This window comes from Pelodiscus sinensis, chromosome 21 (genome assembly GCF_052426305.1).
Source record: "Pelodiscus sinensis isolate ZL-2025 chromosome 21, ASM5242630v1, whole genome shotgun sequence".
NCBI lineage: Eukaryota > Metazoa > Chordata > Testudines > Trionychidae > Pelodiscus > Pelodiscus sinensis.
In genome coordinates, this window is record NC_143072.1 from 9764175 (window position 1) to 10043278 (window position 279104).

General features: G+C 53.4%; 7 protein-coding genes and 1 long non-coding RNA gene across 17 annotated transcripts; 4 read left to right on the forward strand and 4 right to left on the reverse strand.

Annotated features, from left to right (window-relative positions):
• Positions 1–7804: 7804 nt before the first annotated feature.
• On the forward strand, positions 7805–9908 carry LOC102443642 (C-C motif chemokine 4). Its single transcript, XM_006115869.5, has 3 exons — positions 7805–7892; positions 8282–8396; positions 9460–9908. Exons 1-3 carry the CDS (start codon positions 7820–7822, stop codon positions 9545–9547), a joined length of 276 nt encoding a protein of 91 aa, XP_006115931.1. The 5' UTR covers positions 7805–7819; the 3' UTR covers positions 9548–9908.
• A 9629-nt stretch (positions 9909–19537) lies between these two features.
• LOC102444516 (E3 ubiquitin-protein ligase TRIM39-like) lies at positions 19538–30635 on the reverse strand. 2 transcript variants are annotated; one of them, XM_075905027.2, is made up of 6 exons: positions 30152–30635; positions 28623–28718; positions 24525–24755; positions 23263–23285; positions 21507–21619; positions 19538–20680 (listed from the first exon to the last, which is right to left on the reverse strand). In XM_075905027.2, the coding sequence occupies exons 1-6, from the start codon at positions 30575–30577 to the stop codon at positions 20109–20111; spliced, it is 1461 nt and encodes a 486-aa protein (XP_075761142.2). In that variant the 5' UTR covers positions 30578–30635; the 3' UTR covers positions 19538–20108. The 2 variants fall into 2 exon arrangements, with proteins under 2 accessions (XP_075761142.2, XP_075761143.2); XM_075905028.2 differs by lacking the exons at positions 28623–28718; positions 30152–30635 and adding an exon at positions 25799–26406.
• Positions 30636–37378: 6743 nt separating this feature from the next.
• Positions 37379–152022, forward strand: HIP1 (huntingtin interacting protein 1). Of its 4 annotated transcripts, none has more exons than XM_075905021.2 (31): positions 37380–37592; positions 119598–119661; positions 122068–122210; positions 122290–122346; positions 125775–125855; positions 129679–129755; positions 130228–130289; positions 135074–135214; positions 136119–136176; positions 137670–137745; positions 138197–138331; positions 139569–139666; positions 140412–140484; positions 140930–141113; positions 141282–141370; positions 141658–141774; positions 142001–142102; positions 143225–143398; positions 143758–143905; positions 144859–144945; positions 145386–145493; positions 145588–145724; positions 146036–146146; positions 146843–146901; positions 148207–148300; positions 149107–149207; positions 149491–149596; positions 150264–150387; positions 150651–150712; positions 150889–151000; positions 151911–152022. In XM_075905021.2, exons 1-31 carry the CDS (start codon positions 37479–37481, stop codon positions 151919–151921), a joined length of 3105 nt encoding a protein of 1034 aa, XP_075761136.2. In that variant the 5' UTR covers positions 37380–37478; the 3' UTR covers positions 151922–152022. The 4 variants fall into 4 exon arrangements, 3 of the variants coding, with proteins under 3 accessions (XP_089628284.1, XP_075761136.2, XP_075761137.2); XM_075905022.2 differs by lacking the exon at positions 37380–37592 and adding an exon at positions 98125–99270; XM_089772158.1 differs by lacking the exon at positions 141658–141774 and having other exon boundaries at positions 37379–37592.
• A 7845-nt stretch (positions 152023–159867) lies between these two features.
• Positions 159868–169600, reverse strand: LOC142819283 (uncharacterized). Its single transcript, XR_012897132.2, has 3 exons — positions 169465–169600; positions 167621–167829; positions 159868–160004 (listed from the first exon to the last, which is right to left on the reverse strand). It is a non-coding gene; the product is annotated as an uncharacterized LOC142819283 (long non-coding RNA).
• On the forward strand, positions 165913–187811 carry POM121C (POM121 transmembrane nucleoporin C). 3 transcript variants are annotated; one of them, XM_075905017.2, is made up of 13 exons: positions 165913–166161; positions 169481–169693; positions 170236–170394; positions 175743–175823; positions 176309–176480; positions 178265–178356; positions 179290–179360; positions 180252–180376; positions 180654–180756; positions 181333–181512; positions 182328–183938; positions 184514–184657; positions 184960–187811. In XM_075905017.2, exons 1-13 carry the CDS (start codon positions 165935–165937, stop codon positions 185052–185054), a joined length of 3273 nt encoding a protein of 1090 aa, XP_075761132.2. In that variant the 5' UTR covers positions 165913–165934; the 3' UTR covers positions 185055–187811. The 3 variants fall into 3 exon arrangements, with proteins under 3 accessions (XP_075761132.2, XP_075761134.2, XP_075761133.2); XM_075905019.2 differs by having other exon boundaries at positions 184529–184657; XM_075905018.2 differs by having other exon boundaries at positions 181336–181512.
• A 251-nt stretch (positions 187812–188062) lies between these two features.
• NSUN5 (NOP2/Sun RNA methyltransferase 5) lies at positions 188063–193650 on the reverse strand. Of its 2 annotated transcripts, XM_089772159.1 has the most exons (11): positions 193482–193650; positions 192971–193093; positions 192723–192894; positions 192235–192343; positions 191330–191468; positions 190601–190716; positions 189605–189783; positions 189171–189375; positions 188783–188941; positions 188360–188375; positions 188063–188323 (listed from the first exon to the last, which is right to left on the reverse strand). In XM_089772159.1, exons 1-11 carry the CDS (start codon positions 193572–193574, stop codon positions 188267–188269), a joined length of 1368 nt encoding a protein of 455 aa, XP_089628285.1. In that variant the 5' UTR covers positions 193575–193650; the 3' UTR covers positions 188063–188266. The 2 variants fall into 2 exon arrangements, with proteins under 2 accessions (XP_089628285.1, XP_075761138.2); XM_075905023.2 differs by having other exon boundaries at positions 188063–188375; positions 193482–193649.
• Positions 193651–195560: 1910 nt separating this feature from the next.
• TRIM50 (tripartite motif containing 50) lies at positions 195561–209190 on the reverse strand. Its single transcript, XM_006115871.5, has 7 exons — positions 208501–209190; positions 204452–204919; positions 200442–200537; positions 199170–199400; positions 198677–198699; positions 197712–197836; positions 195561–197432 (listed from the first exon to the last, which is right to left on the reverse strand). Exons 2-7 carry the CDS (start codon positions 204854–204856, stop codon positions 196837–196839), a joined length of 1476 nt encoding a protein of 491 aa, XP_006115933.3. The 5' UTR covers positions 204857–204919; positions 208501–209190; the 3' UTR covers positions 195561–196836.
• A 1147-nt stretch (positions 209191–210337) lies between these two features.
• Positions 210338–229408, forward strand: FKBP6 (FKBP prolyl isomerase family member 6 (inactive)). Of its 3 annotated transcripts, none has more exons than XM_075905024.2 (9): positions 210338–210851; positions 211262–211403; positions 212546–212635; positions 212761–212963; positions 222058–222177; positions 223791–223985; positions 224333–224442; positions 225893–226025; positions 228925–229408. In XM_075905024.2, the coding sequence occupies exons 1-9, from the start codon at positions 210813–210815 to the stop codon at positions 228955–228957; spliced, it is 1065 nt and encodes a 354-aa protein (XP_075761139.1). In that variant the 5' UTR covers positions 210338–210812; the 3' UTR covers positions 228958–229408. The 3 variants fall into 3 exon arrangements, with proteins under 3 accessions (XP_075761139.1, XP_075761140.1, XP_075761141.1); XM_075905025.2 differs by having other exon boundaries at positions 211286–211403; XM_075905026.2 differs by having other exon boundaries at positions 210340–210851; positions 225893–225983.
• Positions 229409–279104: the final 49696 nt, after the last annotated feature.

Genomic DNA, 279104 nt, shown 5'->3' on the forward strand with positions numbered 1-279104 from the left:
CTCCGTCTGAGCCTGGCTTATCCTGGGGACACCTTCCACTCTTCAGCCCATGCAGCCCAGCCCATGGGCCATGCCAGCCTTGCACCCAGCTCCGGCTGGAATCCCCTTCAGAATCTCGGAGTTTTTTCACATTTTCCCTTCAGAGCAGCTCTCTTCCCCTTACGCTGAAACCTGCCATAAATAGCCGGCGATCTCACATCCTTCCTCCTCAGCGTCTTCCGTTTGCCCATTCAGTGAAACTCACTAGAGCTTCCCCTTTCCCCAGTCCTCTTGCTCCTGGGCACTTCTGCTTTGCTCTTGACAACACAGCAGGGCGCCGACACCTCGGCACTGCATGCAGGTCAGCAGGCGCAGAGCACCCACCTGAGCCAGTGCCAGCGGGAATCTCGTCAGCATGAGGCTATGAACCCTGTGCCACAGCCTTCCAGTGAGACCCCCAAGGCTGGAGCTGCGCATGGGGTCTGCTGGCAGACACTCGGCGCCAGAGCTGGCCAAAGGGCACAGTCAAGTCTAGTCAAGTCCTGACAAAAAAGGACATTTGAATTCTCAAACAGCCGGGCCCTTGGAGAGAACCAGTGGAACTCATGGGCAGTGGGGGGGGGCAAGCCTCCCGGCCCCACCCCAAGTGTCTAACCCCATGGCCAGACCCCCAGTGAGCCCTAGCCAGCCTTCCCCAGCCATGCCAACTGGCCTGCCCCCCGGCCAGCCCAGTCCCTGGTCACTGGCTTCCAGCTCATGCTGAGTCCCTGCCCGCTTCCAGGGAGAGGGGTGGGCGTGGCCTCAGGGCAGCATGGGTGGAGCCAGACCCCCTATCAGAGAAGGCTTTGTCTCTCCTGGCCTTGGATACCTGCCACCAGAGGTGGAATTCCAGCCAGCTCCATGTAGCACCGCTAGATCTTTGGACGCCCCTCCTTCCGCCCGCGTAGCAGCTGAGGGTTTCCCAAACATCCATTTCTGTAGGAGCCAAAATGCCATTGAAGATCTGAGCCGCTTGGCCAAGGTTACACAGGGCAGAGCCAAGACTTGAACCCAGATCGCCTGCATCCTGTTCCACTGCCTTAAATAGGTGATCATCCTTCCTCCATATAGCATGGCACCAAGCACTGTGCAACTGCTAGCTAACTAGTGGGGTTAGTGCTTTACAGATCTCCAGCTGAGCCGCAATCAGGTACAGAACCCAGGGCACTGCCTGAAACCCAGAGGACTGCCCTTTGCCGAAATTGCGCATTTTGAAGGCGGTCCCTAAGGGAAGTCCTGGGATCACTTGGGAGTTACTTTTTGCTTTTCTTTTGTCTTGATTCTTCTTTCTCTTTCCATTTGACTTCTGTTTCCAGCAGTGCCAGATTCGGGCATCAACGACCATGAGTCAGACCCAAAGGTTTAAAATAATCCATGTTGGTTTCTTTTTCTTTGCCTGCGCTTCCAGGGTACACACACTTCACAGCTTCCATCTTTTCTCTACAAGCATGAGAGCTAAGAACATACTTTTCCTTTTTTCTTAACTGAAGCAGACTCGTGCACAATTTCTCAGTACAAACTGTCCAAGCGAGCACCCCCAAGTTTCAGCCTTTGTCGCAAGTAGAACAGGGCGAGGGGGCAGAAAAAGAATTGATTATTTTGATGACCTCTACTTATGAGTTGAGTTACTTGGTTCATGCATTCTTTTGCGTCACTTTCTGCAAACATTTCTGCTAGTGACGAGAGCAGTGTGAATAGCAGGTTTCTTTGTGGCTGGCAGTTCCTAGACAAAGTTTTAACTTACAGAAATAAAAACAGATTGTAACACAGAAAGTTTCTTGGGGGTGCCACTGTGAGGGTCAATTCAGAGCAAATTGCTTAGAGACAGGACTCGTACAGCCCAAGACTGGGAGTCCCCCACTACAAGGCACCAAACCAGTCACACAGAGCACTTCTATTTGCCACACTGACTGACAAGGAGTCCTGCAAGCAATTCCCTAGACAGTCCAGTTCTCCCGGGCCAGCCCCAGTGCCGCTCGCGGTCCAGATGAGAGGCTACGAAAGCCAAACTCACCAACCCTGAACAAGTTCTTCTGATCCCAAAGGAGCAGCCACATTCCCAGGCCAACTTATCCCGCACATCTTACCCACAAGAGCACGCTGGGCCAATCCTTCAGAATCTATCATCTAAAGATTGATTGTATCAGAAGGATGACAGTTAAAATTGCTAAAGGCATCAGATACATACACCAATTGCACAGCTCTTGGTGCAGGCTTGTAGCAGAGATGGAATAAACTGCTGCCTTAAAACAAGTCTGAAATACATGCTTGGTTCGGTTTCAGGCTTCAGTTCATAGCAGAGATCCTGTAGAGGTGATTAGCTGGATTGAGGACAAAATGGACGAATCCCCAGGGCCCTCTTTACACCCTGTGACAGACCGGACCGTGTCTGGGCACAGCTGAGAGCGTCCGCTCAGGGCGAATTGCTCAAATCCGGGGCTCCTTACAGTCCCCAGACTACAGACACAGACATTATACAATCACATGACTAGCGTACATAAGATTAGCAGACAGTGAGCTTCTATTCAACACCTCACATGGCCCCTTTTATACCATTTTTGGGGCCAACACCCCCCATGGGTGCAGCAGTGATCTGGCTGCTCCCCACAAAATCCAGTAACGTGACAGACCCTTACTCATTGGTCTCCTTGCGAGAAAGTCTGTCCCAAGATGGAGCTGCTCATATGAGCAAGTCACCTGTCCAGGCAGGACTCAGTCCTTTTTAGGCAGCAGCCATCGCCTCATCCTGGTCCGAACACTGACAGCAAAGCTCATCAGATGCGATTGGCCTCGCTTTAGGTGCACTGTCAGTCAAGTGGCCCATTCAGTGGGCTCGCTCCCCTTTCACAAGCCTTCGGCTGCTATCTGCCAAAAGCAAACATGTGAAACACAAGACCAGAGCCAATACTCGGAACTTCAAATACATAAATCACACCTGCAGCATAAATAGAATCAGTGAGTCACAAGCTTTCAATAGACACCTCGCTTGGACCTCTTTGTGCAAGATTTAGTGCTAACATAGAACAGTGGGTGCAACAGTGATCTGTACGTTCATCTCACAATCCAATGTCACACTGGTGGAATTCCATTGGGCTGAGCCGAGCACTTCCTATGACATATATTTAAACTTTTTTCTAAAAGCAAAGGAAAAGATGCAGTGGCTTCTCTAAAACACCCAGGGGTGGTGGTCTCCGGAACCCCCAGTAACCTCTAGGCTAGTGTTTGGGAAACTGCTTCCAATGTGGAAACCTGGGCTTGATCTCCACTTGGCCTGATATGGAGACTTGAATTTGGGTCTCCTATACCCTATATAGTGCCAAGTCTCTGGACAGCACCTCCTCCCCCGTCTCTCCGTTTTAGCATCTGGCCCAAAGAATCAGAATGTGGCATATGAACACAGGTCTGTGCCTATCTCTGAGTCTGGGGTAAGCTGCATCATCTGTAATACTTGCTCCATTCTCATACCATGGAAGCGCCAAGCTGGGGACCATCTATTTTGAGCCGTGCTTGTGGTCAGACTGACTATAAACGTCGTGATCATTTCCTATCCTATCTTGGCGGGGGCATCCTGTCACCCTTGCGGGTGAGAGGACAGAATGGAATGGGGAGTCTTACGGCGCAAGAGCTCAGAGCTGTGAACAAACCGTTTCCTGAGCCTTTTCTGGCTCTTCGCATCTCTGCTCTCAGCATGACAGCAACATGAGAGCAGCTGCCCACTGTGCTGGAAATTCCACCCTCTCCTTGCACTCAAGTTCCACCCCACCCTCAGAGCCTCTCTAAAGAAATCCCCTGGGTTCAAAATACTATTGTGGCACCTAAAAAGAAATATTGCACTGAAGTTCCTGCTTTTTTTTAAATTATATGTTGAACCTCTCTAGTCCGGCACCCTCGGAACCTGACCGGTGCCGAACCAGAGAGTGTGCCGACCATGGGAGGTTGGTGTTGTCTAGCAGCATCACCAGCACTTCCCCCACTTGCAGGGCTCTTAGAAGACAATGTGGGGTAAATTAGAGCTAAATAACAGCCCAGACCACTGAGAGCCAGGACTGGGGTCTGTAAACAAACTTTATGGGTCTATGGGAAACTTGGCCATCCCCATGATAAGCAGACATCCGGCGAACTCAGTTCATGCTGGACCACGAGTGTTGCTGGACCAGAGAGTGCCGGATTAGGGAGGTTCAACTTGTATCACTCATCTAAAACCATTGTAAGCTTATGTCTCACTATGGGATACCCACCACTGGGACTTGTGGGCAGAGACGTCAGAGGGGTTGGATGAAATCTTCAATATCTTCATCAACGATTTAGATGATGGCATAGAGAGTATGATTATTAAGTTTTCAGGTGATCCCAAGCTGAGAGGGGTTGCAAGTGCTTTGGACAATAGGGTCAAAATTCAAAATGATCTGGACAAACTAGAGAAATGGTCTGCGCTAAACAGGATGAAGTTTAATAAGGACACGTGCAAAGTGCTCCACTTAGGAAGGAACAATTAGTTTCACACACAGAGAATGGGAAGTGACTGTCTAGGAAGGAGTATGGCAGAAAGGGATCGAGGGGTCATAGTGGATCACAAGTTAAACATGATTCAACAGTGTGATTCTGTTGCAAAAAAAGCCAACATGACTTTGGGTTCTATGAACAGGAATGTTGTGAGCAAGATGTGAGGAGTCATTCTTCTGCTCTACTCTGCGCTGATCTGTCCCGTTCAGGGCACCACATTTCAAGACAGATGTGGAGAAATTGGAGAAGGTCTGGAGAAGAGCAACAAGGATGATGAAAGGTCTAGAGAACATGACCTGTGAGGGAAGACTGAAACAATTGGGCTTGTTTAGTTTGGAAAAGAGAAGACTGAGAGGGGACATGAGAGCAGTTTTCAAGCATCTAAAAGGGTGTTACAAGGAAGAGGGAGGAAAATAGTTCTCCTTGGCCTCTGAGGACAGGACAAGAAGCAATGGGCTTAAACTGCAGCAAGGGAGGTTTAGGTTGGACAGTAGGAAAAATTTCCTGTCAGGGTGGTGAAACACTGGAATAAATTGCCTAGGGGGGTTGTGGAATCTCCATCTCTGGAGATATTTAAGAGCCAGTTGGATAGACATCTATCAGGGATGATCTAGAAAGTGCTTGGTGCTCTTGCCGCGAAGGCAGGGGGCTGGATTTGATGACCTCTCGAGGTCCCTTCCAGTTCTAGTCTATTCTGGAGTGGGTGCCTGAAGCAAGGTATAGCAATATTGTTTCACAAATATTCACTTTACAAACTCTACGTGTAAATAAAGCTGAAGACAGTAGATTGTGGCAGGCAAAGGCTGCGATCTGTCTATATCCCCTAATTAACACACGTGACCCCGTAAAGGTGAGCCATGTTTTTAAAACAGTTTTAAAAACAAATGAATATCCCATAGACTCATTCATCCTGGCAGGGGTGTCAATGAATCACTGGAGCCTTTTTTAAACAAGTCAGCCTAGCCCTTGTGTGTACAGTCACATGCTGGAGCCATTTACAAACCCGCCTGGGAGAAGAGGTGTTACAAGATGTCCGGGGGCAGCAGAGCCCTAGCAGGGAGGTTTTTCCCTTTTTCCCTCTGCCCGTTGCACACATTCGTGAGTTGCACATATTTCTGGGAATCAGTTGGACTCTTTCTCAATAATGAAACCAGCTCCATCACAATGCTACCAGTTTCCCCTCCTGAGACAAGCTGGACATGTGAAAGATGGAGACTGAACTCCTCCTCCCGAATGAGGAAGGTTTTCAGCACTGTGCACAGAAAAACATTGATCCTTCTTCCAAGTGCACGACATGCCGGAGATAGCCCAGTGCACCCCATGAGAGACACTACAAGCTTTTATTTGGGGCAGGATCATTTCCTACTCAATGGCAGACAGAGGGCTAGTCAGGCGTGGCTACTGGCATTAACCAAACAACATAAAGCTCAGGATTAAAATGAGCAAACCTCTGCCAAGCAAATCTGAAAACATGCATCAGTCTTCAGTCTGGAGTCAATGCAGGGACCCCACACAAGCTGGATGTGACTTTGAGACTCAGAGCTGCACCCGGGGAGTCGGGGGGCCCCGCAGGGAAAATTCTCACATGCAAAGGGATGGGAAAGTGTCCCTCAGATCAGAAGGCTGGGCCATGCTGATAACAAGATCCGGCAGGAAAACCAGGTGTCATTACAATGATGCCCTTCCCAGCATCCTTCTCCTTCTGAATTCCCTCCCACGCCATAGTCCTCCCTTTTATTTTAGAAAATCAGAACATAAGCATGGCCAGATGGGTCAGACCAAAGGTCCGTCTAGCCCAGTGTCCTGTCAGCCCACAGTGGCCGATGCCAAGTACCCTGGAGGGAGTGAACAGAACAGAGAATCATCAAGTGATCCCTCCCCTGTCTGCTGACACACAGAGGCCAGGGACACCACCCTTGCCCAGCCTGGTTAACAGCCGTCGATGGACCTAACCTCCATGAATGTATCTAGTTGTTTTTGAATCCTGTTAAAGTCCTGGTCTTCACAACATCCTCTGGCAAGGAGTTCCACAGGTTGACTGTGTGTTGTGTGAAGAAATACTGCCTTTTATTTGTTTTAAATCTCCTACCTATTAATTTCAATTGTAATTAAGTTATTGTGTTATGGGAACAAGTAAATAATTTTTCCTTATTTACTTTCTCCACACCACTCGTGATTTTATAGACCTCTATCATATCCCCCCTTCATCTCCTCTTTTCCAAGATAAAAAGTCCCATCATGTTAACTTCTTCTCACATGGCAGCTGTTCCAAATCCCTAATCATTTTTTGTGCCTTTTTTAGAACTTTTTCTAGTGCCAAGATATCTTTTTTGAGATAAGGTAACCACATCTTCAAGCAGCATTCGGGATGTGGCTGGATACATAGAGTGGCAATAAGGTATTCTCTGCCTTCTTCTCTGTCCCTTTTTAATGGTTCCCACCGTGCTGTTTGCTTGTTGGACTGCCGCTGCACACTGAATGGATGCTTTCCGAGAACAATCCACAATGGCTCCAGTTGTTCTCTCTTGAGCGGGAACGGCTAATTTAGTCCCCATCACATTTTGTACGTAGAGTTGGGATTGTGTTTTCCAATGCGCGTCACTTTGCATTATCAACATTAAAATTCATCTGCTATTTTGTTGCCCAGTCAGCTAGTTTTGTGAGATCCCTTTGAAGCTCTTCACAGTCTGCTTTGGACTTCACTAGCTTGAGCAGTTTTGTATCCTCTGCAAATTTTGCTTCCTCCTTGTTAGCCCCTTTCTGCAGATCATCTCTGAACGTGTTGACTAGGATTTGGGTAGTGTCCTTTCACATCGTTTGGGAGCCGTCTAGGAATATTCACTGTGCTCGGGACTTGGGGATGAGCGGGCATGCTGTGGATGGGCATGCTCAGTGGGCCTGTGGGTCTCTTCGTGTCCTTGTTGTGAAAGGAGCGGAGGGCCCTGGGATGTGTTCTGAGGAGCGGATGCAGAAGGACCTGGTGTAAACATTGCAATAGGGCATGAAACAACTGTGGTCACGGCAGCCCTTCCTCTTCGGGTACTGGTGAAGTAACCAAGCTGCACACAGGGCGTTATTATGACTCAGGATTTCAGCCCTTTGCTGCTACTCAGTTTTTCCTACTGTCAGCACACCCTGACATCAGCTGCCCGCTGGGCTGGAAATTCCTCTGCGATCACCCCTGAGCGCCTATAAAAGGCAGACTGCCCTAGCATTCGGCATCACTCAGCACAGGCTTCAAGGGTCCCTGCTCTGCTTCTGCTCCTGCTCCTGACGCTCACCCTCACCCGACAGCGACATGAAGGTCTCCGTGGCTGCCCTCGCCGTCCTGCTCATCGCGGCCTTCTGCTCCCAGGCCTCCTCCGCCCCAAGTGAGTCCAGCCTCTCCCCTCTCTCCCAGCGTTTCCCTCCAGGAGAAATGTCCTGGCCATGAGATGGCTCTTTCTTAGGGACCTTTCCCACACGAGACCAGGCGCCAGCAGGGTCTCGGTGGCCTGGGCAGGGCGAGGAGCTCTCTTCAGGGCAGGGGTGGGGTCGGCCCAGCAGGGTGACTAAAAGCTGGTGTGAACTTTCAGGCCTGTGTGTGTCCAGGGATGAGGGAAGGAAACTTTGAAGGAAAAATCTCCCCCATTTCCCGTCTTCCTTCACCCTCCCTCGACCCAACCCCCTACCGCTGGCAGTCTTCCCCTCGGGCTGTGGGAGGGGCTTTTTGCTGCACATCGCTCGGCACATGCTCATGTTTGCTGTCTCCATTTCTCAGTTGGCTCCGACCCCCCGACTGCCTGCTGCTTTACCTACGCCTCTCGGAAGATCCCGCGCACCTTGGTGGAGGATTATTATGATACCAACAGCATGTGCTCCCAGCCTGCCATTGTGTAAGTGCAAACTGCATCCCCAAGACAGAGATTTTTTTTGTCCCATCCCCCTCCCTCCCCCCCAGCGACTGGCCTGGAAGATTTCTTACAACCCACTGAATGTAGGCTCCATGAAGAAGATACTTGGCCCGTCCATGCAGGAGGCCACACTCAACGATCAGACAGCTGTGCTGACCTCCAGACTCTTTGCTCAGGTCCTCAGCTGCTATAAGTCAGCTCAGCTGTGTGGTCGGCTGGAGCTGGCTTGTGGCCTATGATCTAAAAGTCTATTTGCCGGATACCTCACTTGGGGTACGTCTAGACGACAGGCTTTTGTCGACAGAAGTTTTGTCGACAGATACTGTCGACAAAACTTCTGTCGACAAAGAGCGTCTACACTACATTGAGTTCTGTCGACAAAGCAAGCTGCTTTGTCGACATGGTAGTGTAGACGCAAAGGACAGTTGACATGCAATAACACCTTCTGTCGACAGAAACTCTGTCGACAGAAGGCGTTATGCCTCGTAAAATGAGGTTTACCAGCGTCGACAAAACTGCTGAGTTCTGTCGACGTTATGTCGACAGAACTCAGCGGTAGTGTACACGCAGATATAGTTTTGTCGACAAAAGTCCACTTTTGTCGACAAAACTCTGTAGTCTAGACACACCCTAGGAGTCTCTCAGTCTCTGCAAAGCAAGGACCTAGCCAGACACAGAGACAGGAAGGGAACCCCAGATAGGCCCTTGGTGAAGCGGACAGACTAGATGTGTGATTTCTACGGTAGCCATTATTATTATTCATAAATAAATGTTTGACGTGTAGCTCAAGTCAGGTAGCATGAGGCTCGGCACTGCGGACGTCTCACTGTCAGAAGTGATGGAGACACTCAGAGTACGGGCGGATGGACGGGGGGCTCCTACGGCCTTTGGGGGAAAATCACTGCAGTGTTTTGAAAATCTCCCCTAATGCCGAGGATCTGGCTGGGGCTGAGGCTGGAGAGAGGAGAGGCTTGGAGTGGGGACAAGTGGTCACTCCACACGCACCAGTCCCCTTGTGCTAACCCAAATGTTTTACATCCTGCAGCTTCATCACAAAGAAGGGCCGGGAGATCTGTGCCAACCCCCAGGCGGACTGGGTCCAGGAGTATGTGGCTTACTTGGATCAGAACTGAGCGGAGCAGAGGACAGACCAGGGACCGAGCCTCACCCGGCAACGAAAGTGGGAACGTCCCAAGGCAGCTTCCTGCCGGTGCCACTTGCTGACTTAACGAAACAAACTCTGAATGTATTTATTATTATTTCAAGCTATTTAAGATATTTAATTTGTACTTAAGCTGAGCTACACAGTGTACTGTGCGTTTGGGGGCAGGTCGTGTGACCTGGCTCCATTCACAGCTCAGGGGTGACCATTATTTAATATATTGCATATTGAACACAACGGTTCCTGTAATGCTGAGTGATGTGATTGGATGCACTGTTCAATGTAGATGGTGAAGAATAAATATTTTTATAAGACTGTCCCGGGTTTACCTATTTGTGCGTTTGGCTCCTCTGGGGGACAGGCAGATCTTACTGTTAACAAAGAAGTAGCTTTGTCATTTATCAGTTAGCTTGCCCATGTGGGATAAGAAAACAACAAGTGTGACCCCCTTTTTCCTCCCCGGGTTCCTCGGGAGCAGGTCACACTCACAAGTAGGCCTGGGCACCAGATGGTTTTAACATGAAAGGAGATCCTGAGCACCCCAGGGGTGATGTTGTTTAGTTGGGGATTCCCCTCCCCACCCCCTTGCTGCAGTTCCTGGCTCATAAAGAATATACAGTGGTGGTGCCTCCACCTGGCTGGCCCTGTACACACTTTATGGTGTGCCTTGGGAGCCTCCAAGAATAAACTTATTCCAGTAACAATCTGGATCTAACTCCAAAACAACAATTGTAAATAATAGACATCGAACTGATGACATTAAAATGAACACAACTTTACTGAACAACTTAAAGAAACAGTGAATAAAATCAATTAACAAAGTACGCAGAAGTAATAGGAACTTATCTAGCTGGCATTTGCACTGCTGCCAACTGTCCCACCCCAGAGCGTGCCCTCCTCTGGACTCAGAGGCCCAGACACTTGCTTGCTTGGGCGCTCTTGAAGATCTGCAGCTGGAGTGGAGGTTCTCTGTAGGTTCTGTGTGCGAGTCCAAGCTGTGCAGCCAGCTGCAAACTCCCTCTGCCACTGGAGCAGGCTCCACCAAATGCCAGCAGCTCTGGTTCCCTGGGTTGGACACTCTGCCTCTCTTTGGACTCAGAGTTAGTCTATATCTCTGAGGTCTGTCCCAGGCAGCACTTTCCCAAAGAGCCCAGTTACTTACAGCCTCCTCCCGTGGTTGGTTGTTGTTGTGACGACGCGTTGGGGGTCCCCCGCCTCCTGCACCCCCGGAATGGCACGAACAGACTCCCCCAGCCAGTAGAATAGAGGTGGTTTATTGCTTCTCCAGGATACAGCACAGCACAGATGTCATCAGGTTACAGGGCAGGCCTAGGATGCCTCAGCCCCCCTTGATATGGGGGGGGTCTTGGCTTCTAACCCCCCCAGCCTGTTGCTGAGGCTGCTTCCTCCATCCTCCCAGACAGAAACTAAACTAACTCTCCTCCAGCCCTGCCCCCCAGCCAGGGAAGCATCCACCTTCCTTTGTTCCTCTCCATGGGGGTTAGCTGGTCGGACTGGTTGAGAGATCCCTTTGCATAATGACTCATCACCTGTCTTGCTCGGTGGTGCTACAGACAGTGGCCAGTGAGTTAGCAAGTTCCCCCCACTACGTCACAGTTGCGTGTCCTTCTGAGCCACAGGCACAGCCAGAATCTCTCCCCTCCAGGGCAATCAGCTGCGCAGAAGCAGCCTGCTAGACCCAAGTCCCAACAGCTCTCAGTCCCAGTGTGTACCTGTAACATAACAGCTCCTGGACTGGATAAGGCTCCTCCACAACAGCCTGGCTCCTCTGTCCCAAAATGGAGAGCCCCCAGACTGCTGAGACCCTCTCTCAATATGGCTGGACAAGTCTTCTCTTCCTGGTTTCCTCAAGGGCTCATGGGAGTTGTAGTCCCTAGGGCTAGATTGCAGCACACAGGATCCTTCCAGAAAATTCAGAGGCACCTTTAGTAAGGGGACTACACAAGCAATTGACAATACACACCTGAGCTTACCCAGGCTGAGGCAAAGAGCGGCCGGGGGCAGGGAATGTGAGACGGGCAAGCAGTCGAGCAGTTGAGGATCATTAATTTAGCACCATCCCGCGGAGCTGGGACTGGAACGGCAGCAGGCGAGACACCCCGGTGACTGGGAAATGCCTTTTGCTGCCCTCCTGGAAATCTACAAATCTGGCCCCATTTTAGCTTGTGCCAAGCTGTGATTCCCACCTGCTCAGGAGTGAGGGGACAGAGCGCGGCAGCGAAACCCTCTGAACAGGCTCTCTGGGCTGAGCATGCTCCAGGGCTGCAGAGGCAGAGCTGGGCTTTCTCTGCAACGGATCTGCACAGCTAATGGGGGGACACTGGGGCGCGGGCACTTAACACAAGAGCAGGGAGAGGCTGGCTCCTCCGTGCCCCCCCCTTCCCCTCTAGCAGCCAGAAAGGGAGGAGGACATGGGCAGTGGGTGAAGGAAGGGCTGGGAGAGGCAAGCTCCTAGCCCTGCCCCCTGCCCCGCCCCTTCTGCCCAGGCCTGCCCCCCCACAGGAGCCAAGCCTTCCCCGCCTGGAGCACTGTGGGGAGATGGAGCAGCCCCGTCCTCCCTGTCCTGGAGCACGGGGAGGGAGGGCACTCGGGAGCAGCAAGACTCCCCCCTGGGCGTGGCTGAGGCCAGGCGGGCAGTCTGGGCAGCAAGGCCTCCCCCACCCAGGACTGGGCAGGCCGCTTTGTACTAACGAGCCCTTTGGCCTAGCAAAGAAAGTAAATTAGAAATGAGGCACAAGCAGGGGCGGTGGGGACAAGAGGCAGGGGGAGGCGTTGCCTTCCCACACTGCCCAGCTGGCCCCGCCCACACTGCGCCCCCAGCCTCCGCACCCCATGCAGATGTGACATAGTGGGGGTACCTGGCTGGTTTCTATGCTGCTGGCTCTGGGGTAACCCCCACTGGCTGCCGTGGGTACCACGGCCCAGCAAAACAGGATGAGTCACTATGCAAAGGTACCTCTCAACCTGTCTGACCAGCCACCCCCCATGGAGAGGAACAAAGGAAGGTGGAATGCTGCCCTGGCTGGGGGGCAGGGCTGGAAGAGAGTTGGTTAGTTCCTGTCTGGAAAGCAGGGGAGAAGGAGCTGGGGAGGGGGGCTGGGACTCCCCCACCTCAAGGGGGCACTGAGGCCTCTTAGCCCCAGTTCCTGTAACCAGATTACATCTGTGCTGTGCTGTATCCTGGAGAAGCAATAAACTACCTCCATTCTACTGGCTGGGGGGGTCTGTTCGTGCCATTTCGGGGTGCAGGAGACGGGGACCCCAACATGTCGTCACAGCAGAACAGTGTCCCACCAAGCTAGGGCTGTGCTGCCAGCCCTCCCCATGGCCTGGGGAAAGCTGGGGCTGCACACCAACTGGCTGGGGGAGGAGGGGGAACTGGGGCCATGCACCTCGGGGGCTCCCGTGGGGGCCCTGAGTGATGGGGGCAGGGCCTCAGAGAGAAGGGGTGGGGCTGGGGGCTGGCCTACCCAACCCTAGGTTCACCCTCTGCCCATGGGTGACACGGAGGGTGATTGGCCCCTGGACCAAAGCCCAAGGGTATGTCAGGTTCCCCACAACTCTCTGCAAACCAAGCATGGACCCCTCACTGCAAGAAATGCTTCAGCCAGACACGCTGGGGACAACACCAGGGCACTGGGGAATCGCACGGCCGGTGTTACCTGGCGGAACACACTAGGTCACATGACTGGCCCCCCACCTGTAACTCTGTGCCCCACCCTCTATGTCTCCAAAGGATCTTCAGCCGCAAGGTCTTCGGGACCCAGGACTCTTCCAGACCTGCCACGAGAACAGTCCAGCGAGTTCAGACATTTGGGGCAAGACTGCATGGAAACTTTTTAAAGACACCATAATAGAGGCCCAACTTAAATGTATACCCCAAATTAAAAAACATAGTAAGAGACCTAAAAAAGAGTCACCGTGGCTTAACCACCATGTAAAAGAAGCAGTGAGGGACAAAAAGGTATCTTTTAAGAAGTGGAAGTCCAATCCTAGTGAGATAAATAGAAAGGAACAGAAACACTGTCAAATCAAGTGTAAACATGTAATAAGAAAAGCAAAAAAAGATTTTGAGGAACAGCTAGCCAAAAACTCAAAAAGCAATAGCAAAGTGTTTCTAAAGTACATTAGAAGCAGGAAGCCTGCTAAAAAACCAGTGGGTCCCCATGACGAACGAGATACAAAAGGGGCAATCAAGGATGATAAAGCCATTGCGGAGAAGCTAAATGATTTCTTTGCTTCAGTCTTCATGCTGAGGACATTAGGGAGATTCCCAAACCTGCACCGTCCTTTGTGGGTGATGAATCTGAGGAACTGTCTCGGATTGAAGTGTCATTAGAGGAGGTTTTGGAACAAATAGAAACGTTTAATGTTAACAAATCTCCGGGACCGGATGGCATTCATCCAGAGGTTCTAAAAGAACTCAAATGGGAAATTGCTGAGCTATTATCTGTGGTTTGTAACCTATCCTTTAAATCGGCTTCCGTACCTAATGACTGGAAGGTAGCCAACGTGACACCAATATTTAAAAAGGGCTGTAGAGGCGATCCTGGCAATTACAGATCGGTAAGTCTAACTTCAGTACCGGGGAAATTAGTCAAAACAATAGTAAAGAATAAAATTGTGAGGCACGTAGAAGAACATAATTTGTTGGACAAAAGTCAACATGGTTTCTGTAAAGGGAAATCCTGTTTTACTAATCTGTTAGAGTTCTTTGAAGGGGTTAACAAACATGATGTGGGCATACCAGTTTTATACAGGGGCAGTAAGATATTCTGGGTCTTAATTTCTATCCCTTTCTTAATAATTCCTAGCATCCTATTTGCCTTTTTGACTGCCATAGCACACTGTGTGGAAGTTTTCAGAGAACTATCCATGATAACTCCAAGATCTCTTTCCTGATTTGTCATAGCCAAATTAGCCCCCATGGGGTATGTCTACACTACAGCACTAATTCAGACTAACTTAATTTGAATTAGTTAATTCGAACTAAGATAATTCGAACTAGTGCATCTAGACCTAAAAACTAGTTCGAATTAGCGTTTTGCTAATTCGAACTAGCATGTCCACATAATAGAATCTTCCCATAATAGAAGAACTAGAGGACACCAAATGAAATTAATGGGTAGCAGGTTTAAAACTAATAAAAGAATGTTCTTCTTCACACAGCACGTAGTCAACCTGTGGAACTCCTTGCTGCAGGAGGCTGTGAAGGCTAGGACTATAACAGAGTTTAAAGAGAAGCTAGATAAGTTCATGGAGGTTAGGTCCATAAAAGGCTATTAGCCAAGGGATAGAAATGGTGTCCCTGGCCTCTTTTTGTCAGAGGCTGGAGAGGGATGGCACGAGTCAAATCACTTGATCATTGTCTTTGGTCCACCCCCTCTGGGGCACCTGGTGTTGGCCGCTGTCGGCAGACAGGCTATTGGGCTAGATGGACCTTTGGTCAGACCCAGTACGGCCGTTCTTATGTTCTTGTGACCTGCCCCATGCAGAAAATGCACCAAGGGGCATCCATGCAACACAACGGTCAGCGAGCGCCCCAGGTGGAGTAGCAGCACAGTGAGGGGTCCTGCCCAGAGCTCTGTGGGCCTCGAGACACTTACAGGGCAGGTTGTGACTTCTAGGAACCCTGGGGCAGCCGTGAGATGGGAGCTCTGCCCTGGTCAGCCCCTCACTTCCTCCATTTCCGCCCTCCCTCCTGCCGCATCACAGGCCAGTGCTCGCTGCACTTCCCTCCCCTCGCCTGCCGTGAAAGCACAGCACCTCCCCTTGTGCTAGGGGAGCAGAGCCCTGGGCTCAGAGCTGGGGGGATGTCAGGTTCTGCTTTGGCCCAGCTCCACTTCTCTTCCGGCCTGGCCTCCACCTGATAGGAACATGGAAGTGTCTGGGGCTGCCGGCCCCGTTCTCCATCCGTGCTGCCATCTCCTCCCAGCCTCTTCTGGGAGACTAGGAGACTCCTCCTGCCTCCGCGCCCTGCACCAGCACCCAGGAGGGAGGAGGAGGAAGGAGGCTGCCTGACTGCTGTGTGGAGGTGGGGAGGGGACAGAGAAGGGATGCCACCGATGCCGGGGGACAAGCAAAAGCGGGGGGAAGGGCCCACGGTAGCAGTGGGTGCTGAGTCATGTGAGTGTGATAAAGTACGTCAGAGTTCATTCCAAACAACTCATGTCTGCAATGTGGGTAGTCAGACCCAGTGGCCAGAGCTGGCATCAGAGGCAGAATTAGGAGCCAAGGGGGGAGTGAGGCTGAAGTAGGGTTGGGGCAAAGCCACTGGCCTAAAACTGCTGCTGGGTTTAAAGGCAGGCTGGCAATGCCTCTCAAGTCATGCACTTCGGCCAGTTCAGGTGTTTAGCTGGCCCCAGGCTCAGCTGCAGGCCCTGATTCCTGATGGTAACTAAGGAGGATGTTAAACAGCAGCTGCAAGTGATAAACAACTTCATAGCCAAGTGTTGGAAAAGAGCTGGCTGAGGAGATCTCTGGCCTGCTGGTGTTAATTTTTACTACATCTTGAAATACAGGCAACTGGAAAAGAGGTAATGTTATGCCTCTATTCACAAAGGGTGAGCAATGACCCAGATAACCACAGGCTATTTAGCCTGCATCAATCCTGCGTAAAATAATAGAAAAGTTAATATGGGCTTCAATGAGTAAAGAGTTAACAGATATTAGCACAGTTAATGCCAGCCACCCGGGTTTTATGGAGAATAGGTTTTATCAAACAAACTAATTCCATTCTTTGAGGAGACTCAACATTTTGATTGATAAAGTAACTGCCTAGATGTTCTATACTGAGGCTTTTGAGAGACATTAGATTGAGGACCACGCAACATTCTGATTACAAATTGCTACTCTACAATCTCCAGAAAGCTCTCAGTAAAGGGATTAAAATGTGGCTAACTGCCAAGCTGGTTTGTTTGGAGGACCAGGCAACTAAGGGCTCTTTAAGTTGGCAGAAAAGCAGAACAGACCTGTGGCTGGAAACTGAAGCCAAACAAAGTCAAATTCGGCACCCAGTGTTCAATGAGAATAATTAACTGCTGGCTCCAGCTCCCAAGGGTTAGGGCGGATTGCCCCTCTCATGACATTTTCACATCAAGGCCGGAGCTTCCTGCTAGAGAGGCTTTGGTCAAACAGCAGTTATAGGGGACAATTCGGGGTGCAGCAGAGGAGGTAATTGACCTTTCTAGACTTAAGCTCTAGGTAGCTCCCTTTAAGGCAGCAGGGTCGCTACCAACTGGGTCCCAAGTCACTTACGGGTATTTGCTTCCTCATAACTCCCCATACGTTGTAGTCAGACAAATTCCAGCCTTTTGGGGCAGGATCATAGAATCATAGAACCATAGGACTGGAAGAGACCTCAGAAGGTCATCAAGTCCAGTCCCCTGCTCTGGGCAGGACCAATTCCAACTAAATCCACCCAGCCAGGGCTTTGTCAAGCCGAGACTTAAACACCTCTAAGGATGGAGACTCCACTACTTCCCTAGGGAACCCAGCCCAGTGCTTCACCACCCTCCTAGGGAAATAGTTTTTCCTAATATCCAACCTAGATCTCCCCCACCACAACTTGAGACCATTGCTCCTTATTCTGCCATCTGCCACCACTGAGAACAGCCTCTCTCCATCCTCTTTGGATCCCCCCTTCAGGAAGTTGAAGGCTGCTCTCAAATCCCCCCTCACTCTTTTCTGCAGACTAAACAGACCCAACTCTCTCAGCCTCTCCTCATAAGTCATATGCTCCAGCCCCCGAATCATTTTGGTTGCCCTCTGCTGGACCCTCCAATGCGTCCACATCCTTTTTGTAGTGGGGGGCCCAGAACTGGACACAATACTCCAGATGCGGCCTCACTAAAGCCGAATAAAGGGGAATAATGACATCTCTGGATCTGCTGGCAATGCTCCTCCTAATGCAACCTAATATGCCATTAGCCTTCTTGGCTACAAGGGCACACTGTTGACTCATATCCAGCTTCTCATCCACTGTAACCCCCAGGTCCTTGTCTGCAGAACTACTACTTAACTAGTCGGTCCCCAGCCTGTACCAATGCTTGGGATTCTTCCATCCCAAGGGCAGGACTCTGCACTTGTCCTTGTTGAACCTCATCAGATTTCTTGTGGCCCAATCCTCCACTTTGTCTAAATTGGATCTCCATAGGGACCATGTGTACATGTGATCAAATTGCATCAGTTCAAAACAAGATTCAGGGCTGCATCTAATACCAAAAATGTAGCAGCTGCAGGATTATGCATCATCCTCTTACCTCCATGACCAATCTATGAGGCATTCAAACTCCTGACCTGCTTCCTAGCAAAGTCATGTTTATGATTTCTAGGAAATCCCATTGCAACACAGCATGAGTTCATATCCTCTGTCATCTAATCATCCGCTCCATTGTTTCTCACTTGCAGCATCAAAATTGAACTGTGATCATCGGAGCGGTCAAACCGAGCCAGACCACGGGTCCATCCAGCCCGGTGTCTTGTCTGCCGACAGCGGCCAATACCCAAGAGGGAATGAACAGAACAGGGAATCATCCAGTGATCCCTCCCCGTCGCCCATTCCCAGCCTCTGGCCGACAGGCATAGGGACTCCCAGAGCATGGGGCGTGAGTCATGGAATTACTTCTCAGCACTTCCCCCTGCCAACATTAGCAGTGTTTCTGTCTTGTTGGTTCAGCAGAATTTCTCCTGCCCAGCAGGATGCTGCACAGGACTTGCCTACACTGGCAGGATCCTCCTCTGTGGCGCCCACGCCCGGACAGCGTTCACACTGCAACACAACAAACGTTGTGAAAAACACCCAGGGTCAGCGACAAAAACCTTCCACCTCCACGAGGGGCTTTTGGCCCGCCCCTCCCCCTCCCGGACACCTGCAGAGTTGCGGGTTAGAAAGCATAAGGGGGCCAGAGGCGATGACACCGGGGGGCTCTCACCCACAGAAAAAAAATTAGCAGGTGTTCAGCACCCATTGGCCGTCATGCTTCTCCTCCCCCGCCCGCCAGTCAATTCCTCCCCCTGGCTCCCAGCACGGCCAGCTGTTTCACAGTGTACAGGTGGCTGGGGGCACAGGGGGAGGGGCCAGGAAGAGGCAGGGGTCAGGCAGGAAGAGGTGGGGCAGGGATGGGGGTTTGGGGAAGGGGTCAAGTGGGGCAGGGCCTGGGACAGAGCAAGTGGTTGAGCCCCCCTCCCGGGCCTGGAGGAAGGCAGCACCTCTGACTGGGACACCCTGACACCCCAACCAAGTTCCAGAGCCGAGTTAAACCTGACAGAAGCGCCCGGGGCACGGGCCATGCCAGCGCTCCCGAGCTGGTGCGAGGGGGTTGCAGGAAGACCCCAGTAACACACTTTCGGGTGGGCTGGGGCAGGTCTTCGTGGAACACGAGCACAGTGGCTGCACTAGGAGCTTACAGCAGCCGCACTGGCTCTAAACATAAGCGCCAGTGTGGACGTGCCTCCGTGGGCGAGCAGTGCTGACTGTCCCTCCCCAGCAGCCTGCTACAGCCCCCGTGTCTCCCCACAGGAAGCTGAGCTCCATTCTCCAGTCTCATGCACGGACATTAAGGGCACGTGGGGCTCATCTGCAGCACGAGGGGTCGCCGTGTTTCAACGGGACTGGAAAGGCTCCTGGTGACTGACATGATGCCAGCTGCAATAGTGTTACCACCTCTTGGCATCCCCTCATGGCCTCATGGGACATTTCAAGGGTCGTGCCTCAGTGTCCCCCATCGCATCATGAACAGGTCCACCCCAGCCCTACTGGTGAGTCAGTGCTTCTCTTTATATCTAACAGCCCCCCTCTCCCCCCACACACGGACCTGATTTATTTATGAAAAATCCACAGAAAAGACACCGAAAGATCCTCATCCCTGCTTCCCAGCCCCTCAGCAGGCTTCGCCAGCCCCATATCTCCCCACTCCTCTAGCAAGACATTAAGTGATGCTCAGATTAGTTCTTTATTGACTTTGGGATGCACAACCCGCAGTTACACTGGCAGCTACACAGCGCGGGGTGTGCAGTGTACAACCCTGGGTCCTGGAATTCATCGTAAGTCATTAGTGGGTCAGTTACATCTCAAAAGCATCATTTTCATCTCATGACCCCCTGGCTAAAATCACTCACTTGTGGGTCACCCCTCATGCCCCACAAGCCCCAACCTTCTCCCCACAAGGTGCTCTCACAGGTGCGGGGTGGAGCTGGTCAGCTGATGCAGACGAGGAAGGAATTCATTTGTCAGTAACATTACGCTCTGGATAACATCTCTGCCATGCGGACAGCCATGGCCAGAGGGGGATCTGCGCTGTGCTCTCCCCTCTGTCCTGCTCTTACATCCTGCCCCACAGTTCACCCTTCCTCCGCCCTCCGCTCAGAACAAGAGGGCAAGGAAGCAGCTCGGCAGGGCTGTGGACCTGCCATTTCAGAGGCTGGTTAATTCCATTCCTACCTCTGCCCTTCGTCCCAGGTGCTGTGCTGTGTGGGGATGGAGGGGCAGGGTCGACAGCCCTGGACCCAGGTTACAGGAGGATGCACCCACTCCCGTCCGTCTCCCTGACCCAGGAGATCACCAGCGGCTCAGCGTTCTTGCTGTCCATGGAGGCCCCAGGACAGAAGAGAGGCCGGAGGGGGCCAGCGAACTGGTCAGTGAATGTGTAAATATGGTCTCGGTCAGTCACATTGTAAAATGTGATTTCTCCAGCTTCGTAGTCCAGGAAAATCCCAACCCGCCTGGGTCTGACGCTCAGGCGAAGCGAGGTCAGGGGGGAGGTGAGAGCCTCGTATTTACCTTGGCTGTGCAAGCGCAGCACCCAGAAGCCATTGCTAGGGGACAGGACCACAGTCCCTTTCCTGCGGGCAGACTCCCTGCAAAGCCCCAGGCCCCACTCTGGCTTGTCTCCCACCTGCACTTCCCAGTAGCGCCTCCCCGCGGTGAAAGCCTGAAGCCCCAGGACCAGCGGGGAGGCGTTGAACCTCTTGTGGCTGTCAGACAGAGACAGGAGCAGGCTCTTGCCACCCCGCGAGACGCTCTTCCGGTCGTCGGACAGGAGCAGCTCGGGATGAGCTGTCTTGGGATCCAGCGTCACTTCCACTGGAGGGAGAGCCAGGAAGAGACAGACATGCAGGTTAGGGGAGCAATGTCTCAGGCCAAGGGCAGAGACAGCCTGGAAGTAACCGGTGGTGCCCCAGGACACCCGGCGCCGGACCTGGGAGTGAACAGCGAGACGCTCGACTGTGACGTTTCTTAGCAACATGGGATGAGGCACAACGTTACTTATCCTCCAGTGTGAATATGGAGCAATCCGGCTCCTCTGTCTGGAGGAAGCCCGGCTCTCTCCAGGGAGGGCAGGGGCCACGGGAGGTGCCGTTTAACCCAAGATGGCGCTGCATCGCTCTTGGCTCCACCCGGCAGTACTTGGCCCCATGCAGATCCTTGCTGGCCTAAAGGCAGGTTTGAATCCAACAGTTAAGCGGCTTGCCCAGGGCATCAGTAGGTGGGCTAGGACTAGACCGAGGGGAACAGCGATAATGCAGCTGGTTGCTGTCTACAAACATTCCAGATCGGAGGGTGACCGGACAATGTTCCCGCTAACTGGTTCCATCCATGTGTGGAATAAATTTTGTTCTATGCACAAAGGCACATGCAGCTGTTTAAAACTAATTTAAGTTAAACCGGTGCAACTTTCCTAGTGTAGCCGAGGCCTTGGTTCAAGTGGTGCCTGCCTGGGCCACATTGGCTGTAGTGTAAATGGAGTCAGACCTGGAATGTATTATTACTCATTCTTGTGCATGGTGCTGGGAAGCCTACAGGCCCCAGCCCTGGACAAGGACCCTCTGCACTAGGCCCTGTACACGTGCTCACCCCCCCGGCCAGCTCACAGTTCAGGGCAAAGTGCGTAGTCAGCTGCTCCCTTCACCTTTGAATTTCTTCAGCATGTCCCTCATGCCCAGGCAGTGCTCGGGGATGCTGTAATTCTCTCGCAGTGCCACGGAGCAAGCTTCGGGAGCCTGGACCGTCACCGCTTCACACCTGCACGGAGACATTCCAGCAGGTCAGCACAGGGCCCCAGGCCCCCTGCAAGGAGCCCGTTCCACTAAGAGATGTCTGTGTGCTGACAGACTCTGTGCCCATTTAGGGTTCGTTCCTGTGGAGAGCCTAGCCAGCCACCCTGAACCTTTGTGCTGCCAGCACAAAACAGGCTGCACAGCCATCCGGGAGACCAGCCCAGCATGAGGGGGAACTTGCCGACGCATGGAGCTGTCAGAACAGCCCCTATAGAATCATAGAACCATAGAGCTGGAAGAGACCTCAGAAGGTCAAGTCCAGCCCCCTGCTCTAGGCAGGACCAATCCCAATTAAATCAACCCGGCCAGGGCTTTGTCAAGCCGGGACTTAAACACCTCTAGGGATGGAGACTCCACTACTTCCCTAGGGAACCCATTCCAGTGCTTCCCCACCCTCCTAGGGAAATAGTTTTTCCTAATATCCAACCTGGACCTCTCCCACCACAACTTGAGCCCATTGCTCCTTGTTCTGCCACCTGCCCCCACTGAGAACAGCCTCTCTCCATCCTCTTTGGAACCCCCTTCAGGAAGTGGAAGGCTGCTCCCCCACCCCGAGGCTGGCATGGTCAGAGCCTCAGTGCGCACTGATGATCCCCAGGCACAGTGACTGCCCTTCAGACCATCAGCATCCCCCTCTGAGGATGAGGATGGGGATGAGGGCTGGGGCCCATTGCTTTACTAACCGTGATGCAAGGCCACTGGCCATACGCTCACTGCACATTCCTAATCATGCCCCAGAGACCTGACTCCAAGAGCTTCCCAGTTGCAGGAGTCGCCGCCTGCGTCCAGTCACAGCAGCCTGAAGGTCGCATGCAATTTACATCCATCTGACTGCTCACGGACTAGCTACCGGCCAAGAGTTACCTGCAGCCAGCGATCATTAGCCACTCCAGGCAGAGAAAGAGGTGAAATTATCCTAGTAATTAATTCACTAAGAAACATTCTCAGCTTGGATCACTGCTCATTTCTACAGGAACTCAGTCCAAAGCAACCATAAGCCAGGTGGGGAACCTCAGGCCCCGGGGCCAGATGTGGCCCCCAGCTTGACTGGATCCAGCTCCCGAGACTCAGGGCCTCCTCGCCAGCATTGGGGAGCCGGCACTGACTCTCCAGCCCCACCACTGCCCCATGATGAGGAATGTGGGGAGGGTCTTGCTCCTTCTCAGTAGGGGGCCATGTTAGTTTTTTTGGTTCTCTCACTTGTTTGCAGCCCCCGACTGATTTTTCTGTGGACCAGTGGCCCCCGACCCCACCCCTGCCATAAACGGTACATCGTCCCTCAAGTGCAGCCACCTCTGGGTGGGAGCTGGCAGCCAATCAGCACACAGCATGCTCCACTATAGGGCGTAGGACTTGGGCCCAGGGCGAGCATATTCCCTGCTCTGCATAAGCATGCCAGGAATTCCTTATGATCCATGCACAGCAGATGGGGCTCGCCTGGTTCAGTCCCATCTTTTGTGAGCTACGTGGGACTTGTCCTTGGCAGGAAACCAGGGCTCAGCCAGCCCTGGGGGCGGGGGGGGGGAGCCCTGTTTGCAGGGAGACGGGGAGCTGCTTAGCCCTGGGAGGTTGCCTTGCCTGTTACGAGGCGCAAAAGCGGACACGTACCTGCTCAGGGTGCTTTTCATGTCCTAAAAGGAGACAAGGAAAAATGTTACACACTTGAGCTGGTCAGAGTCACTTGCTTCTAATCCCCATGAGCGCAGGGAGGAAGGAGGAGAGGCCCTGGCTTAGCACCTGGGAGACCGGAGTGCAATTCCCTCCTCTGCCAGAGGCTCTCCGTGTGACCTTGGGCAAGCCATGTAGCTTCTCTGGACCTCAGTTTGTGCTCTGTGAAATGGGGCTAATAGGGCTTCCCTGAGGTGGGTGAGGGCTAAGCACTGAGGACCGGGAGGTGCTCAGTGGCTCTGGTAGTGGTCCAGAGAAGGACCTGTCCTAGAGACACTCTGCACAATTCACAGCTTGGAATTCCCCAGGGTCAGCTCTGAGTGAATGGCAGGTCTGTTCGGAGTCACTTCCCTCTCCCAGACCCAGAGCTACCTGCTACATCCACCCAGCGTCCTTCACCAGGACCTGCTGGCACAGGGCTGGGGTCACTGAGCTCCAGGCAAGTCCTGCCCCGCTCTGCTCAGGTCCTATTTGCTTTGAAAAGACGAAGGCCTGGATCACTACAGGTCCCGATCCGGCGCCTGGCACTGAGTTAACTTTGTGGGGCAGGAACAATGGCCCCAGCCCACCCAGCATGTTAGATATCACTTCTCCAGCCCCGGGATGGGCCCAGCTGAGCTAGTGGGGCAGGGAGCCACCAGAGAACAGAAGCAAACTCACACCTGCACCTTAGCTGCCACCACCACTGAGAGAGCCCAGCTTGGCTACGCCTTGGACCGAACGTCTCCAGCCCTAGCTGGCCGAAGGGGATGTGCCCAAGAGCCCTGCCAGGCCCAGATGCAGCCCTGTGCTTTCCTGACTGCAGGAGCTACTCCTTCCTAGGGGCACTTCCTGCCATCAAAGGGGGCAGCAAGCAGACAGGGCAGCAGGAGAGCAGGTCAGATGCGCCGAACATAACGCATTGCATCCTCCTAAGCCAGCGGTGGGCTGACAGGAGCATCCCCCTTTAGCAGGAGCTATGCTGCTCTGGAGAAAAACCCCACTGAGGCTCCTTGGGGGCAGAGTGACTCCACACCCCTCTCCCAGGAGGGGCCAGGTCCTCAGGCACAAGCTGGTGTCAGTAAGGCAGAGAATGGAAGGCAAAAGGAAGATTCAGACACTCCCAGAGTCCTGCCTCAGGGGATCTAATCCTAACTCCTGGACTCCCGAGTCCTGCGATCCAGATCTCTTTCCCTTCAAGAGCGTTTCTGCCACATGCTCACCTTGAGCAGCATGTCTGCTGACTGCTGGGACTTTTCCCTTATCTCCAGGATCAGCTTGTCCAGGGAGAATTTTTGCTCTAAAAGTCTAGTTAAGTTTTCGTGGAGTCTCTGCAGGATTATCTTCTCTTCCTGTTCCAACTTCTGCAGAAGCTGCTTTTCCTCCTCGGCCAGCAGCCGGTGCAGCTTCTCAAATTCAGTCACAATCCTCTCTCTCTTTTTCTTAACTACCTCCTTCCAAAAGAAAAATACACAGGCGCAAGAAAAGAGAAAGCATGGGTTAAAATCATAGCGTTGACAGTGCCTTGGGAACCACTAGAGTAACTCAGAGGATATACAAAGTCACAGTGCATCTTGCACGGAAGGCATTTACTTAACAAAACAACTAAAGAAAAAGCAATATGTTTCCACATAGCTTAAGCTCTGGCTTCATCTTCCTTGTGTACCCAGGGAAGAGACCCCATCTGGAACTGTCTGTAGCACAGTGACATCTAGTGACTGAATTATGTTCTGGAAGGAAACAACAACACACCTCTCAGAGGTACAAACTTTTAACGGAATATATATGTTCACCAACCAAGCCTACACTAATCAATCAGATTAGATCTCTTTGATAAAACACCAGCATTTGTTCTTGTTGTCTACTTTGCTTCAGTCATTACACAAAAAATAACATTTGCCCAGACAACTAGAGAAATTACCCTAGACAACAAAGGGGAAGGATGCAAATCGGGATAAGTAACCAATAAACATGTCAGAGAGCGTCTGAGGAAGCCGAACAGGTTCAGGTCAGTAGGGCCTGATGCTATTCTGCACGGGTACGGAAGGAAGGAGATGAAGAAATCTGAGTTGCTGGCAGTAATACTGGCAACCTTGTGGGTGACGGAAAGGTCCTGGAAGGCTGGAGAGAGGCTGAGGTAGGGTGCATCTTTAAAAGGGGCAGAAAGGAGGAGCTGGGGGACTACAGACCCGCCTGACCGCAGCACCTGGAAGCTACCCGACCAATGTATAAAACAAGCCGTTTGCAAATCCCTGGGGCTGCGGAGTGATCACTAGCAGGCAGCATGGACCCACTAGGACCGAATCCCGCCAACCCGGCTTGAGCTCCTGCTTTGTCAGGGTCACTGGTGTGGTGCAAGGGGGAACGAGGGGGACATCATGTGCGGTGGCAGCTGCCCCGCCGTCCTGTGCATGGGATGGCTCCCCATATTGGGCCCAGGGCAGCCTGGGAGATTGACTGGGGGGCCTGGGACCGGCTGTGCCCCCCCCGCACTCACGGCTGCACTGCACGTCTCCCGGGGGTTGCTCCAATTCACCGCCGTGGCCAGAAGTGGGGCAGCCCCGCTGTGCTCTGCAGCCCCCGCAGCGAACCCGCCCTCCTGCAGCCCGTGGCCACGCGCCGGCGGGGGAGGCCGGCAGGTGGCAGCAGCCGCTAAGGAGCGCGCGCGCGCGCGAGCGCAGCCCCCGCCCTGCCAGAGGGGGGCGGAGCCAAGCGCGCGGCTCCCGGGAGCCCAGCGACCCCAAGAGGCAGCCGGGGCAACATAGAAAGGCCCCGCCCCTTCCGCCTGAGGCCCCGCCCCTTCTGGGGCTGCAGCCAGCCAGCCCCCAGCGCCGCCCATGGCCCGCTAGAGGCCGCTCTCCTGCCCCTGCGTAGCGCGGCTCCCCGGGAGCTGCCCCACGTGGGCCTGCCCATCCCTGCGCCCTTCTCCGCAGCCCGAGACCCACAGCCGGGGGGCAGCTGGGGGCGCTCTGCCCGCCTCAGCGGCGGCTTGCCCCGGTGCTGGGCCCCTGGAGTAATATGCAAATGAGGCTAAACGTGGAATATCCGAGCCTCATTTGCATACCTAATGAGCCACCACTTTTTTCAGAAGAGGCTCTTGTGCAAGAAGGAGCATCTACACTGCCCCTTCTCGCGCAACGCTGCTCTTCCTGAAAAGTAATAGGCGTCGCGCAAGAGGGGTTTTCTTGCGCAAGAAGGGGCAGTGTAGAGGCTCCTTCTTGCGCAAGAGCCTCTTCTGAAAAAATTGGTGGCTCATTAGGTATGCAAATGAGGCTCGGCGATATTCCACACTTAACCTCATTTGCATATTACTCGCGCAAGAAGCTGCGAGTGTAGACATAGCCCTAATGTTTCATAACCACCATCCCCACATCTCTGCTGACACTGCAACCAAGGGACATGTTATCTCAAGGGCCACATGCTGTAAACAAGCACATTCATAGATTCGAAGGCCAGAAAGGACCCTTGTGACCACCCTTGTGGCCTCCTCTCTCACACAGGCCACAGAACTGCCCCACAATAACTCCTCCAGCTGAGCTTTGAGAAAACATCCCCTCTTCATGCCAGTGATGGAAACTCCACCGTAAATTATTCCAGTTATGAATTACCATCTCTTAAACAACTGGCTTTTTTCCCCATCTGCATTTGTCCAGCTTCACCTACCAGCCACTGGATCGTGTTTCTTTGACAAATGACAGAGCCCAATACCAAATATTGTTCCCTATAGGAGTGTTTATAAAATGTAACCAAGTTGCTCCTTAACTGGATCTCTGTTAACCAAACAAGACTGACTGTATGAACAACCTGCCAGGTTATGGGGTGAAATTCTCTGGCTCCTCTTAGGCAGTAGGTTCAGGTTGGTGACAATAATCGTACCTAGAATCTATAAAAAAGCGAGAGCTTCAAAAGTGAGATTTCTTTGTCATTGCTGGTGCTCCTTGTTTCATCCTTTGCACCTGGCTCCTGCTCTGTATAGCCAGTAGATTGAGCTTTGCTCCTGTTTGTAGTCACTTGCACTTCCAGGCTTTCCCCAGGCAGTGGTTTGGTTTCAAACACAGCAGGGAAAATAGTCATTGGTGTGTTTCCAACCTTCATGACTTTGACCATTATTGCTGGCGTTATTCTTAAAGGCCAAGCTTAAAGAAGAGGGATGGTCCTTTACTGTTCTCCAGTTCCATTACTTTGGCTATGTCTACATGAGCAGATGTAAAGCCCTGTTGTGTGTCCACACTGTGCTCCTTGTGATGGTGGAGTGTGTCCCCATTAGCAGCTCTTGCAACGCCACAGAGCTATCCCACTGGCCACAGAGGGCTTTGGAAAGGGGCTGCAAAGCCACCTGGGGCGGGTAGCATCACATGATGCAGGTTTCCCAATCCCATTGCTCCATGGTCATCCTTATCCACAGAAGTCAGAAAAAGGGAGAGAGTGTGACAGGAAGAGCGTGTGCACACCTGTGTGTATGCAGGGAAGGGGGCAGACACTGTTTTGGGGGATGTCAGCATACAGACTTGTAACCCCGACATCTCAGCCCTTTCCTCCAGCTCTTTGCATGGCAATACCTCTCTGTGTGAGAGAGAGAGAGAGAGAGAGAGAGAGAGAGAGAGAGAGAAATTGCCATGCAAAGAGCTAGGTGTGGAGGGGGCTGACATGTTGGAGTTACATGTCAGCATGCTGACAGACATCCCCCAAAACACACTGTCTCCCGCCCTTCCCTGCACACACACGCACGCATACACACACTCACGCCTCTGTGTTCAACAGCACAAGCATGCCACCTGGTTGGTTGGCTCTGTGTCCCAGAGCAGATCAGCACAGCATGCAGGCTGTCCAAAACACAGCTCTGAGAAGACAGATGTGCAAGCCTGCAGGGCAGACAGCTGAGTGCCAAACAAAGAGTACAGGTGACTTGAGGGATTATGGGCCGTTTCTGGAGGCCAGTCAGGACACAACAAACAATTCACATGTCCACACTGCCCCCCCTACCTTCCCAGTACTGTATCCCGAGTGCAGCAAGCTCTATGCTTCACCTAGAAGTGGTTTATCTAGAGTGCAGCAACGGTGTATACTTGGCCTTTGTGAATTTACCAGTATTTTGCCACGTTATTCTGTTTCCCCTGCTACAGTCAGTCTCCTTTGTTTGTCCAGGTCTCTCACGGCAATGGGGTTTTTGTACACAAATATAGTTTTTTAAAAATTGCCCGAGATATCGTACCTGACACTATTACTAATTTTAAAGCAATTTATCTCTTTTTTAAAAACTAGATTTCTCAGATGGACAGTGTTCTCTTATATGTAGGGATACCGATCAGGAGTTCACCTGCCTTGCATTCCTGGGTTTTTGTCCTCTCCTCCAGTACGGTTTTCTTAATATCATCCATCTTTTTCAGCAGGAGATCCAGGGATTTCTGAAGTTTGATCTGACAAGAAAAATAACTCCAGTCAATTCTCCTTAAGCGATCCATCAGCCGTGGGACTTGATCTCAGCTAATTGCATTTCCTACCAAGCCCAGAGGTTAGCTGGTTGAAATGTGGACACTGGGTATAGGGAACCTGTTTCAGGGACTGCAAAGAGAGAGTTAACCTTCTAACAGCTGCTCCATCCCTAGGGCTCAGACAATCCCTCCATTGAGAGCAGGCAGCTGCATCTTTCCTCAGCTCAGGGCATATTAACCATCTCCCTGCCAGGCCACAAACAGGCCATCACAGGAGTTGAGATCCTTTCTTGTATGCAGCAGTTCAGTGCCTCGCCATGACAGGTGCGTTTCAGGAGCAATCGGTGCAGAAATGGGCCAGTCATTTTGTGAACCCCAAATTGCCCCTGCACCTTTGGGTATGCCCTGCCCCTGCATTTCCATGTGTGGTAGCTGCATGCACAAACACGCATGCTGGATTTGTGTGAGCAAAACGAGTGATCAGTTAACGAGCCAAATTCTGGCCCTGGCCCCTGCTGCTCTGTGGCTCTCTGGCAGCTCCAAGCAGCTGAAAAGCTGGTTTCACTGATGCCTGGGAGTTGCCCTTGCATAAGGAGAACCCTGCTGTGGCCCAGATGTTCCAGTGCTGAACCCCTTCATCCTGGCCTGCAGCGGACAGGGTGTGAATGGAGAGGAGAGTGCGGCCAGGCGCCTCTGGCTCTCAGCTTTTCCCCCAGGCCAGAGCGACTCGAGGGGCTGTGGGCAGCTGGACATCAGTTATGCTGGAGACTAAATCAGGCCCCAGTCCCAGAAACCAAAAGCTGCCAAGGTGAGGAAAAGCCACCTTTGGCTCGTCCCCGTCCCCCCAACCCTCCCTCTTGAGCAACACTGAGCCCAGCTCAGAATCCGGGCTGCTATTCCTCTGTGCCTGGCTACAGCAGGTGACTGGACGTGAGAGGGCTTAAGGGGAACGTAAGAACATAAGAACGGCCGTACTGGGTCAGACCAAAGGTCCATCTAGCCCAGTGTCCTGTCTGCCGACAGTGGCCAGCACCAGGTGCCCCAGAGAGGGTGGACCGAAGACAATGATCAAGCGATTTGTCTCCTGCCATCCCTCTCCAGCCTCTGACAGACAGAGGCCGGGCACCGTTCCTACCCCCTGGCTAACAGCCTTTTATGGACCTAACCTCCATGAAATCATCCAAGGGTGGCTCAGGGAACTGTGGCCTAATAAATGGGGTCCACCTGGTGTCACCTGCTGGCCACTGAGCGCAGGGCCATGGAGGGGAAGTTTCCGATACAGAGGGGGCCTTGCTGTCCTGGCACAGATCTGGTTGGCCATATTCCTGGAGGGTTCATCCCGTGACCTAATGGTCAATTCCTGGAGACTCCAGGACAGGCCTGGAGGGCGGGTGACCCTGAGCCCTGCACCCCTCTACCTTGTACATCTGGGCCGCCTCCTCCAGGGGGTAGACGGTGTGAGGGCGGTGCTCCAGGGACTCTCGGCAAACCACACAGATGGCCTCCCCGTCCTCTTCGCAGAACAGCTTGAGCTTCTCCTCGTGCTTCCTGCAGAGCGCCTCCAGCTGCCCCTTGGCCGGGGACAGCCCCAGCTGCTTGATGCTCTCCACGATATTGGCCAGCTGCCGGTTGGGCCGGACATTGCTCTTGTGAAAGGCTTCCCGGCACTGGGGGCAGACCAAGGGCCCCCTGGCCCCAAGCCCCTTCTCCCGGCAGTACTCAGTGATGCAGGCCCTGCAGAAGTTGTGCCCGCAGTCGATGCTCACCGGGTCACTCATGTACTCCAGGCAGATGGAGCAAATGGCCTCCTCCTGCAGCTTCTCCAGCGGGTTCGCCAAGGCCATGGCTGCTGCTGTGTGGCAGCTTCACAGGAACTTTCACTTTCCCACTGTGCAAAGGAGGAGTCACGTCACTGCGGGTGGGACTATGCTAATGCCCCGAGCGAGTGCCAGCTGCTCTGACAGCCAGCAGGGCTCGGCTCAGAGACCTGCCAGGGCCACAGAACTGCATTCAGAGATCTCTGTGGGGCTCAGGAGCCTGGAAGGAGGGGGCTGCCGTAGGACAGACACACAGCTGATTCCACTGACAGGGAAATGCCATTTGCCCTGAGGGAGGCATTTCTTAAATTGGCCTGGAGAATGCAAGCTGAGATGGTAGCCCATCCATGCACTAAGTTAGCCATGGGCTGTAATAAGGGCTGTGCATCTGTCACTGAGGTCACAGAAGTCCTAGATTCTGCAACTTTCCAGGACCTCTGTGACTTCTGCAGCGGCCAGCGTGGCTGATCCCAGGGCCACATGAGCAGCTGGGCATCAGCTGCTGCTTGGGCTATGTTGGCCACTGCTTGAGTGGTCCCATGCAGCAGGTTCCAGGCAATGCTCCCTCTAATCTTTTCCATCCACGTGTGGATTTTTCCATCTTTGTGCAGAATAAGTTTTATGTGCATGAAGCATGTGTGAGTGTGCACCACCAGGAGAAACACAAATCCAGCTGTGGACGCTCTGTTACTCTGCTGGGTGGCACAGGAATCTCTCCTGAGGGGCCGAACAAGTGCACACTTACAGGGAACACTGGTCCCAGGCTCCCCTGGGACCAGCAGTGGGCCACCCTCTCCTGAGCAGCAGTGGCAAGGTCCCAAACCACCCATACCTGGAGCAGCAGCAGGGTCCTGGGCTGCACCCTACCCCCAAGAGCAGCATTGACAGGGCCTCAGAGGCCCCCCGCCAGCTGCAGTGAGTCTCTGGAGGGCCCCCCCAAACAGCAGCATTCACAGGAACACCCCACTCCCAGCACCTACGATTTAGTTAAGGATGTTTTTAAGTAAAGTTGTGGGCTGGCAGGAGTGGTGCAGAGAGCTGGCTTCCCCACCATCCCTTCTGCCTGAAGCCCTGCCCCTTCCCCACCATCCCTTCTGCCTGAAGCCCCGCCCCTTCCCCACCATCCCGTTTGCCTGAAGCCCCGCCCCTTCCAAAAGTGCAGCATCCACCCCCCACACCTGGCCCAGGGGCCTGGCAATTCTGTTGGTTCCCCTGCCCCCACCCTCCCACACCTTTCAAGCTCCACAGGTCCAACATCTGTCTCTCATAACAGGCCATGCGCCTCATCAAATGTCCCAATCGCGACCCTTTTCAAAGGGACCCCTCTGCATCTGACCTCCGGCTTTCAAAAGGCGAGCCGGGGAGTGTAAATTCATAACTTTGCTGGGTGCTAAACAGCCTAGTCTTCTGAAAGAGCACCGGCTGCATGGCATTTTGTAGTCAGCATTACAAGATATTTCCATGCCAGATATGCCAAACATACGTATGCCCCTTCATGCTTCACCCCACAGGTGCCGACTTTCAAAAGTGCCAGGGGGTGGTTGACCCCTAGCTCTGACCCCACTCAACCCTCTCCCCCAAGACACCACCTCTTCCTGCCCAGGTCTGTTCCCTCCCCCGAGCATGCCACATCCTCACTTCTCCCCTTCCCTCCCGCCCCCCAGAGCCTTCCAAATGCAGCAAAACAGCTGACTGCAGTGGGCAGGACATGTGGGGAGGGAGGGGGAAGACGCAGATCCACAGGGCTTTCCAGGGGGCAGAAGGCACTGGAGGGAGAGGGGGAGCTGATAAGGAGGCTAGTGGTGAGTTCTCAGCACCCACCAACTTTTTCCCCATGGGTGCTCCAGCCCCACAGCACCCATGCAGAACCGTCAATCCACAGGACATGCTTCCATGCTTAGGGGAAAAGTGCATGTCTCCTGCTCTCTGGTTTTAGCCACATTCTGCTATATATTTCCTGTCATGGCACTCACAGATGACAACACAGCATATGCTGTTTGATTTAAAAACACTTTTATTTTAAATTTGACAAAACGCAAAGAAGACGCCAGTGTGAGATTTCTAAAGATAGCTAGAGCACTTGCCTCGAGGTCTAAGAATCTGAAGTGCCTTCCAAAATCTGAGAGGGATGAGGGGTAGAACATGCTTTCAGAAGTCTGAAAAGAGCAACACTCCAATGCGGAAACCACAGAACCCACACTACCAAAAAAGAAAATCAACCTTCTGTTGGTGGCAGCTGAATCAGATGATGAAAATGAACACTGCACATTTCAGACCCTGTTGTCGGCATGGATGCATGCCCGCTGGAATGGTGGTTGAAGGATGAAGGGGCATACAAATCTTTAGCATAGCTGGTCTTGCAACGCTGGCTACAACAGTGTCACCTTTAGGATGACAGTTTACATAAGAAGCAGGCAGAATTATCTCCAGTAAGTGTAAGCAAACTTGGTTGTTTTACTAATTGGATGAACAAGAAGTTAAGACTGCGTGCATGTAGGCTCTAAAGTTACATTGTTTTATTTTTTAGTAAAAAAATTCTATGTTTGTAAGTTGTACTTTCACAATAAAAAGCTTGCACTACAGTACCTAGGACAATACTATTTTGATTTCTTACAGAGCAAATATTTGTAATAAAAATAATACAAAGTGAACACTGTATTGACATCAATAGATTTGAAAATGTAGAAAACACCCACAAATATTTAAATAGCTTATCATTTAACAGTACGATTAAAACTGAAATGAATCACAATTACATTTTCTGAATCTCACATTAATTGCTATGATTTTTTAAAACTTTTGACACCCCTACTTTGTATACAAGTTTCTAGTTCCAAAAAGCCTTAAGTCTTTCACTTCTCCAAGACAATGTTTGGAAAGATGATTTTTCTTGTCATTCCGGAGTGAGATGAAATTTTTTGAGCATTGCCAGTAATTAATTGCATTAATATAAAGATTCTATTGTTAAACTGATTCTTATATTAATAACCAGATAAAGCATCAACATCTTGCTATATTAGGACATAAAACCTCCTACAATTCATATAACAGTGATATCAGGCAGTTATTATTTGAAGACTTGAATTTAGATACAAAATATTTGCAAATATGCATCTCAAAAGAAGCTTATGTCCTGAAGCTTTTGGCCAGCAGCAAAGCTTTGTATGGCTCAAAGATCATGTCTCTTACCAACAGAAGCTGGTTCAATGAGGCTATGTCTACACTGCAGGCTTCTTGCGCAACAGTGCGTCCATACAAAAGTGCATCATAAAAGCGCAAGAGAGAGTACAGACTGCATGGACTTTCTCTCAAAAGAAAGCTCTGATTGCTATTCACAGAATGGCCACCAGAGCACTTGTGCTTTTTTTGATTGGCTTTTTGTACAAAAAACCTGTTGCCTGTCCCCACACCTTTTTGCGCAAGAGCTCTTGCACAAAAAGGAGTTTTTCCTCGTAGAAAGAGGAATACCTATACTGCAAAAACCCCTCTGTTCTGTCGATTCACTGTAAATTTACTTGCACAAAAATGCATTTAAGTTGTGGACACTCCACAGGTTTTTGTGCAAAAATGACCTTTTTGTCTGCAAAAACCCTGTAGTGTAGACGTTGCCTGAATGATGTTGCCTCCACCGACTTGTCTCTCTAACAAAGATTTAAAACATGTCCAACTACATGGCTACGTCTACACTGGCCCCTTTTCCGGAAGGGGCATGTAAATTTCACCAGTCGTCGTAGGGAAATCCGCGGGGGATTTAAATATCCCCCGCAGCATTTAAATAAAAATGTCCGCCGCTTTTTTCCGGCTTTTAAAAAAGCCGGAAAAGAGCGTCTAGACTGGCCCCGATCCTCCGGAAAAAGTGCCCTTTTCCGGAGGGTCTTATTCCTACTTATTCAATTAGTTCTATAATCCTGTGTGTGTTTACTTAGTCTATGTCTAGACTACAAGCCTCTTTCGAAAGAGAGCATCTAGACTGCAACCACTTCTTTTTAAAAAAGCGATCCGCTTTTTCAAAAGAGAGCACCCAGGCAGTCGGGATACTCTCTTTCGAATAAGCCCTGTTTGCATTCAAGAACGCCTTTTTTTGAAAGAGCCTTTTGGAAAAAGGTGTTCTTCCTCATAAAATGAGGTTTACCGCAGTCGAAAAAACCGCCGCGTTCTTTCGATTTAATTTCGAAAGAATGCGGCAGCAGTCTAGACGCAGGTCAAGTTTTTTCACAAAAACCCTGTAGTCTAGACACACCCTTAGTTTCATTACTCTGAAAACCCACCTTATGCTTTCTCAATTAGATCTCTTCCGAAAACATTGAATGTTTTGCAAAATCTGCTTTCCTGATGTAAATGTCAGATCTACACCAAACTCAAGTCATAAACAAAAGAGATGTACCCTAGTCTAGAAGACACACCAATCTTTCCGGTTACTTTTGCCCCTCCCCCTAGATTTACAACCTACCACTGTGGTATATTTACAACTAGCAGAAATACCTGGTGTCACCTGGGGAAAATATAGTGAAAGGTGTGATGAATGAACTACGTCAATGACATTAACATAGCATATTTTATTGGAAATACTTTAAGAAATGAACATAGCTAGTACTTTTTCTGTTATCATAGGGAAAGGATCTTGTAGTTGCAGTTTATGTGACACGCTTAACAGAAGAGTCCTGCAAATGCCTAAAAGCTAATTAGTGGCCCAATTGAGGCTCTAGGGGCCCAATTGGGGCTCGGGGGGGGGAGGGAAATTTCAAGATACATCACTGGATTGGTTGTAAGTTAGGAATTCAGTAGTATCCGTGCAAAATGTTGTGTTTCTATGATCAGGCGCTACTAAAAGCTAATTAACAGTGGGCCCAATTGGGGCCTGGGGGAACTGATTTCGAGATATAACCAATCCAGTTATTTAAGTTAGGAAATCAATAGTATCCATGCAAAATTTGGTGTTTCTAGCTCTTACCGTTTCTGAGATCTTTTGGGACAAACAAACAAACTTTCGGAAACATTTATAAGAGTTGCAATGACAGACTCATATTAAATATTCTGCACTAGTCAATAGATAACTGATAAACACCTTTCAAAACATAATGTGAAGCAAAACAGGGCACAATATTAAAGCCAAGGAGACTTTATAAAGCTTTGCCCCCGAGAACCATGTCAGCAACTTGCCAAAATCTCACAAGTGGCCCCATGCGTATGAAATGGACCAGATTACCGTAGCCTGCCTTCTCTCCAATAAACAGGTGCTACAGATCCCATCATTCCATGCTCCATTCCCCCGCACCAGAGATCAAGACACATCTCTCTCTAAGACCACGTGCTGAGACATGGGACACCTGCTTTCTTCAGGCCACATCTAGAGTCTGTGGGTGCTCTATGTGAAAAGAACGATAGCCAGATGGAATGGTCCTTACTCACCTTTTTCAGGTTCTCTTCTCATCACTGTTCAGCAATAACTTCACCTCAATTATTAATGTATTTTTCCAGGCCTACTTGTGGCTGGATTATTATGCCCATTAAACCTCCTCTGGGATTGGCCCCAGAGAAGGAGGCAGGTTTCCAAGAAGCACATTAGAGACAAGAGGAGAGACAGGGAGCTGAGACAAACAGAAGGGTTTGCCTCTCTGAACAGTCTCTTCTGTTTCCCACAGGATGCAGTATCAGAAGCCAAGGCACTAACAACGTTTAGTATAATGGGCAACATGTGAACCAGCTCCTTGCAGAATGCACCAGCTGGACTGGGAGAGCACAACTCAGGGTGCATTCTGGCTGTGAAATTAGCCCGACAGGGGAGAAAAATCTAGAATGACATCAGACTGACCACACTAGGTCAGAACAATGGTTCATCCAGCCCAGTGTCCTGTCTGCTGACAGTGGCCAATACCAGATGCCGCAGAGGGAGGGATCACAACAGGTGTACATCACGTGATCCCTCCCCTGTTGCCCACCTCCAGAGAAACAAAGGCAAGGGACAAGTTAGCACCCATTGCTTTGGGGGGAGGGAGAGAGTTGCATATTTCATTTGCATTTACAAACCCTGGGGGCTCTGACTAGCCTCTGTGGCAGAAGGGTCCATGCTAGGTTTTACACCCTGCCCGGCGTAAGGAGGGCTGTGTGAACACGCAAGCAGGGCAGGCCGGACTGAAGAAGCTCATAACCTCACTGCAGAGTCGCATTTTCAAATCTCTGAAAGGAAACATACAAGAGGCCAAAGCCTTCGCCCGCTGAACGCTCTGCCCCTTGGCTGGCTGCCCACTTCTGGAGCGTGTCTCATCCCAGGGGAACCCCCACTCCCTCTGGCAGCCATCTGTGTTGTGAGGTGTCCAACTGTGCTGTGCGGGCCCAGCAGCAGGGTGGGATGCACTGTAATGCAGACAGGGGGGAGCCTGTCCAGAGCCCAGAGGCCTGGGCAGAGGGCATCTCCTCCTGGCTGTAGCTGCCCAGCGGGACAGCCCAGGTAGCACGGCCTGGAGACTGCAGCGGGAGGGAGGGGGCACTGCTGTGTGCTCAGGGCGCCCAGCCCGGGTACCAAGGTAAGCGACAGGCGCCGGGACCAACCAGTGCAAAGTAGGAGGATTAAGGGGCAGGTCTGTGTGCGGGGGGCAGGTCCCTGTCAGCAAGAGCCAATGAGCGAGGAGGGGGCGGAGAAAGGGGCGGGGCGGAGGCGGTAGTTCTCGTTGGAGCTGCAGCTGCCTCACCCTGGGAAGGCGGGGCAAGGGTCCAATAGGGAGTTCAGACAGATTGGCATTCGCACTGGCCAATGAAAGAGAGGGGATGTGAGAGGGGCGGGACCGAGGGGGCCGGGGCGTGGCTGCCGTGTGAGCGGCGGGCGCGCGGGCCAATGGCGCGGGCGTGGGTCCCGCGGGCGGCGGGCCGGGTAGCGGCTGCTGCGCGCGGCGCGGCTGGGTGCCGCTGAGGCGACGCGCGGCGCGGCGGGATGGACCGGGTGAGCGGCTCCATGAAGCAGGTGCCCAACCCGCTGCCCAAGGTGCTGAGCCGGCGCGGGGGCGGCGGCCTGGAGGCGGAGCGCGAAGGCTTCGAGCGCAGCCAGGTGCGGTGAGGGGGCTGCGGAGGGGCGGGGGGGTGGGGGGGTGAGGGGGGTGTGGGGGGCTGGGGTCTGTGGGGGGCTGGGAGGGGGGGGTGGGTTAGAGCAGTGGGGTGTGGGGGGCTAGTGGTGGGATGAGGGGGCTGCGGAGGGGCGGGGTGAGGGGCGGGGTGGGGTGGGGGGGCAGGGGGTGTGGGGGGAGGGGGAGAGGGGCGGGGTGGGGGTGTGTGGGGGCTGGTGGTGGGATGAGGGGGCTGTGAGGGGCAGGGTGTGGGGGGGCTGTGGAGGGGCGGGGTGGGTTAGAGGTGGGGTGGGGATGTTGAGCAGTGGGGTGTGGGGGGCTGGTGGTGGGATGAGGGGGCTGCGGAGGGCAGCAGCATTGGGGGCTGAGGGAGGGGGATGGGAGGTGTTGGAGGGGCTGGTGGTGAGAGTGGCTGTAGAGGGGTGGGGATGGTGGGGGATGAGGGTAGCAGTGGGGGCATTGAAGGGTTGATGGAGGGAGATTTATGGGGGCTGATGAGGGAGGTGTTGGGAGGGTGAGATGGGGACTGATGGAGGGCAGTGGATGGGGGTGGGATCAGTGGGGGGTGGAGGAAGGGTGTTGAGCCGTTTGAATATTGGGGGGCTGATGATGGGATGGCAGCATTGGCTGGATAGGGGCCACTGTATTGCGTAAGTGCTCAGGTTCTTGCAGAACCAAGATATTGCATTCACTTGAGAGTCAGGGATATGAGAGGTGAGTATGACATAGCTGTAGGCAATGAAGGCAAGACACAGACATGGCCAGTCTAGGAATCCAGCCTCAAATGCTCTCCCCTGTCCAGTCAGTCTGTCTGGCTATCTGTCCATTTATCACCCACCACATACTGCCATCTAAGTGCCTTCTCTACCTTCAATGTTGTTAGGTACCATACCTTTTCCCCAAGAGCCTGATCTAAATTAGACCTGCAATAAAACAGTCAGATGAAGCAAAGGAAGGTGGGGGGAGAATTGGGGAGGCTCAGGTGTATAATGTATTGTTTCATCACATAGTGATATTTTAAGTATGCACTGAGATGGGGCAGAAGTTGAAAGTGTGAAACTATAGATCATGTGAAAGGCACATATTTGGGAGAGGAGATGATTTTGACAGATATACCCAAGAGCAGTAACTGCAGTCCATAGTTGTTGTAGTGTTTCAGATAAATGAGAAACAGCAGTCTCCTGGGCCCTGGTTTCCACCTTCATTGGGAGAGGCTTGTTCGAGTTGGGGGAGTAACCTGAAGGAAGTCAAGGAGATTAGTCCTTGGTCTATTCTACATAGGACTAGCTCATGCCAGCAGATTTTATTCGTCAAAAGATTTTAGGTTCTCAAGAATTTTATCTACAGTTGGATACAAGTATGTTTCCATAGATCTTGTAAAGATGAGTGTAATGTCCTTTAAAAGAAGAGAGTCCCATCTTGCAATTAACTCCAAATGCATATACCTCAATGGTAATGCACACCAAGGCGTCCTCTCACATTTCACCAGTATCATTACATTGGTTTCCAGAGAAATTCCTGATAAGCATTAAGAGCTCCTCTAGTGAGGCTCGTAGCTCGCATATGATCATACAATGTTTAATGGAATCAGTAAAGTGTTTGGTTGTGAATCTTCCCCTTTGGTTTGAAGTGCATATTTTGATAGCTGTTCCAGTATGCTGTAGGATTTATTATATGCCTGTGTGACGGCGCGTTGGGGTCCCCCGCCTCCTGCACCCCCGAAAGGGCACGAACAGACTCCACCAGCCGGTAGAACAGAGGGAGTTTATTGCCTCTCCAGAATACAGCACAGCACAGATGTCACCAGGTTACAGGGCAGGCCTAGGATGCCTCAGCCCCCCTTGATATGGGGTGGGGGCTCTGGCTTCTAAACCCCCCAGCCAGTTGCTGAGGCTGCTTCCTACATGCTCCCAGACAGAAAACTAACTAACTCTCCTCCAGCCCTGCCCCCCAGCCAGGGGCGGCATTCCACCTTCCTTTGTTTCTCCCCATGGGGGGTGGCTGGTCAGACAGGTTTGGAGCCCCCTTTGCATAATGTCCAGACTGCAGAGGTCATCACAGCCTTAGCAAGTTACCCCCACTACGTCACAGCCTGTTGCTTTGAAATGTCTCATTCATACCTTTAGATTTGTGCAATTCACTAATATTCTAAAAGAACACTCACTCTAGTTATCTTTACAGAGGACTTTCTGTGTGCGTGTGTGTGTGCAGCATGCACTTTGTTTTGTAGAGAGTTTATGTTCGCTTAAATAGCATTGCATCCCCATGGAGGCAATTCCAGTATGCTCGCAGATTGTTATTACTGTGTAGCTGTCTAATTTTGTATGTTAATATACATAAAGAACAATATTCCAACACAAATTACAGTGTTCCTGCCCATTAACCGAAAGTCACAAGCAAGTACAATACACAACTAGAACAGAGGGACTTTTAGTAGTTGTAATGCTTCTTGCTAGAGGCAGGGTTTGTTTTCTTTTTTTTTTCCCCCCCCCCTCGAAGAGGGTACCTGGATGCTAATTGGGAGGCTGCTTTAAGCATAAGTGGGTGGCATGTCAGAAGGCACAGACTTGGAAGCAGCAGAAAGTGACAGATGGATCAGCTGGGAGAGATGCTTGGCCAGGCCAAAGACTGTGTAAAGCAGGAGAGTTTATCTGTAGATGGAAAGAGCAGAGTTGGGGGAGAGTGCTGCAACTGATGTAATATAGGAAATTTGGGGAAGCTACCCTATTGTTCTGCTCCTTGTGGAGTCACTTGAACCAGTGAAAACTGCTGCCATTTTGATCTAGTAGCATTTTATACCCACTTTGCACTCATTGGTGTAAATGACTGCACAAGGGGCAGGGCTACAAAGAATCTGGCCCTCTGTGTGGAAAGAGAAGAAGGGATTGGGATTGCTAATCGGAGTGGTGTTACTGTTGTGCCTAAGAGCACCAGTTGGGAACCAGGACCCCAGTGGGCTAGGCATTGAACAAACACAACAAAAAGATGGTCTCTGACCTGGACAGCTTACTATCCAAGTATGATAGTACCAGGTGGATAGAGAGACCAACGGGGGAGCATGTAGAAGTAAGGCACAATATTGATGAGTGTGGTAGGCTGTGGTTTCAGCACACCAGCAACCTAACTATGATCAAAAACTGAATGGGAAAAGATGGGGTGGAAGGGAGACCACAGAAAAGACAGTACTGGTTGCTGAGGTGGGAAACAACCAGAGTATGTTGTTAATGTCCTGATGGAAGAAACACAGAGCAAGGCTCCGTTCTGGGTTTATTAGAGAGAGACATGCCTGGATTGGAGGTTTTGAATAAAGACTCCTGTTCTTCTCTTGGAAGTATAGAAAAATCCTTTAAAGCCCTAAATTTGAAATTGGGACTAGCCTTGCAACCTAAGAGATCCTAAAGGGAATTGATTGCAATCATCACTCAAGACCAGTGTCTCAAGTATGATTCAGCGACTGTAGAAAACAGTGAAGCCTATTTATTTCAGACGTGAAGCACTTTCTTTATTCCAACTAATAGAGGACAGCAAGTTCTGAGTCTGCCCAGGCTAATGGGATCCTTGGCTCAAATATGTAGTACAGGTAGTCCCCGGGTTACATGGATCCGACTTACATCAGATCCCTACTTACAAACGGGGTGAGACAACCCCGCACTAGCTGCTTCCCCCCAGCAGACCAGGGAGACGTGAAGCTAGCGCCCGCCCCCCCCCCCCCCAGCAGACTAGGGAGAGGCGGAGCGGCTTTTCTCAGCAGACACCTCAGCTTGAGCATAAAGGACTGAGGGAAGTGAGGTGTGGGAGAATAAAACTGAGCTCTGGAGAAATGTTTGGCTAGAGTTTCCCCTACAATATGTACCAGTTCCGACTTACATACAAATTCAACTTAAGAACAAACCTACAGTCCCTATCTTGTACGTAACCCGGGGACTGCCTGTATAAGTATTCCCTTGAGAGCCCCTTCTTCTCCACAGAAAACAAACTTTATTAGTCAGGTAATGGTGCTTTAACACTTAGGATACATCTACACTGCACGCTCATTTTGGAATAAGCTATTCCTGAAGACATATTCCAAAAATAGGGAAACCTCAAAATTAGTTTGAGGCAGCGCATCTACATTAGGGGAGCCTATCTCGATTTAGAGTCTCAGGAAGCACTGGGGAGAAATTACTTAGAATGGCCCTGCTCAGGAGCTATTTTGAAATAGCAGCAGTGGAGCATCCACACTGCAGCTATTTCAAAATAGCTATTTTGGAAGAGGGGTTATTCCTTGTGGAATGAGGTTTACAGAAGGCGGAATAAGCCATCCGTTATTTCAATGTTATTTCAAAATAAGGGAATTGCTGTGTAGATGCTCACATTGTTATTTTGGAATAATGCTAGTTATTCCGAAATAACACTGCTGTGTAGGCACACCCTTATATGGTTAGTTCAAATAGCAAAGCATCAGAAGACGTTAATGCAATCAACAACAAAAGATGGTGCAAAGCTTGGAACATCTCCTAACTTTCATTTTTTTTGAAAATATAAGTTCTAAATGGGGGGGACACAATATGTGAACATCAGGGTCTCAAGCACAAGCTAGCAAGGTTCAGGAAGCTGTTTATAGGGCCAAATTGTGCAGCATTTGTTTCTTGAGTATTTATCAGCACCGAGCAAGATGCTGTCTCTCTTATCTTTGGTAGCTGGAAATCTCAGGGCATGGTGATGGAGATTCATTTGCTCCATCACAGGGTGATTTTTCCAAACACTGGTTACTCAACACTTTTCTCATCCATGCTTCCAAATTTTGCATAGAACCTATTCTGTATTTAAGAACATAAGAATAATATGTCCATACTGGGTCAGACCAAAGTTCCATCTCTTCCAGTATTCTATCTGTTGACAGTGGCCAATACCAGATGCCCCAGAGGGAGGGATCACAACAGGTAATCGTCACGTGATCTCTCCCCTGTCACCCACCTCCAGAGAAACAGAGGCTAGAGACATCATTCCTACCCATCCTGGCTAATAGCCATTGAAGGACCTAACCTCCATTAATGTATTTGAAACAGTGATTTTTTTCATACAAAACATTAATCTGTTTCCCAAGACCTTTATAAAATCAAGATTTGCCTATATTTCCATAATCACCAGCCCATTCCCAATGCACCTCAGTATCTGCCTGCTCTTCTGGGAAGAGGAATGTCCTATGTCAGAGGTGTACTCCAAGCGGAAAAGACATGTCAAAATGGTTATTTGGTCCTGTTGGATAACTGCCATCTGTTTTTTGTCATGACTCATCCTATGTGGTATGAGATCAGTATTGGAGTACTCTGAATATGGTGAGAATGTTTCATTAGGCTTCTGATACTACACGAGGATTCTGATTTTAATGGTTTTTCCTCTGACAAAGCTAATCTATGGCTTTTGGGCCAGATGAGAATGAATGTTGCACTGGCGGAAATGCTGTCTTCTTTTCCCTGGCTTTGGAAGGAGAGTTCCTCATATTGCTTTGTGGAGCAAACATGAAGATAGATCCAAATAGCGTTATTTTTACACTGCTCCAGTGCGTGTATGCCAGCTCTTGACGGACTTCCTGCTGAATGAAAGAACCTCCACTAGAACAGCTGAGGTTAAACTGCCTGTTCTTGTTTTTTACATATCCATAAGTGCCCTGCTTTTCTTTAGCCATCAACACAGATGATTTATAATGGAAAAGCTGAGCGGTAAAGACAGTGAGATCTTGTAGGTACTACTGTCATATAGATATAAAACCAGATAAGTGTTTATAATTGCATGTGGATGTGTGAGGGCTTTTCAAACGACTGCCTAGCTTACTGTCTGTATTTGACTTGTTTGGATCTGCTGGTGTTTGTTGTAGCAGCTGAAATGGAACAAATTTTAAGAGCTGAGCAACAATGCTGGCAGTGGGGGACGGGGGGCAACAAAAGTAATGAATCGTGACCCACATTGATAGAAATGTTGTTACTTGTGTTTTCTGTAGCATTTAATTCAGTCTGATATATGAATCCTCTGGAAATGATTCTTTCTCTGTCAAAGAGTCTGTTCTAGTAGTAACTATTCTGGACAAGCCTTTAAAATGCTTGTGGAGGCTAAAGCCCTGGAGGAGAGGTTTGAAGCTAAAGGTCTGGAATTTCCTTAGGTTAGGCATTTTACTGCAATCCAATCTACTTTGATTTCCCTGTCTCCCTTCTCTTGCATTTGTCCTTAGGGGATGCAGTTGTGATGCTGGGGACAGAGAAGTGATTCATGCTGTGTACTAACTGAATTTTTGCCTAGTTTGGCAGAGACAAGATGTTCAGCTGTTGAATAAGCCAAATATTTTTTTAAAGTGAGACTGCAGGAAGGATTCATGTGTGGAGGGTAAAATGCACAAAGATGGTGCTACATTCTGAGATGTACCACAGAGCAGTAAAGTATTACAGAAAACGCCTAAGTGCTTTTCTCAGGATGGTACCGATTATTTTCAAAGGGAGATGGATACAAGGAGATAGCATAAGCGGGAAAAGGAAATGTGCCCTCAGAATAGCAACTTCACTTGAAAGACCAGCTTACAAACATGGTCTACTTTTTGCCTGTATTTAAATGATCTGTCCTTCTAGCCAGGGGTTTTCCGGAAGGATTTATTTTTTGTTGAAGGACCAGTCCATTTCTAGTGATTGGGCAACAAAATGGCAAATGAAATTTAATGTGGATAAGTGTAAAGTAATGCACATTGGAAAAAATAACCTCAACTGTACATATAATATGATGGGAGCTAATTTGGCTATGACCAATCAGGAAAGAGTTCTTGGAGTTATCATGGATAGTTCTCTGAAAACTTCCACACAGTGTGCAGCGGCGGTGAAAAAGGCAAAAAAGAAAGGAATAGAAAACAAGACACAGAATATCTTAATGCCCCTGTATAAAACCATGGTACGCCCACATCTTGAATACTGTGTACAGATGTGGTCTCCTCACCTCAAAAAAGATATTTTGGCCTTAGAAAGCGTTCAGAAAAGGGCAACTAAAATGATTAGGGGTTTGGAACGGGTCCCATATGAAGAGAGGCTAAAGTGACTGGGACTTTTCAGAGACTAAGGGGGAATATGATAGAGGTATATAAAATCATGAGTGGTGTGGAGAGGGTGGATAAAGAAAAGTTATTTATTAGTTCCCATAATAGAAGAACTAGAGGACACCAAATGAACTTAATGGGTAGCAGGTTTAAAACTAATAAAAGAAAGTTCTTCTTCACACAGCACATAGTCAATCTGTGGAACTCCTTGCCAGATGAGTCTGTGAAGGCTAGGACTGTAACAGAGTTTAAAGAGAAGATAGATAATTTCATGGAGGCTAGGTCCATAAAAGGATATTAGCCAGGGGATAGAAATGGTGTCCCTGGCCTCTGTTTGTCAGAGGCTGGAGATAGATGGCATGAGATAAATCGCTTGATCATTGTCTTCGGTCCACCCCATCTGGGGCACCTGGTGCTGGCCACTGTCAGCAGACAGGCTACTGGGCTAGATGGACCTTTGATCTGACCCAGTACGGCCATTCTTATGTTCTATATATTGTACACTGTTTCAGTACACCACTCAAATAGCAAAAGCCTTGTCCACACTGGTATTTGCAATGTTACTGCAGCTGTGTCAATCCCAGGATATCAGAGAGATGGGCAAAGCTATTATGTCACCCATCTTAGAATCATAGAAAATTAGGGTTGGAGGAGACCTCAGGAAGTCATTTAGTCAAACCCCCTTTCTCAAAGTAGGATCAGTACAGCCAAAGCATCCCAGCCAGGGCTTTGTCAAGCTTGGTCTTAACCTCTAAGGATGGAGATTCCACCACCTCCTTAGGCAACCATTCCAGTGCTTTGCTATCCTCCTAGGGAAATCATTTTTCCTAATATTCAACCTAGATCTCTCACATTGCAACTTGAGACCATTGTTCCTTGTCTCTCTTGTCTACATGAGCGCATTCAGGCACTTATAATTGGAAATATATGCTATGTATTAATGCCACGATGCATTTTCCCCTGGGAGCTGGGAAGGGTGTTGTATGGTAACAATCCCTACAATATGTGTATGTGGACATGGGAAATTGACTAGACACATAGTGATGTCAGATGCACTAAATAAACTGAATAGAAAGAGGCTCTTTGTGATTTTTTTTTTTATGTATTAGTAATCTGAAGTCTTACTTGTAACCACAGAAAGTAAAATCTTAGGAAATGGAAGTGTGATTTCTATTTTTAAGTTGGTGGTGTAACTTTAATTTCTTTACCAAAACACATCTTGAAAGCGGCTCACTGCAAATCTCAATAGCTGGGCTGGAGAGTACAGTCCTTGGTTGCCTTTGCAGCCAAAACTGATAGCATTAAATATAATAATGTATGGGGGAGATTGCTGTCTCCCCTCCCGTCTCATTTCTCATCTCATGTGCATAATGGGCCAAACTGTTTTCTGGCTTGGACCATTGCAGCCCTGTTCACTGGATTGGGCATGCCTGCAAGAGGTACATTGGCACAAAATTAGGGATGTCACGTGTGTAGTCGACTACACAATTAACTGATAAATCTGGGTTTATTGGTTAATCCTGTCGACTACACACACTTCCTCCCCTCCCCAGAAGCAGTAAGGGGGTGGCAGGAGCCGGTGCCCCTAAGAAGTTGCTTTTAAGCTGGCTCCCCATGAGCCCTGGATACTATGGAGCTGCCTGCCATCCCCTCCCCAATGCTGCTGCCTCTGACAGAGAGGCAGCAGTGTGGAGGATAAGGGGGGCAGTTGGGAACTGGTACAAGTGGCTATCAGAGGCAGCAGTGGGGTTGGGCAGGCAGGAGCCAATATGGGTGGGGAGCTGGCTTTTAAGATGGCTCTTCATGAGCACTGGCTTCACCTGCTCTCCCTTCCCCCCCATCAGAGGCAGTGGGGCAGGGGAGAAGACAGGAGTGTGCTGTGGAGCAGCCTCTGTCTGCAGGGAGCTCAAGGCCCCCACAGACAGGGGCTGTGCCCCTCCACCCCCGCCCTGCTTCCTCTCTTTCAGAGGCAGCAGCACAGGGTGGCAGTCAGGAGCCTCTCTGTGCCAGGAGCTGGTCCTTTTGTGGACCAGCTCCGACTGCCACTCCGTGCTACTGCCTCTGATACAGAGACAACAGCACCTGGTGGCAGGGGGTTCCTCAGGAATGGGGCTGGGAGTGCACTGGCTGCCAGCCCCACTCCTGGGAACTATTGAATAGTTGTGTAGCCACTAAAATCTGTAGTGGTTACACGATTATTTAATTTCACGGTATCTAACATCCCTACACAAAATGGGTCCAGTCACAGGCATAATGGGAAATGCTGGTTTACTGCTAGCAGAACATTTTAAAAACCTGTTCTTTTATCAGTGGTTCTGATGTTCTAGCCATCCATCAGTTTTGCTAAGAACATCAAGTCTTACAAAGGAAATAAGGCTCCTTTCTTAAGTGCCAGTGTGTTACTATATATAGCTTTTGCAAGCAGATATTTAAAGAATCATGTTGACACTTGCAGAGAATAGAGAAAAATAGCTCTTGTCTGTGGAAAGTGACAAATTAAGCCAGATGAACCTGTCCTAAGGGAGTATGTGATACAGTGGATTAGTTGACTACACTTTCACCTTTGGAAAAATGAGCTCTTAGGACATTCAGCCTCCAAATCCTCAATTTCCAGTGACTTAAATAGGAATCGTAACAGAACTGGAATTGTAGTTGACTCTAGTAACTAAAGAACATGAGTCATCTGGTCTGTTTTGAGTGAATCCTTGTTAGAGGTTTATTTGGCTAAGAAAGTACTGTCAACATTCATAAATGAAAAAGAAGAAAGAAAGCTGTCAAATCATGTTTACACTGCTACTTTCTGTCGACATATCATGACCACATTGTTAGCTCCCCTGTCGACAGAAAGAGCAACACAATGTGGGTATGCATCCCACGGTGCCTGACGTCACCTTCAGTTGCTAAGAACTGTGGGAATGCGCAGTGTAGCGCTAGACATTTTGGGAACATGCAAAAGTCCCATCAGCCACCTCTTTGCTTCCTAGCCCTCCTGGGACTTTTGGCTTACTTTTGCGCCATTTGAATGACAGTACTTGCTGCCAACTCCATCATCTGCTATGAGAAATCCTGGATTCCAGATTTCTCGCTCATGTTGTGTTCAATGTGCTTAGGACGTGTCACACTGCAGCAGAGCAACTTATGCACTTAATAGCAGAGGAAGACAAGTCGGATGCAGATGACAAGGTGAGTGATAGTGATAGTAGTGAAGTGGCATTGCACTGGGCTGTCACAGAACAGCTGTGCACTGTAGAGCCCCAATAAATCTGTTAGTTCCTAAGGTGCCACAGGACGCCTCGTTGTTTTTGCAAATACAGTCTGGTACAGTGACCCCTGAGGTTTGTGAATTAGGGAAGTCAGCACTGAGTGGTGGGATCACATAATCATGCAGGTGGGGGCTGAAGACGAGTGGCTTCAGAACTTCTGGATGCATAAGGGAACCTTCCTGGAGCTGTGCACTGAGCTGCCACCTGAATTAGAGCTGCTCTCTCGGTAGAGAAGCCTGTTGCCATTGCTTTGTGGAAGCTGGTGACTCCCAGTTGCTACAGTTCAGTTGCAAATCAGTTTGGAGTGGGGAAGTCTGCCGTCAGGGCAGCACTTTTGCAAGCATGCAGAAAAGTACATTACATTTTGCTGCGTAGGACTGTGACTCTGGTAAATTTGGATGACCTAGTAGCTGGCTTTGCTGACATGGGCTTTCCAAACTGGTGAGGGAATTGATGGCCCACGTTTTCCCATTATAGCACCACCTCACCTTGCCACAGAGCACATCAGTCAGAGGGCATCCTCTCAATGGTGCTTCATGTGCTCATGGATCACTGTGGGCATTTCACAGACATAAATTTGGGGTGGAGTGGAAAGGTGCATGGGGCATCTTCAGGAACAGTGACCTGTACAGAAATCTGCTGGCTGGGGCTTTCTTTTTGGAGGTTCATAGCCCCGAGGTGGTGACCGCATGTTGTTGCTTACATAATTTGTGTGAGAGTCAGGGTGCAGTGTTTGCCTGTGGGTGGAGCAGTGAGCCACAGCGCCTGGATGTAGTTTGAACTGCCAGACACTTGTGCTGCCAGAGCCAATAGGGTGGCCATGAGCCAGTCTGACAATGAGGGGTGTAGTTATTCAGGGAGTGGTCGGGATTTACTGCTGAGGTGTCCTCACAGGTTTCTGGCTCCATTGATGATGATGACCAGAAGGCTGCTTGTGGGTGTGCTCGATGTGGGCCATGTCGACTTGTGCACTTAGTCTCCACAGCAGACCCCGAGAGAGCCCCCAAAGACCACAAACCAGATAAGGATTGAAGGTACCAGGCCAGATTTATTGTTAAGCGACGTACAGTCATAGCTGTCAGTAGACTCTACTGAGCCACTATGCATATGTACTTGCCACAATGGAATGACTCAGTCAATGGGAAATTTCCACTGCCCCTATGTCATACAAAGACTGTCCCCCCGCCCCCAAGACAGGTACAACAAATCACACCTCACTGCTGACGTATCAGGTTGCCACCCTCTGATGTTACTTAGATACCACCCATCACCCTGTACCTCAGGTCTTGGGTACCGAGGTCTTTTTTAATGAGCTAGTGATATCATGTGCTTTCCACTTATGACCAGTACCAATTATTGTTCTACAGTCAGTACCTAGCACCAATTAGTGTTTTGCGCTCTCAAGCCTTTCATGCCAAGTTCTGTGGGCTGGGGCCTGCCTCTTGCTCACTGCTTAGCTTTGCTTTACATTATCCATGTTTTGTCTGTTGTTCACTAGGCCTCAGGCCAGGGCTGTGCTGCATTGGGTTATGTTTTAAGCCTTCATCTTACTACAAGGGGCACTGACATTTCTGTGTGTTGGGGTTGCTTCCCTCCCTCATCCCACTGCTGATCTTGAGCGAAGCATTCTTATGAACCCAACGGATATTACAAGTTTCCGCATGGAGTGAGTGGTGTGAACTGTGTCATACAAAATAAATTCATGGAAAACTGCATCACATTTGTCTTTATTGATGTCTTTCAAGTGAGATGCTTGGTGCTAAGGAGGGTAATTTTATTGGGAAACCTCACAGTGATGATCAGCTTTCATGGTAAGTGGAGTGTGCTGGAGAAGAACCATTACCTCCCCGAAAATGAGTGTGTGGGCATACAGCAGTGGTGGCAGTTCACTGGGCTTAGCCCCTGCATGCTATGTTTACCTATGTCTCGGTGGGTGTGGGCGATTGTAGCTTCCATTGGCTGGGAATGGTAATCTATGGCCAATTGGAGCTGTAGGAAGCGGCGTAGACCAGGACACCGTTTCCCACAGCTCCTATTGGTCAGGAATGACATGGAACCAATTTGTAATAATCCTACATGTGTCCACAGGCTGCCATTACTCTGGCTGACACATCCCTGCCGAAGGTTAACGGGCAAACCTGGGATCCATTTTTGGATGTGAGTGGGGGGACGCCTCACTCCTTATGCAGCCCAAGTCTGTGCTGCCTGGTTCCAGCAGCACAGTTTGAGGAATGAGTTGGGAGAGTGTAGTGCCATGGCGGTGGAGAGATGGCAGCCCTGTCATGGAATCTGCATGAGACAATTAATGACGACACCAGGAAAAGGTTCAGCACTATCTCCCTGCAAGAGTCTGTTAATAACTCTGTGTACGTCAATGCTGTTTGAAGGTAGCGCAGACCCAGGCAGGGCTTAGCCAGCTCACAGAAATAAAGCCGCTGGTTGCTTCATGCTGCCATCCCAGCTACAAGAGCAATTTCCCACATTGCCACCCCCTCCCCCAGCTTCACTAGAGAAACTTACTGTCCCCCATGGCTGCCCCCACCTGCAATACAGCGATTATCGTGCATCTCTTCCCTTGTTTCATGACTCTGGGTCTCTTCCCTTGCCTCATGTTCCATGTCCAGTTGCCGAGAGTCCTCATAAGCCTCGTGACTTGAGAACAATTCCTCGCTGCCTGGCACACGCATTGGCACTGGATTGAACTTCACTTTCTTGTCCACTTCGACCTCTTCTTCAATAACTTCTGCCTCCAGGTTTAACTCTTGTTTCTGACTCTGTGCTATGGGAAGTATCCACATTCTCCTTGGTTGTGTGTGTGTGGGTCCCCACACAGCATTGTGTCCAGTTCTTCATAAAAGCGGCATGTTTTGAGTGTAGCACAAGATTGGCTGTTTGTCTCCTTTGCCTTTTGGGGAAGGCATACTCTGATATGCCTTCCAGAGTTCCTTTATCTTGGCTCTGCAATGTACAGTGTCTTCATTGTATCCCTTCACACAAAGGGCTCTACAAACCATATGTGTCTCAATTCCTGTGCATCACTCGCAGCTGTGATATCAGTGATGAATCAGTGCAAAGATCCAAAAGCTCTAGGGTGCTCTAAGCAGGAGAGTGTCTTTTTTTCCTGAGAAAGCCTTTGACAAAGTCCCTCAGCAAAGGCTCTTGTTTAAATTACATTGTCATGGGATAAGAGGGAAGGTCCTTTCATGGATTGAGAACTGGTTAAAAGACAGGAAACAAAGGCTAGGAATAAATGGTAAATTTTCAGAATGGAGAGGGGTAACTAGTGGTGTCCCCCAAGGGTCAGTCCTAGTACCAATCCTATTCAACTTATTCATAAATGATCTAGAGAAAGGGGCAAGCAGCGAGGTAGTAAAGTTTGTGGATGATACTAAACTGTTTAAGACAGTTAAGACAGAAGCAGACTGTGAAGAATTTCAAAAAGATCTCACAAAACTGAGTGATTGGGCAACAAAATGGCAAATGAAGTTTAATGTGGATAAGTGTAAAGTAATGCACGTTGGAAAAAATAACCCCAACTATACATATAATATGATGGGGGCTAATTTGGCTATGACAAATCAGGAAAGAGATCTTGGAGTTAGCGTGGATAGTTCTCTGAAAACTTCCACACAGTGTGCTGTGGCGGTCAGAAAGGCAAATAGAATGTTAGGAATTATTAAGAAAGGGATAGAAAATAAGACACAGAATATCTTACTGCCCCTGTATAAAACTGGTATGCCCACATCTTGAGTACTGTGTACAGATGTGGTCTCCTCACCTCAGAAAAGATATTTTGGCTTTGGAAAGGGTTCAGAAAAGGGCAACTAAAATGATCAGAGGTTTGGAACAGGTCCCATATGAGGAGAGGTTAAAGCGACTGGGACTTTTCAGTTTGGAAAAGAGGAGACTGAGGGGGGATATGAGAGAGGTCTATAAAATCATGAATGGTGTGGAGAGGGTGAATAAAGAAAAGTTATTCATTAGTTCCCATAATATAAGGACTAGAGGACACCAAATGAAATTAATGTGTAGCAGGTTTAAAACAAAAAAAAGTTCTTCATCGAGTAGTGTCCCCGAGGGTGCTCCACTCGAGGTGCTGGGCTCGTCCCGGCGCCGCAAACCAGAGGAATTTTCACTAGCAGTAGCCCCCTACCGGACCGCGCATGCGCGATTGCCCCTTCGTGCCTTTCATCTGAGCGCGGTCCGGTCTTGTCAGTTTCTCTCCAACCGTCCGCAGACGGAGTTAGTTTAGGCTCCCTTCCCCTCTCTGAGGAGAAAGGGAAATTTTCCTAGTTATAGTTAGTTACTTGGTTAGTGATAGGTAGTTATCTGTTATACTGTTTCTAGTTGTAGTTCCCTTCTTTAAAAAAAAAAAAAAAAAAGCCGTTTTTTCTTCAGCGGCCGGTCAGTGCCTTCCTGACTGAAATTGACTAACAGACTAAATAAACAACAAAGGACTCAAGGATGCCAGGATAGAGATGTAGCCGTGTTAGTCTGGGGTAGCTGAAGCAAAATGCAGGACAATGTAGCACTTTAAAGACTAACAAGATGGTTTATTAGATGATGAGCTTTCGTGGGCCAGACCCACTTCCTCAGGATCACCTGGCTTCAAGAAGTGCCTCCAGTGCCAGGAGGCTATCCCCATCTCAGATGGACACTCCCAGTGTGTCAGATGTCTCAGGGACACTCATGTCCCAGCGAAGTGTAGCCACTGCGCGAAGATGACAGCTCGCGCCACAAAGGATCGGGAGCTGAGGTTGAGAGTCCTTTTGTTTAACAAGGCTCTCCAAGCTCCGGAGGTCTCCGAGCCACGCTCTGCATCTACTGAGCACGCTGGGCAAGCCCGCAAGATCCACGGGACGCTGGGCGGCACCGCGGACAAGCCGGGGAGCCCTGGCTATGCGCCGAGACTCCCCGCGGGCAAGGGCCATAGCTCTTCTGCCCCAACAGCAAACTGCCCCAAAAGCTCCGTTCCGACACCCAAGAAGGGGTCGCGAGCGGAGTCGGTGCTGGCAACGGCTTTAATGGCCATTGCGGAGCCGGCAAGAGAAGCCCCGGCACCAGGAGTTCCGGCGCATGCGCGCCTGCAGCCAGCTGTGTCGGCACCCACAGCGCCTTCCCTAGGTGCCGCTCCGGGCTCCTCGGTGCCGGGCATATTGGCACCGGATGCACCTCCGCCGCAGGAGTCTCTGCCTGCCCAGCCTCCTGCTTTCACATTCCCGGATGATCAAGCTGCACCGAGCCTTTACTCTGCTGACGTTCAAGTGGCAGAGGCTTCTTCACTGTCTGCTGTTATGCCACAAGCATCTCCTCAGCCTGCCTGCAATGCCTCGGTGCCAACCAAAGCACAGCAAAAGTCTGCAAGGGTCCGGACACCATCAATATCGCCGGACAGTGTCACCTTCTCACCTGGACCTGATTCATCTACCTCGTCCCATGCTGATTGCCGTCGTCGTATTCACCGTTACACGACCTCCAGGGAACCCTACTATAGGTCACCTCGTCATTCACCGCCACGTCGGTACTATCGGGACCACTACTCGTGGTCACCTTCACGCTACTATAGGAGATCCCTTTCACCAAGATCCCCAAGACGTACAGAGTGCCCCCATCGGTATGACACAGTGAGACGATACAGCCGTTCTCCCTGCCGCAGCCGGAGGGATGACCGACGTTATCACGAGTGCTCTTCTCATTCATCTCACCTCAGAAGGTATTCGCGATCGCGGTCACCGCAATCTTCTCGGCCTGAATCTCCACATGGTCTGGACGAGTCTACTCCTTATGTTGCCCCACCATCCTCGGCTGGGGATTTGGATTCGCAATATCAGGAGGATAAGCAGTACCACACTCCTCTTCAGGGACAGCAGAGCCCTGATTCCCCGGCGCAGCGTTCCTCATCCTCGCCGGATGACACAGTGATCCCTGCGGACTTGTCTCCTACAGAGGACCACAAGCAGTTCCAGGAGCTCTTCAAGAGGGTTGCACAATCCCAGGACGTTCAGACCGCGGATGTGCAACAGAAACAACATCGGTTGCTTAAGAATCTACAACCTTCCCAAAAGTCAAAGCTCGCTTTTCCCTTTGATGACGCTATACTGGAGGTCGCCAATGACATCTGGCAGACGCTGGCCACATCGCTACCAACTAATAAGCGGTCGGACAAGAAGTACTTCATCACTCAGAAAGATATGGAGTTTCTGTTTACACATCCTCAGCCTAACTCCCTTGTTGTGGACGCGGCACAGCAGAGAACAAGATCATCTCAGACCAAGAATCCCTCAAATGACAAGGAGGCCAAACGACTGGATATCTTGGGCAGGAAAGTATATTCCTCCTCCACTTCTGCTCTGAGGATGTGTAACTTTGCGGCATAGCTAGCAAACCACGATTTCGATAACGTCAGATGCTCAAGGCAGTGATACAAGAGGGCTATACGGTCGCCCGAACAGCCTTGCAGATCGCCCTTGACACGGCTGACGCAGCTACTAGATCCACAGCTTCGGCCATAGTCATGTGTCGGGCGTTTTGGCTACACCAGGCCACTGTCCCGAAGGAGTTGCAGGCCAAGGTGGAGGATTTGCCCTTCGATCGCAAGTCGCTATTTGCTCAGTCAACCGTCATCTGAGAAGGCAAAAATTCAAGATGGTCACGTTATCTTCGATCATCCCGGCTCTTGACAAAGGGGATTGGTTCGCATCCCTCGATCTTCAGGATGCCTACTTCCATATAACGATACACCCGGCGCACAGAAGATTCCTTCGGTTCACAATGGAGTCCGACCACTATCAATATCGCGTGCTGCCTTTCGGACTATCGGCGGCCCCACGGGTTTTCTCCAAGACCCTGGCGGTAGTGGCGGCCTACCTGCGACGCCTCGATATTACAATCTTTCCATACCTGGATGATTGCCTGCTAAAGGCTTCCACACTTGACGAGGCTACGAGGGCAGTGTCTATAACTACCACTTTGTTCACAGCCCTCGGGCTCATAATCAATATCGAGAAGTCCTTCCTAACACCTACTCGCGACCTGGAGTTTATCGGAGCAAGACTCGACTCCCTAACCACGAGAGCATACTTGCCGGTAAAGAGGTTTCAACTCATACAGGACCTGGTACAATCAATATCAATTTCTCCAAAGTCCCGAATACTTACCTGTCTGCAGCTATTGGGACACATGGCAGCCACCACATATGTGGTTCCGCATGCCAGACTCCATATGCGAAGTCTTCAACATTGGCTGTTCACCGTGTACACACCCCAGGTGCGCAGTACGAACAGGGTGGTTTCTCTGCCCAGTCAGGTGCGGACTTCCCTGACATGGTAGGACAACCCCAACAACATGCTAACAAGGGTCCCCTTTCATGCCCGAAAACCATCTCTGCAAATCACTACAGATGCTTCTCTGCTCGGCTGGGGCGCCCACCTTCGGGAGCTCCGTGCGCAGGGTCTCTGGACGCCCCAGGAATCGCTACAGCATATAAATTTTCTCGAGCTAAGAGCAGTCTTCAAGGCCTGCAAGCACTTTCTGCCCATCATCCGAGGACACTCCATACAGATTCTCACCGACAACATATGCACGGTGTATTACATCAACAAGCGGGGGGGTCACGTTCCCGCTCCCTGTGTGCAGAGGCTGTGCGTCTGTGGAATTGGGCTATTCAACAAGGTATCAGCATAACTGCAGCATACCTTCCTGGCAAGGACAGTGTAATTGCCGATACTCTGAGCAGGCATTTCCTCTCACAGCACGAGTGGGAATTGCATCCCGAAGTGCTCCGCGACATCTTCTTGCAATGGGGCTTTCCCAAGGTGGACTTGTTCGCCACTCGACACAACAGGAAATGTCCTCAGTATTGCTCACGAGCAGGCATCGGCATGGACTCTCTCGGGGATGCCTTCCTCCTGGACTGGGATCGCCACCAATTGCTATACGCCTTTCCTCCTCTTCCACTCATTCCAAGGGTTTTGGAGAAGATAGCACTGGGTGGCGCAACAGTGATTCTGATAACCAGATCTGCCTGGGTCAGAAAGGTGCTAACACAGCTGTCGAGAATGTCAGCGGCCTATCCACGACGACTACCGCAGCTGTCCAACTTGCTATCTCAGAAACACGGCACGATTCTTCACCCAGCCATCGACCGCATGCACCTCACGGCATGGCTCCTAGTTGGCTCCAAGCTTCTGAACTCTCATGTTCCCAAGAAGTGAGACGCGTGTTGATTAACAGTAGGTGCAGTACAACGCGTAAATCCCATCTCTATAAATGGCGTCGTTTCCATTCGTGGTGCTTGGCAAGGGATCTTGACCCTCACTCGTCGTCTATACAACAGATACTGGATTATGTGATGCATCTAAAGATGATGGGACTAACTATTTCTTCCCTAAGAGTGCATCTAGCGGCAATTTCAGCCTTCTGTCTTACCGTTGACGGTTATTCAGTATTCGCCCACCCTATCACCAAAAGATTTCTGAAGGGGTTAGGCAACTTGTATCCAACCCACAGGATCCCACCAGAGCCTTGGGACTTGCCTCTAGTATTGGGCACTCTGACTCGCACGCCCTTTGAGCTGCTTGCAACGTGTGGTCTACGGATGCTCACAATGAAAACTGTGTTTCTACTTGCCATCACATCGGCGTGTCGAGTAAGCGAATTAGCAGCTCTTTCTGCCGATCCGCCGTATACGCAATTCTTCAGTCATGTGTCAGTGCTGCGTGTCCAGCCAGCGTTTTTGCCAAAGGTCAACTCTGCTTTCCATATAAATGAGCCCATAATTCTACCGACTTTCCACCCAAAGCCTCACTCCTCATTGGAAGAAGCACGTCTACACACCCTAGATGTCAGGCGAGCACTGGCTTTTTACCTTGACAGAACTCGGGTCTTTAGGAAATCTCAGCGGCTTTTCCTTTCTACAGCTGAACGCTCCAAGGGCAAACTACTTTCTGCACAGCGTATTTCCCGTTTGGTCGTTGCTTGCATCACACAATGTTACGCCTTGCGCAACAAATCTCTTCCGAGCGGTCTTTGTGCCCATTCCACACGGGGCATAGCAACATCCATTGCCTATCTTCATGGAGTACCATTGCAGGACATATGCCGTGCAGCAACCTGGTCGTCCACCCTCACATTCGCTAAACACTATGCCCTTGCGAACATACTTACCTCCGATTCGAGGGTAGCTCAGGCTGTCTTGTCTACAGCCCGAAGGAGATAGGTCCAAAGCACTCATGTCACATTGGACCACTGCTGTGTACTCACCTCGAGTGGAGCACCCTCGGGGACACTACTCGATGAAGAAAAGAGAGTTACTCACCCGGTGCAGTAACATCAGTTCTTCGAGATGTGTGTCCCCGTGGGTGCTCCACGTCCCACCCTCCTCCCTGCTTCGGAGCTTCTATTTATGTCTTTCAGATGCTTCCGGTTGGGAGGAAACTGACCAGACCGGACCGCGCTCAGATGAAAGGCGTGAAGGGGCACTCGCGCATGCACGGTCCGGTAGGGGGCTACTGCTAGTGAAAATTCCTCTGGTTTGCGGCGCCGGGACGAGCCCAGCACCTCGAGTGGAGCACCCATGGGGACACACATCTCGAAGAACAGATGTTACTGCACCGGGTGAGTAACTCTCTTTTCTTCGCACAGCGCGTAGTCAACCTGTGGAACTCCTTGCCAGAGGAGGCTGTGAAGGCTAGAACTATAACAGAGTTTAAAGAGAAGCTAGATAAATTCATGGAGGTTAGGTCCATAAAAGGCTATTAGCCAGGCGGTAGGAATGGTGTCCCTGGCCTCTGTTTGTCAGAAGCTGGAGACGGATGGCACGAGACAAATTGCTTGATCATTGTCTTCGGTCCACCCCCTCCAGGGCACCTGGCGCTGGCCACTGTCAGCAGACAGGCTACTGGGCTAGATAGACCTTTGGTCTGACCCAGTACGGCCGTTCTTATGAGAAGATGCCAAGGAGACTGCTACATAATGAGCCAGCCAGCAGGAAATGGATTTTAAAGTTCCTGGGTTTGCAGGTGGGAGAGGCACATCTGTTTACCTGACCGCAGAGCAGCGGAGTTCAAAGCGCTGGCCAGAGCAGCTAATCTGGCATTGTGGGAAATATGCTGGAGTTCAGTAAACATAACAAAAAACCTTACTGTAGCTAGAGTTGCCAGTTGTCCAGTTTCGAACTGAGCAGTCCAGTATTTGAGCTTTCTGCCCGGGAAACAAATTGAGAAAATACCAGACATACAAATGTCCGGTATTTTCTAACTAAGTTTTTATTATTATCATGAGTATCAGTACGTAGTTGCTTACTGACTGGCTGGTAGACATGCTCACACTGCGTGAGCATGTCTATCAGCCAGGCAGTACGCAACTATGTAGTGGAGACGAGGAGGGTGGGGGCGAGACCAGGGTGGGATGAAATCCCTGGGGCCAGACTCGCCCATGCACCCTGCCGGGACCGTGCACAGGATGAGCAGCACTCCAGGATCTGTGTACAGTACTCCCAGGCCAGCCCCGCTCCCTGCTGGCCGGTTCCGCCCCCGCCAGCCCCAATACCCCCAACCCGCTCCTAGCTAGTCCTGCTTCCCGCCAGCTGGTCCCCTCCACCCCGCTGGTCTCCTCCGGCCAGCCCTGCTCCCCCTGATCTCGTTCCAGCCAGCCCTACTTCCTGGCAGCCAGTTTCTCCCCCACTCCCCCAATCTCTGGCCAGCTCCTCTCCCCACGACTCCCTCCCAGCCAGCCCTGCTTCCCACTCTCCCCTCCCCCCTCCTGATCTTCCCCTGCCAGCCTTGCTTCCCACTCTCCACTCCCCCCTCCCGATCTTCCCCGGCCAGCCCTGCTCCCCCTGACCCTCTCCCGGCCAGCCCTGCTCCCCTCCCGGCTGGTTTGCCCCCTCTCCATCTGAGATCAGGTGTGTCTGGTATTTTTTTTAAACCATCTGGTAACCCTAACTGTAGCACACGCTACATGATTGTCAACAGTAAAGGGAAGGGGTGAGACAAAAGGCCCTCACAGAGGTGGAAGTTTTTTGTTGCCAAAACTGAGTGCTAGTTGTGACTTCTGTCACATTGTAATGTGAATGCTCTTCAGGTTTTGTCACCAAAAAAGGTTTTTTGGGAACAGAACTCCCCAGTAGAGACAAGATCTAACTTGAATACAAGTATTTTAAGTCTTAACAATTTACGCTTATGTGTGGCTTCTTCCTCTTTTCTTGTGCTCTTGGATGTTGGCCACTGTTACATATGAGCAGAGAGAACAATGAGTTTTTTACGTAATGCTGCTCTCTGGAAACTCTGTGCTGTGAAAATCCTGGGGCCTGATCCTGCTGTCTCTGAAATCAAAGGGAATTTTGCCACTGACCTCAGTGGGTGTATTTTCAGGCTATTGTTCTATTGCTGCTTTAATAGGGCATATGACGTGTCTGTATTTGAGTGAATTTCAAGCCATCTGGTAACAGGTGGGGGTCCTCTTACAGAGAATACAAGGGTCTGCAAAATAACAGTGACCTCCTGAGGCCATGAGAGCTCTGCAATTGTGAAAAAGCTTTGTGAAAAAGTTCAGAAAGTGCATGTTTTAAATAAACTTCAGATTCTGATAAACTAGGGACCACTCAATATAAAACATTCTAGCGGTGACCTGTTTAAGTTGGGAGGATTCTGTATTCAATAAAAGTGAGGATCATGCTAGTTTAATGAAAATAAGAATTACTTCTCTTTCTCCTAATTCATTGTAACAAGTTTATTGCCAGACATAGAATGGAAAGTTATTCAGTGGTAGAAGGAGGAGAGAGCTAAAAGATACATATTGTAACAACCACAAAGGATGTGATATGTGTGTCCTGATTACTGGGAGCCCAGGATCAGATGAGGGAGCTATAGGTAGTTTTTATATAGGAACTAAATAGTTTCCCTGGTTGTCCTGACCCACCTCTATTAATGATTGAGGTTGCTTGTCGCCAACTCTGCTTTTCCTGTGTGACTGCTGTCAGTTATATCTGCTTATGGAGTGTCCCTTCCCCCACCACATGCAAACTCATGCAGGAATGAGATGATGCCCTGCAGCTAGGTTGCCTGCTGATCTGAGCATTTCAGCATCTCATTGGAGCCAGAGCAAAAACACTGTCAGATGAAAACAGCCATTCATGAAGGAGAGTCTGCTCGAATTCAGGTTAGCTTGTTTTAACTGCCCTGGAATTGGGAACAGTCCTGTTATGTTCTCTTCAGTGCAGTTGGTTGAAAAGACACTGAAGCCTCTCCCTCCCTCTTTTCTCCCCGCAGCACAGAGAGCAACCCAGAGCAGCCGACCGCCTTTATCAGCGCTGCTCCCTGCTGCAGGGGTAGGTGTGGGCCAGATCAAAAAGCTTGGCGGGCTGGATCCGGCCCGTGGGCTGGATCTTGTCTGCCCCTGTTCAAGAGCAAAGCAAAGGATATGGAGTACTCTCTGAAAATGTCCCATGTGTAGTACAAAGCAGGCTGCTGCCATGTGTACTTGATCCAAACTGGAAGAAGGAACAGCCATCCCACATACACAGTGTCTGTGCAACTTGCATTTGCATGTACATCACATCTATCTGATTTAACCTTCCATGTAGACAGGCCATAAGTGACTTGTTCAAGATCACACTGGAAAGCTGGTCGAACACAGAGATTTTACAGCAGTTCACCATTTTTGCACCAAGTCTGCTAGACCGGTGCCATTCAGATCCTGGTGTTAATAACACCAGCAGGAATTGTTAGACAATGTCCCCCGTGTCAACAACCTGTGACATTAATGGTTTGTCAAAAGCTAGACATAAAGTCATTGAGTTTTGTATCTAAGGATGTACAGCTCCCTGCTGTTAAAACTAAACTTCATTCCTTTAAGGGCTCTTCTGTGAGAAACTTAAAATTTACCACTGTTGCTGCCACCAGTGCTGGTCTCTTGATGCTAGCAACATGGAGAGCTGTCTGTGGACTCACTGCTGCCACTGTGACTGCTATGTTGTCTAATTCTGCTCAGGGCAGGTGTAGGCCATGTGGTGGCTAAATACTTGTGACTTCATCAGAAATTGTCAGTCGGGTTTGTACAGTTTCCCCTCCCACCCCTGAAGTTGCAAGTTGGCATTTGAGGGTTTTTTTTAAACACACACAAAAAACACCTGGTTCATTGTAAACTTGATTTCTAGTTACAGATCTGAGTGAAAGATTGTGGTTTCTGTCATTGTCCCAAGGTATCAAGATCTCTGGGTCGGTAGCTCAGTTTCATACTGTTCTAATAAAACCACAACTGAGTGGCAACTCTGCTCTGAGCCGTTCCAGTCTGGTTGCACCAGATTCCCCTGGAATACGGGTGACTGCTGCTGCAGTGACTCCTCTGTAAGGATGCTGCCTTCTAGTTTGCTGTTCTTTAAGCTCAGTCTCAGAGTACGGCTTCCACTGCCTGGTGCTTGCTTTGCAGTGTGACCTAATTCCTCTGTAGTATGGCTGCAGCCCCTAAAAACTCAAGCTGCAGGCCACTGTGCGAATAGCTCTATTATTCTGGCAGCTGTTGTCGGCAGCCTTAATTTCTCTGCAACGGAAGATGGCACATCAAATATTTACCATGCAGAAACAAAGCAAGTCACAGCAAACAAAGGAGTCCATTGGAGAAATGGGATTCTCTCATCAGGGCCACGCTAGCAACTTTCTGTTGATTGTTAATGGGTTTTTTTCTTCATTCTGCACAAGTGGCTTGGAGCTCTGTGAAGCGTGGGTGGCATTGCTCTTAATTTTACTTTTCAGATGCTGGGATATAATGATTTGTAAAGCATTTTCAGATTAAAATTAACAAGAGCTTGGGGTTTTATGAGCCCTAACAGTGTCTGATGGAACTTGTAACAGTACAACAAGGCTGGATAAATGTGCATAAACTGGGCACTGTTCATAGGAAACATCAGTGACATTCATTGGTAGTTAAATGTGCCACAGGGCTGGATTTCCCATTCTCAGTATGGGGTAACCAACAATAGTGTGGCCACATTTAAATACAGTGGTGTGAAAACACTGATGCTCAGTGTATAATGTAAGCCACTGACCGCAGCCTCCTCTCCATATTGAGATGTATCCCATGCTGATTGATGGCTCCTGCAGGCAGTGCTCTATCGTGAAATGAACAGCGTGGCCACTCATACTGTGAAGGAGCATTTTGCATCAAAATCCATAGTCTCGACCGACTGACTTGGGATACTAAAAAGGTTTGGATTGATCTGCCTCGTCTTATGCAAATTAAAGGTAGTCGTAGTGATCCTGGCAAGCTGCCAGTTTGTTTCTTAACTGGGCAAAATTTGTGTCCCTGCAATTTGGGGGAGGAAGTGAGAAATCAAATGGAACCGGACTCCTAATACTGTTAAGTATTTTTTAAATCTCATGCCTCTAGCTTGTGGAGTGGCTTTGTGATTGCCCATTCTATTGATGATCTGAACAGATTATGATTATCCCCTTTTATTGATAACTATTGATAACTAGCCAATTAGCTCGTCATAAAATGGAATTTTCAGGTCTCTCCTCCATGTCGGTCTTCTCTCCTGAGCCTCCGGTCTCTCGCTCTGTCTCTCTCCTCCTCCTACTGCCTCCCCCTGCCCCTCAGCTCTCCTCCGCCTTCTGCCTCTCTCTCTCCGCTCCGCTCTCTTTTCCTTCTCCCCGTCCTGCCTCTCACTCTCTCTCCACTCTCCTCTATCTCCGTCAGGGATGCACGCTCATCCAGGCCCTGCCCCTGGGCATGTACATCACCGCTTCGCACCCCTTCGCCTCCCGTCGGGGCGCTCAGCTGACTTCTGCGCTGCTCAGCCGGGCCGCCGCACGGGACCAAGCAGCGCAAACGGCCTCTCTTCTCCTCTTACTGCCTCGCCCTCTCTCTCTCTCTCTCTCTCAGCTCTCGTCCGCCTCCTGCCTCTCTCTCCATCTCTCTATCTTTTTCTTCTCCTCCTCCCACCTCTCACTCTGTGTTTCTCTTCTCCTCCTCCTGCTGCGTCTCTCTCACTCTCTCTCTCGCTGTCCTCCGTCTCCTCCATTCTACTCTCTGTCTCCTCCACGTCCTCTGTGTCTGCTCTGCTTTCCTCCTTTTGAATCCGGCGCCCTTTCCTGATGTCAGAGACGCATGCTCGTCCAGGCCCCGCCCCGTGGCTGTTCCTTCTGGGCGGCGCTGTTGCCTCCCACCGTAGTGCTCGGCTGACTTCTGTGCCGCTCAGCTGGGCCGCCGTGCTGTTTGGGCCCCGCACTCCCCATGCAGCACCCCTGTGCTGCATAGGGAGCGCGGACCCCAAACGGCCGCTTGTGCTGCTTGCTCCTGCACGGTGGCCTGGCTGAGCGGCGCAGAAGTCAGCCAAGCGCCATGGCGGGAGGCAACAGCGCAGCCCAGAGGGAACAGCCAGCGTTTCAGCGTTAGAGTCACAGACATTGGGCTACTATATATATGATGTGGCTCCATGTCCCGTCATGTGTGCTGTCTAATTAATTATTCTTGCACGTCACACATATATGGATGAACTGTAGTTAGCGTGCTGCTAGCATGAATTTTGCTAATAAAACATTTTGGAAGCCCTATTTAAGTGGCGGCAAAGAAAGATTTCTTCTTTCCTTACTATAGTGTTTGAAAAAATCTCGTGTGGTGTGTGGCCTGGCCCTTCCACTAGGATAATTTTGGATCTTTACGCTGTGAAGAATGTTCTGTTTACTTTTCAAGCAAAAACAATCTTGTTCCTGCTGCATTTGCTGGGTTTACTTGCTTTGGTCGAGGCAAATAGATGTCAGGAAAGGGCAAATGTGAATACTTTTAAGTTCAAGGCTGTTTTGTTGTTGTGCTATATATAGGGTCACTTTGTCCTGTGATATGTAGTTTGGATTGGCTAGTGTAATCAAATTGGAAGATGTTAGTTTCTACAGCTAGCACCCTGTTTCTGCCCTTCCCTGTTGTAGGTGGATAATTGAGAAAATGGAAGCGGAACAACTTTTGGAGCCATCTGGAATCAACAGCTTTCCTTGTTCCCTTTGAATTTGACTTTTGACCGAGGTTTGGCATGGAGATTGTACAAGTGTGGTTGGCCAGTAATCTCCCAATGTACAGAGTTCACATTCTTTTAGATCAGGTACAGTTGGCTATAAGGTTTTGTTGGCTCATCTACAGCCCTGAGCTGGGGGATGGATAGAAATAACGCAACCATACTGGAATAGGTTAAGAAGTTTTGAAGATGTTTATTATTTATTTATTATATAATAGCACTTTCCAAACACTTGAGGATAGACATGGCTTCAGGGACATAAGAACATAAGAACGGCCGTACTGGGTCAGACCAAAGGTCCATCTAGCCCAGTATCCTGTCTACCGACAGTGGCCAGCACCAGGTGCCCCAGAGAGGGTGGACCGAAGACAATGATCAAGCGATTTGTCTCCTGCCATCCCTCTCCAGCCTCTGACAAACAGAGGCCAAGGACACCATTTTATCCCCTGGCTAATAGCCTTTTATGGACCTAACCTCCATGAAATTATCTAGCTTCTCTTTAAACTCTATTATAGTCCTAGTCTTCACCACCTCCTCTGGCAAGGAGTTCCACAGGTTGACAACACGCTGTGTGAAGAAGAACTTCCTTTTATTAGTTTTAAACCTGCTACCCATTAATTTCATTTGGTGTCCTCTAGTTCTTCTATTATGGGAACTAATAAATAACTTTTCTTTATCAGCCCTCTCCACACCACTCATGATTTTATAGACCTCTATCATATCCCCCCTCGGTCTCCTCTTTTCTAAACTGAAAAGTCCCAGTCACTTTAGCCTCTCCTCTCATGGGACCCATTCCAAACCCCTAATCATTTTAGTTGCCCTTTTCTGAACCCTTTCCAAGGCCAAAATATCTTTTTTGAGGTGAGGAGACCACATCTGTACACAGTAGTCAAGATGTGGGCGTACCATAGTTTTATACAGGGGCAGTAAGATGTTCTGGGTCTTATTTTCTATCCCTTTCCTAATAATTCCTAGCGTCCTATTTGCCTTTTTGACCGCCGCTGCACACTGTGTGGATGTTTTCAGAGAACTGTCCACGATAACTCCAAGATCTCTTTCCTGATTTGTCGTAGCCAAATTAGCCCCCATCATACTGTACGTATAGTTGGGGTTATTTTCCCCGATGTGCATTACTTTACACTTATCCACATTAAATTTCATTTGCCATTTTGTTGCCCAATCACTCAGTTTGGTGAGATCTTCTTGGAGTCCCTCACAGTCTGCTTCTGTCTTGACTATCCTAAACAGTTTGGTATCATCTGCAAACTTTACTACGTCACTGATTACCCCTTTCTCCAGATCATTTATGAATAAGTTGAAAAGGATTGGTCCCAGGACTGACCCTTGGGGTACTTGTTCAATTCTGTTAAAGGCTCTTTTGCTACACGAGATCATGTATCAGAGGGGTAGCCGTGTTAGTCTGAATCTGCAAAAGCGGCGAGGAGTCCTGTGGCACCTTATAGACCAACCGAAGTGTTGGAGCATAAGCTTTCGTGGGCAAAGACCCACTTCGTCAGATGCAGGAAGGACATCTGATGAAGTGGGTCTTTGCCCACGAAAGCTTATGCTCCAACACTTCGGATAGTCTATACAGTGTCACAGGACTCCTCGCCGCTTTTATAGGAGATCATGGGGCAGTATTTTTGCCACCTTTCTGTTGAATGAGTATGGGAAGCTGAGGCTGGAGATAACTTGAACTGTGGAGCCATCAGTGTGCTTTTATTCTTTACGATAGTAAAGAATAAAATTGTCAGGCACATAGAAGAACATAATTTGTTGGGCAAAAGTCAACATGGTTTCTGTAAAGGGAAATCATGTCTTACTAATCTATTAGAGTTCTTTGAAGGGGTCAACAAACATGTAGACAAGGGGGATCCAGTAGATATAGTGTACTTAGATTTCCAGAAAGCATTTGACAAGGTCCCTCACCAAAGGCTCTTATGTAAATTAAGTTGTCATGGGATAAGAGGGACGATCCTTTCATGGACTGAGAACTGGCTAAAGACAGGAAACAAGGGGCAAGAATAAATGGTGAATTTTCAGAATGGAGAGGGGTAACTAGTGGTGTTCCCCAAGGGTCAGTTCTAGAACCAGTCCTATTCAACTTATTCATAAATGATCTGGAGAAAGGGGTAAACAGTGAGGTGGCAAAGTTTGCAGATGACACTAAACTGCTCAAGGTAGTTAAGACCAAAGTAGACTGTGAAGAACTTCAAAAAGATCTCACCAAACTAAGTGACTGGGCAACAAAATGGTAAATGAAATGTAATGTGGATAAATGTAAAGTAATGCACACTGGAAAAAATAACCCCAACTATACGTATACTATGATGAGGGCTAATTTAGCTACAACTAATCAGGAAAGAGATCTTGGAGTCATCGTGGATAGTTCTCTGAAGAGGTCCACGCATTGTGCAGCGGCAGTCAAAAAAGCAAAGAGGATGTTAAGAATCATTAAAAAAGGGATCGAGAATAAGACTGAGAATATCTTATTGCCCTTATATAAATCCATGGTATGCCCACATCTTGAATACTGCGTACAGATGTGGTCTCTTCATCTAAAAAAAAAAGATATACTGGCATTAGGAAAGGTTCAGAGAAGGGTGTGACGACGCGTCGGGGTTCCCCCGACTCCTGCACCCCCCGTCGTGGCATGAACAGACTCCACCAGCCAGTAGAATAGAGGGAGTTTATTGCTTCTCCAGGATATAGCACAGCACAGATGTAATCTGGTTACAGGGCAGGCCTAGGATGCCTCTGCCCCCTTTGAGATGGGAGAGAATGGGCCCCTAAATCCCAGGCCCCCTTGCTTAGGCTGCTTCCTCCATGATACCAGACAGAAACTGACTCTCTTCCAGCCATGTCCCCCAGATAGAGGTTGGTCTCCGCCTTCCTCCCTTTGTTTCTCTCCCTGGGAGGCAACCTGTCGGACAGATTGTGAGACCCTTGCCTAGTGACTCATCCGCTGTCCTGTTGGGCCGTGCTACAAATAGCCATCAGTGGAGGTCACCCACTGCCCAAGCCCAGCAACCAGCAAGACACCACCATACCACACTGGGTTATAGAGCAGACAGCACGCTCCCACTACATCACAAAGGGCAACTAAAATGATGAGGGGTTTGGAATGAGTCCCATATGAGAAGAGATTAAAGAGACTGGGACTTTTCAGCTTGAAAAAGAGGAGACTAAGGGGGATATGATAGAGGTCTATAAAATCATGAGTGGTGTGGAGAAAGTGAATAAGGAAAAGTTATTTACTTGTTCCCATAATATAAGAACTAGGGGCCACCAAATGAAACTAATGGGCATCAGGATTAAAACAAATAAAAGGAAGTTCTTCACACAGCGCAGTGTCAATCTGTGGAACTCCTTGCCTGAAGAGGTTGTGAAGGCTAGGACTATAGCAGGGTTTAAAAGAGACCTAGATAAATTCATGGAGGTTAAGTCCATCAATGGCTATTAGCCAGGATGGGTAAGGAATGGTGTTCCTAGCCTCTGTTTGTCAGAAGGGGGAGATGGATGGCAGGACGGAGATCGCTTGATTATTACCTGTTTGATTCACTCCCTCTGGGGACACCTGGCATTGGCCACTGTCGGCAGACAGGCTACTGGGCTGGGTGGCCTTTGGTTTGACCCAGTGTGGCCGTTCTTATGTTCTGCCTCTTTTATCAGACCCAGCTAGCACACTGCCTTTGCTGCCAAACAAGATTGGGGCGAAAGGTAAGGAAGATGGCTAAAGCTTAATCTGGTAAAACAGAGGCAGTGCTAATGAGTTGGGGGAGAATGGGCAGCATTCGGTCTATATTTATTGAGGGGTCTTAGCTACCCATCTTCCAAGAACTTTTATGATTTGAATGGAATTACAAGATCCCATCTGCATTTGGAGTTGCTGGTGTGTAGGTAGCTAGAAGCATCTCTTTCTCTTTTTAATCTGCATCTGATTAGATATTTGCACATTTTTATCTTGTTTTGTTGTGACCCTCCACCTCCCATGCTTTATGAGAATTGGCTTGTGAATATGAATATGCATAACTTGAAGATGCGGTAGGCAAAATAGGTCATGTAATGTATCAATTTTATAGTTACAATCTGCTGGATCTGCATAGCCCATTTTTGTGCATGCATGATTCTTGTATGTGAAGATAGAAAAATAAAGTGTGAATCTATTTATAGTTGTAAATGTGCTGATGAGAGCCATTGCTGGTGCCCCAGAACCCTAATGGTTTAGCTATGGTTGGTCTAGAAAGACGTGATCATAGCACCTGTGACTGGAATCCATTTTGAACCTGGTGTTTTTCCATGGGAAGGGGGTGTATGCCAAAAAAAGATTCCCACCCCGGGGGAAAATGTATTTAAGCAATGGGAAGCTATCAGCCCTTTGTCTTCAGCTGGCTTTTAAAACTGCCTGGACACACCCTAAGAGGATATGTGAAGAACTCAGAGGGGCTAGAGACCCAAGTCAGAGCAAAAGATTTTGACTCTGATTTGAAGCTGAAATAAGAACAGTTGTGTAGGGTAAGAATTTGCATGTAACAAGTTTCTTAGTGGATTAGAACTAGCTGTGTGTTCTCTGTTCATTTTAATTTAGTAATGTACTTTCATCTGTCTTTTTAACTTGCAATCGCTTAAATCCTACTTTTTGTACTTAATAAAAACACTTGTTTATTATCAGGCCCAGTGTAAATAATTGTTACCTGGGGCGGGGGTAGCAACCACTGTGCATCTCTCTTTATCAATGAAAGAGGTCTTACCTTATGAGATTTCCTCATGTAAAACTTTTACATAGAGAAAGATGTATTGGAGGTTTTGGTCCCTTTTAGAGGTTGGTTTCCTAGGAGTTGGCTGTGCCCTACAACTGAGTCCTCCTCCCAGAGCTGAAGTGGTTCCGTATCTGCATTGTTCTGCAGAGAGTTGGTAACTCCAACTCTGTGCCTTGTCTGGGGGAGATCAGAGGATCTGGCCCAGCAGGACAAGGTGCTGGAGAGCCCCAGAGAGCAAGAAGGCAGACATCAGAGGCATGATCAGAACATTGGGGAGCAATGCCAAGGAGATTTCTATGATCACACAATTGTGATCTTGCCTCAGCTGTGATCTCTGCCTTTGTGGCTGGTAGGTTAGTTCTCATTGCACTCTACATGGTGCTTCACATTAGCACCACATGGGGCTGCATTTGATGCCAAATATGCCACTATTATCCTCGGAGAACCTATTACACCATACAATTTTTCACCCATTGCATCGGGCACAAGTCAAATTGTTAACAATGTTCCCTCTAATCTTCTCCATTCATGTGGGCTACATCTACGCTTTTTCCGGAAAAGCGTCTGTGGCCAATCTAGACGTGCTTTTCCGCAAAAAAGCCCCGATTGTCATTTTCGTGATCGGGGCTTTTTTGCGGAAAACACTACTGTGCTGTCTACACTGGCCCTTTTCCGGAAAAAGACTTTTGCCCGAACGGGAGCAGCATAGTTTTTCTGGAAAAGCACTGATGATTTTACATTAGATCGTCAGTGCTTTTCCGGAAATTCAAGCGGCCAGTGTAGACAGCTGGCAAGTTTTTCCGGAAAAGTAGCTGATTTTCCGGAATAACTTGCCAGTGTAGACACAGCTGTGCTGAATACATTATGTGCACCGAGGTATGTGCGAATGTGCACCACCAATAGAAACCCAAAACCTAGCTGTGGGCACTCTGTTGATCAGCTGAGCAACATTTGAATTTCTCCTGAGCAGCCACACAAGTGCACAGCTTTCAGGAAACACTGTACCCCCTCCTGCACTCCAGGTCCCTGCCTCAGGTCACAACCCCTTCCTATCCTAGGTCACAACCTGAACCCTTGCACCACCTCTGCACCCTTCTTCCTGTGCCGCAGGTGATAACTGCCTCCCTCCCAGAACCCACATGCCCTTCTGCACACCAATCCCTAACCCCAAGCGCTCTTCCACAGTCAACCTCCATCCCAGATCCCGCACCTCCTCCATTAATATCATGGACGAGTGCAGCCCTTGACCACTTTCCAAACTCTTGGAGTGGCTCCCCATCAAAACTTATTGCCCACCCGTCCTAGACAACGTGGGACTCAGCTATGTGCGAGATCCGTTATTCCACCTGCGTGCAGATAAAGAAGCTGAAGCTTCCCTGAACTGTATAGTTCTGTGGCTTCTTGTGGAGTATTCTCAGCTTTTGTCTATGGCATGAATGTATCTAGCTGCCCCTAAAAGCTCATGTTTGCTATTTTTAGGATGTAGAGAATGGTCTTCTCTTGTTCCAAGTTCTTTCCTGTATGTGCCATTTGGGCTCTTTTTACAAATCAAAAAAAGAAATCTCTCATTACCTAAACTATAGGGAGGCCAAATATTCTAGGGCTTTATATCTAGCAACAGCAATGCATTTCACTTCTATATTGCAGGCACACACATTTTTATGTATCAGACATGTCCAACTTTGAAATGAATAAGGTGCCTACAAGAATCTGCTGCTACAAATGTCTAGTTAGGCTAGGAAAGGCACATAACATCTCTCTTCTAATGGAGTTAGATTTTCTTTTTTCTTTCCTCCCTTTCCCCCCTTTTCTTTTCTTTTCTTTTCACTGCTCTGTGGGCTTGGCTTGTGTTTTGAAGCCATTTGAGAGGCACTAGCTAAATGGTTTCTAGCCTGCATTATCCCAGCTTCATCCACCCAGCACAAATGATGTGAAATGATCTGCTGTGTTGGGCTTGGCAGAGCTGAGGGTGCCCGTGCCCTGTGCAGGCAGTTGTGGAAGGCCCTTCGCTGAAAGGAGGACAGTAATGACAGAAGATTGTGTTGGTTCTCCCACCCTTCATTAAACAAGCGATACTGCCCTGGAGAGAAGACTGCTTGGAGAGGGAGTGAGGGACACCTTTTGATCTTTGGCTTAGGTCTCTCTAGTCCGGTCTTCCCTCCAGGACAGTATTCTGACTTTGCCCAGCATGGACTCTATCATCAGAGCCCTTTCTTTGCCACAGCCTTAGCCACAGACTTGTGCTCCAAATCTAAGCATTCTTCCCCCTTGAAAAACTGATGTTTCTCATCCTTGTGGTTGCAAAGAAAAACTTATGCAGAGAAAACCATGGATACTCCAGGGATGTCTGCAAAGAGCCTGAAACAGTAGCTCTGTGGAGCGAAGAACTGCTTCCATATATATGTTTGCGGAGCTGTAGGGGGAGAGAGGGGTTGCTGAACCCTAATAAAGATAATGTAAATGTCACCATTTCACTGCTGATCATTGGGAGCAGAAGTATTCAGTGCACATGTCAATTGTTATTTACTGAAGATGCAGAGACTGTGGTGGAGACAGCTGATTGCTTGTGTGAGTTTGTGCCCCAAAACTTCAAGCGATCTCTGCTCATGTGCCCAGGGTTGGATGGTAAGAGAGTTATCTTTTCCAGCTTCCATCATCAGAGGACACTAAAAGGCCACCTCAGTGCAGTTAAATATCATTGCCATAAAAATCTGCAGCATCTTGAGGATTCACCAAGTGGAGGCAACATAAAATACACTAGAATTAATCATTAATAAACAGATAATGGGGCTGAGCTGATTGCAGAATTCATGTTCTTATTTAATTCTGTTTAAAAAACATTAATGTTTTTAATCGAAGTGTCTGCAGACTATCTAGTTGCTGGTTGCACTGGTTTGCTGCAGTAATTGATAACCTTATTGCTTAGCATAGATGAAGTTTGATGCAGAGCACATGGATCCTTGTTTATAGTCCAAGATATTTTTCTTCTTTTACTGTTATAGGATTCTAAGCCCAGAAACTTCCCTGTCTAGTGCCTCTTGCTTTCTGCAGACCAAAAATGTGACTTCTGCCAATTCCTACATCATGGGTATAGTCAGAAAGCGAGGATTTCCTTGCTGGAGATTACATTGCCGACTTTGCTTTCTTGTACACAGAGTTGAGTGAAGGGCAGCTTATCAAACTTCTCAAGTGTGGAACTTATTTCACTCTAGACTCTTGAATGGAGCAGTACATTTCTTATTCTGTAAAGTAGCAAAAACTCTGTGCAGAGTTAGTATGGGAAATCTTCATTTTGCTTCCACATTGCACAGATCAGACATGACCAGAGCTTACTACCTCAATACTGAAGCAAAATGCAGGACAATGTAGCACTTTAAAGACTAACAAGATGGTTTATTAGATGATGAGCTTTCGTGGGCCAGACCCACTTCCTCAGATCAAATAGTGGAAGAAAGTAGTCACAACCATATATACCAAAGGATACAATTTAAAAAAATGAACAAATATGAAAAGGACAAATCACATTGCAGAACAGGAGGGGGATGCGGGGGGGGGGGGGGGGGGAGGAAGGAAGGAAGGTAAATGTCTGTGAATTGATATTAGAGGTAGGGAGAGTGGGATGCTTCCAGCTCCCATCCAGAACACACCACACGATCCATCGTCTATAGCCAAGCCCTTCGATACAACCGCATCTGCTCTAATCCCACTGACAGAGACCAGAAGCTTCAGGATCTCTACCAAGCATTTATAAACCTCAACTACCCACCCAGAGAAATAAAAAAGCAAATTGAAAGAGCCAGACGAATACCTAGAAACCATCTACTTCAAGACAGACCCAAGAAAACCAACAATAGAACACCTCTTGTCATCACCTACAACCCCCAACTTAAACCTGTCCAACACATTATCAATAAACTACAGCCTATACTGGAACAGGATACCATACTCAAAGAGGCTCTGGGAGACAGACACATAGTCTCCTATAGACAACCACCTAACCTCAAGATGATTCTTACCAACCACCACAGGACATACCACACTAATACCAACCCTGGTACCTTCCCTTGCAACAAACCCCGTTGCCAGCTTTGTCCACATATTCATTCTGCTGATAACATTATTGGACCTAACCAAGTGAGTTATAAGATCAAGAACACATATTCCTGCGCATCCAGAAATATAATCTATGCTATCATGTGCCGAAAGTGTCCGTCTGCTATGTACATTGGACAAACGTCTCAGACACTTCGCCAAAGGATTAATGCCCACAAAACAGATATCAGACAAGATCACAAAGAAAAAACAGTTTCTTGCCATTTTAACCAGAAAGGACACTCTCTCAATGACTTAATCACCTGCATTCTGCTACAAAGACCTTTTACATCTGCACTTGAAAGGGAATCCTCTGAACTGTCATTCATGTTAAAATTCGACACTTTCCAAAAAGGACTCAACAAACACTTGAACTATCTCACCCATTACCAAGATAGTTTCCCCAATTATCACCTCTAATACCATTAACTCACAAACATCCCACTCTCCCTACCTCTAATATCATCAATTCACAGACACTTACCTTCCTTCCTTCCCCCTCCCCCCCGCATCCCCCTCCTGTTCTGCAATGTGATTTGTCCTTTTCATATTTGTTCATTTTTTTAAATTGTATCCTTTGGTATATATGGTTGTGACTACTTTCTTCCACTATCTGATCTGAGGAAGTGGGTCTGGCCCACGAAAGCTCATCATCTAATAAACCATCTTGTTAGTCTTTAAAGTGCTACATTGTCCTGCATTTTGCTTCAGCTACCCCAGACTAACACGGCTACATTTCTATCACTACCTCAATACTGGCATTCTAGATTCCTTTCCAGTCCTATAAGGTAGTAACGTTTTTGTACTTGGTGTTCTACTGGTAAGCATTGTGGATCACTGGTGGAATTACTTCGGCTGCAGCGCTAGTGGGAGGCTTGAAGGTAAAGTGCAGTGTAGACCCAGCCATGAGATATCAAACCTCTCTTCTATTAACTGCAAAATACACCAGTTTACAGTGCAGCAGGAATAAAGCACTGGTTAAAAGAATCTCAGTAAAAAATAAGTATAAATCCATCTTGGGAGGCATCATCTAGGTAATAAGGTGCTTTGTGCGTGAAAGAAACATCTTCCATCACTCCATGTTTGAGCTGTGCTCTTCCCTGAAGGAGAGGCAGCATGTGAAATCAACAGTTATTGGAATGCTCTTGTTAATTTGACCTGCTAAGGAAAGGGAGATGTTGCCAATCAGACACTCTGCTAGTGGCAGGGTGAAGTATCTGAATCTCAGTTAGTCCTTATGATGGCCAATTACTGAATGTGTATTGTTTCGGAAGTAAGTAAGTGGGGTTCTGAAGTCTTTGATTTATGTGTGTGTAAAATTAAACTGCTTTCTCTCCTACCCTAATGGCAGGTGGCAGAAATTAAGTGTTAGCAAAGTACAGCCGCTCCCCGAGTTACGACCACCTCCACTTACGACCATCCGCGGATCCGAGTTACGAACGGCGATCTGCACTTACAAACAGTGCGGTCGCCATGTAACTCTTTAGGATCCAAGTTACAAACACCTGGAGTTACAGACCAAGTATTGGTCCGTAACTTGTTCGTAACTCAGGGAGCAGTTGTATAAACTTCATTCTTCACTGGGTATCTGGGTGCCATGTCCATTTTCAAACATATACATAACAAAACTCTCTTTTTTCTCTTTATCTTTTTTGTTTGTAGATTAGAAGGGGGAAACAAGTTGATTGTGTTGAGAAAACCAGCTCTGTCTTCAGGTAGAGACTGAACAGCTGAAATGCCGAGTGATAGGTCACCTCACAGTGGGTCAAGAGGCATTTCCTTAGTTTGAATAAACTTGTCATGGAACCGAATTCTTGCCTGCAAGTTAAAGAAGTATGGATTGGATAAATGGACCATGAGGTGGATAGGAATCTGGCTAGATCGTTGGGCTCATCAGGTAGTGCTCAACGGCTCGATGTCTGGTTGGCAGTCGACATCAAATGGAATGCTTGATTCTGGGGTTGGTTTTGTTCAACCCTTTTTTTTAATGACCTGGATGAGGGGATGGGTTGCACCCTCAGCAACTTTGTGGATGACACTAAGCTAGGGGGAGAGGTAGATATGTTGGAGGGCAGGGATAGGATCCAGAGTGACCTAGACCAATTAGAGGATTGGGCCAAAAGAAATCTGATGAGGTTCAACAAGGGCAAGTGCAGAGTCCTGCATTTGGGACAGAAGAATCCCAAGTATTGGTACAGGCTAGGGACTGATTGGCTAAGCAGCAGTTCAGCAGAAAAGGACCTGGGGATTACAGTGGATGAGAAGCTGGATGTGAGTCAACAGGGCGCCACCTTGTAGCCAAGAAGGTTAACGGCATATTGGGGTGCACTAGTAGGAGCATTGCCAGCAGATCTAGGGATGTGATTGTTCTCCTTTATTCGCTACTGGTGATGCCACATCTGGAGTATTGCATCCAATTCTGGGCATCTCCTTAAAGAAAGGATGTGGAAAAATTGGAGAGTCCAGCAGAGGGCAACAATAATGATGAGGGGTCTAAAGCATATTACTTACAAGGAGAGGCAGACCGATTTGGGCTTATTCAGTCTACAGAAGAAAAGAGTGAGGGGGGATTTGATAGCAGCCTTCAACTCCCTGAAGGAGGGTTCCAAAGAGGATGGAGAGAGGCTGTTCTCAGTGGTGACAGATTTGATAGCAGGAGCAATGCTCTCAAGTTGCAATGGGAGAGGTCCAGGTTGGATATTAGAAAACTTTTTCCCTAGGAGGGTGGAGAAGCACTGGGATTGGTTCCCTAGAGAGATGGTGGAATCTCCATCCCTAGAAGTTTTAAGTCCCAGCTTGACAAAGCCCTGGTTGGGATGATTTAGTTGAGATTGGTCCTGCTTTTTAGCAGGAGGTTGGGCTTGATACCTCCTGAGGTCTCATTCAACCCTAGGATTCTATGAATTAATTGAATAAACTGAAATGAAGCAAATATTATCTCTGTACCTTCAGAAGAGATTACTTCTGTGAAAAGCTGGGTTAGCACTTCAGCAAACACTACTTCCAGGGGCTCAGCCAGTGACTACCATCAGTTTTAATTAGCAAACATGTATTTCTTAATATTAGTTTTTTAATTTAATTGAAATGATTTAAATAGTACAGAAAGGCCTTACCATAGATCGTTCATTTTAATTTTTAATTGATTTGTTAAAAAAACTCCAGTGCTTAATTTAAATTTTAAAAGATTTAAATACAGATACCTGATTTTAATATTTGTATTTTTAAAATCCATTTTTATTCACCTGTGGAGTGCAGAACTGTTGTGTGTTAGATTGTGTTCCCTTGTATTTCTTGTGGTTTTCTGGAGAGTCAGTGTTGTATCACAACTGCATGAGGAGTGGAGGTCTTGTGAGAGCTGTCTGCTTATGGTTCATTTCTAGATCAACTGTGTAATGTGTGTTTCCATGAGCAGCCTTTTGTTTGCTTTCTTTTTTAATTGATCTCTAATCTCTTCCTTTGGTCTCCTCTGTCGTCACTGTTACAATAATTTCTTCTGTGATCTGCATGTCTCGTGGACAGGAGATTCTGTCTGCGTTGCATGATGATATCTGGCACTTGTCTGTCTCCAGAGCAGGTATGTGGAGAGCAAGAGAAGGGAATGCTACACTTGAGTGGACAGCCCTGTAACAGTAGCGAAAATACCAGCTATTTAACTACAAATGATCTTTCCAAAAACTCACTTAAAGCCATGAGCTCAAAACTGAAAGGGCTGCCCTGACACTCTTCCTTTGCTTTTGCTCTGCTAACCTGCCAAGGGAAAACAGCTTTGTTTGTTTGCGTGTTTGGTGAAACTTCTTGCCACCACTAGCCTGGATTTTCCTCTCTCCTCTCAGAACCATTTATTGCAGGGAATCTCCTCACAATGTTCTTCCCCATTCGGGTTTGGGGGGGCGGGGAGATTTGTCCATACCTGCCAGATCTCCAGAGCGGGCGTGGGGTGGTGGGAGGATTTGTGCTTTCATGGAGCAGACCACAGCTGGATCCAAACCTGCCAGATCTTCCAGATGAGCAGGTGTTTGAGCCATCTACATTGAGGCCTTGTGCCTCTGTATCTGATACACTTCCCAGACACCCAACCTGTGACTGCACTGGAGTTGTTCGAGCAGGGAACTTGCCAGGGCACCTGCAACCAGGGATCCCTGCTACTCTACTATCTTTTCTGACTATGGTTAGTTGGGGTAGGGGACAACAGTGTCTTCCAAAGCCTTACTGCGTGATCTTCGCTCCTTCCCTTGCATGTCTCATGGAGTCTTTCTGTGGGTTCAGGAGAAGGAGACTGCCCTGGAAGCGCTTGCTAAACCCCCCTTCCCCCTTCTTGGTGGCAGGAAGAGATCTCGGCACACAGGGTCTCTTTTGCATGAGATCTAGGGAGGATGATCCAGGCCACTCATTTAAAGCTGTGATTAGCAACTGCGACCATTAGGCTAGCCAAGTGATGTGTAGGGAGCATGTGCGCTGACAATGAGTTGCTGCCTCCAGGCACTGAAGGTAAGATGGGCTGCAGTGAAGGTGGAGGCAGTGAGGGCACCACCTGGCTCTGCACACGATCTCGGAATGGCTGAGTGGTTTGGCTGAAAGGACCGGCAGCGAATGCGCAGTAATCATGTGCGTTGCCATCGGAGACCCAGGAGAGCGAGGGGGGAACCTGGTTTCTCATCCCAGGAGCATTTTCAAGATTTGGGCCAAAAAGATGAAATATTCAAACATTTTGCAGACTGATGATTGAAAATAACTTTTAAATTGGATCAGCAGAAATTTAGATCTGACCTTTTGGAGATACCGATTACTTTTTTTTTTTAGTACAACTTACTAAAAATTTCAAATGAAAACTTGCTTCACATGATTTCAAATTTAGAAACTTTTTTTTCTCAAAATTTTTTCAAAATTGGAAATTTTCTCAAAACCCCTTCCTGAAACAGTTCTAGTTTCAATTAATCCCCCAACTCGGAAGTGTTTTGAGAATACATTGGGTTTTTTTCAGAAAATCGTGAAAGGCTCTACGACAGAGGTACCACCACTGAGAGAAATACAAGGAGGATCACATCTCTCAGAACAATTTTTCTGTCTGTCTGCAGGCATACTCAGACAGCACTGTGTCTGGTCACATTTGGAAGGTTTTCTTGACTTTTAAATTAAAAATGTGAGTTTTCTCATATAGTCCCAAGCAAACTTCTTCAATGCCATAGTTACTAGCTCTGTGTGCAGGGGGGCTGACAGAATTGCCAGGTCACTGGGCAAGGTGGGGAGGAGGCAGCTCCCCATTCCTGGAGCTGCCTCCAGGCAGCTCCTTCTCACTGCCAGCCCTCAGAGTCACCCAGAGCACAGTGCTTGGTGGAGATTTAAAGGGCTTGGGGTTCCAGCTACTGCTGCAGAAGTGGTGGCCAGGAGCTCATGGCACTTTAGAATTGCCAGGCCCTGAGGCAACTGTCCCCATTATCTCCCCCATCAGTGGGCCTGTCTGTGTCACCACGGGGTAGGTGGTTGTGCCAGAAAGATTTTTTACTTCAATCTGCTATGGAAAGATTTCAGAGCTATCTAGTGAGAGGTGCTATAGGTGGATTATTAGTAGGGATGTGAAAGTGTAACCATGTACCAGTTAACTGATGAGCTTGGGCTTATTGGTTAATGTGCATGGTTACACGCAGGCCCCTCCCCGCCATGTTGCTGCTTCTGTATCAGAGGCAACAGTACAGGATGGGACAGGGTGGCGCCGCCTCCCCCCACTCACTGTGTAACGGCTGACATTTTTGGTGGTTGCACGTTTACTTCAATAAACTCCTTTTAACATCCCTAGTTATTGCACTCCATCCAGCAAAGGCTGTCCCTGGCCAGGGCAGAGTAGAAGTGTGGCTAGGCTGGGTATGGGGTGGCCTTCTTCCCACCTTGGGCAAGTACCTGGAGCACCTGTATGGTGCTAACCAGGCAGGTGTGTGGCTGTGCAGCTTACAGGAACTTAGCCCAGGACCTATGATAATTTCTCTGATTATTTTGGGAAATTAAACTATTAAACTTCTACACATCTGATTAACTGTCTGAGGCTGACTAAAACCAGGGGCATTCTCTTCTGTATGTCTCTAAAACACAGTGATTTACAAATAGTCCAAATCTTAGGCAGACCTTTATGGTTCCCAGCACTCAATTGTAAAAGTCTTCCTTCCTGTTTCTTTATAGAGTGTAGAGTGGAACCAACTGTTAAGTCTACACCTCTATAAAGTCAAATGGTGGGACGCTATGTCTAAGTTCCTTTTGAGAATTCCACCCAAAGTGCCTCTAATCCATTTTCCAGATCCTGTTGGATGGCATATGGATGTTTTCCACACCTTTAGAGGAGTTTTCATTTCCTTCTGCTTGATTCATCAAGATTCCTGGATCTGGTACTCAAACTGTATGCTTTTGCTGCATGCAGCATTGGTAAATAAAATGGAACATTAATGTAAGTTTCAGGCCAGTACTATTTTTCCTTTTTTGGAAAAGGATAATGTGTCAGAAATTGGGTTTAGAATATACTAAACTTGTAACTTTAAGGGGTCATGACTGATTCCCAGATTCGGAGTTCATAAACTTTAAAGCCAGCAGCCATAAAATAAAGTTTCCTGCATACATTTTTTCCCCGTGTCATTTGTTTGCCTGGATTACCTCGTACCCCATCCTGGATCCTCTGAAGCGATTCTTTCTCACTGGCAGCCTCCAGCATATGTACGGAATTTATAGCAGTCAAACAAGGGCTATTCAGTCATGTGAACCCAAGTGATGCCAAAAAAATCAGTTGAGAGACAGGCCCTCTCCATGTCTGCTTTGGAAGGTTATGTTCCTCTCTGCATTTGTGCAAAGCTTTCCCTGAACTCCAGAGCGTGGCCAGTTGCTTGGGAAAGGGGGAATAGTCACTGTTCAGAGCAAGGATTTATTAATCTTATAAGGTACCATTCACAGGTGTCAGTTTGGGAAATGAGAACTTTAAAAAGCAGTAGCAGAGTTGAGAGAGTCTATGCTGGCCCCCAGGATGGGCCTGCAAGTCCCATTGTATGTGTGATTTGTATCCCAGTATTGCGAAGCTGTTTGTCAGAATGTCCCTTCTTGCATCTGCCCCCTCCTTAGAGAGCATCCGGTCCTGGGAGCAGGGAGTTGAAATCCTTACATAACTTAATTGAGCTATTGAACAGGATAATTAAATAACTATGTGAAATATGCAGAGTCCCTGGAATGTGCAGACTTGCAAAAGCACTTGTATTGAGGGCTGTAATGTGAGAGTCCTTGCTGTGCTGAGACCCCTTTTCTGTCCACCCTGGGAGGGAGGTACTAGTGCCTGTCTTAAACTAAATATATCTCTACTACAAAGCTAAGTTATCTAACTTGCTAGAGTGCCCTGTGTTGCTCTGCTAATCCAGAGAGCTGAATTGTTTGAATATCCAGATTCTGAGCTGTTCATCTTGAACCCAACACTTTGAACTTGTGGTGTGTTTTAAGCTTTGAATTGAAAATGCCAGGGAAGCTAAAGGACTGATACTGAGTCCCCAAGCCAGTCTGCTCTGACACTTTCCATGGCCTCTGACAGGAGGGGAAAAACTCCCTAAGGGTGCTGAATGACTGAGTGGTTTGCAGTATATAACACATAGTGTAGAGCTCCTTCGCTGGAATTGTTAACAACGATGTTCACATACTCCAGAGCTAAAAGACCAGCTAGTTTCAGAGAATGGGGAAGGGTCAGGGTCTCTGGAATTGGAGGTCAAGAACTGTGCTGCAGATTAGAAGCCCAACTTTGATGTAGACTCCTGTCTTGGGCAGTTATTTAACCTCTGTGCCTGTTTCCCAACATGGAAAATTGGGCTGCTACTATCTGTCTAAAGGGGGTGTTGTGAGAATTCGTTAGCTCATGCTTAGAATATTCTGTGGGGCAAATGTCTGTCTCACTGAAGTCTATTGGAAAACTTCTGCTTGACTTCAGGGAGAACTGGATTAGAAAAAACACTCTGGCCACTATGGAAGTCGAAGCTCTCCACATGAGGATGAACTACAAGCCATCAGGAACTGGATCCCCAATGATGTCACGGCACATCGGGTTGCTGAACTTTGTGCCTTTGTTCTCACCCACAACCATTTCAGGTCTGGGGATGACTTATACCTTTAAGTCAGAGGCACTGCCATGGGTACCTGCATGGCCCGACAGTACACCAGTATTTTTATGGTTGACTTACAGTGATGCTTCCTCAGCTTCTGTCCCTAAGTGCCCCCCCTCTACTTCCCTACATTGATGACATCTTCACCATCTGAACCCACAGAGAAGAGACCCTTGAAGAATTCCACTGAGTTTTCAACAATTTCCACCCCATCATCAGTCTCAGCCTTGACCAGTCCACACAAGGGAACCACTTCCTGGACACTACAGTACAACTAAATGATGATGGTCCTATAAATACCACTCTGTACCAGAAACCTACTGACTGCTATACTTATTTACACATTTCCAGCTTTCATCCAGAACACCTCATATGATCCATTGTCTAAAGCCAAGCCCTAAGGGTGTTTCTAAACTACATGGCTCTGTCGACGGAGCCGTGTAGATTAGTTTACTTGAAAAAGGGAAATGAAGCAGCGATTGAAATAATCGCTGCTTCATTTAAATAAAAATGGCCACCGCGCTGTGCCGATCAGCTGTTTGTTGGCTCAGCACAGCAGTCTAGATGGGGATCTGCCGACCCCAGAACCCTTCATCGGCAGATCCTGTAAGCCTCATGCGAGGGTTCTGGCGTCCGAAGGATTCTGGGGTCAGCAGATCCCCGTCTAGACTGCTGCGCTGAGCCGACAAACAGCTGATCGGCACATTGCGGCGGCCATTTTTATTTAAATGAAGCGGCAATTATTTAAATCACTGCTTCATTTCCCATTTTCGAGTAAACTAATCTACATGGCTCCGTTGACAGAGGCATGTAGTTTAGATGTACCCTAAGATACAATCGTATTTGCTCCAATCCCTCATATAGAGATGAACACCTGTAGGATCTCTAGCAAGCATTCTTAAAACTATATTACCCACCTGTAGAAGTGAAGAAATAGATTGATAAAGCCAAGCAGATACCCAGAAGTCACCTACTACAGTACAGACCCAACAGGGAAAGTAACAGAACACCACTAGCCACTGTCTACAGCCCCCAGCTAAAACCTCTCCAGCACATATCATAGATGATGATCTCTTGCTCTGACAGTCCGTAGGAGGCAAGCCAGTCCTTGCTTACCAACGGCCCCCCAATCTGAGACAAATACCACCAACTTCACACCGCACAACAGAAACACTAATCCAAGAACCATTCCCTGCAACAAACACTGTGGCCAACTCTGTCCACACCTCTACCCTACTGACACCATCACAGGACTTATCCACATCATCTATATCAGCCACGGCTGGCTCGCGAGCCGCATGCAGCCCTTCCCCCAGCATCCCAGGGTGGAGCTCGTAAAGCCCTCCCCCCCATGACTCGTAAAGCCTCCCCCGCACTCCCAAAAATGGCCCTCTCCTCCTGGCTCCCTGTGCTGACTTGGGTAGCAGGTTTAAAACTAATAAGCGAAAGTTCTTCACACAGCGCATAGTCAACCTGTGGAACTCCTTGCCAGAGAAGGCTGTGAAGGCTAGAACTATAACAGAGTTTAAAGAGAAGTTAGATAAATTCATGGAGGTTAGATCCATAAAAGGCTATTAGTCCCGGGGTAGGAATGGTGTCCCTGGCCTCTTGTCAGGGGCTGGAAATGGATGGCACGAGACAAATCACTTGATCATTGTCTTCGGTCCACCCCCTCCGGGGCATTTGGTGCTGGCCACTGTTGGCAGACAGGCTAGTGGGCTAGATGGACCTTTGGTCTGACCCAGTACGGCCATTTTTATGTTCTTATGTTAACTGCCCCTCTGCCATGTACATCGGACAAACGGGACTGTGTCTATGCAAAAGAATAAATGGACACAAATCAGACATTAAGAATGGCAACATACAAAAACCAATGGGAAAGCACTTTTACCTCCCTGGACACAGCTTCTGACTTGCAAGTTGCCATTCTCGGTCAAAAAACCTTCAAAATCACACTGCAAGGAGAAACTGCTGAACTGGAATTCATATGCAAAGTTGAGACTCTGAAAAGAGGTTTAAATAGAAATATGAAGAGGTTCTCACATTACTCTTAAGTAATTCCCCTTCAGGTACTCTCACCTTTTCATCACTGTTGGAGATGAGCCGCATCCCCTCTGCTTTAATTAGTACTGATGTTACACTTCCATCTATGTATCCCTGTCTTTTTTCTTTTCTGTTCTCTTGAAGCATCTGAGGAATTCTCACAAAAGCGTATGCCCTAGTACATTTGTTAGTCTTTAAAGTGCCACCAGATTCCTTGTTGTTTTTCATAAATACTAAATTTTATCTGTGCTTGTCATGGCTTCCAAACAGGAAAGATAAGACTGCAGGAGTGAATGGTTTCCTTGTGAGAGAAATGAGTGTACACAGGCACAGGATGTTTTTTTTGAGCCTTTGTGTATTTATGGTATGTGCGTAGTTCCTGTTTGTCCTTTTAAGCAGGGATGGATATTAATTAGCAAATCAACTCTAAAGGTTACAGCTCACTGGCTTGAGAGGGTCTCTATGTTCAAACCTTCACTCAGGCAGCACTTTCTCTCACAATGGCCTAGCTACTGAGCAACTTCTGTGGTTCTTAATCTTGCCACTGAATCATTAAAATAATTTATCAAGAGCAGTTTACTCAGAGTCATGAACCTCCTGCAGCCTTGGCTGCTTTGCAGAATGAAAGGAAATCCTACCTGAATGCCTTACTCATGCCCACCTCTGCTTCAAGGACACACTTCCCTCTGAACTTCTCTTTACTTCTTGTATATCTGTAACACCTGCCATTACTGTATTGGTTTTGTAGTCTGTTTCCTTGGTGTAGTTAGCTGCACATTCTGCACAGACAGTTCCTCTGTTTCCCTGGGATAGTCACTTTCTCCTGTTTGGGAGAGGCTTTTCACGCAGCTGCAGGGGAAAGAAAAGCACTTAAAATAATATGAAAAACTTTGTTACAATGCCATCAGAAATGTAGGGAGATGGAGGCAGGAGTGATATCTGAAATTAGTTTTTAACTGAAAACTTGGATTTTGCTAGAGTTCAAGATATCAGTGTCCCTTTAAATTTGAAATATTTGTAGTGATTCTTACTAGTCCTCTCTAGCTGAGTAACTGAATCTCCTCCTATCCTGACATTTGTTCCCAGAGAAGAATACTTTGCATTTCTGAAGCACTGACTGGATAACCACTGTATCCATTTTAGAAAGGGGAAAACAGAGACAGCGGTTGAGACACATGTCTAAGTACACTTAGGACATGTCTACACAGCAGCATTATTTTGGAATAACATCAGTGTGTGGTGCGTGTCTACACAGCAAGCCTGTTATTTCAAAATAAATTCAAAATAACGGGTTTCTTACTCCTTTCTTATTTCTGTAAACCTCATTATATGAGGAGTAAGGGAAGTCGGGGGAAGAATGCTCTGTTTCGAAATAAGTGCTGGGTAGACATGCCCAAAGTGGAAATATCCTATTTCAACTTAAGCCACTCAATTGACGTAGCTGAAATTGCATAGGTTATTTCATATTTAACCCTGCTGTGTAGACATGCCCATAGTAAATTGGTGTCAGAGCTGAGAATAGACCCAAGACCAACTTCTGATTTCATATTCTGCTAGCTGTTTTCTTGTATGCACTGTGATACGTTATCCCCTGCCCATCCTCTAGTCTGTGAATTCAAAGACATCACAGATATGTTTTAGATTTTTAATCCTATAGAAATGTCAGCAGCTCTAGCAAGGTGTCTTCTTGAGAGCATGGAAGTGGGAAAGCTTCTATGGGTGAAATAGTGACTGGTGGCTGAGTTGCTAATATATGGGCCTGGTGACGGACGTCAATGGGAAAACTCCTGTTGGACATTGGGATGCTGCAAGAGGAAGTAGAAGACACCAGGTTGTATGTTTGTACACCATGGTCCGTCGAGAGCGATGGATCCTGCTGCTATTGGTTTAGATGCTTTGCGCGGCAAAGTGGTTCTGGAATCTCTCCCAACAAGCCCCAGATCTTTGATAAAGAGGTAGCCAGCCCTTGGTTTTGGCTGCATGCACTGCTGTGGTACTGCAAGTGCTCTTTGGAAATGCTGACAATGAGCTGCTTTTTCCCAACTTCCTCCTGGGAACTGAGTGTCTCCGCAGTGTCTGGAATCAAAGGGGAAAGTGGTTTAAAAGGACTTGTTTCCCCATGACACAGTGCAATACAGAGGAACTCATTTCTTCTGGCTTGCTTTAGCTTCTTGATATGCAGAATGAGTCTATTTGAGCTGTGACATCCTGTCCTTGGGAGGATATTCATAATAATTTGTGGGTGCTTTTCTGGGGCTGAAAATATGTCGCTTATTTGCTATAAATACTTTTCCTGTTACCCAAATCTTTAAAAACCAGTGTAGCAGCTCACAAGCTCATATCATCCTCTTGTGCTGCTTCCAAAATTGCAAATGTTGCCTCGCATGAGATCCAGTTCCTACAGCTTCCTGCTGCTGGAGGAAGCAACGACGACAATAGGCAGCCAGTTCTCCAGCCAGAACATATCACTGGTTTCAAATGAAACTAGTGTAGTCTATTAGATTTAAGTAGTGTTAAGAAGTAGCTACAATCTGTGCTGCTTTAGGGAGATGCATACTAAACACTCCTGTACACTTAGATTTAATACTGCATTTGCGATATGGTAAGTAAATAAAAACTGGTGGTCGAATTCTTATTTGAAGATCAGCAAACCTTTCACTTCCCTGTCAGACTCCTTTGTAAATCTGAGTCTCTGATTTTAAACCTATCCCAAAAATGAATATAAAATGACTGTCTTTAGTAAGCTTGGTTTGAGAAGGGTTCTAAGGGTCTTAAGCTGAAATCGCTTCTTTCATGTCTCCATTTTCAACCTATATCACCATATAAAATCTGCAGAGACAGCTCCCCTCCCCAATAAAAAGAGGAAGTGCCTCTCAGGCATGTTTCAGGGAATTTAAAGGAAGTTGATTGAAACCATGCTATATTGACAATTCCTTGAATAATTCATTGTAATAATCCAATTATGGAAAGACTGCAAAGTGGAAAAGTGAGACCAAAATGGAGGCCATTGATTTTTGGATAGGCATATTTAGCCAGTGTAAGCCTCCAGGGCTCATGTAAGGTACAGGATGATTGAGGAATGATTGCAGCTGATTGCAAAAATAATACACAAGGACAACTAAATAGTTTACAGAGTAGTGCGAAGAGGGCTGGTTCCCGCTGTGCACAGCTCGGCAGGGAGCACAGCGATCAGCACATGGTCCTAATATGTTTGGAAGATACATAATCCACATGGGTTCACCGGAAGGTACTGTTTTTGTCTTGCATATTATAGTGTTCATGGGTGTAAAGATTCTGCAAGGAAACAATATGGATTAGACTATCTGTGCACCAAATCCTGGTAGGAGAAACTGGGAATGTAAAGGGGTAACTGTTTAACCGGTTACCTGGTAAGCATTGCCTAATCGGCGTGCTCACCAGGGTAACCATTTAATTGGTGCCCAGCCAGAGTAGCCCCCCCCCATTCGTGGTGCAGTGGTGGCTGGGGGCTGCTCCAGCCCAGCCGGGCCCACCATGCCACGCTGGAGGTGGAGGGTCTACTCCAGCAGCCCCCTTCCCCCGCCCACAGCTGCACGCAACAGGCCAGTTAACTGGTTAAACATTTTAAACAGGATTTTACATCCCTAGAAGGAACGTTGCAAAAGTCAGGAAGGCTAGAGTGGCACTTGAGGGCAGATTCCAAATAACCTGAAGATTGTGGCACAAGGGGTACAGAATAACATCCAGAATGGATATGCTAATGATCACTGATGCAGGACCTGAGCTTTCTGGGTGCGTGGAGTTTGTTCTATCAGTTATGTTCATTTTTTTAATTCTCTTTTATTGAATGCTGTTCTTCCAATGCTGTTCTTCCAATCTGTCCAGTCTTTTGTGTCTTAATGGTTTTTATTTCTTGGCTTGGTTGGAGTTTAAGGCAGAAAGGGGTGCCGTTGTTCTGAGTGTCATTCTTTGGGAAGAGAGCTTTCTCACAGAGGAAGGTTTTGTAGCATTTCCAAAAAACAGACTGTATTCACCTCAGCTCTTCTGAAAGTTCATTCTCTAGCCAATCTCCTGAGCTGAGAATATTGATCTCTACCAGTAAGTCCCCACCAGTTCTCATTCAACAGTGATGGAAAGTTCTTGCTATCTGGTGGTTCTTCGGTGACCTGTTTTGGAATGAATTGGTGGGTCCCAGCCAGCCCAGTTCTAAGTAAGCAGGTTTCTCCATCCCAGAAACCACAAGTGCAGTTCGCACAGACTCTGCCTGCTTGTTTACTCGGCAGTTTGACTGAATGTGCAGCAAGCCTGTCTTATCCTTAGAGTGGAAGCTTCCAGCAGACAGCATGGAGAGGCTGTTGTGTTAGCTGCAGGAGTAGATGCCTTTTTTTGTTTGGGATGGGCTAGAGTTAAAAAAATAATAACGTAACAGCTGTTGAATGTGGCTTTGAGTAGTTTTTGTACCATGAGATAAATGTGCTTCTGTTCCAAATGTCAGGGTTTCCTTTATTACTGCAGTCTCTAAATTCCCCAGTTGGTTATGTCTGTACCTGCTTGGTGGACAAATAAAGTTCTTTAATCAACTGGTTATGTACTTTAGAGCTGGCAATCCTTCCCCCTTTCACCAAATACAATTCAGTTCCAATCTGAAAAATTAATGAGCATCATCCACTGCAGGGGAACTGAGCCCTTGGAAGTCCCAAAGCTTTAAAACCACAATCTGTCTGCTTTGTATGTGGGAAAGGGGATTTCAAAGGCAATCCTCTTCACCCCCAAGCCAGGGGATGCATGGGCTTACTCTGCAAAGGACTCCCTCTCTAGTGAGTAGAAGTGTCTCCCTGTGATCAGACAGCAAGAATCTGTGTTGTCTCCTTGCAACAGGAGCAGTAATTTCCTCCTGAGGAATTCTGTCCTTTCCACCTAGCCCCTTCCCTCTTAAATGGTTTTCATTCAGTTCCCTGTGCACCCTTGCTGTCCAGGGTCTTCTGCTGGCTTGGGATTGGCCCTACTTGCAGCTAGCTGTCTTCCAAGTGGCTTTTATGCAGAGCTTGTGTTGTGACTCCAAGAAGAATGTGTGGTAGGAACAGGAGGCCAAAAATAGCTGAGGATCAATAATTATAGCACAAGCTGTGCTTCTATTTATTTTTAAAGAGCAATCTGTATATTGACAACACAGCAAGGTGGCTTCCTCTAACCCTGTGAGCAAACAGCATGAGGTTCTGTGCCTGCACTCCTCAGCACACAGGAGAACAGGGGTGGGAAATAATTTTTGACGGGGGGCCAGGCCAAGATTTTGGAAAGTGATTGAGGGCTGCACTGTTCCATGATTATTAATGGAGATGTGGAGTCTGGAATTGAGGCTAGGTGCAGAAGGGAGCTTGGGGTAAGATACTGGGGTGCAGGAGGGAGACTGGAGTCAAGGAGGGAGCTGGGATGAAGCAGGCGGTTGTGACCTAGGGCAGGGGACTGGAGTGCAGGGGTTTGGGACGTGACCTAGGGTAGGAGGGGATTGTGATCAGGGGCAGAAGATTGGGGTGCCGTATCTGGGAGGGGCTATGGCTGTAAGAGAGGGACAGAGGGTTTGGGTATGTTGAGTGGAGGGGGCAGAGAGTTGGGGCAGGAAAGGGCTGGTGCCGGAAGCAGGCTGTGGCCATGAGACTTACTTGTCAGCTGCTAAACTTGCGAGCCTGCAGAGCTTAAAATGTTCCCAGCCAGCCAGCCTACTTGCCGGGCCATGTGCACCATGAATAACTGAGCCCAGGAAAGGGGGCGTGGTTCTCGGCCTTAGTTCAATAAGTAGCTCCCATTGGCAGGTTTCTGCCAGAAACTGGCCAATGGGAATGTGCTGGGGGCGGGGCAGCTCCTAAAACTTCCTCCCTCCCCTCCAGTTTTAAAACAGAAATGGAGCCCTACTGCCACGTTTCTGCACAGGCACAAGGCTGTGGGGCAAGCTGTGGAGTCTGCCCCGGGCTTCCTGCTGCATCCGGCCTGCAGGAGAGGGAGCCCACGTCCTGGGGAAGGCAACACTTTGAAGGCTGAGAACAGCAGATGAGCCAGAAGCTCCCTGATCTTTTGCCTGCATCTTGTCCAGAGATGTGAATACTCTGCATTTTTGCAGTTCTAGTGCCTGGGTTTATCTTTTGCTTTTTGGTGTCTGTGAGAGACCAGTTCCTGTGCTTTAACTAGCACTTACCATCAGCCTAATTTGCTTATTGGCCAAGGAGACCACTGGGCAGTCATGGTCCCCCTAGGGGGAAATTCAGCCCTGGGCAGAGGGCTACCTCAAGGCCTACACGTCACTTATGCCGCTTGAACTTTGCAAGTAGTGCTGTACTTAAGGGGGAGCTTAACTGTTGAATTGTTGTGCTAGCTCTTTGTACAGAGGAAAAAAACATCCTTTTGGAGTAGGGCCCTTTTTTAAGAGAGAACCTAAGCACATGCTTAGCACTGTCCTGAATGGGGCCAGGTTTTCAGACATCTTTAGGCACTTAAAGCTGCAGGTGGGCACCTAGTGAGCTTTTCAGTTGGCTTTCCAGGCAGCTGACTCCCATGGGAAGCCGTGAGAATGATGTACCTAGCTGCTTTTGCACAAGCTACCTCTCCACCATTCTAGGCACCTAAGAGCTTTGAAAACCTGGCTCTGACTCCTGTCTGCCAGCAAACGTTACTGAGAAGTGATGAGCCAAGGAGTGTAAATGTTTCATGAATATTTGTTCCATCAAGTACTTTCTTTGGCACAAGAGTGTGTGTGGATTTGGGGTTCCTTGAGTGCTGGCGATGGATTTCTTTTGAAAGCCTGGGGACCCTCCCTAGCAAGCTTATTGGAGCTGAATCGTCAGTGTAATACAGTTCTGAAGGTATTGCAGTTTGAGTCTTCAGTGAGTCAAGAGGAATTAAGTCTGTCTTGGGTTTCCAGTGGTGAAGCAGGCCACCTCTGTAATCTTGAGGAAATCAAATCCATGATATTAGAACCTGCCTTCAGCACAGCCAGGGTGTTAGCTGGTCAAGCAGCAGGGGTCTAGAATCCAGATCAGGAGTCGGTGAAAGTAGCGTACAAAGTATGTGTGGAGTGGGAGTCCCTTTGGAGTATGGAGGGCAGTTTTCAGTCCTTTGTTTCAGGAGAGGAATAGGAATAGGTGGCAAGACTGATCAAGGGCCACCAGGGTTGTAACTATGAAGCAGCTCAGAGTATTGTCACAGTCATAAGAAAATAAGCAGGTGAGAGAACAAGTTTAGAGAGATTGCATGGCACACAAGCTAACAAGTGCAAACTGAAACCAGCTGTGAAACTCTGCTCCATTTTCCCCTGTGACTCAATAGGAATTTTTGGTGATAGTTTTTATTAAGTCTGTGTGTCCTCAGTTTCCCCCTGTATTTTGCATTGCTACCCACCCAGCGGAGGGGAAAGGATTAAACTTGCTGTCAGGGCAGACTTAGGGCATGAGTACACTAAGGAGTTCAATGAAGCCACTCTAAGCTGGCAGGAGAGAACTCATCTGAAGTAATCCTTCCCCCTTCAAGAGGGTGGGAGAAGCTCTCCTGCTATCCACTTATGTTGGTGTAACTTACATTGCTCTGGGGCTGGTTTGTTCATGCCCTGAGCAACAGTTGTTCTGCTGACGTATGCTGTAGCGCAGACATGGCCAAACAGACATAGAGGGTGGGTGATGTCCACGTGCCTGAGCAGACCGAGGGGGTCATTTTAAAAAAAGACTGGCTGGCTCCTGTCGGTGGAACATCTCAGGACACCGTGGAAAGCCCAGTCAGCAAGCCAGTGGCACCTACCAGCTATCGACTAGAGGGAGGAGGATTTCTCCATCTCTCAGCAGGGACGCAGAGCAGAGCCCTTGCTAGAGAACAAAGGACTGGTGGGAGATGGGGGAATAAGTACAAGCTCTAACAGAAGTGTGGGGCTCTCTCAGACCTGGTCTACTAATTAGTTTGGTTTAACTATGTTGGAAAGGACAGGACCGGAACTACAATTCATTCTCAAGTTTGATACTCATGCTAATGGATTAAATAAAGATACCCAATGGCTGGGACATTTCAACCTAACAAACAATGAAGGCGCCAATGATTCTTTGTCTGTATAGTATCTGGTGTTAGTACTCTTCTTCTCTATTGCCTACTAATGGTTCTTATCTGCCTCTTTTGACTATCCGGTCTTTAGGTGCTTATAGACTATTTGTTTTTCTCATTACATTCCAGCCCTTGATATTTTTATACCCACTACCTCTTCTCTCCCTGCCCCCTATTATTTTTCCTCTCCACCCCTACTCCTGTTTTCCCTTCTCCCCTATTTGTTTTAGTTCTGGACATTCAACACTCTGGTCATCTGAAGAAGTGGGCTGAACCCACGAAAGCTTATGTTACCATCTACATGTTTTGTTAGTCTTTAAAGTGCTACCAGACTATTTGTTGTTTTTTAAGGAAATAAGATGTTTGTGTTCAAAAGGAACAAAGAAGAGTATGAAAAGTATTGTAACGTCTGCGGAACGTCCTCTCCTGGAGATCAGCCTTCAGTTTCCAGTGTCTCATCTCAAAAAGAACTCAAGAAATATAGCAAAGATTGTGAGGGCAGCAAAGATTATTGGTCACCCAGGAGGGATGGGAGCTGGAAAAGGAGGAGAAGATGGAAAAAGCCTAGGATTATTTTTAGCTCTGGAATGGTGACAAGTGAGAACTGAGATGAGAGAAGCATAGAAAGCCATGGGAGGATGGCATGGTAAAGGCCATCTGAGCTTTCCACTTACTCCACCCCGTAAAGAGGGACACTGAAACAGAGGCAAGAACTGTAAAACTGACCAGAAGGAATACATTTAAAAACAGCGTATAACTTGCTGCCGCAGGCTATAACTGAGACAAAGGTCTCTGTGAGATTCAAGGAAAGTGTTGAATGCTTCCCTCTCCGCCCTGTGTTAATGGCAATCAGTGTGCCCTACTTTACCCCCTTCTTGTTGGTACTATAGGGGAGGTGTGATGGGTAGAAGAGAAGTAGGAGGGTTCTGAGTGTGTGTTTTTTCCAGCATTTGTTTTTTCCAGCTGCTACATGGCCTGGGCTGTATCTTTTTGCCAATATATTGAATAATCTGCTTCAGGGAATAGAAATCCGTTGTGGAGGCCTATGAACCTTGGGGATATGTAGTAAGGGGTCTCTATGCCTCAGGCTTAGGGAGCTCCAGGATCTCCAGCTGGGAGCAGGAGGAAATGTTCCCCTATGGTTTTGAGTTGCATGGTTAGATGCATAATAAGGCATTTCTGCCTCCCTCCGAAGCAGGTGGGCCCTTGTCAGACAGGATGCTGAGTGAGGTGGCCCAGTGATGTGAGACTGAGCCAATACTGCAGTCTTTGAGTGCTTGGAGTGGAGGAGATCCTCAGCCTCTACTCTTGGCTTTCCATGGTGTTGGTAACCATGTGAATTGCCTTCACCCCTTTATTATTAGCCCTCCCTGCAGCGAGGATAGCACTGTGCATCATGAGGCCCAGTGTGGGTGGGAGGGAAAGCAGATGTGCCAAGATAAGAACAGCTGGTTTGAATTGCTGTGGGGGAAGAGAGGAAGACTCGCAACTCTCTTCAGTGAAGCTGTTTTGCAGATGCTGCTGCCATTGGCATCTGAGCCCTGAATGTAATTACAGAATGTGGGTGGGTGGGGAGAAATGCCCCCTATTTGTCCAGTGGGCAGAGGAGGCAACAGTGGCTCAGCCCCTCCCTGAACCAGCACTTGCTCCAAGGATACACCATAGATCTGAGAACAAGTTTCCCCCTCAGCCACCTGCCCCAACCGAGAGCAGGTGTCAGAAAGCGCAAGGCCCAGCTGGAAACAGGTCAATGTAAGGGGTTATAAGGGCATTTCCTCCCCTCCAAGCCATGTTGTTCTAAATGAGCCTTGCAGGAATGTGTCCAGTAGCCTGCGTTTCATAGTGGAGATTTCCCTCCTCATTTAGAGCTTGCTCCTTTCTGTTTTTTGTGCTGGCTTTAATCTTGGCTTACAGATTCCCTTTTGTGCATGGTCACACATTTTTCAGAACATCATCTTTGTCTTTGTGCACGGTCCTCTTTCTTCTCCAGAAAAATGTATAATCACCCTACACACATTGAAACCTTCATGATGTGGGCATCCTGGAGATTTTTGTTTGTTTGTGCAAGTTCTCTTTGTGCATTTCTGTTACTTTTTTTGTTAAGGTGTCTAAAGGCTTTTGTGCATGAGAACCCAAAAGAAAAACATAACAAAGTTGTGATCCTTGTTAGTTGCGATGCTGCATGCCATGCTCTTGACCTTCACAGCAAAGCAGGGCCAGAACTTGAATCCTCTTACTCCAAAAGTGTAGAACCAATTAAGCTAAAGAAGACTCTGTTAGTTATGTGGGACCTGTTACAAAGTTGAATAGTTCTCATACTGTCCAGTAAAGGGCAGTGATACTCAGACACTAGAACTAGACAATCACGTTAATAGTAGACCATATAACGTGTAGGGTAGTGGATACTTCAAACTGAAGGCGAAAGATCTGTACTAGTTCTGATCAAGCCAAAAGTAGAGTGTAGCTCCAAGGGTGCAAACAATGGGAGGGGTTGGTCACCTCTGGTACATACCTAGCATGTTGAATGAGTACACCCTCAAGGAGCTGGTCCCTGCCAGCTGCTAGCATCTCTGCAGTTACCCTCTGACTGTGTCTAGACTGGCAAGTTTTTCTGCAAAAGCAACTGCCAGCTGTCTACACTGGCCGCTTGAATTTCCGCAAGAACACTGACTTCCTACTGTCTGAAATCAGTGCTTCTTGCGGAAATACTATGCTGCTCCTGTTCGGGCAAAAGTCCTTTTGCGCAAAGCTTTTGCGCAAAAGGGCCAGTGTAGACAGCTCAGATTTGTTTTGCGCAAAAAAGCCCCGATCGTGAAAATGGCGATCGGGGCTTCTTTTGCACAAAAAGTGCTTTTCCGGAAAAAGTCCGTGCCAATCTAGACGCTCTTTTCCGCAAATGCTTTTAACGGAAAACTTTTCCATTAAAAGCATTTGCGGAAAATCATGCCAGTCTAGATGTAGCCTCTATGTTTAGTGTGCTAGCTCGATCAGAGCTAACTCACCTTGAGCTGGGAATTAAGCTGCTCTACTCAGAGACATTGTTTACCAAGCATTAAGGTTGGGTGGGGAACTATCTGTTGCTACTTCATATACAAACTGGGAGAGCAGAAACAGCCCAGGCTGATGTTCTTCATACTGTGAGCTTCAGTTGAAAGATGGGAAGTTTTAGGTTCTGTCTCAGGATGGATTTCCCATATTTTGGTATCCTACCTGCCAGCCACCTGTGGTTGGGGATTCTCCCATTCTGCGGTTGTCATCATGCAGACTGCAATGAGAAGGAACTTAATAAAAGTGGAGATGAGTACAAATTTACTTCTAAAACCAATGATCACCACATAACTGGCTGTCTATTTTACATCTGGGCACTTGCTTGGGCCAGTTTCCAGCAGATTTTTGATGACAGAAGCACTCTGAGGGGTGCTTACCCTAAAACAGTGACCTATGTAAAAGGAAAGCAGAGCAAGTGAATACATCATGTGTGCCTGGGGCTTTGTGAAATTCCAAGAGGCTAAAGAATTGGAGTGGTTTTCAGCTGCAGTATATACACAGACACACACACAGTGATTAACAAGGTTCAGGTGAGAGGCACAGCCACTGCCACACTCTTGGCAGGTCCAGTCAGAGATTACTTCCTTGTCTTTGCTGCATCCACCTTTGTTCCTTACATGTTGGATGCAGATTTTGTTGCCCAGAGTGGTGCCATATATGCATCAGAAGGCTACGGTGAGAGGTAGTTTAAATGATGGGTGCTGTACAGTGATTTTGCAGAGCTGCCTTTTGCAATCAGTTTGTGCATTCATGCCAGCAAAAGTAGAAGAAAAATTGCTGCTTTTGGTGATAGTATGCTACTGCAGACCACTTATCTAAGGTAGTTATAACAAGTATCTAATTCTCATTTAGTGTTCCTGCCAAAATGTATACTTCGAAGCCACATTCAGGCACTGGTTGTAGACTGCAGAGGGAGTGGTCCTGCCTCGACTATGAATGAGGATCCCGTGTGTTAAAAGTTAAAAAATGATTGAGTTGTCTACATGTAGGGTTCTTACTTTTCAGCCCAACTGTGTGCGTGCCGATACCCATCCCACTTGCAGAACCATGTCAACACCCTTCATTGTGGGAAAAACTGGACATCTGTACCATTGTGACTAGGACTGTCTTCACTGTGTGTTTAGAGGGAGATAACTAAAGTGAATTAGCAGTCTTGCTGTAAAATCCTAGTGGAGACAAGGTGTAGGAAGTTTTTTCCCTTGGGGTATGGCTAGACTACAGACTTTTTTCCACAGAAGCTTAGTCGACAGCAGGAGTGGCCCGAGGCCGGCTGCAGCAGCTGGCGCCCTGGGCAGGGTGGTGCAATCGGCGCCCCTGCCTGCACGGCTGTCAATGGCCATGGCGTCATCTCAGGGCGCCCGGGCCAGCAGCGCCCTAGGCAGCTGCCTAGCTCGCCTAGGCTCCCGGGCCACCCCTGGTTGACAGACACGGTTGAAAAAGAGTGTCTAGACTACAGCCAGTTCTGTTGACAAAGCAAGCCACTTTCTCGACAGAGTCTCTAGACGCTCTCTTTTGAAAAAGCAGTATGGATGCAATAGCGCCTTTTTTCGACATAACTCTGTCAACAAAAGGCGTTATTCTTCATAGAATGAGGTTTACCGCCATCGACAAAACTGCCACATTCTGTCTACTTACTGTCAACAGAACTCGGCAGTAGTGTAGACGCAGGTATAGTTTTGTCAACAAAAGTCCACTTTTGTCGACAAAACCCTGTAGTCTAGATACACCCTTGATGAGGTAAGCTCAGCCCTAGATGGGTAATAGTATTGACTTACAGTCTGACCAAATTCTCTGTGCTAATATTACTAATAACTGCTAATAACTACTCCATGCTAATATTCTGTGCTGGGTGCTTCAGGTAGATTTCTGAGGGTCTGTAGGAACCTCTCAACTTTTACTTACTGGGAACAGAAGACACATTTGATGGGATGTACTTCACCTTGAGCAACCATAATTCTTTTTGTACTAGCCAATTAGCCCGTCATAAAACGGGATTTTCAGGTCTCTCCTCCACATCCTGTTCCCTTTCTGTCTTGGTCTTCTCTCCTGAGCTTCCGGTCTCTCGCTCTGTCTCTCTGTCCCTCCTTCTCCTATTGCCTCCCCCCCCCCCCTCTCTCAGCAGTCCTCCGTCTCCTGCCTCTCTCTCCGTCTCTCTTTCTCTTCTCCCCCTCCTACCTCTCATTCTCTCTTCTCCTCTTCCTCCTGCCTCTCACTCTCTCTTTCTCTTCTCCTCCTCCTCCTCCTGCATGGGGAGCACGGAGCCCAAACGGCTGTTTGCGCTGCTTGCTCCCGCGTGACAGCCCAGCTGAGTAGCTGCCTATGAGCTCCAGCTGTTCCCCTGCACCGTTTCCCTTTACCCCAGCACTGATCCTGCAGCCTCCCAGTGGTCCTCCACCTCCCCCCCCCTCGTTCCTCCACCCTCCCCCCAGCCAGGGTTTGTTCATGGCCAAGGGGCGGGGCCTGGAGCCGCTGTCACACCGCACTGCCCTGCCCCCCTTCGCCTCCCGCCGTGGCGCTCGGCTGACTTCTGCGCCGCTCAGCCAGGTCGCCACGCGGGAGCAAGCGGTGCAAGCAGCCATTTAGGGTCCACGCTCCCCATGCAGCACGGGGAGCACGGACCCCAAACGGCCACTTGCTCCCACGCGGCGGCCTGGCTGAACAGTGCAGAAGTCAGCAGAGCACCACGGTGAGAGGCAACAGCACCCCCCAGAGGGAATAGCCAGCATTTCAGCATTTCAGAGTCACAGACATTGGGCTACTATATATGGGTATGTCTACACTACCACCCTAGTTCGAACTTGGGTGGTAATGTAGGCAACCGGAGTTGCAAATGAAGCCCGGGATTTGAATTTCCCGGGCTTCATTTGCATCTCGCCGAGCGCTGCCATTTTTAAATGCACTAGTGGACATTTAAAAATGGCGGCGCCCGGCGAGATGCAAATGAAGCCCGGGAAATTCAAATCCCGGGCTTCATTTGCAACTCCGGTTGCCTACATTACCACCCTAGTTCGACCTAGGGTGGTAGTGTAGACATATCCTATATGAGGAGCAGAGGTAGAATGAGGATTGGGGCCAGGAGAAAGGAAAATGTAGTTCTAGTATCTCTTCCAAAACCTCCTTCCCCTCATTCATTAATTGCCTTCATTTAGTTCATTTGCTGTGGGAGTGCAGGGGACATTATGTATCATCTCAAGCACTGGAAATATAGCTGTGAAGTACAGTTCCAGTTGCTGTTGTGCTGTTCTGTTTTGACACCCAGACTTAGTTGCCCTTTACCTGACCATGAGGGATACAAAAAAGAGTTATATGCCCTGATGCTGGGGAACACGGCGCTCCTGGAGATGCCATCTTTCAAATGAGATGTAAAATTGAGGACCTTAATGTCTGAGGACTGCTAAAGATCTCAGCACTAGGGTATTGAAGGGCTAAATGCGAAGTCAGGTGATTGTATTCTGTCTCCCTGGATCCCTCTGCAGTATGACTGGGAGATGGGATTCGTTACCCCCTTATTTTAACCATGCCACTTTCTCTGGTGCTCCTCACAAGCAGCAGTGCATTTCACAGCTGGGGAGGAAGGTAGTGGCATTCTTCTTGTCCAGGTGGGGATACTGAGGAACACTGAGCTGAGTCATTTCTCCTGATCACAGTGTGTCAGAGGTGGGGACAGATCTAAGATCTCACTATTCGCAGTCCAGACTCAGAACCACAAGGCTGTATTGTTCTTTCCACACAACCATCTTTTTACTTCCTGTGTCCTCTTTTTCACCGCAAGTGGCCACCGCTTGTACAAAACGTTTGCTGTCTCTTCTCCTCTCTGCCACGTCCCGCAAAGCAGTGGCAGCATGGCAGCGGTGAGTAACGTTGCCTCCCATCTACTTAGGGCATTTATGGAAGCACAATAAAATGCTGTGACTTTCCCAATGCCTCTCAGCTGAGGCTCCCAGAGCTCTGTGTGAACACTAATGAAGTTGCTCGGCACCCCCGCCCCAGGCAGGTCAATATTTTACATTTTTTTCACTGCATTTTCTCCCCTCTCTTGCTCCACAAGCCTGCTCCTTTGAAGGACTCACCCTTCAGCCGGAAATGCAGGGCGAGGACTGTGTAGCCATCGATTCCAAGCTGTGTCTAAAGCATTTAGGACTGGAGTAGTCAGTCCAATTGCCTCATGGTTCCTGTGAAGTTTGCTCCTGGGCTGAAGAGATGTGATTGTTGGCCCTCTCCAGGAGAGGACATGCAGTCCCTGTGCAAAAGCCAAAGTGTGGTGAGGCTCAGCCCGGGCACTGAGACAGGAGTGCCTGCGTGCATCAGCCTCCTCAGGGCTGCCCAGCCCCTTGCTATGCTCCCTGCTCGCACTTTCTCCTCCCTTCATGTCTGTTCTTGGCCTAGCACAGTCGGCAATAAACACTTCTAGAAGAAAAGGCCTCGGCGGTATTTCATTGTGTAGACCCCCGTGTAGTTTCCTGGAATGACGATGCTAACCCGTGCAGCCCCTGTCTGGGCGGGTTAGTATGTGGCAATGAGAGTGTCTGTGCAGAGGGAAACCAAATCCATCCCACTTTTAGGAGAGCCCTGCCTCCACTTCCTGAGTCTGATTGTTGGTAAGCCCCGGTCCCCTAGCCACACACGCATACCGGCTGGCGCCCTCTCTCTCTCCCACCACTGGCGCTCTGAATAGCAGCTCCATCCTCCTGGCTTGGAGAGAGGAGCTCTTTTGTTATTCAAATCACACACTCCAGCGTGTGGCTGAGTGCAGCAGCCAGGCTCCAGCCACCCGATTCTTTTTCTCCTCCTTCTGATCTCGGATGATCCACTGCAAGCAGGCAGCCAGATAATTCCTGGTTTCCTGGCCGAACGGGCGGTGCCATCCCTTGGCAATTCGGAGTGTGAGAGTTGGTGCTTTGTTACCTCTCACCTCGCCGTAGCTTCTAGCAGCAGAAGCTTTCAGCTCCATTCTGCCTCTTTTCCAGGCACTCCTCAGCTCGCAGGCTGGCTCTGCTTTCAGATCTTCCTCTCTGCCCCAGGGTTTCCATTCTGGCCGCGCTTGCTGATCGCAAGGTGGCCAGTATGAGATTTTCAGAGCCGTATTAACTGGCCGAGCCCCGAACAGTCAGGGAGCGGGGGGCTCTGTCTTGGTTATTGTGATCTTCAAGCGTCAGGATTTCTGAACCCGCTCTCTTCTCGCGGGGGAAGCCAGGAACAGCCTTTGACCATGGAGGTGGGCAAGATGGTAAGTGACCAGCTGCTCTTAATGCATGTTTCCAGTTCCAGCATCCCATTAATCCTGGACGTGGTTTGCTCACTGAGCTCCTTTTCATCCCCTGGGTCTGCTTGGATCTGTCAGAGCACCTGCATCTTTAAGTGCTTTTCCCTTTAAGTCCAGTTCATTTTGTTGTCGTCACCCCTCCCCCTGTCCATGTAGCTGCTGTTGTGTGCGCTTGTGTCAGAGGACTGATACTGAGAGTGCAAGGGAAGAGTGGGGGAAGGGGAGGGGAGTGCTGTGAGGGGAGGTCTCAGGAGTTTGTCTACATACAAGTTACCCAAATGCAGCTCAGCCTCCAGTTCTGTAAGTACTTATGAGTTCCGAGCTCCGTCCTGGGGGCTTTAATCAAGGTGTCCCTGGGAGTCCCCTTAGCCCCAGAATTTGGCTCCCACTGTTTTAATATGTGGGGGGGGAAGAAGTGCTTTTCTGGCTTTTGTTTGAAGGGGCAGTTGTTATAATTCAGACCTTGTGCTCTCTGCAGTTGGGAGTTTTATGGGCTCAGCCCTAAGATAAAAGTTTTATTATGGTGTTTTGAGTTCCTGCCCCTCTGCCTGATTTAAGTGGAGAGCTGGGAATTGGGATTCTCTCTTATCCACCCCTACGAACTTGCTCTGCCTTGTAGTTTAACATAATTCTAGTTGTGCCTTAGGGACTTGAGGCTCCATGTATGGTGCTGCTGTGAGTTCTTTATGCACATTTGGGCAAGGTTCAAACACATTCTGTGCTTTGCAGAGAGATCTTTGTGTTCAGCAGAAGCGGGAGCTGAGTTCCACCATGCCTGCCTTTGTTCAGAGCAAAGGCAAGTACTGGATGCAAATGCACTTTCCACAAGAAAATAGCTCTATGGGGTAATTGCTAGGTAGGTGCTGTGTTCGGTTAATACATCAACCTTTCATCATGCAAATAATAAATAATACTAATCTTTGCAAACTAGGCTTCCATTTGTAGAGCGACGGGGTAGCTGAGAACTGGAAGAGCAGGGGGCCAGTGTGCGTCAGGACATAGGTGGACTGTCAGGGATGAGTGGCGGGGAGGGAACAATCTAACATAATTCACTGGGCACTGGGTGCAGCCCTAATGCCTATTCTTGATCAGTCTCCCTTTCAAGAACATAAATATCCAGAGAGCTCTGCAAAAGCACCAGGGCACTTTGGGGATCAGATCCCAGTGTGAGCCTTCCACAGGGTTGCAACTCTTAATTATTGGCACATATCATTTTCCAGCCATTAGGCAGAATGGTTCTTAGTTAGACAAATGTATGCAATAGGAATGCTCCTTTCATTTTCTGTAGGGAGGGATTCCTTTCTCTGTGAAGAAGACTTGCCTCAGTTCCTTTTCAGAGGAAATTTTGGGGAAAGGAGTTTGACAAAAACTCCAGTTGCTATACTCAGTCTCACTGTCCATGTGCTGGGTTAGATAGCATGTGTTTTCACATCCGGGACCTTGCATTACTCTGTTTGGATTCCAGCTTAGGACCTGCTTAATTCACAAGCATGCTGCTCACCCACATAAATGAAGCATATTCTCTAGTTAGGGAAAGTCTGTAAGTACTCTGTTGAAATGTAATTAAAGTTTGGCAATATTGGCGCATAATGTACTGAGGATCACACACAGCTTGATTTTTTTCTTCTTCTTGCAAAGGTATTTTCAGACAGCATCCTGCAGAATAAACACTTGGTCAGAAAATATGACTGGCTGCCCCAAAGGGCAAGAGTCATCCTGAGTGGAAGGTTCTGTAAGGAATGAAATATTGTTCCTTTCTCGCAATTTTTTCCTTTGATCATAGGCTAGGACAAACTACAAGGGTCATCTAGTGTAACCCCCTGCCATGATGCAGGACTTGTGATGCCAAATTGCTGCTGAAATTTTCCTCTTGACTAAAGATTAAATTCTTGGGCACAGAGTTTGAGGAATCTTTGCTCCAGCCCTTTTTCAGCCGTGCACCCCACTCGAGGGAGGGGGCAGAGCCAGAATAACTCTGGCTCCTGTTATGTCCTATAAATATCAAGAATGGCCAAACCCTTATTTCTGCAGCACACGCCAGCTGCTCAGTGTGGCAGAACACTGCGCACACTGGAGGCCAGGGGAGACTTGTTATGTGGCTGTGTGTTGAAAACGCAGGGCATCAGCATCCTCTCCTGCAAGCACAGCCATTAAGCAAAGAAGTGTTCGGTGAAAGATTATTATGGCATGAAATCCCAGTCTAAGATACAAAACCCTGCTAACACAGAAAGCTTTGGGGCATGCTTCTGAACTAGCTCTGCAACATGGGCCACCAGCTTATCTGATTGGCTGCCAGTGACGTCAGGTTGTATCAGTATTTAAGCAATAAGGCCGAAGGGGGCTTTTCTGGGGATCCAGCTGCTGGAGAAGTGCAGTAACGCCCCAGTGTGCATTGTCTGGGAATACCCTAGCTTGTGCCAATTACAAATAAGGTGCAAGTTCTATCTATGCTGCTGGCTTGTTTCCGGAGTTGGATGCTGACTTCTGAAAGTTCAACGCTGGGACGGGCAAAAACAGGACTTAGCAATTCTGCCGTACTCTTAGTAGTTGAAGTGCTGTGGAAATCTTAACTGATGGCTGCTCACAAGCTCCTGTCATCCTTGCTTGAGAGATGCAGACACTCTTTGGTGACAATAAGAGTTGGTACCAGAGGCAAAAATACCCCATGCAGATCTCTGGCCCAGGAGCTACAGCTTTACCTTACAAGCCAACAAGCTGTTGAAGGCAGTAAGAAATTAGTGGAGAATACCTGTATCTCCCACGATTGAGTTGACCTGGAACTGAGCTGTGTAAATGGCTCTGCTCTCTGGCCAGCTCCCCAGTCATGGAACCACAGTCTCTCACACGTCAGTTTTAGTCTGGATTTGGTAGCAGTAGGGGTGTATCGGTGCCTGGTTGTGGCCATTTGTTGCAATGTGCCATAGCAGAATCCAAGATGCACTCATAGTCTCTGTTGAGGAGCGCAGTGGGAAAACCCATAATATGAGCAATGTTTAAAAAATAAAGTGCAGTTTGAGCCAAGATGTTCATGCTTCTGGTGTTGGGTTGAGGAACATTCCCTTAATGCTTGTGTGGCTTTTATGCTTTTAAAGCTCATGATCTTATGTATTTGTTAGTCTCTAAGGTGCCACAGGACTACTCGTTGTTTTAATGCTGTGTGGTTGCAAATGAGGAATGGAGGGGTTGAAGCTTCTTAATGGACGAAATCTGGCTAGTGTCTGCATTTGACCAAAATACTATGAGTCTGAAATCTCAGTGTCAGCTGTAGGGATGTTAACAAATTAATCAACTAATCAAATAGTCGATGGAATGTCCATCAACTATTCACTTAGTCAATAAGGGCGCTTCCACTTTGAAATGTAGCAAGAGCCGACTAGGCTGGGCTATTGCTACATTTGAAAGGTGGAAGTGCCTCCCAGCGTTCTGCCTTTGAAATGTACAAGAGCCCCAGCAGGGACTCTTGTACATTTCAAAGGTGGAACACCGCCCCTGTGCCTTTGCCCCATCCCATGGAGCTAGAGCTGGGGGGAACTGGCTTTTTAAGCTGGCTCTCCCCATCAACCCCTCTTCCTTCCTCCCCCCTTGCAGCCTCTTTCTGATAGTCTTGCTGTCTCTATTCTACTAGTCTGTCAACTATCCGATAAGCTTTTGCTTATCGGATAGTTAACTGGTCGATTAGTTGCTTACATCCCTAGTCAGCTGAAAAGAGGAAGAAGTCTCCCTTTATTCCAAATTTGGAGGACTTACCGAGAGTTCTGCACTACTAGAGTGGCATTGTCTGGTGCAGCTAGCACTCTGAGGGTACTGGGAGGAGCCGTACTTCTTCAGAGGTCTGCTGGCAGAGTATAGTCACACACCCCGTGCGTCTGTGTCCTCAGAACCTAGGAGGTCAGAGGAGACAGATAACCTTATCTTTGGATCTAAAGAGTCTGGGTTCTCTGCTTTCTGAGGTGCTTTCTGAACAGATAATTTGCTGGGTTTTCCATTGGCAGCCTTGTGCACACAGACCTTCTGCAGGGTTCCACTCAGTCTCTGGACCCGAGCCCTACTTGTTTCCCAACTAGGGGCATTTGGACTGTAGGAAAGTGCCTTCTGTCTGAGCTTGTATTCTCTGGTTGAGAGCGCCAGCTTCTTTGAGCCTGGCTTTGTTCAGTGGGCACAAGGAGTGAAGTTGCAGTAAGAAATGTGCTTTATTTGTAGTGCAGGTGGACCCCTCTGCTTCTCGAGTGCTTCCGGCTGGAAAGCTCCCAACTCTGCATGACCGTCATGTTCTTTTTCACCAGTGACCACCTGTTAGCTCCCTTACAAAGCTTGTGGCCCATGGAATATGTGGCGCTGGAGCTCTCCTTCCTCCCATCTCATGTTCTTTTGAGGTTACCCTTGTTGGGAAGATGATAGAAGGTATGCAGTAGAGGTTCTAAAAGTGGTTAACTAGGTAACTGTTAAAAATCTTAGCAGTTGCATGGTTGGATGCTGCAGGCTCTGCAGTATAAAACTTTTAATGCAGAGTCTGCAGCATGGGGTGCTGGTGTATGCCAGAAATCAGCTTTTAAGCTGGCTCCGCGCACACCAGCTTCCACTAGCCACCCCACTCCTGGGGAGCCAGGTGCTGCCTGGGTGTTGCAGCCTATGCTGGCTCCCAGCATGCACCGGCTCCCACCTGCTGCCCCCCTCCCAGAAAGCCAACTGCCATCCTGTGTGGCTGCCGCTGATGCAGAGGCATCAGGGCAGGGCAGCAGCCATCTCCTAGCTCCTGATCTTGGACCCACTCCCATGGAGCCAGCTACTGCCCCACAGGCACTGATACAGGGCCGGGAGCCAGCGTGTAACTGTTACTGTAACTGATGAGCTCGTGCTTATTGGTTAACTGTTTGAATGGTTACACCATTACACCCTTAGTATGCAGGGACACATGCTTGTTCCTCTTCACCTAGAAGATGCAGGGCTGTAAGGAGGTTGGTTCTGCTCTGGAGTAAGCAGGAATCTGAACTTGCATATTTTCACAGGCAATGCAGCTTTCCCCCTTCCCTTCCCAATGTCCTGAGGAAGATTCAACAAGGGACCCACGAGCTGGTCATGGACCTGCTAGCCTTGTGCAGTGGCTCTGTGTTCATCTTCAGATCCCAATCGCCTTTCATGACCCTGATATTTCACCTAAGCAGAAGTCTCTTCACTAAGCTGCTTGCTCTGTGGGTTCTTAGGCGGATCAGTTCTCTGCATAGATGGGAAAGTTCTGTTTGGGGTATCTTCCAGTTTGAAGAGGAGATATTCCCAAGATTTGTCCATTCTTTAAAATGTTGATCCTGTTACTTGCTTGATCCTAGTTTTTTTCTTGATTGCTTTTTATTTCCGCGAGGCTTGGGATGATCTCTGGCACCACCAGGGTCCATCTTGCTGTGCTTGCAGCTTGCCATGCTTCCGTTCTGATTGCTCCGGCTTCTTGTGTCCACGAGGGAAAGTTTGTAAAGTGATTGCTATATATTTATTCATCATCTCATTACTCAGCTTCTTTATAAAGCATTCCCGGGCTCCTCTGCTTTATACAAGGTGGCACATCAGCCCCATCAAGAACTTCAGAACTTGACTGGCACAAGGGAGGATCTAAAGCCATCCTCGTCCCATCTCCGTGTGCTGCTCTAGACCAGCTCAGCTGGCATTTCTAGTGGCTCTTACTTAAGCTGCACTGTCAATGACATCTCAGCCCTGTTGGCTGAAATTCCCTAGAGACCTAAACAGTTGTTAACAAGGACATGATGCCTCTGTGACTTCATCTTAAACTTTTTCCTTTTTTGTGGCCACAAAATCCCACCTAAATCAATCTGCTTTGCCTCCAAACTTTTTTCCTAACCCTCATGATGCACCAACAGAAGCCAAATTCCATAAACTGGAATAAGGATGTTTATTTATAGGATGGAATCCAAATGTTTAAGTAAGTGCTTAAATTGTTTGTGGCATTTGAGAAATCTAATGGCGCTAGCCATTTTGGTTCAGAGATGGTCACAGTGCATTAAATTGTGTATTCAGACTTTTTAGGATCTAGTGTCCATCTTTTATTATCTGTCAGACATCTCCTTTCTCTTCCATCACTTCTCAATTCACTGAGTACTCTGATAGCCACCATCGCTTTGAGTTCTCTTACACTCTGTATGCCCTCCTGACTTCTGTCCTACCACCCTCCACCAAAACTCCTCTCACTAAGGACCAGTGAGCTTTGCCTAGCCAAAATTTCAGGGCCTTTCCTTCATCCTCATTTTCCTGGACCTCTTTGCGGCATTGGACACAGTCAGGCATTACTCTCCCTCTCAAAATCTTGTCCTTTCAGTTTTTATGGTGCCGTCCCTCCATTCAGTCCAGTCCAGGTTACTTACCAGAACCTGGAGCTCCCCGAATGCTTTGCCTCTGCAGATCTACACTCTTGAGTGCTACTAAGATTAGGCATTGCGGAGTGAGTAATAATGTGACATGATTAGAGGGGAGGGTCTTTCTAGAATTCCTAAAAGGAGGAGTGGGGGAGAGAGATGTGTTGCTTACTACTTTTTGGGTGGCTCTTGATTATTCTCTGGCTCATGGCCAAAGCCTAAACATGTATGTAGGCAGAGGCAGTGTATGCAGAAATTTCCTATTCCTTTCCTGATGCCCAGTCCCAGGCACAAACCACTCAATATTCCTCATAGTGTAACACAGGAGGAGTCAATTATTTTTTGTCAAGATCCAGGCAGGGTCCAAACGCCACAGACACATTTCACACTGCAATAACAGTAATGAGAGTAAGTAAATAAAATAATTTTGCAGTTCATTCAAAAGTGTCTGGTGGTCCGGATTTGGCCAGTTGTCTGCCTATTGATTGCCCCAGTATAGAAGCTTCACATCCTCCTTAGAGGGACTTTCACGGTGATCATCTTTATAACCGTCTATGTGCTGGGAGAACAGCTCCATTTCACATTTGGTGGTTCTCACCTCTTGCTTTGGCTTTTGCATTAAGACGTGTGGTGATGGTTGGTAGGTGAAAAATGATTAATCTTAGAAGTCAATCTCTTCCCAAGCAGCATGAGATCAGAAATATTTTCTCTGCACTCTACAATATCATCTCATCGCTTGTTATCTGCCTGGGTAGCTCTGGCTGGGCCCACTCAGTGGTTTGTTTGGAGGTCTTTCTGTGAAGGTGCAATGGCTGCACATGTCACAGTTACTATGCCCACCTCTCTGCTTGTTTTTGAGATTCTGTGAAGCCCTGTTTTCGAGACAGGCATGCACACCCATGGAGAGTGCGGATTTGCCCCGAGTGAATCTGCCCAGCAGTCCTTTGAACCCCCCACTGCATATTTTCCAACACTTGCTCCTGGTTTGGGGAGCCCGCTGCCCCAAATGGAATGAAGCAGAAGCACGAACAGCAACTCCACCCTTCCCAGGTACCCCCTGGTTGCTGAGTCACTGTGGATAAATTGGGATTGCCTGTTGGGAATGCTGATTGGCACTAATGCCCTGCCCTTCCTAGTACACAAGCCCCCCGTGCATGTCTGCCTATCACAGGGGTGGGCAATAATTTTCACATGGGAGCCACTTAATGAATTTTGCTATGTGGTCACAGGCTGGCTACATCCCTGGAAAAGGTGGAGCCTGGGTAAAGGGGTGGAGCTGGAGACTAGTTTCTGTGGTCATTCAATTAAAAACACAACAAAGGGCTCACATCTCCCGGCCCCACCGCTGCTGCGTTGCCTGGTAGCTGTCTGGGATTACTGCAGCGATTTAAAGGGCTCACTGCTCTGGCCCCTGACAGGTAGTGCCACGACTGAGAGCCATTTAAATAGGATCCTGCTGCCCGAGCCACTCCGTGGAAATTTGGTGGCACAGGCAGTAGGCTGTAAAAAGAAAGCAGCCAGATGCAGCCGGTGAGTTGGATCAAAGTGTGAGGTGGGCCAGATCCGGCCCCCAGATCGCATCTTGCCCAGCTCTGGCCTGTCAGGAATCCTTTCAGAAATCTAACTGAGCTGGACATCCTGCCACCCGTGGGAAAAACACAGCAGCCAATGGAAGGGTAAAAGCCCAAATATCTGTCAGATGACCTGTTCCCTCCTCTATCAGAGGGGTAGCCGTGTTAGTCTGAATCTGCAAAAGCGACGAGGGGTCCTGTGGCACCTTATAGACTAACTGAAGTGTAGGAGCATAAGCTTTCGTGCATCTGACAAAGTGGGTCTTTGCCCACGAAAGCTTATGCTCCTACACTTCAGTTAGTCTATAAGGTGCCACAGGACCCCTCGTCGCTGTTCCCTCCTCTGTTGCCCCTAACTTCTGCTGTGTAGGCAGCTCTGCTTGACTGACAGGAGGCGCTTATCTCGCTTCTCCATTCCTATCCTCTCAGTCCTTGATTTGCCTCTTTCTCCTCGCTCCTAAGCTCTTCTAGCAACAAGAGCTGATACCGCTAGTAGCATTAGCATTCTTCCCTTAATCAGACAGTGTGCCAGCTGTCCCTGGAGCTTGGAATGCTGGGACCGTGGCTGAAATGGGGACGCCCATAACCGCTCAGTGCTGGGGCTCTTTTGGAGGATGCCACTTTTGTTCTCCAAAAGATCAGTTTTCATTTGCATCTTCAGGCTTTTCGGGTGTGAAGTAGATTCAAATTGTGAGCCAAGCGTCACCTGATGCAGTAATAGCTACTTGAGACTGCAGGCAGCCTGAAACTGTAGCTCTGAGGGTCATGTGAGTGCCTTGCTCATCTGAATGAGGGTGTTCACTCTGAAGCCTAATGCTGATTATTTGTAAGGCAGCAGTAGTAACTTTCATTGCTGATTGAGCAGGCAAGGACGATCATATTATGAAGATGTACAGTGCGTGGCTTCTCATTATGCCTTCTCCAGTGCACAGAGATTGGGTTCTGGGAAGGGCCTAGAAGAAAGGTTTTTTTGTTGTTGTTTGTTTGTTTCCAAATTCATCCTGTGGCTGTGACTTGGGGACCAACGGCCAGGAAAGAATGGCACCTTTTTATGTCCCTTTCTATTGCTGACTCTTCTTGGGGAGTAATTGTTACAACTTAATTGGAAGGTTGTGGGTTATTCTTCATCTGCAGACGGCCACTGTGCATGCCACCTGCCTCTGTGGTCTGCTCTGGCTGCATGCTCCTTTCTCCATTTCCTTTCCGCTCACATTGTGTACAAATCCAGGGCTGTGCTCTTTTTGTTGCTACTGTATAAGGTCATTGTGGCTGTGCTGCTGAGGGCTCTTGTGCTCTGCTCTGACGTTCCTTTGAGGAGAGAACTGCAGGCAGAGCACAGTGCCTCTGCTTCCTGAAGAATGCAGGAGTGCATCCCCTTATTGCCAAAAGAGCCCGCCACTCCCCAGCATGGTGTTAAATCAGTATGAGATTTAGCCAGCCTGGTTTTGCACCCGTTAGTGGAGGAAAACCATTTTGGAGACTCTATTAACTTGGACAGCAGCCTGGATGTGTATATGTGATTTTGCGTTGCTGTTTATTGGGAAAAGCCTATTTAAAGAGAAAAGTGAAATCGGAGAAGTTGTCCTTTACACCTGAATAAAGCGAGAGCTACACACACTCCTGCCCTTACTTGTGCGAGGTGAGGGAGAGCAATGACCCACCTTACTTGTGTGATTAGAGAGAGGTGACGGTGTAGCTATCGCTGAACTGAGTTGCCTCCTTTTACTTCACAGATGATCAGTTTAAAGGGACCTCCTGTGGAACTGGATCTTTCTCATGACTTGGCTTCAGTGGGGTCCCCATAGGCGTGCTCACGGGGTGTGCCGGATGTGCCCAGGCACACCCTAATGTCTTGGGCTGGCTAGTGGCTTCTGGAGGAGGAGGGGGATTTTAGACGGGAGCCGCAGCCCCTCACTTTCCCCGAGGACATCTACGGGGCACTTTGGGGCAGAGAGAGCGCTTGCGTGGCGGAAGCAGCTGGGGCCCGACCACAGATGCCAGCCCGAGCCATTTTTGCACCCCGGGCCCACCCGGCCCAGCAGCACCGTGCGGCACCCCTTCTGTGCCCTGGGCCCCACCTGGCCCAGCAGCACCGCACGGCACCCTTTCTGCGCCCAGGGCCCCAGCCCCGCCCTTGGCCCCAGCACCGCCCATCCCGGCAGCACTGCGCAGCGCCCCGTCTTCGTCCTCAGCCCCATCCCCGGCCCCACCCGGCCCAGCAGCACCGCGTGGTGCCCCTTCTGCGCCCAGGGCCCCCCAGCTTCATCCTTGGCCCCGCCCAGCACGGCAGCACCACGCGGCATCCCTTAAAGTGAGGCGCCCCGGGCTAGGGCCCGGTCGGCCTGTAGCTTGGGCCGGCTCTGACTCCAGCCCTGCAAACTGGAAGGCAGAAGCCGGCTTAGCCGAAGGTAAGGTAATGGAGGAGAGGGGAGGGGAACGGGGAAAATAGGTGGCAGGGGTGAGAGAGGAAGGGGCTTGTGCTGAGGGGAGGAGAGCAGGTCAGGAGAAGAAAGGGGAAGGCACCAAGGGACAGGGTAGAGGAGACACAAATGCCAGGGGGCCAAGTGGAGACAATGAGGAAAAGGGCAGGAGGGGAGGTGTCAGTCGGAGGGGGGACAGGGTGATGCTAGGAGAGGAGAGGGGAAAGGCATTGGGGGTAGAGGGGGAGGGGGAGGTGCTGGGAGAAGGCTTGAAAGAAGGGGTGGGCGTGAAGAAGGCAGGGATGGAGCAAGACGTGTGAGAGCAGAGGGTAGTGAGGGGGTGAGCATCAGGAAAAAAGGGGGCAGGGGCAGTGAGGGAAGGGGGAGACACCAGGAGGGTGCAGGAGTAAGGGAAGGTGTAGGTGGCATGGGATTCTGGGGGTGAAGCAGAAGGGCAGACACTTGCAGGGGAGGAACCAGCACCAGAGGAGAGAGGCAGGGCAGGTGTGTAGAGGGAGGTATTAGGAGAAGGGATGAGGAGGGGTAGCTCACATGATCAGAGTGGGGCTACTGGAGGAGTGGGCACAGGGGAGAGAGAAGGGCTGGTGGAGGAGGGCAGGTCTCAGGAAGGCTGAGGGCAGTGAGAAGGGCAGGAGTCAGGACAGCAGAGGAGGGTGAGGGATTGGGGGGCAGCAGGCACCAGGGGAGCTGATGGAGCAAGGGGAGACTTGGCAGCAGAGATGAAAGGTAAAGGTTTATAAGATATTTATTAATAAGTTGGGTACCACAGTGGCACAACCAAACAAGCCACATGAACTCAGTACTAGTGCACAACACAAAATTCATTCTGCTCATGGGAGGAAACTCAGAGAGAGAACGCTTCCCCCAGCCTCTCCGCCCCCGAGTTAATGTCACACACATTGGGTTAGTGCAATTGCAGGATAGTTCCATGAGGGGGGCTTGAGGGGGCAAACTAATCCCTATTGGTAGGAGGATGGTGGGAAAATTCCTTAGAGGGGGGGGTCACATGACACCTTTTACTTCTGGTCATGTGTCCATCTTGCCCCGAGAGTGTTACCTCCAGAGCTGTGGCCAATGGGGGTCAAAGTACATTTAAAATAAATTCTTTGGGTGCACACCCTAATGAAATGTGCTGCGCACGCCTATGGGGGTCCCTAATACTATTGTGTGCCATGCAGCTTGTTTGAAAATGTTTTCTGGGAGTTTGCATAACCTTTAGCAAGCCTTTTTTAGAACAGAATTAAGGAGAAATGAGGAACATTACTAAGAGGATTTATCCTGGAACTTAGTGTTTCCAAATCGGTTGTGATGGTGCAGGATTTCATAGTCGATGTTTATTTCCTTTTTGGACTGAAAGGAGACCTGAGAAGTCTCTGTGCAGCCACTGGCTGGACCACAGCAGTTCTTTGCCTAATAGGAGATTTGCAATTCAAAGTATACTAAACTTGTAATTTCTGTGGGATTGTGCCTGGTGGGGGGGGGGGGGGGGGAGGAGGAGGAGGCGGAGAGGGAGTGTGTTTTAGAACTCCAGCTGCAATTCTGCATTGCTTTGCTCCTGCTTGTAGTTCACTCATGGCATAAAGCTATTATGATCACCCTGAGTATATTTCCTGTGATGGAGACAGATCTATTTTGACCTTGCTGCCGTAATGTCCGACTCCATCCTGCTGTGACAGTTGATTTGCATGTGTGTATCTTCCATGTGACCTGTATGTAAGGCTGGTTTCAGGCATTGGCCACTATGTTTTTACCTCCTGTTGGGTGCTGGCTGGGAATCGCTCTGGGCTGGGGAACAGGGAACATCTCATAGGCCAAAATTATTGTCTGCTAATTCTGAAGCCTTCATTTTTGTGTCCAACATTAAATGCCTCAAGGCTGATTCCCAAAAGTCATTGCAGACGCTCTTTTGAAATCCAGGGGGAGGGCCTGAGGTTGTCAAATAAACCACAGCCAAAGCGACTTACACCAAGAGGGAGAGGGCTGCTTTTGCACACTTCCTTCAACACCGCTAATGAAGTGGACAGGAAGCAAATGCTTTGGCAACCCAGGCTCTAAGGCAGTGGTCCCCAACCATTTGGGGTTGCCGGGCGCCAGGGGGCGTGGCCGTTCGCCTGCCGGGCGCCCGGGGGGCGGGGCCCCCCCATAGCTGCATTCCGGGGGCCGGCGCTCTCTCCTCAAGCGCCGCGCGCCCGGGGCTGGCGCTCTTCCCCCCACCCCCAAGCGCCGCGCACCCGGGGCCAGGGCCGGCGCTAGCGCTCTCCCCCCCCCCCCCCAAGCGCCGTGCGCCCCGGGCCAGGCCAGCCCTGAGCACTTCGCGGGCGCCGCCAAAGGTCCCCGCAGGCACCGTGTTGGGGACCACGGCTCTAAGGATTCTTAGGCAAAATATTTCCTACCCTGTTTCCTGTGGTGTCGTGCCTGGAATGTCTACATTGCTGGTGATGTCTACACTGGCTGCTCATTCCTCTGCGTCAGGTGTATCTGCAGCTGTCAGAGCTATTGTTTCTGCCGCTAGCACACTGAGGCCCCGTGTACAGTAATTCCTCATTTAACACTATAGATGCGTTTCTGAAAATGTTTGTGCTAAGCGAAAATGTGCTATGCGGGGTTAATTTTCCCATTAAAAATAATGGAGAAGGTGGAGGTTGCGTTTCAGGTGGTGGTGGCAAAATCAGTTTTTTGTTGGTGCTGGGTTGTCAACATCAGCATTAGATAACTAGCAACACAAGTTGCTGCAGTTTGTTAAAACACAAAAATAAACACGAGTGAGTGGAGAAGCATTGTGACCACGTGAATTCATCCACTCATGCGTATTACCACTGTTTTCACCAGCTTATACCTCTGCACGAAGTAGTCTGCCACTTGATTATTTTCATCTTATTTCAGGGACGGTTATTCAAAAAACGTTCCCTAAAAAAATTGTGCTATTGTGAAAATGTGTTACGCGGGCACGTGTTAAACGAGTAATTACTGTACACTCCATGTACAACAGAATCAGGGTCTTGTGTCAACACTAGCTCTGGACTGAGGCAGAATACAGTTAAAAGCCCTGCTGTGTTCTGAGCCTAGCTGTGAACTCACACCAGCCTGGAACCCAGTTATGGGGATGCTGTAAAGTTTTGATTCCATTACAGCTCTTAACTATGTTGTAACCCTGTCCTTTGGCACAGTTATTAGGCTTGTTGCAAAATGGAGTCTGAGTCACATGGGCTGATAAGCGTTCTACTCTCTCTTCCCTTTCAGGGTGTCTGAGTTGCTTGCCTCATTGCTTGAAAAGAGGAACTGATGTGGAACATCTCTCCTTCAGAAAAGCAGGAGGCATGCAGTGCTTATGAAAGCTGCTCCCTGCAGAGGAGCTGATAGCACCCGATTGGCTGGCGCTCTCAGGCAACCCCCTGCTGTAGGGAACAGACCTTTCGCTTCCAGATTCCCCCCTTGCTGGCTGTCCCAAGGCTGACTACGGTTTCAGCCAGCTGTGCCAGGGTTCCTGTCCACACGGTCTTGTTGTAAACATCCCAGGTTGTGAGATGCTCCAGGGCCATCCCAGTTCTTAGAGGCCTGTGGGCACTGAGAACGGGTGGGCTTCCCAGAAGCCAGCACAAATGCTCCTCTGCATTCATGTCTAGTCTTTAACAGCCTGGTCAGGAGAGATGCTCTCCCCAGGGAGCCCAGCCTGACACACACACAGCTGCCTTGGAGAGCGAAGCATCTTCTAGCAAGTAGGACAGGATTAAAGTGAACCAGGAGCTCCCTGGTCAACAGAGCTAGGCAGGGAACTCTCCCAGAGTGGAACCAGTGGCTGTGAAGGGAGGCAACTAGAGGAGCTGTTCATCAGTGAACATACCAAGGTACCTTTCTGCCACTGCCTAAAACTAAGGCAATGGAGCAGGCATCTCTTCTTCAGCTTCAGGGAAAGGCTCTACTCGGGGGGGGGGGGGAGGGTTTAAACTCCTGCCTGGGAGTGCCTGAAATAGCCACCTGTTCTTTCCAGTGGAGTTGCTTGCAGCGGAAAAGTCCTTACCCTGGCTGGCTGGCTGAGGGCCTATCAGTCAGGGAGCTGGCCGAAAGGCAGGGAGAGGAGGGTTATTTGGTTTTTCAGACTGAACACGATCTGCTGTGAGATACCTTAGCCCTTTTGGACTTAGTTTTGCAGCACTAATCACTAGGGCTAGATGTGTACCACGCATGCTAGCTGTGAGCATGGTGCTGTCCTTGCACTACATCCCTTTGAGTTGCCCCTTCTGCCTGCTCCACAGCTAGCAGCTCCAGCCCCTCTGCCTTCGACTGCAAATGCCACGCACATTGTCCAGTCCTGAAGCCTTTGGCAGTTAGGGACCCTTTGGCTTAGGAACTCTCGGAGGATGTAACGAGTCCAGGGGGAAGTGCTGAGACATGATGAACACTAGTTACATCCAGTGGTTTTGAATTGGCATTGAATTGGGTTGCTTTGCTGAATGAGGAACCCACGGTGCGTACAGGAGACCACTGCAGTGAGAGCAAATGTAGCCACAGCCTGACTGAAAAGAGCAGCATGTATAAAGCCCAATGCGTCAACCCTCTGGAGTCCTTCGCTTATTAAAGGCAGAGGCCAGGTATGTCTCTAGGCTTAGCTTCACCTGAAGGTGAAGGTTCTACTGGCTTTTCGTTGCCTTACATGACTGCTTCTGCCGATGCTGGTCTGCCGTCTCTTTCTCAGACTGAAGGCCTTTGCCTGGTCTGCACCAGATTGTCTCGCTCTTGCCCTGAAATAAGGTCTCTGGAGGTGAGATGATCGATACAAAATAACAAAGGCTGATCCGGCTGTGTGCAAACTCCAGCGCTGTCAGTTTGCATTATCCCCTCTGAAGCGAGGAGTCACTTTAGAGGCCCCTGGTTCCCCAAGGCTTCCTCTCCAGGTGCTCTGTCAGAAGGCTCTGAAAAGCTGTGAACTTCCACTTGTTTCCTTGTGGCTGTGAATTGGGCACACGAGAGGGGGGGGAGCTGCCCGTTCTGCATTGTCTTCCCTAGCTTGTTGATGTTAGGGGATCTTCCTTTAAAGAAAATTCTTTCTTAACCGGAAAACCCAGTGGGAACCAGCCCTGGAATTTTTATCTTGGAATTTAGCTTCCAAATTGGACCGAGGACAGTTGTCATGCTTTAGGAACAGAGGGCTGAGGGGCCTTAGCAAGGTGCAAGACGGAGGCATTTAGGGAGTGTTCCTGCTAAGCTGCAGGGCAGCGGAGGCTCAGGGCAGACTGGGTGGGGCTGATCAGTCACCTGTGGAGCTGGGCTGGTCTCAGCTTAGAGGGAACACTGCATTTGGGAGGTGCTGCTTTCCCGCCACCACCACACTCTTTTTCTCCACATATCAGAAGCCTGGAGAGGTCATCAGGGCTGGTCTGTGGACTCGGGGATTGGCCAAGAGACTTCCTGGGTGTGTGGCTGCAGAACTCTGCCTGCATTTAGTGCCCTGCTTCCCGCAGGAATACACTCAGCATTTCTTTGGCTGCCTTGCCCTTTGGGGGGGATGTGGGAGGAGCTGCTGGGATAAAGCATGCTTTCCCGTGTGTTGCTGCTGATAATTGCCTCTCCGGAACCAGCCTCAGACAGAGCTGCTGGAGCAGGAAGTGCTTCACAATGCTTCTCTTTCAGTGGCGCTGAAAGGGCCCAGCCCTTTGCAGTCCAGGAAGCTCCTGGCCTTCCGAATTCTGAGTCCCATGCACATTCTTCCTTCGCCTTCTGGGAAAGAGCACGCCTCTTGGAGGCGAGAAAAGGAGGCTCCCTGTGCCCCGGGCTCCCTGGCTTTCACTTGCTGCTACACACAGCCAGGGAGCACAAACCACAGCTGCACTGAGTCCCTTTCAGCAAGGCCGTTTCAATGGGATACTGTCTCCACTGCGCTTGAAGCCTCAATCAGGCAGCAGCATCAGGGGCTCCTGTCACTGCTGCTTGTGTGCTGTGTAGAGGTGGGACATTGAATCCCACGGGCTCAGAGAGCAGTGTATGGTACCCTAGATGCTAAGGCTCCAGGCAGCCCTGGCTCATTGCGTCCCCGTCGGATTAGGTGGCAGAATTGGGGAGGGGTGTTCTGGCACAGAACTTTTGCTTAAAAGCTAGTTGGCAACAGCAAGATCTGAATGCTGCAAGCAGAGTTGAGATTTTACTCTGTCTAAGCTCGGCATTTTCAGGTCCTTGATGACTGGTCTGAAATGTTTGTGTGAAGAAAATCTGTTCAGCCTTATTTGAGTTAGTGGAGTAGCTCCCTACCCCACCCTACAGGTCCTAGGCTCTGCCTTCTCTGTGAATATTTCACTCCCATCTACAACTGCCTGCCTTTTTATCACACTGCCCTCTGCGGTTAAGCAGCCTCCTCTTCCTGAGGGACATTTGGGACTTGGTGGGAGGTGCAGGTTCTCCCTTTTGGGAGTCTGGCCATTCGAGTAGGTGCCGAAATGGATTTAGGGTGGCTCAGCGCTTGGAATGAATGCACAGTCTGATGGTCACACACTTGGTTAAAGGTCCTGGTCTGGCTATTTGAATTAGCCCAACCAAAACCCCGGGTGCTTTCTTCCCTCACACGTTGGGGAAACACCAGCTGATCCACTCTCGCTGGCCTGTCTCGGATTTGGTTGGACAGCTTTAGATTTCACAATCCACTGGTCAGAGCTAACTGCTGGCTTCCTTCCTTTGTGAGGCTTCTTTTATTTTCTTCATTCATCGCAGTGCTTTGAAAAAGCCAATACAAACAGCGCTTGCGAGGCTGGAACAGCCAGGTTGCGATTTCCCAGGCACTGACCAGGGTTGCTGCAGGATCGTGCCAGCACATGAAGCCTTTGGCTGCTCAAGGCAAACCCTCAAAGCCTGCTGCTTGTGTTAGAGGGCAGGCAGTGAGCTGTGCAAGCTGGATCTGTGTGCCCCTTGGACCAGTGCCGGAGACCCCATCCGAAGCTGCATGGTTCATCCCTCCCACTGTGTGGTTCCTGCATGTCGCTGCTTTCTCGATGCAATGGCAATGAGCTGCGGGAACGGGGCAAATGGTGTTTTGAAGGTTTCACTTGGCTCCAGCTGCTACCCTGTGTTCTTGTGCCTCAGGACATCACTGAGCACGAGCCGAGAATTTCCCCAATAGCCAGGCTCTTCCGCAGTTGTCCACTGCAGGGCTTCTTTCAGCATCCTCTAAAGCATCTGGTGCTGCTGGGTACTGAGCTGGGGGGAGCTCTGGTGTGCTCCAGTTTGGGAGTTCCTGTGCTGACTAGTTCCCTCCCATCACCTGTCCATGGAACTGCTCCAAAGGGAGCTCAGTGTGGCGCAGGTGTAAGCGCTGAGCTGCTCTGAAAGGTGCTCAAGGGAGGGGTGGGTGGCGAGGCTGTGGAGCCCAGGAGGGGAGGTAGAAGAGAACAGGGACCATGGAGCAGAGGGCAGGCAGGCATCTCGACCCGGGCATGTGCCTCTGAAGGACTTCCGAATGGCTGGCCAAGCCTCAGAAGCGCTGCAGGTTTAAAGGCACCCTGAAAAACTGGACAGTGAATCGCGCTGGGGCATTGGGTGATACTGTGACTGTGTTCCACAGGAGGTCGGAGGAGATTCTCTAGAGTCTCTTCCAGTCTCAAAATCGATGCATCTGCACCTTAAAAATCCGAAGCACCTTTCTCCCAGGCTGGCTCAGTTTTCTTCCTGTGCTGAGAGGTCCTGATGAGCCACAGTTCATCTGTGCGTGCCTTGCATGAGACACGAGGGCAGGAACCTTTGCACAGTGGGTGGATGGGGGGTTTCAACCTTCAAAGGACACCTTTGCAGTATTAGAGTAATTGTGATCTGGGGGTGAAACTGGAGGCTTTGGTACCTGTCAAAGCTAGACTGCTGCAAGGGCAGAGAGATGTTTGCCATAGCAGCATGTGGCCCTGCTTTGTCGTGCAGTGTGTAACTACAACAGCCCTCTGGGTGCTCTCTTCTGCTACCCTCCTTGCTAGTGGTGTTTGCAGTGTGAGGGAGCCACCGTGGGGCTGTCCTGAGACAGAGGGTGTCAGTAACAGTCTGCCTGTAAGTACAGCAGGTATTAGGAGGGAATTGGTCCCACCACTTCAACTGGCTTGAGTAAGTAATTATCTCCTGAGTGTGCTGAGCCCACTAATGTACTATGCCCTCTGCAGTCACATCTCTCTGGCATGCTGCAGCTTACAAGTGCCCTGCTGGACTGCACACCAGTGACTCCAATTTAACTAAGTGGGTTTCTAAATTGGTTTAGTTAAATCAGTGCAAGTCCCTGTGTGAAAATGGTGAAATCAGTTTGAGTAGCTTTGAAATGGATTTAATTAAATCCAGTGCAGCTTTGCTGCGTAGCCTGGGCACGAACTTCACAGCATCCTGAGAGAGAGGTCAGGGCATTGGAAATAGACACAGAGAGGGGAAACAGCCCGTGCATGGCCACATTGTTAATCAGCAGCGTGTCGGGGGATGAGGGTCCCTGGGACATATTGACTCCCTGGTTCACTACCACAGCTCGGTGGTGGTCTCTGTGGTCATCTGTCTTGGGGACAGGTCTGCCCTGCCTAGGCTGAGCTAGCCTAGTGCGTCATGGAGAGCAGAAGGTGAGCTTAGGGTGGGCACCTCCAGGCTGGAGTGAACTCTGCACTAGGGATGTTATCGACTAGTCTTTTAGTAAATGCTTATCGGATAGTCGATTTCCTCCACACACTTTTGCTGCCTCTATCCAATGGGGGGGGGGAGGTACTTCAAAGTAGCAGTGCCCTTCCTGCCGCAGCGAGGGGACAGCAGTGATGTGCCCAGTGGGGAGTTGAGCTCTGGGCTCTGGAGGCCAAGTGGATTAGGGACAAGTCCCAGCGTGGGGAAAGGTGGGAAGGGTGTAAGTGCGCAGGGGAGAACCCATCCAGACCCCTGAGAGGGTGAAAGCAGGAAGGAGGAACTCGCATTAACTCTCCGAACGCTGTCAGGAGGGAGCAGTGGGAGCCCTACTCCTGCGGGGGAGTCCATCCTGAGGCAGTCTCCGGCACTGGGGCTATCTCGGCCCCTGTTGAGCTGGGCTGCCAGAGCACTTTCCTGGCTCGGTTTTGTCGGCAGGGGCAGGGACTTGATTGATTTGGAAGCCCAGGCACCTAGCAGGCTGTGAGCCAAGCCACAAGTTGCATGGCGGGTCCGGAGAGGGGTGTCAGTCAGACAGAGGGCCCCTCCTGCTGCTGTCCCCTCTCCTTCCCTTGTGCCCCCCAGCAGCGGGGGAGGGGGCTTGGCCCAGTGGTTTGGGAGTTTATTGCTTCCCTGTGCAGGCCTGGATGGAAGCTGCATGACTGCAGCCCTCTTGGCTCCCCCTCTTTGGGAAAGGTTCACGGGGCGGTTCCTGCCTTGCCTCGTTCCCAGGAACTGATGGACAAAATGTGGCCTGTCCTGGAACTCCCCTTCGTCCCTGTCCTGGGCTCCGTGACCCCGATTTGCCTTTGAAGCCTACTTTGCCAGCGCTAGAGCTATAGCCACCTCCTCCCACGTGCGCCAGGGGATCCAAGGGCCGGTTTCCTGTGTGCCCCACCAGGACTGGACCCTGGGCAGCTGCCCTCTGCCTTTGGCACTCCCAGCCCTACCTTGGGTCTGACTCTGGCTTTGTTTCACTTGGCCTTTTCCTCACTGCAGAGGGGCAGGTGTGTGTGTGGGGCGGGGCGGGGGGGATTGTTTGTGGTCCCTGCTTAATTGAATGGTTATTGTGCTGAGTAAATGAATCCTGGCATCGGCTGAGCATGGCAGCTCCCAGGAATGCATTCGGGAATCAGCAAGTCCAGCTGGCAGGGGAGGGCAGCGCTGTCCAGAGACAGGCGCCTGGGTCAATACCAGCCTCCAATAGGTCAGGAAGCAAAGAGAGCTGGGTACGTGGTGGTGGGAGGATTTGACTCCGCCTGTGACCCTGGCCACTAATGCGCACACCCCTCTTCTCTTTCCAGACCGTCAGCATCAATAAGGCCATTAACACACAGGAAGTGGCTGTCAAGGAGAAACACGCCAGAAATATCCTTTTCAGAGCTGGCCGCACGACAAGCGCGAGTGGAGAGAGGCTGAGGCCAGGTGGAGGTGCCACTGTGGAAGCAGGCAGAGACCAGCTATCCCAGCAAGAGCCCCTTGGGGATCCCCTCTCCTGACTGGAGGGAAAAGGCTGAATGCCCCCGGGACCTCTCTGCCCAGCCGGGGGAGGGGTGGACGGAATGGCCCTAGTGGGCCAGGAAGGGTGGTGGGAGCGACTCAGGGTGGTGCTGCACCTTGCTCTCTGCCTGGCGGCGCCCGGGAGCAGCAGTGGTGGGAACGGTTGGCGTGGAAAGGCCCAGCCACGCGGCGGGGCTGCAGCTGCAAGCAGTGGGCGAGTGGTGTCGTTCCTCGCTGGCTCCCTCCTCCCGAACGGGCTTTAGTGCACTGCAAGTACCAGGTGCACATAGCCTGAGCGACGCAGGGCTGGCTGGTTAAGATCCCGCTGGAGAGGAATGTGTGTTCTGGCAGCTCTGCCGCTGGCAGCGAGCCAGCAGTGTGCAGCAAGTGCAGCTCCGTGTTGGTGCACTCTGCAGGGAGCGTTTGGCTTTTTGAACCCGGGGGATGTTCTTCCACTGCCTCTGCCTCATCCAGGGCTGGGCCAGGCTGGGGAGCTGGAGACTGGTGGGACCTGAGATCTGGAGCTGTACCTCCTGGGCCATTGCTCTCGAAGCTTGGAAGGGCTCAGGAGGAGCAATACCCGGTAGTGCTGGGACTGGGGGGCTGTTTCCCCAGCTGGAGACACCAGGACCCCAGACCAGCCTGGGCTCAGGGACAGACCTGAAAGGCCTAATTCTCCTGGTGCTCTTGTGGTCAGCCCCAGTGTATGCATAGGGGGATCTCCCTGGGTTCTCTGGAGGGAATGTGGGTGGCACTGGAAGGAGAGACTGTTTGGCTTGAACCCCCTTGGGATGATGTTTCCCCAGACCTGAGGCCGTGCTTTGGGGCCTCTCACTGGGGGAGGAAGAAGAGAACGGGCCATGCCAGCCATTTGAAGTTCTTGCTGCCTGGCTGAGGCTTGAGCTCTGGGCTGCAGCGAGTCTGTCTGGTGTGTGGGGAGCTCAACAGGCAGACTGGGAGCTGCTACCCTCATTCCACCTGCTTGCAGAGAAACACTCCAGGGTCTCAAAGCAGCAGCCCCCTTGATTGCTAAGTTGGTGGGATATCTGTTGGGGGCTGTTCCCAGGCTGGCTTTCTGCAGGGATTGATGCAGGCCCTTTGCTTTTCATCTCAGGCCTGCTTGAAATGGGAAAGCTGCTAGTGTGGGCCATCCCAGGCCCCAGAGAGAGCCCCACTGCAGCCCTCTTGGCTGTTAGCTTCTTGATGCAGCTAGCTGCCTGCTGCCGCCCATCCCCTTCCCAGCCCATAGCAAGACTTAGCGTGGCCGTTCTGCTTCCCCTCACAGCAGGGCTCTGTAGGAACCAGCCCTGCACTGGCCTCACGCAATGGCCTGTAGGCAGATCACTCTCAGGCACTGAGTGCATTCCCACCTCCTCAGGTGTATGGGCCATGAGATCTAGGGCCACCTCCCTGCAAGGCAGCCTGACAGTGGGGGAGTGCAGATAAGGCTGGTGTCCGGGAGGTGAGTTCAAGCCTCGCCTTTTCCACTCGTCGCTGCTTCTGTGTCTGTGCATTGCAAAGCCCTTATTCCTGAGCCAGGCCTCAGCCCCGTCCAACTAGAGCAGTAAGTGTCCGCTCCCCTGTGCACCACGGCACACGAGGCAGGGTGGGATGGAATTTCAGTCCTTGGTCTAGCACACGTCATCCCTGCAGCCAGACTGCCTTCCAGACTGGCTGTCCTCTCCGCAGCACCCCCTGGGTCCATTAAACCAAGCATCCCTCCCTGAGCCAGGAATTGAACTCAGTCATCTTCCCCCTGTCCCTTTGCTCTAGCAAATAGCGAGTAACCCACTGGCAGGGCGTCTCCCCTTCCCCTTCTGCTCCTCTCCTGGGCAGGAGCTGGTGCTGGGTCCCAGCGCTCTGGGCTGGGGCTCCGAAGGCCCAGGCATTAGGCCCTGCTGATGGAGGCAGGGGTGTTTACGGTGGAGGGTTTCTGGACAGTTCCAGCAGGATAGAGAGCAGCCACAGGTGCCAGCAGCTCTGTTTGCTGGCTTTGGTTAGGAAGCATGTTACAGGCTGGTGCCCTGAAAGGATCCAGCTTCTTTTCCCCACTGCAGCAGGGCCTGTGCACGTCAGGTACCCTATGCCTTTTGCTGATGCACGCTGCTTGTCTCGTTTGGTGGGTAGGAGCCTCTCCCTAGGATGGGAGCTCCTGTTTGCTCTCTAGCCCTTCACAGTCTCTGGGATCCATCTTGGGGGCAGCCAGCAAACCGCGCTGTATCCCTTCTGCATGCTCTGAGCTAAGGCCCTGGCTTTCCTTAGCATGCCTCGCACCATGCATCCTGGGGACCCACCACGAGAAAGGAGCCCAGACCTTCTGGTCCGTCGTGAACCGGCTGCCCCTCTCCAGCAACGCTGTGCTCTGCTGGAAGTTCTGCCACGTGTTCCACAAACTCCTCCGCGATGGACACCCAAACGTAGGTGCAGGCGTGTCTGGGCACCGGCGGGAGAGGGGGCACAGCAGGGATACTGATTTCCTCGTGATTTCACTTCCAGGTCCTGAAAGATTCGGTGAGGAACAAGAACGAGCTGAGCGACATGAGCAGGATGTGGGTAAGTGGCTGGCAGGCCATGGGGGAGCTTCCCGCTGGACACCAACTGGCCTGCATGCTGGGCTGTACTTCTTAAAGCGGGTGGGGAACCCTTGTTTGGGTCGGGGGCCACTGGCCCACAGAAAAATCAGCAGGGAGCCACAGACCCGCAAAGCGCCCACCAAAAACCAAAGCCCTCACGGATGTGGCCCCCAACTGAGAAGCAGGAAAAGACTCTCCCCTCAAGTTAGGTTCCAGCCACATGGGTGGGGAGGTGCCAGGGCTCAGGGTTTGCCCCTAGGGTGGATTAACTCTTTTGGGGGCTCCCTTAGGCTGTGGGGGAGGGCCACAAATGAGGGTTTCAGTGTGCAGGAGGGGGCTACTGGGGTGTGGGATCTGGACAGGAGGGAGGAAGGATGCAGAGGTGGGGTGTGGAGGCGGGGCCTGGGCAGGAGGGGGCAGGCGTTTGAGGTTCATACCCGGGATGTAAGAGTTTAAGCAGTTAACCGATACACTGACACTTATCGGTTTCTCTTACACTCCGCCCTGCAGGTGTGCAAAGACTCCCACCCACCAGCCCCACTCCTGGGGAGCCAGCTGCTACCCCGGACTGCAGGCTCTGCTATACTGCGATTCCTGGCCAATGGGAGTGATGGGGGGAGGTGCCTACTGCGGTTTCCGGCCAATGGGAGTGATGGGGGGCGGTGCCTGCTGCAATTCCCGGCCAATGGGAGTGATGGGGGGCGGTGCCTACTGTGATTTCCGGCCAATGGGAGTGATGGGGGGGGTGCCTACCAGGCAGAGCCCAGGGCCACCTTGATCACCAGCACCAGTTTGCACGAATGCAGGCTGGGAGCCTCATCTCACAGGCTGGGTGAAGGCAAGCCACAGGCCAGAGGTTCCCCCCTCCATCGTAAAGGCAGAACAGCAGGCCCTGGTAATGGCTTGCTGGGTACTTGGCACCCCTGCCTGAAGGCTACCCGGAGCGTGTCTCGCCGTGGCTGGAAGCCTGTATCTCGCAGCACAGGCTCAAGCTGAAGCTGGCTCCCGTTGTCAGCCTGATTGGCATCTCCCCCAAGAGAGCCCAGCTCTGGCTCCTTGTGCTCTGGATGGCCTGACTCTGGGAAGCAGGGGGCAGCCGGTGGTTTAAAGTCATGGATGCTAGGAAACGGAGCTCAGCTTGGTCTTCTGAAATCCTGGCTGCTCGTTGCTCCAGAATGGCTTGGCCTAGGCATGCCAAATCTGTCTGGCCTTGCTGAGGGGGCCCAGCCGGAGAGATTGTGTTGGGCCGAGTGTTTTACAAAGAATATTTATCGTGATATAAACAGAACTCCTGCTGCTGGGCCCAGCCAGAGGTGGGGTACTAGACAGCAATGGGGAGTGGCACTGTCACAAGGGCAGCTGGGGTGGCCAGGAGCCTGTATTTGCCCATATTAACGTAAGGAGGGGGCTCAGTAGCCTTGTGGAGACGGGTCAAGGAAGGAAGCAAGTGGAAGGAGAATGCAAGGAGACGGGGTGTTGAACATTTTCGTGTAGCTCTTCCATTGCCCCATGCTTCTTCCACCAAGCCCAGATGCTGCCCAAGGGGTTTCATGCAGATCTCCCGGAGGCTTTCTAACACCCGGCGAAAGGAGCCCTGCTTTGAACCTCTCCGAGTCCTGGAGAGATTCTAAATGGAGCCGGGCTCCTCTCTGCAGCGCGCAGGCCCGGCCTCAGGCTGAGCAGGGGGATCCATTTCCAGTAGCAGGGGCTGGATAAGAACTTCATAAGAGCAATGTGGCAGGAGAGGTAAAGTTGGAAGTTCATCTCACCGGACCCCAGCAAACACCCAGACTATTTCCCTAGCTGCACAAAACGGTGCCAGCGTCTCGAACGGGTGCTGGCCTGTGCCAGGCTGTGGAGAAATGGGTTGCAGGCAGATGAGCAGTCTTGCCACAGGCCAAAGATGAATTCACTTGCTGCTAATAGGCTAAGCCTGTCACCACAAGGGCACCCGTGGGCTGGACAGCACAGTTCAATAAGTAACAACAGTAGTTCTCAGTGGCTCTGCTGCAACCCCCTCCCCGACCACGGTTTGGGCAGAATGGGGAGCTGGAACTGAGCAGCGCTCATGAAAGGGATTCAGACAGGAAGGCAAATGAAGCCCATTTGTAACTGGGCAGGGTGCACACCTAGATGGATGTGCAGGCAGAGTTTTGCATGCCCGCGCGCGCGCACGCACGCACACACACACACACACACAACGTTGTGTCTTGTGGTGAGTTCAGTCTCTTCTTCGCTGGGTTTCATTTATTGGGTTTTTCCCGGCTATCGCAGGGCTGCTATGCTAATAAATCTGGCAGCAGATTTCCTGTGCTTCCAGCACATTTCTGCTTACCCTCCCTCTCCCCAACCCCCACGCAACTCCAGCCACTCTCCTCAGCCAGGGGCAGAATTTGGCATGTCTCTTTCTTGCTTTGTGAATTCTTTCCCACCCTCCTCCCTGGGCAGCAGGCTTTCTGCATTCCCTGTCTGCCGTGATTAGCATTGGTCATGTGCATGTTGCTTTGTCACTAAAAACAGGTCAGTAGCCACCTCATCTCTGTGTAAGTTCGTCTGAGCCGTGTGCCTCTGGCTGGCTGTAGAACCCCTGGAACCGGGGGAGCACAGACCCGCGGGTGCAGGAAGGGGCCCGCTGGGACCTGTAACTTGTCAGGCTGGAGGAGTCACCTGCCCCCAAAGCTAAGCATGCAGGCAGGGCCAGATCCAGCCTCCGCTGCACATGAGGAGCGCCCATTGGTTTCAGTGGCAGAGTTTTGCAGTCAGTATGAATTGTGACGTTAAATAAAAGTCCAGCCGGGTATTTAAATTCCCTCCCCCATTCCGAGTTGGGGTTTAAACCCAGCCCTGGAGAAGCAGGAAACGTACAGTTGCAATGCTGGTACCAAAGCCAGATGGTCTGGTTAGGCATTCAGCCAGCACAGCAGCTAACCTAACTGAATGCTGCTTGGTGGAGGGGCCCTGCCAGTTAGTCCTGGATTGAAGACAGCTGCTGCGTACCTCACCAGACCCGCCAGAGGCTGGCTGAGCCTCTTCCCCCTGGTGTTTTTTAAACATCACTTCAAGAGCTTCAGGGGTCTGTTGGGAGTAGAGGTCAGATGTCGAGACCTAACTCCTCTGGGCCTTATCGTGTCAGAGACGAGGGTACATACCAAGGTGGCAACACCCACTTGCCAAGATGCATCCTAGTACGTGGCTGCTGTTCTCCAGTGGGTGGGAGGAGATCCCAGATCTGTGATCCCTGGCTTCATGCAATAAAGATTCGTTCCCTAGTTTCTGAGGGCATTGTGGATGCTGCCAGCATCTGCAGTTGTGAGGGTGCATCCCCTGGCCTCCCAGCGCAGCCAGGGACGGGCCTCTCGCCAGCGTCAGCCTCACAGGCCTCATGTTCTGCTGTCTCCTGTTCCACAGGGTCACCTGAGCGAGGGCTACGGCCAGCTGTGCAGCATCTACCTCAAACTGCTGAGAACCAAAATGGAGTTCCATACGAAAGTAAGGATGCCCCCCTAACTCCCCAGCGGGCCAGGCCCTTGCCCTGCTCCATGCAAGTGAGCGAGGCTGTTGGGGTCTCTGGCAGCCCCACCCGTTCAATCCCCCCAGTGTCCGTTCTGCTCTGAGTGAGGCTGGGAAGTGGAGTCGCTCCAGGTACGTCTACACTGCATGTGATGTGGAGCCTGGGTGTGTGGTCCCCGTGGTTCAGCACCACGCTGCAGTGGAAACATGGGATCGCAGTTGTTGGCCCTGGTCTCAGGCTGTGCTAACTTTTCCAGACAGCACTGCCTAAGCTGCATCCACACTGCACAATGCCAGGGCTGAGGAGGATCCTCCCCAGGCCCTGCATGCTGGCTGACCCGAGTCAGACTGATGTGTGTGTGTGTGTGGATGGAAGGGGGGTTGGGCTCAAACCTGAGCCAGAGCCTGGGCTTGGTGTGCAGCATGGCCCTGAGTCACTTGCCCCTCAGCCAGCCAGTGGTGCTGGCAGGGCCCCAAGCTGATGTCCGATGTTAGCGTGATGTCAGGCTGAGCTCTGCAGAGCCAGGAGAGACCCTTTCCTAACTCCCAGCCCGCTTGCCTCCTGGAGCCGGTGCCGGGCCTGTGCTGGTGGGGTGAAGGCTTGTTGGTGGAGTCCAGCCTCACTGGTAGCTGCTTGCTGGGTTTAAGATGTAAACGCAGTAAAAAGCACTCCCTCGGCCCAGCCCTGTGGAGGTGCTAGGAGAATGGCCGGGGTGGGGACCAGTGCGATTTAGGGCTGGTGTCCTGGGACATGGTACCGGTTACACGGGTAGGCCCGCGTGTCTTAGTCTTGTATTTCCCCTCAGTTTAGCTTAGCCCCCTTGCCACGCAGCAGGAGTGAAGGGCTTGTGCAGGAGGGGCGGTGTTACACTGAAGTCACCCCTGAAGCTGTAGCGGAAGGCCTCTTCCATGCTGAGGCCGTCTGAGGCCAGCGTAACGTCAAGGGCAAGTCGGCAGGTGGCTGAGTGTAACTGCAACCGGGCGGGGGGTACCCCCAAGGCTCGGGGAATGGAAGCCTTGTCTGCACGTCTTCCTGCTGGGCGGAGGGTCAGAGTGCTCGGACCCTTGGGATGGGGCAGTCGCTCTGGGACTCCATGGCAGCTTGGCTTCCTCTGGAGATCACACTGCCCTAGCCCTTGCACTCCCTGCCTGGGGCACTTTCGAGCCCAGGACCAGTGGCACCTTGTGGCAGTGAGGGAACGCATGTGGCCTTCTCTCCTGTACCATTATGGCAGGTGGCTAGTGGGCAGCGTTCTGAAAGGCCGGGAGACGCATCCCACGGAGCCACTGCTCCTCCTTCTGGGCTCTAGGGCTGGTCCCGCTCATGCGAGCAGAGACGCGGTGGGCTCTGGTGCTGAAGGAGAAGAGAAACAGGGCTGAGTAACTCTGGAGCTGAGACACCGCGGGGGCAAGCAGATGGGAATGGCTAGATGCACCCGCAGGGCTGTTCCTCCGCAGAGAACAATGCAAGCCAACACCAGGACACTTCCGGCCTGAGCAGCCCAAGCAGGCCTCCTGTAATCAACGAAGGGGGCAGCTGAGCTGAGCTCCAGGCCTCGTTGCTCAGGGCAGGCAGTGTCCAGTCCGTGCCTGGCTCCAAGAGCTCTGTGCCCTGCTGGTTGGATCACACCTGCTGCACCTTTACTGCAGGCTGCTCTGGTGCCCTGAAGCCACCTTGAGCTAAGATTTTGCAGCGGCCCGCTTGTGCTTACGGCACATCCCAGAACCCCTGATGGGGTGCCAGCCCTCTTGTCCTGGCCCATTACAACATGGCCAGTCATGTGCTGTGCGCACCGTGAGTGGTGTGAGGTGGCATCAGCATGGCTGCCAGTCTCTGCCTGCCCTTGTCTAGTCGCTGTGCGCAGGGGCGTTCTGGGCTCCAGGGCAGGGAGGTGCTAAGTGGCCATTGCTTCCTCTAGCTCCTGCTTTGCGGGATCCTCATGGGCTGGGCTACAGCCCAGAACGGGGGTTTCCTTCCTCCTGCCTGCTTGCATCACTCTTATTCTGACTGAAACGAGACGCCTCCCTGGCTCCCGGCCTGCCCTGGTATCTCCCAGCCAGCCCCCTGCACTGCAGCGCTCCTGGAGGGCGTCTGAGCAAGCACTAGCGAAAGGCGTCTGGCAAGGTCCGGGGAGGAAAGGCGCGTGGCTTGAGCCTGTCGTTGGGGCATCTGCTTTCTTACGCCTGTGAGTGAAAGGATTGTCTCTAATCGAGTGTCCCCTGCAGGAGTGTAGAAACCTACCTGGCTCTCATCGGGCACTAACTGAGAACGAGCTGCTTGGTACCTGGGGGGGCTTCCCTCCTTATCGCTCTGTACGGGTACGAGTATCGCCGCCATGTGGCTTTCGGATCTGGGGGTCTCTGAGCATCTTGTGGGGCAGGCTCCTTCGCCGTGTGAACCTCTGGGCTGCAGACTGGGGCCTCCGGGGCGGCGTTTCCTCACTGCTCCACCTGGTGGTGATGAGGCTGTTGCTGATGTGGCCTTTCGTTTCCTCTCCAGACATGGGGACAATTGCCTCTGGGCTCCTGCCTTCCTTAAAGCCACCTTGACACCAGGCCTGTTCGCTAACAAGAGCTAAATCTAATTAGGGCTGTAATGTAATCCTCTCTGAAAACCATTCGTGGACAATAACTGCTTATCAAGGTGCACATAGAAAAGGCTTCGTCTTCTGCTGCGGTGACACCCGCTGCCTCCTCTCCCATGTGCACGAGACGGGAGGTTAGCCATTCTCAGGCAGGAAGACCGTGTGTCTTCTACTCTAACCTGTGGCGCTCGTCCCACCTCCGTGTCTTGCACAAGAGGCACGCCCTGCCTAGGGGACTCCGGGCAGTAGCAATGAGATAAGGAGCTGTTAGAGTCTAGTCCACCGGGGTTTGAGCCTGGACTGAGGCAACAGGACCCGAAAGCAGCCCCCTGCCACTGGCTGTCTGGAGACCCCTTTCCTGTGGCCAGGTCTGTGAGCACGCCCCAGGCACAGAGGGGCTCTGGGCTCGCACTGCAGAGCCGCTCACTGGCTCCATTCAGTCGGAGGTCTCACCTCAGGCCTCCTGCAGGAGCAGTGAGCTCCCAGTGCCCCTCATCCAGAGGAGGGGGCTGTGCCCAGGCGGGCTGACTTAGCAGGCAGGGTGGGAGCAGCCATGTCCAGCTGCAGCAGCGGGGCAGCCAGCAGCAGATGGGGCCCGAGAGGAAGCGGCTGCTGGGGAGCCCAAGAGCCTGTGTCCTGTGAGTGGCTGCCTAGGTCAGAGCAGCTGTGCAGGGCCGAGTGCAGCCTTGCTGTGAGGCAGCAGTGGGAGGCTGTGCAGCCGTCGGTGCTGCTGACCCGGTGGCCTTGCTGGGCTGCGCGACTGTCACCCGCTCGGTGCCTTTTGAAGCCCATCGTGTGACCTGAAGGGGAGATCGCAGTGGCATTTTCCTGCCCATGGGCGCGTAGGTGGGAGCCCGCAGAGGGACTGCTGGCTGCAGGCGGTGAGCCTAGCCCGCCGCTGAGGGAGTCTGCCCACCTGGGCAAAGCAGGGCAAGAGACATACCGCCCCAGGGCCTGGGGTCCAGCTCAGGCATCCCACCAAACACAAGGACTATGGCAGTTCTGTGACGAAAGCCCCTCCATTGGGCATTTGGAGACCCCTGCCAGGTTGTCTGGGCTGGGAGCTAACCCTTCACATACCCCCTCCGGTCTCAGGTCTCTGCCTCTACTCAGGGGTGGCTACTTGGTCTCCATGGTGATGAGATCAAGCGTAGAAGGCACTAGGGTACCAGGGGTGGGGCTTGCTCTGACCCCTCCCCCTTTCTTCCCTCTGGCAGAACCCCCGGTTCCCAGGCAATCTCCAGATGTCTGACCGGCAGCTTGACGAGGCGGGAGAAAACGATGTCAATAACTTGTAAGTCCAGAGCATGTGAATTGCCATCGCAGAGAGCCCAGCCCCAGAAGACATAGGCGGGGGGGGGGGGGGTATCTCTAGGAGTAGCAAAGGGCAGCCAGGCCCCTGGCACCCCAGGGGGCTCTCCCTGGCATTGCTGTGAGCCACGGGCAGAGCTGCGTGCCTGAAACGAGAACCGGGGGCGCCTCTTCCCCACTTCCAGGCTGCTGCTCCCCTTTTAGTGGCAGCTGTCCCCGTGCCGTTCCAAGTACCCACCATGTGCAGGAGCTGCAGACACGGCCACATTACCGGGAACCATGGGGCTTTGTGTGCCCATTGGCTGCGGCAGGCGTCCCTCCTGACGACTACCCCTTATAAAACAGGATTCCCCAGAAATAGCTGCTGATCCCCTCCCTCCCAGGTTTGGGGGAGGGGCAGGCATCCCCCACAGCATGGCCTCTGCTTTCTAACATTTGTGTGCCCTATTTCCTAGCTTCCAGCTGACGGTGGAAATGTTTGACTACTTGGAGTGCGAGCTGAACCTGTTCCAGACAGGTAGGGCTCTCGCGCCGACTGGCTTCACGCCGGCTCCGCACTGCTGAGGTGCAGCAGGAACTGTAGCCTCACCATGAGCGGCCACGTCCTTCTGCCCTGCTGAGCGCGGCTCCGATGGCCAGCGTGTGCGTGAGGGGCGGCAGGGGGGTCGGGTTCCCATTCAGAGCATCTGTTCGCTCTGTGCCCTGCCGAGGTGCAGGAAGGGAGGTGGCTGAGCTCATCTGTTTTCCATGCACTCTCCAAAGTTATTATTAGCTGCAGTTATTTCATGTCTGGCTCCTCCCAGCCTGCCTGCCCACCATTCAGCTGGCTGTGCCAACCCTCCAGGAACCTCCTCCCCGCCGTGGCATGCGGCACTTCCTCCCCGCTCCCTTCCTTGGGTCGCTTCCCATCTCCCTCACCTCCCAGGCTTCAACTGCTTCTTCTGCCTTTAGCTCTGGGGTGCATGGCTTTCAGGAGTAGAGAGAGCCGCTTCCCCTCCCAACCCCATGGCGGAGATGGACCGACTGGCTCTGCAATATGTGCTCCTACGGGTCGCAGGGGAGCCGAGAACCCAGCCCGTTTCCATGCCGTAGTGTCTGTGTAGCACTGGGGTCCTGCTTGTTGGGCTGCCTTGGAGCCGAGTGGTGCCTGCTCGAGCTGTGCCCTCGAGGGCATGGGTGTGGGTGTTTGCTGGCCTTCCAGCAGGAATAAAGCAGAGGATCAGTGTGGAGACTCCTGGAGAGGTAACACAGTTGGTTCCTAGCAGGGAGGGTCCCCAAGGATGTGTTAGGGGGTGGCGTGGTGCAGCCCTCGCACAGTGCTAACAGGTGCAGGTCCAGCCAATACAATCCAGTTGTGTCCCAGTGCAGAAGGGCTGGGTCCCCGCTGGTGTTACTGGATCTGTAGTCAGGTGCACCCATGTGCTGGATACCGTGAGGGGCAGGCAGCTGTGTCTCCCGAGAGCAGGTCGCCTGATTCTGTGCTGCGCTGACCCAGGTGTGTGAGCAGGATACGAGCTGCCACGTCGCTGGCCCAGAGGCTCTCGCAGTCTGTGGTGCACTCGTGGGCTAGCCTGGGTATTGCAGCAATCCCTGGAGGGGCAGGTCTAGGTGCCATGCTGCAACCCCAGGCCAATCCGGGAGTCACGCCCTGCCCCGCTAAGCCCCCGGAACCGGAACTGAGAGTTACGCCAAGTGGGCACCCAGACCTGTAGGATGAGGCTTTTCCTTTCATGCTCTTGGGGAGCATGAGAGCAGTTTGCCTGTCAGAGTCTCCTTGACCTGAACTCAGACAGCTCTGCTATGGCCACGGAGGCTCACGAACGCCAGCAAACCGGGACCCCGTCGCTAGCCCACTATACGCAAGGCTGATCTGTGACTTGGCCAGGCCAGTCTGTGGCAGCCCTGGAAGCAGAGCCTCCATCTGCTGACTGCCAGTTCAGGGCTTCAGCCACATCCCCTCCTCCCGTCCCTTCCCTGGGGTCTGAGCACGGGGGAGCAGTGCGATACTGCTGTGCCTCACAGGGCCGTGTGCTGCCCATGACAGCCGCCGTACTTGTCCCCTCCATGCAGCTTCCTAGCCCCTGGTGATGAAGTTGGCTTTGTTTGTCTGCTGCCAGCCTCAGTGAATTAAGCAGGGCTAATACCAGCTCTGCCCATTTACATCTCATTAGCGTAGCTTAGCTTTTGATTTACTCTTAAATCGCTGCTCAAGTTCCCTGCTAATTGCTGGTCCGTCACTCCATTATGCAGACGGGAGGGGAGGTGGGCAAGCCGGGGGAACCCTTGCGCTGCCTGGGCTGTGGTTGCGCTGTGTGCCGCCTGAGCGAAGGAGGGCGGGCTCGGGGCCACGCAGGGCTCGCTCTCAGCCGTGTCTCTACTGGTACAGCACAAGGCACAGCTGCAGGAGGCACAAGAGGGTGTTCTTGGGGTGTGGACACATGCCGTCTGCACCACGTGGGGCTCCGCGCTCCTTGGACCCCAGTGTATTGTGATTCCGCCCACCATGGGCGGGCAGCCCCCTCTGAGCCAGAGCACAGCAGCTGCCCTTTGTGCCACGTGAGGCCTCTGGCGGTCGCTGGGGGCAGGTCTGATGCTCAGCATGGGGGCTGATACCAGGGTCCTCCTGTCTCTTCTCCGTCTCCCCAGGCAGCTGTTTGGAGGACATGCATCGTGAGGGTTTATACAGGAGCCCTCCCTTGAGGCTGGTGGCTTGGCAGGTGTGAGCGCCCCTCAGAGGCTGGTGTAGGACCCTGGAGCTAGCAGCCTGAGCAGGTTTAGCAGCATGCATGTGCTGCTCCCCCAGCAGCTGGCAAGACAGAAGGGACACGCCCTCGCTCAGGTCGGGGCTGCGCTAAGCAGTACTGCTCGCTCTCCTAGGGCTTTCCTTGTGCCGCTGCTGAAGTCTGTCCCTCCCTTTCCCAGCATGGGCCCTGGCTTTCTGCTCTAGCTTAGCCAGGGTGGAACGGCTGCACCCTGACGAGCTTACCCTGGCTGGTGAGCTCATGGGAGTGCTCTGCACGGCCACAGGGCAGGCCGGGTGCTCGCAGGCAGAGGCTCATGCTGGGGTAGGGAGGGACAGACTTCAGCAGTGGCACAAGGAAAGCCCGAGGGGTACAGGCAGAGGCTGCTGCCGGAAGCAGCATATTCATCCTCTGGGGAAGGAGTAGACCTCTCCTAGTGCTCCCTGCCGACTGGGAGCCTGTACACAACCTAGGGGAGTTATTCCAGGTCTTAAGGCACAGCCATTGGCACAGACAAGAGAGTTCAAATGTGAACTGAATTAAGGCAAACGCACTGGGGAACATGGCCCTGCCCACCCTGGAGCAGGCTGCCTCGAGCAGCATGGGGGTGCCCTGTCGTGGTGGCACCATGTCCCTGCTGGCTGCAGCACACAGGCCAGCTCTGGGGAGGGGGATAAGGGAGAGGGGACAGTGGCAGGCAGGACATGCCAGAGGTGGGGATGCTTTTCTCCTCCTACCAGACTAAAGAAACCAGCCCTTCAGTGGCTCAGGGCTGGAGGAGACAGACATGGGAGAGAGATGCTGTGGCCCTGGTCCCATAAGTCTGTGAGAGTTTTTCTAGGATTTCCATGGACCCAGGATTTGGCCTAATGTCTCTCTGCAGCGTCTGCTCACTCTGCGATACTGCTGGAACCTCCTCATGTTAGCAGGCCCAGTGCATCTCTGAACCAGAGCAGCCTGCTCACGCAAGCCAGGGCGCGGTTCCTCCCTCCTCAGTCCCTTGCCACCTAGAGTGTGCAGCGCTTTGCCTCTCTGCACGGGAGGGTGACTAATGCTCTACCGGAGGGGAAGGGATCGGCGCTCCTGATGAAAAGAGAGGAGCTGTCCTTTGGTCTGGCCTCCTGACTTTATTCTGCTGAGGAGATGCTGCCTGGGATACCTGTGGCAAGTGGCACTGAGCCTCGCGCTCTCGGGGTCCTTGCTGAAATGGAAGGGGAAATTCATCCCCGGGGCAGGGTCCAAACACTGGAACAAGGGGCTGGCCATTCAGAGGGCTGTTGGTGTGATTTGCCACAGCAGGCCTGTGTCTAGGATGCCAAGTCCAGCGGCCCCAGCTAGTCCCTCTGAAACTGGCGATGGTAGAATTGTGCCTGGAGACTCCTTGGAGGCTTGATACTACCTGAGGGTTCTAAAGACGAGGTGGCCACTATAGCGAACAAGCCACACTCAGCCAGCCAAATAGCCACGTGGCTAGCGCCCTGGACACCACGGCTCTGAAGTGAAACCCAGCCGAGTCCAACCATTTCTTCATCGAAGTTAAATCCCTTCCTGACCCCTTGCCCCTCAGGCGGACCAGAGAAGGACCTTGCATCAGTGCTTTTGGCCCTGATCCTCACAGGGACTTAGGCTCCAAACTGCAGCTGAAGCCAGTGGGAGTTAGGCACTGACCTCCCTTTGAGGATCTGGGCCTTTGGTTTTCCCTTGTAGCTCACCTTAAAGCAAAGCTGCTCTGGTCGCCTGAGCACAGAGCAGCTGAGAAGTGTCCGAGGGAGTTCTGCAAAACTTTGTCTGCAGTATTGACTCTGTCCCTGTCTCATAGCAAGGCCAGTTGGTGCTGCTGCAAGGAGCAGAGCCAGACCCACTCCTGTGGTGTCAGCGCTCAGTGCAGCCGGTCCGGTTGGTGGGCGTATTGGCAGATGGTGCTAATAAGGTGACCTGTTCAGAGCACTGCTCATTCGGAACCAGTTCCCTTCAGGGCTCAGACCAAGCCTGAGCCGTTCCAGGGCTAGCTCATTCAACCACAGGAGCATTGGCACTGCCCTGTTTTTATAGGCCTTCCTGTCCCCTGATTGGCTGCTTCCACTGCTGCCACTCTAGGCTGCTTGGAGGACTTCTTCATTACCTTTCTAGCATGGGCTGCCGCAAGGCCAAAGGCCTCCAGCAGGGGTCTTTGGGGCCCAGTCCTCCCCGTCACAGTCCTTTATCCGTAGACATCTTTGAGATCTGTCATCTGGGTACCATGGCTCACAGCACAGGACTGTTTCACGTAGGGCCCCTGAGCAAGCATTTCTGTAGCAAAGCCTTAGCTAACAGTTCTCTGTCAGTTTCCCTACATTTGGCTTCAAACAGATGGCATTTGGTTTGTCCCATAATTTCTGTGAAATGAGGCTGGAGAGCCTTAGACTGACATGGAGGGGAGGAAAGGTACAAGCCCCCGAGACAGTCTGAACATTTCTGTGGTGAGGGGGGCAGCTGTGCTGAATGAGAGTGCGTGTGTGTCAGAGCAAGATCGTCCGTGAGTTTCTTGGGACAGACCCTGAGTGCGCACTCTCCCTGCTAGTGTTCAGCTCCCTGGACATGTCTCGCTCCGTGTCGGTCACTGCTGCTGGCCAGTGCCGCTTGGCCCCACTGATACCAGTGATCCTGGACTGCAGCCACCTGTATGACTACACTGTTAAACTCCTCTTCAAGCTGCATTCCTGTAAGTACCTGCAAGCCGCCCCATGCCGGGAGTGTCCAGAAGCTGCCTTTTCACTGCGGGTGTGTCCTCTGTGCCCCTGACAGCCCACTGCCTCCTGCCCCACCTCCTCTGAGTCCCTGACAGCCCACTGCCTCCTGCCCCACCTCCTCTGAGTCCCTGACAGTCCCCTGCCTCCTGCCTGTAGTCCCTTGCCCCATCTCTGTGCCCCTGACAACCCACTGCCTCCTGCCCCACCTCCTCTGAGTCCCTGACAGTCCCCTGCCTCCTGCCCCACCTCCTCTGAGTCCCTGACAACCCACTGCCTCCTGCCTGTAGTCCCTTGCCCCACCTCTGTGCCCCTGACAGCCCCCTGCCTTCTGCCCACAACCCCCTGCCCCACCTCTGTGCCCCTGACAGCTCCCTGCCTTCTGCCCATTACCCTTCTGCCCCACCTCCCCCACACCCCTATTGCTTCCCTCTGGGATGAGGGGGGCTTCTCCAGAGTGAGACAGGGGAGCCTGGGTTATGCCAATGAAGAGCTGAGCCAGGCAGCTGGACCTGCTGTGGTGATGGGACACCCTCCCTTCCCCTTTCCCTACATAGGTCAGCCCCTCCTTGTGCCCTGGCTTCCGCCACAAGCCAGCCGTGGGGACTGCTGCCACTGCCCTCTGCAGCTTCTGGCCCTGCTGGGGGCCACGCAGGGAGAAGTAAGGGGCCAAGACCCACCTCCCATGCCCCTACCAAAAAGTCAGAAGTGGGGCAGGCCCTAAAAGTAGCAAGGGGGCTCCGGGGATAGACTCTGCTGAGCCCGGCTGCCCTGCCATGGAGCCCTGTCGCTCTGGCGTGTGGAAGCGAGCGCGATCCTGGCGAGTGCTCGCTGGCAGCAGAGCTTTCCCCGCCCGGCATCATTGTGTGTCTCCCTCAGGCCTCCCCGCCGACACGCTGCAGGGCCACAGGGACCGCTTCCTGGAGCAGTTCAGAAAGTAAGTGCCCTGAGTGCCCCGTCTGCCAGCTCTGGCGCTGCCCTGGCCTGCTGACCTGGGCTCATGGCTGCTCTGGGCAGCTCAGGACTCAGGCTGAGTCTGCCGGTGCCTCTTGGGTTGAAATAGTTGAGAAATGAACAATGTCCTGATTTCTGGGCTCCCGGGTCACGACTGTTCCCCTGGAGCCGGGCTGGCCTCTTCACGGCCCTTGCGCTATTGGCACGGCCCGTTGGCTTGACTCAACATTGCTGGATTGAAGCCAAGCAGGCTTTCAGGCCTGGATGGCGCATCCCGGGAGGTGCCTGCCAAAGCTATTCGAAGGGCAGTTTGGCTGTGCCCCTCGGTGGTGAAAATGGGGAGGTGCAGTCCGACCCATCTCCCCCCCCAAAAAAACACGTTCCTGGGAGTCAAGCCACTTCCCATCAAGGTGCTAAGATAACAAGGGTTTCACAGCAGGGGCTTGGCCGTAGCCCGGTGGTACGACACAGCCTTATATCTAGGTGCTCAACAAACAGACAACAGAATCTGCGCTGGCTCTTTGTGGACCGTAAAGGGAGGGGGGAAGAAGAAAGTCCAAGTTTTCCCCAACAGAAGTTGCATTGCAGTGTGAATGCTCTCACCGGCAACAAAACTTCCACCCTCAGGAAAGACTTTTTGTCTGTTCCCCTCCCTTTACTGGCGACAAAGAGCCAGTGTGGACTCTGCTGTTTGTGTTGCTGACGGAACTGGCTTCCACCAGTGTCCCACCAGGCCTGTCCTGCTGGCGCTGCTCAGTGCTCTGTGAGCTCTGCTGACTGGCAGGCTGGCACCCCTCCCCTTTCAGTGCTCCGGGAAGTGTCTGACAGCTGAGCGAGCTGCTCCGTGTGGGGAAAAGAGGGATGCTCCTGTTCTGCCCTGCCAGGAACCCAGCGGCAGGCAGGCTGCTGCAGGGCGAGGGGAGCAGACACTGCGCTGCTCTGACACTGCTCACCGGGGGGGGCCGTGATGCTGCTCCCAGCAGCCGAGGAGGCTGAGGGAGAACTCGAAGGGAATCCCAAGGTACACAGAGATCAGCTCTGCCTTCCCACAGCAGTGCGCCATGGGATACCTACCCACAATGCATTGCTCACAGTGTCCATGATTGTGCCCCCAGTGTGGACACCTGCTGGTGAGTTTTGTTTCCTTGTTTTGGGTGACAGCGTAAGATGTGTTGATGACACTCGCGAGGTATCCCCTGAGTTTCAGCTGCCCTCCTGGATTCACCTTTTATCAGTGTGTTTGCCACATGGCTTGAGGCCGATGCCCCAAGGAGCAGAGCTGGTGGCTCTCTCCCTAGGGCTCCTGCCAGGAATTGATGTCCATGGGACTGAGGCCAAGGGTGGCCTTTGCCTCTCGGTGTGGGACGTGGCTGTGGCTGTTTAAATGAGTGTGACAGAGAAGCCGTCCGCACCCTGTGGCTGCCTGAGTCTGCCACAGACAGCAGGGCCTCTCCCTAACGTCCCTTTTCCTTCCAGGCTGAAAGATTTATTCTACCGCTCCAGCAACCTGCAGTACTTTAAACGACTGATTCAGATCCCCCAGCTCCCGGAGGTGAGACGTGAATGGCTCCTCTCCTGCCCTTGGGTTTGCAGTGACCACTGGTGGGACTAGGGTGTGAGGTCTAGTGGTTAGAACAGGGCCCTGGGAGTCAGGACTCCTGGGGTTCTACTCCACTGCAGTCTCTGGGCGAGTGAGTTAAAGGCCAGGATTGCAGGCTTGGTACCTGCAGCCAGGAAGCTGCGTCTGCACTTACAGGGGGCAGGGGGGAGCGCTTGTTGGCAATGAATAAATGTGTTGCCCAACGTGTGGGGTGGCACAAAGCTGTCCACGAACTCGGCCACCCTTTGTGGTAGAAAAGGAGGCAAAGTGCTACCTCGTCGCACTGTTACGACCCGCCCCCCCGGGAGCTGCCTGGGCTGGTGGGGAGGGCAGATTTGGGCCTGTTGTGTCCCACAGAACCACTTTTCTCACCATCCTGCCATCGCTTCTCCCTTCCTCCCAGAACCCTCCCAACTTTCTGCGGGCCTCCGCTCTGTCGGAGCACATCAGCCCCGTAGTGGTCATCCCAGCCGAGGCCTCGTCCCCTGACAGTGAGCCCACCGCCGACCTAGTGGACATGGATCCAGCGTCACAGCAGGTGAGCCTGTCCCACTGCCAGCGGGGAAGAGACGTTTGCCTGCTCAGCTCGGGCTGTGTCGCCAGGCCCTGCTCTCCTCAGGTCGCCTCACGTGCGCAAGGCCTGGGGCCACTGCCTTGCATGGGCTGCCTGGAGCAGCAGGCGTCCGCGCCGCTCGTTCCATGGCTAGTCCGAGTCGGCCCCTTGGGGGCCGTGCTGCTCAGAGGGCTGTCTGGCTAAGCAGACCTGAAGCCGGCGGCCATGGAGCCATTCCCATGGCCTTCCACCTAGTGCACTGGCCACGGGCCAATGGCTGGATTGTATGTGGCTGTGTTTCCCCTCCTATCCTAGAGCCCCATGGCGCCACCAGCCCGGTTCCTGCCTCTCCTGTTAGCACCCGGGAAGGGGGCTGGAGATGCAGGCAGTACCATTCTCACCCTCGTGCAGTCCTGGGGTTGGAGTACAGGCGCCAGCACAGCGCACGGCCAGGCTGATGCGCTAGCATTTTAACCCCACCTTGCCCCAAGGGCAATTTCGCGTGGAACAAGCACAAAGCGCTGAAGAGCACAGGGAGCTCCTGTAGTGCCACTAACACCCGTGGGAGCTGGAGGGGTCTGCTGGAATTGGCAGCTAACTCTCTCCGCTGCCTCGGAAGTAGCTGCTCTGCTTGCTGGTCCAGATACACCAGCCCAGAGGTGGCTGCACTTTGGTGGCAGCTTCTGGCCACTGCATTTGTCTGTCTGCCTGTCCCAGTCAGCGTCCGGTTGGATCAGACGAGCTGCATAGAACCATAGAGCTGGAAGAGACCTCAGGAGTCATCAAGTCCAGCCCCCTGCCAAGGCAGGACCAATCCCAATTAAATCAACCCGGCCAGGGCTTTGTCAAGCCGAGACTTAAACACCTCTAGGGATTGAGATTCTACCCCTCTCTAGGGAACCCAGCCCAGTGCTTCCCCACCCTCCTAGGGAAATAGTTTTTCCTAATGTCCAACCTAGACCTCCCCCACTGTAATTTGAGCCCATTGCTCCTTGTTCTGCCACCACTGAGAACAGCCTCTCTCCATCCTCTTTGGAACCCCCTTCAGGAGCCCTGTTGTTGAATAAAGCAAGCAGAGCTGCCCGGCAGAGAGGCTAGGGGCTGCTGCCATCCCTGCTCAGCAGTGGGGTCCTGGTGTCATGGGGAAGGCTCCTTGTGCAGTGTTTCTGGCTGGGCGCAGGACAGGGTGACTCCAGGGATCCCTGTTTGTGTCTCCCTCCAGAGCTTGTTTGACAATAAGTTTGATGACATCTTTGGCAGTTCGTTCAGTAACGATCCTTTCAACTTCAACAGTCAGAACGGGATGAACAAGGATGACAAGTGAGTGCTGGCTCAGGGGCTCTGTACTCTGCACCTCGGCCACTTCCCTGCCTGACCCCAGGATCAGAGCTGCAGTAGGGCGCAGATCCTTCCCAGAGCCCCGGTTCTTGTTCAGAGCTCTACGGTGACAGCTTTTCTCTGCATTCATGTCATGGTCTAGGCCTGTTGTCCAGCCTGTTCAGCTCTTGCCTTCAGTTCCATCTTATGGCAATGAGTTCCCCAGGTAACTGGGCACTGCAGGACAGTGTATTTCCTGTGCACAGTTTTGAACTGGCCGCCTTTCAGGTCCACTGAATGTCTCCGTGCTCTTGTCAGATGAGACTGAGGGAATAGAAGATCCCTGGGGGTCTGGACACACAGTCTAACATTCCCAAAGGGGTCTGCACCTCCCTTGGAAAAACCCAAACCTCTTAACCGTGTCTGTCCGAGGTGAACAGGCCTGTTCCTTCTCTCTCGACGAGAGAATGGTCCTGGCTCCTGAGCCTTGCTCGGCCCCAAACTCCCTCTTCTTCCACAGCAGCCTTTGAGGCAGGGTGGCAGGTGCTGTGCACAGGATCCCGGGTCGATGGATTGGCCTTAGAGTATTTTCTGCCTCCGAGGGGTAGCCCTGGCAGTCTATATTGGTTAAAACATGAAGAGTCTTTAAGGTGCCTCAGGACTCCTCATTAATAATCTGATCGCCCACCCCGCTCTGCGGGTGGTAGGGGCACAGCACGGAGGCAGCCACTTGTGACTTCCTTGGCAGGGACCGGCTGATTGAGCAGCTCTACCGGGAGATCAGCGCACTGAAAGAGGAGCTGGAGAACTTCAAGGCAGAGGTGACTGTCCAGCCCGTGTTGGTGTGTGCTCTGCAGCAGGGCACTGCTGTGATCCCTGGCTCAGGGCAGAGTCAGACCCATCAGCTGGCACATTGGCCGGGAAACCCGCAGGCCATGGTGCAGCTCCTGCTGCTGAGTCGGGCGAGCAGGGGCCAAGCACAGCTCCAGGGAGCGCTGAGCTCCAGAGATGCCACCTTTCCAGGAGACTGTTTCTGTTCTGCCAGCTTGGGGGTTGCCCCTTGGCCCTGGGACACTCCTGCAGCCATGTGACAGCTGCTTGGGCAGTGCTGGCCGCTCTTTCTAACTCCCTGCCTGCTGGCTGCCTGGTGCTTTTATTCACGGGTTTGTTAGGCATGCCGGGCCTTGGGCACTCCAGCTGGCTGGCCCAGGTCTGTGCCCGGGGCTAACGGGGGTTTAGCCCACCTCTCGCCCTTACGCCCTGCAGAGCCATCGCCTCGGGGTGCAGCTGAGAGGGCGGATCAGCGAGCGGGAGGCAGAGCTGGCAGAGCAGCTGCACCTCAAGCAGCAGGCCCTGGACGAGAGCGATTTCCTGCGCACCGAGCTGGAGGAGCTGAAGAAGCAGCGGGAGGACACCGAGAAAGCACAGAGGAGCCTGACGGAGATCGAGAGTGAGGAGAGCCCCCGCAGCCCCAGCCCAGCCTCTCCAGCGGGGGGGAGGGGGGGTGGAGCTCCAGGGGGGCTAAAGGAGTCATGTGTGCCGGCCGGTGGGCGTGGGCTGGCTCATTGGCCAAGGGAGACGTCGGTGGCAGTCGCTCACCCAGGTGTGTGTGTTGCAGGGAGGGCGCAGGCTAACGAGCAGCGCTACACCAAACTGAAGGAGAAGTACAGCGAGCTGGTGCAGAACCACGCTGACCTGCTGCGCAAGGTAGGTCCTCTCCTTGCCAGGCCGCCGGCTGGCTTCGTGCCAGGCCTCGAGCCCACGAGTGGTCAGGTTCTGCCCCGTAGCCCCCTGGCCCATCGTGCCCTGGGCAGAGGCAGTTCTGTTGCCGTTCTGGAGGCTAGTGGGTGAAGAGCCCCCGTACACCACATCTGGGGACCAGGTTTTGCTCTGAGAGCAGGATGGGGCAGAGGTGAGGCATTGGCCCTGTCCAGCGAGTGGTGGGTGAGAGCGGGCGCAGACGCGCCTGATGAGTTCTTGCTGCTGTTCCCCAGAATGCCGAGGTCACCAAGCAGGTAACGGTAGCGAGACAGGCCCAAGGCGACGTGGAGCGGGAGAAGAAAGAGTTAGAGGACTCCTTCCAGCGCGTGAGCGAGCAGGCCCAGAGGAAGGTGAGTCCGAGTGTGCAGAGGGCAGGCTCAGAGCGTGGGACTGTCAGCGGGGGCGCTGGCTGGGGGAGAGCCCGGCACGAGGGAGTCCAGGTGGTAGACAGGTCTGCAGCTCAGTGCCGCGAGGAGCGAGAGGGAGAGGCCTGCAGATGAGCGCTGGAATCAGATCCCGGGCAGGGCGAGCCGCCCTGTGACGTGCGCGCTCGGCTGACTTCTGTGCTGTCTGCAGACTCAGGAACAGGCAGAGGTCTTGGAAACCTTGAAGAGAGAGCTCACAGCCAGCAAGCAGGAGCTGCAGGCCCTCCAGATCACTGTGCAGTCCAGTCTGCAGGTGAGTGTGCATCCCTCGGCGGGATCGCTTCCAACAGCCGCAGCCTTGGCCCCAGCCCACTTCTCTGCGCTCCCCCGGCCCCGAATACACAACTGGCTGGTGTGTCCAGCTAGCGCAGAGCCTGGTGCAGGCAGCCCTGTTCTGGATGGGCGGTCGCCAGTCCTGGGGCACTGCTCGAATGGGCACCTGGCACCTGCCTGACACCAGGGCAGAGGAAGGCTGCACTCCTTGCTGAGACACACACAAGGGAGGGCACCCTAAAGCCACCCCGTTGGGCTTGCCAGCATGCTGGTTTTCAGTGTGTTCTCGTGGGGTAGGAACAGCTTGGCCAGTTGCTCGCCCCCGCCAGAGCTCTTAGAAGCCATCGCGCGTTGTGCTCACGAGTGCCGGGCTGTCTCTGGCCACACAGGAATCGCAGGATGAGACTGCAGCGGTAGGATCCCTGTGAGCCGCCAGGGCTGGACACAGCCTCTCGAAGAGCAGAGTGTGAGGGGGAGCGCTATGGCCGCCCAGAAGGAAAGTGTACTGCTTCTAGCTGATCTTCCTCATGACGAGACACCAAGAGAAGAGCCCAGATCCAAGGGGGCTTAAATAGCCTCCTTGGCTGCTCGGTGCTTGGCAGGCGTGGCGAGATGGCTCTGCTCCCTGGCCAAGGCCTGCCCCGCTGGGGGTGCAGAAGCTTGGCAGGACTGCAGGCTGCGATTCAGGGCCAGGACCCTTGTGGCCGTGCAAGTCCCTGCGGCCCCGCTGTCCTGACTAGCCATGTTAGCCTGTAGTGTAGTAATCCTGTAGCCAAACAGTTGTCACTTGAAGGCTTCCCCCGGGGCAGGGGCGACTCCCAGGGAGCCCCCCGGCACACACGCTGCTGCCTCTGTATCAGGTGGCAGGAAGAGCCAGTTCAAAAATCAGCTCCCCGTGCAGGTGGCTCCCGCCTGCCGCCCCGTGCTGCTACCTCCGATACAGAGGCAGCGCCGTGGGGTGGCAGCATCCCCTGTCTGCGGGGCCCCAGCTCCCTGTGGACTTGAGGCTACTCCGGCCTCCCCCTACCCACCTCTGTGTTGCTGCATTGGCCCGTCCTCACCTTTTCTCTCCCTGTTCCCCCTCTGTCCCTTGGCCCTGCAGTCGGAAGCAGAGTGCAGCAGCAGGACAGCCGGCCTGGAGCAGGAGCGGGACAGCTTGGTGACGGCCCTGGCAGCCTTGCAGGCCGAGCTGCAGCACCTGAAGGCCGCTCGGGACAGCGAGAGGGAGAGCAGCAGTCAGAGGCTGGAGACACTCCAGACCCAGCTGGGAGAGAAGGTGCTCCGGCCTGCCAGTGGACGGCAGCATTGCCAAGCCCCAGGCCACCTGACTTCCCCAGTGCATGGCCGGCCTGCGTGCGCGGCTGTAAACCTTGCCCCATCCCATCAGGCAGTACCCTTGGTCTCCTGGCTTGGCCCCTCGGGTCAGAAGGGGCATGGCCTGGTAGCTCCCAAATTGCTCTTCCTGCAGAGCAGCCCCTTGCCTCCTGCTGTACCCCGCCAGAGACGGCCCTTACTCTTTCAGTCACGTGGCTCTGGCCTCTGTGGCCTTTGTCCTTGCCCGGAGCCTCCAGGGTGCCAACAGGGCCTGGCTGGGCCTTGGGGAGGCCCTGACCTCTCTGTGTGTGTGTCTCGCAGGAGAGCCGGGAGCAGGCCCTCCAGCAGCGGCTGCTGGACGAGCAGTTTGCCTTGCTGCAGTGCACTGTGTGGGAGGCAGAGCAGATGGTGCAGGACTCCTTGAACCGCCTCGAAGACCCTACCCATATCAGCTGCACCAGCTCTGCAGGTACCCGCCTCAGGGCTGGGCCGGCTCCTCCCTCTGCAAGAGGTGTACCCAGCCGCACTGAGCAGGGCTGCCCACTCAGGGTGGGAAAGCTCCCCGGCGCCTCCCACGCGAGCCCTTGGTTTCGGGCGGGCCAGCCCAGGGCGAGGGGGCTCTGGGGGTGGGCCAGCCCAGGGCGAGGGGGCACTGGGGGTGGGCCAGCCCAGGGCGAGGGGGCGCTGGGGGCGGGCCAGCCCAGGGCGAGGGGGCGCTGGCTTGGATATCAGTCACTGAACCTGGCTGGCTCCTTGCCTTGCCTGGCAGCGGCTGAGGCGAGAGCCTCAGGACCTGCCGGCCAGCTGAGCCAGCCCAGTGCCCAGAGCCAGGAGCTCCGGGTGTCTCAGCAGGTCTCTGTGGCTGGCGCTGGAGGGTGTCCCGGAGGAGGGGCTCTGGGCACAGTGTGGGTTTGGCTGTGCAGCAGATGGGAGGCCAGGAGTAGGGGTGTGTTGGGGGCTCCCAGGCCCTTTGTTCCTGTTCTGCCCCAGCCTGAAGGAAAGGTTGGGGAGCCCCCATAGGCACACGGGGGTTCTCTGCCAGAGGTGGCCTCTCCCCGGGGCTCCTGGTAGCACTTCTGGGGAGCATGTGGGAAGGCGCCAGGTGCACTGAGCCCTGTTCCCGGCCGGCCCCCGCCACACTGAGTGCGGCAGGAGAAAATGCAGCCAGCGGGCACCAGCTGGCCCTGTGGGGCTGCCACCCTCTGCCGTGGCTTGGAGGGGTTTCCTTGTGCAAGGCGGCGCCCGGCCGCTCTGGCCAGCACTCCCCTGCTGCTCCGTCGGGGGCCTGTCGTAAGCCTGGAGCGGGCTCCGTGCAGGGCCCTGGTGCCAGCGTTGGCAGCGCCCCCGTGGGCGCGGTGAGTCGGAGAGCCCAGACGCTACCCAGACGGCTCAGTTCCTTGCGGGGCTCTCTTGTGCATGCAGATTATCTCCTGTGCAGAGCGCTGGCTGCCTCCGACTGCATCGAGCGGCTGCAGGGCGCGCACGGCACGTACCTTTCCAACCGCGCAGGTGAGAGCTGGCCGGGCCCGCGGGGCGCTGGGACGAGGGGCAGAGCGAATGGTGGGGCTCCCTCCCTTCCGGCCGTGTCCAGCCTCCGAGCGTGCAGCCAGCTGCGTGAGCGCCCCGGCCCTCAGCCTGCTGCATGAAGCACGGGGCCCTTCCCAAGAGGCCCAGCCAACATGAGCCCTCGTGGTCCCCCGTCACGCCCTGGGCGCCCCAGAGCGGCAGCTGCTCGCAGGGGCTGGGGAACCAGGTCCAACGGCTGTTCCCAACGTGCCACCTGCACGGCATTCTGGGAAGGGGAGCGCTGCGCTCCAGCCAGTGAGCCTGACTCCCTCGCGCAAGGCTCTTGTTCTCCTGGGGCTCAGAGGGCAGCGAGGGGCAGGCTGAGTGGCTGAGCTGGCTGAGGGCTTAGCAGGGCCATTCCCCTTCTGTCTCCCTTGCCCCAGATGTCAGCAGCTTGCTGCCATGTGTGGCCCTGTTTGCCCACCTGATCAGCGACACCATCCTGCAGGGCAGCGCCACCGCCCACATGGCGCCTATGGATCCCGCTGACTGTAAGTATCCCCGCCGTGGCGAGGGGGCTGGGCGGGTCCCGCTGGGCGCACCTGGCGTCCTCAGCCGGCTCTTGCCTTTGTGGACTGGTTTCAGTGCTCTCGGAGACCTGTAAGCAGTGTGGGAGCGAGGCCCTGCGCTACCTCGGGGCCCTGAAAGACGAGGCCTCCCTGGCACGCGCCGACTGCACCGCCGTGAGAAACTGCCTGAGCAGAATCAGCACCATCGGGGAGGTGAGAGGCCTGGGCTGGAAGGAGCTGGAGTCAGATCCCAAGCCAGGGCAGCCTGGGGCAGGGCATAGGAGCCCGCCCCAGAGTGGGGAGAGGGCAGGCTAGTGGGGTGGGGGCAAGGGCATGAGAGAGGCAGAGCCTGGGGGCTGGGCAGCTCCCCACGAGAGCCAGTCCAAGAGAATTGCTGGGGTCTGCCCCTGCCTGCACCCCTTGGACGCGGGGCTGCCCGGCTGCTGGGGCCTGTGGTGTGTGCCTTTCAGCCCTGCACCACCCCTTCCTGCGTGGCTGCTCACTCGCCTGTGCTCTCCTCCCAGGAGCTGCGGCCCAAAGGCCTGGACGTTGAGCAGGATGAGCTGGGCGACCTGGTGGACAAGGAGATGGCAGCGACATCAGCAGCTATCGAGACAGCAGCTGCCAGGATAGAGGTGAGATAGGAGAGGGGCTGGGGGACCCCCAGGAACCCCTGCCCATGGGGCCATGGACCAGCAGCCCTGGCACAACAACGGCCGTGCAAATACAGAGGTAGGCAGCAGCCTGGGAAGCAGACGGCGTTCTGATTGGCTCCCTGCTCCCCGCGCCACATGTTCCCATTGGCTGGCCAGGCTGAGTTCGGAAAGACCTAAGTGGGCCTTAGAGCTGCCCCTGTTCTACTCCCCAAGGGAGCGAGCAGTGGGCCCCAGCTCCGCCCTGACCCGAGGGGATCAGCACCGCTGGGGGCGCCCACTGAGCTACTGGACGCTGCCCCATAAGGAGCCCCCCGGGGTGAACCTGTGGGAGACAGGCAGGAGGGCAGCGAGCAGCCAGGTGGGAAGGGCAGCTGCCCGGTAGCCCTCGGCCTTGGTGGTTTGTAGCCAGGTGGTGTTAGCGGCTGGAACCTGGTGGGCCCAGCCCGCGGAGGCCCCACCGGCTAAGCTGCACTGGCAGAATCAGAGCCATGTCTCCCATCTCCAGCCCTCTCGTGCTCTGTCAGCTGCATGGCATGGTGCCACCCTGTGCAGCAGCCCAGGAAAGCACGAGGGCAGTGGGGAGCGGGCCCTTGCCCTGGGCTCAGTGCCAGCGCCTGGAGCTGGCCCCTGTGTGGAGTGAGGGGAGCGTTTCTCAGCGTGACTCTCTCTGAACAGGACATGCTCAGCAAGGCGCGGGCTGGGGACACTGGCGCCAAGCTGGAGGTCAATGAGAGGTGAGGACCAAGCCACGCTCTTCCCCTGGGAACGCCATCCCCAGCAGGGGAGTCCTGGGTACTGGAGGGCAGTCTGAAGGGAATGGGAGAGCTGCCAGGTGGGAGGGGCCTCTAGTCCAGCCCCTGCGCGGTGACGCATCTCCAACATCTGTCCTGCAACCCTCCAGCCACAGACTGCCTCTCTTGGAAGCCTGCCCCCAGCTACGAGTTCCCTAATGTCAGCCCCCAATCTCCTGCCTGCCAGCCAAGCCTGTTGCTCCTTTGTAGCAGCGCTTAATGGCTTTGCAGATTGTATCAGGTTCCTGCCCCCGGCTGTGGTCTTCTCCAGACTAAACATGCCCTCTGGTTTTAATCTCTCGGTCAGTGCTGCAACCCTTTGATCTCCACTAAGGTGTGGGGAGGACTGGGCTTTGCTCCACAGTGCCTGGCTTGCACACAGCGCTCCTGCTCCCCCAGAGCGAGCTTGGCCTTGCTCACCGCTGTCACGTTACCTCATAGTTGTACTATGAGCCATGGACACCAGGTGCTTTCTGCAGACACTGCTGCCCTCAGGGGGCCGTTGAGCACTTGATTTTCCCTGCACTTGTCGAATAAAATGCCTTTGTGTTGATTTCAGACCAGGTCTGAGTGTTGTTTGGAATTCCCATCCTGTTGTCAAAGGTGCTTGCAACCCCTCCCAGCCTGGTGTCACTGCGGGTTTTAGAAGCATGCCCTCCCCTCCACTATGCAAGTCAACCAGAGCCAGGACTGGCCCTGGGGTATCCCACCAGATATGCCCTCCCACCTAGACTGTGAACCATTGAGAGGTAGCCTTGGAGTGCTGTCTGTCAGCCTCCCCCTCCTCGGAATTTCATCCCAACCACATTGGTGTGGTTTGCTTAGGAGATTGTCCTGTGGGTCTGCATTAAAAGCCTGACTAAAATTGAGATGTATCCCATCTACTGCTTCCCCCATACCTGCTAGGCCAGCGACCCTGTCAGGAAAGGACATTCGGTTGGGCTGGCGGGATTAAGCTGACTGCTCCTTATAACCCCGGTATCCTCCAGGCGCTTACAAACTGACTGTGTCATCAGACGTTCCAGTGTCTGTAATGCCCAGGTCCTGGTTAAAGCTAGCTACCAGAATTGCCCCCCGCAGTCCTCGGACCTCTCCTCCCGGCATTCTCCGAGATCATCCCTGATGGCTTCCACTAGCGTCAGCTGCTCCCTCCAGGGCTCTAAATGAGTTTCAGCAGGCCCTGGTGACTCGATTGCATCTAACTTAGCAAAATGTTCTTCAGCCTGTTCCCGGCCTTTGTCCCTGCAGGATTCTGGGCTCCTGCACGGACCTGATGCAGGCTATCCAGGTGCTAGTCCTGGCTTCTAAGGACCTCCAGAGGGAGATTGTGGAGGGCGGCAGGGTAAGCGGAGCTCCCTCGCGCTGGCCTTAGCGGGCGGCTCCCTGGCAGCTGGGCCAGAGGAAAGTCTCCCGGGGGCCACTGTTAATTCAGGCTGCCACAGAGGGGGGTCCTCGAGCTGGGCATGTGGGTGCCACAGCCCTGTAGCTCCTGGCAGAGGGAAGCACCAGTCAGGAGCCTGGCTCTTCATGGAAGCTGTGAACCCAGAGGCGCTTTGGTGGGGATCAGGTTCCCGAAGAGCTAGGCTGAGACCTCTGCTGTCCCGTCAGCACCTGTCCCTGCCCTGAGCTGGGTGGGGCCGCTCTCCTAGCAACTCTGGCTTTGGACATAGGCTCTGCTCACCGAGGGGTGGGGGAGCCTTGCTTAGCTGGCCTGGGACATTCCTTGGGGCGAGTGTTCTGAGTGGCAGCGGGGGCTCAGGCCTGGGCCCTGTGGGGCAGGCGGCCGTGGCAGAGCCCTCCCAGAGAAGTGAGAAGGGGTCGGAAGAGGAGGGATGGGAGAGGCAGAGAGGGGGAGAGAGCTGTAGGCAAGGGTGGGCTGGTGAGAGAGCCAGCAGCTCTGCCATGGAAGAGCTGCTGTCTGGGAGCCTCTTCACTCCTCCCCGCTCAGGCTGGAGGGGTCCGTGTGCCGGGACATAAACCCTGCCTGGGTTCTGGCTCGGTATCTCCCACACGCTCCTCGCTGGCTGCTGCGAGCTGCTTCCTCCTCCTCCATGCCCACGCTGCTTCTCCCAGCTCCGTCCGGGCCAGGGGCAGGCGCCGCTCTCCAGCCTCCTGGGCCTGACCCTTGGGCCTTGCTCTGACCCACAGGGCGCGGCGTCCCCCAAGGAGTTCTACGCCAGGAATTCCCGCTGGACAGAGGGCCTGATCTCCGCGTCCAAAGCTGTAGGCTGGGGAGCGACCGTCATGGTGTGAGTGCCTGCGTGGTGCTGCGCGCTGAGAGTGGGCAAGACGCCAGGGCTGCGTCGGGCACAGCACGTGAGGTCACTAGGAGGCTCGGTGCTGGGTCCTTCCCCAGGGTTCATGCGTCGTGCCCAGTGAAGCGCGTTCGAGAGCAGGAGTCAGACCTGGCTCTCGGCTGGCGAGCTGAGGGCCACAGTGGCATTCCCTTGTCTAGTCTGCAGAGAGCCGGGGAGGGGGGTTGCTATTCCCTGCCCGTTGGGGTCCCAGCCTCTCCCTCTGCTGCCTTCGCAGGGACGCTGCTGACCTGGTGGTGCAGGGACAAGGCAAGTTTGAGGAGCTGATGGTGTGTTCCCACGAGATCGCGGCTAGCACCGCCCAGCTGGTGGCTGCCTCCAAGGTAGGAGCTTTGCCCAGCCGGGCGGTGTGTCCGAGGTGCCGGCTGGCGTGCCTGCTGCAAAGGCGGGCGGGGGCTAGGTAGCTAGTCTTCGTGTGGCTCTGGCTCCTGCTGAGTCCATGCTCGGAGGGTGGGAACTGACCAGAAGGGGAGAGCATCAAACCCCCCAGCGTCAGCTCCTCGCTGGGGGCACAAGCTGCCTCCAGCACCAGCCGCCGTGGCTGTGTGGTGGGCAGAGCAGTGCTGCCCCCAAGGGGCGCAGGCCTGTGTGCCAGGCCCTGCCTCCACCCCTGGTCTGGCGCTGGGGCTAGGAGGTCGACTCCTCCCCCTGGGCTGTGGAGGATGGGGCCCAGCAGCACGACTCCTTCCCCGTGCAATTCTTGCTCTTGGTGAGTGATTCTCCCCTGCGCCTGTGCCAGAAGGAGGCTCCGTATGTCCGCTCCCTCCCGCTCAGTGGCGGGCCTTGTTCTGGCGCTGTGAGAACAGCTCCCGCCTGCTGCTGGAGGAGGGGGCGCTCTGCTGGTCTCCAGGGCACCAACCGGGCTCTGGGGCCGCGAGCGCAGAGCAGTGTCCTGGGGCGCTGAGGTGCTGTGATCCGCTCCCCCCGGGCCGTTTCCTTGCCCTGCCTGTCCCGTGTGAGGCGAGCAGGACCCGTCTCTTTATCCGGCAGGTGAAAGCAGACAAAGACAGTGCGAACCTGGCCAGGCTGCAGCAGGCATCGCGCGGAGTCAACCAGGCCACCGCCAGGGTGGTGGCCTCCACCAAGTCGGCAAAGTCTCAGATCGAGGAGAAAGGTGAGAGCCTGGCTTCCTGGAAGGGCCCCTGGCTTCCCCAGCAGCTGGTCAGATCAGTTTCCCTCCCATCCTCCGCCCATCGCGCCATCCTTGGGCACACCCTTCACCTGGGTTCCCCCCACCCCCCCCGGCTTGGCCTTCCCTGGCCACCTGCTCAGCGCGCAGCTGGAGAGCCCGCGCAGCAGTCTCAGCACAGCCCCGGGGAGCCGGGGGCACAGGGAGGAGCTCCTAGCGGGTACAGCTTGTCTGTTCTTCCCCTGCAGACACTATGGACTTCTCCAGCATGACACTAACTCAGATCAAGCGCCAGGAAATGGACTCTCAGGTAGGGGCATGGTCTCTTGGGCGGGCTAGAGCCTGCGCCGTGGTTTCTGGCCAGGAGGGCTAAGGAGGGAGGCAGTGGGGATGGGGAGCGGGCGGCGGGCCTGGAGGGAGAGCTGCCGTGAGGAGGAGGGGCAGCTGCTCTGGGCTCTGGGTGATGAGCGGCTCCCTTCCCCGTAGGTGCGGGTGCTGGAGCTGGAAAACCAGCTGCAGAGGGAGCGCCAGAAGCTGGGAGAGCTCCGCAAGAAGCATTATAAGCTGGCAGGCGTGGCAGAGGGCTGGGATGAGGACGGTAAGTGCCCCAGGGTGGAGGGGAGCTAGCTCACAGCCCGAGCTCCGCCGGGGCAGGGGTCCTTTATGCCAGTCGCCTTGGGGGGAAAGGAGGCAGAGAGCAGTTGTGGTTTGCCCAGGGCCACGCAGTCTGAGCTGGGAAGAGCACTCAGGAGTGTCCGTTCCCATGCGGGACCCACTACAGTACACCGCGAGCCAGACTCCCCTTTGCAGGGCTGCGGGCACCCCGGCTGCACCAGCCCGGCCTCTCCTGGCCAGGGGCGTGTGGGCCCCTACCGGCCGGCCTCTCCTGGCCAGGGGCGTGTGGGCCCCTCCTGGCCGGCCTCTCCTGGCGGGGGGCGTGTGGGCCCCTCCCGGCCGGCCTCTCCTGGCCAGGGGCGTGTGGGCCCCTACCGGCCGGCCTCTCCTGGCCGGGGGCGTGTGGGCCCCTCCCGGCCGGCCTCTCCTGGCCGGGGGCGTGTGGGCCCCTCCCGGCCGGCCTCTCCTGGCCGGGGGCGTGTGGGCCCCTCCCGGCCGGCCTCTCCTGGCGGGGGGCGTGTGGGCCCCTCCCGGCCGGCCTCTCCTGGCGGGGGGCGTGTGGGCCCCTCCCGGCCGGCCTCTCCTGGCGGGGGGCGTGTGGGCCCCTCCCGGCCGGCCTCTCCTGGCGGGGGGCGTGTGGGCCCCTCCCGGCCGGGGCACTGCAGGGAGCAGACCAGAGATGGCGGCTGAGGAGGCTGCCTGTGTCCTTGTTGGAGGAACCCCCAGCACCTGGCAGGAACGATGTTTGTTCTGTTCTCACGCCCGAGCCCCAGTTCTAGGGTAGGGCCCCCTCGCACCAGGTGCTGCGCAAACATGAACCGAAAAGATGGTGCCAAGGAACTGGCAGCTCTGAGAGCCCCTGACCCTCTGTCCGTCCCGTTCCTCCCCTCCAGCGGCAGAGTAGCTCCCGCGCCTGAAGCGGCAACCGACGGACGCCCTTTCAGTTGGCTGGGGCCCACCTGAGTGCAGCTCTTTCTGAAGACACAATAAACCGGTGCAAACTGCGACTCGAAGCACACGTCCTCTGCGTTCCCGAGGAGCCTCCTCTCCACCGTGCCCAGCCTGCGCGTAGAAAGGCCGAGCCCCGAGTGCCAGGAGCAAGGCTCTCTGCAGGCACGAGACACGGACTCTGCCCACGTATTTATTGTAGCCGCGTGGCTTCCACTTCTAACCCTCTGGCTCCGCTGATTGCACGCACCAAGCCGGTTTTGCCTCAGTGGCACATGAGCCAGGACTCAGCCAGCACCTGGCAGCAGCAGCTCTGCCCTGGCAGGAGACGGTCGGGCTTTCTGCTCTCACTGTGCTTCTCCAGCCCACCATTGCGGACGCTTGCCTGGTTCCAAACCAGCATCCCGCCAGATGGAGCCTGGTCACACTGGCCAGGGCGTGGAACGGCAGCCTCGCCAGTTGTGCTGGTGAGGCGGGCTCCAGGCACACAGCCCTCCCCACGCCCACGCTTCCCCTCCCACTGGCGGTTGGAAGCTGGCACGGCGCCGCTCACAGCTGGGGGCGTGCGGGCCCAGGGCGGTGCCGCACCCTCGGGTGGATGATGAGTGCCTTCAACTGCTGGAAGAGGGCCAGCGGGCCACAATAACACCTCATCCGCGATGTCTTACTGCACTTGGAGCGGGCTGCCCCAGGCCAGCGGGGCCCAGCGCGCAGCCTGTGGGAGCCCTGTTCCCTTAAAGCCATGTTAGACAGCTGGCCGGGCGGGAGGGGCCTTCCCCAGTCGCTCCCCTGGCTCCTGCAGGAAGAGCAGGACCCGTGCTGCCAGCCCCTGCACCCCCTTGGTGCAGCTTGGGAGCAGGTCCACTGAGCTGCTAGCCCGTCCTCTCCTTGGGCCATCCCCCTGGAGTGCGGCACGGGGCACTGTGTGAGTGCAGCAATAAACCTGCCACGTGGGGCAGCTCCTGCCGCTCCGCTATTCCCAGGGGGAGAGACGGCTGCCCCACTGGGCGCACACGGACCGGCCCTGCAGCCCTGGTCCGCGCCCCAGGGCCAGGCCCCAGCCCCAGCCTGGAGTAGGGCTCGGCGGGGCACCCAGCTGCCCGTCCTCCCCTGCTATGGGGCTGGCACTGGCTGCTCTGGAGTTTGGCACAAGTCCGTCTGTCTGCCTTTGCCTGCCATGCTGGCGCAGGGCTGGGGTCTTCTTGCCGTCTCTGGTGCCTGGGAGCTGCGGCGGGGCGGGAGCACTGCAGTGACCCATGGAACCGCCCCCTTCCCCTCTGGGGGCCCAGCAGGCTGAAACCATGCGGGGGCCTGTGTCTCTTCACCCCTTCAGGGGCAGCAAATCCAAAAGCTCCCTGCTGCCCTCCCCCCATCCGAGCCAGCTCACTGCTGAGAACGTGGCCACTGCCACACCCCCCCACAGCCCTGCACAGACCGGGCTGGGCCGATCCGGCTCAGTGAAATCCCCTCCCTGCTGAGCAAATCACGGCCAGTCTCATCCCGGGAGATCCTACTGCACTTTGAAGAGGGGCTGAGTGTGCGCGGCTGCCCCCTCGCCCCAGCCTGTGGGTCGGTGCCCGGTGTGTGTGGCTGGTCCCGCTGCCCGGCCTAGGGGCTGCAGGGCGATGGCTGGGTTGTGGTTGCCACCTCCATGGCCCCCAGTGTCCGATGTGAAATCCAGGGTTGTGTCCTTTGGAAGTGGCCCTGCTCTGCCCCGGATACCTGGGGAGCTGCTGAAGCCAGACTGGGTCCGCCATTCCGGCTGCCCTTTTGACAGCACGGCTGTTTGGCCCTGGGGAGCCCAGACCTCTCCCAGGAGCGGGCCACGGGCCGACAGCCACGGTCCTGCCCAAGCAGCTCTCCCCCGGCTCTGGTACGTAGCTCTCGGTGTGCCAGCCCGGGGAGCAAACAGAAGCCACGGCCTTCAGCCAGCCACCCAGCCAGCATTCAGCCTGTGGGCTCCTGCCTCAGCCCCCGCTCCCTGCTGGCTGAGGCCCCCCCCACGGGGCCCGTCTGCCCGATAGCACTTTGTGCCTGCTGCTTTCACTGCCCCCAAGTCTGTCTCTGCGCAGTGAGACTCGCTGCCTGCCACAGGCAGACAAACCAAATACAGCCCCTGCTTCAAGGAGCATGGCCCGCCACCCACCTGTCCAGCTTCCCCCAGCGGCCTTGGCTCTCTGGGCTGCTGACACAGGGACAGAGCCAGGAGGGGATGGGGGGTACAGGGGTTGGTGGAGATGGGGGGGGGCTGACAGATGCTCAGCAGGAGGGGGCGGGCTGATGGGTTCTGGGGGACAGGAGATGGGAGCTAACGGGGTTTTTGGGGATGGTGGAGGGGGACTGGCAGGTGCTCAGCGGGGGGGCTGATGGGGTCTTCAGGGACAGTGGAGGGGGGCTGGCAGGTGCTCGTCTGATGAATCTCGGGGAAATCTCACATTCGTCTCCCACGTGACGTGACTTTTCATTTCCTTTTTAACGGCGCCAAGCCGGGTGCCAGCACCCTCCGAGCGGCCACGTGACTCCGCCCGGGGCTCCAGGCAGGCACCTGCTGCCGAGTGTTTTGATGATGGAGCGGGGAGGTTCATCAGCCTGCGCTTGGATGCGGGGACTCTCAAAATAAAGCATCCAGCCCAGTGGTGGTGGCAGACTGGGGCATCCTTTGCACTTTGTGGCTTAGTTCAAGTGACATGGCCTTCCCCGTGGCTCCCTGGGCTCTGGGCCCCTGCGGCCTCCCCTACGGCTCCCTGGGCTCTGGGCCCACACGACCTCCCCTATGGCTGCTCTGGGCCTCTCCTGCGGCTCCCTGGGCTCTGGGCCCCCACAGCCTCCCCTGCGGCTCCCTGGGCTCTGGGCCCCCACAGCCTCCCCTGCGGCTCCCTGGGCTCTGGGCCCCTGCGGCCTCCCCTGTGGCTCCCTGGGCTTTGGGCCCCTGCGGTCTCCCTGGGCTGAGCAGACCTGACAGCTTTTTCTGTCGGTGCTCCAGGCTGTCCTGTGGCTATTTTGGCAGCTCTGGTTGAGTGTCACTGCAAATGTTTCCTAAGGTGCCTGTAGCCCGGAGGAGCAGGCTGCCTGTGCCTGTCTCCGTGCTGAGTCGGTGCTGATGGCCCTGGGGGAAGCATGAGAGACGCCAGCCCTAGCAGACCAGACACATGGAAGGGTTCCTCCCAGAGCCTCTTCCCAAGAGGGGGTAGCACTGATCCAGTGGATCCCAGCAGTGGGCACCTGTGACACACAGGGCCTGCTGGGGGACAGGAAGGGCGCATGGGTCGGGCAAGCGAGGGTCTCATGGGGACTGAAATCCAGTGAGAGGCCAGGCTTGTGCGTTCACCCCCAGCACAGGCTGCTCCTCCCCTTCAGCTTTGCCTGGAGCGGCTGCTGCTTCCGAATGGGAGAGGAGCAGCCGTGCCACATCTCCCTCGCACCTCTGGGCGCTCTGAGCAGGGGTCCTGTTCACCTCTTTGCTGCCCAGCCGTGGCATTGCTGCATTAGCAAGCACCCAGCGCTAGACAGGCCACACGGCTGGATCCTGGCAGCAGTGCCCGGCAGGCAGGCACACGTCAGTTCAGTGGCTGGTGCTGTGTGGTGGAATCTGCTGCTCAGCTGGAACAGGAATCTCTGCAGCCACTGGCAAAAGGGCTGGCCGGGCGCTGGTCTGCTTGCAGATGGGAGGGAGGGCTGGAGAGCAGCATTGAAACCTGTTCGTCCACAGGGCCTGAGCCTCCTGCCCCCCGGACCAGCACTTGACAGTCCTGCGGAAGTGGACGGGTCTTCCTGCCAAGGGATGAATCAGAGGGTCTCTCCATGCCCTGAGCAAGCTAAAGCAGCAGGGGCCTGACTGTCAAAGGGTCTTGGCTTTCCTGCCACCTGCCAGCAGCACCCGGCAGCGGTGAATGCTCTGAGAATCGGGCTGCAGGGTCCCAAGCGGAGGGGCTGTGCTAACAGGACCCAGAGAAATGCAGCCCTGGGGGTTAGTTTCTGCCCATTGCACATTTCTAACCTGGGATTCTGTCAGCTGACGTCAGGGCAGTGAGTGGTGTGTGTGTGTGCTATACACCTGAGACTTCAACTGCTGAGACCGGGGTCCCTTGCAGCGGGCAACCTGGAGGAGGTTGACGAGCGCCCCATTAAGTTTGCAGGGAGAGCTTATTACACTTCAGATTTTAGCTGCTAGAATCTTTGATTCCTTAGCAGTGGGCAGCCTGGGGGAGGCTGAGAAGTGCCCCAAAGGATCTGCCACCTGGGAGTGACACACATCCAAATGCCCAAGCTCTCCCTATATCTGTCCCTTAAGACCGGCTGAAGTTCTTTTAAATTGTGCCTGGTTCTGTTACAGCAACTGAAGGAGTCAGGTTAAAACTTAAACAGTTACAGGTTTATCGAGGAAGCTTATAAATCATATGGTTGCAATGGCTATTGTTCTATTTCTTAACTGCTAGCAAAATATGGTTACAAATATGGTTACTTAAAAATGGTTACAAAGAAGATAAAGATAGGGAAAACAGAAATAATAGTACCAAGTAACAGCTTAACCTTTAAAGAGGTCTAAGTCTGTGTACACTTAAGACAGAGGACCACATCCAGGTACAATTTTTACCCCCTTCTGCGCCTTTCGACTTCAGCGTGTCAGGCCAGGGCCGGTCCCTCAATTCGTAGGAAAGATGAAAATACGAGGTGGGGGTCCCCATAGAACCTCGGGAGGTCAATGTGATGGACCGGGCTGTGTCTGGGCACCGCTGAGGGCGTCCGCTCAGGGCGAATTGCTCAAATCCGGGGCTCCTTACAGCCCCCAGACTGGTGACCTCTCCAAACAGGCCACAAACCAGTCCCACAGAGCGCTTCAGCTGCCTGCCTGAAGCCTCACGAGCAAAACCCCTCCGACACCCCAGCAATATCCGTGCCCCAGACAGCCCCGGGCCTCATACACAGGTGGGGGGTCCTAGCACCCAATCCCACCTACCCCGAACAAGTTCTGTCCGGTTCCAAGAAACCAGCCACAGATCCCTGGTCAATTTACCCTCTGGACCTTACCCACAAATCACGCTGGGCCAATCCTTTAGCGTCTAACAACTAAAGGTTTATTATTACAATAAAGAAAAGCATGAGAGTAAGGTTGTTAAAGGATAGTACGTTACATGCACCGAATCTCCCAGTGCTCGATGCAGGCTCTAGCAGAGATGTTACAGCTGCTGGTTTAAAAGTTCTTGTTGCACATCCTAGCATCAGGATGGGTTCACAGGTCTTCCGGGCTCTTCAATCCCTGCAGTGCTGCCTCTGGGATGAAGTGCTGAGCTGAGAACAAAATGGCATCGACTGCATGGCCTCTTTATACCTCCTCCCTGGCCTCTTCTAGTATGTAGCAGGTCACCTGGTCAGAGGCCAGTCTCTGTGTTTCCTGCTGGCTGCTCTCAGGTGACAGCCCCCATTCTTTGGGTGTGTCCTTGGCCCATTGAGAGCCATTGTTCCACAGGGCCTCGGTAATTAGCATGTCCACATGTCCCTGCCCAATGCTTAACCACATGCAGGGAAATCTTCAGTGTCCATACAAGTACATGCTAATAATTGCACACACAGACACATTATACAAACACATGAACAGCGTCCATAGGATTATCAAATAATAAGCTTCTATTCAATACCTCACATGGCCCCCTCCTATACCATTTTTGGGGCCAACACCCCCACCTATGGGTGCATCAGGGATCTGGCTGCTCCCCTCAAGATCCAGCAACGTGACACTCAAACACCTAACCCGACCAGCAGGCAGAGGGTAGAATGACACTCAAAAGTGAGTGTGCTGCTGTACCCATCTTTATACCCATGGGGTCACATATTTCTCTTTCTTATCTGTGATGCCAAATAGTGCTGGTCTGCCTTTTGTGAGACCCGTTCTTACAAGGGAGTTGTGAACTTAATTTACACTTGTAAGAGAGAGTTGAGAGGATTAAATTGGAAGTACTGGAGATTCTTTTCTCAGTGGGGAATTCCTCTCCCAGGGACGGCTGTGTGTTCGTATCAACATGGGTGCCAGCCGGGCAGTTCTCGCAGCCTCGAGCTCAGCTTATTGCCTTTATCGCTCTCTCCTCATATCTATGTTTTCAGCTTCTCAGGATCAGATGAGCCAGCATAGACTATGCTGATTTTATTGCTCCCTCTCTGCCCTGTATGCTTCGGGAACCTCAGAGAGGCAAATAAGATGGATGAGATGGGGGGCGGGGGCTGTCTGGCTACAGATTCTATTTGCAAAATTGCAACGAGTGTACTTAGGACAAACAGCTGAGGGGCCTGAGTGCCAGGAGGCCATGAAGGACAGAGACATGGGCTAGCACACTGCAAGGGCGCAGCACAGCAGTGAGGGGAGGCAGGTGAAAGGGCATCATTGGGCCAGAGCTGTTTGATGGTGCCGACAGGCTGGCCCTCGGAGTAGGCTGGGCCTTTTCTCCACCCTCCAGACGCCAAGTTACTGAGCAACAGCAATGATCCCAGAGCTGGGGGAGCAGCGTAGGAGGGACAACTCAAAGCACAGCTTGGCTAAGCCCCAGCGAAGGGCTGGACTGTACTAATCTGCCACGAGTGGAAGGGTGTGAATGCCAGCAAGGGCAGGGGCACATGATGCTGCAAACAGCCACCTCTGCTGGGGGGGGGGGGGTAGAGAGGGAACAAGCTGGAAATTATTGGAGACATCTGGTATGAAACAGCCCTGCAGGGAACTGGGAGGGGGGGGGGAGGCTGAACAAGTTTGTGGGTCTTGCCCAATACCTGCAGGTGCAATGCTATAGGCACAGGACTGGGTGCTGCCCCTGGAAGCAGGCATGCATGCAGGGTTGTCATTCCAGCTGCAGCAATGCCCCAGCCTGCACAGTACCAAGCCCCATGGTCCATGCCACTCCAAGCAGGCACTGACTCCAGGGAGGCCACAGGCAGCAGCCCATCCTCTTTAGACAGATGCATTTGCGTGACGTAGCTGTGAGCGGGGCACTGCGTGGATTGGTACCAGCTGTTCGCTCCAGGATACACCCTTCCTGGGGGCTGGTTTGTTGCTCCCACATCCTTGGCTGTGGCCAGCCGTGCCAGACACTTCAGAACAGCGCTGCAGAAAATCAGCTCTTGGCCCCTGCCTCTGACTCTGGGCTCAGCTGTTCCAGCTCCCCCGCCTAGCCTGGGATATTTGGGGGGGAGGGGGTAGCAGGCTGAAATTGCACCAGACTCATCACCTGCTTGTGAGCACAGGTGTGAAATCTCTGTGCCCTGCCTGGCCGCCACAGCCGGGGCTTTGGCTGTGAAAGCTGAGCCGGCCACGCGTTGAATGGAGACGCAGCCATGGGCAGCTGTGGGGCAGGCAGTACAACTCTGCTAGCAGAGCGCAATGAAGTGCTCACACAGTGAGGAGGAGGGGCACATTTTTCCTGCTTGCAGCGCATCTTCAGGCCAGCAACCCCGAGCTGGAGAGGAGCACCGCAGCTGGCAATCACAGCACAGGCAGGTGGAACTGAACCGGGCTCGGGTCCTTGGCCTAGGGCAGAGGGAGCTGAGACCCTGGCTGCACAGGGCTGCTCATAAACAGCCTCTAGCTCAGAACCATTCTGCTAGGGCTGTGAGCCAGTCCCAGGCGGCTTTCGCTAGCCTTACCCCAGCATGCACCCTGTCTGCATATTCCCCAGAAGTGACACCCTCTGCTGCCCAGCCCTCGCTGGCCAATCCAAGCCCATACTAGTCTGTCCATTCTAGTAGTAACATGACCTGCGCAAACCCTCTGCTCCCAAAGGGCGCTTCCCCGCCATTTCAAGCCAGACACCGGGGCTTAGCTGAAATAGTCCAACAAGTGTATTAACGACCCCCAGCTAGGCTGTGCTCTCTTCAAATGGAGGAGGCATAAAAGTCACGACTGGATGCAAGACGGACAAAATAAAATTCCACGAATGCCTGTCCTGGAGAGTATCGCTCCTACACATGTGCCAGCAACTTGGCTGGCAGAGCTTCATTCAGACAAGACCCTCCTCTTCAGCGTTGCTGCTTTTTGTTCTCCAGGTGCTGTGAAGGCCCTGGGCAGAGAGAAAGGGAGGGAACCTGTAGTGGGAAGAACACCTCAGCAGCCCAACACTGTGGCATTTAATTTTAAAAAGGGGAACTATGCAAAAATGAGGAGGTTAGTTAAATTAAAAGGTACTAAAGTAAAATCCCTGCAGGCTGCAGGGACACTTTTCAAAGACACCATAATAGAGGTCCAACTTAAATGTATACCCCAAATTAAAAAACATAGTAGAAGAACTAAAGAGCCTCCGTGGCTTAACAACCATGTAAAAGAAGCAGTGAGAGATAAAAAGACATCTGTTAAAAAGTGGAAGTCAAATCCTAGTGAGGTAAATAGAAAGGAGCATAAACGCTGCCAAATGAAGTGTAAAAATATAATAAGAAAAGCCAAAAAGGAGTTTGAAGAACAGCCAGCCAAAAACTCCAAAGGTAATAACAAAATGTTTAAGTACATCAGAAGCAGGAAGCCTGCTAAACAACCAGTGGGGTCCCTGGATGATCGAGATACAAAAGGAGCACTTAAAGACGATAAAGTCATTGCAGAGAAACCAAATTAATTCTTTGCTTCAGTCTTCACGGCTGAGGATGTTGGGGAGATTCCCAAACCTGACATGTCCCTTGTAGGTGACAAATCTGAGGACTTGCCACAGATTGAAGTGTCATTAGAGGAGGTTTTGGAATTAATTGACAAGCTTAGCAGTAACAAGTCACCAGGACCAGATGGCATTCACCCAAGAGTTCTGAAAGAACTCAAATGTGAAATTGCGGAACTATTAACTATGGTTTGTAACCTATCCTTTAAATCAGCTTCTGTACCCAATGACTTGAAGATAGCTAATGTAACGCCAATATTTAAAAAGGGCTCTAGAAGCGATCCCAGCAATTACAGACCGGTAAGTCTAACATCAGTACCGGGCAAATTAATTGAAACAATAGTAAAGAATAAAATTGTCAGACACATTGAAGAACATAATTTCTTGGGCAAAAGTCAACATGGTTTCTGTAAAGGGAAATCATGCCTTACTGATCTATTAGGCTGCGTCTAGACTGGCAAGTTTTTCCGCAAAAGCAAATGCTTTTGCGGAAAAACTTCCCAGCTATCTACACTGGCCACTTGAATTTGTGCAAGAACACTGACGATCTAATGTATGATAGTCAGTGTTCTTGCACAAATACAATGCTGCTTCCATTTGGGAAAAAGCCCTCTTGCGCAAATGCTTTTGCGCAAGAGGGCCAGTGTAGATAACTGAGAATCATTTTGCGCAAGAAAGCCCCAATGGCGAAAATGGCGATCGGGTCTTTCTTGCGTAAAACCGTGTCTAGATTGGCACGGACGCTTTTCCGCAAAAAGTGCTTTTGCGCAAAGGCGTCCGTGCCAACCTAGATGCTCTTTTCCGCAAATGCTTTTAGCGGAAAAACTTTTCCATTAAAAGCATTTGCGGAAAATCATGCCAGTCTGGACATAGCCTTACAGTTCTTTGAAGGGGTCAACAAACATGTGGACAAGGGGGATCCACTAGATATAGTATACTTAGATTTCCAGAAAGCCTTTGACAACGTCCCTCTCCAAAGGCCCTTATGTAAATTAAGTTGTAGGATAGTCATAGGATAAGAGGGACGATCCTTTCATGGGCTGAAAACTGGTTAAAAGACAGGAAACAAAGGGCAGGAATAAATGGTAAATTTTCAGAATGGAGAGGTGTAACTAGTGGTGTCCCCCAAGGCTCAGTCCTAGGACCAATCCTATTCAACTTATTCATAAATGATCTGGAGAAAGCGGTAAACAGTGAGGTGGCAAAGTTTGCAGATGACACTAAACTGCTCAAGGTAGTTAAGACCAAAGCAGACTGTGAAGAACTTCAAAAAGATCTCACCAAACTAAGTGATTGGGCAGCAAAATGGCAAATGAAATGTAATGTGGATAAACGTAAAGTAATGCACGTTGGAAAAAATAACCCCAACTATAGCAAGAAGAAGGTGATCAGAGAGGGTGTGGAGCCCCTACTGGATGAGGGCAGTAACATAGTGATAGATAATGTGGGGAAAGCTGAAGTTGTTTTCTTTGCCTCTGTCTTCAAGGTCAGCTCCCAGACTAATGTGCAAAGTGATGCAATATGGGATGAAGGTGGCCAGCCCGTGGTGGGGAAAGAACAGGTTAGGAACTATTTAAAAAAGCTAAACGTACACAAATCCATGGGTCTGGATTTAATGCATCCGAGGGTACTGAGGAAGTTGGCAAATGTCATTGAGGAGCCTTTGGCCATTATCTTTGAAAAGTTGTGGAGATCAGGAGAGATCCCGGATGACTGGAAAAAGGCAAATGTAGTGCCCATCTTTAAGAAAGGGAAGAAGAACAATCCAGGGAACTATAGGCCAGTAAGTCTTACCTCAGTACCTGGAAAAATCCTGGAGGGGATCCTTAAGGAATCCATTTTGAAGCACTTGGAAGAGGGGAAGGTGATCAGGATTAGTCAGCATGGAGTCACGAAGGGCAAGTCGTGCCTGACCAATCTGATTAGCTTCTATGATGAGGTAACTGGCTCTGCGGATGTGGGAAGTCAGTGGATGTGATATACCTTGACTTTAGCAAGGCTTTTGATACGGTCTCCCACAATATTCTTGCCAGCAAGTTAAGGGAGTATGGATTGGATAAATGGAGGGTAAGATGGATAGAAAGCTGGCTGGAAGGTTGGGCCCAGTGGGTAGTGATCAACGGCTCGATGTCAGGTTGGCTGTCGGTTTCTAGCAGAGTGCCCCAAGGTTTGGTTCTAGGACCGGTTTTGTTCAATATCTTTATTAATAACCTGGATGAGGGGGTGGATTGCACCCTCAGCAAGTTTGCAGATGACACTAAGCTGGGGGGAGAGGTAGATACGCTGGAGGGCAGAGATAGGGTCCAGAGTGACTTAGACAAATTGGAGGATTGGGCCACAAGAAATCTGATGAGGTTCAACAAGGACAAGTGCAGAGTCCTGCCCTTGGGACGGAAGAATCCCAAGCATTGGTACAGGCTGGGGACCGACTGGCTAAGTAGCGGTTCTACAGAAAGGGACCTGGGGGTTACAGTGGATGAGAAGCTGGAGATGACTCAACAGGGTGCCCTTGTAACCAAGAAGGCTAATGGCATATTAGGGTGCATTAGGAGGAGCATTGCCAGCAGATCCAGAGATCTTTATTCGGCTCTGGTGAGGCCACATCTGGACTATTGTGTCCAGTTCTGGGCCCCCAATTACAGGAAGGATGTTGATGCATTGGAGAGGATCCAGCGGAGGGCGACCAAGGGGGCTGGAGCATATGACCTATGAGGAGAGGCTGAGGAAGTTGGGTCTATTTAGTCTTCAGAAGTGAAGAGTGAGGGGGGATTTGATAGCAGCCTTCAACTTCCTGTAGTGAGGCTCCAAATAGGATGGAGAGGGGCTGTTCTCAGTAGTGACAGATGGCAGAACAAGGAGCAATGGTCTCAAGTTGTGGTGGGAGAGGTGCAGGTTGGATATTAGGAAAAACTATTTCACTAGGAGGGTGGTGAAGCACTGGAATGGGTTCCCTAGGGAAGTAGTGCAATCTCCAGCCCTAGAGGTGTTTAAGTCTCGGCTTGACAAAGCCCTGGCCGGGTTGATTTAATTGGGATTGGTCCTGCCTTTGTCAGGGGGCTGGACTTGATGGCCTTCTGAGGTCTTTTCCAGCTCTTTGGTTCTATACATATACTATGATGGGGGCTAATTTAGCTACAACTAATCAGGAAAGAGATCTTGGAGTCATCATGGATAGTTCTCTGAAGAGGTCCACGCATTGTGCAGTGGCAGTCAAAAAAGCAAAGAGGATGTTAAGTATCATTAAAAAAGGGCTAGAGAATAAGACAGAGAATATCTTATTGCCCTTATATAAATCCATGGTATGCCCACATCTTGAATACTGTGTACAGATGTGGTCTCCTCATCTCAAAAAAGCTATATTGGCATTAGGAAAGGTTCCAAGAAGGGCAACTAAAATGATGAGGAGTTTGGAACGGGTCCCATATGAGGAAAGATTAAAGAGACTGGGACTTTTCAGCTTGGAAAAGAGACTAAGGGGGGATATGATAGAAGTATATAAAATCATGAGTCAGGTGGAGAAAATGAAGAAGGAAAAGTTATTTACTTGTTCCTGTAGTATAAAGACTAGAGGCCAGCAAATGAAACTAATGGGCAGCATGTTTAAAACAAATAAAAGGAAGTTCTTCTTCACACAGCACATAGTCAATCTGTGGAACTCCTTGCCTGGGGAGGAAGTGAAGGCTAGGACTATAACAGGGTTATAGAACTAGATAAATTCATGGAGGTTAAGTCCATTAATGGATATTAGTATGGGTAAGGAATGGTGTGCCTGGCCTCCCTTTGTCAGAGGGTGGAGATGGATGGCAGGAGAGAGATCGCTTCATCATTACCTGTTCAGCTCACTCCCTCTGGGACATCTGGCATTGGCCACTGTCGGCAGACGGGGTACTGGGCTGGATGGACCTTTGGTCTGACCCAGTCTGGACGTTCTTATGTTCTAACCTTTGGGGAATCTGCCCCTCCTTTTTATGATCCTCACTCTCTTTTTAAGAAGCACCTCCAGCAGTAACCACCAGACTGTGTGGATGGGAACCCTGTGCTATTTCTTTGCTAAGAGGCAGACTTTTTGCCCTTTTCCTGCCAAGGAACAGCCAGGAAGCAGGTGATGGGCACATTAGATTGCTTCCAGCCCCAATGGACCAGTCACTTACCCTAGATCTCACAATAGAGACACCTGTAGCCAATCCTGTAACGTACTAACAAAAGGCTTATTAATTAGGAATAGGAAATCAGAGTTATTGACCAGTAAAAGCAAGCCAACATACCAGTCCTAGAACACTAGAACTGGAAAGCGCCTGGAGAGGTCATTGAGTCCAGTCCCCTGCCCTCACGGCAGGACCAAGCCCTGTCTAGACCATCCCTGATAGACTTCTGTCTAACTTGGTCTTAAATATCTTCAGAGATGGGGATTCCACAACCTCCCTGGGCAATTTATTCTAGTGTTTAACCACCCTGACAGGAAGTTTTTCCTAATGTGCAACCTAAACCTCCCTGGCTGCTTGTCCTCTCCTCAGGGGCCAAGGAGAACAATTTCCCCCTTCTCCTTGTGACACCCCTTAGGTCCTTGAAAAGCCCCTCGAGTCCCCCCTCAGCCTTCTCCTTGCAAACTAAACAAGCCCGGTTCAGCCTCCCCCCGGCTCGTGTTCTCTCGACGGCTCATCGCGTGGCTCTGCCCTGGACCCTCTGCAGCGCCTCCACCTCCTGCCTGGAGCGCGGCTCCGCCTGAGGCCCCGCAGCGACTCCCCGGCCCTGCCCCCGGAGCCAGGGCGCTTTCCCACGAGTGTCCCCTGTTGCCCCCGTGTCGCTTCGACCCGCTGGGCGGGCGGAGCCCTCAGGAGCATCCAGAGCAGCCCCGGCCCGGCCCCCTGAACCGACCGGCCAGGGCTGGAGAGTCCCCCCCCCCCCCGGGACCCCCCGCTGCAAGGTGACCCCCCCGGGACCCCCTCCCCCCGCTGCAAAGTGACCCCCCGGGACCCCCCGCTGCAAGGTGACCCCCCCGGGACCCCCCCCCCCGCTGCAAGGTGACCCCCCCGGGACCCCCCGCTGCAAAGTGCCCCCCCGGGACCCCCCCCCCCGCTGCAAGGTGACCCCCCCGGGACCCCCCGCTGCAAGGTGACCCCCCCGGGACCCCCTCCCCCCGCTGCAAAGTGACCCCCCGGGACCCCCTCCCCCCGCTGCAAAGTGACCCCCCCGGGACCCCCCGCTGCAAGGTGACCCCCCCGGGACCCCCTCCCCCCGCTGCAAGGTGCCCCCCCGGGACCCCCCGCTGTGCTGCGGGCTGACCGAGCCCCGCCCCGGGCCCCGCCCCCCGCGCGGTGCATGCCGGGCGGGCGGCGGGGGGAGCCGCCATGGCGCGGGGCGGGCCGGGGCTGCGGGGCGCGGGGCTGGCGCTGGCGCTGCTGGGCCTGGCCTGGCTGCTGCTGCGGGGCCTGGGCGCGGGCGCGGCGCTGCTGGGCGCGGCGGGGGCCTGGGGCGCGATGCGGGCCGGGCCGGGGGCCTCGCGCCGGATCGGGCCCCGCGCCACCCACAGGGCGCCGGGCAACGGGACCCCGCTCGGCGCGCGCAGCCCCGGCAGGTGAGAGCCCCCCCGGACCCCCCGGACCCCCACCGGGTACCCCCCTCACCTTCCCCGGGGCCCCCCCACCCGGGACCCCCACCGGGTACCCCCACCGGGTACCCCCCTCATCCCCCCGGGTACCCCCCCGGGTACCCCCCCCGGCCGGCCTCGCGGTAAGAGAGACCCCCGGGTACCCCCTCACCTCCCCCGGGACCCCCCTTCGCCCCCCGGGGCCCCCCCACCCGGGACCCCCCCGGGACCCCCCTCACCCCCTGGGACCCCCCTACCCCCGGGGCCACCCCCGGCCCCCTCTCCCCCCCCAGCTGGCTGCGGTAAGAGCAATCCCCTCAAGACCCTCCTCCCCCCGTCCGGCCGCGCGGTGAGTGATTCCCTGGGCCCCCCCACTGCCCCGCCCCCGACACCGCCGGGCCCCCCTCAGCCCCAGGTCCCCCTCCGCACTGGACCCACCACCCTGCCAGGTCCCCCTCACCCCCAGGTCTCCAGCCCCCGGACCCTCCCTCATCCCCCTGTGCCCCTGGGTCCCTCGCTCCCAGACCACCACTCGCTGTCCCTGGGCTCCCACCCGCAGATTCTCTCCCCCCTCCCTTCCCGGGTCCCCCGAAACGCCCCTCACCGCCCACGGCCCCTCCCCTCCTCACCTCACCACCCTGCCAATCCTCCTGGACTCCCCTACCGATCCCCTCCCTGAGTCCCCCCCACCTCACCACCCCCTAGGATCCCTTGTCCTCTCAGTCCCCCCTCACCTCACCAGTCCCCCCTCACATCATTGACCGATCCCGGTCCCCATCACCTCGCCTGGCCACGCAGTAAGTGTGACCCCTTCCGGTCCTCCCTCACCCTCCTTCACCATACCCTGCTCTGCCTGGCCGTGGGGTAAGAGCGACGCCCCACCCGTCTGGCCCAACACCCCGCTCCCCTCAGCCCCACCCTGCCTGGCCTGAAACAGGGTACGAGCAACACCTCAGCCCTTCCCAGTCCCAACCCCCAGCACCCCTCTCACTGTCTATCATCTCGCTTGGCCAAGGGGTAAGAGTGACACCCCCTGTTCCACCCTCCTCAGTCTCCAGCCCTTCCCAGTCCCAAGAGCAGAACAACCTGTCTCCCTATCCTGACCCATTTCCCCACCCTGCTGCCTCACCTTGGGGTAAGAGCACTTTGCCACATTCACCCCAACCCTCCCTCCCATTCTCCTGCCCCCCCCCGCCCACTGCCTTGCCTTTGCTTAACGACTGGACTGACAGTTCCCAGCCCTCTCCCACCCCACTCATCTAGCCTTAATCTACCCCCTTGCCTTTGAGTAAAAACCAGTCTGCCCCCTCACCTCTAGCTGCTCTCCCCCCCCCCCCCCCCCCGCCAGCTTCCTAGCCTGACACCAACCACTTCTTTTTTCAGTAAAGACAGGCCAAGTCCTTCCCATCCTTAGAGCCCTACATGGACACATAATTTGTGTTGGCACCTGTTGAAAGTGCGCCTGGGTAGCCACATGAACATCCATGGATAGTAGCACGTTTTGAAGGGCCCTAGATACGAAATACGTATCTGCATCCGCTTCCATGTCCACGCAAATGAGCTGTGGGTTTGCCCTCTGCCGATGCGGATAAAAACAGCTAGCCGAGGATTGGCATCCTCCTCCCCACAGCCTTTCCATTCCTCCGGAGGCATCTTCTGCGGATAAGGACAGGACTGAGTCCCCCCGCAGCCCTGCTCTGGAGGCAGCTCCCTCCCACCCAACTAAACCCCTCACCTCCAACCCAATTCATGCAGTTTCCTTGCCATTAGCTAGTCCCACTCCTTCAAATAAGGGCAAAATGTCGCCACTGCTTTTGGCCTAATCCCCACTCAGGCAGCTCTCTCCATTATCTTCCTGCCCTTTCTGTCCCACCCTGCCCCTGTAACCCAGCCCCCTATGCAGGAGACAGCCTTCTTCCCTGGCCCTGCTACCCCAGCTCCTGGTGAACAGCCCCCTCCTCATTCCCACTGCCCCCGCCACCCCGCTGCTGTTGGTACACCACCTCCTCCAACACAGCCTCACTTTGAAGCTTGCGGGGAGGAAGGCTCCCTGCTTTGGTGGGTTCTGGAGCTGGGTCTCTCCAAGTGCTTTCCAGGAGCTCTGACAGTGCTAACTTGGGCAGAGCTTCCTGCTGTCAGGTCTGGGGAATGCAGGCAAGTAGTGGAGAGCTGGCAGTAGGGTGTGTGAGGCTCTCTCCTGCAGCTGGGAGAGGAAGTTCCCCTCTTGGTAGGCATTCTCCATAGGGCACTGTGGGGCTTCTGCTGTTTAAAGGCCTGTAAACCAGACAAGTGCCTCAGCAATCAACTGGGTCGGGAGCGAGGGGTAGAGCGCTGCGGGGGAAGGAGCGCGCTTGCGTGAAACCCGGAGGGTTAACCGATGAGCCCAGGCTTGTTGGTTAACCGTTTGAATGAATACACGGCCACATCCCTGTTTTGCAGTGGCCCCTCTCCAGTTAGTTCAAGCAGGAGACTAGTAAAGAGGTTGCAATCTGGAGTTCAGAGCTGCATGCCTCTGTGTCTCTGCTAACCCAGAGTCGCTGCCTCGTGATGTTTCACTTGATTCTCTATCAAATACGCTGCAGGGGCACTCTCCAGAATAGCTTAGTGAGTGTTGATGCTGCCACATGCTGATAGTTCCAGGGATGTGATTCCTACTGTTTGCCCCTTATTCTGAACGGGGAAATAGACCAGATGGATTTAACGGCACTAACATCTCTTCTACAAAGAATGTCGTGTTCCAAGGGCAGTTCTCCTCTGGAGGAGGGGGTCACAGAGGGTCATTGAAAGATTAAAAATGGAGGTGCCCATCACCTAGGCCTTGTCCGTATGCAGCAAGGGCACCTTGTGTTAGTACGTCTCTGACAAGGATACTGCTCTTACCAAGATTGTCCTGGCCCATATAGCTATGATTTTGTGCTCATTGGCGTTTGCAAGAGGAGGGTTACTAGCCTTAGTGCCCAAACCAGATTCTGAGCTCTCCACCACCCTTTGCTCCCCTAAATTCGCCTTGAAGCTGACACAGGAATTGTTTCCTTGCTGTGTGGAGATGTGCCTGCCGCCAGTGTTCAGAGGAAGCTGCATTTTGGCGAGGCTGCGTGTGGCAAACGTATAGTTCTGGTCACTTCCGGATTGTTGGGGACATGTGCTGTTTGCACGGACTAAAGCAGAAATTAGCTTGTTGGATCTGTCTAGTTTTTCATTGCAGCTGCATGGGCACAAACCTGTTTGACCCTTTGCGCTGTGCGGAGTGTCTTGTGATTAGCAACAGGGGTGTTACTTGGCCCTACTCACTGGATTTTCTCTGCAGGGACCACCTGACTCCAACTCGCTTTGTGCTGACACCTCGCCGTCGGTATCCAATCCAGCAGGCCCAGTACGCTTCCCTGGGGACCTTGCCCACAGTGTGTCTCGACGGCTATCAGAGGAAAAGCGTGCTGTCTGCTCGCAACTCCCACATGGTGCACAGCCCGGTGACCGTGAAGATCGCGCGGCCAGACAGCAACCTGTCCCGCTCTCCGCTGTGAGTACAGCTTAATCAGAGGCCCTTCAGCATGCCACAGCATACGTGGTACCCGCCTGCAGCCAGTGCTCACAAACACACCTCTGTCTTCTCACAGAGTGTTGTGCAGAGTAGTGTCTCTTGCGGAGGCTGGGTGCACTTGTGTGTCACTTCGCGCTGCGTGGAGCCCTGTCAGGCCTCCCCTTCCTTAGCAGCAGGTGGAGAGTAGCCTGCTTGGGTTCTTCACTCTGCCTTTTGATCTCCTGCGGCACTCTACCCGGAGGGGAGCTCATGGCCCTGGAGGGGCCTGTTAACCCCCATCTCCAGCATCGCTTTCATGCCATGGAAAGGATTGTGAGGTCACAAGCTAGTCCTGAAGCTTCATCGGAGATGCTGCCCAGATTATTTCTCTTCCTTGGGGGAGGGGGAGGGAGAGGGAGAGGGCATCTTCATCTGGGCTGGGCTGTTGGGGCTGGGGGCACAGGTGGACTCAGCACATGCAGCACCGCTAATGGAGAGTAGGCGGGTGCCTGTGTCCCTTAACTCATGCCTTCATGTTGCAGCTTGGAGCAGCTGAGCTTGCCAGTGGCCTTGTCGTGCAGTAGCACCCTGGACCCCTGTGCGAAGGAGACCGTGCTGAGTGCACTCAAGGACAGCAGGAAGAGGGCTGTGGAGGAGGAGCAGGATCAGAGTTTCCCCAGTGGTCAGGAGAGCAAAAGGAGGTAATAAGCTAGAGGGCCAGGGTGTGTCTGCTGTGAACATGGGCAGGGCTCGACAAATCCGTTTATCTACTTGCCCGTGGCGAGTAGATGTCAGCCGGTCACCCTGTTCGCCTGCGGTGCGCGCATGCGTGGTGTGGGGCTGGCGCATGCGTGGTGTGGGGCTGGTGCATGCGTGGTGTGGGGCTGGTGCATGCGTGGTGTGGGGCTGGCGCATGCGTGGTGTGGGGCTGGTGCATGCGTGGTGTGGGGCTGGTGCATGCGTGGTGCGGGGCTGGCGCATGCGTGGTGCGGGGCTGGCGCATGCGTGGTGCGGGGCTGGCGCATGCGTGGTGCGGGGCTGGCGCATGCGTGGTGCGGGGCTGGTGCATGCGTGGTGCGGGGCTGGTGCATGCGTGGTGCGGGGCTGGCGCATGCGTGGTGCGGGGCTGGCGCATGCGTGGTGCGGGGCTGGTGCATGCGTGGTGCGGGGCTGGCGCATGCGTGGTGCGGGGCTGGTGCATGCGTGGTGCGGGGCTGGCGCATGCGTGGTGCGGGGCTGGTGCATGCGTGGTGTGGGGCTGGTGCATGCGTGGTGCGGGGCTGGCAAGTGGATTTCGCCGCCGTTTGGCAAGCCCTGAACACGGGAGCCTTTCCAGTGTGGCCAGTAGCCGGAAACAGAACTTGGTCAGCTGCTCAGGTGCTCACATGGAAGTTAATAAACTAGACTTAAACATAACCACCCTTCCCCCTCATTCTCTTCACCACATCTCGCTTGCATATTATTTTTATCATAAACTAGCCAGTTCTCTAACCTCAGCCTTTAGAGAGAAATGAGAGCAGCCAGATGGGGTCAGGCTAAAGGTCCATGCATGCCACGGTCCTGTCTGCTTACAGTGGCCAATGCAGGTGCCCTGGAGGGAGTGAACAGAACAGGCAATCATTGAGGAAGGAGCAATCCATTTTTCACACACAGTGGCTGTGTCTAGACTGGCCACTTTTTCCGGAAAAGCGTCAAACTTGCCAGCTGTCTACACTGGCTGCTTGAATTTCCACAAAAGCACTGACGATCTCATGTAAGATTGTCAATGCTTTTGCGGAAATACTATGCTGCTCCCGTTCGGGCAAAAGTCTTTTTCCGAAAAACTTTTGTGCAAAAGGGCCAGTGTAGACAGCAGAGATTTGTTTTCCGCAAAAAAGCCCCGATCACAAAAATGGCGATCAGGGCTTTTTTGCGGAAAAGCGCGTCTAGATTGGCCACATACGCTTTTTCACAAAAAGTGCTTTTGCGGAAAAGTGTCCTGCCAATCTAGACGCGCTTTTCTGAAAATGCTTTTAATGGAAAACTTTTCCGTTAAAAGCATTTCCGGAAAATCATGCCAGTCTACACGTAGCCAGTGGGAAGCAGCTGTCTAGGGAGGAGTCCTGCAGAAATGGATCATAGAACCATAGAATACTAGGACTGGAAGGGACCTCGAGAGGTCATCTTGTCCAATCCCCTGCCCTCACGGCAGGTCCAAGCACTGTCTAGACCATCCCTGATAGACATTTATCTAACCTGCTCTTAAATATCTCCAGACATGGAGATTCCACAACCTCCCTGGGCAATTTATTCCAGTGTTTGACCACCCTGACAGGTAGGAAGTTTTTCCCAATGTCCAACCTAAAACCTCCCTTGCTGCAGTTTAAGCCCATTGCTTCTTGTTCTATCCTCAGAGGCCAGGAAGAACAATTTTTCTCCCTCCTCCTTGTGACACCCTTTAAGATACCTGAAAACTTCTCTCATGTCCCCTCTCAATCTTCTCTTTTCCAAACTAAACAAGCTCAATTCTTTCAGTCTTCCTTAAGAGGTCATGTTCTCTAGACCTTTCCTCATTCTTGTTGCTCTTCTCTGAACCCTCTCCAATTTTTCCACATCTTTCTTGAAATGTGGTGTCCAGAACTGGACACAATACTCCCAACTGAGGCCTAATCAGCGCAGAGTAGAGCGGAAGAATGACTTCTTGTGTCTTGCTCACAACACACCTGTTAATGCGTCCGAGAATCATGTTTGCTTTTTTTGCAACAGTGTCACACTGTTGACTCATATTTAGCTTGTGGTCCACTATAACCCCATGATCCCTTTCTGCAGGACTCCTTCCTAGGCAGTCGCTTCTCATTCTGCATGTGTGAAACGGATTGTTCCTTCCTAAGTGGAGCACTTTGCATTTGTCCTTATTAAACTTCATCCTGTTTACCTCAGACCATTTCTCCAATTTGTCCAGATCATTTTGAATTAGGACCCTACCCTCCAGAGCAGTCGCAACCCCTCCCAGCTTGGTATCATCTGCAAACTTAATAAGCGTACACTCTATGCCAGTATCTAAATCATTGATGAAGATATTGAACAGAACCGGTCCTAAAACAGTCCCCTGTGGAACCCCACTTGTTATACCTTTCCAGGGGGATTGTTAACTGTTAATAACTACTCTCTGAGAACAGTTATCCAGCCAGTTTATGCACCCTGTCTAAGTTGTATTTGTATTTGTCTAGTTTATTGATAAGAATATCATGCAAGACCGTATCAAACGCCTTACTAAAGTCTAGGTATACCATGTCCACCGCTTCTCCCCTATCCACAAGACTCGTTATCCTATCAAAGAAAGTGATCAGATTGGTTTGACATGATTTGTTCTTTACAAATTCATGCTGGCTGTTCCTTGTCACCTTATTATCTTCCAAGTGTTTGCAGATGGATTCCTTAATTACTTGCTCCATCTGGGGGTTAAATGGGTTTTTTCTCCTCAGTCGGGGGCCAGGTCAGTGAGGGTTTGTGGGTTTTTTGTTTCTCACTTGTGTGACACCCCCCCCACCCCCAGCTGATTTTTTCCCATGCATCAGTGGTCCCTAATCCAAAACCAGTTTCCCCACCCCGGTCTAGGTGGTGCGTGTTCCTGCGATGGGGGCAGGGGACTGGACTGGATGATCTCTCCAAGTGCCTTCCAGTTCTAGAATTCTGTGATTCTAAGTGATCCATTCCCTGTGTCTCTTTCCCAGCCCCTGACAAACAGGCCAGGGACCCCATCCTGGCCAAAAGCCATCGATGGACCTAACCTCCATAAATCTATCTAGCTCTGTTTGAACCCTATTCTAATCCTGGTCTTCAATCGACCGTGCTGTGTGAAGAAATACTGCCTTTGGTTTGTTTTAAAGCTGCTAGCTATTGACTTCTTTTGGTGACCCCTAGTTCTTGGGGTACATGTGTCTTCAATTTCTCGTGTAAAACAAAACACAGCAATTTAAAAGATCCATTGAGACCTCCTTCATAACTCTTTCAATAAAAGGAACACAAATTTTTCCTTCAAGAAATGGTGAAAAAAATGCTTCCCAGTTCCCATTCCAGTGTCTTTCCCCAGGATTTTAGGAAGGAGTGGGATGCAGATCAGTGGATGCCGTTCTCTTTCTGGGGGAGTCCTCTTGCACCTGCTTAGCACTGTTGTGCTGTCCTCTTTTCTGCCTGTCCCTTTCTGTATGTGACGGTTGAATTGGTCTGTTGCTCCCTGTGTCTGCCCCTTGCTTGCCAGGAGCCCGCATGCTGCTTGTGGTGGGGAAATCCACTAGGGCTGGATTAGATGCGCTTGCAAGTTAATTGAGTGCTAGGGAGTCAGAGAGGAGACACTTGGGCTGACGCGATGCTGAGTCTGTCGTCCTGTCTGCTGCTGCTGGGCCCGCTGTTAGATGTCCGTTTGAGAGCCCAGATGAGCCGCGTTCAGGGAGCAACCAGCTGCGTTCCCCACTGCTGCAGCGCGCTTCCACTGGGTGCTGGGGTGGCTCATGCAGTTGTCTTCTCCCGTTGCTCTTTGTACTTCCTGGACGAGTGGATGCCTGGGCCACCTCCCACGCTCTGGGTGGGGTGGGACATGGGGGATAACTTCAGTGCTACAGAGAACAGTACAGGGTCAGCATGGATGTGGACACTCGGTTCTCCTTTCTGACACTGCCTCCCAATCCCCACTGGTGTCGAGTGCCCGGCCGCGTCACGCTCACCGCCTCCCCCAATCCCCACTGGTGTCGAGTGCCCGGCCGCGTCACGCTCACGGCCTCCCCCAATCCCCACTGGTGTCGAGTGCCCGGCCGCGTCACGCTCACGGCCTCCCCCAAATCCCCACTGGTGTCGAGTGCTCGGCCGCGTCACGCTCACGGCCTCCCCCAATCCCCACTGGTGTCGAGTGCCCGGCCGCGTCACGCTCACGGCCTCCCCCAATCCCCACTGGGGTCGAGTGCCCGGCCGCATTACGCTCACCGCCTCCCCCAATCCCCACTGGTGTCGAGTGCCCGGCTGTGTCGGTCACAATTTCACAGCAGCGAGTGTGAACAGGTTCGGTAGGCAGCCAGGCTCACTGTTGTGACTCGTGTTGTGGGCCAAACAGCGCTTGTGTCAGTTATGTCAGCTTAGCACCAACATCCCAGAGGCACCTTTGTGCTGCCAGCTGGCATATGAGCAGCCTCCAGGGCATGTCTGCGCTAGTGGAAGATCGACCGGTTCTTAAGGGAAGCAGGTGGGAGCAGTTGCTCCTGTCGGCGTCCCGCTGTGTGGACAGTACAGAAATGCTATTACTCTCATTAACATAGCTGGTTTATTAGGTGATGAGCTTTCGTGGGCCAGACCCACTTCCTCAGATCAAATAGTGGAAGAAAATTGTCACAACCATATATCACAACCAATTTTCACCTCTAATATCATTAGCTCGCAGACATTTACCTCCCCCCCTAATCCCACTTCTGTTCTGAAATTTGATTTGTCCTTTTCATATGTGTTCACTTTTTTTAAATTGTATCCTTTGGTATATATGGTTGAGACAATTTTCTTCCACTATTTGATCTGAGGAAGTGGGTCTGGCCCACGAAAGCTCATCACCTAATAAACCATCTTGTTAGTCTTTAAAGTGCTACATAGTCCTGTTTTTTGTTTCAGCTACACCAGATTAACACGGCTACATTTCTATCACTAACATAGCTGGAGTTGTGTGTCTTATTTTGACCTTCCACTGTAGTGGAGAGCAGGCCCTAGTGTGGCTAGCACTTGAGACAAATGCACTCAAGCTCCGCAGTAGAGCTAACAATTCAGTAGAGATGACAATTCTGTTTCCAAGCAACTTCCAAGGTTTTGAAATTTGTTTTCATTCCACGTTGGAACAAAAACTAAAAATGAAAGCAGGGTTCTGCCAGTGTGTGACTGTCCGATGAAAGGGTGGGCGAGGTTTGTCTGCTCATACGTCTGCACTAGGTGGGGGTACCGCAGTTCTGGGTTCCAGAGAGCGTTTTCCAGTGCAGAGTGCTGGATTGTGCTGGTCCGTCTGCGCTCTGAGAATTGCCTTGTGTCTCTTTTGCAGGCGCCATGACAGCAGTGGCAGTGGGCAGTCTGCATTTGAGCCCCTGGTCGCCAATGGAGCCCCAGCATCTCTGGTTCCCAAGTAAGTGGCTGTCAACCTGGGAAGGGGCTGGCCAGTCAAGTGGAGGCCAGAGGGACCTGGCTTGAGAAGAGGCACCCTGGAATGAGGATGGAGGCATGTAATTAGAACTAGGCCAAACTTGTTTTTGATGAATAGTAAATTAATTGAAAAACACTTTTCAGGGCACCAAAATCGTGTGAGAATTCAAGTTAAATTCAGTGAATAGTTTCAGCCTGGAAAAATGGAAAATTCTGAAACCCTAAAGGTGTTTTTAAAAAATAGTTATCTCCCTACACAGAACACCAAGTGCGAAACACCTGAGAACAAAACGTTTTGTGCAAAATCAGATACAAAAAACCAAGTGAGCTGATACTCTTGTGTTTCCTCATCAACACTAAAAAAGCTTTGGCTCAAGTCAGAACAAACTTTTTTTTGGTTCAGCTCCCAATCTGAAAACTCAACGACTGTCTTAGCTCCAGATCTGACAGTCTCTCCCTTTTCACTAGGCCAGGCACATTGAAAAGGGCGCTCGCTTCCCAGTGCCTAGATGATTGCTTGAGCAAGAGATCGCGCACTTCTTCCATCAGCTCCATGAACAACATACATGCTGGTGGGATTCCCAGCTCCATCCGCAATGCTATCGCCAGCTCCTACAGCTCCACCCGGGGACTGTCGAAGGTAGGATGCAGCATTTCCAGTAAAGCACCTGGAATTGACGGGGAGACAGCGGTTTGGGGTGGCGTGGCCCTACGAGGGGAAGGCAGCATTGCCAGTTGCTTGGCAATAAACAAGTAATTTCTGACCAGCTTCATTCAGCACAAATATCTTCAGCAAAACTTCTCAGGCAAAATGTAAACCGTCGCCACTGCCTGTCCTCAGCGTGCGCCCCGGGAGACAGTGCTGTGCTATCCTCCAGCATGGACTGATGCCAAGGGGTAGCAGGGAACTGAGCCTCCTCCAACCGACCAGAACAGATACTTAGTTTCAGTTGCTTGGTGCTCAGTTTGGATTGTTCTAGGTAAAACCGAACATAAAATCAGAACCATTCTCCTGTCCTGCCACCTCCTTTCAGGCTGCATTTGGCCAGTGTGCGAGTCCAGCATTTTCAACTTTGAGCTAGGTTCTTAGGCAGCTGCTAGGCAACAAAACATGCTGCTGAAATGGCTCCTTTCTCCTCAGACAGGACTAAAATTGCTGATGCAGCATAAGAGCAGATCACTGAACGTTACTAGCTAGCAGCCTGTCCTTGCGTGTGCTTAACTGCCACTCTTCTGCCATCTTCCTCTTGGACCTCCTTATCTCCTGAGCCAGAGGGCACCCTGGTTAGGTGCTTTAGGGCATCAAACCTGCTTCACCTTTCTAAAATTGATCCAGGGAAAACCCCACCTGGAGTGTTGCATGCAGTTCTGATTGCCCCATGCTAAAAAATAGATTTGAGAGGGGCCCAGAGAAGGGCAACAGAAATGATCAGGGGTATGAATCAGCTTCTATCTGAGGAGAGAGTGAAAAGCCTGGGGCTCTTCAGCTTGGAAAAGATGGTGTGTAAGGGGGTCTGACACAGTGAATAGTGTGGCAGGAGGGGAGAAGGAAGTGTAATGTACCTGTTCCCGTTACACAAGCACCACGGCTCGCCCAATAGGCAGCAGGTTTAAAACGAACAGAAATCTTTCTTCACGCAACGCACAGTCAGTGTGTGAAGGCCAAAGCAATGGCTGGATCCAGAAAGGAATTAGGTAAGTTCCTGGCGGATGGGTCTGTGGAGGCTGTAAGCGGATGGCCGGGTGGAACCCCATGCTGCCCGTGTTCGTAGGCTCCATTTGCCAGAAGCAGCAGCGGATGAATCGCGTGCTAATTGCTGTGCGCTGCCCAGTCCCTCTCCTGAGTTCGGCGCTGGCCTCTGTGGGAAGACAGGCTAGCAGGACCATTGCTCCGGCTCCCTCTGGCCATTCCTGTGGGAAGGGCTCCTGGGTTGGGTCCTGGCTGAACTGTGCCACTTTCAATAGGAAAACGCTGCAGCCCCCGAGGTCGGCTTGACATAGCTTGTGCTTTGTGCTGATGGGTCCAGGGTGTGTCTATACCAGTGAAACCTGCAGCGGGCCCTTGCCGCATACTTGCTCCCAGGGCTCAAGCCAAGGGACTGCTTGGTGTAGGCATTTGTCTGCCTGGAGACCAGGCCCTGGACCCTGCAAGGAGGAGGGGCCCCCGAGGTCTGGTTGCAGACCAAGCCCGAATGTCTACACCACAGTGCAACAGCCCTGTGAGCCCGCGTCAGCTGGCACAGGCCAGCCGTGCTGTCTGATTGCGGCATAGACCTGTCTTAAGCCTCTAGTCTCTTCGCCAGTCAGACCGTGGCAGGTTTGTCACGCAAGGGAGCAGTACGGTCTGCGTGGCTGGTCGGGAGCAGAGGGCATTTGCCTCTCAGCGGGAATTACCGTTCAATGGCCTTTCTCTCTGGGTTCCAGCTCTGGAAGAGGAGCGGCCCGAGTGCTTCCCCTCTCTCCAGTCCGGCATCTTCCCGCTCTCAGACACCAGAGAGGCCCAGCAAGAAAGCCAGGTAAGCAAACTGCTTCCAGTTCAGTGCCGCTCGCCTGCGTTGCTGATTCAGCATACGTAGACGCTGGGGAGATAGCTCCAGCAGTAGCCTGTGTGCAGGCTCCGGTCTCTGGATGGGAAGGGTGACGCACGTCCAGTGGGGCTGCCAAGGCTCTTCTCTCTCCCTGAGCCTCAAGCTCTGTGTAATCTGCCCATCGTGGGATGCTCCAGCCATCTCGAGTCCCCAGCAGTCTGGCTAAATCCGCTCTCCCTTGTCTTCCTGCTCCCAGCCTGGTGCAGGCGAAGGCAGCATTGCCCCTGCTCTGTCCGTCAGCGCCCTGCCTCTCCTGCGGCTGACACGAGTTCAGATGTTGCATGCACCCTGCTGCTTTTGGCCATTTCCTTGGCCGGATCGGTCACATGGTGCCATTTCGTTAACCACTTCTCACTGTTGCTCTAAGCCCCATCATCACACCTGTCCATGCAGAGGTGCCTCTCCGTTACCAGCCTCCTGCCTTGGTGCTTCGGCCCTCCCGGCGAGGTGTGCGTCTGCAGTTTGCACGGGTGGCCCATCAGTCAGAAAAATGTTGACAGGCCATGTTCCCAGACCATTCCCGCGGAGTGTTTGGGTCTAAAGCAAAGGGACTCTCAGGCCCGCAGGCCATGGGCCCCTCGGGGCCGTTCTGAGGTTAGCTTTGCCTCTGCCAAGTGCTGGAGGGTCTGTGTGCAGTTCTCCCTTTGCTGACCCAGGTGAGGCGCATGAACGCTCAGGCAGCGTGAGGCTGTTTGCGCTAGAGGCGGGGCTGTGGCCGAGGCGCGGGTCTTACCACCGATGTCAATTTTGCTGGTAGCTTTCAAGATTCTCACTCTTGACTCTCCTGGAATTGTCCTGTCCCTCCGAGAAGAGGTGAGTCGCTTTGGACTGGGCCTAACAGGCTTTCTCCTGTCTCTGCAGGGAGGGGGATCTTCACTGGTCCAGCACATCTACCCCTGTAAAATCTGACAAGGAGCTGCAGACAGAAAAGGGTGAGTGGGCACGGAGTCTGGCTTGCAGAGCCACCGGGGCGCCTGCTTGGGTGGGCCTTGTGAAGGAAAGGCTGCTGGAGAGTAAGTAGGGATGGGGAGGTGTCTCACCAAGGTCCACGCTGGGGATGTTAAGGACTAGTCGACTATCCGATAACCAAATGCTTATCAGATAGGTGACAGGATAGTCGACTAGTCGCTTCTCCCCCCCACCCCCCGCGTCTGTCTGAAAGAGGCAGCAAGGGCGGGGGGAAGAGGGGGATACTTCAAAGCAGCAGTGCCGCACAGAGCCCAGCGTCTCAGTGCAGTGCTGCCGCTTTGACATGCCACCTTGGCGAGCCGGGGATCAGCTGGGGACTCCCCAGCTGCCCCTGGACTCCACATGGCACTGCCCCTTCGAAACACCGCAGCGGCGTTTCAAAGGGGCAGCGCCGCCCTCTCAACTAATCAAATAGTTGATGCAAAAATGCGCCGACTATTCGATTAGTCAGCTACGTGCTACTTAACATCCTTTGTCTGCACTGAGTAATGGTAGGCCCTTGCCAGTTCCCCTGTCCGGCTTCCCCGGGCTGAACGGGCGATATGAACTAGAGCAAGGCCCCTTTGCGGCGTGGGGAGTGGAGCCATTCGCATGGCGCTTCCCGAATGGGCTCTTCAGCGGGACAGAGCCAAGGTCCCTGCTGCCTGGGCATCTTTGCACAAGCTGCCACCTCTGTGCAGGAAACCCTGGGGCCTGTCCCCCGCTTGGCCCACTGTCTGGTTCTGCTCCGGGGTGTGGCCCCTCCTCCCCCCGACAGGAAGTGAAGGCGCCGGTAAGCAAGTTCCTGAGGCAGGGGGTGCGCAGTGACCCCGCCTCCCGCGGGAGCCTAGTGCGAGCTGCTCCTCTCATTCCAGCTGTGGAGACCCCTGCGCGGAAGAAGCAGAGTTCCTTGCCCTCGCCGTCCCCATCAGGGAGCAGCGGGAAACGCAAGCGGAAGATCCAGCTGCTTTCTTCTCGCCGAGGGGACCAGCTTACCCTGGTGCGTGGCCTCTGCGGAGCTCCGCCTGGGGGCCTCGGCCGTGCTGCGGGTCCTCCTGGCCCAGCTGCCTAGGGTGGGCGCACCTGCCCCTTTGTGGGATGGGAGTGAAGCCCCGCCCAGCTCCTGGTGTCTGAGGAGCTGCCCACAATGCTCTGGCCTCGTGCGCCCCCAGGCCGTGGGCCAAACGGGAGCAGGGATTTGAGTGGCAGGCTCTGTCTCTTGGGCTCTGCATGCCGCCTCAAGCAGACACTAAGCTCCTGCGTCCTTCCCTCGGCAGCCCCCGCCACCCCAGCTGGGCTATGCTGTCACCGCAGAGGACGTGGCTGCGGAAAAGAAGGCAGCGCTGCAGTGGTTCAACAAGGTGTTGGAGGAGAAGACAGGTAGGGGCTCCGCGTGGCCTCCCCCGTTCTGGAGGGGCGGCTGCTGGGTACTTGCTGTGAGCTGGAACCTGGAGCAGACACACAAGCCAGAAGAGACCATCGTGCTTAAGGACACGAGTCGGTGGGTTTTACGCCCTGAGGGGGCGCGGCGCAGGGCAGGACGTGGCGTGAGCTCTGCCCTGGGCGTCTGAATTATTGCTTCTTGACCACGTCCTGCCTGTGACTTTCACCCTGACGCACTTGCAACCGTCATTAGTCGTCTGGTGTCACCTGCGTCACTCAGGCCGCAGAGCAGCACCATGCGAGTTGTCATGCCCAGGAAGGCTGCCTTTCCCGGGGCCAGCGAGCTCTGCCTCTCCAGAGCCCGGGGAGAGCTCCAGACATGACCCCACCCCCAGACCTGGGACTCTCCCCACATGCATCCTCTGGATTGTGGACGGGGCTGAAGCTCTCAGACCCGTTCAGGAGTGTGGGTGGGCTGCTAACGTCGCTGCCCCGCACGCTGGGAGGCCGTGCTAAGAGCAACATGCTCTTCTCTAGAGAGCGCTAAGCGGGTGGGTTTTTCCTGCTCCCCAGCAGTAGATGCCACCCCAAGCCCTGCTGCAGAACCCACCGCTGGAGCCAGGCCTCTGCCGCTCACCATGCCGTCTCCTGGGCCCACTGCTGTGGCATCGGCCTCCATGGTCGCCGGCCCTGGCTCCCTGCTGGAGAGCCTGGCGAAGATGCAGAGCAGCCAGAGCGCGCTCGTGCCTGCAGGTTAGTGACCCAGCTGGAGCGAGGAGGGACGGGGAGACATGGCCTCCGGTCACTGGCCAGTCCAAGCTTGGCAGGGCCTGTCCCTGGGGTAGTAGAGCTAAGGCCAAGGCCTGAACTAAAGTAGTAGCCAAGCTTTGCAATACAAACAAAGTGAGAAGTCGGGCTCTGCCTGCTGGCCAGCTCCGAGCCTGGCACAGCCAGGGTGCCGTTGCAGAAGCCACACGCCGGGGTGCGAGCGTTCCAGGAGGCCGGGATCAGGACCCCTTGGCCCATTCCCCCGCAGGTAACGTCCCAGCCTGCCTGCGGATAAGGGCCGGGTGGCAGCACAATGAGCTGAAGGTGTTTGCTCAGCCAGAGGGGCGGCTTGTGCCGTCCGGGGCGCCGTGTCTGGCCAGCCGAGGCGGAACCGAAACGTCCTGCCGCGGGCTGGATGCGCTAGTATGGCAGTGGGCCTTGATCTGGGGGCTAGGACCGGGCTTTGCTGACGGTGAGTCTGGCTGGGCGCACTCGTGCTCTTGTGGCTGGTGGGCGGCTGGCCGGAGCACTCCTGTCTGCAGAACCGGGGCGGTGCCAGGGACCGCACACGGCCAGACACCTAACGTGACCACAGCTGACTGCAGGAAATCCCCCAGGCCTCCGCCACATGATCCTGGGGATGCCAGGAGGGCTCTAGCTTGGTGGCTCGTCTTGGCTCTGCCTGGGGCTGGGTTTTGCTCCAGGTAAGGCCTGGGGGCAGCTTGAGCCTCCTCCCCCAGCCCAGCTCATCGACTTGGCCACACCAAGTTCCTCTGCAAACGATTTTCCCTCTTCCACAGATCCGGCTGGGGCTGCAGTGACATCTCCGCTGCCTCTGCCGACCTCCCCCGGCGTGTTGGGATCAGGGCCCCTGCCCACTGCTGGATCGGACTCCAAGCCTGCGCCGGCGCTGAACTTCCCTGCTCCCTCCGCTGCTGCTCAGCCCCTTGGCGGTGCGAGCAGCCTGCCGACTCCTGCGTCCTGTGAGCTGGGCCAGACCCCCAGCAAGCCACCCTCCCCCCCGAAGCCCAGCGTTCTCTTTGGGGCGCTGAGCGCCCCGCCCGCCAGCCAGCCAGGGCCTGCAGCCGCATCCGCCGCCCCCCTGTTCAAACCGATCTTCGGTGCCCTGCCGAAGAGCGAAAGCGGGACGAGCTCTGCAAGCGGCAGCTCCACGGCAGGCGCAGTGTCTGCTGGCCCAGCGCCTGCCTCAACTGCTCCGTCCGCTGCCGCCAGCACCACGTTCAAGCCTGTCTTTGGGAACCTAGCCGCGCCCGCGGCCCCTTTGGCAACAGCTGCTCCCTTCACATTCAAGCAGGCATCTCAGCCAGCGCCAGCCACTGATCCGACAGCATCTTCCGCTACGGACACCCCCTCCGTCTTCGCCGGCCTTCCCAGCACCCTGAGCGCCGCTGGCTCGGGCACAAAGCCCGCCTTCAGCTTTGGCTTCGGCGTGCCGCTTGCTGCCAGCGCACCCAGCAGCACGACAGCCGCTGCTTCCACCTCCGCCGGCACCGCCCAGCTCTTCCTGTTCGCAGCCCCTCCAAACCCAGGCCCCAGCCCCGCAGCAAGCCTCACGCCCGCTGCTCCTGCCTTCCAGTTCGGTAAGCCTGCCCCCGGCGCCGCCCCCGCCCCCACCGCTCCAGCAGGCTCCACCTTCAGCACAGCGCACCTGAGCGCCGCACAGGCTGCTCCCAGCACCACCACCGGCTTCAGTCTCTTTGGGAGCACAAATCTGACCTCTTCTACCCCACCTAGCACCAGTCAGGCAACGCTGGCCTTTGGGGCCTTTGGAGCGAAGGCAAAACCGCCCCCTCCATACCCCGGGGTAGCTGCCCAGCCTGTGTTTGCCCCTGGCACCCCGGAGAGCCACCAGCCCACCAGCAAACCTGCCGCTGGCCCAGCGAGCTTTAGTACCCCTGCATTTGGTTTTGGGGCCTCTGTAGCCCAGTCTGCAGCACAGCCGGCCTTTGGGAACAGCTCCCAGCCAGGTTTCGGGGGGACCAATAGCCAGGGTTCCTTTGGGCCCACCAGCGCCCAGCCAGCGTTTGGAGGCACGACGGCCGTCTTCTCCTTTGGAACAGCCACCACTTCAACCACCGCAAGCTTTGGCTCCAACCCCCAGCCCACCAAGAGCAGCACCGGCAGCTTGGTGTTCGGGGGGCCCTCCCTCTCTCCGTTCACCTTTGGGGCACCCTCCCAGCAGAGCCCAGGAGCTAGTGCCTTTGGCATCCCGACGCCCGCCCTGAGCGGGGCCGCTCCCGCTGCTCCCTTCGGTTTTGGGGCTGGACAGAACAGCTCGGCAAACACAGCAGCCCCCTTCGGCTCTTCCTTGACACAGGCCTCGGGCGTCCAGAGCGCCCCCTTCGCCTTCACTGTGCCTGGCCCTGCCGACAGCAAGCCTGCCTTTGGAGGTAAGGTCCTGACTCGGGCGGGGGCGGGATGCTCAGCCCCACGTGGGTTGAAGGCTGGAGCTGGCGTGGGGGGGGGGCGGGAGGCTCGAGTGGCTCTAGGCCGTGACCTTGTGCTTTCATTCTCCATTCCTGATGCCCCCTCTGCCGGGGCCAGTCCTGGGCCACGAGAACCCTAGAGGGCTCCAACGAGCCTCTGTGTAGCCCAGTGTCCCTGGACAGGGCTCACTCCAGCGCCCAGTCGCGGGTCAGGGCTGCTGCTCTGCTGGGTGCGCTCCAGTAGCCCGAGCTGTACACGGGCCCGTGTCCCAGGCGGCAAGGCCTCACCGGGCTGACTCATCCGCTCCGTCCCCCGGGCTCGGCGTGCACAGGGGCCAGGAAATGGGAAGGGGAGGCTAGAAACCTGGGGCTTGGAGGACTGCCCTTGCCTCTGTCTGCTGGGAAGCCAGGTGGGGCTGTTCCAGCCCTTCCGGAGGGATCGGTTCTCACCTTCCTCCCCCGGCTGAGCTGTAACCCTGAGAGCAGGAGCTTCCCCTAGGTGCAGGGTCCCATCCTGCTGCTCTAACCCCGGCTGACAGGTGTGTGGCTTCCAGGAACTCCCACGCCCGCCTTCGGGCAGAGCACGCCGGCCCCAGGAGCAGGGCCTGGCGGGAGCAGCAGCCTTACTTTCGGGGCTCCCGGCACTCCTGGACCGGGCTTCGGAGGAGCAAGGCCTCCATTTGGTAAGAGACTTTCTTCAGGGCTTCCTCTTCCCCACGGCTGGGCTGCAGCTCGGGCTCTGCCTTCAGAGAGGCTCCCGTCTGTGGGCCAGTCCTGGAGGACACCCCTGCCCGCCTGCTCCCTCGCACAGTGGGGGGTGGTGGCAGAACGTCTGGGTGCTTGGGGAAGGGGAGCAGGCCTCGGGAGCGCTGGCGTGCACTCGGTGCGCAGCCGCCTACAGTGGGGGGTGTCTCCTCCCTCCCTGCGCTGTAGGTTCGTGCCGTCTGGCAGTGGCCGTGGCTCATCCAGTCTCTCTTGCCTCTAGGACCGTCAGCACCTGCGTTTTCTATCGGGGCAGGATCCAAGAGTGGGCCCCGGCAGCGGCTGCAGGCACGAAGGCAGCACCCCCGCAAAAAGTAGCTCTTGGGTCCTCTGTGGACTTGAATTCTGGCCCAGCCACAGGGGCCAAGGCTGCAGCGTGGAAAGGAACCTTTCGGCAGGGCAGGTCCTCCCAAGAGCTGGCCCCTTGGGTTGGAGACCGTCGGGTGCCGGGATACCCAAGCCCTTCATACTTGAACAGCACCACAGCGGAGAGGATGTTCTCTGTACATAGCAGCAGCTTCCTTTCCTCACGTGTGCTCCAGGGCTCGTGTGTAACATTCTCCCATTGCCGCCTCAGTGGCTCACGTGCCCCCTCCCCGCCACGGCCTGTGTGGGGGGCGTGGGAGCTGGCCGGGGCCAGCCTGTGCGCATCTTCCCTGTCTGCCCCAACAGCAGCTCCTGCTCTGCTTCTGCCCCTGCTGAGTCCCTGGGGAGCCCCTTTCACCTGCCTGGGGGCATCTGTGCTGGCTCCAGGGGCACAGTGACCTTGGGGGAGCCGTGCCAGCGCTGGCCCAGGCTCTGTGCATTGGAGAGTAACTCTTGGGCGCCAGGCAGACTCCTGCCGTGCAGCTAGTGACAGGCTGGGAGCTCCCAGGCAGACCAGAGCTGCCTGTTGCTGGGGAACCTCCCATCTGCCCCCAGGAGGGTGGTGCCTTTGGGGCGTTCTGCCAGGCCGTGATGAGCAGAGCCCCTGCCCTGTTGCGTTCCTTCCCTTGCGTTTTCTCCTGCGCCTGGCTCCGCTCTGCCTGTTGGGGGTTCGCTCATTGAATCGAGTTTGGAGGAAGCTCTGGCCCGTGTGAGTGGCGGCATGTTGGCAATGCCGGATTTGCCTGCTGCCAGTAGCCCCCTTGTGTGGCTGCTCGTGCTGAGTGATGGGGTGACTGTGAGAACGGCTGGCGGGGGGGCCACAGGGGCTGGATGGTGTTTCTAGGTCCCATTCTGGCAGCTTCTTCACTTTCATGCCCTGCTCCAAGTCGGGCTTCTCTCCCCTGCCTGCCCATGAGCTTGTTCCACCCTGCAACCTCGCCTCCTTTTGGCACCATCCCCCGCATGCACGCTGCTTCCTGCCCCCTTTCACAGCTGTCTAGCTGCTCCTCCCTTGTCCGCTCCCAGGGGCCCACTGTGGGGTGCCTTTTGGGGTTGTCTCTGGCCAGGGAGTCCCTGCGGTGCTCACTGGGAGGATGGCTTGTGCCTCTTCGGGAGAGGGGGTGATGCCCTAACGGCCCAGGCCTGTGCCCCCTCCTCCCCACATTCCAAGAGTGGTTCCAGCTGCCAGATCTTTTTACTATTCAGAAGTGTGAGTGTGTCTGCAGACCCCTAAATTAACAGATATTTAAACATTTTTTTAAGAGAATAAAAATTTATTTTTATATTTAAGCTAAATTGCCTTTGAATTCCTTCAAGCTTGGTTCCCTGAGGGGGCCAACACTTCAAAGCTGTCGAGTAGGATTTAGTTCCTTCTGGGGAGGAGAAAGCGGCCGCAGGCAGCTCTCTGACCCGGTCCTCGGGGCATTCTCCTCTCCAGACAGCTCGATGTTACATGAAACGTATGGAATTTCATTGTGCGGTGAATGTAGATGTGACTAAACTGTCAGTTTTGCTTGAGACTGAGGCTCAGCTCCCACCCTCGGGGGAGCTGGGTGTTGTGGGGTTTTTCTACCAGGAACAATGAGTCTCTCGCCTGGGGAGGCAGGACTTGGGCGGAAAGTCTCTGGGCTTAGCCCCTGGGAAGTGGCTTCCTTTACAGTGTACGGTCCCCCCTGCCTTTGCTGGGCTGTAGCGGCCGGGTGCCGAGGGTACCACTGCTGTGGCTAAGCTCCACGAAGGGTCCTGTGCTGCCACTAGCATTGGCCCTTGTGAACAGTTTGGCTGACGGCACAGGAATGTACCTGGGGTTTGAAAAGTCAGGCAAAGGGGCTTTGCTCTTCTGCGCTGCCTGCAGACCCTGCCTGAGTTGGGTGCTGTGCTCAGAGGGGCTGGAGTTTCCCAAATCCACTGTGAACTGGAGCAGTTTGTGGCTCTTGGGGGCGTCAGCCTTTGAGCAAGTCTTTGCTCGCTGGCCTAGCTTTTCCTAGCCAGAAGAGAGCAGGCAGGGGTGGGATTAGCTGCTGGCAGGCCTGCTCAGATAGGACTGTATTCCTGAGGGACCTGGCTGGGTTCACTCAGTTAACTGGAGCAGCTTCAGGTTATCTCCTCTGCCAGCACATTGTGCCCAACCTGCCCTGTACCCTGGCAGTGGCATGGAGCGTGCTGCCAGGCTAACCGGTTGTGTGGTGGGATGAGCAGGGCCCAGGGCAGGGCTGGCCTGTTTCTAAGACTAGTGCAGTGCACCCTGGAACAACCACGTTCAGAATCTGCCGCTCTGCCTGAAGGTGGCTTCTGTGAAAAAACCAGCATGGAAGGAAGAGGGTGGGAGGTTGAGCCAGCCTGGAGCATTGCCCTGGCCTCGTGCACGGGGAGTTGGGGTTGGTAACTGGCCCTTTCCCTAGGCCTGAGTCATCCCCTCCCATTCCCTGCAGAGACTAGAACCTACCAAAGGCCCAGGCTACTGCTCTAAAGGAGCCCACCTGCCTCTTGCACAGAGACCTTCCGCTGCCCTGTCCCCTGCCACAGGCTGGGACCCGGGAGTGGCTGCGGTACATGAAGGGGGGAGGGGTGCACTGGGTTTTTTAATTAATGAAAACTTCGATCATTCCTCATGCAATTGGGGGGGGGGGGGGGGGGGGGGAGTTCGTGTGAATGTGCAACTTTTCCTTGCTTCTGTCATTGATTTAAAATAAAACCAGAACTCGCTTCGCTCTGGCTCTTTCTTGCAGCATCGTCCTGGGGCCTGGCTGCCCGTGCAGTAATAGCCACTGTGTGCTTGGCCCCCAGCGGGGGGGGGGGATACTTTCAGCTGCTGGATTGCACCCAAATCAATCCTTGGGCGGAGCGAGCGGAGTCCTGGCTTTGCCCCCAACGCGGGGAGAGCAGGGCAGGTCGGGGTGTCCTGGGCCCCAGCCCCGCAAGGCAGCAGAGCTCAGAGAAACTCAGAGCAAAGGCTCAGGCAGGTTGGAAAGTTTTATTTCCAGTGAACCAGGCTGGAGCTAGAGCCCCCCCGCAGCCCCTTTCCACGGCACCAGACCCCCAGCCCGACGGAACCTCACCCGCAGCAGTAGCCTCAAGTGGCCTCCAGGCTCTGCCGCCAGCAACAGGCAGGGGGCTGGGAGGAGCCTGGCTCTACTGCTGCCATCACCATGTCTGTCCAGTTCTCATTTCACACAGCGGCTCTTCCGCCTCTTCTTGCGGGCTGCACACGGGCCCCTTCCCTCAGCAGCCTGGGACGGCTCTGCTCCTCCAGCCGCCTCAGCAGGAAGGGAGCTGCAACCAAGAGCCACAGGCAGCCTGAGTGGCTAATGCTAGCAGGGCAGGACAAAGCCAGCCTGCCCCTGCCTGTGCCAGCCTCCATTCCTCAGCCCTGCCCACTCCACAAGGGGGCTCCCACTGTGGCACACTGCTCCTGCCCACCACCAGCCACTTTCCCTCCCAGGCCATCACCCTCCTCAGGGGCTCCAATCCACGCCCTTCCCCAAGGGCCTGCAGCTCCCTGCCCCAGGCCCAAGGACTGGGGAATCCAGCCTGCAGGGTTCCCCTGCCCAGGTGCTGAAGGGTGCAGCATGCTGAGAGCACGGTGCTGCCAGCCTGCCCCCACAGCTGGGGGATTTCTAACTTGGGCCTTCAGGGCAGGGCCAAGCCCAGCCCTTCTGCTCATGCTGCAGAGCTCTCACCTGCAGGCGCCCTGGCCGGAGCATTCCTGCTGCCTCTCCAGCAGCGCCACGAAGAAGCCGCTGGTCAGTGTGGCTGCGGGGCAGGCTCGGAGGCAGCACTGCGCACCTGGGAAGGTGGCCAGGCCCCTGTGGGGCCAGGAAGGCAGCACATTTACCAGCCTGCAAGCAAGGACAAGATCACAACGAAGCTCAGTGACCCAGCCAGGCTCCTACACAGAGGCCCAAGCACCAGAATGGCCTCTTGGACTCTGCCCTGGGCTTCACAGCTGCCCCAGTCCCCTTCCTCCTACCAACAGGACACAGGGAGCAGGCGCTGTGGCCTGCTCAGCCCCTGCCCAGTGGGCAGTGACAGTCCAGCCCCCTCCATTCCCAGCCCAGGAGTTGGTACCTGAATGCTGAGCCATGCTCCTGGAGCACGTCCCGGACCACATCCTCATTCTCCTCCTGCTGCACGGAGCACGTGGAGTAAGCCAGGCGCTGGAGAGCAGGGAAGCGTAGAGCATGGCCCAGGGCCTTGCGCTGGAAGGCAGCCAGTGCCCGCAGCCGCTCCGAGCTGGGCGCCGTCTCCTCGCCTGGCAGCCGGTTCACCATTCCTGGGGAAAGGGTCAAAGGCATGGATCATGCTGGGCCCCCCCCAATGTCTTCTCCAGCAACCCCCACTGAGCTCAGTGTATCCCGGGGTGGGGGCAGGGCCCCAGGATCCTTCCCCTAGGCCGGAGGGAAGCAGGGTTTCAGCGTGGCTCAGACAGGCACGCCCAGTGGACGTAACCCCCCCCCCCCCCCCCCGGTTGTACTGCACAGACCTGGCTCCCTCCCCCTCACCTGAGCCGCTGCATGAGGGGTCCAGGAGGATGTAGGTCACCTTGCTGTACTTGGGATCCCTGGGATCAACTGCCAGGAAGTCTTGATTGGCCAGTTCACAGCAGGTAGCCCCAGCCCGCACCAGCATGGTACTCATAGTGGCCAAGCGCTTGGGGTCCAGGTCAAAGGCGAAGATCTGCCTGAAGGTAACACCCCAGAGAGCAATACAGGAACCGTTACCTGCCGTAGCTGCCAGACCCCGCCCCCCCACCCCAGGCGAACACAAATCCTCCATCGGCAAAGCAGTGTGACCAAGCACATCCCTGAGCCAATTCACCCACCGCTGCAGGGAGCCAGCAGCATGCAGGGAGCGGGGGATTCGCCCTCCTCTTCAGCCGGTGGGCACAGGTCATATCAGGGGAGATCCGAGTTTCCCTGCACTGCAGGGGCCTTGGGCACAGCTGCCCCTCATGGCACAAAACACTCATCTCGGGGGCTGTCTAGGACTCTCTGTTCCTGGCTGCCAGATGTGAGTCTCTGGGAGATTTTAAGCACCCCTCTCCCTTCCGCCCCGGCCTCACTCTCCAGCTGGTGCTCTGTCACCAGTCCCCAGACACAGCCCAGGGCCAGACTGCTTTCAGACAGGGATAGAGCTAGTAAGTCAAGCTCCCAACTCCTACATGCAAGAGCTAAACTACTCACTCCCCAAGTGCCTGCCTGCCCCTTTCCCTTCATGCAGTCCTGCCTTCAACCCCACGCCCTGGTGTTCTCAGCCCGATTCTCTCTGGCCAAGCTGCAATCAACACCAGGCTTGCTGCAGGACACACCGGACTCTGCGCTGCCCCTTCTTCCAAAGAGACCTGTTCGCCTCAGAACAGCTGCTAGGTCAGGGCTTTGTGCCTGGCACTGAGAAAACTGCTTCTCGTAACAGCGCCAGGACGGCCTCTTGGACTCTGCCCTGGGCTCCACAGCTACCCCGTCCACTTCCTTCTGCCAGGTCCCCCAGATCACACTCACCCCTTGTTCTTCAGGATGGCGGCCACGTGGCTGGTCTTGTTTCCAGGGGCAGCGCAGGCATCAATTACATGGGACCCTGAGGGGGGGCTCAGAAGAAAGGCAGGAAGGCAACTGGCCTAGAAGAGACACCACCAGTCAGCTCTGCACCAGCAGTATTTCCCCCCCATCTTCCCTCTTCCAACCCGCCCGCAGCTCAGGGTGGTGCTTGCCTGCTGCATGCACACAGTAACCAGCGCAGTGGCATCTGCCTGAGTCTGCAGAGAGCCTGAGACAGCAGCTGAGAGAGGTAACATTGATCCCATTTTCCTTCTGGGGGTGTTGACACTGAACTGGCCTTATTAGGCTTCAGGGGTGACACACTCAACGGTTTTACTGCTCTTTAGCACAAAGATCCAGCGAGAGTCAGCACCCCAGCTTGCCTCAGGCACTTTCTACAGCGCACTTAGGAGCTGTCAGTGCAAACATCTGCAGCAGATCAAGCGGTACAGGGACAGCATGATCCTTCAGGCACCTATTTCCCACTTCCTAGATCTCTCTTCGGCTGGATCAGAAAGTCTCGAGTTTGCTACAAAATACCTGAGGCTGTGACCTAAAAACACCCTTCCCTCATCACCTTGTCACACCCACCATACACCTCCCTCCATTCCCCAGCAGTCACCCCCTGGCACTTCTTCAGCCTGAGTTTTCCACCCCCGCCAGAATGGCTCCTCTTGCCCCAGTGCCCCCCACCTTGTCCTGCAGGATGATGTGCCCTGCGACGTACAGTCGGTCCTTATGGAAGTCTGTCTGTGACGGGAAGACAAGCAGATCGGGCAGGTGGGGATCCAGGAGGAATTGCTTTCCTGAGAGGGAGCTCAGCTCCTCCAATCTGCTCAGAGGCAGCAGGGGGTAGGGAGGAAGAAGCTGATTCAGTGGAGTACAGATCCTGCTTCCCCAAAGCTCATAAGTCCTCCAGAGGCCAAGTGATTTCCCCCTCTCCTGGCTTCCGAATGCATTGCCTGGGTGTTGGCTGCTGTCACTGCCAGCAGGGGTTGGGTCCTGCCTCCTTTTGGAGATACCTGGGGCACAACGCTGGAGGAACAGGCAGCTGGCAAGTTCCCCACCTTCCCAGGTGTGGCAGGGCTCAGGCTTTGCACTTCAACCCTGGGGTGGCTGGGCAGCAGCTTCCATCCCCACAAAGGTGGCTCCACCCCCATCCACTGGCCATGGGGCTTCAGAATCTGATCCCCTCTGCCTCTCTTGCCCAGCCACTCACCCACTCCCATGGCTCCTCCACCTTCCCCAATACCCCAGTCAGGGCTTAATTTGTCCCCAGGCTTGCTGCAGCTGAATGTCTGCTTTGACATTCGTATCATTTTTTACAATAGACTCATTAACTAGCAACAAACGACAATGGTTTGGACATGCGTGTGTTCATAGAGATTTGTCTTTCAGATTAAGCGTGAAGCCAGCAAATAATTTAACCTGAGAACCACCAACTTCTGGCTGCCTGAGGTGCCAACCTTTGATTGTTTGGAAGGTAACTCAGGTAATTGCAAGGCCTCCTCTCTCCCCCATCTGGGACTGGGTATCAGCTTGGCAGGCCAGTGAAGACCAGAGCACAGTACACAGGGACAGGCAGAAATTGGCTTTACCTGGCTGCCCTGCCTTGGTAGGAGTAGCCCTGGCGTTTGAAATAGTCAACCACATCATCCAGGCAGGTTTTAAGGGTGTTCACTCGGACGTAGCGTGGCACTTGAGGGGCTGGGGAAGCAACACAGGCAGAGAGATGTGCGTCCCCCCTTTCCCAAATCACCCGAGACGCTAGAATACTCCAGCTGGTTCCACATAGACACAGACAAGACAGACCAGGTCATGCTCAGCCCTGTCTGCAGGTCCATTTGCCACCTCACAGGTTAATCATGTGCCCAATTCAAACAGGCCTAGACGAATGAATTTGGAAATCACTGGCCATACGCGACCTCATCCCTAGGGAAATGATGGCAGGCATACAGAGAACACTCTAGCACTGCAGAAGCAGTCATCTTACCCAGAGACGGGCATAAGAATCCTTCTGGGTCTCTTTCCCCAAGGGGAGTCCCAGTCTAGAGTCCTGCCTGCTGGGAAGAGCCCCCACTCTCACCTTGATTCCCCGCTTCGGTGGGTGCCAGCAGGTCCTCGTTGCAGTTCACCTTCCTGTGCACCTTGAGACGGGCAAGCTCTGCCTGCAGGCGGGCCCGGTGCTTCAGCACCAGCACTTTCCAGCGGCCCCCGCACTTCAGACCCTTGCCAAAGAGCAGGTCATACACCAGCACCTGCCGCAAGACAGACGGGGTCAGGGCATCCGCCCCAGGGCACCCCCGTGACAGGCAGGGCAGTACCAGGCCTTACTTTGGCTAAGTGGGGGGACAGCTTCTTCTCAGCCTTCAGCAGGCCAGCCCCAGCCATGATGGAGTCCAGCACCGGCGAGTAGCGCAGGGTCTCCGACACCAGGGCGTAGAGCTGCTTCACGTTCTGTGGGGAGATGCCCTGTGAGCTGGGGGCCCCTCACCTGGCTCTGCCCCCCCACCCCTCGCCCCTGAGAGCCCCCCGCCCGACTCTCCCCTCCCGCCCGACTCTCCCCCCCCCGTGAGCCCCGCCGCCCCCCGTGAGCCCAGCCCCCCCCCCCCGCCCGACTCTCCCCCCCCCCGTCCGACTCTCCTCCCCCCCCCCCCCCCGTGAGCCCAGCCCCCCCGCCCGACTCTCCCCCCCCCCGTGAGCCCCGCCGCCCCCCGTGAGCCCAGCCCCCCCGCCCGACTCTCCTCCCCCCCCCGTGAGCCCCGCCCCCCCGCCCGACTCTCCTCCCCCCCCCCCCGTGAGCCCAGCCCCCCCGCCCGACTCTCCCCCCGAGCCCCGCCCCCACCTGGGCGCGGCTCTCGTACACCAGGCTCTTGAGGGAGCCGTCGCGGCGCTGCAGCCCGACCAGGACGGAGGCGGCCGCGCTGTAAAGCGCCATGACCCGGCCCGGCCCCCGTACCCGGCCGCGCGCGGGGCAACAGCCGACAAGCCCCACTTCCGCTTCCGGCTCGCCGCTCTGGAAAGCCCCGCCCTTCTCCAGTAGCACCGCCCCCGCGAGGCGCACGGCAGGGGAGCGATCGAGGAGCGCATGCGCAAGAGCCCGGTGCATGGTGGGTAACGGCCGATGGTCCCTTTCATCTTTTCCATTCTCCCGCGGAATAAATGTTGTTACGTGCACCGAGGCAGGCGCGGATGTGCACCACCCGGGGAAACAGGCACAGCGACGGGGGCCGCGGTACACTGTGGGTGAGGCAGGCCGGCCCGCCCGCCCGCTGCATTGTGGGTAAAGAGGGGCACCCTTCGCACTGCATTGTGGGTAATGGTGGGCTACCTGCCTGCTGCATTGTGGGTAAAGGTGGGTGCCCCGTGCACTGCATTGTGGGTAACAGCAGGCCAGCCCCACTGCTGCATTGTGGGTAACGGTGGTAAAAGATGCTTTTAGCCAAAGCGGCCACGTGGGCAGGCCTGTGGCACCTTGGAGCCAAGGGAAGCGCGCACCACAGCACCAGCCACAGGGTTACCATATTTGAACTTTCAAAAAAGAGGACACGCCTGAGAGGGGGTGTATCTGTATCAGTATCTACCAACTCATCTTGTATTAATAGAACACAGTACAACGTGAATTGGTAGGTACTGATACAGATACACTTCCTCTCAGGCATGTCCTCTTTTTTGAAAGTTCAAATACGGGTAACCCTACACAACCACCTCCTCACATGAGGAGCTAACAGTTACCAAAAGCATCAGAGGGGTAGCCAAGTTAGTCTGTAGCTGGAAAAACTTTTAGCACCTTAAAAGACTGTAGCAGCACCTTAAAGACTAACAAAACACGTAGATGGGACCATGAGCTTGCACATAATGGCCAGTGCATAATGGCTACTTGCATGTGAAACAAAGATAGGTCATTTGATCATATGACCTGCTCCAGTTTGGGAGACACCAGAGATATAAAAGTGCCATGAGGCTGTCTCCGGTTTGTCTTCAATCTTGCTACTGATCCCAGATGCAGCCTTGCGAGGGACAGAGCTGGGAAGGATTGCTGACCCATCCTGATACAGGATGTATAACAGAGACTTCTAAGTTAGCAGTTTGTAACATCTCTGCTGAGAACCTGCACCAAGAATTTGGTAATTGATAACAATCTTTCTCTCTACCTTTTCTTTCTTTTATTAATAAATAAATTAGATGCTAAAACATTGGCCCAGCATGCTCTTGTGGGTAAAATCTAAAGAGTAAATTGAGCGGGGACTGTGGCTGGTTCTTTGGGATCAGGAGGATCTGTTTGGAGTTGGTGAGATTGGGTTTTACAACCTCTCACCTGTGCGTAAGGCCCAGGGTTGATTGTGGCACAGGGAGAACTGAGGTGTCTGAGGGGTTTTGCTGGTGAGGCTTCCTGCTGGCCAGATTGGCAGCTGAAGCGCTCTGTGTGACTGGTTTGTGGCCTATTTTGGGAAAGGTCTCCAGTCAAGGGCTCTAAGCAGCCCTGGTTTTGAGTAATTCGCCCTGAGCTGATGCCCTCAGCGGTGCCCAGACTGGTCCATCACAGCAGGTTAAAGTGTTCTCCAACAGGTTTCTGTGTGTTGCTTTTTCGGATATCTGATCTGTGTCCATTAATTCTTTCCCATAGAGACTGTCCAGTTTGGCCAATATACATTGCAGTGGGGCATTGTTGGCATTTGATGGCATAGATCACATTAGTGGATGTGCAGCTAAATGAGCCCCTGATGTAGTGGCAACAGTTACCAGGTATTTTAGAACAGGGGAAAACAGCACCCGCTAGCAGTAGGGCCAGTGGTAAGGAGGCTAATTAAGTGGCTGTGAAAATGCAGCATTAAAGATCTTACACTGCATTTTCCCATCAAAAGCTAAGTATATGAGACACTTCCAGCCCACTTACTTAGTGAAGGCAAGGGACACAAAGGAATTTCTAAATCCATCACCCTTTATTCACAGATAAAGCACAAGAGATCAACAAAGCTTTGGAAATTAACAAAAATCTACATGCAGATTTTTTTTCCTGGCATTCATACCACTCTCAGAGCCATTTGGGTTTTGATCATGCTTTTCAGGGTCCCAAGACCCTTCTTTTCTTTGCTTCCCTACATGCCATCCCTCTACAACCCTGCCTTCTGGCCCTGATATTCTCTCTGAATTTGCTGATGGGAAAGGCTTCCTTTTTTAAAAGTCCCAGTGCCACTCCCCTCTTGTGACTCTCCTTAGTGGCTTCAATCCTTTGTCAGCGGATATATTACTTTGTTGCAAATCCATCTGGGAAGTAGATTGCTAAAGGTCTTATGGTGCTTTCATTTGATGGGAAAACCACTAGGTTAACGAGTCTTGATTGCTCCATGAGCTCACACTCCTGGGAATCCCAATCAAAGACAACAGTGAAGGTACGGTACAGTTTGCACTCAAAATAGCCTCCACCAATGGGTGTTTGTCATTGGATTGAGACATGTACGGAGTTAACTAAGCTGTTGCATTGGGGGGTAATCCCTGCAGACTGGGGAGGGATTTGAACCGCAGTGTATTTGTGACATTTGGGGAAAGCCTCCTGCGCTAGGGCACATTTAACTCCACCCAGCAGCTCCACGGTGTGTAGTGACATCCCAGGTCACATCACGTAAGACAGAATGAACTGTGCTCTGGCTCTGAAAGGATGAAGGGTGCTAAGGTTGAGTAGTGGGACTGGGAGATTCCTCAGGGCTATATAAGGACATGCATACATGGGCTGGGATTCACTGTGTTAAGGGGAGCAGTTGGATTGGGGAGAGAGAACAGGATTGTTGAAGGAGCAGCTGACACCGTAAGACAATTCTGTCATGCCTGATTGGATTCTCGTTTCATCCTCTCTAATTCTGCACAGCTGGGGGTGGGGGTGGGGGTAGGATATTTCTCTCTGTGCCCACTGCTTTGGCATGACCCTCAGCCTGGGATACAGGCATCAGTCATGACAGTGCCCCATCCAGGAGTATGGGCAGGGAACAGGCAGCAGGGAAAGGTGGAACCCATCCGTGGGGATGGGTCTGAATTCCCCAGAGAGTGGGGGAGGGAAGCTGGTTTGGTTCCTGCTCATCTCTGCTCTTAAGGGACAGATCCTACTTCCCAGTCCTGAGGATCAAACTAGCTATAAGCCCTCCCTGGCTCAGAGAGGTCTGATGCTCCAAGCGGTGGGCAGGACGGGGGCTCTGTGTGGAGCTCTATAGCTGTGAGGGCTCTGGGCTGGGCGCTCGTGCACGTTGAATCATGGTGGGCGTGGGCAGCACAATGGGCAGCGTGTTGGTGCCCCGTTCGTGCCAGCACAGGTCTAGGATGGGATAGAGCTTGCCCTGGAACTCCGCCTGGAAGGTATAGATGGGGACCAGCTCGTCGGGGCTGTCGGCGTTGTAGAAGGTCAGCTCCCCCTTCTCGTAGTGCAGGTAGACGCCAATGCGCTGGGGCCGGGCCGTGAGCGGCAGCATGGTGCGGGGGTTGTTGAAGGCCTCGTAGATCTTCCCTTCCTTCAGGCCGATGAGCCAGACGCCGTGCTCGGGAGACTTGTTCAGCTTGCCTTTGCGGCTCGCTGTGCCCTTGATTATGCCCAGGCGCCAGTGGCTTTTGGTGCCTACGATCACCTCCCAGTAGTGCTTGCCCCAAGAGAAGCCCTTGCTGGCAAGGATGCAGTTGTTGGAATCAAAGCGCTCGTGGTTGCTGCCCCGACGCTGGGCAAGGGACCTGCTCTGCACCACAGTGTTGTCCTTGGTCAGCTCCAGCAGCGGGTGTCCTGTCACCGGGTCCAGCGTCAGGCTCTCTGGGGCTAAGGAAACACACGCCAGTGACAACTACAAGACGGGAGACCCAAGCTGCTGGGCTGCTCTGTAGGTTGGACCAGGAGCAGGAGAGCCCCAAGCCACTTAGTGGGCCAGATCCACGGACAGCACCCTTGTGGGAGCGCTGGCACAGCCAGGAGAGCAACCCATGTAAAGTTCAGCTGGCTTATGTCCGAGCAGCCCCACGTGTGTCTGACAGAGGGAGCGCGGGCCTTGGCCACAGCCCTGAGCATGCTGCAGGGGGTGCACTATGAGCTGGGCAGTACCTGGCAGGACTCTGCGGAGCAAACGTTTCCAGACAGTCATCTTGATGTCATCTTGGTGGAAACCTGGCTTGAAGGAGATGGCGCTGAAGGTCCCTTCAGCTGGGTGCTGGGGAGGGAACTCTGACCTGGAGGGAAAGACATTCCCATGCAGAGAGAATTGCCTCTCTCCCTGTTGCCTGCATCTGGCAGAACTAGGGATGTTAAGCAGTGATTCATTTGCTAGTCGAGTAGTCAATAGAATTTCCATCGACTAGTCGTTAAGGAAGGGCACTTAAAGTGCCCACTTCCAGCTCACACTGGGTCTCAGCACAACTCCCGGCTCCTGCTCTGCACTCTTAGAGGGACAGAGTGGAGCTGGTGTGCTAAGATGCTGACTCAGTCTCTTGTCCCCCGCCCAAGAGACTACAGTGGTGTGTCCCTTTCAGAATGCAGAGTGGCAGCAGGGTGCTGCCCTGAGACCCGGCAGGGGACCAGAGATGGAGTCAGCGTATTTGCACGCCGGCTCCTTGCTGTCCCTTTAAGAGTGCAAAGTGACGGGGGGAGTGATCAAGTAGTCGACAGTGCTACCTGATGAGCTCCTGCTCATTCACATCCCTAAGCAGGACCCAGAGTCAGCATCTGGGAGCCAGCAGTGGGTGCTGGGCACAGGGAGGGAGTACGGACACTCCGCTGCTCTCCTGTGGAAGAGTGGAACCCATGGGAGCAGAAGGCCTGGGGCCTCACAGCCAGGCTGTCCCAGCCATACTGGCGACACTGCGCACCACTGACGTTGAAGGGGCGCACACTGCAGCTGGACAGGCACAGCCCTGGCTCACCACTAGAGCTGGAGTCAAACCCTCCATGCCTGCGCTACCCCCATGAAAGGGCCCTCCTGTAACCACTCCTAGGACTGGTTTCCCCTTCGTGGGCTCTGGCTGTCCAGTGGCTCCAAGATGGCTTCCCAGGGCAGAGGGTAAGATGCTCACCTGGAGGGGAAGGAGCCGTATTTCTGTAAAACACAACACACAAAGGCAGAGTTAGCACTGACCGCCTCAGCCCCAGGGTAAGGGGCATGCTGTCAAGGACCCCCGGCCAGCCGTCTCCATCTGACCCTGCCTTTCGCTGCTGCCCCCACTTCTCTGCCCACGCGGGGAGGTCAATGGAAGCTGCTCAGCCTTGAGCCTCTGGCAACCGGGATGGGGCTGAGGAGCACAGAGGCAGGAGAAATCAGCTGCCCGGTGGAGGGGGCTGGAGAAGGTGTGAGAGAACAGTAGTTTGTCTGGGCTACTCCTGCACAGCCATGGTGCCCGTCTCTTGGCTCTCCTTGGAAGGCTGCATGCAGGTACCTGGCGCTCCTTTCCTGCTGGCTGCTTTCTGGTGGGTGCACCTCGATGTTTCCTAGGGAGAGGGCTGCATTGTGGGGCATAGGACAGTCACCTCTCCAGGGTGCCCAGGGCTGTTCCCGGTAGCCTGACTCACCCTGATGAAGTCCAGCTGACTCTCATTGTTTAGTTTCTCCAGCGAGCTCTCCATCTCCTGCAGCTTGTGCAGGGCGTCCGACGTCTGTGTGACCTGGGACTCGATGGAGGTGATGAGGTGGCCAGCCCTCCTCTCGATGCTTTCCAGGAAGCTGGCCTTCTCCTCATCGATGTAGTGGTGCAACTCCTGGAACTCCTTCCGGATCACCCATTTGAAGACGTCTGACTCATTCTGTAGGGGGATGGCACGTTCTAGGAGCCACAGGAAGATACCCAGGCAAGGCCTGGGGTGGGCCTGCCTGCTCCCTGCCCAGCGCAACTCAGTCAGTCCATCGACTTACAGGGTGTTATGCCTGGACCAGACCCCCTGCCTTCTACAGCAGGCCCACGCCCTTCAGAATAACCCACAGTGCTCCCCCTGGCACATGGGAGATCCAGGCGAGGCTGCTGGCTATTCTGCGTCACTGGTTCTTGATTTGTGACGTTTGGAAGGCCGTTGGTTTTGAAGCCAAATGCACAAACCTCCATGTATGTTTGCAAAATAGAGCTCTTGTTGTGTGGGCACTCCTACTGCCTGAAACTGATTTCCTCTGGCAGGCAAACCTCCCCTGCAGCTATCGATATTGATCTTCTTGGAAAGCCAGCTCAGGTCAGGATAGTTTACTCTGGTTATCTGACTTTCAAGGACACTGGGTCAAACCAGCTCTGAACAATGAATTTCACAACCAGCCCACAAGAGGTAGCACCTCCCCCCTTGCAAAGCAGGGCTATTTCTAGTCTACACTATGAAGAACAAACCCATTCCCCTGCCAGCAGCAGGGAGCCCTGGCGAGCCAGGTACTTTTTCACCTGCTTGTTACACAGCAGGCAGAGGTCACGGGCCGTGGAGATTCTGGTGGGGGGGGGGATGGGGAGGTTGGTAGGCCAGGACTCTGGGAGAATGGGAAAACTGATCCCAGAGTGGGGGAGAGGGCGCTCTAGGATTGTGTTATTATTTGACATTGATGTGGCTGGAGTGCCTACTGGCCAGTCGGGTCAGGGCTCCAGCACGCAGGGTGCTGTATAAACAGATACAGTGAGGAGCCCTGCCCCAAGGAGCCTACAGGCTACGACAAGACATTACAGATGGATGGGAGCCACGCTGCCCGGGGCTGGGAGCCGGGGTAGGACAACAAAGGGGAAGTGTGCGCTTCTTAGTGACTACGGGGGCTGCTCCCAAGGTGAGCCCAGTGCATTCTAGGCCCGGGCTCCTCTCCCAGCTCCCTGGACTCACTGTGATCCGGGTCTTGTTGTTAACCAGCTTGCTGATGTGCTCGTCCAACTGCCTCCTGTGTTGCTGGAGCTCTGTTATCAGCCCTGAAAGCTCCTCCTGTGAAGGCAGCACCAGCTCCGGTTAGACTGGACTCTAGTCTAGACAACTGCACCCCAGGGCGAGCCAGGCTGCAGTCGCCTGGCAGGACCCCAAATCCCCCCCCCTTCCACCCGTGCAGCCAGCCAGGCCCTGGAGGGAAACCAGTTCTCCTGGGGTCAATCATACCTCACGTCCCCTGGCTCACTGGCTTCCCCAGTGGAACACGGGCACAATGAGACCACGTTCCCCTCTGCTCCAGGGCAAGTCGTGAATCACTCCTTTCCCACTCTGCGTTAGCTCACCTCCAGGGCTCTTCAGTGCTACGCTGCCGCTCTGTGTTACGTCACCTCTTTAAAGGACATCATCAGCTGGAAACCTCATCAGTTCCAAAAAGTTAAGAGCAGTTTCTGCTCTGACACCTGCTACTCTTTTCCCAGCCAGTGATGGTGGCTGGGCAATCACATTTTACAAATGCCTATGTATTTTTTGTGAGGGGTTGGACGGACATGAGAGTTAACCACGACCACCTGGCACACTATGAAATATGACAGTACTTAGTACCCAGAGTCTGCTACAGTACAACCAGCCAACATAAGAGGTGAATAACCTGTGTCTACAGTGGGTGGTAAGTGGTGTTTCAAATCACGTTAGCCAACTCTGTTTTAAAAAGCAGGACAAGCCCTGAGCATTGAACATTGTTACAACTGGCAAGGGTTTTATCTAACACAGCAATGGGAATAGCTGGAGAGGTGGTAGCACCACAGACAAGGGTCAGGCGGATTACAGTGGATGGCCAATGGAATGGGAGCCAAGGTGATACCGTGAAAAAAAGTTAAAATAAGTTTGGGGTGTGTTAACAGAAATGTCCTATTTAAAACATGGAAGGAAATTGTTTTGCTCTACTGTTTGTGTCCAGGTTTGGGAACCACTTTAAGAAAGATACAGAGAAAATCCAGAGGAAAGCAACAAGAATGATTAGAAATCTAGATAAACTGACCTCTGAGGAAAGGTTAAAACCCTGGCACTACGTCTAGACTGGCATGATTTTCCGCAAAGGCTCTTAACGGAAAAGTTTTTCCGTTAAAAGCATTTGTGGGAAAGAGTGTCTAGATTTGCGCAAAAGCATTTGTGCCAATCTAGACGTGGTTTTGTGCAAGAAAGCCCCGATCGCCATTTTCACCATCGGGGCTTTTTTGCTCAAAACAGTCATCCCCTGTCTACACTGGCCCTCTTGCGGGAGCATCATAGTATTTGCACAAGAACACTGACAATCTTACATTAGATCATCTTGCGCAAATTCAAGTGGCCAGTGTAGACAGCTGGCAAGTTTTTCCGCAAAAGCGGCCACTTTTGCGGAAAAACTTGCCCTTCTAGACACAGCCTGGATGTGCTCAGTCATGATAAAGGGAGACCTGACAAGTCTGCCAATATGCTAATGTTCCAGAGGACAGTGATTAATTTTGTGTCCGTTGGAGGTAGGACAAGAAGCAATGGGCTTCATCTGCAGCGATGGAGAGTTAGGTTGGATGTTAGGAAAAGCTTCCTAGTTACACGGATAGCGAGCGCTGGAATTGGCTTGCAAAGGAGGTTGTCACTGGAGGTCTAGAGAAGAGAGCTGGCCATCAGCTGTCAGGGTGGGCCCAGGTTTGCTTGGCTCTGCCTCAGAGCTGGGAAAGGACTAGATGAAGTCCTGAGGCCATTTCCTGTCCTTCAGTTTTAGCCTTGTATCCTCATAGCACGACCATTATCTCTATGGCCTCTGATTTGAATTTATTCAGTGTTAGCCCCTGTTCCCAATGATTAATAATGATGAATCACCACAGTGCCCTTCCTCCAACCTGAGGTGTGGGCATTGCTCACTGCCCTTTCCGGGTGAGCTGGTACAGGAAGATCTGGCAGCGAAGCCAGATCAAACAGTTCACTAGTCAGATGTCAGGGAGTGGGTTCTTCTGCAGTAAATCTCCCCCCTCACCCCTCCATCCCTGCGGGCTCTGCACCAAAAGCTGCCTCAGTGTCGTTAGGCCTCGTTTACACTGAGGGCAGCAGGCGGGATCCAGAAGAGCCTTTGAGCACATGCTCCTGTTAAGCACATTCAGGTTCCAGAACCAGAGTAGAGAGAGGAGAGTCTGACCCCAGATGCTCCCCACGTCTGACTAGGTCCTCGAGAAACCAACTGGGCCGGACACGCGCCTCGTGCCTCACACCCCTACGTGCTGTCAGGAGCAGACAGGACCTGGGGCTGAGGCTTTGCTTCGCCATTGACTGGGCTATCACATGATCTGCTGGAAGGGACCCTGGCTGGCTACATCACCAGCTCAGCACCCAGGGTTCCAGCTACAGCCTCTGTCTCCCAGCTTTCCTGCCACCTTATCTCAGCTCTTATCAGCCCCTTGGAACACCCCGGCATGCGAGATGAAAGAACTCTGGAGTAAACAAAGAACACGGCTGCCCCTCCCTCCAGCACCCAGCCACCTACCTCAGGCCTCCATGCTCTGCCCCACTCTCTCAGCCAGAGGTTAACCCTCCCAGCTGTGGGGAGGTGGGTCGGTGTTGCTCTCCTGATTTGACAGAGCGGGAAAGGCAGCCATGCAGATTGGCAGACCAGCTCCAGGGGGTGGATGGAGCCAGTCACTGGCCCCTCGGGGCTAGAACAGAGGCACTAGGACCTCCCCCCTGCAGTCAGACCCTTGGGCTGTCGAGTGCCCCTGCATGAGTCATGGAGACACAGCAGCCCGGTGCCTGCAAGGCGATAGAGACAGGCCCAAGCTGGGATCGGGACCTGGGGGCACCCAGAACTGGATGGTTCAGCTCAGGGCTGAACAGACGGGCTGCTAATAACAGAGGCCTAAGCCGCTGGTGTGAAGCAGCTTTTCTTGGCCTCCCAATATGCAGCTTCAATGGTCAGAGCCTTTGCTCTGGTGCTGATTGATGCTCCCTTGAGTGACACCCTGGTGGGTCTGAGGCCCGCATTGAGGGCACGTGCAGACCTCGGTCTGGTGGGTGCAATGGCAACCCCTGGGGCACAGCTGGAGCACAGCCAGCTGGAGTAACCACAGCAGTGAGACCCTGGCAGCACAGGATGGCTGGGATGGGCAGCAGGGCAGCTTCATTTCTATCATGGGCAAAGGGTATAAGAAGCAAGGGAAGGCAATGCCCAGCTGGCCCTGCCCATACGCCATCCCCCCATGGCTCCTGGGGCAGTGAGGCTGGGGTGGGCTCTGCCCATGCTTTGGGGCCGAGGAGGCCGCCCAATGCATCGCCTGCCCTTCCTGAGCTCCCGCAACTGGGGAAGGGTGGGGCCACATGCCGCCTGCCCTCCTTCCCCATGCTCCTGGGAAAGGGCCTGCCTCTCTAGGGTGTGTCTAGACTACAGGGTTTTGTCGACAAAACTAAACCTGCGTCTACGCTACCGCTGAGTCCTGTCGACAGAACATCGACAGAACGCAGCAGTTTTGTCGACGCTGGTAAACCTCTTTTTACGAGGAATAACGCCTTGTGTCGACAGAGTTCTGTGGACTGGAGGCGTTATTGCATCTACACTGTCCTTTGTGTCTACACTGTCATGTCAACAAAGCAGCTTGCTTTGTCAACAGAACTGAATGTAGTCTAGACGCTCTTTGTCGACAGAAGCTTTGTTGACAGTATCTGTCAACCAAACTTCTGTCAACAAAAGCCTGTAGTCTAGACGTTCCCTTTGTGCAGGGGAGCACTTGGCTCCCAGGGGGGCCTGGGTGTCAGGGCTGGGGGAGGCAAGTTCACCCACCACCCACGTACGCGGTTGTTATCCAAAGGAGCTTTGATCCCGCTGACTCTCCTGAACACCACCCAGCTCCTTCCTGCTTGCCCTCCAAGGAGACCAGTCATGGCCCCAGCAGTTGCCATGAGGCTGTCAGGCAGTGCCCAGGACCGCCTGTTCGCTGCCTGGCTCTTACCTTCATCCGGCTGTACACAGCGGAGACAGGCACAAGCTTGTGCTGCCGGTGTGCCCCGATGATGCCACACAGGCCGCAGATCACCTCTTGGTCCTGCTCACAAAAGAGGCTGAGGGGGTTGTGGTGGAAGGGGCAGGACTCCTGGCTGGGGTCCGAGGGGCCGATGTTCTGCAGCACCTGGATGAGGCAGGCCAGCGAGACATTGGGCGGCGAGGTGCTGCAGTCCACGGCTTGGCGGCACACGGGACACAGCAGCTGCTGGTCCAGGCCGCACGCCAGGGACCCCAGGCAGGCCTTGCAGTAGGAGTGCCCACACTGCAGCATCAGCGGCTCCTTGAACACCTCCAGGCAGATGGGGCAGAGCAGCTGGTCCTCCAGCTCATTGATGCTCATCTTCCGAGCCATCCCGCCACGGTACCCTGTCCTGGCTCAGTGGCTCGGCCCAGTCTTGGAGAAAGGATGCCTGGGCTGGAGAACATGGAGTTAAGGAGAGCAGCGCCTAGGTACCCCCAGGGGACACCCACCAGCCCCGTGGGACGTTTAACTGAATAACCCCCGAACACACCCCCGAAGCACGTGCCACTGGTATTTGTGAGCCACACTGGCTGCCCATGGGGTGTGAGGAGTTGGTTTAGCTTCTGAAGTGGTGAATGACTTGGGCCCCGCTGCCCTTGGAGACCCTGCTCCGCTGGGCCCCTCCCGGCGTGGTTGCAGCAGCTGCAATCAGCTCAAGTGGGCGCCTGTCCCAGTTACGCAGAATAGGGCTGCTTTTATAAGGGCACCGGTGGAGCTTACTTCCCCCCTTAGCCAGCTGGAGCCCACGTGTTATGAGCAGCTGCAAGGCCAGGCTAAGGCGCCTGCCTGGGTTAGAGAGGGGAGTGGAGTGGGGTTTCCCTGGACAGCTGGGGCACTCCCTTGTTGGCCCTGGACTTGTTCCTGTTTCTAGCAGTCTCTGTTCAATGCTTGTCTCAAACCCCATAGCTGCCCATGGGAGCTATCACACTGAATGGGGGAAGAAAGCCAATAAGGAGACAGGACTAGATGGTTGTGCAAGAACCATCCGCAGAAATCTGCCGAGCAAAACACCCCTCATTCACAGCTCCTAAGGCCACAAGAGACCACTGTGACCAGCTGGTCTGACCCCGCAAAGAGCACCAGGCCAGAGGCCTGCCCCCAAATCATTGCTAGAGCACAACTGTTAGAAGAACCTCTCTCCTTCATTCACAGGGGTGGAGAATCCATTTCTGAAACAGTTGCAAAATCCAGGTTTGATCTGTCCCCCCCCCCCGCTCGCTGCTGGAGTCAGGCCTGGTGGAGGATTTCCTGCTAGGTGCTGTGACATTGCAGGGTGTGCACATGCACCCGCTTGCTGGAAAGCCTCTGACAGCTCTGCAGATGCCTGACTTGCATGTGATAACAGTGATTGCCTAGACTGAATGTCCCAAGGTACTTGCTAGGCACTGCTACTACCATCAGGCCCACAAATACCCTCCCCCCGCCCGTTTCCATACATCTATGATTCTCCCGCAACCGGCAACAGGAGCAGCTGGAGGGAAAGAAACTTAACATGTGAGAAAAAGCAGAGACTCGGGTGCATGGAATTCTTATCAGCAATGTCTTGGCCATGAAAAAGGCCAAGAAACCTGTGATAAAGGGGGAATTTTCTGTAATTTTTTAAAAATCTTGTGAGTGCCTCAGTTTCTCCCATATTTTGCATTGCAGAGTTCCAGGGTTAAGTCTGCTCCTGGGGGCAGCACAGGAGACATGAGGTGTCACCTTACTGGCCAAGCCAGACTTCATGGCTCATTAAGGGACTGGCTGAGACTGAGGCTGAGGCTGATCCCTCTTCTCAGATTTTCAATGAAGAGAGTGGGGGAACTTCCATTCACACCTAGCAACCAATGACCATGAGGAAGGGTGGCTCCCCCCACCCCCAGCAGGAAAGCTAAGCAGAGGCCGGCTTGGGAATAAGGGACTGACAGGTACCAGGCAGGGGATGCAGTACTTTTGGGAGAGGCTGGGCTGCTCTGCCGTGGAAAGGGAGAGGGGACAGGAAGCCTGAAATGAAGCCTGGGCAGCTTGGCTGGTCTGGCCAAGCCAGATGGACAACATCTTAGCTTTGCGCTCTCTGTGCTAACCGAAGGGCTCTGTAACAAGTTGTGACTCACCAGCACGGCGCCACCCACTGGTCACTCTGGGAACTAGCTCAGCACCGGAGCACTATTCTGGCTGTATATTGTCTGCTGCTACCTGTTGTCCATTCCCCACACTGCAAACTGCAACCTGAATTGTCAAGGGGTGGGGGGAGAGCTGCTACCCTAGCTGCCGCCCTGCAGCCCTTGCACCTCCCTGGGCTCCTGTGCCTGGGCTTATTCAGGCCAGAGCTCCCTTGGCTCACCCTGCCTTTCCCCAGCACAGCTCTGTCCATGGTGCCTATGCTGGCAGGCTACCAGGTCCCTCTCAGGCTGGAGCAACAGTGTGCTCTGTCTGTGGGAGCCCTTTTTATAGGGCATAGCCTAGCCCTGATTGGCTGATTCTAGCCCCCTCTGATTGGCTCCAGGACAGCCCTCTCCCAGGGCTATTTTAACCGCTTTTATGCCTGGAGTGGGGTGACTGACAGCACCTCCTCTAACATGTCATATTCCAGCCAGAACACGGGAACCATTGCTCCATGCAGCCGGCATCTGCTGACCCACCCACTAGCTGCACTTTCACTCCTGAGCAGGCTGAGTGAGAAACACAGCCAGGCTTGCTGCTAACTCCAGCTGGATACTTCCAATATTCCAGGCCTTCCCACGCGGGCGTCAGGCCCAGAGATAGAAGGGAAATGGCTAGAAACACAAGCCACAGATCCATTCTCATCACGCAGAGTCACTTCATGGTGTTCAGTGTCAGCCAATGGCATGCTGATGCTTTAGGAGCATTAGCTCAAGTCTGGGGAAAAGCACTGCAGTGGCTACAATAATGTGTGATGGGCTCTCTTTCTCCCCTGCAGAGTTCTCCAGTGACCCCTCCTCATTCCCGTCCTGCTCAACCGCCGTAGGGGGCAGCGAGGGAAGATTGGATACATTAGGTTTCTCTGTTGTGCTCCTGGACATAGGAACTGGGGATTGTGAATCACACATGCTCAGATGCCAGCTGCACTCTACACACGCAACATGGATCACTGAGCGACTTTGAATAGCACCTCTTCTGGGTCTCTCAATGTTTAGAGCACCTAGCACTGAGACTAAAAGCAGCAGGCTCCAGCCCAGCCCAGCCAGCTGGAGACAATATTAGTAAGGAGAAAGCATCTTTGCAAAGGGCTAGCCACTGCCAGGAAATCCCTCTCACTCAGGCCGTGTCTACGCTGGGAAGGTTTGGTGACAAAAGTGCTGTTAACATGAAAAACTGAAAACCCATCAAAATGATTTTTCTACCTCCCACTGTTGACATTTCAAGGCCATATTGCTAGCTCCTCTGTCCACAGCTAGAGCAAAGCATTGTGGGTAAGCACCCCACAGTGCAGTGCTGTGGGAAGGCAGAGCTGATCCCTGCACTCCTTGGGATTCCCTCGGAGTTCTCCCTCAGTCTCCTCAGCTGCTGGGAGCAGCCTCACGAGTGGCTCTGTGAGCTCACCATGCTGAGGAACGTCAGAGCAGCACAGTGTCTGTCCCCCTCTCCCTGCAGCCGCCTGCCTGCCGCTGGGTTCCTGGCAGGGCAGAGCAGGAGCATCCCAATTATTTACTTTTTGTTTGTTCCCCAAGGGAGCAGCTCCCTCAGCTGTCAGACACTTCCCAGAGCTTTGAAAGGGGAAGGGCGCTGGCCTGCAGGACATCAGAAATCACAAAACACTGAGCACAGTCGTCAGGGCAGGCATTATGGGATACTGATGGAAGCCAGGTCTCTCAATCTTGGCTGACTTACTGAAGCAAGGAGAAAGGCTTGAGATGAAGCAAGTTCAATACTTTATGGCTTGTCAATTCATAGACTGGAGACGGTTTGCAAAAGAAACTCCTCCTGTTAGACCTTACGGCCCTCAAAGAGCCTCAGAAGCCAGCACTACTCACCGTCCGCTGCTCAGACTATCTTCTGTTCCCTTGCTCACGCCTTCACAGCAGCAGGGCACTCAGCAAAAGATCACACCCTGAGGGATATTATTCGGCCTGTCTTTGACTGACAGAAAAGTTCAGTTGCCTCGGGAGGGCAGAATCCAGCTATTGGAAATGATGGAAACGCAGCTTCAACAGCAGCAAAGCAAAAGCGCTGTCATGTTCACTTATCTTTCCCTTTTCTTCAAGTCCTGCTGAGAACGGCTCCTCTTGTCTCCTCAAAGTTGGCCCAAAGTGTACTAAAAGAAGGGACCCACTGCAGCCTGCAGACATGGAGCAAATGAGTACAAAACAACAAGTGCCTTGCTATCTTCCCACACCAATCTGTGGTGCTTACCTCATGCCACAAACGCCCCTTGTTCCACTCCCCCAGCTGATACAGAGTTGTGCTGGCTGTAAATCAGGTGTAAACACACACATCATATGACTGAATGGCCAGCCACCGAGAGCTCCACACTTGATAAGAGCCTCAGAGGGTCACTTCAGTCAGGATGTGGCTTCCAAGGAGGTCCCATGTGCAATGGGGTTCTCAACCAGGGGTACTACGGGGGGGACACAGAGGTCTTTCTGGGATACATTAATTCATCTAGATAGTTGCCTAGTTTTACAACAGGCTACATGAAAAGCACTAGCAAAGTCAGTACAGATACAAATTTCCTACAGTGACTTATTTATACTGCTCTGTATCAGTGTTTCTCAACCCCGGCGGGGGGGGGGGGGGGGGGGGGAAGGAAGGGGGCATAATTGATTTCATTATTATATGGTAAAAATTAGAAAGCTGCAGTTTTTCAGAAATATGGCATTGTGATATTTTTGTGTTTGATTTTATAAGCTAGTCGTGTAAAAGTGAGGTGAAACTTGGTGTACACAAGACAAATCAGCTCCTGAGCTGAAGCAGCCCCTCCCTGGGAGCCAGCTGCCAAGCCTGCCTGAAGCCTCCCAGGACAAAGCCGGCAGCCCCCCCCACTGCCCCGCAACTGACAGTTTCTTACTGGCGCGTCCAGTTGCTGACCGGCTCCCCACCAGCCCTTTGTGTTTGGAGTTTACATGGATCCAGTCCAATTGAGCAGAGTCCATGGAAATAGATTAAATAGATAAATTCTTCTGTTCCTCCAGCTGCTTGTGATCTATAAATAAACTTACAAAAAAAATGTGCCATCTGCTTCCCTCCTAAAATTACCCTTTCCCACTGTTCCATTCTCTCCCCAAGTCCCTACTATGGCCATTGAGTAATGACAATGAGTTTCCTCTCCCATTTGATGGTAACTTCCTTGGGGCAGCGACTTCATTTAACATGCCCATAAAGCACCATTAACACCAATGGAGAGAAAATGTGTAACGAATGAAAAGGGAGGGAATCTTTGTGGAGGAGTCCGGAAAGAAGAGACTTTCAGAGAGGAATTTGAAAAGGTTTGGGAGAGAATGCCAGGAAGACAGAGATTGTTCCAAGTCAACGTGTGTGTACAGCAAGAGTGGCACAGCTAATAGAAATAGTGAGGGGCGAGGATGGGGATTCAGGGAGATGGATATGGAGAAGGGAGGGAGGAGGAAACAAGAACTGCAAAGCAGGTATAGGCAGTGTTACATGCAGCCTTGGCAGTGAGGGTGGGGGACATAGGACAGTAACAGGAGTTGAGGATGGAGGCGAGAGAGAGAGTTAAGGGGGCGGGAAGTTAGAGCCGTGGTGCAGCCCCACAGGGCAGGAATGGGAGGCAGGTGGTGCCTTTCCATATTGCAATAAGGCCCTGACTGGAACTCCTCGGTGGCAGCACAGACGTGGCACCCAACAGCCATGGGCCACGTCAGCCAGGCGAGCGTAGACCACGCGTGGATGGTGCGTCTGGGGGCGGTGCGTTGTATGTGGTGACCCCAGTCACCCCGTGTCAAGTCCCCCGCATGCGCCTGCAGGGCACCCTGGACTGTGCAGGGCCAGCTGGTGCTGCCAAGTCCTAGGGAGCTTGCAGGGTGCCCCATGGAGCCCCCCTAGGAACACAGCTCACTGCCACACGGGGGGAGGGGGAGGACGCTAAGGAAACTACATGTCCCAGCATGCCTCACTTCATCGGTGGGCGGGGCGGTTGCGTGTCTCCCGCTTCCACGCTGTGATTGGTTAGACCGGCGAAGCGCCGACCTTGGATTGGCCGCTGGGGAGGCGGGAGCTCGCGGGCTCCGGGGCTCGTGGCACGTCGCGGGAGGGGAAGGCTTCTCGGAGCCTGATTGGCGGCTGGGAGCCCGGCGGGCGGGGCGTAGAGAGGCGGCGGCGGTTGGCGATGGCGGGGCGCGGCCGTTGGCCGCTCAACGGGCTGCAGGCGCGCGCTGGGGCCGGGGCGGGGCACGGTTCAGGGCGAACCCCCAACGGGTGGGGGGTGGGGCCCAGGTTCCCGCGGGCTGGAGCGGCCCCCCCCCCCTCCGCCACGGACAGTGTCCGACTGGCGCGTCCGGGACTCCCCGGCCCCCCCAATCAGCCCCGCCCCCCCCCCGCCAAGCGGCTCCCCGGCTCCCCCAAGCGGCTGCCCCCCCCCCCCCACGCCAAGCGGCTCCCCGGTACCTCGGCCCCGCGCCCCCTCGCTGCTTCGGCGGCGGGTGAGGGCGGGGTCCAGGCCCCTCCCCCCGTGCACACTGCGGGGCGCGGGGCGGGTCTGGCAGCAGAGCTCTGGGGCTGCCCCGCAGCGCGTCCGCACAGTGCTCGGGCCTGACACGTGTCTCCATCGTAACTCAGGGGCCTCCTCCCTCCTGCCCACAGTCTCCTTACCAGCAGCTGGGCCAGCGCATGCAGGGCCTCACTGGTGACAAGGGGGTGTTGAAGGAGGTGATCCGAGCTGGCACGGGAGAAATGGTGCCCCAGGATGCGTCTGTAGTAGGTAACATGGGCATTTTACCAGGGTTCTCCACCCAAGGGCAGGTCTGTGTTTTGTACCCTGTATAAATGTTTCTGTCCACGTCTGCTTTACGATGTTGACATTTGCTTCGTGGCTGGTATTCTCCACCAGCCATGTGTGGATCCCTGGCGGTCTGTAGACTGTCTAAAATTTCCAAAGGGGTCTGTACCTCCATTTGAAAATGTTTAGCAGTGCAGAAATGAAAAAAAAAAAAAAAAAAGGATGAAAACCACTGTTTTAGACCACTGGTTCTCAGCCTTTTTGGGCTCAGGACCCATTTGTATTGATGGCTGTTGCTTTCCTATAAATAGGCTAGTGAAGGTGTTGGAATCAATCCCCCAGGGAAAGGGCGAAGCCTGGGGGAGGGTGTTGTAGAGCCCATCCTGCGTCTGCCTTACAATGGTGGTACCTGCATCTGATTCTCTGGCTGGGTTCAGCTCTCCACTTGGGATGTTGCAGTATCCAGAGTTGCAGTGCCACTCCTCAGGCTTGGTCCTCGCTGCCTGGGCCATGTATGTGTTGTGGTGACCTGGTGTGTGGCACCATTCACACTTGTCCGGGCCACTCTCCTGTTATGGTGGAGGGATATCTGGGTCAAACCTGAGTGTTGAAGCAATACCTGAGTTAGCAACTGCCAGAGGAGGGGGCTAAGCAGTGCCTGCGGACTAACGCCACAAGAGCTGCCACATGACTCAGTGAAACATTGCGGTGTTCCAATTTGGTAATGATGTTTCGGCAGCTAGGTCATGGGTTTTTGTGTCTCGGTCTGTCCATCTTTCCCCAGTACTAAATGCATGCACATTTTAAAATCAGCTCTCTCTTCTAGCGAGAAAATGACCAACTGGCTAGCAGAGTTGAGTTGTATTGTAAAAATTGCCATGCAGAACTAAGTTAAACAAACCCCATGCTGTTTATTTGCTGACCAAGGTATCCAGCATGAGGAGTCTGTACTCCCTCTGCCCTTTGGCAGCTCATGGAAGAGCAGAATCAAAAAACTGTACATTACAATGAGTGTGAGAGATTAGCAGTTGCACCACTGGAAAATTGATCAGTTTTCTTCAGTGTTTTATAATGTACATTCTCTAACATGTCCTGCCCTTTTTCCTTTGCATTGGCACTTCCAGTGAAATATTCTGGGTACTTGGAATACATGGATAAGCCCTTTGACACAAACAGCTATAGGAGGAATCCCAGGCTGCTGAAACTTGGAGAAGGTAACTTTGGGGAAGATGCTGAACTTTGGGAAAGCTGTGGCTTGCACACCAGGTTTTGAGACATCAGTCCTTCAAGTTGAGGATTTTGAGGCTCACATTAAAAGTTGCACTTCTTGTCTTGCCAGACATTACACTGCTGGGCATGGAGGTGGGCCTGCTGACCATGAAGAAGGGAGAGCTGGCAAGGTTTCTCTTCATGCCAAGTTATGCCTATGGAGCATTGGGTTGTCCTCCTCTGATTCCCCCTAATGCCACCGTCTTGTTTGAGATAGAGCTGCTGGACTTTCTAGACTCGTCTGAATCTGACAGATTCTTTGCTTTGACTACTGTGAGTTAGTTATACAAGTAGGTTTGAGCCATGAACTGTATTTTAAGTCTTTGTTGTTTGTGGTCTTCTCTGCAACATATGTCTGGTGCTGCAGAAATAGGATGGTGACAGATACTTATATTCAAAATAGCTTCCAGCAATAGCACCCATAGTATGTTGTGTGAAGGGGCTTGATTACCTTCTTTATGTCTCTACCTACATTCTTCTAAAATGACAGCATGGTCATTCTTGTGTAAAATTACCTGGACACCTTTTTTCTCATAAAGGGAACACCTCGCTGGCCATCTCATTGCATCAGCGCCCCCTGTTCCAGGCCCTGTAGCTTGCAAAGAAAATAAAGCATCTAGCGATGCTTAATGTGACCTAAAAATGCTCTTCCAGCCCAGTGAAGTCAGTGGGGGTGTGACGTAGTGGGGGTACTTGCTGGGCTGTGGTGACCCCTGCTGTCTGGAGCAAGACCCAGCAGGGAAAACCTCACTATGCAAAGGTAGTGCCAAATTTGTTGAACCAGTGGCCAGACACCCCCCATGGAGAGGAACAAAGGAAGGTGGAATGCTGCCCTGACTGGGGGGCAGGGCTGGAAGGGAATTTAGTTAGTTACTGTCTGGGAGCATGGAGGAGAGCCTAGGGAAAGAGGCTGGAGTTTAGGGGCCCAGCCTCCCCCATCTCAAGGGGGCCTGAGGCATCATAGCCCAGCTCTGTGACCAGACTACATCTGTGCTGTGCTGTATCCTGGAGAGGCAATAAACTTCCTCTAGTCCACCGGCTGGTGCAGTCTGTTTGTGCCATTTTGGGGTGCAGGAGACGGGGGACCCCAACGCGCCATCACACTGGTGTCAGGGGTGGGATGCACTGCACCCCGTGGATGGAGCTTCCAGCGGTGAGCGACAAGGCGCTGTAGAAGCAAGAGCCCTGGAGCCAGGCGTGCTGGAGAAAGAGCGAAGCGGTTCCTGGGAATCGTGGGGCGCTGCAGCACTAGACTGGTGAGTCTGCACCGAGGGGACCAGCGGACAGATGGCCTACGCCCAACTCTTGAAGGCAGAGCTGGTGGGGCTGTGCGGAGAGAGGGGCTTGCCTGTGCAGAAAGCAACCAAGGCCCAGCTGATTGCCCAGCTGGAAGAGAATGACCAGCCACAGGGCCAGGATCTTGTCCCCAGGGGAATCAGCCAGACCCCCCCTGAGAGTGTGTCAGGCTCAGAGAGGGGGAGGAGCGCTGGAACCCACCGGAGAGATGAGACAGCGTCTCCCGGGAGGCCTGCAAGTAATAGCCCATCTAGGGCAGGGGCCAGCCCAGCGGAGCTGCGGCGGCTGGAGATCCAGCTGCGGATCAAGGAATTGGAAGTAGAGGACCGAAAGAGGGAGCGCCAGGACCGAGAGAAGGAGCGCCAAGATCGAGAGAGGCAGCGACAGCATGAGCTGGCCATGGCAGAGCGGAGAACCGGCGGGGCACCGGCTGCGCCAAGTGCGGATGGGCCCCAAGGTCTCAGGACTGCCAGATGCTTTGAGAGGCTCGTGGTGGCCCAATTAAAGGACATGGGCGACATAGACAGGTTCCTCAGCTCCTTTGAGAGGGCCTGTGGACTGCAACGGGTCCCCCCAGCTGGCTGGCTGCAGGAGCTCATCCCCGCACTGAACCAGGAGGCGGCCGGAGTGCTCAGTCAGCTGGAGGACCTACAGCCAGGGGATTACAACCGAGTCAAGGAGGCCCTGCTGCACAAGTTCGGGCTGACCCCCGAGATGTACAGGAAGAAGTTCCGGGGGGTACAGAAAGGGCCACGGGAGACCTATGTGGATCTGGCCTCCCGCCTGGCGCAATACTGCCGCAAGTGGGTCTCGGGAGTCAGAGCCCAGACCGCAGGGGAGCTGCTCAAGCTGATCATGATGGAGCAGTTCTATGAAGTGTGCCCACCCAAACTGAGGCTGTGGCTCAAGGACCGGAGACCAGAGAACCCCCAGGAGGCCGGGAGACTGGCAGATGAGTTCACGGAGAGCAGGTCCGGGTGTGAACGGGAGTCCTGGAGAGAAAGGGAATCGCGCAGAGACCGGATCTCGGCTGAGCGACGGAGGGAGTCAACTACGGGGCGAGACCAAGGAACAGATCGTCTGCGCCCCAGAGAACCAGCCAGGCCCTGGACAGAGACAGCCCAAAGCCTAACTTGCCAGTGCTGTGGGCAAAAAGGCCACAAGAGGGCTCAGTGCACCAGGTCCCAGGACCGGGGACTTTCCAGGGTTAACTGGCTGGGGCGGGAGGAAGGGCAGGCTGCCCCAGAGGCAGGGGCTGGCCGGCAAACCTCAGCTCAGAGAGAGGGGAAGGATGCTCAGTGCACCCCCCCTGGGAGGTCTGATTCTCAGGAGGCGGATTTCTCCGTGTACCGGGTGGGGGCAGGGCGGCCCCTGCGGAGCGAGTGCCTCATACTCCTGGAGGTGGATGGTAGGAAGGTGACGGGCTTCTGGGACACGGGGGCGGAGGTGACTCTGGCCCGATCCGACATAGTGGCCCTCAGACCGGATACTACCCCACACCCAGCTGACCCTGAAGGGCATAGACGGGTCCCCGTTTAAGGTGCCTGTAGCCAGGGTGCATCTGAAATGGGGGGCCAAGGAAGGTCTCAAGGAAGTGGGGGTGCACCCGCACTTGCCCACTGAGGTGCTGATGGGGAATGACCTAGAGGAGTGGCCCCATGAATCCTAGCGGGCTCTAGTCACTACCCGGAGCCAGAGCCAGCGGGGGGCTGACAACGTGGGTTCAGGGAAGGACTCCTGGCAGCAGCCTCAGGGTCCCATCCCAGTGGACACGGGGTCCAGCCAGGCTGGGACTCCGGACCTAGGCAAAGTTGGGGAACAGGTCCCGATCCCTGCCTCAGCAGCTGAATTCCAGGCTGAGGTGCAGGCAGACCCCTCCTTGCAGAGGCTGAGCGACCAGGCTGGCCTCCGTGCAGCTCAGCCCCGGGGGAGAGGTGGCCAGGAGAGATTCCTGCGGGAGCGTGGACTCCTGTTCCGTGAATGGCTTCCCCCCAGGAAGGTGGGGGCAGGGAGGGTCCAGCGGCAGCTGGTCGTCCCCCGAATGTATCGCCTCAAGCTGCTGTATTTGGCCCACGATGTCCCCGTTGGGGGCCACCGGGGGATCCGGAGCACCCGGCGGAGGCTGCTCCAGCACTTGTATTGGCCGGGAATCTTTACAGCCGTGCAGTGGTACTGCCGGTCCTGTGACTCCTGCCAGAGGGGCGGGAAGGCCCAAGACAGTAGGAAAGTGGCTTGGGGGTCTCTACCCCAGATAAAGGACCCTCTGGGCTTGCTGAGAGAGTTATGGGAGGGGAAGACCTCCCTGGATGGAGCATCAGGGGTGGAAGCTGCCCTGGCTGTCCAGAGAAGGCTCGCTGGGCTCATGGCCCCAGCCCGAGAGACCCTGGCCAGAGATCAAGGCCAGCGGAAGGGTGGGTGTGACCCCCGAGGACAGGCCTGTGCCAGTCGCCCTGGAGTGGGGCAGCGAGTGGACAGAGGGAAGCCAGCTCATGTGGGGCCTTGCCACGGCCGGCCTGAGTCAAGGGGAGCACCCATGTCCCCGGGGCGGGTTCCCACGCAGAGGACCTGAACTTCCCTAGGTCACGAGCGGAGTGACCCTGCTCAGTTCGCTCTCGGAGGGGGGAGAACTGTGACGTAGTGGGGGTACTTGCTGGGCTGTGGTGACCCCTGCTGTCTGGAGCAAGACCCAGCAGGGAAAACCTCACTATGCAAAGGTAGTGCCAAACTTGTTGAACCAGTGGCCAGACACCCCCCATGGAGAGGAACAAAGGAAGGTGGAATGCTGCCCTGACTGGGGGGCAGGGCTGGAAGGGAATTTAGTTAGTTACTGTCTGGGAACATGGAGGAGAGCCTAGGGAAAGAGGCTGGAGTTTAAGGGCCCAGTCTCCCCCATCTCAAGGGGGCCTGAGGCATCCTAGCCCAGCTCTGTGACCAGACTACATCTGTGCTGTGCTGTATCCTGGAGAGGCAATAAACTTCCTCTCGTCCACCGGCTGGTGCAGTCTGTTTGTGCCATTTCGGGGTGCAGGAGACGGGGGACCCCAACGCGCCATCACAGGGGGTGTGACGTAGTGGGGGGTAACTTGCTAACTCTCTGGCTGCTGTCTGTAGTTCCACAGGGCAGACAAGCGATGAGTCACTATGCAAAGAGGGTATCCCAACTGGTTTGGCCAGCTGACCCCCATGGAGAGGAACAAAGGAAGGTGGAATGCTGTCCTGGCTGGGGGGCAGGGCTGGAGGAGAGTGAGTTAGTTCCTGGCTGGAAAACAGGGGAGAAGGAACTGGGGAGGGGGCTGGGATTCCCCTATCTCAAGAGGGGCACTGAGGCCTCTTAGCCCCCAGTTCCTGTAACCAGATTACATCTGTGCTATGCTGTATCCTGGAGGAGCAATAAACCACCCTCAATTCTGCTGGCTGGTGCAGTCTGTTTGTGCCATTTTGGGGTGCAGGAGACGGGGAAACCCCAATGTGCCGTCACACTGGTGTCAGGGGTGGGATGCACTGCACCCCGTGGATGGAGCTTCCAGCGGCGAGCGACCAGGCGCCGTAGAAGGAAGAGCACTGGAGCCAAGCGTGCTGGAGACAGAGCGAAGCAGTTCCTGGGAATCGTGGGGCGCTGCAACACTAGACTGGTGAGTCTGCACCGAGGGGACCAGCGGACAGATGGCCTACGCCCGACTCTTGAAGGCAGAGCTGGTGGGGCTGTGCGGAGAGAGGGGCTTGCCTGTGCAGAAAGCAACCAAGGCCCAGCTGATTGCCCAGCTGGAAGAGAATGACCAGCCACAGGGCCAGGTTCTTGTCCCCAAGGGAAGCAGCCAGACCCCCCCCCCCCCCCGAGAGTGCGTCAGGCTCAGAGAGGGGGAGGAGCGCTGGAACCCACCAGAGAGATGAGACAGCATCTCCCGGGAGGCCTGCAAGCCGTAGCCCATCTAGGGCAGGGGCCAGCCTAGCGGAGCTGCGGCGGCTGGAGATCCAGCTGCGGATAAAGGAATTGGAAGTAAAGGACCGAGAGGGGGACCATCAGGACGGAGAGAAGGAGCGCCAAGATCGAGAAAGGGACTGCCAGGACCGAGAGGCAGCGACAGCATGAGCTGGCCATGACAGAGCGGAGAACCGGCGGGGCACCGGCTGTGCCCAGTGCGGATGGGCCCCAGGATCCTGGGACTGCTAGATGCTTGGAGAGGCCCGTGGTGGCCCAATTGAAGGACATGGGCGACATAGACAGGTTCCTCAGCTCCTTTGAGAGGGCCTGTAGACTGCAACGGGTTCCCCCAGCTGACTGGCTGCAGGAGCTCGTCCCTGCACTGAGCCAGGAAGCGGCCTGAGTGCTCAGTCAGCTGGAGGACCTACAGCCAGGGGATTACAACCGAGTCAAGGAGGCCCTGCTGCACAAGTTCGGGCTGACCCCCGAGATGTACAGGAAGAAGTTCCGGGGGGTACAGAAAGGGCCACGGGAGACCTATGTGGATCTGGCCTCCCGCCTGTCCCGGGTGTCTGGAGTTGGAGCCCAGACTGCAGAGGAGCTGCTCAAGCTGGTCCTGATGGAGCAGTTCTATGAAGCGTGCCCACCCAAACTGAGGCTGTGGCTCAAGGACCGGAGGCCAGAGAACCCCCAGAAGGCCGGGAGGCTGGCGGACGAGTTCACGGAGAGCCGGTCCGGGTGTGAACGGGAGTCCCGGAGAGAAAGGGAACCGTGCAGAGACCGGTTCTCGGCTGAGCGATGGAGGGAGTCAACTACGGGGCGAGACCAAGGAACAGATCGTCTGCGCCCCAGAGAACCAGCCAGGGCCTGGACAGAGACAGCCCAAAGCCTAACTTGCTATCGCTGTGGGCAAAAAGGCCACAAGAGGGCTCAGTGCACCAGGACCAGGGACCTTCCAGGGTTAACTGGCTGGGGCGGGAGGAAGGGCAGGCTGCCCCAGAGGCAGGGGCTGACAGGCAAACCTCAGCTCAGAGAGAGGGGAAGGATGCTCAGTGCACGTCCCCTGGGAGGTCTGATTCTCAGGAGGTGGATTTCTCCGTCTACCGGGTGGGGGCAGGACGGCCCCTGCGGAGCGAGTGCCTCATACCCCTGGAGGTGGATGGTAGGAAGGTGACGGGCTTCTGGGACACGGGGGCGGAGGTGACACTGGCCCGATCCGAAATAGTGGCTCCAGACTGTATACTACCTCACACCCAGCTGACCCTGAAGGGCATAGATGGGTCCCCGTTTAAGGTGCCTGTAGCCAGGGTGCATCTGAAATGGGGGGCGAAGGAAGGCCTCAAGGAAGTGGGGGTGCACCCGCACTTGCCCACCGAGGTGCTGATGGGGAATGACCTAGAGGAGTGGCCCCATGAATCCCAGCGAGCTCCAGTCACTACCCGGAGCCAGAGCCAGCGGGGGGCTGACAACGTGGGTCCAGGGAAGGACTCTTGGCAGCGTCCTCAGGGTCCCATCCCAGTGGACACGGGGTCCAGCCAGGCTGGGACTCCGGACCTAGGCAAAGGTGGGGAACAGGTCCCGATCCCTGCCTCAGCTGCTGAATTCCAGGCTGAGGTGCAGGCAGACCCCTCCTTGCAGAGGCTGAGGGACCAGGCTGGCCTCTGTGCAGCTCAGCCCCAGGGGAGAGGTGGCCAGGAGAGATTCCTGCGGGAGCGTGGACTCCTGTTCCGGGAATGGCTTCCCCCCAGGAAGGTGAGGGCATGGAGGGTCCAGCGGCAGCTGGTCGTCCCCCAAAAGTATCGCCTCAAGCTGCTGTATTTGGCCCATGACGTCCCCGTTGGGGGCCACCGGGGGATCCGGAGCACCCGGCTGAGGCTGCTCCAGCACTTGTATTGGCCGGGAATCTTTACAGCCGTGCAGCGGTACTGCCGGTCCTGTGACTCCTGCCAGAGGGGCGGGAAGGCCCAAGACAGTAGGAAAGTGGCTTGGGGGTCTCTACCCCAGATAGAGGACCCTCTGGGCTTGCTGAGAGAGTTATGGGAGGGGAAGACCTCCCTGGATGGAGCATCAGGGGTGGAAGCCACCCTGGCTGTCCAGAGAAGGCTCACTGGGCTCATGGCCCTGGCCCGAGAGACCCTGGCCAGAGATCAAGGCCAGTGAAAGGGTGGGTGTGACCCCCGAGGACAGGCCTGTGCCAGTCGCCCTGGAGTGGGGTGGCGAGTGGACAGAGGGAAGCCAACTCATGTGGGTCCTCGCCACGGCCGGCCCGAGTCAAGGGGAGCACCCATGTCCCCAGGGTGGGTTTCCATGCAGAGGACCCGAACTTCCCTAGGTCACGAGCGGAGTGACCCTGCTCAGTTCGCTCTCGGAGGGGGGAGAACTGTGACGTAGTGGGGGTACTTGCTGGGCTGTGGTGACCTCTGCTGTCTGGAGGAAGACCCAGCAGGGAAAACCTCACTATGCAAAGGTAATGCCAAACTTGTTGAACCAGACACCCCCCATGGAGAGGAACAAAGGAAGGTGGAATGCTGCCCTGGCTGGGGGGCAGGGCTGGAAGAGGGTTAGTTAGTGGCTGTCTGAGAGCATGGAGGAGAGCCTAGGGAAAGGGGCTGGAGTTTAGGGGGCCAGTCTCCCCCATCTCAAGGGGGCCTGAGGCACCCTAGCCCAGCTCTGTGACCAGATTACATCTGTCCTGTGCTGTATCCTGGAGAGGCAATAAACTTCCTCTATTCCACCGGCTGGTGCAGTCTGTTCATGCCATTTCGGGGTGCAGGAGGCGGGGGACCCCCAACGCGCCGTCACAGGAGGGGGCTGGGATTCCCCTATCTCAAGGGGGCACTGAGGCCTCTTAGCCCCCAGTTCCTGTAACCAGATTACATCTGTGCTATGCTGTATCCTGGAGGAGCAATAAACCACCCTCAATTCTACTGGCTGGTGCAGTCTGTGCCATTTTGGGGTGCAGGAGACGGGGGAACCCCAAGACGCCGTCACAGGGGGTACAGCTGGTTACAACCAGTTGAAGGTTTGGCTCTAAAATGTTTCAGATTTCCTTCACAGTCGAAACCTCCCCCCCCCCCCCCAAGAACATTGTAAAGTGTAAATTAAAGAAAATTGAATCCTGTGTGAAGCATTAAACAAATGGAAGCTGCTGTTCTTAAAACGGCTTTGCTTGTTTGCAAATAAACGTGTTTGCTTATTTGCACCATAGCTCCCAGTAATCCAAGGGGGGAAGCTAGTCAGGGTGGTATTTTATTATTTCTAGTCCTACAAGAACCGTGGAGTCCAGCTCCCTCTAGTGGAACTGAATTTAGGTTGAACAGCTCAAGGACATACTTAAACAAGAAGTGTCTATAGACCAACAAAACATGTAGATGGTAGGCACCACCCACTTCTTCGGATGACTGGAGTCATTCATGACCCACCTGGGAAATTCATCAATGTGTATCAATGTTCATTCAGTTGAGGAAGGTATTTTCTTTTGCTCCTGAGCTGACCTTTGGGTATCATTCATTGTTTGGATGTCTTCTAATCCTAAAGACAGGCCTATTGGCATTACAGTCCTTCTGTGTCCTTTTTGAGGCCATTCTCATGCTTACTCTGTATGGGTTAGACCAGGGCTGGGCAAGGTGCAGCCTGAGAGTCGTATCTGGCCCACCTAACACTTTGATGACCCTGAAGACTGCATCTGGCCACTTTCTTTTTATATTCTGCTGCCTATGCCACCAGATTTCCAAGGGGTGGCTCAGACAGCAGAATCCTGTTTAAATGGTTCATGGCAGGGGCCAGAGCTGTGAGTCCTTTAAATAGCCACAGCAATGCGGGTGGTAGTGGTGGGGTCAGGAGTCAGGAGCCCTTTGCTGTGTTTTTATTTCAAAGCCTTTGGCCCCAGACAACTCTGGGGTAAGGCTAGTCCCCAGTCTCACCTCTTTCTCCTAGACCCTGCCCCTTCTTGGGGCGGAGCTGGCCAGTATCTGCATACCAAAATTCATTAAGTGGTTCCCCTGTGAAAATTATTGCCCACCCCTGAGTTAGACTTTGGAATGTTACTCCCTTGTGTGACCACTTAGGAGTGTCATAGGTGCTTCCTGCTAGTCTTAGTGTTCCTATTTTGTGTCTACTAAATGGCTGAATTTTGGTTTCTGTACGCAGGAGCAGCAGGGTACATTCCCACTTCAGAAGGTGTTGAAGGTGGCAAACACAGAGAGGGAATTTGGCAATTACCTCTTCCGCCAGAAGCGCTTCATGGATGCCAAAGATAGATACAAGCGGGTAATGAAACCCTGAGAACAGGGTTATGCAGACGACAGTAAAATGATGGCTAAGCATTAGCTGAAAGCACAAAGTGGAAGACAGTTTAGCGAGCAATTACCCTCTAGCACAATATATCTGGGAGACATCATTAAACTAATGTGTTCAATTGTGTTAGGAGTTGATAATTTAAGGTCAGTATTAATCCAATGCTTTTGTATGCTCAGCCAAGGTATGTGTTGAGCAGCAATGAAAGGAAGTCTGGGCTGGTACTAGTATTGAATCCCCCTTCTCCCACATTTACACCTTGCTGGTACCAGTTAGGAAATGTAAAGATGGGTGGTGTATTGGGAATATAACTCAGGTTCTAGAAATGGCTGTGCAGATTTAGAACATAGTTACTTCATTTACTACGATCATCTCGCTGGAATCTCCCAGCACAGCTTTCTACAGCAGGAGGATGACCTATTCCTATCGCATGGCCCCATGTAGGGAGGGAGCTCTGAGATAAATGTTTCAGAAATGTCTTAGGCACTCAGATTGCCAAGACGTATTACAAGTCTAATGCCTCTAAATCACATAAGCGCTTTTGAAGTTTTTACTCGTAGTTAGTTTCCAACAGGGAAACATGATCCCATCACTAGTTGCTGAGAGACTTTATCTTTTTATTTCTAGTGCCACAAGATCTGTTCTATGGTCCTAGTCTTTAGCTGGGACAGAGGTGTTTGTGTCTTATAAGATGTTTTGAGGATACTTTTCCTGCTGCTACTTTTGCCTACGTGGGGATGTACTTAAACACAATTTCTGTGGATGGTTTCTTCTATCACCCATACTTGTAAAATTTGTAGGATTTTCCTTTCTGCAGTGTATATATTAATAAGAGGAAAATCCCCAAACAAACACCGAAAAACCTCTGTAGCATTAACAGTGAAATAAGCACTTTAAAATAAAAAACAAACATAGTCTCCAGTCTAATGTCAATCAGCAGGGCTCGATAAATAATACAGTCTACTCACCCGTGGCGAGTAGATTGCAACTTGGAAGAGCTGGGTTCGGGTGATCTGTGCCTGCGCAGATCGCCGGACAGTGTGGCTGGCAAGCGGGGCTCGCCGCAGTTCGGCAAGCCCTGTCAATCAGCAAGAAGCAGAAGAGGGTAGGGATGTAAGCAAGTAGTCGATAAGCCTAGGCTTGTCAAGTCACTACTTGAGTAGTTGCTTCTCCCCCCTCTTGCTGCCTCTATCAGGGGGAGTAGGAGCTGGCTGGGAGGAGTCAGCTTAAAAACCACCTGGCTGTTACTACACTTAAAAGACAGAACCACAGTGACGCTTTGCAGTTTCCTCCCTCCTTATCAACTAATCGAGTAGTCAATGGAAATTCCATTGACTACTCGATTAGCTAATTAAATACAATTTAACATCCTTAGGAGGGGAAGAGGTATGCTGTGCCACAAACGCAGAGACTGACCTGATTCGTTCTGTTTGCATCCTCCTAAATGCCATTTTTTGGTTTGTTTTTTGTTTCAAAGATGGTTAAGTTGATGTGTGTCTCTAGATCAGTGATCAGAAAGTCCTCAGTTTCCCCAAACATATGCCCCATCCATTATTTCTGTGGCTTTTTTAACCCCATCTGTCCAGGCTTCCTTGATCCTGTGTCGCAGGGCTTCCAGTGGGGATGAGCAATGCCAGATTGACGCTGCCAAACTGCTGGTGTTTCTCAATCTATCGTTTACTTACCTGAAGCTGGAGCGTCCTGTCCGATCTCTGACATACGGCGAAAAGGCACTGGAGATTGACAAGAGAAATGCCAAAGCACTATTCAGGTGTGGCCAGGTGAGTAACAGTGGATTCCTCTGTTGGGATAAGAGGTTGCCGCAAGCTAAACCTCAGCCTTGTTGGTCTGGGGGAAGACCTAGAATAGGCCAAAATGAGCCACTCAGGACATCTGTTAGAAATCCTGAGCCGGGCTTTCAGATATGCTGTGAACCACTGGCTACCATAATAGCTAGTGTGATTTGTGAGCCCACGCTGACCTTTTGCAATACGTTGCATAGCTCTATTCTTTGATGGGCCCCGACAATTGTTCCAAAAATGGAAACCTATATTCCCACAAAGTAATCCTGAAGCGCTGCTGTGAGTAGATATTTGTTCTCTAATTCTTGTCTTTCTCTCAATGACAGGCTTGTCTCTCTCTGACAGAGTACGAAAAAGCTCGGGATTTCCTTGTCAGAGCTCAAAAGGAACAGCCCTTTAACCATGATATTAACAATGAGCTGAAAAAGTTGGCCAGGTGAGAGAACTCCTTTTAGCTGTTGTGTAAAGTTGGGGGGGAGAATGCTTAGATGCCCCCCCTCCAGGCCCCTCACACTTCAGTACCTTCCACAAGGCAAATAACTGTCTAAAGATTCTTTCTAGAAAGAATTATTGAGCCAGCAGACTAATTTTTGTAAGGATTAAGGCAGCAAAAGGTTGAACCGTGGGAAACAAGTTTTTTTTAAGAAAGTGGGGAGATTTACTTTGATTTGTGGGTGCAGTGCTTAAGTGTGACACAGGAGTGGATGACAGATCCACTGTTTCCATACAATTGTCTAAGTTGGTGTTGCTGTTGCAGCTGCTGTCACTTCAATTGAGTAGGATGGCTGTTGATGACAGGTTAGATGGGGACTGCTGAAATAATCTTGTCATCAGTAAAACATTGTGCACTAGAGCACTGTGATAAGATTCTGTTTCCTTTAGGACGTGCTGGTTAGTTTCAGCGGTAAAAGTGAGCTGGTGTGGTGCTCTGACAAGGAGCCAGCTAGCTGACTATAGTCTGCCTGTGACTAGAGAGTGAGGGGAAAGTGCAGAGTCTGCTGCATCTCTCCCCTGGGCAGCCAGGAGCAAGAGGGATGCAGCAGGTTCTGCACTTTCCCCTTGCTCCCTAGTTACCGGAAGCAGGAAAACTAACAGGGACCTGATACATGCGGTTGCAGCTAGGAATGTAAAATCCTGTTTAATCAGTTAACCAGTGAAATGTTATGCTTACTTGGCTAACTGCTCAAATGGGGGCAGGCAGTGGGCTGAAGTAGAAAAGGTGAAAGCTCCGATATGTCAGAACGTTTCTCTCGCCAGCTCTCTGGCATGACAGCATCTTGCCTTCGGTGAAGTGCTTGCGGGGTCGCAAACTGCTCACTGAGCTCTGGTACTGCCTGGACTGATTGCAGTCTCCTAGTTCATTGCTCTTCCTGTGAATTAGCCTAGAGGAAATACAGTACCGAGAACGTGAAGGGGGCCTGGTATCATGAGAGGCCAGGAACATTGGTTCCATGATGTGAACAAGTGTCATCTGGGCTGACTTGCTTTCCTGTGAGCTCTGCTTGGGTCTCCACAGATATGCTATTTGAATCTTCTCTGCCTCCTAGATATACCCTCCTGGTTTTCCCAGGTTTCCAAACTGGGAAGAATAAGCTCGTTTTTCAAGGTGATATTTGTGTGTCTGTAGGGAAGTGGCTATTTCACTTGGTGGCAGTTCTGGTTCAAAAAAACACATGGTCTCGGACTTCTCCAACACTGGCACATACTTGTGTTTGTGTAAGATAAAAAGCGAAGTGTTTTAATTCAGTCAAAGGTGATGGCCATTTACACCTGTGGCCCTGCCCCAGAACAGCCCTGTTCAGAGCAGCTCTTCTTTCAGTATGGGGGGTATACATTGCTTTAGCTGTAGAAGTCGCCATCCTGTAACGATGCGCTCTCTTTTGCAGCTGTTACAGGGACTATATGGATAAAGAGAAGGAAATGTGCTGCCGAATGTTTGCTCCTGTTAGCTCTTCTCCTGTGGGACCAGAACTAAAGGTAACAAACAAACTGTCAGGAGCAGCATGTGGCTTGAAACAGGTCTGTTTCTTTTCAGATCTTCCTGTCTTGCCTGGGCTTGTATTCCCTGGTAACCACAAACTGGGGCAGAATTTCTCTGCTGTCCCTGGAAGCTGCAGAGGAGGAACCCATCATGGGAGTGTGGGTAGTGAAGGGGGGCAGTAGCAGGGTACGTCTACGCTACAGGACAGTCGAGTTAAGATATGCAACTTTAGGTACGTTAATTGCATGGCTGAAGTCGAAGAGGCTTAACTCGGTGTTCGGTGCTCTCTATGCTGCTGGCAGTCAAGAGGAGCACACTCTTCGACTTCCCTTACTCCTCATGAAAGCAGGGCTGCTGGCATCGACTGGAGTGCCCCTCTTGGTTCCAATTAGCTGTCTTAACTGATTCGAGCCCTGGAAGGTTAACAGTGGCAGCTTCAATTTTCCTCTGCAGTATAGACGTACCCATAGAGTCCAACACTCACTTCTGGACTTGTGGCGCATCCGCACTTTGAGGAAAGGTATGCTTTCAGGGGCAGGCTAGCAGCAGATCAGTGGATTATGAGATCCCTAAACTGGCAATAAGAACACCTCCAGCCTGAGTGGGCTGGAGTGCCCCCTTTGCCACAATCAAGTGCTTATATGGAAGGGATGAAAACAACCCTACATATCTGGTCTGATCCTGGCTGAGATCATCTGAGCTACCTGTCTCCCAAGCATCCTGACTACTAACTCTCATCTGGAGCTGAAGGCGCTTAAATCAAACTCAATAGTGGAGTCCACTGCACTCAAAGTAAGTGGCTGTGCCCTTGTGAAAGCAGCTGAGTAGGCTGGCCAGTAATCTCAGTTTCCCAGGCGCAGACATGGCTTAAGTCAAGACTAGTGGTGTCCGCTAGTCACACACTGGATCTAATCTGCAATACAGGAAAGATACAGTCACCTTCAGGTGCAGGCCAGGTCCACGCTACAGCCAAAGGTCAGTTTAAGTACACAATTCCACCTATGTAAAAACTGTAGCTGGAGTTGATGTACCTTAAACTGAGCTTCAGCTCTGTCTCACAGCAAGAAATCAATAGGAGAAATGCTTCTGTTGACGTCCCTTACTCCTCGTGAGGAGCTGGAGTTCCCGTATTGATGGGGTACCCTCAGTTTTTGATTTAGTGGGTCTTTACTAGACCCACTAAATTGAACTCTGGAGGCTCAGCCGCCACAGCCTTGATCTTCCGGGAAGTGAACACGTGGTCTCTGATTAGAAACCACTCCATCCTCCCACCCCAGTCCTGTCTCTTAAAATCTAACAAACCTGTCCACAGAGACTGATGAACCTCGTAGCTTCCAGAACTGCACAGCAGGGAAGCTATCCTCCCTCAGGATCAGTGGCCCTGCAGAGGGCACTTTGGTTCTGTGATGCCTTCTGCCAAGGCTGAAGGGTCAGTACGGAGATGATCTTGGATGTGAGAGTCCGAAACGTAAAGAATCCATGTTGCCCTATGCTGAGGGAGATCTGAAGCATTCACTATGACCAGAGCATCTGCCAGAGCCCAGCCAAAGGAAACACTGACTTACATGTCTAATAAACCCAAACTGCCTGCTGATTAACTCCAGGATCTCTTCCCTTTGGCAGATATAACTGAGAACCTGGTAACCTTTGGGAGGTGAGCGAAACACATTGGAGCAGAAAGCAGCATTCCACCCTCCGCTTTGAGAATGAGCTTTTGTTCCACATGTGGGACAAGCCCATGCCACAGTTGCGCGTAGGGGCTTTTCGGGTCCAGTGTGGGGAAGGGTGTTGATAAAATCCTGGCATGCTTCTACAACACTTAAACAATTAAGTGTGGTCTAGGGTTTTGTGTCTGCACTGGCATTATTCCCATTGTAACCCTGAATTTTCTCTACCCCTCACTAAGCATACAATAAAGGAAAACAAGAAAATGCTTTAAAACTTAAGGCATTTAACTGTTTCCTTATTCCATGCTGCTGTAGAGTGTCGTTTTAGGAAGTAGTCACTGATAGTCTCTGGGGCTATGTCTAGACTGCAAGCCTCTTTCGAAAGAGGCTCTTTCGAAAGATACTTTCGAAAGAGGCTCTTTCGAAAGAGAGCGTCTAGACTGCACGCGGAACTTTCGAAAAAGCGGCTTGCTTTTTTGAAAGAAAGCACCCAGTGAGTCTGGATGCTCTCTTTCGAAGAAGCCCTATTTACATTCAAGAACGCCTTCTTTCGAAAGAGGAACTTTCGAAAGAAGGCCTTCTTCCTCGTGCAATGAGGTTTACCGCCGTCAAAAGAAAAGCCGCGTTCTTTCGATTTAATTTCGAAAGAACGCGGCTGCAGTCTAGACGCAGGTGAAGTTTTTTCGAAAAAAGGCTACTTTTTTCGAAAAAAACCCCTGAGTCTGGACACAGCCTAAATGATTTGATCTGTCGGAAGTGTGTGTGTGTGAAAGAAAGATACCTCTAGAAGTTGCTGTCCAAATCTGTTTCTGGTTAGTCATAGGGCGAAAGGATAAGAAAAGGTACTTTTTCTGTCTTCTGTCATTGCATTTTTTCCACTTGCAACCTACCTTCTGGAGAGATACAGGCCCAGCATGTGCACAGCACAGAAAGATCCCCAGCATTGAGTCTTGGAGCCTGGGTCTGCTGGTTCAGCCTTGTGCTCGATGTTAAAAATAGCAGTGTAGATGTTCAGGGTAGGACAGGAGCCCAAGCTCAGAAACCCAGCAAGGTTCTAACCTGGGGTGGGCAATGACACTGATGATTTGCCAGGGTTAGCCCCTGGTGGGCCGTGTCCACTATATTTACAGGTACTGGCAATCGCAGCTCCTGTGGCCACGGAATGCCATTCCTGGCCAATGGGAGTGGTGGGAAGCGGCGTGGACCCGGGCACTGCTTCCCAAAGCTCCCATTGGCTGTGAATGCTACTGATTGTGGGTTTTTGTTCTAGGATCCTCTGCAGATGAAAGGAATGGTTCCATAACAGGAAGGAAGCCGACCTCTATCCCATGTGCTTTGGGAAGAAAGTTGAAGGACCGTTGTTTCATTTGGAGAGCTCAGAATTGAGGAGCCTGCAAGCCTGTTCTCAGTTATATACATGCAGCCTATTTTTCCAGATGTTCATTCCTGTTTGTGAAAGCCTAAGGATCAATGTTTGAAAATGAGATTAAGCTCTGCTGTAGAAAAGGAGAGATTGCCCTGGGCTTCAATCTCTCTAATTAAGGGAGTCTTTGATTAGTCACAGAAACAGTTACTTTATTTTGAAGCAAATTTTTCCTCTGTCTTCTCCTTCCTCTTCCTAGTTTTGGGCTGCTCCGAGGAAATATGTAAATCAAAGTCGGATGCCATAGAATTTGTATTTACAGATAGTTCTTAGAAACATTGTTTAAAATCGTGTTTAGTTTTGAAGATATAAACAAATCTGTGGGAAATAATTGTATCAGAACTGGTCCCAGCTTATTGCACGAGAGCAAGTAACTTCCTTAAACAAAATTGAAAACACAATTGGATTTACCTTGCTAGCCAGATGGCTGCTTCACTTGTTAGACAATGTTATGCTCTGGCAACATTCTCCTGCATGTTGACACTAACATTCCAAGTGTGACGGCGCGTTGGGGGTCCCCCTTCTCCTGCACCCCGAAATGGCACAAACAGACTGCACCAGCCGGTGGAATAGAGGAAGTTTATTGCCTCTCCAGGATACAGCACAGCACAGATGTAATCTGGTCACAGAGCTGGGCTAGGATGCCTCAGGCCCCCTTGAGATGGGGGAGACTGGGCCCCTAAACTCCAGCCCCTTTCCCTAGGCTGTCTCCTCCATGCTCCCAGACAGCAACTAACCCACACTCTTCCAGCCCTGCCCCCCCCAGCCAGGGCAGCATTCCACCTTCCTTTGTTCCTCTCCATGGGGGGTGTCTGGTTCAACAGGTTTGGCGTCACCTTTGCATAGTGAGGTTTTCCCTGCTGGATCTTGCTCCAGACAGCAGAGGTCACCACAGCCCAGCAAGTACCCCCACTACGTCACACACTGTGGCTACGTCTACACTGGCCCCTTTTCCGGAAGGGGCATGTAAATTTCACGAGTCGTCGTAGGGAAATCCGCGGGGGATTTAAATATCCCCCGCGGCATTTAAATAAAAATGTCCGCCGCTTTTTTCCGGCTTTTAAAAAAGCCGGAAAAGAGCGTCTACACTGGCCCCGATCCTCCGGAAAAAGTGCCCTTTTCCGGAGGGTCTTATTCCTACTTCAAAGTAGGAATAAGACCCTCCGGAAAAGGGTGCTTTTTCCGGAGGATCGGGGCCAGTGTAGACGCTCTTTTCCGGCTTTTTTAAAAGCCGGAAAAAAGCGGTGGACATTTTTATTTAAATGCCGCGGGGGATATTTAAATCCCCCGCGGATTTCCCTACGACGACTCGTGAAATTTACATGCCCCTTCCGGAAAAGGGGCCAGTGTAGACGTAGCCTAACATTCCAAGTTACTTCAGAATATACCTGCTTAGCTTTTCCTCTTCCCTTAAATGTTAGAGCTCACCCAGCTCATGTAGCTTTCCCGCTGGAGGAAACGTACCATCTCTGACTTGTTTTTGAATGGCTCTGCCTTGCACAGTGAGATTTGAATGCATGTTAATGAACAATAGACAGCAGACACAGAATTAGTAAGAATCCACTTACAAATAGTCCATGGAAAGGGCAACTGGCAAGTAATGCTCCTACCTTGTTCATCCCGGCTCATGCTTGGCTGGGATGGACAGTGCCCTCTGCAAGTGCAAGGTGAGAAGGACAGTTGCATTCCAGAGACTGCTTTCCAAGAAAGAAACCTCTTGACCTTTCTCAGCTTTTGTTTCCCCACTTCCACCAGCACCTTCTGGCTCTGTATGCCACATGAGCAGCAAACTTAACTCTTGTTACTGACAGACTGTACAAAGCAACCCAGCAAGCAAGGACAGTACACTGGTAAGTTAGGGTGCCAAGAGAATGATTCTATCAGTGTCTTGGAAGCAAGAGTACTAAAGATTTGATTTACTGCATGACTCAGTGCTTCTGGGGGAAGGACATCCCAAACGCCAGTGGGCTAGGCCGATGGTCAGACTCTCCTCGGTGTCATGACGTAACTTGCCTATTGACCTCCAGGGACAGTAGCAGTAGGCTAGCTCAGAGAGAGTGTGTGCGCACATGGATTTGGGACATTAGACAGCCCATTAGGCAAAGAGTTAAACTAAGCAGAACAGGAACTTAAAACTGAACTTTGGTAAGAAGGAAAAAGCCCAAGCTACTATATAGATGCTAATAACTGTCCATGATTTAGGGACTTGGCTTACATTAGGTCCTGATTAATAGCACCTTGTAGTAATCTACAACTGAATGCTCTGTGGTGTCTGCCAGGACAGCTTAGCTGGGTCATTAGTTGAGTTATGGAGCCAACACAAATGTAGATAAAAATTGTAACCGTGAACTGTCATTTCTGGCTTGTGCACATATCTGATCTTGTGCTTGATGGATTTTTCTGTGGGCCTCCATGGCTATTGAGGCCTCATCTTACTCTGTCCTTTTGTCAGTGCGCTGTGCAGCCACTTCCTCGGGCATGTTACACATTAGCTCAATTTGCTGTTTTTATTTCAGGATGATAAATGTTATGGGGTCATGTCAGGTCTCTTAGCCACTGATAGGTTTCAAGAACTAGGTTGATGCTGAAGATGTTAAAATAAGTCTTGTAGATTTAATTGACTATACGCTAGGTGGCACCATAGCCCTCTCTAAATACAAGCAGCTTGGGTGGGCTGGTGTCTACAGCCCTTATGGGGCTGAATATTAATTTTTTCTATCAGTCGTTCTGATAGCTTCTGTGATCAGAAGCTGATGGCAGGGTCCTGCCAGGGTTGGATTGCCACATGGGAATGAGAGATGTTCTTGAAGAAAACAAGCGAATTGGAGTTCTACTGCACAGCTCCCTCTGTCCTCACTAGCGTGAGCTTCCCCCTGCGCTTCCAGACTTGATCCTGGCCCCCTCTCCATCCAGCCTTGTCGCCATAGTAAACATTGGCGCTCAGGTGCCGTAAAACTAGGGCTGAAAACCTGTTGATTCTCTGTCAGCTGCAGTGTAAGCCAAGCCCTTAGTTTTACGCTCCCCGTTCTTCCCACAGCAGACACAAGATGTCAGTGCAGCCCCAGGAAGGGGCAGACTGGCTGCGCAGAGCTGATGGGATGCTGGTCCCAGTTTAGCAGGGGCGAGGAAATAGTAGGAGCTGGGTCTGTTAGTCTGGCTATGGAACAGCACCACACCCTGCTCGGCCCAGCTGGAAGCGATCCTGGGTACCATCCTCCTGCGCAACCATCTGCCCTGCTTTTGAGCCTGACTGCACACCGACAGCCAGTGCCAGGGACACACAGGGCTTCCCACGGATGGCCCACGTAAGGGCTCTGGTGCCACATAATGGGGGTGTGGATTTTGGTCTGGAGTTCACAAGAAGTTTGGGTGGTGGAGCTGTCCTGGGTCTCCGGGATGTAGATGTTCTGCAGGATCTTTATTGAACATGTTTAATACATTCCTGGAGTGGCTGCTGGCAATGCCCCCCAGGCCCTGGCACTGTTAGTGGCTGGCAGGAGGGAGGCAGAATGCAAAGGGTAACATGAAACCCAATAACATCTGGACAAGCCTCGTTTGGTCCCCAGAGCGGGCGGGGACAGCCAAGGAGCTGCAGTCGGCAGGTCCCGGGGGAGGTCCGAGGCTGCACTGCGGGTATGTTCTAGGTGAGGAAACCGCTGCTCGCCTGGTGGCTCCGGCATGCCTGTCCCAGGCACTTTGTGGGAGACAGTTGCTTCGTGCAGGCCCTGGGGTGCTACCGCCCCCTGTTAAGCTCCTCTCGACGGGTTCGCCTTGGCTCCAGAGGCAGCAGGCCTGGCTCTGAGTGTTGCCATCGATGCTTTTTACATCCGCTAAGAACTGGTCCAGTGAAAATAAAGCATCTGGCATTCCGCTACAGAGCATCCATTCTCTGCACAGTCTCATGCTGCCTCCATCACCCAGCCCCCGCATCCAGCCAGGGCATCAGCCATGAGTTTGGAGAAACACCTTCACCACTGGCTTCCTTGTCCGGTTTTGCAACATCCCAACTCCTTTTTAAAGCGCAGGACTGTTTCTCCATCTCCTCCGTCATGACGGTAGCACTTTGATCTGGCCCAGTAACCAGGCTTCTGCAGGTGGAACCTCTGTAATCTGGCACCCTTGGGATCTGACCAGTGCTGAGCCAGGGTATGTCTACACTACAAAGTTAATTCGAACTAACAGACGTTAGTTGGAATTAACTTTGATAGGCACTACACAGGCAAACCGCTAGTTCGAACTTAATTTGAACTAGCGGAGCGCTTAATTCGAACTAGGCAAACCTCATTCCACGAGGACTAACGCCTAGTTTGAATTAACTAGTTCGAATTAAGAGCTGTGTAGCCACTTAATTCGAACTAGTGGGAGGCTAGCCCTCCCCAGCTTTCCCTGGTGGCCACTCTGGCCAACACCAGGGAAATTCTTCTGCCCTCCTCCCAGCCCCAGAGCCCTTAAAGGGGCACGGGCTGGCTACGGTGCCTGTGCCAGGTGCAAGCCTGCCAGCACCCACCCAGCAGACCCTGCACCTGGCACAGCTCGAGCCAGCCACCCGCTGTCACCCAGCCCTCCGCCTCTTCCCGGGACCAGGCTGGCGGCTCCCGGGAGCCTGCACAGGTCCACAAGAGGCGGGCGCCCACCTAGTCTAGTGCAGACATCGTGGACCTCATCCAAAACCTCCGCACTAGGCACAGGAAAGTGGCCGTCTAGGGCAGGATAGCTGCCAGCCTGGCCACCCAGGAGCAGGTGTGCATGAAAATCAGGGTGGTCCAGTGAGACCCCCGACCCTGAGCTTAGAATGGCCGTACTGGATCAGACCAAAGGTCCATCTAGCCCAGTAGCCTGTCTGCCGACAGCGGCCAACACTAGGGACCCTGGAGGGGATGGACCAAAACAATGACCAAGCCATTTGGCTCATGCCATTCATCTCCAGCCTTCCACAAACAGAGGCCAGGGACACCATTTCTACCCCCTGGCTAATACCACTCCATGGACCCAACCTCCATGACTTTATCTCACTTCTGTTTAAACTCTGTTCTAGTTCTAGCCTTCACAGCCTCCTGCAGCAAGGAGTTCCACAAGTTGACTATTTGGTTTGTGAAGAAGAACTTTCTGTTTGAAGCCTGCTACCCATTCATTTCATTTGGTGTCCTCTAGTCCTTCTATTATGGGAACTAATGAAGAACTTTTCTTTATGCACCATCTCCTCACCACTTGTGCTTTTATAAACCTCTATCATATCCCCCCTCAGTCTCCTCTTTTCTAAGCTGAACAGTCCTAGTCTCTTTAGCCTCTCTTCATATGGGACCTGTTCCAAACCCCTGATCATTTTAGTTGCCCTCCCCTCTCCCACCTCCTTTTCCCAGTCTCCCCGAGTTTTGTTCAATAAAGAGAGTTTCTATTTTTGAACACACGTGTCCTTTATTTTGTACATCAGGAAGGGGGGCTAGGGAAGGGTTAGTGGAAGGAGGTGAGGGAGGAATGGGGTACGAGCCCCCGATGGGGAGGACTGGGGTGGCTCTGCGGGCTTCTCGGGGTGGAAGCTCTCCTGCAGCCCCTGATTGACCTCCCCCCCCCCTCAGATGGCAGCCTGCGGCAAGTGCAGCCGGGCTGATGGCCAAGTGCTGTGATGTGCCGAGTGTGGGCACTCAGGGCACTCCAAGCCAGGACTGCTTTGCAAGCAGGGAACCCCTGAGAACTGTCCGGGGTGGGGGTCGGGTCCCTTTAACCACAGCCCTAGGCTAGCCTGAGGCAGCAGCTCCACGCTCTAAGTCCTAATCTGATGCCCTGTCGGCACTGCTTCCGGCCATCCTTAACCTCGGTTCAGGGTCCACTCAATGTGGACATGCTAGTTCGAATTAGCAAAACGCTAATTCGAACTAGTTTTTAAGTCTGGATGTGCTAATTTGAATTAGCTTAGTTCAAATTAAGTAATTCGAACTAAGTTAGTTTGAATTAGCGCTATAGTGTAGACATACCCCCAGAGAGTTTGCCGGACCACGGGAGGTCAGTGTAGTCTAGCAGCATCAGCAGCACTTCCCCCTGTTGCTGGGCTCTTAGAAGCCACTTACGGTAAATTAGAGCTCAAGAACAACACAGACCACAGAGAGCCAGGACTGGGGCCTGTAAACAAACTTTATGGGACTGCAGGAAACTTGGCCACCCCCATGCCAAGCAAACACCTGGCCAGACCACAGATGTCAGAGCAGAGAGTGCTGGGCTAGAGAGATTCAGCCTGTACCACTAATCAGCTTGGCTGGAGGAATCAGCCAATTGCGCAGACATCCTCAGATACCTGTAGGGAACCCCGCTGGCACTGCTGCATCCCAGGTGGGGCTAGACCAGGGGAACCTGTGGATCTCCAAGCTTCCACCTCTTCTGAAACTCAAAGCTGTAACCGGTAGAGTTGGGTGGGAAAGTTTTTGGTGGGAATGTGCCAATTTATCAAAATCAAATCTGTGCTTGGGAAATCAGGAGTTTAGATCCAGCTGTTTCTCAGGCCCCAGCTGGAATGTCTGAGGAGCGAGAAGGAGCACAAGCAGGCTCTGATGCCAGCTAAGAGCCCGGTGCTAGGGACGTACAAGAGGAAGGTGCAAATCTTTGCTGCACCTGTTCAGACCAGGAGTGGAATCTTGCCCTTGCTTGGGTTTTTTTGTGAGCAATTTTGTAAGGGCTGATCCTGGACAATCGCTGAGAGCCTGAACGTTTTCCTCAGATTGGAAAATGTTTTCCTACCCCGCTCTAGCAGCAGGCTCCTAGCCCTGACTCCAGGGGGCCAGACCCCACCCCTGCTGGGGTGCATTCCCACTTCACCCATCACACGCCCTTGTGGTGCAGCCAAACCCTTCCCCTGGCGTGTGTGTAGCTGACAAGGCAGAGGGCGTCCAGAAGGTCTCCATCCTGCAATAAGGATAGGGACGGAGAGATAGTGCCAAGGCGGGCTTCTCTGAATGGTGGCATGGGATTGGTACCATAGTCCATGCACCGACAGCAGCGTCTGGCAGCTGCAGGGCGAGGCATGGCACAAGAAGCCTTTGCCCTGCAGTTAGGCTGTGTGGAAAGGTTCGGTACAGTTTTGGGTCAGGCATGAAATCTGGGCACTGCATGGTCCAGGCCTTGCAGCTAAGATCACCTGTGTGAGGAGCAGCACAGCAAGGACTGTGCCTGCAAAAAGTACCCAGCATGCAGTGCCACTGAGGGATGTCAGGGCCTGGCCATGCTGCTCCTGAAAGCCAAGATATTTGTTCCTTGCTGGTGATTTTCATGTCCCCAGAACGACAAGCAGGAGAGTAAAAACAGCCTCGTTATCCACGTACAGTGGGCACCATAATCCGCCTGCGCTATGGAAACAGCAAGAGACTGACGCCATCAACATAATGACCCCAATTAAAAATCAGAACCCTGCTCCCACACCCAGGGGTTGGGCCAGGAACTTGCAGGGCGCAGGGGGAGCCATGATCTGGGACTGGTCCCAGGAAAAACAGTGTCGGCGTGTGGTATTGTGTTTGTGGGCCTGAAACCTGCTTTGCCAACAGATGAAAGGTGCAGCCGCAAGCAGGCTGTGTCTAGGGACAGCCGCCTGCCCAGCGCCTCCTTTCAGCACAGACCCCCCCCCCCCCCCGGAAATGGAGCGAGAGCAGGAAAGGGAAGGCTGGACAGATGGATGGGATGGAATCTGATTGGTGCTTGATCCCTAGAGCTCCCCCCATCCCCCAGCTGGAGTTCGCAGCAGTTAATTGCTCTAAGTTCTTGATGCACTTTCTCCTGTTACAAATCCCCAGAGGCAGAATACTGCAAATAACCATCTCCAGGAAGGAGGGAGCCAGGCCTGTGGGGTCCAGTCTCTTCCAGCAGGGATGCCTAATTAGCTGGTTCACCTTTTGCCATTCAAAATGGATTTTTTTTCCTTGGGAAAAGTGCCTTTCTGGCCAAAAAAATCAAAACCCCGGGAGAGAAAGTGAGCATGTCCATCAAAACCTGAACAATTCTGAAGGAACATTTGGTTGAAAAGGAATAGCTGCTCCTTGGAATAAAGCCCAGCTGTGGTGTCGGATCTCCAGGAGCGACACAGGGAAAGCTAAACAGATGGTGGAACTTTTCAAATTGTCCCAAGCGATCTGGTCTACCCAGCCCTTGCTAATGGGGTCTGAGCCTCAAAGGTGCCCAAATCACAGTTTTTTGGCATCAACCCTTTTGAGGATTGAGTCCCAAATCCCTTAGGCAGCTTGGCCAGTACCTGCCCTGGCAGCAGTGCACTGCACTCTGAGTAACTCCCGTAAGCCCTGTCGGGCACGGAGCGGACAGCGGCGAATGACAAGGCCTTGGTGCCTTGAGAATTCTCAGCCTGGTGGAACCCACAGGCTGGGTAAGGGAGCTGGGCTAAAGTCCCACATCCAAACCCATCTAGGGAAATTCACCAGCTTTCTGTGCCGTTGGAGGCTGGGAACTCGGGCTGCTTTACCCAGGCTTAGGGAGATTCAGACAGGAGCTAGGAGCCCGCCCGAGGTCTGGGCCTCCAAGCCAGCTGCAGAGCTGGAGAATGGTCCGTGTGAATCCAGGATGGGTTCCCCAGAGAGCCAGGCCTGGGTTTCCAGGGAATCTGAGACGAACTCAGGTCTTTGGTGGCAACCAGAAGAAAGCTGATCCCCGCAGATTGGAGCAAGATGCTACAAGGCAAAACCCTCAGGTGCCTAGTGCAGTTTCTTTGAGTTGGGGTGTGTGCCTGGGAGAGGGGCTCACCAAAGCCGGAGAGCACAGAAAGTGCTGGAATTTGCACTGAGCTCGCAGCTAAACAAAGCTGGTGCAGGGCCCGAGTGGGTGACCCTCTCCCTTAATTGGCTGGATGCATCATGGAACAGTTTCTCCACCTCTGAGCCCCTGCCAGAGGGTGAAGGCTGATTGGATCTGATGCTGTTCGTGTTCCTCGCAGCCAAGGTCCGGTTTCTGTTCCTCTAACTAGCAAGCTTGAATTATTTATGGCACTGGACCCGCCTCTCCTCCCCGCGTGTTGGTGTAGATCAGGAGTGGCTCTGCAGAGGTCGCTGGTTATGCTGGCGCAGCGCTGGGGTGAGCAGGAGGCAGGCGAGGGGCCGCTGCTGCAGCTGTGATAAATATTTCACTTGTTTTGACTGTTTTTCCTAGCTGGATCCATATGTTCCTCTCCCAACAAACACCGACTTGTTCTGCAGCAAATTCGCTCCATCCTGGGGCTGCGCCCACCTCGGGAGCAGCCACACAACACCAGGCAGCTGTCCTGTGGGGGGCGCTGCATGAGCAGCATTAAGGATAGGTGAGGTGCCTAAGGCAGGGGCCATGGCTTGGGGAATCTGCAATCCTAGGAACCTCTTGGTGCTAGCTGGCACAACATTGCAAGAGTCCCCTGATGTCTGTACTTATACTGGGGTTCACGAAGACTATCAGGACCATGCTGGTTAGCAGCATAGCGGTGAGACACACGTCTAGACGCTGTAAAGGTTTCGTAGGTACAGTGAGACTACAGCCCTACACCGTATCCTGGTAGAGCTGACGGCCAAGGGCAAAGGTTGTTTATTCTCCTCTCCCTCTTGGTTGGTACACGCCTGAAGCCGTGCAAGCCTGCTGAAAGGAAGGCTCGTGGACGTCTGAAGCCACGATGTAAAACTCCAGGGAGGGAGCGCGCCGGAGAGTGAGTGCGGGGGTTTGTCTTGACTGCGGCACAAGCAGTGAACACTGGGGAGTCCCAGAGGGCAAGGATGACAGCCTGGCATCCCAGAAAGTTACGGAGCAGGGCAGTTCCAGCCATGAGAACAGGCCCCGCTACTGAAAGAGGGGCCAGGCCTAGGCTGGCGCAGGCTTCTGGAATCTGGAGCTGCCCTGAGTCTGCCTTTCCCAGCGTGGGCCCAGGGAAAGGGCTCGGAAGAGGAGCCTGGGGGGTACAAGCTTCCCAGGGAAACCCTGAGGAGAGGCCGGGGCTAAGCCCCACCCAGGCCATTTCTGCCGGGAGCTGCCTGCCCCTGCGGCTGCCATGGTGCAGGGGCCTGCCCCTTGCCCCAGCTCTCCGCACGGCAGCGCCCGGGCTGAGCCTGGCCTGGCCACCCAGGGCCCCCGCTGGTGGGCTTGTTTGGTCTCCATGCCACCAGCACAGTGGCAGCCACTGGGGCCAGCCCCATAGAGGGCAGCAAGATCATGAGCTGAGGTCACCCCCAAGGGGGCAGCAAAATCATGGGGAGCACCCGGAAGGGCCAGTCAGTCGGGGTCTCCCCAGAGGTGGAGCCAGTGGTGGGAGCTTGTGAGCTGTGTGCCTGCACCCTCTCCCACTGTCCCTCTGCCCCAGGGCCCAGCCTCTCCGCCTAGGCCCCTCCCATAGCTGGTTCCGGGGTGGGGTGTCTTGCAGAAGACGGTGCATTGGGGAGTGACTCCTGGGGGAGCGGAGCAGGGCCCCGTCAGCAGCGCAGGCCTCGCGTCTGAGCGCCGGGGACCCGGCCCGGTGACGCAAGGAGCGGAACTCGGCCGAGTCCCAGCCCAACGCCGCTGCCGCTGACCCGAGGCAGGTGCCCTCCTGAGATTCAATCATTTCCTGGTGCCTGCAGGCTGAAGACAGAGCCCCACTCCGGACCAGGGCTCGGGGCAAACCAGCTCCGTAGGGGGCCAACTTTGTCATATTTAGAAACCGGCCATTTCAGCCAGATGCGGGAACCTTCCTCGCCCCGCATCTTCCGCCAAAGCCCTGCTCCCCCGCCTCTTCCTGTGGGGCCTCGCCCCTCCTCTCTTCTTCCGCCTCGCTCCCTGCCCCCCCACACACCTGAGGGGGACTCACCTGCAGAGCTGCTGCCACCTGTCACAGGTAAGCAGTGGCCCCAGCCAAGCCAGGCCTGGTGCTGGTGGTGCCCAGCACCTCCCCTGCCTGCAGAAACCACCTTTGGGAGTCTGGTCAGCAGATGTGAGTGGACACCGTCAGGCCCCCTTGTCAAAACCCAGATGCCTGGCTACCCTCCTGCTGAGACCGCATCCTCCGCCCCGCCGAGCCAGGGTTCCGGGAGGGGCGCCGGCTCCTCTCGCCTGCTGGCTCCCCTCACAGCCCAGGGCCGAGGGGCTCCCGCCGGGCATGGCTGAGTGCAGGACGATGGAACCCTCCCAGCCTGCAAGGAGGGGCAGAGAGACCAGGGAGGCAGTGTCACATTACTGAATTGGAGAGAAGTAGCCAGATCGCTGCTGCACCCCTAGGTGGGGGTGTTGGCCCCAGAAATTGGTATGAAAGGGAGCCATGTGGGGTATTGAATGGGAGCTTGTTGTTTTCTGATCCTGTGTATGCTATTTATGTGAGTATATAATGTCTGTGTGTGTAGATCTGTAATCTGTGTGGAAGCTGAATATTTCTCCGAATGTGGTTAAGCATTGCTATGGACAGGCTGAGTAGTGAAGCCCTGTGGAACAATGGCACTTGATGGCCCAAGGACACACCTAAAGCATGAGGGCGGACACCTAAGAGTGGCCAGCAGAGAGAGGCTGAGGACCAAGTGACTTGCTGCATACCAGAAGAGGCCAGGAAGGGGGTATAAAGAGGCCATGTGGTCGATGCCATTTTGTTCTCAGCTCAGCACTTCATCCCAGAGGCAGCATTGCAGGGATCGAAGAGCCCGGAAGACCTGTGAACCCATCCTGATCTCAGGATGTGCAATAAGAACTTTTAAACCAGCAGCTGCAACACCTCTGCTAGAGCCTGGATCGAGCACTGGGAGATTCGGTGCATGTAACGTACTGTACTTTAATAACCTTACTCTCATGCTTTTCTTTATTGTAATAATAAACCTTTAGATATAGATTCTAAAGGATTGGCCCAGCGTGATTTGTGGGTAAGGTCCAGAGGGTAAATTGACCAGGGATCTGTGGCTGGTTTCTTGGAACCGGACAGGACTTGTTCGGGATAGGTGGGATTGGGTGTTAGGACCCCCCACCTGTGTATGAGGCCCGGGGCCATCTGGGGCATGGATATTGCTGGGGTGTTGGAGGGGTTTTGCTCGGGAGGCTTCAGGCAGGCAGCTGAAGTGCTCTGTGAGACTGGTTTGTGGCCTGTGTGGAGAGGTCGCCAGTCAGGGGGGCTGTAAGGAGCCCCGGATTCGAGCAATTCGCCCTGAGCGGACGCCCTCAGCTGTGCCCAGACACGGCCCGGTCCGTCACAGGCAGCAACACACAGTCAGTCAGCGCCTCTCCTCTGGTGGCCAGGAGGCTGGGAAGCGGCAGGGCTGCCTGGTGGACACTCAGAGCATGCAACAAGCGGCAGCAACAGGCCCTGTCAAGGCTTTTGCATCAGAGTGGTCGCCATGGCACCCGCGTGCACTGGGCGGAAGGACCTTGAGCAACACCCTCCCAACGTCTCTCTCTTACCGAGGACGAATAAAACGTCTCATCTCGGTTTTATTCTATATATAGACTGTCCATCTCTCACCCCACTTCCCCCCACAGCCACGGGACACCTCTGAAGAGAGCAAGAGGAAAACATACGAGATGGATTCATAAGTAAAAGGCATGTGGGGCAGGAGACCTTAGGTCTCCATGCTCTAGGAGGAGGCACTGACATCAAACCAGGGCTCCCGCCACAGGTCGGTTCTAAGTGACGGTGCCTGGGAATGAGCAGTGGGCCCAACATGCCTGCACCTGCTCTCGGTTTCTTCCTGTCCTGGGATAGGATGGGGGCCAAGAGCTCCCGACTCGGACAATGTCCTCACCCTCTTGCTACTGCCCCCTAGCCAAGCCACTGTGCTTCAGTTCCCTCTTCTGGGGTGCCTCAGTGTCCAGGCCTCTTCAACCCCCATGGCTAATGGGGGCCCAGGCCCATACTACGCTGGGTCCCAGCCCAGGCAGTCTGCTGCGTCCATTCATTCAAGTTCCACTGCTGTTCCAATTCCCCGGGCCACTTCCTGCCTCAGGGCTTTGTCCAAGACAGGACTTAGCACCCGACTCAGGGCTCCTCATTCTCTCCAGCTCCTGGCAGCACCACCCTGTCCAGGGCTTTGCAGCCAGTCACACCATCCGCTCTCCTACAGCTCCAGGAAGGCACTGGCCCAGGGGCTCTCTTTATACCACCTCGCTGGTCCCTGATTGGCTGCTTCTTACATAGCTGCTCCAGGGAGCTTGGAGGTCTTCTCTACTGCTTTTTCCTGGGGCTCTGTGTCAGGGCCACAAAGTCTCCTGCAGGGACCCTTGAGGCCTAGTCCGTATCTTCCCGCCTGCCTTTGCTTTAGGAATCTCATGGCAGGAAACCGAGCGGAGGAGTGTCACAGATGTACCTTGCATGGAACGACTGTCAAGCGACAGGCCTGGACCCAAAAGCAGTGGAAATTCCAAGAGCTGGAGTCCCCGAGAGGCGGCTGCTCCTGGCGCTACCGGGCACGTGGTGCAGAAGGCCCTCATGCCCAGTGGGCTCGGGGCTATGAGATGTGCTGGTGTGGTGACCGACTCACCAATGTGGACCCTGTCACCCCTTCCCCAAGGAAGGGTGGACACAGCTAGCTCCACCTCACTGAGCTGAAGACGCTTCCCTTGGGAGAGCAGCCTTGCGGGTGGTTACCTGAACGAGCTGGAACCAGAAGGCATTTCCATCCGCTCCAATCGCCCACTTTGCCCATGCCCCGCTCCTCTTGTCACCTCGCCACCAGCTGCTCCTTGTCTTCTGCAACTGGCTTCAACGGTTTCTTCTCACCATCGAGTCCTGCATGACTTAGCTCCCCCGTAGCCATCGGTTCCTTCTCTGTGCTCTCCATGCTGCGTCCTGCCCCAGGCCTTGGGGCCCGTCTCTGTGGGCTATCATAGCACAAGTCTCCTGGGCTTCTCTGGCTCCCTGCGCAGCCAGCACCAGCACCAAGACAGCGAAGCGCTGCCTGGAGAGCCAGTGGCGGACCTCTTGGATAGCCACTATTCCTGGATGAGAACATCAAAGGGAAGGAGTGCATCTCTCCTCGGAATCTGCAACCTTCAGCAGTATTTGCCTGCTGCAGTGGATCCGACATGAAACACTGGGCTTTACAGACAACAGGGCAGATTGCAGAGAAAATATATTAAAGTCTGAAGGTGGATTTGGTTTTGAAACCAACAATCGAACAGATACAACTAAAAAAAAAAAAGCCAGTGCCTCTGGAGGGTGCAGGGACCCCGGATGGCCAGAAAAATAACAAATCAAAGGCCTCACGTACACTTGTAGACAGATAAAAACTCTCAGCCAAAATGTTCTATGAATATTTAACTAACATAAATATTTAATTAGCAGATAGAGAGGGAGAGAGACAGATTAGCAGAAAAGTTATATATATTCTCCCATGACTTCAAAAGGCTCCAACCAGACCGTGGTGAGATGGAGACAGCTCTCATGCAGGGCAGTCAAGTACTGCTGAGCTTCAGAAGAGGTTCTCCGGGGGGAGGGGTGCCTGCTTCCTTCTGGCACTGGCTCCTCTCCGAGGAGGGAGAGGACCAGTCTTGGCGGCTGGAAAGCACCAGGGCGGGAAGGTGATGGGGAGGAATGGAGTAAGGAAGCTCAGCTCTGGGTGTGCAGGGAATGGAGGGAAGAGTTTACTCACAGGGACACCAGGGGAGGTGGACAGAGCTGTGCAGGCGAACGACTTTTTCAGACAACAGATATATAGACTGTGGAACTCACTGCCACAAGAACTTAGCAAGAATTGGAGATTATGTGAGAGTTATACAGGAAACCCCCACCTTACGACAGTCCAAGTTGTGACCCCCCCCGTACTTACAGACTTTTTTTTAAGTGCGGAAGGGGCCGAACACCCCTGACTTATGTCCTTGGCCTGCGTTTACGATGGCGCATGGCTCTTATCATAAATGCGGGTTCGAGTTATGACGCCCCCAGCTTGTGAAGCTAGCCCAGGAATGGATCGCATTGCAAGTTGGGGGCAGCCTGTAATGGTTCATGGTGACAAACATAAGGGACTCAGAGGAATTGCCATATTACTCTGTAACTTTAAAAACAACAAGTAACCCTGTGACACCTTAGAAAGTAGCAAATCTATACATAGAGCAGGGGTCTCCAACCTTTTTAAGCACGAGATCACTTTTTGAATTTAAGAACGATCCAAGATCTACCTCAAAAATAAATACCCTGGCTCCGCCCCCTCCCGCTCCTTCTCTGAGGCCCCGCCCCTGCTCACTCCATCCCCTCTCTCTTGCCCATCCTCCCTCCCTTTCATCAGGCTGGGGCAGTGTGCTGGGGCGCAGGCTCTGGGCTTGGATTAAGGAACCTGGGGCTCTGAGCTGAGCTTGGGGCAGGCAGTTGGGGTGCAGGAGGGTTCTGGGTGCAGGCTCTGGGAGCGTGTTTGGATGCAGAGGGCTCGGGGCTGGGGCAGGGGCTTGGGGTGCAGGAGGGGGTTCATGATGGGGTAGGAGTTCAGGGGGTGGGCTCCAGCTGGGCCCTGCTTACCTCAGGTGGCTCCTGGTTGCTGGTGCGGTGGGGCTAAGGCAGGCTCCCCCCGCCCTGGCCCTGGCCCACTCCCTAAAGCAGCCAGCAAACTCCCTCCCAAGCCCTGCTGTGCCCCCCCTCTCCTCGCCCTCCCCGGCCCTGCACAGACAGCAGGAGGGAGGGGCAGCTCCAAGGCAAAGGGCAGGAGATGCGCAGCAGTGGGGGGAGGGGCAGCCGAAGCGCTGGCACTTGGCAGCCTCTTGGCCAAAGCAGTCAGGATCCCCTGCCAGAGGCTCCGGGATCCCAGGTAGATCCCAGCCTACAGGTTGGTGAGCGCTGGTCTATAGTGGGTAAGAACCACTTCATCGGATGAGTCGGAGTGGAAATAACAGAACCCAAGGCATGTGTAACAGCAAAGGCAGTTACCTGTCAATTGTAGGACTCATGTTAATGAAGCTAATTAAGTGGGCTGGTTGTGTCCCATTCATAGCTTTTGATGTGAAAATGCGGATGTGAAAGGCAGTGGAAATAGACTTTGTAGTGTGTTAACCAGATAACGTCTTTATTCAAGCCCAGGGTAATGGTATAAAATTGGAAGATGAATTCCATCTCTATAAGCGGGTGGTGAAATTCCTGTGTAGAAGAATGGCGACTTGTAAATCTATGACTGAGGCTACGTCTACACTGCAGGCTTTTGCCGGCAGAGAGTATGTTAATGAAGTGCTCATTAGCATTTGTTGCACTGTCATTTGCATATCTCTGCCTGAGGCTTTTTGCGCAAGAGGTTTTTGCGCAAGAACAAGCAGTGTAGACGGGTCCGTTTTGCACAAACAACCCTCTTTTGTGCAAGATTCTTATGCCATAAAAAAGGAGGGATACAGGTTCCTGCGCTAAAGGGGTTTTTTGCGCAAAACAGACCCATCTACATTGCTTGTTTCTGCGCTAAAACCTCTTGCACAAAAAGCCTTGGGCAGAGAATATGCAAATGAAGCACAACAAAGGCTAATGAGTGCTTCATTAGCATACTCTCTGCTGGCAAAAGCCTGCAGTGTAGACATAGCCTGAGTGCCCGGGCAGGTTCAAATGTTCCTCTGCACATTTCTGTGTGTTGCCATTCTGATGTCTGATCTGTGTCCCTTTATCCTTTGGAGACTAAGGGAGCGTGTTTAAACCTTGTGCGCGGGGCGTTATCCAACGTCAGAGATGAGCACGAGGCCTTTATAAGGGGTAGATTGTCCCTGAACTGCTACTGTGAGGTGCGGCCCCTTCCCCTGCAGCAGGCTGCTGCCAGGTTGCAGGACTAGATGGACCTTGGATCTGACCCAGTCTAGACATTCCTGTGCCATGAAGGTGATGGGGAGCTGGGTGCCTAACTCCCTTAGGCATCCTTGGAAGCCCCAGCTTCAGTGCCTCGGGAGCAGATGCAGAACACAAATCTCACAGCCTCTTCAAGTCCAAGGGACCATCATGATCATCTCGTCTGACCTGCACACTGCAGGCCACAGAACCGCTCCTGTGGCAGGCCCCTCCCCAGACCTGCCTGCCAGCCCGGGGAGTTGGGCTTGAGGGGCTGCTGGCTCAGAGCAGTGCTGGGGACATGGGTCATCCACATCCAGTGTGTTGCTAACAAATTGCTACAGTCTGAGGGGAAGCTACTGGAGCCCTTGCTGAGCTCATGTGGGTGTAAGGAGGAGCTGGATGGGATCAGTGGGGTTATAGTGGTGCGAGAGCCACGCCCTCCGAGAGAAGTGCATTGTGGGAAAATCCTCACTTCATACACTGGGTCTTCTTTCCTTCCATCCCTTCCACCCCCAAGGTAGCAGCTCTGCCGCAGTGCAGCCTCCTGGAGCCGAGAGGCATGGAGCCGCGGTCGCCGTCCAGCACCACGCTGCGCAAGAGGCTGGGTCGAAGCGACAGGCTGCCCGCCGACAATGTAGATGACACACGGGCAGTGCGGGTGCAGACACCCCGGGGGCTGGCGCCGCGCGTGAGCTTGTAAAGAGCCACAAGAACTGCTGGTGGCCTCAGGCAAGACACAAAATGGCAGCTCCCCTGGGGCTTGGCTGAGTCTCATGTTTGTGTTTGTCGAGGACGAGGCAAGTCTTCCCAAGGCCGACATTCCCACCACCCTGCTTCAGCTGCCCTCTGCTTGCAGCCACTCGCCGAGAACCCGTGCCCCTCTCCGCCCTGCCCCCCGTGCAGCACATCTGCAAGCACATGGCTTCGTCTCCGCCGCCGGGCACACAGAGGCAAGACCCTCCACTTGCGCACGACTGGAGTTGTTCTGACTTAGTAAGAGCTGCCGCTCACCCGCAGCTCTGGTGAGATGGACCCCGCCCCCTGGGCCTTGCCACAGAACATCAGAGAGGAAAGTGAGACGCAATTCAGGCTCCGAGTGCAAAGCGTCCCTCAGCGGGGTGTTATTGCCAGCTCCTGGGCGGTCAGGGGGCTCTCTCAGCCTCCACCCAACACCAGCTCCGCCCTCCCCACAGCTTCGCCTCTGTCTGACGTGTGCTGCACATTATTCAAAGGGAAGCAGAAAAAGGAGGAAGAGAACAGAGGAAGGGGGCAGAGAGACCCGCTGGATTAATAAAGGAAAACCTTTCCTGCGGCTGTGTGGCTGGCGAGGATCCAGGAGACCAGAGAACTGGAAAACACCTTTGATCAGCAGTTTGACAGTTACTCATCACTTTGAAGGGGCAGACAAAGAGCAAGAGATGAGACAGAGACCGACCGACTGGCCTGGTACGGGGGGAGGGAGTCAGTGATAGGTGCGGAGAGGAAGTGTGTGTGTGTGTGTGTGGGGAGGGGTACACGATAAATTCACCCAGGTTTTCCTGCCCTGCAGGCTCTGATGAGTCACTGGTTTGGATTCTTGGCGGAGGCCCCCTTGATGGATTCGGCGTCTGTAACTGAGAGCAGCCTTTGGCCCTTTGTATGAGCTGGGATGGCCATCCCAGGGTACCGGGGTGCAAGAAACTTCCCACCCCGTCTACCCTCAGCGCTATGGCCACCCTCTGCTGTGCAGCACAAGTCACCTTCATCCCACAGGGAAGGGAGCACATAGGAGGAAGCCCAGCAGGCCCCTGTGGGGCAGGACACAGACAAATGAGAGGGCCCAGTGGGGGCACGGACCCACAGCCAATGGGGCCAATGGCAGTACCCCACTGTGCCAGCGTGTAAGGCCCGAGAGAGAACAAACAAGGAATCTGCAGGATCAGCTTGGGATCCACTGGTAGCAACCACTGCTACCCCGAGGCAGGCTCAGTGCCTGGGGCGTACCAAGGACCGGGGAGCCCCAGACCCGTTTCCTCTCTGCCGCAGTAAGCATGAGCTCCCTGCCCCCCCAGCCAGGCCCTCGGGGCTCCCCGGCCCAAACCTCACAAACCAGGTAGAATCATAGAATCATAGAGCTGGAAGAGAACTCAGGAGTCATCAAGTCCAGCCCCCTGCTCTAGGCAGGACCAATCCCAATTAAATCAACCGGCCGGGGCTTTGTCAAGCTGAGACTTAAAAACCTCCAGGGATGGAGATTCCACCACCTCCTTGGGTAACCGATCCCAGCGCTTCCCCACCCTCCTAGGGAAACAGTTTTTCCTAATGTCCAACCTGGACCTCTCCCATTGTAACTTGAGCCCATTGCTCCTTGTTCTGCCACCTGTCACTACTGAGAACAGCCTCTTGCCAGCCTCTTTGGAACCTCCCTTCAGGAAATCAAAGGCTGCTCTCAAATCCCCCCTCACTCTTCGCTCCTGCAGACTAAACAAACCCAAATCCCTCGGTCTCTCCTCATAGGTCATGTGCTGCAGCCCCCAAATTATTTTGGTTGCCCTCCGCTGGACCCTCTCCAATGCATCCACATCCTTTCTATAGTGGGGGGCCCAGAACTGGACACAATACTCTAGATGTGGCCTCCCCAGAGCCGAATAAAGGGGAATAATCACTTCTCTAGTTCTGCTGGCAATGCGCCTCCTAATGCAACCTAATTTGCCATTAGCCTTCTTGGCTTCAAGGGCACCCTGTTGACTCATCTCCAGCTTCTCATTCACTGTAATCCCCAGGTCCTTTTCTGCTGAACTGCTACTTAGCCAGTCGGTCCCCAGCCTGTAACAATGCTTGGGATTCTTCTGTCCCAAGGGCAGGACTCTGCACTTGTCCTTGTTGAACCTCATCAGATTTCTTTTGGCCCAATCCTCTAATCTGTCCAGGTCACTCTGGACCCTGTCCCTGCCCCCCAGCGTATCTACCTCTCCCCCTAGCTTAGTGTCATCAGTGAAGTTGCTGAGGGTGCAATCCATCCCTCATTCAGGTCATTAATAAAGATGTTGAACAAAATCGGTCCTAGAACCGATCCTTGGGGCACTCTGCTAGAAACCGATGGCCAACCTGACATCTAGCCATTGATCACTATCCATTGGGCCCAACAGTCTAGCCATCTTTCTATCCATCTTACAGTCCATTTATCCATTCCACACTCCCTTAACTTGCTGGCAAGAATATTGTGGGAGACCGTATCAAAAAGCCTTGCTAAAGTCAAGGTATCTCACATCCACTGACTTTCCCATGTCCACAGAGCCAGATACCTCATCATAGAAACTAATCAGATTGGTCAGGCACGACTTGCCCTTCATGACTCCATGTTGACTGTTTCTGATCATTTTCTCCTCTTCCAAGTGCTTCAAAATGGATTCCTTGAGGATCCCTTCCATGATTTTTCCAGGGACTGAGGTGAGGCTGACAGTTCCCTGGATCGTCCTTCTTCCCTTTTTTAAAGGTGGGCACTACATTTGCCTTTTTCCGATCATCCGGGATCTCTCCTGATCTCCACGAGTTTTCAAAGATAATGGCCAAAGGCTCTGCAATTACATTTGCCAACTCCCTCAGCACCCTCGGATGCAATAAATCTGGACCCATGGATTTGTGTATGTTTAGCTTTTCTAAATAGTTCCTAACTTGTTCTTTCCACACTAAGAGCTGTATACCTCCTTCTCACTGTATTGTGTAGTGCATTTATCTGGGAGCTGACCTTGTCTGTGAAGACAGAGGCAAAGAAAGCATTGAGTACTTCAACTTTTCCCACATCATCTGTCACTAGGGGTATGTCTACACTACAAAGTTAGTTCGAACTAACTTTCATAGGCGCTACACTAGCGCTCCGCTAGTTCGAATTTAATTCGAACTAGCGGAGCGCTTAGTTCGAACTAGGTAATCCTCATTCCACATGCTCACTGGAACAGAAAAACACCATTCCTGCTCTTGGAGCAAGCCCAGAAAGGCAGCATCACCTGGTGGGCAGAGCACTGGACTGGGACCTGCTGCATGAATCCAAGCGAGTCATTTCCCTGTTCTGTGCCTCCTCCCTTTATCTGTCTGCTCAGACCCTGAGTTCTTTGGGGCAGCAACTCCCATAAAGACCCCCACAAATAACACCTTTCCGAGTCTGCCAGCCAGCACCACTGCCAGCTCTGAGCGCTGCGCTGGGGGAAGTGGGCCAGCGCATGAAGGGCTAAATGATGGGTTAGTGAAGAGAGGCCCCATCTCTTGTGTGGCGAGGAGGCAGGGGGTGCCCATCAAAGGTGTCCTTTGCTAGTTGGATTGGGCTGTTGGGCAGCAGCCGTCACCTTCCCTGAAGTGGCTGTTCTGAGTAGCGGCCATGCACGCTGGCTGTGCATGCCAGGCCAGTCCCCAGCGCCTCCCGCGTGCCAGCAACAGAAGGCAGCTCAATGCGGAGACACCCGAGTGGGTGGCGGTGCAGCAGGCTGGTCCTGGCAGCCTCTTCAGGTCACTCGCATTGGCACCGCGGAACCCCGCCAGCCTGCCTGGCTCCCGGCTGGGCTGACGTGCTAACAAGCCGCCAGGCCACCAATTTCCCTTCTCGGCAGACACCCTGGCCACTGCGGGAGGTTTTCTGTGGAGCCATTTGCCTTGAGAGACCTGGCAGGTCCCAGCTACTCTGACGGGGGCTGTCTCAATCTGGCCCTGGGGCTCATGCCTTGCGGGGTGTATCAGGGCAGCTGAGGGCATGGGCAGAGCATGTGACAATGCAGGGATACGAGGGACATTCTGCAAGAGCTGGGGGGTCTCTAGTTCCCCCTTCCACTTTCTTTCTGGCCTGGTCTATGCTATAAAACGAGGTCAGCCTACGTCGCCTTGTGTCAGCCTAGTGTGTGTGCTCCGACTAACACTTGTCTTTGGACAACAGAACTGTCCGGTTGCCGTGACGCACTAAGACCACCTCCCTGACCGACACTGAGCCAGGAGTGTCCTGCTGAGGTCAGCGTGGCGGGAAGGCGGACACTGCATGGCCTGTGTTAGTCCTCCAGGAGCTATCCCACAATGCCCTGCCACTGGTCACCATTATCCCAACTGTGAACAACACTGCCCAGACGTCCTCCCGCCTATTTTTGAAATGCCTTTTCTCACTGCCCCGTCGTGGCCCACCTGCAAGCTCCCCCTCACTTTGTGCAACAGCTCAGCGGAGCAGGCCGACTTCACGCACCAGACACGCTCCCCCTGGAGGTCTTGGACCACCTGCGCCTGTGGGGGGAAGCGGCTGTGCAGACACAGCTACGGGCCAGCCCCAGAGACGTGGACACTCAGGAGCCAATGGCATGGGGGGGAGGGATGCCAGAATTGGGGCAGGACAGGGAACAGCATGCAAGCAAAAGGACTGCAGCAGGTATCAACTCTTCAGTGTGTTACTGGGACGAGGGAAGCGACAAAAGGAGGCAGAGACGGCGTCTGCGTCGCATTCCCTGTGGGGTTAGCAGGGCCGGTCCTAACCAATTGGCGGCCGTGGGCAACCACCTGGCTCACCTGTAGGGTTGACAGATGGTTTAAAAAAAATACTGGACAAAAATTTTTCAAGCAGAAAACAAAAACAAAAAACCAAATCACAAAAACCGCCAGGGGAGGATTCGGCTGTCGGTGGCCCCTTGAAAATGGCCCCTAAGAGCATCTCTGGGGGTTAGGCTGGGGCAATGGGGCACGGGGAGCAGGTTAGCTACACAGGGATGTGCCTGGACTCCTCCTGAGCGGTGCTGACGAGACATTCATGGAGATACGCTGCGATCTCTCCCCAAGGTTCCCAGGGACGCGATAGGGCCCTTTCCCCGCCACGCTGGGGCGAGTGGCTTTGGTTACCCTGTGGGGTGAGAGCTCGCCTGCGGAGAACTGTGCCAGCACCCTGCACCGGTGGAGTAGTGTTCAATATTCACGCGACGGACATCCACCCCTTTCCCCTGGTGGATCCTGCCCAGCACGGCCGAGGCTGGTGAACGGTGCTGGGTTCACAGCTGGTGCTCAATCGGCATCCTTACTGGAAGCTTGGCTGGACTAAGAGGGAGTGTTGAAAGGGTGTTTCCCTCTCTCTGGGACTGCAAATCCAGGCGGGTCTGGCTGGTTTTTATCAGCAGCTGCTGCTGTGATGGCCTGGCTGACCCTGCGAAGGAGGAGTGGGAAGAGGACCCAGGAGGACGTGGCCTGAGAGGTCCTACAAGCCAGCAGTGCATTGGGCTGCAAACAAAGGGCCCAGAGGGCCAAACATGCCGGAGCCCATGGAGAAGGAAAGGGCGGATAGAAGAGAAGCCCAGGAATCCCAGCAGGAAAAGACAGAGATGAGCCATGATATGAAGGGTCGTCTTAGGCCACCAACCCAAAGGCTGCAGAACCTGGCTGACCCATAGCTCCAGAGGTCCCAGACTCTCCATTCTTGGCAGTCGTTAGAGAAATCTATGGACCTTCCTACTGGACTGACCGTACTCTGCGGGCACACGCGTACTCCTGCGCTCCGCGCCCGGGGCAGCCAGGCACACAGCTCCACGCCCAGGGCAGCCAGGCACACAGCTCCACGCCCGGGGCAGCCAGGCACACAGCTCCACGCCCGGGGCAGCCGGGCACACAGCTCCACGCCCAGGGCAGCCCGGGGCAGCCAGGCACACAGCTCCACGCCCGGGACAGCCAGGCACACAGCTCCACGCCCAGGGCAGCCCGGGGCAGCCAGGCACACAGCTCCACGCCCAGGGCAGCCCGGGGCAGCCAGGCACACAGCTCCACGCCCAGGGCAGCCAGGCACACAGCTCCACGCCCAGGGCAGCCAGGCACACAGCTCCACGCCCAGGACAGCCGGGCACACAGCTCCACGCCTGGGGCAGCCCGGCACACAGCTCCACGCCCAGGACAGCCGGGCACACAGCTCCACGCCCGGGGCAGCCGGGCACACAGCTCCACGCTCGGGGCAGCCGGGCACACAGCTCCATGCCCGGGACAGCTGGGCACACAGTTCCATGCTCGGGGCAGCCAGGCACACAGCTCCACGCCCGGGACAGCCAGGCACACAGCTCCACACCTGGGGCAGCCGGGCACACAGCTCCATGCCCGGGACAGCTGGGCACACAGTTCCATGCTCGGGGCAGCCAGGCACACAGCTCCATGCCCGGGACAGCCAGGCACACAGCTCCACGCCCGGGGCAGCCGGGCACACAGCTCCACGCTCGGGGCAGCCGGGCACACAGCTCCATGCCCGGGACAGCCAGGCACACAGCTCCACACCTGGGGCAGCCGGGCACACAGCTCCATGCCCGGGACAGCCAGGCACACAGCTCCATGCTCGGGGCAGCCAGGCACACAGCTCCACGCCCGGGACAGCCAGGCACACAGCTCCATGCTCGGGGCAGCCAGGCACACAGCTCCACGCCCGGGACAGCCAGGCACACAGCTCCACGCCCGGGACAGCCAGGCACACAGCTCCACACCTGGGGCAGCCGGGCACACAGCTCCATGCCCGGGACAGCCAGGCACACAGCTCCACGCCCGGGGCAGCCAGGCACACAGCTCCACGCCCGGGGCAGCCAGGCACACAGCTCCACACCTGGGGCATCCGGGCACACAGCTCCATGCCCGGGACAGCCAGGCACACAGCTCCACACCCGGGGCAGCCAGGCACACAGCTCCACGCCCGGGGCAGCCAGGCACACAGCTCCACACCCGGGGCAGCCAGGCACACAGCTCCACGCCCGGGGCAGCCGGGCACACAGCTCCACGCCCGGGGCAGCCAGGCACACAGCTCCACGCCCGGGGCAGCCGGGCACACAGCTCCACGCCTGGGGCAGCCAGGCACACAGCTCCACGCCCGGGGCAGCCAGGCACACAGCTCCACGCCTGGGGCAGCCAGGCACACAGCTCCACACCTGGGGCAGCCAGGCACACAGCTCCACGCCCGGGGCAGCCAGGCACACAGCTCCACGCCTGGGGCAGCCAGGCACACAGCTCCATGCCCGGGGCAGCCAGGCACACAGCTCCACGCCCGGGGCAGCCAGGCACACAGCTCCACGCCCGGGGCAGCCAGGCACACAGCTCCATGCGGTTCTCACTGGCCAGTGCACGTCTTGCCACTGGGCAGGCTCCAGTTGATTCACTGCCCTTCTCCAGTGCCTAAACCCCACAACTCCCAAAGGAAAGCAGCCAGAGCCCCAGCGTTCAGCATTGGGTGCTGCCAGCCGGCATCCCACAGTGTTGGCCAGTCAAGTCCACAAAGAAGAAAAGGGTGAAATTGACTCTTGCGTAGCAACTTTCTCAAATCTTACAATACAGAGGATACATCACAGTATGTTAATTTTTACAATGTAACGTGGCTCCATTATAATCCACCTCCGTTGTCTTCCCACTGACACACAAACAGAAATAAAGAAGACAAATTACATCGGCAGAGGTCGGTCCCCCCAGAAACAGTGAAAAGCAACCGCGAGCTCCCTTCAGCTTAGGCAGAGCTCACTCCGGTCTCAGTTACAGTCTTTGATCCCCAAAGCTATCCAGTCTGTTCAGTCAGAAGCAGCATCCTCCCTCCACTTGCTAGTAGGAGTCAGCTGGAACCCGGGCTGCCTTACCGCTCTACCATGCACATAGTTTCTTGCAGCAGTGCACATATTCTATTCTCACCAAGCTGGAAACTGGGAGCAGCAAACTATAACTGCTTCTTTCCCCATGTTCCCATTTCAATCAAAGAACCGTTGGCGATTCGCACTAGTTCAGATACTTTAACTAAAACCTTCTGGCTAAAGTCAAGCAAGATTCTACGTAAAACAAAGGAAACACTTTTCCCGTCCCACTGCCCCCAAATACTTACCCTGCCAGGCTTCCCGCTCTCTCTAACAGTCCACTTTCTGCTTCTGGGGGCCTCTGGCAAAGCTCTGCCCTGACTCTCTGCCCCCCGAGTCTGAGTCCGGCTGCAGAGACCCCGGGCACATACCCCTAACTAGCCCAGCCCATTCGACAGCCTTCTGGATCTGGCCAGCTCATCGTGCAAGGACCCAGAGCCGTTGCTTTCCTACCCCACCCATGGATCTCTTAGAGCAGGGCCCACCAGCCAGTCGAGCGGGATCCACCGGGAGATCTCGGAGCCTCTGACGGGATCCCCACTGGTTTGGCCAGGAAGCTAGCCCCGCCCCCCACTGTCCTGCTGCTCCTGCCCCTGCCTTGGAGCTGCCCCCCGGGAGCCTCCTGCTCGCTGGGCAGGGTGTGGGATGGGGGGGGGGGGGGGCTGATGTCAGGGTGTCCCTCCTCCCCCCACTCCTGTACCCTGTCTCCACACAGGGAGGAGGGGTTGGAGGGAGCTTGGCAGTGCAAATCTGTGTCACTCTCACACACTGTGTGTGTCTGTCACACACACACACACACACACTGTCCTTCCCTCCCATCTCCTGACCCAACACACATGGGGGGTTGTTACTTTTACGGCTGGCAAAGTGGGTGTTTTTGGCTTTGGGCTGGTCTGGGCATTTCATGGTTTCATTCTCCCTCACGCTTCCATTTAATTCTCTGAGCAGTGAGTTCTAAACCGCCCAACCTGGTGTGGCTGGAGTCATTCTCCCCGTGGGAACTGCTGCTCCTGGAGGTGGCTGGCATGTCCCTGCGGCCCCCGAGAGAGGCAGAGCAGGGGGTCTCCAGATGCTGCCTTTGCCTGCAGACACCGCTCCTGCAGCTCCCCTGGATCAGTGATGGGGAACCGCAGTAGGAGCTGTGGGCTCAGTGCCCGTAGATGGGGGGCAGCACATGGCGCTATGGAGCCATTGCTGTCCATGCCAGCTGCTTTCAGGGGTGGTGCAGGGCCAGGGCATAAGCCTGTCTTAACCCCACTGCTTCACCACCCGGAAGGCGTCTCAGTTAAATGGTGCCCAGTCAGATCCTGCTTCCTGAACCCCTGTCCCAGCCCTGAACCTCCTCCTGGACCCAGCCTCCTGCCCCAGACATGGTCCCCCTGCACCCAAACTCCTTGCCAGAGCTTGCACCCTGAAACCCCTCCTGGATCCCAATCCCCCACCCTGGGCTAAGACTGGAGACCCTCCCATATTCCAAACCTTATGGCCCAAGACTAGATCCTGCAGCCCAAGACCAGAGCCTGCACCCCAACCCCCTCTCCCAACCTGGTGAAAGCAAGTGAGGATGAGGGAGGAAGGGGGATGGAGTGAGCAGGGGGAGGTCTTGGAGAGGGGTGAAGCAGGGGCAGGGCCTCAGAGAAGGGGCGGGAAGGAAGTGGGGCAAGGGGATTTGGGTTTGAGGTAGATCTTACATTGCACATAAATTCAAAAAGCGATCTCATGGTTAAAAAGGTTGGAGATCACTCTCTTAAAGAGATATCTCCTAGTAGGCACATGGGTTGCAGATACACAACTAAGACAGCATTTTGCACTGTGCCAGACAGAAACAGGTGCTCCCTTGTAGGTTTCATTCCATTCATTCCAGTCCAAAAGTTTGTATTGCATTGCTGATTATTTTTTGCATAAAGCATGGAGATTTTGGGGGAGGGTTTTGCTGTTTTCACCATTTCACCTTTTGAAATGAGAAATATCTTTATTAATTCACAGCACATATTGCAAAATGCAGTGATGTGCATAGCCCCAAAGGCTGTATAAATACAGCACTGCAGAACGTTTAGGTTCAAGAAAACCCCCATATTTACACATGGAAAGCCAGTAACACATAATGCACAGAATCAGTGAAACAGACAGCCCAATATTTATAAATGTATTGCAAGCACCGCATAATTCATAGCTTCAGTTTAATGCCCAGACACAGTTATAAATGTGCAGATAGCACTACCCAGGAGGCGTTGCACTCCATAGTCTGTATGAAGATATGCTCGGATATGGATATGCCATAACCAAGAGAACTCCTGTAAGATATCATTGGGCAGGTTGTGACTTATTGAATATGATCATCGGTTTTGTGCCTGACGTCAGGAATATTGACTCTGTATTTTCACTATGCTGCTTTGGGTGACTCCCTCTGCCACCTCTTCAGGTACAGCAATGGAAAAGACAGATCTGGCTGCTGGCCCACCTGCGAGGACAAAGGACCGAGGAAAGGCTGGGCCTTCCTGGGGACATTCCATACTGCCACTGCCTCATGGATGCTGAGCTGGTCACCTGATACCAACCCGCAGCTTGGTCTGCTGAACTTTTCCTCCGGGAGCTGGGGGATGAAATGGAAGATTTCTGCCTTATGGAAACCCAGTACAAGGTGCATGTCTTCTGCCTCTCCACCCAGGCTATGTCTAGACTGCAGGCTTCTTTCGAAAGAGGCTCTTTCGAAAGCATCCTTCGAAAGAGCCTCTTTCGAAAGATCGCGTCTAGACTGCAGGCGGATCTTTCGAAAGAGCAATCTGCTTTTTCGAAAGAGAGCACCCAGCGAGTCTGGATGCTCTCTTTCGAGGAAGCCCTATTTACATTGAAGAACGCCTTCTTTCGAAAGAGGAACTTTCGAAAGAAGGCGTTCTTCCTCGTGAAACGAGGTTTACCGCCATCGAAAGAAAAGCCGCGTTCTTTCAAAATAATTTCGAAAGAACGCGGCTTGAGTCTGGATGCAGGGGAAGTTTTTTCGGGAAAAGGCTACTTTTCCCGAAAAAACCCCTGAGTCTAGACACAGCCCCAGAGAGAGACGTGGAAATACCTGGAACTGAAAGGACTGGAACTAGAGGCGGGGGAGAGAGCTGCGTGGCCAGGCTGGAAAGGCTGGCCTGGGAAGGACTCTACTTGTCACAATTTCTAGGGTGAGGAATTATTATTTATAACTAACTTCTTTGGTGAATCGCGCTTAGTTTGCTTTGCTTTCTGTTCTGAACAATCTGCTTTGTTCTATTTGCTGCCTCTATAACCATGTAAAAGCCTAACCCAACCCTGGCCAGGTGGGGCCAGGCCTTGCTGCCAACCCCACTGCCCTGCCGACCCCACCACTGGGGTCCTGGCCCCCCAGCAGCTCGCTGTCGGCATTCCACTTCCCTGCCAGGCCACAGGGCTCTCAGGCGCCAGCCCTCCACTGGGATGCTCTGGTCCTGAAACACCATGGTCCTGCTGGGCCGTGGATGTTGCTGGACCAGAGAATTGAGCTTTAGAGAGGTTTGACCTGTAGTGTGGACACAGCCTCCCTCTCCCTGCCTATTTCCAGGGCCCCATGTCTCTCAGGCCTCGTCTCGTCCAGGGCTCTGGCAGAATTCATAAGAACATAAGAACATAAGAACGGCCGTACTGGGTCAGACCAAAGGTCCATCTAGCCCAGTGTCCTGTCTGCCGACAGTGGCCAGCACTAGGTGCCCCAGAGAGGGTGGACCGAAGACAATGATCAAGCGATTTGTCTCCTGTCATCCCTCTCCGGCCTCTGACAAACAGAGGCCAAGGACACCATTTTATCCCCTGGCTAATAGCTTTTTATGGACCTAACCTCCATGAAATTATCTAGCTTCTCTTTAAACTCTATTATAGTCCTAGCCTTCATAGCCTCCTCTGGCAAGGAGTTCCACAGTTTGACTACACGCTGTGTGAAGAAGAACTTTCTTTTATTAGTTTTAAACCTGCTCCCCATTAATTTCATTTGGTGTCCTCTAGTTCTTCTATTTAGGGAACTAATAAATAACTTTTCTTTATCTGCCCTCTCCACACCACTCATGATTTTATAGACCTCTATCATATCCCCCCTCAGTCTCCTCTTTTCTAAACTGAAAAGTCCCAGTCGCTTTAACCTCTCCTCATATGGGATCTGTTCCAAATCCCTAATCATTTTAGTTGCCCTTTTCTGAACCCTTTCCAAGGCCAACATATCTTTTTTGAGGTGAGGAGACCACATCTGTACACAGTATTCAAGACGTGGGCGTACCATAGTTTTATACAGGGACAGTAAGATATTCTGGGTCTTATTTTCTATCCCTTTCTTAATAATTCCTAACATTCTATTTGCCTTTTTGACCGCCACTGCACACTGTGTGGATGTTTTCAGAGAACTGTCCACGATAACTCCAAGATCTCTTTCCTGATTTGTCGTAGCCAAATTAGCCCCCATCATACTGTACGTACAGTTGGGGTTATTTTTCCCGATGTGCATTACTTTACACTTATCCACATTAAATTTCATTTGCCATTTTGTTGCCCAATCACTCAGTTTGGTGAGATCTTCTTGGAGTCCCTCACAGTCTGCTTCTGTCTTGACTATCCTAAACAGTTTTGTATCATCCGCAAACTTTACCACCTCCCTGCTTACCCCTTTCTCCAGATCATTTATGAATAAGTGGAAAAGGACTGGTCCCAGGACTGACCCTTGGGGGACACCACTAGTTACCCCTCTCCATTCTGAAAATTTACCATTTCTTCCTACCCTTTGTTTCCTGTCTTTTAACCAGTTCTCAATCCAAGAAAGGACCTTCCCTCTTATCCCATGGCCATGTAATTTACACAAGAGCCTTTGGTGAGGGACCTTGTCAAAGGCTTTCTGAAAATCCAAGTATACTATATCTACTGGATCCCCCTTGTCCGCATGTTTGTTAACCCCCTCAAAGAACTCTAATAGATTAGTAAGACAGGATTTCCCTTTACAGAAACCATGTTGACTTTTGTCCAACAAATTATGTTCTTCTACATGGTTCACAATTTTATTCTTTACTATTGTTTTGACTAATTTGCCCAGTACTGAAGTTAGACTTACTGGTCTGTAATTGCCAGGATCGCCTCTAGAGCCCTTTTTAAATATTGGTGTCACATTGTCTACGTTCCAGTCATTAGGTACGGAAGCCGATTTAAAGGATAGATTACAAACCACAGATAATAGCTCAGCAATTTCTCATTTGAGTTCTTTTAGAACCCTTGGATGAATGCCATCCGGTCCCGGAGATTTGTTAACATTAAGTTTTTCTGTGTGTTCCAAAACCTCCTCTAATGACACTTCAATCTGGGACAGTTTCTCAGATTCATCACCCACAAAGGATGGTGCAGATTCAGGAATCTCCCCAACATCCTCAGCCATGAAGACTGAAGCAAATAAATCATTTAGTTTCTCCGCAATGGCTTTATCGTCCTTGATTGCTCCTTTTATAGCTCGATCATCTAGGGGACCCACAGGTTTTTAGCAGGCTTCCTGCTTCTAATGTACTTAAAAAACATTTTGTTATTTCTTTTTGAGTGTTTGGCTAGCTGTTCCTCAAAATCTTTTTTTGCTTTTCTTATTACATTTTTACACTTGATTTGACAGTGTTTATGTTCCTTTCTATTTATCTCACTAGGATTGGACTTCCACTTCTTAAAAGATACCTTTTTGTCCCTCACGGCTTCTTTTACATGGTGGTTAAGCCACGGTGACTCTTTTTTAGGTCTCTTGCTATGTTTTTTAATTTGGGGTATACATTTAAGTTGGGCCTCTATTATGGTGTCCTTAAAAAGTTTCCATGCAGCTTTCAGGGATTTGGCTCTAGTCACTGTGCCTTTTAATTTCTGTTTAGCTATCCTCCTCATTTTTGTGTAATTCCCCTTTTTGAAATTAAATGCCAGTGTGCTGGACTGCTGAGGTGTTCTTCCCACGACAGGAATGTTAAATGTTATTATATTATGGTCATTATTCCCAAGTGGTCCTGTAACAGTTATATCCTGGACCTGATCCTGCACTCCACTCAGAACTAAATCGAGAATTGCCTCTCCCCTTGTGGGTCCCTGCACAAGCTGCTCCAAGAAGCAGTCATTTAAGCCATTGAGAAATTTTATCTCCGCTTCTCTTCCTGAGGTGACATGTATCCAGTCAATATGGGGGTAATTAAAATCCCCCATTATTATAGCGTTCTTTCTTTAATTCCCACTACAGCCAATGGTCGCAGGATACCAGAGACACAGCCAGCTCCTCTCTCTAGCTCTCGCTTATCCTCCCAGCTATTTCTCTCCTTCTCTCCTCCAGGCTGGCTTTGCCCATCCCCCAGCCTACAACATGGTCCAGAGCCCTCCCCACTCTCTGCCGGCTGCCAGCGCTCTCTGGGCTCCTTCCCAGGGCAGAGCTGGAGCCCAGATACCAGCGTGGCGCCCTGGGGACATCTGGAGATGCAAAGGGGCTGGGAACATGTCACTCGCTCGGGATCTGCCCAGCCTAGGGGACTCTTGCTGATTTCAGTCCCTTAGGACACTTGCCTTTCACTGCCTCTCCCTACCCCACGGCTCCCTCTTGCCCTCTCCTTGGGAGCCCGAGGCTGCCAGGCCGGCCTCCTGCAGCTCTGCCCACCGGGATGCTAATTTTTTCCAGAGCCCATGTCTCTGGAAACACGCCACCATAGACAGAAATATCTGCCCACCAGCCTGCCCGTGTGCAAGGAGCCTCTGCCTCCGCCCCCGGCTGCAGCACGCCCACCCACGCCCTGCATGCAGACACGAGCCCCCAGCCCTCTGCCTGAGAGCACCCCCTGCTGAGAGAGGCTGGGACTCCACACCCCGGGTCCCATTTCCTTCAGACCTGCCTGCTGGGAGAAGGCGGGAGCCTGCCCAGTCTCTGCTGGGTTCCTCTTGTCTGTGGCTGTCCCTGCTAAGATTTGCAGCGTCTGCCTGAGTGACTTGCTCCGTTAATAACAATGTGTGTAATCGTTTTCCAAATTAAGAGCTAAGGATGCAAAACGTTTTAATTAAAATAACCCACGGCTGATAATGAGGAGACTCTGTGCGCTGGAACTGCCGTCTCTCAATCTTTCATGCTTCCCAAAGCAGAGCACCGAGCGAGCATGCACGAGGATAACTGGGAATAGGAGCATCACCAAAATGTCAGAATTAAAAGGGACGTCTAGACATCGTCTAGTCCAGTCTCTGCACTGAGCAGGACTGAATATTCTCTAGCCCATCCCAGATAGGTGTGTGTCCAACCCGTTCTAATAAATCCAGTGATGGAGATTCCACAGCCTCCCTTGTTCCAGAGCTCAACTCCCCTGACAGGAAGTAATTTCTAATGTCTAACCTACATCTCTCTTGCTGCAATTTAAGCCCATTGCTTCTTGTCCTGTCCTCAGTGCTTAAGGAGAGCAATTTATCACCCTCCTCTTTATAACAACCTTTTACATACTTGAAGACAGTCTAGTGTTCTTCGGACTAAATAAACGCAATTTTTTTCACTCTCCCCTTGCAAGTTGTGTTTTCCAGACCATCAATCATTTTTGTTGCTCTGCTCTGGTCACATTTCCCTCATTTTTCTCAAAGAGCGGGGTCCAACGCTGGACACCCTACTCCAGCTGAGGTGTGATCAGCGCGGAATACATTGGGAGAATTAATTCTTGTGCCTTGCTGACGACACTCTTGCTAATACAGCAAAGCATGAGGTTTGATTTTTTTTGCACCAGGTGACTCATCTTTAGTTTGTGATCCACTACAGCCCCCAGATCTGTACCCACAGTACTCCTTTCTAGGCAGCCCTAGCCTGTTTTGTATTTGTGCAATTAATTATTCCTTCCTAACTGTAGTGCTTTGCATTTGGCCTTTATTGAATTTCATCCTGTTTATTTCAGATAATTTCCCCCATTTGTCAAAATCATTTTGAATTATAACCTGATCCTCCAGAGCCCTCACAACCCCTCCCGGCTTGGTATCATGCACAACCTTTGTAAGTGTGCTCTCTGTGGCATCATCCAAATAGTTTTTCAAGGTGTTGAACAGAACCAACCTAGGACAGATCCTTGGAGGACCTCACTCAATAGTCCCTTGCAGTTCAATTATGAGCCATTGATAACTTCTCTCTGATTGCGTCCCACCACTCCGAGTCTTTCGCTTGACAGTCAGTTCACCGAGGGGACATTTCCCCAGCCTGTTCATGAAGCCAAGTGAGACAGTATGAAAGGCCTTACGAAGGCGGAGAGACAGGACGCTCGGGTGGGCTGCCTCCCACAAGACTTGCTAGAAAGTAAAAGAAAGACATTAGGCTGGTTTGACGTGATTTGCTCTTGACCCATCTGTGTTGATTGCCACTTATCACCCTATTGTCTTAGGTGCTTCTCAGCATTGATTGATGAGTTACTCCGTGTCCGTGTGCTTGGTTGTATGTATGTGTGAGTGGGCCTGACTGTGCGGCTGTGTGGGTGTGTTTATTGGCATCCTGGAGGTCTGTGTATGTGTGAGTGTGCGTGAGACACACACACACCAGCAGGGAGCTGCCCCGATGCCGGTGATGGAAGCCTGGTGAGGAGCAAAGAGAAGCGAATGCGGGAGAAATGCCATGTGACTGGCGGGACCCACAAAAACCAACTGAGTCTCTCAGCGGCTTCCAAAAGGCAGGCTGCAGATCCACTTCAAACTTCTGTCCGGCCATTGGAGCAATGAGCTATTTCTGGAGGCTGTGATCTGTTCCCGGACAATTTGCTGGCTGGGAGGAGAGGGAAGGCTAAGTGTGATGAATACATTGTTCCCTGGAAAGAGTTAGTCAAGATCTAAAGGACGTGTCAATAATTTCATCATCTGTGTCATTCCAAGAGCCGCCTCCCCCGAGAGGCCTTTTGTGGAGCCAGCCAGCCGATCCATAAGGCAAAGGGACTGATGAGTTGCAGATCTTCTGACTTCAAAGGAAGATGAGAGACACGCGAGCGTTTGATCCTATACAGAGCTCCAAAGCCGGAGAGCTCGTCTCTATCGCCACCAGGAGCTTGCCCAGTGAAAGCTATCGCCTCATGGTCGAGCTGTCTCTCCACTAGCCTGGGAGCGACATGGCTGCAAGGATGCTGCATAAAAGAAGATGAAGGCAGATTTGTTTCATTCCCAGCACCAGAGCAGAGATTTACCAAGCACCTTGAGCTGGTCCAGCTAAAAGGGGAGGAAGGGGAACCCTAAAAGTCCAGGAACAAGGTCAGAGAGCGAGCATGTGGCGTCTGTTGCATTCATGTGGATGGAATAGAGGGACCGTAGGCCAGTCGCTGTGTAACCTTAGATAGATTGAGGGTGTGGTGCCCACGAGAACTCAGCCTGCTCAGTCCTTGGAAACCTCTCCACTAAACAGCCTCTGAACCTTTCCTGAAAGCGTTTTCTCCTTAAGTTCCTGCATTAAGGGTTCCCCAGGGAATGACGACTGGGGCAGCCCGTCCCTTCCTTGTTTTGTCCACCACGCGGGTCATTTCCAACACGCCTATTTTGGCCCACACGTTTCTCAAAACACAGACCTCGAATTATAACCGGCAGCCTTTATGTTTGCCCCAATTCAGCCCTTCCATCTCCCTTGTGCAGCCTCTCCCCCATGTGTTGTTATAAGCCGGCGTGGGGAACCGGGGTGGTACTCCAGCCCCTCTGCCCCCCCCCCCGTGGGGCTGGTGCACACAGTCTACTAGCCCGGCCCCCTCCAAGTGTGAGGGAACGCGGGGAGCATCTTTCTGCATCACACTCAAGGCCACGTCAGTGACTGGGCCGAATGAGCAGCCCTGGACTGATTGCTTCTGGGTCAGTGGCTCCCACCCCAGAAAAGTCCCCGCCCCTATTCTAGGTGATTGTGACCCCTCACGCCAGGTCCCGCAGCTCTCTCTGAGCGAGCCCGTTCATTCGGAGGGTGTCCGCATGGCGTCCCTGCTAATAAGATCTTCCCATGCCCCATCTCCAGCAAGGGCTCTGGGAGGAGCCAGTCCTCAGCCTGTCCTGCGGCACGGCGCGCTTGGGGCCATGCACGGTGCAGGCTCTGGCCCTGACACTCGGCTGTGTCTAGACTACAGAGTTTTGTCGGAAAAACGGCCTTTTCCCAACAAAACTTGAGTTACGTCCACGCTGCAAGTGCCGTCTTTCCCAGCAAATCAAAAGCACGGAGGGCTTTGGGTGCAATTGGCAAGCCTCGTTCACGAGGAAGCGCTGTTTCGCAGAAAGGCGTGTGTGGGCAGGAGGGGGTTTTGTGGATGGCCTCTCCATGCAAACTGATCACAAACTAATGTCTAGGTCCTGTCTCCTGGCCTCTCTTAAAGCCGCAGGCATCCTGGACAAGCCTTGTGGCAGGAAGTTGGACAAAGAGCAGCTCTCCCTGCCACAGCCGTTGCCAGCCATGTCCGCCCCGAAGCCCCTTGCAACATCCCTGGCCCTCGTCAGGAGCAGCCCCTGGGGTCTGAGCACCCACCCAGGGGGACCAAGAGGTGTGTCCTGTCCTGGTCTGGCCCGGAGATACAGCCCCTCCTTGAACTGTGGGGTGAGGAGGAGACGCTGCAGGATCCCTGGGCCAAGTGGCAGAATGCCAACGTGGATGGCCACGTCCCTGGCAGAGCGCGCATCCCCACCCTGGACGGCGGAACAGGGCCGGAGTCAAGTCAAAGAGCTCCGCCAGGGATATGTTCGAGCCACCGAATGCAGCTCCCGCTCAGGGACAGGACCCCACGCCTGCCCCTACTGCAGGGTGCGCCACCTAATCCAGGTTCTTCCCCACCTGTCCTGGTGGATTCCGGGGTCAAGACCCCCGTCATCGTCCGGCTGGAGGTCGCCTCAGAGGAGGAGCAGGAGGGCCAGAGCCAGCTGGCCACCCCGGGGGAGGAAGAGAAGGAGACGGGCACCGTGACCCTCTCCCTCATCAGGGTGTCTCCCAGGCCTCCTGGGAGGGATCTGCCGGTGAGTGGTCTCACTGTGTCACACACTCAGGGTGGGGGAGGCGGACGCACAGGGGGTGGGGGGCGAGTGTCGCTTGGGCTGCTCGGGCTGGACTTGGTTCTGTGGTCCACGCACATGCATCCGCGTGTAGTGTTACTGTGCGGCACGTGGGCGCAGCAGGCAGCCCCCGAGGATGCCCAGGACCCTACTGGCAGGCTCAGGGGAGGCCCCGCTCATCCTGCTCTGGGAGGCGGGGGCAGCACGGCTGGAAGCGGAGAGCCGCACACGGCACATGGGCATGCCGGCACGTGTGAGGCAGCACCCACTCCTGCAGATAGCACTTCGAGCCACAGCTGCGTGCGGCTCCCAAGGAGGCCCTGGCTGCTCCCAGCCCTTCGGCCGCTCATGAGGGGGTCCCACTGTGGCCAGACACTTCTCTTGGCTGCTTGTCCATGGGCTGAGGGGTGGTAGGAAGCGGGTAGCACGGTTTCCTGGGCACCTCGGGGCCCCTGTGAGGCGGGGCCGACTGTGCAGGCCACACGTGGCCTTGCTCCCAGGTCATCCCCCTCCTGTGGGCCATGGGCAGTTGGTCGCTGCTCCCAGAGGAGGGCACGGCCGCAGGGACAGTGTCTGCCGGGATGACTGACGACCTCTCCCTCTGTGTGTTCTCCACAGTCGGACCAGCTGGGACTGAGGGACGAGTCTCACCACCACAGCCACCTGCCAGAGCCTGGGGCACCTGATACAGCAGCATGTCAGTGTCCTGTACAACAGCCACCAGACCCTGGTGCACAAGGTCTGCACCGACCTGGAGTGGCGGGAGCGCCCCGGGGACCAGCTGATGCAGCGGTGCGATAACATGTGCGCAGTCATGTCTAGCCTGACGGCAAACCCACCTGACACCGCTGCTCCTGGCTCTCCTGCCCCCCCGGTATACCCATTCCCCATCCGCCTGTCCCCCCTGCCATGCCTCTGCTCCCTCACCTAGCAATGCCCATGAGCCCTACCCCCACCCCCTGCCAACCCTGACCCCGCTGCAGCCCCCCCTCCTGTACACCTCTTTGTGGTCCTCAGAGTGTTGGGGGAAGGGTCAGTCTTGGGCTGGAGCCATGAAAGGGACAGACTAAGGAGGGGCTGGAATCCAGGGGCCCTGGGACCCATCTGTCACATTACCGAATTGGAGGGAAGCAGCCAGATCGCTGCTGCACCCCTAGGTGGGGGTGTTGGCCCCAGAAATCTGTATGAAAGGGAGCCATGTGGGGTATTGAATGGGAGCTTGTTGTTTTCTGATCCTGTGTACACTGTTTATGTGAGTATATAATGTCTGTGTGTAGATCTGTAATCTGTGTGGAAACTGAAGATTTCCCTGCATGTGGTTAAGCATTGGGCAGGGCCGAGCCTGTGGAGCCTGTGGACATGCTAATTACCTGTGGGACAATGGTTCTCAATGGGCCAAAGACACACCCAAAGAATGGGGGCTGTCCTGAGAGCAGCCAGCAGGGAACACAGAGAGGCTGAGGACCAGGTGACCTGCTACATACTAGAAGAGGCCAGGAAGGAGTATAAAGAGGCCATGTGGTCGATGCCATTTTGTTCTCAGCTCAGCACTTCATCCCAGAGGCAGCATTGCAGGGATTGAAGAGCCCGGAAGACCTGTGAACCCATCCTGATCATAGGATGTGCAATAAGGACTTTTAACCAGCAGCTGGAACATCTCTGCTAGAGCCTGCATCGAGAACTGGGAGATTCGGTGCATGTAACGTACTGTACTTTAATAACCTTACTCTCAGGCTTTTCTTTCTTGTATTAATAAACCTTTAGATATAGATTCTAAAGGATTGGCCCAGCGTGATTTGTGGTAAGGTCCAGAAGGTAAATTGACCAGGGATCTGTGGCTGGTTTCTTGGAACCGGACAGAACTTGTTCGGGGTAGGTGGGATTGGGTGCTAGGACCCCCCACCTGTGTATAGGCCCGGGGCCATCTGGGGCACGGATATTGCTGGGGTGTCGGAGGGGTTTTGCTCGGGAGGCTTCAGGCAGGCTGCTGAAGCGCTCTGTGAGACTGGTTTGTGGCCTGTTTGGAGAGGTCGCCAGTCAGGGGGACTGTAAGGAGCCCCGGATTTGAGCAATTCGCCCTGAGCGGATGCCCTCAGCTGTGCCCAGACACGGCCTGGTCTGTCACACCATCTCAAGGGGGCTGAGGCATCCTGGCCCTGACTCCTGTAACCACGTCACGTCTGTGCGGGGCTGTGTCCTGGAGGAGCGATAACCCCCCTGTTCTACTGGCTGGGGGCGTCTGTTCTTGCTGCGATGGGGGTGCAGGGCTGGGGAACCCCGACTCATCGTCCCACCCCCCCATTCTGATCCCCCCTCCCCGTTCAGACCCCCCTCCCCTTGCCCAGCTTTTCACAATGCTTCATACAGACTGGCATTTTTTTCAAAACCAAAGGGGTGTGTTTATTGGGAGGTCAGGGAAGGGGCGGAGGGGGGGTTGTGGTGGGGAAGGGATGGAGCAGCAAGGCAGAGGCCCCTGGGGAGAGTTAGTGGGGTGCTTGAGAGAACCTCTCCCTCAGGGCCTCCCAGATGTGCCCCCCCAATTGATGGGCCTGGCGGGTGGCCACTGTCCGGGGCTACTTGAAAACACGGCCCTCATGGTCGGCGTTTGCCCCCCACCCCGGAAGGAAGGCCTCCCCCCTCCGCTCCACAACATTGTGGAGGACACAACATGCTGCCGCCACCTCAGGGATGTTGTGCGCCCCTACGTCCAAACATGTGAGGAGGCACCGGAAACATGCCTTGGCACACTCCACCTGGATCTTGGCTTGGGTCAGGTGGGCATTAAACAGGTCCCTGCTGGGATCCAGGTGGCCAGTGTAGGGCTTCATCCACCATGGCATGAGGGGGTATCCACGTCCCCCACTATGCACAGAGGCATGTGCACATCCCTGAATGCAAAATCCCAGTGGGGGGAAAATGTGCCCGCCTCCAGCTTATGGTACAGGTTGAGTTTCGGAATACTCACGCATCATGAGCCCTGCCCAACCACCGACAAAAATGTCTGTACATTGTCCCTGGTGGTCCACCAGGGCCTGCAGGACAACAGAAAAGTAGCCCTTTCGGTTAATATACTGGGCCTTTTGCTGGTCCGGTGCTCAGATGGGGAGGTGTATCCCATCAATGGCTCCCCTGCAATTGAGGAACCGCAGGGTGGCAAATCTGACCATGGTTGCCTCCAGGTCTTCGAGGTGGACAACTCTCCGCAGCAGGACTGAGTTTATGGCCTTGCACAAGGAGACAAAGAAACACACAAAACAGAGAATAAGAACGGCTGTACTGAGTCAGACCAGAGGTCCATCCGGCCCACTACCCTGGCTGCCAACGGTGGCCAATGCCAGGTGTCCCAGAGGGAGTGAACTGAACAGGTAATGATCAAGTGATCTCCCTCCTGCCATCCATCTCCACCCTCTGACAAACAGAGGCTAGGTATTCTATTCCTTACCCATCCTGGGGTATGACTACACTACCCCGCTAGTTTGAACTAGCGGGGTAATGTAGGCATACCGCACTTGCAAATGAAGCCCGGGATTTGAATTTCCCAGGCTTCATTTGCATAAACTGGGCGCCTAGTCCGAACTACCTAGTCCGTGCCGCATGTAGCCGCACGGCACGGGGTTCGAACGAGCCGGGATTTAAAAATGGCGGCGCCCGGTTTATGCAAATGAAGCCCGGGAAATTCAAATCCCGGGCTTCATTTGCAAGTGCGGTATGCCTACATTACCCTCCTAGTTCGAACTAGGAGGGTAGTGTAGACATACCCTAATAGATTAGTAAGACATGATTTCCCTTTACAGAAACCATGTTGACTTTTGCCCGACAAATTATGTTCTTCTTTGTGTCTGACAATTTTATTCTTTACTATTTTTCAATTAATTTGCCTGGTACTGATGTTAGACTTACCGGTCTGTAATTGCTGGGATCGCCTCTAGAGCCCTTTTAAAATATTGGCGTTACATTAGCTATCTTCAAGTCATTGGGTACAGAAGCTGATTTAAAGGGTAGGTTACAAACCATAGTTAATAGTTCCGCATTTCACATTTGAGTTCTTTCAGAACTCTTGGGTGAATAACATCTGGTCCCGGTGACTTGTTACTGTTAGGTTTATCAATTAATTCCAAAACCTCTTCTAATGACACTTCAGTCTGTGACAAGTCCTCAGTTCACCTACAAAGGATGGGTCAGGTTTGGGAATCTCCCTAACATACTCAGCCGTGAAGACTGAAGCAAAGATTTCATACAGTTTCTCTGCAATTCCTTTATCGTCTTTAAGTGCTCCTTTTGTATCTCGATCCTCTAGGGCCCCACTGGTTGTTTAGCAGGCTTCCTGCTTCTGCTGTACTTACACATTTTGTTATTACCTTTGGAGTTTTTGGCTAGCTGTTCTTCAAACTCCTTTTGGCTTTTCTTATTACATTTTTACACTTCATTTGGCAGCGTTTATGCTCCTTTCTATTTACCTCACTAGGATTTGACTTCCACTTTTTAACAGATGTCTTTTTATCTCTCACTGCTTCTTTTACATGGTTGTTAAGCCACGGAAGCTCTTTAGTTCTTCTACTATGTTTTTTAATTTGGGGTATACATTTAAGTTGGGCCTCTATTATGGTGTCTTTGAAAAGTGTCCATGCAGCTTGCAGGGATTTTACTTTAGTCACTGTACTTTTTAATTTCTGTTTAACTAACCTCCTCATTTTTGCATAGTTCCCCTTTTTGAAATTAAATGCCAGTGTTGGGCTGCTAAGTTGTTCTTCCCACCACAGGAATGTTAAATGTTGTTATATTATGGTCACTATTTCCAAGCGGTCCTGTTATAGTTACCTTTGTAGTGGGGGGCCCAGAACTGGACACAATCCTCCAGATGAGGCCTCACCAGAGCCGAATAAAGGGGAATAATCACATCTCTGGATCTGCCGGCAATGCTCCTCTTAATGCAACCTAATATGCCATTAGCTTTCTCGGCTACAAGGGCACACTGTTGATTCATATCCAGCTTCTCATCCACTGTAACCCCCAGGTCCTTTTCTGCAGAACTGCTACTTAGCTGGTTGGTCCCCAGCCTGTACCAATGCTTGGGATTCTTCCGTCCCAAGGGCAGGACTCTGCACTTGTCCTTGTTGAACCTCAGCAGATTTCCTTTGGCCCAATCCTCCAATTTGTCTAAGTCACTCTGGACCCTATCTCTGCCCTCAAGCGTATCTATCTCTCCCCCTAGCTTAATGTCGTCTGCAAACTTGCTGAGGATGCAATCCATCCCCTCATCCAAGTCATTAATAAAGACATTGAACAAAACCGGTCCTAGAACTGAATGTTGGGGCACTCCGCTAGAAACCGACCGCCATCCTGACATCGAGCAGTTGATCGCTACCTGCTGGGCCTGGCCTTCTAGCCATCTTTCTATCCATCTTACCATCCATTTATCCAATCCACATTCCCTTAACTTGCTGGCAAGAACATTGTGGGAGACCGTATCAAAAAGCCTTGCTAAAGTCAAGGTATATCACATCCACTGACTTTCCCATGTCCACAGAGCCAGTTACCTCATCATAATAGCTAATCAGATTGGTCAGGCATGACTTGCCCTTTGTGACTCCATGCTGACTATTCCTGATCACCTCAAAATGGATTCCTTAAGGATCCCTTCCATGATTTTTCCAGGAACCGAGGTAAGACTGACCGGCCTATAGTTTCCTGGATCGTCCTTCCCAGTTTTGAAGATGGGCACTACATTTCCCCTTTTCCAGTCACCCGGGATCTCTCCCGAGCTCCACGACTTTTCAAAGATAATGGCCAAAGGCTCCACAATGACATTTGCCAACTCCCTCAGTACCCTCGGATGCATTAAGTCCGGACCCATGGATTTGTGTATGTTTAGCTTTTCTAAATAGTTCCTAACCTGTTCTTTCCCCACCAAGGGCTGGCCACCTTCATCCCATCTTGCGCTTGTCACTGTTTAGGTGTCTGCCCTTTTCTGATGTCTCAGATTCTTTTTTATGTGGATGTTTTTCGTCTTATCCGGCCCATACTTTATCGTCTTCCACCCTCTCCTCCTGACGAAAACCTAGAGAATCTCTCCCCATAGACTCTCCTCTAAGAGACGTCTCTGTCCGATCCACATGCTCCAATTGGCTTTCCCCCAATTCAGAGTGAGAGTGGGGGAGGGGGGAGGTGCTCGACCCCTTAGGAGGTGGCTGCCCTGTTCTCCTACCCGGCCCCTCCCAACACCCCAGGAGCCACCCCCTATGAGATGGCCCCCCCCAGCAGCAGGGCAGCACAAGTCCCCGGGGATGGGGCTTCCCCCTCCCACCGCCACTCCACCCCCCCAGTCCCCAACCCCCCTTTTCTGAGGGGCCACTGTGACATTGGGGAGCCACTGACCCTGCACCCCCTCCGCAGCCAGAGGTTTTATTGCTTCTCAGCGACAGAGCCCCGCACAGGAGCCATGCGAGCTCAGGCAGCCGTATTCCTCTGGGGGCCTGAACCCCCCTTCCCGCTCTCAGTCCCCTCCTCGCCCTGCCCAGCAGAGACTGTCCCACACTCCCACACTGGCCCCTGAGTCCCCAGGCAGCCCTGCCTCCTGCTTTGTTCAGATTCCTCCACCTGGCCCAGGTGTCAGGCTGCTGGGCTATTTCCTATGCGCCTCCCCTCAGGCCCCATCCCCCCTGGGCACTGCACACAGACCGGCATAGGGCAGTGGGGGTCACAGCAACCAGTGAACGCCAAACCGGAGTGGATCCAGGGCCACAAGAGTGAACAGCCCCCCCCACTACGTCACAGTCACCTTATGCGACACTGTCCCCCCCCCCCCACAGGGACTGCAGCCCGGGAGCACCTAACCTCCCTGAGGAGGGCCCCAGCAGTGGACTTTCCCACCAGCTGGTGGGGTGTCGAGCTTCCAGAAGGTGATGGCAGCCTGCTTCTCGAGGGGGATGGCTGGTCGCAGGTGGGTGGCGCGTCTCTAGAGGGTGGGACAAGCCAGGCACAGAGTTCAAGAGAGGTGGCCTTGCACATGCAGAAGTTGTTGAGCCACTGCTGATTGTCCCACCGCTCCAGGACCAGCTGGTCCCACCAGCCTCCAGAGCCTTCTCTCCACAGTGGGGTGCAGTAGCCAGAGTGGAGCAGCTGCAGCCACGGAGAGGGGCCCCAGAAGGAGCTTGGGGTCCAGGTCCTGCAGAACCAGGAAGGCAGCTGGCACTAAGTGCTGCAGGAACTGCAACATGGCCGTGTGGGGCCATCGCACGCCGGGGCAGCTCCGCGCCATGGCACAAAAAACAAAGCTGAGGTGTCCACAAAAGCAGGGCAACCACAGCAGGCACGGCTGGCGCTTTGCTGTCCCTGGAGGAGGTAGCAAGCCCGGGGCAGCAGCAGAGGAATGGCTGTCCGGGGGTCCCTTTCAGCGTGTCTCCGCAGGGCTCCGGCACCAGCCCTCGGAAGCAACTGGAGACCTCAAGCCCTGGCTGAAGTGGTCCCGGGTGGCCTTTTATGCGCAAGAGCGTCCCATCCGTCTGGCCGCTCTCTTGCGCAAAAGCGAATCGCTTCTCCGACGCCCTTTGCGTGTGGACGCGCTCTGGTGCAAGAAAATGTTTTGGAAGCTCTCTTCCAAAAAAGGCTTCTTGCGCAAGAAGCCTGCAGTGCAGACGTAGCCTCTGAGAGCAGGTGTGGGGCTGGCTCTGTGCTCCTAGAAGGGGTAGTATGGAGGGCAGCCAGCCTTTAGTGCTGCATGGAGTACACCACCTGTGCCTCCCACCGGCCCTGAGAGCCGCCCGGGGCACGCCGCATCACCCCTTCCCCGCCAGCCCTGAGAGCCGCCCAGGGCACGCTGCATCACCCCTTCCCCGCCAGCCCTGAGAGCCGCCCAGGGCACGCCGTGCCACCCCTTCCCCGCCAGCCCTGAGAGCTGCCCGGGGCACGCCGCACCACCCCTTCCCCGCCAGCCCTGAGAGCTGCCCGGGGCACGCCGTGCCACCCCTTCCCCGCCAGCCCTGAGAGCCGCCTGGGGCACGCCGTGCCACCCCTTCCCCGCCAGCCCTGAGAGCCGCCTGGGGCACGCCGTGCCACCCCTTCCCCGCCAGCCCTGAGAGCCGCCTGGGGCACGCCGTGCCACCCCTTCCCCGCCAGCCCTGAGAGCCGCCTGGGGCACGCCGTGCCACCCTTCCTCTGCCAGCCCAGAGAGCCGCCCGGGGCATGCTGCGTGGGGCTCCAGCAGTGATTGGCAGGATCCCGAGTCCTGCAGTCGTGGCACGTGTCCGGGAGCCTGGGCCCTGCTGTGGGCTGTACCAAGCTGCACAGTGCGTGGTAGCTGTGCGACGAGCACACACTTCTCCAGGCGCCCCTGAACAGCGCTCGCTCAGCTCATGAGCACCCGACGCTCCCTGTCTGAGCCAGAGACCTGAGGAGCCTGCCGCTTTCCCGCAGCTCGGCAGCTCTGTTGCTCCCTCCCCCCAGCCGCATGAGCCCAGGCAGTGAGACAGCTGGCGGGGCTCAGTGCCTGTGTTTGTACAGCTCCTAGCACACGCTGAGAGGGGGATGCTGCGGGGAAGCCGCGTGGCTTAGTTAGGAAGATTCCCTTCCCCGAAGGAGCCTCAGGGCCGGGAAGATCTGGGGGAGACCTTGATTCCTGGGGTCAAACTCTGGCTTTGCAAGGGGAGTCAGAGGAGAATTTCAGGCTCTTCATTTCGCAGGCTTCAGGCACTTTGCCCTTTTGATGTGCGGGGACAAGGCGAAGGTCAGAGGCAACTTCCCAGCCTGGCTCGTCTTTGGCCGGGCTTTGAGCTCCCTTCCCCCCTCTGATAGTGCCACAGCCTGGCGGGGCAACTCGCCCTGCAACCCTTGCCAGGAGCCAGAGGGCAGGGAGGGAGCACTCCAAGGCGAGGCGCATTCGAGGGGCAACGGTCTGTCCCCGCTGTTCGGGTTTCTGAGCCCTCCGATCCCCGAGGGGGGCCTGTCTCCGATCCCAGCCTGCTGCTGTTCTCCCCGGATCCCTGCAGAGCCTCGCGGGCCAGTGCAGATGTCGGGTCTGCAATTTCCATGGGATGGGAAGTCCTGCTAGGCAGGAATTAACCCAGGCGTGTCCTCTGGGCGCTGAGAGACAGGGCAGCGGACAGGGTGATCGCTGCGGTGCCTCTGAAAGCTATTCACCAAAATGCAGCGCTTCCTTTGCCGGGAGCTTCACTTGCACACCGCACTGCCCCGGCGTTCCTACCAGGGTGGGGCCGTGTCCTCAGCCCATGATTTCACAGCGGCAGCGAGTGTCGCCGTGTGCTTTGGACCCACATTCCCCATGTTGGCATGAAATGACCCCGTTTCACCCCATACGCACTCCCATGCAACCAGGCGAGAAATGTGTCTGACCATATCTGTCCCGGAGTGCAGGCTGGCGCACGGGGCATGCCTCCTTCTAGAACAGAAATTCAGCTCGAAAGGACGTCCGTGGAGATCAAATGTAAGAAGACACGAGACATCATCTGCTTTGACTTCTCTACTTAGATCGCAAGCTCTTTGGATCTGGGGTTTGAAATGTGCCCGTACAGCACCAAGAACAACGGGACCCCGCTCGCCAAACACTGTAGAAAGTCACCCCCACAAATGCTCCGAGTGCAGTTAGACTGTGGAACTCATTGCCACAGGATGACGGAGAGGAAGAAATATACGCCATTCAGGAGGGGCCCGACGCTTCGGCGGAACACCCTGAGTTAGTGTGGTTAATGTAGGAGCTACAGGGCTCTGCACCTCAGGGATAAGGCCGATCGCGCCGATCCCCTTGCCGTGCAGCTGAGGGCGGCAGCTGAGAGATTTGATAAAAGGCGCCCCTGTCAATCCTGCCTTGAGGAGATGCTGCCGCTTGGGCTGTGACGGCGCATCAGGGTCCCCCCGTCTCCTGCACCCCCGTAATGGCACGAACAGACTCCTCCAGCCAGTAGAACAGAGGGAGTTTATTGCTTCTCCAGGATACAGCCCAGCACAGATGGAATCTGGTCACAGGGCAGGCCTAGGATGCCTCAGCCCCCCTTGGGATGGGGGAGCCTGGGCCCCTGAATCCCAGCCCCTTCCCTAGGCTGCTTCCTCCATGATCCCAGACAGGCTCTAACTAACCGTCCCTTCCAGCCATGCCCCCAGCCAGGGGCGGCCTCCCACCTCCCTTTGTTCCTTTCCCCGGGAGGTAACCGGTCAAACAGGCACCTCCCTGTCCCATCAGCTACTCGGCTGGGCCGTGCTGCAGCCATTGGGGGTCACCCACAGCCCCAGCCCAGCAACCAGCAAGGTCCCCCCACTACACCACATGGGCGCCAAGTGGCCCTTGTCTGCTGCCAGCTCAAGGGGCTCCCGTAGACAAGCCCCTTCCCTGCCCGTTTCCCAGGAGTGGGTGTGCAGGGGGCCAGGATCTTCCTGCCACGCTGTGCCCAGGAGCGTGTCCTGCATGCGGACACAGGGAGCCGCTATCCCCCTCCCTCACCCCATGCACCAGACTCGAGCCAAGCAGCCCTGCACGCCTTCCATGGGCAGGCTCAAAGCCCCTTCCCGGCCCTGTGCTGGACCCTTTAAACAGGGCCTGGGCCTCTGTTCTGGTAGGGAGACGGACAATTCCCAGGCCTTTGAGCCAGGCCCTCGCGGCTCTGGGGGTGGGAGCGGCCCTGCGCCGTCGGCCAGCCTGCTCCTGGCAGAGGGATTATGCTGGGCCACTCATGTATAAAATTGCTTCTTGTCCAGAGAGGAGCCTGGAAGCGGGGGATCTGCAATCAGCCATTCCCGGCTCCTCATGGGTGGTGAATGGAGACCTGTTCGGCCCCCTCTGCCGCATGGCGCGGCGGTGACGGCTGCAGTTGCCGTATCTGGGCCATTCACCACTCGAGACTTTTAGTGCCCCCAGCAATGGCATGTACTGCTGATGAGTTCTTTCTGCTCCAGTAACTACAGCGAGGAATTTGTCAGAACGCGCCTTCTAAAACCTTCTTGTCTTGTTCTGATTTTACCTGGAGTGTAAAAAGTCATTAGTATGGTAAATCGGAGGCTGTGCTGGCCTAGCAAGCCGTCCCGATAGCGCAGTTTATATCCACTACATGCTCAATATGCAAAGATAGGCTGGCTGCATTTTTACCAAGACAGAGTTTTCAACAATTAAAATCAGCCAGCAAGGGAGTGTGGTGAGGGAGACAGCTGGAGCGGGGGTAGGGAGTTACTAGGGCTCAAGTTTTTATAGCTACCAGGTTTTTACTTAGAAATGTGGGGACATGAACCTATTCTGGATATTACACATGGATCCCAGAAGGAAATCTCTGGCCTTCACTGTTCTAGACAAGTTCTAGAGTGAAATCTTCCTGTCCGACGCTCCTGTAGCATTCTAGAAAGAAAGTTCCCGGTAGCGTTCTAGATTACATCTAGAGAGAAACCTTCTCTAATATTCTGGATGAGTGCAAGCAAGAAAACCTACGGGTCTATTTGTGATGGGTTCAGTAGGAGGAACTTGTAATGGTCTGCGGATGAGTTCTTGAAGAGAAGTTGCCTCTACTGCCAAGTGCAGCGAAGTTTCTGGAAACTAACATATGAGAGGAGTTCAGGAGACAGCTCCTTTTCTGTAACTTCCCAGAGGCATTCAGGCAAGAAAAAGTCTTTTGAGATTGGAAGGGGAAGGCCACTTCCGTGCCCTTGGAGAGAAAGCTTTCCTCCCGCATTCTGTGTTTGTTCTAGACAGAAAGCCTCCCCAGTAGCATTCCTGGCCACTTGTTTGTGGGAAAGCCCCTTCTGGAGTCCAGCAATGAGTCTGAGAGCAAGAGGTCTCCCCACTTGGAATTCATCTGGGTCCACAGGTCAGGCGTGCCCTGCCTGAGGGGCAACTCAAGCACCGAGCCCCAGGAGGTGGGGTTGGGGCTTCACTTTGGCACTGAGCCTCTGGCTTCGGCAAGTCGAATGCCAGCCCTGGTGACCCCTTGAAAGCTGGGTCTGACTCCTGTTGGGGTCCCAGCCCACAGAGAACCGCCGATCTCATCTTAATATGCCAAGGACCTAGACACAAAGTGACAAGGCAGCATCAGGGCTGGGCCTAGACCCCAGATCTACTGGTTTCTCAGCCCATAACTTGCCCACTAGGCAATGCTACCTGCCCCCAGCTTGTTCTCGGATTGTAGAGCCAGAAGGGCCCATGGTGTTCGTTTAGTCTGACGTCTGCCAGAGACCCTCCCAGAACGAGTTCCCATGTGAACAAGAGCGGAGCTTTCAGAGCCTCCCATCTTGATTTCCAAATGGCCGGTGGCGGAGGATCCGTCCTGCTCCTGGGTAACTCATTCCAGTCATTGATTACGCTTTCTGCTTAAAACGTGCCCCTTCTTTCCCCTCGGCGCGCCTCCAGCTCCTCCTTCCGGCCTTTGCGTGTCAGGCCGGCTGCCGGGCCACTGGTAAACGTCGGCTCCCCGGTAGGTACCTGCAGGCCGAGATCCAGGCACCTTTGTCAAGCGAAATAGACACGGCTCCCGGAGTCTTTCTCTAGCAGGCCCGTTTCCTAGGCCTGCCTGGTGCCATGGCTGCTCTCTGACCCCTCTCCCATTGTCACATTACTGAATTGGAGGGAAGCAGCCAGATCGCTGCTGCACCCCTAGGTGGGGGTGTTGGCCCCAGAAATTGGTATAAAGGGAGCCATGTGGGGTATTGAATGGGAGCTTATTGTTTGTTAATCTTATGTACGCTATTTATGTGAGTGTATAATGTCTGTGTGTGTAGGTAGGAATCTGTAATCTGTGTGGAGGCTGAATATTTCTCTGAATGTGGTTAAGCATTGCTATGGACAGGCTGAGTAGCAAAGCCCTGTGGAACAATGGCTCTCAATAGGCTATGGACACACCCAAAGAATGGGGTTTGTCATCTGAGAGCAGCCAGCAGGGAACATAGAGATTGGCCTCTGACCAGGTGACTTGCTGCATACAAGAAGAGGCCAGGAAGGAGGTATAAAGAGGCCATGCAGTCGATGTCGTTTTGTTCTCAGCTCAGCACTTCATCCCAGAGGCAGCATTGCAGGGATTGAAGAGCCCGGAAGACCTGTGAACCCATCCTGATCGTAGGATGTGCAATAAGAACTTTTAAACCAGCAGCTGCAACATCTTTGCTAGAGCCTGCATCGAGGACTGGGAGATTCGGTGCATGTAACGTACTGTACTTTAATAACCTTACTCTCATGCTTTTCTTTCTTGTAATAATAAACCTTTAGATATAGATTCTAAAGGATTGGCCCAGCGTGATTTGTGGGTAAGGTCCAGAAGGTAAATTGACCAGGGATCTGTGGCTGGTTTCTGGGAACCGGACAGAACTTGTTCGGGGTAGGTGGGATTGGGTGCTAGGACCCCCCACCTGTGTATGAGGCCCGGGCCATCTGGGGCACGGTTATTGCTGGGGTGTGGGAGGGGTTTTGCTCGTGAGGCTTCAGGCAGGTTGCTGAAGCGCTCTGTGGGACTGGTTTGTGGCCTGTGTGGAGAGGTCACCAGTCGGGGGCTGTAAGTAGCCCCGGATTCGAGCAGTTCGCCCTGAGCGGACATCCTCAGCTGTGCCCAGACACGGCCCGGTCCGTTACACCCATTCGCAGCGTCCTTCTCGGGCACCAGAGCGGAACGCAGGGTTCTGGCAGCGCCAAACCGGAGTGAAAATCACCTTCTGCCCTGGCCTGCGGTTCCTCTCGTGACACACGAAGGGTCCTTGTGGCCACAGCGCCACCCTGGGAGCTCCTGCGCCGCTGATTCCCACCTCAGCCCTTCCCGGAGGCACTGCTCCCTCGGCTGGAGTCCCCCACGTCT

Excerpts from the sequence above, each read along its gene's own strand:
- LOC102443642 (XM_006115869.5), top strand. The coding sequence starts at position 7,820 with ATGAAGGTCTCCGTGGCTGCCCTCGCCGTCCTGCTCATCGCGGCCTTC. Across the intron at positions 7,893-8,281 it reads CCAGGCCTCCTCCGCCCCAA|TTGGCTCCGACCCCCCGACT; the intron begins GTGAGTCCAGCC and ends TCCATTTCTCAG. Across the intron at positions 8,397-9,459 it reads TGCTCCCAGCCTGCCATTGT|CTTCATCACAAAGAAGGGCC; the intron begins GTAAGTGCAAAC and ends TACATCCTGCAG.
- POM121C (XM_075905017.2), top strand. The coding sequence starts at position 165,935 with ATGGCGCGGGGCGGGCCGGGGCTGCGGGGCGCGGGGCTGGCGCTGGCG. Across the intron at positions 175,824-176,308 it reads CCAGCATCTCTGGTTCCCAA|GCCAGGCACATTGAAAAGGG; the intron begins GTAAGTGGCTGT and ends CCTTTTCACTAG. Across the intron at positions 184,658-184,959 it reads AGGAGCAAGGCCTCCATTTG|GACCGTCAGCACCTGCGTTT; the intron begins GTAAGAGACTTT and ends TCTTGCCTCTAG.
- HIP1 (XM_075905021.2), top strand. The coding sequence starts at position 37,479 with ATGGACCGGGTGAGCGGCTCCATGAAGCAGGTGCCCAACCCGCTGCCC. Across the intron at positions 139,667-140,411 it reads GGGATGAACAAGGATGACAA|GGACCGGCTGATTGAGCAGC; the intron begins GTGAGTGCTGGC and ends CTTCCTTGGCAG. Across the intron at positions 140,485-140,929 it reads TGGAGAACTTCAAGGCAGAG|AGCCATCGCCTCGGGGTGCA; the intron begins GTGACTGTCCAG and ends TACGCCCTGCAG.
- FKBP6 (XM_075905024.2), top strand. The coding sequence starts at position 210,813 with ATGGCGGGGCGCGGCCGTTGGCCGCTCAACGGGCTGCAG. Across the intron at positions 210,852-211,261 it reads GGCCGCTCAACGGGCTGCAG|GGGCCTCCTCCCTCCTGCCC; the intron begins GCGCGCGCTGGG and ends ATCGTAACTCAG. Across the intron at positions 224,443-225,892 it reads GAGCTGAAAAAGTTGGCCAG|CTGTTACAGGGACTATATGG; the intron begins GTGAGAGAACTC and ends TCTCTTTTGCAG.
- TRIM50 (XM_006115871.5), bottom strand. The coding sequence starts at position 204,856 with ATGGCTCGGAAGATGAGCATCAATGAGCTGGAGGACCAGCTGCTCTGC. Across the intron at positions 200,538-204,451 it reads CTGTGTACAGCCGGATGAAG|GAGGAGCTTTCAGGGCTGAT; the intron begins GTAAGAGCCAGG and ends CTGCCTTCACAG. Across the intron at positions 197,837-198,676 it reads TACGGCTCCTTCCCCTCCAG|GTCAGAGTTCCCTCCCCAGC; the intron begins GTGAGCATCTTA and ends CTTTCCCTCCAG.
- NSUN5 (XM_075905023.2), bottom strand. The coding sequence starts at position 193,574 with ATGGCGCTTTACAGCGCGGCCGCCTCCGTCCTGGTCGGGCTGCAGCGC. Across the intron at positions 193,094-193,481 it reads TGTACGAGAGCCGCGCCCAG|AACGTGAAGCAGCTCTACGC; the intron begins GTGGGGGCGGGG and ends ATCTCCCCACAG. Across the intron at positions 190,717-191,329 it reads ACATCATCCTGCAGGACAAG|GCCAGTTGCCTTCCTGCCTT; the intron begins GTGGGGGGCACT and ends TGTCTCTTCTAG.
- LOC102444516 (XM_075905027.2), bottom strand. The coding sequence starts at position 30,577 with ATGGCCTTGGCGAACCCGCTGGAGAAGCTGCAGGAGGAGGCCATTTGC. Across the intron at positions 23,286-24,524 it reads CAGCAGACATGCTGCTCAAG|GACATGAAAAGCACCCTGAG; the intron begins GTGAGCATGTGG and ends GTCTCCTTTTAG. Across the intron at positions 20,681-21,506 it reads CATGCTGAAGAAATTCAAAG|TGGAAGTGACGCTGGATCCC; the intron begins GTGAAGGGAGCA and ends CTCTCCCTCCAG.